Source organism: Schistocerca americana, chromosome 4 (genome assembly GCF_021461395.2).
Source record: "Schistocerca americana isolate TAMUIC-IGC-003095 chromosome 4, iqSchAmer2.1, whole genome shotgun sequence".
NCBI classification, from domain to species: domain Eukaryota; kingdom Metazoa; phylum Arthropoda; class Insecta; order Orthoptera; family Acrididae; genus Schistocerca; species Schistocerca americana.
In genome coordinates, this window is record NC_060122.1 from 290,306,820 (window position 1) to 290,550,861 (window position 244,042).

Here is a 244,042-nt window from a genome sequence, read left to right on the forward strand (position 1 = left end):
TAACTAACCTAAGGACATCACAAACATCCATGCCCGAGGCAGGATTCGAACCTGCGACCGTAGCGGTCTTGCGGTTCCAGACTGCAGCGCCTTTAACCGCACGGCCACTTCGGCCAGCTTAGATGAGAAGAAATGCTTCGCGATGTTATTTATGGGGCCCTTCGTGACAGCCAGAGTTATTTGAGGCACCATAGACACGTAACACTTAAATCAGCATGACGAAATAAGTGCTCCAACTGAGCTACTGGATAGGGCTCATTCAGGAAGGCTCCCTTGCAGTCCTTGAGTAAGCGCAAAACCCAAAGAGACGAAGTTACTTCTTGGTGGTAGGAAGGAGGGAGAAGGGAACTTTCCACTGTGAAGGTATAACAAAAATACATCAATCCGTACGTGTCCCTCAGTTCCTCCCCCCCCCCCCCCTCCCGTTTCTCTCTCTCTCTCTTTCTCTCTCTCTCTCTCTCTCTCTCTCCATCAAAAGCTCGAGGTATTTCCGCTTTTATAGTATCCTCTAACCTGTGAGCCAGCTAACCCCCCCCCCCCCCCCCCACCAGTTTTCTGCACCCCGGCGATACTTGATACCATTATGTGATCGAAAGTCACGTTAAGAACTGAAAACAGTTCTTGGAACAACCGAGAATATAACCTCGAGCATTCTTTATTATTGTTTGACATTTATGTGCATTAGCATTTTATCCACGAATTATTATGAACTTGCACTACAATGTAATCGGGAGATTATTTGCTTTGCATTTTTAACAAGGCACATACCCTCGCTCCAAACGATATACGCCGCTCAACGAAACAGATGAGCAAACAGAATGTTCTCAGTGCTCGACAGCCACTCTTTTGCATTAAGATTAGTGATGACATAGTTCACTTACTGCCATTTTTCCAATCCTGTTTTAGCTTCCTCTCACTAATTCTGAGTTCAGGCACTATGTTTCTTTATAGAATGTTTGTCTACGAGCTTTCCACGTATGTCATTCAAATTTTCATGCCATCATCTTCAGTCAGTTCCATCAATTGGTGGTGTAGCCTTTTTGAGTTGGCGTCCAACATAGGGTCTCTGCAAGTTCCATTTCTGCCGATCTTGAGCTTCCCGCTGTCAGTTCACTCCGGCTGTCTATATTAAGTCTCTGTCTCATCTGTCCGGTGTTTTTTTTTTTTTTTTTTTTGGTTTATTGGGCTCCAGTCTAGTACTTCTTTCGACCACCTGCCAACTTTTCTTAGAGCGACATGAGCAGCCCACTGCCATTCCAAGGTATTCACTCATTCCATTATATCGATGACCTTTTTATCTGCCTAATGTCAACTGTTTTCTTTCTGACTTTCTCTGTGTAGCCCAATGTTGATCTTTCCATTCCTCTTTGGGCTACTGTTTACTGCTCGTTTCTTGACAATGGACTCATTTACGGTAATGTCCATGCCTCACAGCCAGAAGTTACTACTGGCAGTATACGTTGGTCAAAAACTGTTTTCTTCAGCTCAGTCGATGTCTTGGGCCTCAAAAATGACGAGTATCTTCCATAAGCTTGCAGCCTAATTTAATACGTCAAAATATTTCTGGTTACAAATCTCCTTTCATATTTAGCAGTTGGCACAGATGTCATATTCTGTGACCCTCGGAAATTGCATACTCCCAAAAGATATATTTCACTCCGGTGTCCATTCATCCATCATGATCTTGGTTTTATCACATTTCATTTTTAGGCAACTTCAGAGCAGAATGACGCAAGTTCATTAACCAGTATTTGGAGTCCTTTGTACTGTTTGCAGATAGTACAATGTCATCAGCGACCTCAGGTTACTTAATCTCTTTCCCAGAATTTGGATTCACTTTGTTTTCCAATCTAATTCAGCCATTGCTTTTTTGAGGACTGCTGAAAATAATTTTGGAGATACAGAATCGCCTTGTTTTACGCAGCATTCGATGGGAAATTCATTGGTTTCTTCAACTTCATTCACAAACGCTGTTGTGGTTTTGTATATGTTGTATAAAGCTGTTCTATTCCTTGTTCTGTTAGAGCCTCAAACACAACTGGGTGACTGATCGAACTGAACGGGCTCTCAGAATCTATGAAGGCACGATAAAGAGGTAGATGTCCTCATTTATTCTACTAATTGTACTAAACCCTGCACGAAACCAAGCTTGTTTAATGAGCTGGACCAGGTCAAGTGTAGTGCTCAATCTGGTGGTCAAAATGCTAGAAAAACTTTGTACAGTATGGGTAGGAGGCTGATTGGGCGATAGTTCTTTGCATTTTTTAGTAATTACCTATACACTCCTGGAAATTGAAATAAGAACACCGTGAATTCATTGTCCCAGGAAGGGGAAACTTTATTGACACATTCCTGGGGTCAGATACATCACATGATCACACTGACAGAACCACAGGCACATAGACACAGGCAACAGAGCATGCACAATGTCGGCACTAGTACAGTGTATATCCACCTTTCGCAGCAATGCAGGCTGCTATTCTCCCATGGAGACGATCGTAGAGATGCTGGATGTAGTCCTGTGGAACGGCTTGCCATGCCATTTCCACCTGGCGCCTCAGTTGGACCAGCGTTCGTGCTGGACGTGCAGACCGCGTGAGACGACGCTTCATCCAGTCCCAAACATGCTCAATGAGGGACAGATCCGGAGATCTTGCTGGCCAGGGTAGTTGACTTACACCTTCTAGAGCTCGTTGGGTGGCACGGGATACATGCGGACGTGCATTGTCCTGTTGGAACAGCAAGTTCCCTTGCCGGTCTAGGAATGGTAGAACGATGGGTTCGATGACGGTTTGGATGTACCGTGCACTATTCAGTGTCCCCTCGACGATCACCAGTGGTGTACGGCCAGTGTAGGAGATCGCTCCCCACACCATGATGCCGGGTGTTGGCCCTGTGTGCCTCGGTCGTATGCAGTCCTGATTGTGGCGCTCACCTGCACGGCGCCAAACACGCATACTACCATCATTGGCACCAAGGCAGAAGCGACTCTCATCGCTGAAGACGACACGCCTCCATTCGTCCCTCCATTCACGCCTGTCGCGACACCACTGGAGGCGGGCTGCACGATGTTGGGGCGTGAGCGGAAGACGGCCTAACGGTGTGCGGGACCGTAGCCCAGCTTCATGGAGACGGTTGCGAATGGTCCTCGCCGATACCCCAGGAGCAACAGTGTCCCTAATTTGCTGGGAAGTGGCGGTGCGGTCCCCTACGGCACTGCGTAGGATCCTACGGTCTTGGCGTGCATCCGTGCGTCACTGCGGTCCGGTCCCAGGTCGACGGGCACGTGCACCTTCCGCCGACCACTGGCGACAACATCGATGTACTGTGGAGACCTCACGCCCCACGTGTTGAGCAATTCGGCGGTACGTCCACCCGGCCTCCCGCATGCCCACTATACGCCCTCGCTCAAAGTCCGTCAACTGCACATGCGGTTCACGTCCACGCTGTCGCGGCATGCTACCAGTGTTAAAGACTGCGATGGAGCTCCGTATGCCACGGCAAACTGGCTGACACTGACGGCGGCGGTGCACAAATGCTGCGCAGCTAGCGCCATTCGACGGCCAACACCGCGGTTCCTGGTGTGTCCGCTGTGCCGTGCGTGTGATCATTGCTTGTACAGCCCTCTCGCAGTGTCCGGAGCAAGTATGGTGGGTCTGACACACCGGTGTCAATGTGTTCTTTTTTCCATTTCCAGGAGTGTATATTAGGATTATTTGACTTTATTCCAATCTCTTGGTAATTTTCCTCTGTACAGACAGTTCGCCGGCCGGAGTGGCCGAGCGGTTCTAGGCGCTACAGTCTGTAACTGCGCGACCGCTACGGTCGCAGGTTCGAATCCTGCCTCGGGCATGGATGTGTGTGATGTCCTTGGGTTAGTTAGGTAGGTTTAAGTAGTTCTAAGTTCTAGGGGACTTATGACCTCAGCAGTTGAGTCCCATAGTGCTCAGAGGCATTTGAACCATTTTTTTTTTTTTTTACAGACAGTTCAAAAATATTTTAGCTAAATACTTTATAGATTCGTCATTCATCAGCTTTAAAATATCGACTGGAGATCGCCACTACCTGGATCGGTTCCTTTTTTTTCATATTTGTCTATAGTATGTTTGACTTCAGAGAGGAGTATTTCTGGGATTTGGGAAACAGAGGCGTCCACTTCGCCTAGGACTGAGATATCATCATTGACTTTACTGTACAGGTTACTATAAAAATTATCAATATATTCGACCATTTCTTTCTTATCTGTAATTCGGCCTTGGGCTGTATCTAACGCTATTAGCTGATTCTTTCACGTTATACGTTTCCACTTGGCTATCTTTAAACTAGTTTTATTTTCAAGACTGACTTTTAGCGTATATTCTTCATGCTTCTTGATGTCATCTTTCATGCTCTTTGTCAGAGACTTGCACACTTCTGTGTATTGTGTATTTTTATTGTATGTTTCTACATTCATTTTTCCTCTCTTGTCCATCAAGCTTATCGTTTTATTTGTCAGCGTCTGTTGTTGGGTTTGAGATTTGCACAAGCCATCCACTTCTTCAGCTGTTGTGATTAGTATCTTTGTTACTGTTTCTGTTTCACAGTCTTTTAATTTTTCTTTAATTCTTTCTTGAAATTCCTTTCTTCGAGATTTTTGAAAGTTTTTCATCTTTTGTATTCAATTCAGATCTTGCTCTTATTCATCGATGGTCACTATTTCTATCGAACCTGTACAGCGCAGAGCCAGCTTTAACGCTTTTGAGGTCTTTTGGTAAGAATGAAGTTATTTCATTTTTCACTTTAATGTTAGGACCCCTCCAAGTCCATTTGCGACTGGAATGCTTCTTGAAGAACGTATTCATAATAGGTATGTTGATGCATTCTACAAATTGAACCAGTCTCTTATCTCTGGCATTTCTCTGATCTATTCCATATTTGCCAATAACTGAATCACCTCCCTTGTACATTCCAGCTTCGGCATTAAAGTCACCAGTTATAATTTTATAATAGCTGTCTCTTCCTTTTTCACAGGTTTCTTTCAGGCACTTAGAGAAGGATTCTATCCCCTCATCCGAGTGAAGGTGCATATGCTTGAATTACTTGGATTTTATACCTTTTTGATATTTTGATGACCAAACGCGTAATTCTACTTGAAGTTCGAAGTTCCTTCTAATGCTGCTGTCTGGTCTACTATAGTTTTGTTTACAAAAAACCCGATTCCATTTAGTTTTCCATTTGGTTCTCCACCGTAATAGAAGAGATTTCCCGAAAACAGTCGATGGCAGTTTTCACCTTTACGACGTACTTCACTTAAGCCAACAATGCTCCAGTTATTTTTTCTAAATCCTCTTCCATTTCCGTCAATCTGTCGTCTCCCACTAGTGAACGACAATACATGTGCGTATTTGAAAGTATTGCTTCTCTCTTTTTGTAGACTTAGGATTCTGTGGCACTAAGGTAGCTTCCACCCGGAGATCCGAACGTGGGGCTAATTTAACTCCGGAACATTTTACCTTCCTGTCGCACATTATGAGTCACAGGTGAGAAGCATAATCGCCACGCTTGCTTGGCGATTTGATATTCAAGACCGCCCCTAACGAGGAGTACAGACGCCTTGGGCTGGTAGCTTCCCTGGAGTACAGACGCCGCCCATGCTGTACTTTTGTTCCGCCCAGGGTATTTCATTTCCTCGGTGCCATCCATATCTGAGAGGGTTTCCCCGATCCGCCCGTGGGGTGGCGCCCTTTGAGGGCTAGCAGCACTTTTGTAGGTTAGCATTTCCCAATAGCGCGTCGCGACTTTTTATTCCGTGGCACAGAACTATGGAGTGTGGCGCGGAGCATTAATAACTTATAATGTTTCTAGGCAGTTTGAATAAGTTAGCGCCTGCAACGGTGGCCAACTCTCAATTCAGCTTGCCGGTGTCTCAAACGATGGTTGGAACCTTGCATCGAGATTACGTTACTCTTCCCAGTCAGTGAAAACAACAATAAGAACACCCTTGTCAGTTAGTCAGTTTCAGTGCATACACGGCGTTGGTAGGTAGGGTCCAACAATTTTATGGCGGAATGGTCTTTGCTTGTCAAGTGAATGAAGTCAACCCTGACGGATAGTTTCAGTGTCCTGAGTATGTTGATTGTACTCGTCACATAATGGTTCAGAAATCAAACTGCATAGCTTCTGTTAATGCTTACATTAAAGAAATAAAATTTTACTACACATAACCTACACATACCACGGCAAACTCCCGATTATCTGGGTTAATAAGGTCCCGAGAGTTCATGGATAACCGAAAATCACGGATAGTCTGCTTTACTTATGGTTTACCTGTCGGAAACTGACAGCTTATTTACAAAATGACTCTTTAAACACAGTGATTTTCACAGCTCGTGGTCTAGCGTTTAGCGTTGTTGCCCCTAGATCTCTGTGTGCCGGATTTGATTCCTGGCCAGGTCGCAGAATTACTTCGCTAAGAGACTGGATGCTTGTGTTGTCTTAATTATTTCATCTGATATTCATCGACGCGAAAGTTACCGAAGTGGCTTTGATTGGAAATACGATAATTTGCTTTCAGTTCACTTTTGGAAAATAATCGTCCAGTTTTTTCTGTTTCTCTTTTATATTCACATTTTTCCTGACAATGTTCTCATTTTTCGGAGTATCAAAACATCGGTAAAGACATGTACACGGAACTGTTAACAACAGATCAACACATTTCGGTGGCTCGGCGTTCGTGATAACGTGTTCCTCAAAATGACTCTAAGCACTATGTGACTTAACATCTGAGGTCATCAGTCCCCTAGACTCAGAACTACTTAAACCTAACTAACCTAAGGACATCACACATATCCATGCCCAAGGCAGGACTCGAACCTGCGACCGTAGCAGCAGCGCGGTTCCGGACTGAAGCGCCTAGAACCGCTCGGCGGCCGACCCGTGTTCCTCGATCACTTCATTTCCGTTCTCTTAATGTATCCTTTTTTATATTCGGCAACTTCCCAATTATCAAGGTACAGATTGACATCAGAATAAAACATGAATCACATGAATGGGCTAATCTAAACGAAAATAATAGTGCTAATCGTAACTGAATACTGTAAACACCTTTTTTTTTCACAATTGCTGGACGATGCACGGATAACCCGCCATCAGGGTAATTCTCTACTTGCGGGAAATGGAGATAAAGTAATTAAAAAAATATGAGTACATGTTACTTAATAGGGAACCCGCAGGTCATCAAATACCAAAAAAGATCGTTTAGAGAAAAAAATCATGTAGAAGAAAATTTTTGCACAGTGCTAGGAGGAATTGTCTTGAATAACATGCTAAAAATCCAGACCGGTGGGGTGTGAGCGAGGGTGCGCGGGTTGGTTTAAAGGTTGTTTTTTTATGTATTCCCTAATAACTCGGAAACCGCGGTTTCTAGTGAAAATATTTCCTAGTAAAAAAGTAAATTACATTAAATTTTCTATGAAAATGGTCCTACTCATTTTTTTTGTTTTAGAAGTAATAGTTTCCGCGATCAGAGGATGGAAAAATCGCAGGTTCTTAAAAATATTGGTGTAACGATATAAAATTAATGTTTATCTTTAAAATATCTCAGCTAATTACAAATATTAAATGTGTGTAGCACTCCTAAGTGCAGTAGGGCCGTATTAAGGGATAAACTGTGTTCCAAGGATGTAACAGGATGGAGGGGGGAGATGTGTGGGGTAGAAGCACAAGGGAAAGTAGGTCACTATATTGTGGTCACGCACTTCCCTCCTTCACAGGTCTGCAAACTGACGACAGCAGTCTCCGACATGCCTTGCTTGACTTCTACATAACTTTGTGAAACACCCTGTAGTGGCTGCTTGTAACGGTGCAGTAGACAGAGAGGGGAACCACCTGCTCGGCTTTCAGTTTGCAAGACGTGCTTCTACCGCACACATCCCCCCCCCCCCCCCCCACCCTACGCTCTGTTGCATCCCTTGAATACAATTTATCCGTAAGTACGGCTCATAGAAGTGGTACATTTAGCACTCGTTTTTAACAAACATATTTTAAAGATAAACACTGATTCTATACCGTTAGAACAATATTTTTAATAATCTGCGCCGGCCGTTGTGACCGAGCGGTTCTAGGTGCTTCAGTCCGGAACCGCGCTGCTGCTACAGGTTCGAATCCTGCCTCAGGCATGGATGTGTGTGATTCCTTAGGTTAGTTAGGTTTAAGTAGTTCTAAGTCCAGGGGACTGATGACCTCAGATGTTAAGTCCCATAGTGCTTAGAGACATTCGAATCTGCGATTTTTGCATTCCCTGAACGCGGAAACTATTACTCCAACAAAAAAATGAGTGGGATCTGTTTTGTAGGAAATTTAATGTAATTTGATTTTGTACTGGGTGATATTTTCGATAGATGCCGCCGTTTTCGAGTTATTCGACAAAAACATAAGAAGTGATCTTTAAACCCAATCGTTCACAGGGTTTTAGTATGTTGTTCACGATACACTCTTCTAACACTGAGCAAAAATTTTGCGACTGCAAGATATTTTCTCCTAATTTTCCTTCGTTGACTGGACTATATGTGTTCAGGAGCAGTTAGTGCGACGCCAAATAATAAGATGCTGAGTGAATTGCAGCGGGGGCTGCACCAGACACCCGACGGCGCGGACGCTCTCACAAACCACGCGACGGCTTCTGTAATGGGATGTTCACGGTCACAGCGCGGCGGAACAAGGCTTGTGAGGTGTCGCGTGGGCGGTGAGTCTGGACGCCTGCGCGTGACGCCAGAGTGCTGTGGCCGGCCATTGTCACGTGACCGAAGCTCTCACGTGAGAATGGAGCTCTGGCACCAGCGCTTTGCGTCTCCACTTGCATTCCACTCGTCTTTGGACCAAGACAGGCGTGACGCATGTGCCAAGACACAGAAGTCGTGTTCTGCAAGGATATGATATGATATGCTGACCATTAAAATAACAACACCATGAAGGCGGCGAGTAACGAACGTCAAATTGGCATGGAGTCTCCTACAGTTATGAGACAACTGTCTGGTTTTAACAACCGTTTGGCCAGTCTTTTTTTCGTCCAGTTGATTTCTTCAGCCGAATGAAACTAGTATCTGCTGCCAGGTCAGCTATGTGAATATTTTCATTCACTCTCCTGGTTTGAGTGGTTTCACTAATGTGAGACGGACCGAATGATACTATTTTCGTTCAGTCTCCAAGTTTGATTGATTTCATATACAGTATTATACTATTTCAGCCTGTTCGGTTATGAAGAACCATGACTAGGTTTGCCAACTTTTTTGGAGACAAATAACTTATTTCAAGAAGGGGTGAATAAAAGGTCTACCGGTATTACTAAAAATGAAGTATTTTCAAAAGTTACGTACCGGTATTTATTTACTTAAATACGAATAGTTTATATTTCTGGCATTACATATGAATTTTAAGAGGTTAACAACTGGAGCTCTATAAAAATTTATGATGAACACTACCTTTTTATTTAAAGTTGTTGAAGCTATGTGTCTGTCTTTTCGCTGGTTCGCACCCGTCGCAGATCATTCTATTTCAGTTAAGTGCTGAGGTGACGTGATCAGAAAGCTTATAACGTTCTGTGTTTTTAATTGATTGGTGACTTAATCACTTGCTTTTGAAGTATATTTTTCGCCGGAAATACTTGTCAGCATTCGTTAATTTTGTTCAGTTAATATAGAGTCATAATATAAAACATCCTTCCAGGTCCTGTATATCGTGCTGAATTTATCTTGAGGATAACTTTTTATCCAGTCATTATTTCTTCCATTCTCACGGCTCTGAGCGTTTCAGCATTCCGACTCAGACAAAAAGTCTACTACAATGTAAAGAGACTGCCCATTCATAAACATGGACGAAAAACGAACTAAAAATTGGTTATTGGCACTCAATGAAAAGCAAATTTTTCAACAGTGACGACGGTAGAGTGCAGTCAACAATAATGATTTAATAAGGGCAAAACCATCGAATGTTAAGAACTGTGACGACCATTTCCATTTGGCTGCTCTCACACTCGAAAGAAATGAATCAATAATAATCATGCGGACACGAAATACAACTGATTGAAACGACTGTTTTCATCTGGTTTCTCTCACAAACTGGTTTCACTCGAAAGACAGAATGAATAATTCAACCGACGCGTAAAACTGCAACCAGATGAGTCAACTGTTTTCCAACAACTAACTGAATCGATTGTTTTGGCTCGGTTGTTCACATCACTTGTGTACTCTGAGTCGAATTCAGGATTTTGGCCTTTGGTATTTGGGGGGGCCTGAGCTCATAGAAGTTTTTTATTACCGAACCGTCTCCAAATTCTCTACAGCAGTGGTCGTCGACACTGACGTCTGTAGTGGCACCTCGGATCGCATATGAACCCCGAAAGACTAGCTATAGTAAGTGCGCGGTGAGTTGGCCAAAGACAAAAACTGAATGTAAGAAGTCGGCTTCATTCAGAAAGCCCCATGTTGACCATGGTCTTTTTCACATTGCTACCACGCTCAGCGATATCACAGTTGCGACACTTGAGTTGCATGTTGAACTGTTGTTGGTTTTACTACACTACTGGCCATTAAAATTGCTACACCAAGAAGAAATGCAGATGATAAATGGGTATTCATTGGACAAATACATTATATTAGAACTGACATGTGATTACATTTTCACGCAATTTGGGTGCATAGATCCAGAGAAATCAGTACCCAGAACAACCACGTCTAGCCGTAATAACGGCCTTGATACGCCTGGGCATTGAGTCAAACAGAGCTTGGATAGCGTGTACAGGTACAGCTGCCCATGCAGCTTCAACACGATACCACAGTTCATCAAGAGAAGTGACTGGCGTATTGTGACGAGCCAATTGCTCGGCCACCATTGACCAGACGTTTTCAATTGGTGAGAAATCTGGAGAATGTGCTGGCCAGGGCAGCAGTCGGACATTTTCTGTATCTAGAAAGGCCCGTAGAGGACCTGCAACATGCGGTAGTGCATTAACCTGCTGAAATGTAGGGTTTCGCAGGGATCGAATGTAGGGTAGAACCACGGGTCCTAACATATGTGAAATGTAGCGTCCACTGTTCAAAGTGCTGTCAATGCGAACAACAGGTGACCGAGACGTGTAACCAATGGTACCCCATACCATCACACCGGGTGATACACACTTCCATTGTGCGTTCACCATGATGTCGCCAAACACGGATGCAACCATCATGATGCTGTAAACAGAACCTGGATCCATCCGAAAAAATGATGTTTTGCCATTCGTGCGCCCAGGTTCGTCGTTGAGTACACCATCACAGGCGCTCCTGTCTGTGATGCAGCGTCAAGGGTAACCGCAGCCTTGGTCTCCGAGCTGGTAGTCTATGCTGCTGCAAACGTCGTCGAACTGTTCGTGCAGATGGTTGTCGTCGTGCAAACGTCCCCCCATCTGTTGACTCAGGGATCGAGACGTGGCTGCACGATCCGTTACAGCCATGCGAATAAGATGCCTGTCATCTCGACTGCTAGTGATACGAGGCCATTGGGATCCGGCGCGGAGTTCCGTATTACCCTCCTGAAACCACCGATTCCATATTCTGCTAACAGTCATTGGATCTCGACCAACGCGAGCAGCAATGTCGCGATACGATAACCCGCAATCGCGATAGGCTACAATCCGACCTTTATCAAAGTCGGAAACGTGATGGTACGCATTTCTCCTCGTTACACGAGGCATCACGACAACGTTTCACCAGACAGCGCCGGTCAACTGCTCTTTGTGTATGAGAAATCGGTTGGAAACTTTTCTCATGTCAGCACGTTGTAGGTGTCGCCACCGGAACCAACCTTGTGTGAATGCTCTGAAGAGCTAATCATTTGCATATTACAGCATCTTCTTCCTGTCGGTTAAATTTCGCGTCTGTAGCACGTCATCTTCGTGGTGTAGCAATTTTAATATTCAGTAGTGTATGTCTACGAATGACTCTGATGAAATGTGGTATTTATACTCTATTTAAATGCACTATTCAATATGAGATACTACCGCAAAAGTTAGGTAAATGAGTTAATTGCCAGTTTTCTTCTCCGCATTGCATTGGATTGCAACAGCCTGAAATAATTTAATGTCCTTTTCCGCATTTGGAAATGACTGTAACTGTGATAGACATTCAGGAATCCATGTTACTTCCGTGACAAAATTTATACCACAACAGGTGATCGACAGGAATCGCGCGCCCATGAGTTGTCAGTACTGGAAGACAGACCATAAAACATCCCACCTCCGACTTCCACCTCGTCCACAGTGGCCGCGCTACTTATCCCAAGGCCCCTGAGGTATGCGACCCACTTTACTTAGTTCACGGACGAATTCACCAACGTCTATTAAAATTAAGCACTTCGTTAAATATTACTGTCCCTGTAAGCATTTTTTGTTCGCCATTAAGCAGGAAAACTATTATTATAATACCAACTACAATAGCGCGAAAATTTTCGATACTGTTAAGCCTGAAAACTATGTTTTTCGGCGGGGGGTTAAGAAGAAGACGATGTGGTTTGTGGGAGGGAATTTAGTTTTATAGCCCCCCTACCCTTATCCTTTGGATTCACCTCTGAGTGTACTACATGCCTGGATCTGCAAATCATTAGTATCTCACTTCAACAGTGCAAATTAGGTAGGAGTGAGGCCATCTACATTTTCAATTTGAAGGAAAGATATTGATGCATTGGTCAGTACCCCTTGACTCATACTAATGTGGTATCAATGGATCCAGTAGAGCCATACTCACTGCCCAGCAGGACCTCAGCTGCTCCATACAACTAGTGTGTGAGAGGGCAGACACACTGTTCACTCAGCCATGCAGGATCATACAGCCAGTTCACATAGGTTTGCAGCTAGACTAGTATCAACATGGACAGTATGGTGATTTCTGCAACCCTACATACAATCAGTGTGATGACCACTCCTGCAGCTTCCCTTGATGCAGCAGCAAAGAGATTCAGGCCAAAAGTGGATGTAGAAATGGCAGCACCTTGTCTTTAGAGTCCCATTTCAGCATACAGGCATCACAGGGGACATATCAATGTGTGAAGGCTTTGAGGAGAATAAACATTGCCAGATTCCATTTGTCATCATCATCATACAAGTTTCCCACCTTGTGGGAGGGTATGGGTTGCCATTAGGTACAAGACAAAATCATCTCTGGTTCATAAAGCTGGTAATCTGGGCTGAAAACATTCTATTTATGACAACTTCAGCCCAGTGTCTATGCCATATCTTCCAGGTATCCATTATGTTGTCTTTCAACGAGAAAATGCAAGACAGCATGTTGCCCATACTGTTATGACCTACCTTGAAACAGAGGGTGTTCAACTGTTGCACTAACCAGTATGTTCTGCAGATCTCTCATCCCATGAAAACAGCTGGCCACGAGTTGCCAAGAGACTGGCATGCCACCACTAACTGTTCATTATAACTGATGAAGCCTGCATAGAGTTGAAGCAGCATGGAGTGACACACCTGCATCCGTCATCCAAGCTGACTTCAACGTGGTGCCCAGTTGGGTAAAAGCCACTGTTGCTGCCAGAAGTGGCAGCTCTGTGTACTATATTATACACCCTATATTCCCTCAAATTGCCTGCAAATTTAATAATGTTCCCCCCTCCTGCTGTGGTATACTGTTTCCAGGTTTGTGGAGTTTAGTTGTCAGAGATACTCAGTGGAAATGTTTAAAATGGTTTCTTCCAAAAAAGTGACATTTAAGCATTATAAAAGTATGCATAAATATTTATGAAAAATTAACATATTTATGTATGTTAATTTTAATTATACAAATGAAATGATAGTTCATCAGCTGCATAAAGATTGATTTTTATATAAATTTACTTTTTAAACTTGTGTGAAGAGGTCGATATTTGCAGGTATAGTAGATTTCCAAATATATATTAGGCTTCATTGCATCACAATATGCACAGTAAGTAAAATTTGTTATTTGCTATCCTTCCATGCGCCACTGTTTTAAGGGTTGCCATGCACTATCTGAGTGTCCTGATTGACGTTTTCTATGGTCTCTCTAAATCATGACAGTTGATCCTGGGATAGCTCCTGTGGTAAGGCGAAGACTGGATCTTTGTTTTCTGCTATACAATTCAGAAAACGCTTGATTTCTAACCTCAACATCGAACAGATGTTTAAGACTTATCTTCCGTTTTTTAATACAAAAATGCTTATTTTGCAAATGACAGATGACAATTTGCAGATTACAATATCTATGTTTACAAGCATACTCTAAACCATAGTGAAGTGTATGGCAGAGGGTACTTCCCATTGTGCCACGTGTTAGATTTCCTTCCCACTTCATTTGTATATGATGTACTGAAGAATGACTGCTTAAAGGTTACTATGTGCACTGAATGTAGTTTAATCTCTCTATAGGAGCTGTGCACAGGTGACAGTGGTCTATTCCTAGATTCATTACTTAATATTGAGTCTTGAAATTTTCATAAATACTTTTTCGGCATAGCTGGTGTGTATCATGAAGTCTCTGTCAATTCAGATTTTTCAGCAAGTCTGTGGTGCTCTCCCACGATCCAAACAAATCTGCAACAATTCATGCTGCCATTCTTTGTACAAATCAATAACCTGGTTAGTCCTATTTGCTATGGATCCCACACACTTGAGTAATAGTCTAGGATGGGCCACACGAGGGTATTATAAACAATCCGCTTTGTATGGTGATCAACGAACTGAACCAATGAAATGAGATCTGCCACTTTCTTTACCTGTGACTGAGCTTATATAACAATTTCATTTCATATTTCTACAAACTGTTACACCGAGATTTTTGTTTAAGTACACTGATTACCGTAGAGGCTTACTGATGTTGTAGCCATTGGATACTTCATTTTACTTGTTTATGAAGTACCCAGTTTAAGGTTTCTGAACACTTAAAGCACATTGACAATTTTTGTTTCTCTTTGAAATCTCAAGATCCCACTGAATATTTTTTTCATATTTTTTCAGACAGTATGTAGAAAATTGCGTCATGTGCATAAAATTTGAGATTACTATTAATATTATGTGCAAGGTCATTAATAGGACTTGAATTTTTGTGAAAGGGTGTATATTTTATGGTAAGACTGACATGTTCCTCAAATACATAAAATGCTTGTTACATAAAAACCAACCGAATTACTGAGATTTATTATGTCATATTTATAGATATAAGGCCATTTTTCTCTGATACAGCATATTTTAGTAAGTAAATGGTCATCTTCATTATATTTTCACTGTTTAAAGAAGTAAATAACTTTTCTCATGCAATTTCTTTCTCTGTGTTACAATCCTCAGACTGCACACCTCATTTTGTTTCCTGGAAAATGGCTAATAACTGCATTCCTCTCCTACTTTGTTTGAGTTCACAATAAAGATTTCACCATTGTGGAACAGTCAGATTGTGTAGCCTGTTGTTATTCGATGAGCAGGTAGTTTTTCAAGCCTTGCTGAACCATGGGCTACAGAGAAGTGTCTCATTGTGTCATTCAATCTTGATGACATCAGAAATGTGTCCATTATAGTTCAGAGAAAATGCCTAAAGTGGAACAAAGTATTCAAATAAAATTACAACAGTTCATGTCTCGATCTCATGAAAAGGTATTTTTGACTGATGATAAGATACTGTATTGTAAACTGTGAGATCTAAGAGTAACTGCAGAAAAGTCATTTAATGTTCAGAACCATGTGACAACAGAAAAACGCTAACACAGCATAGAGTGCAACATATTGAAAATGGAAAAACACTACCGCAAGTGCTCGTAGGGTAACTCCACCAGTCTTATCCTCAATTCCGTGAAGAACTTTGTATAAATTTCCTTTGTGTTGACATTCTCATAAGTAAACTGAACCATCTAAAATTTCATTTAGTTCTTAGCTAATACCCAGACCAATCTCTTCCTGATTCTCCTTCAGTAAGGAGGATTATGTCAGCCAAACCTATGAAAAAAGAATGCTACAAATCAGACTACAGGCTGTAAATAAAAATATATGGATATCAATTGATGAAACCACAGACTCTTTGGGAAGATAAATTTTTCCACCATTAGTAGTAACTTATTTAACAGACCTATGGGTGCCATAGGGCCTGAAGATATGAAGTGTGACAATGTAATACTCTTCATAACAGATGCTATGCCTTATATGGTGAAAGCTGGTGGTTCACTAAAACCATTATACAGTAAAATAGTGTATGTGATTTATTCAGCTCACACCTTACATATAGTTGCAGAGGATATTTGTAGTAAATTCAGTGATTTACATAACTTTAATGAGTGTGTCAAAAAGATATTTTTGAATCCCTTTCATGAGCTGCAGCATTTAAGTTACTAGCTCCTGACTTTTTTTTTACCACCACATCATGTTCTGACAAGACAGGGGTTCTGGATTGATGCCTGCAAGTATTAATCTAAAGTTGTGAAAAGCATAATTGATTAAGCTGCTGCAATTAGACTAACCATAGAATTAATGTTTAATGCTAAAATTTCAGGACAACTTTTATACATAAAATCAAATTTTAGATTTATTCCTGCTGCTATAACTGTTTTGGAGCAATCAGTAGTAGTACCACTAATGAAGCATATGGAACAAGTACACATAAAAAACCAGTGAATAAATTACAAGCTGTGTGTGGTTAAGGGGGAAAGAAGTATCAAAGAAAATGGAAAAGGTGTTAAAAAAACTAAGGGCATCATATTCTGTGTTCCATTTCTGTGATTTTGATGGGTGAAAGGTTCTCACTTAATTATTTATAAGCAGATTTTAATGATATTGTCCATTTTAAATATGCTTCTTTTGTGTCAGCCAAAGTAGAAAGAAGTTTTTTGGAGGACAAGGCTTTGTGCCTGACAATAGGAAATCTTTTTTATTTCAGAATTTGTAAACAGGTTTCATTGCATATTGCAACTCAGAACTCAACAAACTGAAGTAAAAACGAGGATGTAAAATAACACCACATCGTAGGCTAACTGTGTCCTGGTAACATTAACAAAAATCATACTATAACATCAAATTTCATAGATAAGCTTGCTTCTCATGTGCATTTTACTCTCAAATAAATAGCTCATTACCATAATCTGACTTAGTAATTTATTATATGACAGAAATTTTACCTCAGTTTAATACTGTTAGGTCATATTTTTATGTTATTTTGCATATTTTTGTAAATTTTTGATCATAACAACATATTTTTTGGGGCAGATTATGGTGATTTCTGGGTCATAAAAGCCCTAGCCCTAGTCGTTAATTTACAATATGTAATTACAATAAGACTGAACACACTTCTCTACAGCATGCTTGAGGTTACTTGTATACCTGTCAATAACATGCTGCATCCTCTCTAACAGGAAATCTTCTGTCCAGCTTGATACTCCATGTGATTACACATTTGTTAAGACACATTGGGCTGGAACTGACAAGGAACCCCTTGAGTGTGAGGTCGCAAGTTCGATCTTTGGTAAGGTTCAGTTGAAAGTGTGGTATTAACAATCATGAGAGGAAAAATATTAGCTGTTAATGACTCACAAAGTGCACAAGGATGGTGACAGAAAATGAGTGTCCAGGAAGTGCAGAGATCAACCCTCAGAGATCAAAAGTAAAGTGTATTTATTACACTTCACAAAATGGACATTGTTTACATTTAAGAAATGTTCAAAACAAACCATTAACTTCCATCATGAACACCAAATGAAAAATGATGTGCCACATTGATCACAAAGGTCTGCACCATGAACATTGAAGGGAAACTCCTCAGGAGCTGCAAACCACGCAGGACATTCAGCTAGTTACCCACACTTAAAGAAGAATGATATTGGTGTAATGGGGTGATGAGAACTGATGGAATGTGATGGCATGCAACTGAATGTGAAACAGTCTGTTGTGGAGCTTATCATGGAACTGGCTATCCTGTGAGGTGTAACTGCAGATAGTGCAATTATATGTTTCACAGGAACAGATAAAATAAACATCCAGAGGGTGAGTTTGTCCAGTGGTCCCTGGTTATATGAACTGCAACATCACACACTTTTCAGACGGGATAGTTTGCACTAAAAGTGTATAATTTTTATACACAGACCAGGAATTAATAAAAGCAAGTTATTTTTCCAGCTATTGGCCAAATACAGTGCTCATACCATAGTTGTGGTTCTCTTACACCCATTTTCCCACTCTTGCTTGCTATGACAGAAAGATTCCCTATTGCCATTGCAAGATCATGCAAATCAGAAAGAATGTTAGGAGGCAGAGCCCCTCCAAATTCTTGCTGCACAGTAAATAACTGTCCAGCCAATTTACCATTCAGAGTAATGTATATTAATGTGTTAAGGCATTAATGGTAGCTGATCTTGATAGAACTCTCTTGGTAACTCTAATTTCCATTGTTTCTTTCATATGCATTTCCTCTCCAAATCTGGATGCTCGGAGTTGAAAACAAATTCATTACTGAATGATGGGATAAGCTTGTTTATCTCATCTACAGCTTTTCAGGCTGATTCCGCAGTTTGCTGTGCTTCATCAAGTTGATGTTTTGTTTGAAATTTCGTTATCTCACATCTTCCAGTTCTGTAACACTGTTTGAAGTTTTGCAACCATTTACTGCTTCCCTTGAAATCACTGTAATCTATGTTGCACACAGTTTGATGTGCATGACATAGTAAATCACTATCATGCACATCCTGTAAAATGTATTGAGCATCCTTGAAATGTGCAAACACCAGTTTTTGTTGCAAGTGCATCTAGCCATACCTTGAATAACTCTAGTTTTTCTTATGCAGTTCATGGTAATATTACTGCAAACTTCTTTGAAATATGTTCATAATTGTGTTTTTACTATGCTGTGGATGATCTTCAATGTACGTAATTATATTTTGTACCTGCTCCTTGATCAAAGACTGTCCTTTAATATATTTCACTAGAGATGGAATTTGTGGCTCCCTGTCCAAGAAGGATGATGAACTACATGGGTGGACATCCGTTTCAATATCACTTTCATTTGTTTAGCATGTATCATTGTCATTGTACTTCTCATGTACATTGTCCGCAGAGTGAAGCATATAGAACACCACACATTCCACTGTCTCATTTTGCAGAAACGATAATATTTCATCTGCCACTTGCTTCTCAACCTGCAAAATTCCTTGAGTTCCTTTCTAATAAAATGTGAACTTGGGCAACTGTTGTTGTAGACATAATACAGTATTTGCTTCATTTATCATTGCCAGTGCTCTGCTCTTTGTTAACACCACTAGTATTGTAGCACTGTTGTGAGTTACTCTTCAACTAAGTAGTTCAATTAAAGTCCGTAGCTCATACTGTGATCACCTTGAGCCCCGCCCCCCTGTTGTCATTAGCAGCCAGTATTGTAGTTATATGATAGTCAATGTGCAGGGTGTCAAATGCAGTAAACGTCATTGCCTTTTGCGATCTTGCACTCAAGGAATTCCTTGTGAGTCAAATGCTTTTCATGAGCAAAGAAATGCTGCTTCCATTTGATTGCCTTAATACCAAAATAAAAGTGTCTGCAAGGAATAATATAATACGAAAACTAAGGAGATCTAACTGAGGTGCACAGCCAGTCACTATTTGGACTTTGGCTTTGGCCTTGTGCTACTCTGCGGGCGAATATACAGTGCCTGTCTGGCATAACTCCTGCCATGCTAGGCACTGGACACTGCTCTGACTGAAACATGCCGCATAATCACTGGGTGCCTGAGACCCACTAAAATGGAGCTGCTGTATCATCTAGCTGGTACAGCTCTGCCTGACATCAGGTGTGAAGCAGCTGCTCAAGCAGAAGGACATAGAGCCTTGACATCTGACACTAACCCATTATTTGGCCATTCGCCAGCACTGTCTCACATGAAGTCCAGAAAAAGTTTTGCAAGGGTCCATGTAAACAACAACAACACAAACCACAGGCTGGACATGTGGAGAAAAAGAGTAGAGACTGCTCCTCTAGGCTGGAGACAACCTAAAGAAGAACTACCTCACAGTGCTAATGAGAGCTGGTGTACCTGGAAGTCCCTCAACAGATTATGAACTGTTGTTGGTCGGTGTAAAGAAACTCTTGAAAAATGGGGATACACTAGAGGACCCTCAACTTGTGAGTGTGGAGAGGAGCAGATGATGTCTCACCTGCACAACTGCCATCTCTGCCTGTCATCATGTACTGATGAAGAGTTGAGGCTAGCCAGTTTTAACGCCTTGGACATTGCCCATTTCTCGGCGAAGAAAATTTAATTAAATGTCTTTTAGTCTATACTTAAGTGTATTTATGAACGTTCATTTATGTACAATTACTTCGAACTGTATGCAAACTGTAATGCTTTGAACATAGCTCACTTTTGGGCAAAAGCAAGTTAATTGTAGATTTCTTTGTCCTTTTTCATGTTTACATGTTAATGTCCATTGTCTACTTACATGTTTTATAACTGTTAATTTCTGTTAATTCCCTTGTAATTGATACCTTTGACACGAATAAAAAAAATTACCTTAATAAACAGTTTTTGGACTGTCATGTGAGAAATATGTGAAATGAGTTTGCCAATTCCAGTATTTCCAGAATCCATTCTTTTTGGCATGGAAGAAGTCATTCTGTCCCACATACCTTGCGGTTACATCAGATTTTACTTTACATCCAACTTAAGCCATATTTCTGTCTGTTTTCATATATGTCGCATACAGTTGTTGATATTTAGTTTGATGAGTTCACTGTAACACTGATGAAAGTGTGTGAAAGTGCATCTTTCTTCATTGGAATGGAAAGTGAATTTCAAATGCTGGTATAACTTCACAATTAACATGGAAAAATTATATATGAAACAAAATAAAAACTAAAGCAAATGGTACATTGTTGTGGTCATATATGATGTCAAGTTATCCATTTATTGGCCAATGAAGTTCACAATACTATGATGAGCAGCCTTCAAATTAAAATCTGTAACTGCGAACACTTCAAATATAGTTGTAATATAACATAGCATATGAACATTGAAAATGAAGATGGTGTCAGTTGTTCACAGCTGACTAAGAAAGAATGAAAGATAAATGTTTAATACCCTGTTGACAATAAGGTCATTAGAGATGGAGCACAAGCTTGGTTTTGGGAAGAATATGAAAGTAAATCAGTTGGGTTTCCTTCAAATGAACTTCCCTGATAACTGTCTTAAGTGATTTAGGCCTTGTTCCATATGTTTTAGTATGTCACTTGAAAAAAGTGTGTGTTGAGTTCCACATGACTGAAGTTTTTTGGAATACCTATATCTGGATGATTGGGCAGGTATTTGACCCCCATCCTCATGAATGTGCATCCAATGTCTTTCACTGACCCATCTCACTCATCACAATTGATTCAAACTAAAATCCTATGATCACTTGAGTCTAAAACATCATGTCTTCGCATTTACCAACCACATGGAAAGGGGGAGCAACAATCCCAGCTTTTCGTCATGCCACTTTTGTGAATAGATTTTACAAGTAATTCATGAGAAAGGTATTTAGTGTGCAGGAGGAGAAGATTCTCTTTTACAAGTTCACACACAGCTTAAAGTTTGTAACAGCCTCAACTCAAGCTGTCAGTTTTTATTGTGTGTTGATATCCCTTAATCTACTTTCTACATTTTGCCTCTTATGGCTACAGTTTCTTCTGGACATAAATGGCTTTCGGGCAGCAAATTCATGTCCTGTGTGGAAGTTGAAACAAACTTCTACTTCCCACAGCTAGATAAAATGAGTTATTGGAAGCAGTCAGAATAACTGATGGACATATTATGTTCATGCTTTGTTATGCTAAGAACCGAATATTTGGCATTTCTTACTCTATTTAAAAGTCCCTTGGTTTTCACATATCCCTTGTGAAAACTTGGTTATCCATGTGGAATGATCATTGTGTTTGGACTGCCACAAATGATTACTGTGATGTACAGCCTCTGACAATAAAGTTTGGTGAATAGTCCTGTAACATTAACGTAGATGAACTATGAACTACAGTTACCATACTGTCCTTCGAAATAGTCACCTCCCATAACTGTGTACCACTGAGCTCTGTGATACAAGTCCTGGAAAGTTTGCACAAAGTCTTCCTTTGGCATGGTGTTCAGAAGCTGTATCACATTTCATTAGGCGTAAGCAATATTGTCAAATCTCTTTCCTTTCAAAGCGACTTTGTGTTGAGGGAATAGGAAGCAGTTCGAGGATTGAGATCCTGCAAGTATGGTGGATGTTCAAGTTGCACCATCCCCTTTTTTGCCAGGAACCTTGTTGTGCACACTGAGGTCGTCCCCTGCATATACATTGCACGAAACAGGTCAGAATTTCAACATACCATGCAATGTTCAACGTTGTTCCCTCATGTAGAAATTCCTTGTGGATACTGCCTTGACTATAAGAAAAGATGACGAGCATTGTTTTGATGCGTAATTTTTCAGCTCTGACCTTTCTCCAATGAGGTGATGTCAGAGAACACCGTTCCATGCTTTGCTGTTTCATTTCAGGGTCGTACCAGATACACCAGGTTTCATCTTCAGTGACAGTACAGTTCAAAAAATTGGGTGTCAAATCCACTGTTTCGGAAAAATCCTATGAAGCCTCTAAACTTGCCTGCTTCTGATTGTCAGTCAATTGATGTGGCACAAGACAACAATACATTTTCCACTTCCTTAACTCCTGGGTATGGATTTGTCGCACGGATTCATGGTTCATCTGCAGTTCATCCGCTATCATGCACACAGTTGATCAGTGGTCGTTCGTCACTGACAGTGGTTGCTGGTTGTCCATTACAGGGATTGTCAGCAACACTTTCCCGGCCTCCTCGAAAATGTGCAAGCCAGTCGTACACACGCTTCATGGACATTGCTTGATCCCCATAAACATGTACCAGCATTGCATGTGTTTCTTTCATTGTCTTGCCAAGCTTAAAAATTTAAATTGATCCTTTGCTCATTCATTCTCCTGTTCTCAGTTCACAACCAATGTACTAAACGAGCACTTCGTCCAACAGGTCTAACACAGAATACATATGATGCTCAACTAAACTATGTCAGGGGCAGGTTGTCAACACTGGCCACTACATAGGTGCAGTGTTGTGAGTCACCAGTGTTGCCCGATTGACCATTCTGACTTCATTCACCAAACTGTATTGTCAGAGGTTGTATTATGTTAAGAAACCATAGAGAGAAACATCAGTGGCACTGTGTCAAATGCTTCTTGGAAGTCAAGAAATACTGTATCTATCTGACTGCCATTATCCACAGCTTTCTGGATGTCCTGTCAAAAAATAGTGAGCTGAGCTTTGCATGACCGATGTTTTTCAGAAGCCATGTTGGAAACCTAAAATGAAATTTTCTGAGGGTTGAAAATATGCATGATCTGATTTTGGTGTAACCATGACTATTAATTATTTATTTTCTAAACATTGATTCTATTTCATTAGTCTCTAATATTTACTGGATCACCAAAACAATCATTTGACATCTAATGTTGGACAAAGGCGTCCTCCAGACTTTTCCAAACCTCCTCCAAACCTTTCCATGCACTGTTGTCTTCACTAATTTGCGTTCATGAAACTCCTGCATATTTTATGACTTACTTTACCCTTTTTCCACTAATATATCATCTCAGCCTCAGTTCATATCTCATTCAAAACACAAACTGATTGAAAACTTTCAGTTTCAGACACATTTTTAACTTTTTTTCATGAAATTAGTTTACTTCATGAGAAAACACCCCATTTAATTTTTACTCTTCTGTTTATTTCATTTTTTCTGCATGCAGTAGAAGTATCCAGCACTATAGTACTCTTATGACCCAGCCATGGGATCGCGTTGTAATCGGGAAGTAGAGCGAGTTGTGAGGGTGGTATCAGGAAGACAGTGTTATCTGTAAATACATTTATTGTCAAGCAAACTTTATAAAGGTTTTAGTTTCTTCAGGGCTGTGTTGGTGGACAGGCTCGAGGCACATGTGCCATGAATGAATGCTGATGCTTCATGAGCATATCATTAGGCCACAGGTCAGTGCCTCAGCCATGTGTAGACCAGGCATCAGTATCAAATGAAGAGGCATGGCCCACTGGATATGCTTTGATGACTTCATCCGGCTCCCATCTCAGCACTCTCAATGATCAGCCCATCCTGCATTCAAATGACATCTACCGATGGTGGTCCAGAATGCTGGTTGTCATGCAGAGAGGCCCGGGTCACCCAGCATTGATCAATCATGACTGTAGCAGGTGTTCATGGGTAGCCAGGAGGCTGCACAGACACATCTCAACTAGTTGGAGCGAAGATGCCAGCTCGTAGATCATCTGCAGTGACGCATTGGAGGAGGAGGGCTAGCGATTCATCAAACCTTTAATCCACAATGAGCCAGCAGATAGCAGCAGCAGAGTGGCTGTGGTATGCCACAGGTTTGACTGGTCCTATGTTTAAACCAGCAAGTGGGTAGCAGGCTGGCCATCATTGAACAGCTAGTTGTGGTTTCACTGAAACTTAGACTTTCATTCTGTCTGGTTCTTCAACACAGACAGAATGGCAACACAACAGAATGTATCTTGTGCTCCAAAAGCTGCAATATTTATAAGAGCTAACCCCCCCCCCCCCTTTGGATGTATTTATCAGACCTGCCGTGCTCTTTGCCTCGCTGTAGTAATTTCAGTAATGATTCTAGGCCACTGAGCAGAACTTTTCTGTCAACATTTGAATTTTTAATGATGCTCAGCTGCAGAGTTTCATAGTGTCACCTCATAGTGACTCGCTATGTAGTACAGTGGTGTTTACATTTCTGTCTACTTTGGTCCTGAGGTCTATTGCACTGGTGGTACGCATGCTGACATAACAAGTGGCTCATCAGTTCTGCTCAGTCTCCTCTGAGCTCACCTGATGGAACTTTAATAAAAATTTTAAGCCTACACAATAAAGTTGTTCTACTGTACAGCAGTAGACATCACATCAAAAGTGACTCTGTGCATAGGGAGATAGATAGATAGATAGATAGATAGATAGAGAGAGAGAGAGAGAGAGAGAGAGAGATAGGGAAACATATAGAGGATGAGGTTTGCCTATGCACAGTGGCAGAGACTGGGCCATCACCATCCATGCTGCCAAGCTTTATAAAGTGTTGCATCACCACTTTAGTATGACCACATCAAAGTCTGGAGAGCATGTAAAGCCACTCAGCAATATTCTCAGCAAGGTGTCGAGAAGAAGGCTAAATCCCATTGGTTGCTGGACATTAGTGGAGTGAGCTACACAGTTGTTCTTGTTGTGGTCTTCAGTCCAGAGACTGGTTTGATGCAGCTCTCCATGTTACTCTATCCTGTGCAAGCTTCTTCATCTCCCAGTACCTACTGCAACCAACATCCTTCTGTATCTGTTTAGAGTATTCATCTCTTGGTCTAGCTCTACAATTTTTACCCTCCACGCTGCCATCCAATGCTAAATTTGTGATCCCTTGATGCCTCAGAACATGTCCAACCAACTGGTCCCTTCTTCTTGTCAAGTTGTGCCACAAACTCCTTTTCTCCCCAATTCTATTCAATACCTCCTCATTAGTTACGTGATCTACCCATCTAATCTTCAGCATTCTTCTGCAGCACCACATTTCGAAAGCTTCTATTCTCTTCTTGTCCAAACTATTTATCACCCATGTTTCACTTCCATACATGGCTACACTCCATACAAATACTTTCAGAAACGACTTCCTGACACTTAAATCTATACTCGATGTTAACAAATTTCTCTTCTTCCGAAACGCTTTCCTTGCCATTGCCAGTCTACATTTATTTCCTCTCTCCTTCGACTATCATCAGTTATTTTGCTCCCCAAATAGCAAAACTCCTTTACTACTTTAAGTGTCTCATTTCCTAATCTAATTCCCTCAGTATCACCGACTTCATTTGACTGCATTCCATTATCCTCGTTTTGCTTTTGTTGATGTTCATCTTATATCCTCGTTTCAAGACACTGTCCATTCTGTTCAACTGCTCTTCCAAGTCCTTTGCTGTGTCTGACAGAATTACAATGTCATCGGCGAACCTCAAAGTGTTTATTTCTTCTCCATGGATTTTAATACCTACTCCAAATTTTTCTTTTCTTTCCTTTACTGCTTGCTCAATATACAGATTGAATAACATCGGGGAGAGGCTACAACCCTTTCTCACTCCCTTCCCAACCACCGCTTCCCTTTCATGCCCCTCAACTCTCATAACTGCCATCTGCTTTCAGTACAAATTGTAAATAGCCTTTCGCTCCCTGTATTTTACCCCTGTCACCTTTAGAATTTGAAAGAGAGTATTCCAGTTAACATTGTCAAATCTTTCTCTAAGTCTACAAATGCTAGAAACATAGGTTTGCCTTTCCTTAATACACTCCTGGAAATGGAAAAAAGAACACATTGACACCGGTGTGTCAGACCCACCATACTTGCTCCGGACACTGCGAGAGGGCTGTACAAGCAATGATCACACGCACGGCACAGCGGACACACCAGGAACAGCGGTGTTGGCCGTCGAATGGCGCTAGCTGCGCAGCATTTGTGCACCGCCGCCGACAGTGTCAGCCAGTTTGCCGTGGCAAACGAGCTCCATCGCAGTCTTTAACACTGGTAGCATGCCGCGACAGCGTGGACGTGAACCGCATGTGCAGTTGACGGACTTTGAGCGAGGGCGTATAGTGGGCATGCGGGAGGCCGGGTGGACGTACCGCCGAATTGCTCAACACGTGGGGCGTGAGGTCTCCACAGTACATCGATGTTGTCGCCAGTGGTCGGCGGAAGGTGCACGTGCCCGTCGACCTGGGACCGGACCGCAGCGACGCACGGATGCACGCCAAGACCGTAGGATCCTACGCAGTGCCGTAGGGGACCGCACCGCCACTTCCCAGCAAATTAGGGACACTGTTGCTCCTGGGGTATCGGCGAGGACCATTCGCAACCGTCTCCATGAAGCTGGGCTACGGTCCCGCACACTGTTAGGCCGTCTTCCGCTCACGCCCCAACATCGTGCAGCCCGCCTCCAGTGGTGTCGCGACAGGCGTGAATGGAGGGACGAATGGAGACGTGTCGTCTTCAGCGATGAGAGTCGCTTCTGCCTTGGTGCCAATGATGGTCGTATGCGTGTTTGGCGCCGTGCAGGTGAGCGCCACAATCAGGACTGCATACGACCGAGGCACACAGGGCCAACACCCGGCATCATGGTGTGGGGAGCGATCTCCTACACTGGCCGTACACCACTGGTGATCGTCGAGGGGACACTGAATAGTGCACGGTACATCCAAACCGTCATCGAACCCATCGTTCTACCATTCCTAGACCGGCAAGGGAACTTGCTGTTCCAACAGGACAATGCACGTCCGCATGTATCCCGTGCCACCCAACGTGCTCTAGAAGGTGTAAGTTAACTACCCTGGCCAGCAAGATCTCCGGATCTGTCCCCCATTGAGCATGTTTGGGACTGGATGAAGCGTCGTCTCACGCGGTCTGCACGTCCAGCAAGAACGCTGGTCCAACTGAGGCGCCAGGTGGAAATGGCATGGCAAGCCGTTCCACAGGACTACATCCAGCATCTCTACGATCGTCTCCATGGGAGAATAGCAGCCTGCATTGCTGCGAAAGGTGGATATACACTGTACAAGTGCCGACATTGTGCATGCTCTGTTGCCTGTGTCTATGTGCCTGTGGTTCTGTCAGTGTGATCATGTGATGTATCTGACCCCAGGGATGTGTCAATAGAGTTTCCCCTTCCTGGGACAATGAATTCACGGTGTTCTTATTTCAATTTCCAGGAGTGTATTTCTTCTAAGATAAGTAGTAAGGTCAGTATTGCCTCATGTGTTCCAATATTTCTACGGAATCCAAACTGATCTTCCCCGAAGTCGGCTTCTACCAGTTTTTCCATTCGTCTGTAAAGAATTTGTGTTAGTATTTTGCAACTGTGACTTATTAAACTGATAGTTCAGTAATTTCACGTCTGTCAACACCTGCTTTTTCTGGGATTGGAATTATTATATTTTTCTTGTAGTCTGAGGGTATTTCGCCTGTCTCATACATCTTGCTCACCAGATGGTAGAGTTTTGTCAGGACTGGCTCTCCCAAGGCCATCAGTAGTTCTAATGGAATGTTGTCTACTCCCGGGGCCTTGTTTCGACTCAGGTCTTTCAGTGCTCTGTCAAACTCTTCACGCAGTATCGTATCTCCCATTTCATCTTCATCTACATCCTCTTCCATTTCCATAATATTGTCCTCAATACACAGAATGGCTCAAAACTGGGTCACCTTCTGACATGACAGAGACTATATAGTTTTCGTTAATTAATCCTATTAGCACCTCTTTTTCTGATTTGGAAATTTAACAAATAAATGCTTGGGATCCCATACAATACTCAGTGAATGAAGAAATATTTTCAGATAGTGAAATTCAAGGCTAAGTGTAATTTTCACTTGAAGTAAGTGGTCATCTGGCATGCTGTATCTGGCGCAACACACTCCTGTAAAATATTCACAGTGACTCCTACTGACACATTGGTAAACAAAAGGAAGGAAGGAAGATTAAAGTTTAACATCCTGTTGAGGCTGAGGTTATTAGAGACGGAGCACATGCTTAGGACATTTCAAGGATGGGAATGGTTACCAGCTGTGCCCTTTCAAGGTAACAATCATGGAATTTCCGTAAAGTGACTTAGGGAAACCAAGGAAAACCTAAATCTGAATGGCTAGACATGGATTTGAACCATCCTCCTCCTAAATGCAATTATTGATAAACAAGGATTTGATATTAAAACTCAATATTAAGCCTGTAGGTGCAGTGGGTAATAAGTGCTGCTAGATGAAATGTACAGAATCCCAAGCATATGACTCTGTATGACCCACCAGATGTCTCAGTTTGTTCATTAAGGGAAATTAATGGGTTCAAATGGCTCTGAGCACTATGCGACTTAACTTCTGAGGTCATCAGTCGCCTAGAACTTAGAACTAATTAAACCTAACTAACCTAAGGACATCACACACATCCATGCCCGAGGCAAGATTCAAACCTGCGACCGTAGCGGTCACTCGGCTCCAGACTGTAGCGCCTAGAACCACACGGCCACTCCGGCCGGCTGGGAAATTAATGTCATGAACTATATTCCTTAATGAGTATTCTTATTTTTTTATGTCAGATAGTAGATAGATCCTCGGTGCTTGTCAGGGGTGATCCTTCTTGCTGTATCATTCTCTATTCTTGACTGCTTAATTAAAGCCTGTGTCTATCTAATTATCTTGGTAGCAAGCTCACTCTCAGGTTATTATATACAGGTTGAATGATGAGTCCTTCATCCTGGTGTCATATCTACTCTGTTCATACTGATGGACACATTGCCTTGCCAACTTGTAACATTACAGTGTTAGAATTGCTCCTTGGTTCAAGCATGGAATATTGTTATTTCTTTGAGATATTAGCTTTTGGCAGTTTTGCATGTAGCAAGGTCCTGACCATCTCCTATCTGATCTTCTCTGCTTCTGGCTGGAGTACGTCATAAAGTCACTTCCACTGACTCTATTATTTCTTCTGATGTAACCCCAAGCCACAAGTAGGAACCCTGATGAAGGCTGCCTGTAACAGCAGCTGAAATGTCAGTAGTTTTAACACATATGGTGTTGTTACATACCCAAAAGAATTTTATTGATAAAAATACATGAATTTATTTTTTCATATTTTAACTGCATGTTATTTACCATTCATCATTTTAAAAACACAAGCTTTCCCCCCCCTCCCCCCCCCCCCCCCTCTATCTCTCTTTCTCTCTCTTTAAGTTTAGTGAGATGCTAAACTTTATTTGGGCATTGAAAGACATCTGTTCTCCGTCAGAGGTAACGATCTCATAAACTGTTTTAGTAACCACTTAACTTCCACTCAGACATCCCAATATACTTGTTGTTTCTTACAGCACTCCAGAACTATAGCAGTTATCCTTGTGTATAACTGGTCCTGTTGTGACACCTGTCTTATACTCCCTGTGAGTAGCACATACTGCAGACCCCTAATGATAAAACACACATATCACGAGAAAGGTAACCAGAGTGATAATTTCCAATGAATCTTGTGTTTTAAATTGGCAAGTACATGACTACATTATAAGACAGAATAAATGGCCACAAAGAAAATGCATTGGCTCTACTCTGCAGCTTTTTGTGGAGCCTGCTGTAGAACATAACAGTGAGAACTATGATTCTATTGTACCACTCCTTTCCTGCATTCATTCATTATATTCCATAGAACTCATTGAGGATGAGGACCTTCAGGGGTTAGGAATTAGCCAAACAAAACATATGAAATTAAACTGTACCCCATACTAAACATAAACTATCACCAGAGTATTGCTTAATACTATTTGTGACTGCACCAGTTAAATGTAATCTAGTAAATTTTAAGATAAGCTAGTACTTTGAGAAAAAAAGCTTGCTGCTTCTTCAGTTATATTAAATTGCTGCTGTGTATCTACTATTACTAGATTAGTGTTTACTTGATACATTATTAAGTTTTGAATTAATAGTTAGCAATGAATGTAAATACACAGCCCTGTTTACAATACTCTGCTATTTATTGTACTGATTTACAAGGAACACTCCTATTTACCATGCTGATAATAGGAATTATCAATCCTTATATCTGCATAATCAAATAATTTATAGAAGACATCATCGGATGTTAAAAAGAAATCACAACTAGACAGGCTAAATTTAAATTCACGGATGATGCAACAGAAAACGCGCACACACACACACACACACACACACACACTGTGTTTCTTCATTGCTGACTGAGCTGCAATGCCCAGATTGCATTTCTCAAGATGACTAGGGTGAGGTGGGGATTGTGTCAGGTGGGGAGCATAGAGGGAGAGAGAGAGAGGGGTGAGAGGTAGGAAGATGGGTTGTTGATGGATAGCTAGAGACTCAGAAGGAGGCAGCAGTTTTGCTGGTTAGCAGTGTGAGAGTGACAGGTGACAGATGCACATGCTAGGTATGTGATACACAGGTACCAGAGGCAGTGAGGTGTGGCATATGATGAAGAGGATGTGAGGAAAAGGATTGGGAAGGTTAATAGGACAGAGGAAGGGGAAAGTGTTGGGTAGAGGATGCAGGGGTAATGGATTAGTGCTCCCATGACCCTCCTGGCCTTGTCTCCACTAGCCCTGTCCCCATACCCTGCATATGACAGGTTCCCCTTCCTCTGTTCTCTCATACCCTCCCAATCCATGCCACGACATCAATTTTCCTGTGTTCAACACCTTATCAGCTCCAGAACCTGTGTTTTTCATGCCTAGCTCCATCCTGCATTCCTAGTTAGAAAGTTTTTTTTTTCTTTGTCTTTTATGTGTGCCTATCAATGTCTTAATGCTTCAGCTCTTTGGTGAGTGGTCTCCTTTACTCCTAAATTATTTACATTCTTCCTGAACTTTCTGTACTATAAATATTATGGAACAGAAGACACAGCAGGTCATAGTTTTTATCTTATGTGCATAATAGACATCAGATTGTATCAGTTCACCATCAAAGACATAACAATATTCAGTCAGAATTTCAAGCAATCAGACCTGGTGTACCAATTTTTTCCCTTTTTGCAGATAATACAAACAAAACTTGCAAACGCTACATATGAAACATAAACCCCATCCACAGCCCCTGGCGAGCCCTTCAGTTCTGGCTGACTGCCAAGTCATACTCCACCCATGGCATCACTGGATGCATAAGTGATGTGGGATCAGTGCACTGCTATCCCAACTGTTATCAGTTTTTGTGACCTGGAGTCATTACTGCTCAGTCAAGCAGCTTTACAGTTGGCATCTCAAGGCTGAGTACACCCTATACCAATCCTTCTACCAAGGAAAAATCATTGTAAGTACCAGGAATCAAACCTGGGTCCTCCACATAACAGTTGGCCATGCTGAGCCCTCAACTGTATAGGCAGACAAATGATACAAATAGAGGAATAAAACACGTGCCAGTTCCCTTATGGAAAACCTGGCTAACAAAATATTTAGAAATATCAACAGATAGTTCAGGGCAAATGGATTAATATTATGTTTTGAAAAGTCTCGATACACACACTACAGTAATCCTCATAGAACTCTACAAGCTATAAAAAACATTGTGCTCAGATGTTGAAACACCAGGAGTAGAGTGTTACGTTTTTGAGATTATAGATTGATCAAAAACTTAATTGGAAAATCAACTGCTAAAAATTAATGAAGCACCTGGTTTAACTGCATTTAAAGTGCACATTCTATGTATGTCCATTCACTAATGAGTTATGGAGTTACTTTTTATGGGAAACCCGGATTTTTCAGGGAGAGCAGTTTCACAATACAGGGACATGTTGTAATAATTATATCTGATGTTAATTGTAGAACATACCACAGAGGCCTCTTCAAAAAATTTCGTATTTTAACAAGCACTTTATAATACAACCTACCACAGCTTATTAAATGTTTTCTAGGTATTGGGGTGGAATTTAAAACTGAATTAAATGATTTTCTGTTCTGCTCTACTGAAGAGAATTTTCAGAGAAACACATAAAATTAATGTTTCAGGTTTTTTATACTCAACTCCATTTTAACTTGTTATCCAATCCAACCTTCAATGAATTTTACACTCAGCGTTTCATTTAGTGTATTTCTTTAACCTACTACTACTAGTGCTAGCAGGTCATTGTTGCTTGTTTGAAACTGCATAATGTAAGTCTGTGTGAAATTAAGATTTAAATTGTTTGCTGTGAATTAATTGTAGACGTGTTCAGCTAGCATCTACGCTGTATCTGATAAGGTTGGACTCGAGTGTCATTAGTGAACAGTTTTTTAACTTCCCTTAAAGTCATCTGGATCTCCTCTCCCAAAACCAATGCTTATCAATCTGGAGAGGTTAAAAGAGTCTTCCAGTATGTACTGAGCTCCTGTATTTGCCTAGCCTTAATTTATACTGGCCTTTTGCTGTTTTGTTTCTCACTCAAAGTCTTCCTTCATTCATTTTTTGATATATGTTTTCCCTTTTGTTCTCACTCAGTGTGCTCATTAATTTTTACTTTACTTCATTTTATGCATTTGTATACATACATAATTATTTACTATTGTTCTCCTTTCCTATAAATTTCTTTAGCCTGTTACATCTTTGCTCAAATCCTGTTTGCTTTCACTTTTGTTTGATGAACATTTTGTTTTTCTTTTTTTCTTACTTAGTTTGTGTTATATTATGTTTCACCTTTGACTTACCAAACAAATATCAGCTCTTTAAGAGCACTCTTGAATTCAAATCTTATCTATTTATCTGTCATTATCACTTCCTATAATTTGTGTCCCATCTACTTTGAAGTTGCTTTTTATTCCTTTCAGTGTATGTTATGTATCATTTATTTTTCCTGTTCTCGATCTTATACCTGAAGAAAGAATTTCCTGTTCTTTTAACATTCATGTCTGACATTCTGGCTCTCATTGTTCCTGTTTCATATTTTGGGAAATATTTAATTCATGGTCCTCAATGGTGTGGGAAAAGTTTTAAAAACGTGTACCTTTTTTTCATTTACACACTGATTAAAAACATTTAAACATTTAAATGAGAAAATACAAAAAAGAACAAGGCAATCCCTAAGAATTATCAAAACAAAAGCATCTTTTAAGGACTTAATCACACAGACTGTGTTAGTACACTAAAGTTGTGCTGAAGTCCACTATTACATAGCATCCATGTTATGTGATGCAGTCAATAATTTATACATTAGTTTGTTCTATTATGGACTACATCAGTGGAGAACAAGAAGTTGGCCCCTAATAAATTATTTATGTTCCCTCTTAAACAGTGCTTTATTAGTAGCTGGTCTTTTTATGGTTGCTGGCAGTCTATTGAAAACTGACACATTTCTAAACCAAAGTGAATGAAGATCAAGGAGACAAATTTCTTCAAGGAATAATTACACAGAGAAGCAGTAGTTAGTGTTCTTGGAACAAACTTCTGGAATACATTCTTGAATTCGCATTACAAATAATTCCTTTTTCACTCTTTCAAACTTTACAATGAAAAGCCAGTCCAAAGTTGCAAATTTTACTTTTTTATTCACTCGATGACTATTTTCGGGCCGAGACCCATTTTCAAATCATTGTAGCATAGTCAAAAATGGTATTTCCAAAAATGTGAAGACAATGTCAAAATGTCCAACAAGCAGTTACAGCACATTCAGTGCCTGAGTTATATGTATGTGCTGTAACTGTTCATTGCACATTTTTGACATGGTTTTCACATCTTCAGAAATACCATTTCTGACTATGTTATGATGATTTGAAAATGGGTCACAGCCTGAAACTAGTCACTGAGTAAATAAAAAAAAGTAAATTTGCAATTTTGGACTTGTTTTTCATTGTACTGATTAACAGTAGTTGCTGACCCACAGCTACTCCAGCATGCTGGAAGTTTGTAATAGAAAACTTTATCATGGCTGTATTGACCAACTAGGATCACATTAACAACTTCAGGTCCTCTTCTTCCTTTGTTGTTGTTTCCTATTTTTCAAGTATTCCCTCATTTTCTCCCCATGAAGTCTCTTCCTTTCTTCTGTCCATGTTGTTCCCGGTTTTTTATTTCTTCTGCTTTCAAAGCCTTCCAAATTTAGTATTTTGTTTTTAAAATGGTTTCTTTCTACTGTTTATGATTCTTTTATGTTGTTTCTTTCAAGATCTTTTCTTACTTCTGTAATCCATGCTATTGTCAATTTCTTCTTCCAGAAATATAGGAGTATTTGTTTTGTTAGTCTATTTCCATCCATTCGGTAGAGATGTCCAAAAAAGGTTAATCTTCGTTTGGCCATTACTTTGGTAAAAATTTCTAGAATTATTTTTGGTGAAATTTTCTTCTATTTCAATAAGCTGACAATTTTCAAAGTTCCTTTTGATTTTCCGGATTATTTTTTATGTTTCTTTTCTTTTTTGTCTGAATTGTTCATGGTCTTCCTCTTTTTTCGAACATCTCCATTTTCTCCATTTTTGAGCTCTTTATTAGTGCTTCTTCACACTCCTCATTCCACCATGTTTTCTTTTTATTCTTGGCTAATCCTAAAGTTTTCTCTGCTGCTTGAGTTATCTGGAGTTCATGCCAATCACCTTATTTACTTGTCTCAATTTCTTCTCTAAATTTTTCTATATTTTCTTCTGTAATATTAGCTGTAGTGGTGTTGTATCTGATCACTTTCTTGGTCGCCTTTTTTGGTTTAGATGGGAGAAATTTTATTTTAATCTTAGAGAGATAATGATCTGAATCGAATTCCCCATTTCTGACTATTTTTACATTCATAATTTCCCTGATGTACCTTTTAAATATGGCTATGTGATCCAGTTGAAATTTGCCTAGGTTTGGATTTGGATGTCTCCAGGTTTTGGCCTTTCTTGTCAGTTTGCAGAAATGTGTGGACACGAGTTTTAACTGGAACATTTTACACATGTTGATCAGTCTTTCACCATTTCTGTTTGTTCTTGAGTGTTCTGGATATTCACCTACAATAGTTTTCTTTTCCCTCCCAATTTTTGCACTGAAGTCACCAAGAAGTATTTTAATGTTCTTTTTAGGTATGACAGAAATTTCAGATTCTAAAAGATCCCAGAATTTATTTGCTTCTCCAGATTTCTTCTGTTGTCAGCATTTATAGGTGCATGACGGTTTATCAGGGTGTAACTTTTATTCTTGCACTTCATTGTTAACATGGATATCCTTTCTGAATTTGATCTAAATTCTGTTACACTACCTATGATTTTTTTTTGTTTACATAAAATGCTGTTCCAAACATTGGCATGTTTTCCGTTATTCTCACTGCTGGTTTCCCTTTATAGATTCTATAATGTTGTGTATCAACTACATCCTCATCTAAGAATCGTGTTTCCTGAACTGCTATAATCTGTATATCATTCTTCTGCAGAAATAATTCTAATTCCTTTTGTTTCCCAGTTTTCAGAAGAGAATTTACATTTAAGGTTCCAAAGTAGTACTTCTTCTTGAACTGAAACTTGGAAGGCTTTTCTATATATTTCACCTTTTCTTCACCACAAATGTTGGGACTCCCCAGAATGCTAGGTCCCATTGCATTACACGATGTAATGGTGGATTCCTCATCAGAGTTACCACGTAGGGTAGAGCATCCATTGTGCGAACTTTCCATATTGCGACTTGAAGCTGTAAATTGTAAAGAGTAGGGAATCCAAGGTCATCCCTGAATTCCCAAAGTAAGACCAGGTTGTTAGCCTGGAATATTATTTATTCAGCCGCCACTAACATGTGGAACAGACGCTGTCGGGGCGCTGCCACTAACATCTTCTGCGCCTTCGCTGCCATTGAGGTCTTCACCATATCCCTGGCAAGGGGCCCTCATGAGGTACTATCACCTGGGCCAGGTGAACCAAGGTTTTTTAACGAGGTGTTACTCCTCCCCCTCCTCCTTTCTCAACCGGGCTTGGGACCGGCTATGGCGGAGTTAATATGCCGAATTATTTATTTCTACATCACTTATATCTGACTACATGCACATGACATAGTGAATAAATACAATTTAATATTTGAGAATCAGAGTGGCTTTACAAAAACATCTTTAAGTGTGGATCACTTAATTGATGAGACAAAGACTGCCACAGAGAACAGAGTATATAATGGAAGTGGACATGTAAGAGGAAATAAGAATTTTCTAAAAATAAGAGTGATTCATAAAAATACAGAATATATTAATATCAAATATGGAGTTATTCAGTGCTCTTTTTTAGGACTCCTTCACTTACTGATTTATGTTATTGAAATAAAATATTGTTCTCCCAGTTCCAAGAAAGTACAGTATGCAGATGATACTTCTATTCTACTCAATGATGACCATTACAATTGCAACACCTTGAAAGCAGCAGGCAACAAACATCACACTGCCATGAAGTGTACTACATGCTTGGAGTATGTACTATGTGCTTGGCAAATGATCAGCCTTTCAGTGCAACTGCACAGTGAGGTAAAAATAATTCCATTTTACATTCTGTTTGTAGGAAAAGATTATATACAGGATTTCTCATTCCAAAACTGTATTTTAATGTTGTTTGTTACTGAGAAGGTCATGTTATGCCTTCTGCAAAGAAAAATGATAACCATCATGTGTCGGTTCATCATGTTCAACAGCATCAAGACAGTGGCCTATCACCTATCCTCATTCAAAACAATCAGTCTCTAATTTCATTGCATAATTATGTGAGAAATAGGTTATTTTTCAGAATTGTCAGAGACTTACAAAATTGTATTTTTGTAAGTTACCAGTATGAGTGTTTTGGGTACATAACTTATTTCATAGCAGATCATCCCTGAATTTCTCTGCACATCAGTGCAAATAAACATGCATTTTTGAGAATTGTCAGAAACTACCAGTGTCCTGTGTATAACCTAATTTGTAGTAAATCTGTAGCAGATATTCTACAATATTGTGTTATATCTAGTTTTCCCTTAAACAGGAGTAGCCCTATATATTATCTACATTTATCATAAATTAACTCTGCTTTTGAGTTTGTTAACAGTTATAACACCTGGTTGGAAAACTGATTTTTGACTAATAGTGAGCCATCTTAACAGTTTGGTACCTTCCCACTCGGGGTGCACTAGTGATTGGTCCTAGGTACCTACCAATGACTATCAGTAGTAACTGAAATTTGTAATTAGTCTCTGAATGTGAATTGTAAGTTATAGAAATTAATGTTAACAAGTTCTCAGTACAGGTTGGCATGGTTGGAGTAGTACATTAACATTTAAACATTAAATATAAAAAATGAAAGGTATGCATCTTGGCACCCAGCCTAATACATGAATCACACCATCTCTCTATGTTCCAGCATGGTACAGCTCCCACTTGCCCCATTGTTCTCACACTCTCAAGACCATGTGGTACATCAATGAAAATCTTTTCTATATGGTTTGCAGATATTTTTAATCATAGAACAAGACAGGTAGCTGATGTGCCCTGCAGTCAGTATTCTATTAACATCTTAGCACTCATCATTGCAACTAAGTCCATGCAGCAACCAACCACCGTCAAAGACACCAGTTTTACCAAAACATCTGGATGACAACTGTAACGGGATGGAGGTAGAACCATCATCACTCTTACATCATTCTAAGCACCAACATCAACAGAGTCTATGGCTCAGCTGAACGTAACTGCCATTAAAGCCCCTTCCATCACCCCTCACAGAATTAGATCTACTCAGCAACTACACAGAGTCTCCAGCTTCCAGCATGCAGAAACCCATGGTGAGGATTCCAGCGGTGTGTGCTCTCACCCACACCATCTACAGCACATGCAATATTGATCTGGGTATTTCTCCCCCTACTGGATTGTTGAAGGGGGGAAGAATTTAGTATTACCACCAGACATTTGAATAAATGAAGAAGTTGATACAATTCAGAATGTGCCACGAGTTGAATACACCGTGACTGTGCCACTTGGGCCACATTTAGCATAGTCTGACCCACTGATACCAGGAAGTATTAAAACACTAGTGCCATTGTTGTGATATGACTGCTTTTTGGATGAATGGTTATTTATTTGATACACAATGACTACATCTATGAATATGGTACTTTTTTTGTAGTGTTGATGGTTAGCTTGGCAACAATTTTTCTTTAGGGACATGGATCAGCTTGGTTCCCCTTATTACACGATGATGTATAAATTCCTGTTTCTGAATTATGTTATTCAGTATCCATCGAAGGCCTCTGAACACCTAATTGTAAAATAAGATTTATGCCATTACTGAGATAAAAGAGTGCATGTTTAAAATTAATGCTACAATTGTAGTTACTCAATAGCAATGGCTGCTGTTGTAATCTTTGTGTCCTCTAATGGCAATTTGGTGGTTCAGGATTCTTGCAGTAGGCATGTTAAGCTGTTGAAATGATTAGTACATTGACCTTACAGAGTTCATTCTATGGTGGTGAGTAGTGGCATCATTACAATTCAGTGATATCCCAACTTTTCAGAAGACATGTGCCAAAGAAATGGCACTTCTGTAGACTGCATCATATATATAAATTGAGTGACAGTTTGCACAAATTATTAAAGAATTGGCACTTCTGTGGATTGCATCATAGATATTGTGGCATTTATGCCACATCTCTGCCTACATTCTATTGTAAAACCAAGTAATGGAAACTGCAGGTTGGAAATCAGCATTATAAGGAAAAGATAGATTGCTACACATTGAGTTGCAAGCAGGCACAATGAAAAGATACTTACACATTAGCTTTTGGCCAAAGTCTTCATCAGGAAAGGAAACACACACACACATTCATTCATTCACACAAGCAAGCATGCCACACGTACACATGACTACCATTTTCCATTTCTGATGAAGGCTTTGGCTGAAAGCTAATGTGTAAGTGTCTTTTTTTTGTGCGTGTCTGCAACTCAACATGTCAACTTTACGGTGTGTAGCAATCTATCTTTTCCTTATGTTGTTTACATGCTATTATATTTTGTGGTCAGCAATCACTACTGAGGGGGGTCTAACACATATGTCCCAAAATCTGCTGCTCTGGTGTCACTGCTGCTAACTGCAAGTGAAGAAGGTCCAATAAAGACTGATGGCAACATCTGTTTGTTATCTTTCCATGGCTGCAGTCCTGCATTGGAGTTGGTAGGTAAGTAACCAAAAACTTTGTGAGGCCATCTTCTTGTGATGCAGTATGTGTTGCTTTCTTCATTTTGTATTGAATTAATGGACAGTGCACTCAACTTCTGAATTGGATGCAGGACTGAATAGAGCAGTTGTTGGATGTTCAGCACTGTTCCTATTACAAAAATTTTGAGACTATTCTGAAACAACCTGTGAGCTATGTGAAGTGATAGTGCATCAGTGTTGTGGTAGTGGTTCTGGCAGTGGCAGGTGACACATTTCCAGTAAGAAGAGAATTTTAAGAGTGTCATGAAGAAGGACTCACATGGTCCCAAAAAAGGTCCTTTAAGTCTACATGAATTTGTCCCCATGGGTGCTGCATTCATTCTCTGCATTTGTGCCTGATGAGTTGGTGTGGTGCCAGATGAGACCTTTCACACATGGGATTCACTAGAGTGATTGTGCCACAAATTGAGGATTTTGGGATGGACAACCTAAGGGATAAAATCTTGCATTATGGTATGGCAGTTACGGCAGTAAGAGGCTGTAACAAGTGATGACATAGTGCAGACATGATACCAAGTGTTATGAGAACCCCGTTGTGGCCCCTGTGGCTAAGCCTGATGGAGAAAGCTGTGAACAATCAGCAGCACTAGGGCCTTGGCAATAGTGTAGGGAACTTCCTATGAAGGTATGGGAAAGTTGTCTACTTTGTGCTGCAGTTCAAGATCCACAAAGTTTCATAAGAGTAAAAGTATATATTAGACCCATTGGCAGAAGTAATGTTGTTTTGGCATTCACATGTTGCTAAGTGATCTAGCAATATATTGTACTATTGAAATTGATTAGGTGAAGAGCCCAACACTGAAGACACTAAGAGGCCTTGTAAGGTAATCTTTCTTATGGACTATATAATATTACAGTCGATACTGTGATTAAACTTGCACAATAGAAGAAAATGGGGTAATTCTGAATGCCACAGATTGTTGTCACTACCATTTTATTTATTTGCAAATAACTGGCTGGCACTAACATCAACATTTTTAGCGTCTATTCTAGCAGTGGTTCTGAACTGTCGGGATGACTGCATGATAGAACAGTGTTCAGAGGAGGCATCTGCCAGGCATGGAGGTATCTAGAAATGACATAGACTTAAAAGCAATTTTCCAGCATGTAAAATGCCTTTTAATTTGACATTCTAGAGTCCACTTACACATTATATCTTCTTCCTATGAATTTTTGAAAGGTTGTGCAATTTTGGCTGCATTTGAAATAATATTTTATACTGGAATCAAGATGTAATTTATTGACGAGCCTCAATCATATGCTTGCATGAATCATAACATGAGAAAATGAACCCCTTGTGGGATTGCTTGCTGTTATAACCCAAGACATCTGTAATTTATTACATGAAAGAAGCATAAGCACACGAGAGACAAAGCACATACAACAGACAACATACAAGTGGCTGGCGGAGCCCTGTACTGTGGCCTGAATAGTCATTAGTTCTAACAAGGCATACATCCAGCAGGGATGCAACTGTTGTCATGCTAGCAGGCCGGGTGGCCTCTAGTGTCTGAATCAAGCACAAACTTGATGCATGAAGTATGAAGAGGCACACATAAAAATTTGGTAGTTACAGTACTCCTCTTTCTTTGTGAAGAAGTGACCACCGTTCTCACATCCATTTCTTCGGTCATTGACATTGGTTATTGAGTCATGTGAAATTCTGCCACCGGTGCATGCATTCGAAACTAGCAGGAGTTCGGGCAGGTGCAGCATCCACACCCCTGTGAGAGACCGTATGGTAGGATAGGCAATGCTTGTGTGGCTTCCATTGTCACATCCAAGTCTAACTCTTGTGAAGGAGGCCATGATGACGGCAGCTGAACAGCTGGCACTGAGTGCAATGGAGGTGGCAGCAGCAGAGGCGTTGGCTGCAACTGTGCAGGAGCCGGGGTCCCACCTTGCCGCCCGACAGCTGAAGGGGCACTCACAGCAGAGGAGGCAGTTGTTGAAGGTACTGGCAGCAGCTGTAGAGAAGGCAAGGACACTGGCCATGATGTAGGAGATGGCTGGGCAGATGGAGGAGATGAAGGCGGTGGAGGTGCTCTCAGTGTGCAGCTGCCCACATGAGGTCCTAGCTGGTCAAAGTGTCACGACACCCTCCCCTCAGCAGTGCATACAATGCAGAGGTATTGGCCATGTTGACTCTCGATGACCATGTGTGCACCCTTTTCAGTTGGCTGCCAAAACTGTGAGCCCAAACAGCTATGCCAGGCCACCCCAAGTGTGGCAGTGCTGGTGTTGATGGACGAGGCAGATGTAGCAGAGTCCGGGGCTGACAGCCAAGCAACAACTCTGCTGGACTCTTTATCTCCCACAGGGGTAAACCTGTAAGAACTGAGGAACTGGTAAAGAGCCACCTTCGGTGACACATCTGGGACATATTTTTTTCATCTGAATCTTAAATGTTCTTACTAATCATTCTGCTTCCCCATTTGATTGAGGGTGGAAAGGAGGAACCATGACATGGTGAAAGCCCTTTTTTTAGAAAAATATTCAAATTCCTGTGATATGAACTGGGGGCCATTGTCTGTAATGTTACATGTACAGAACACCTTCCACTGCAAAAAATTTTGACAGTGCTGAAATTGTTGTCACCAGAGAAGCAGACAGATAATGCACCATGTATGGAAACTTAGAATATGCATCAATTACAAGAAGCCAGTAGACATGTTTTTTAAAAATGGCACAAATTCTACATGAATTCATTCCCAAGACTGCTGTAGAGGTGGCCATAGCGGCAGAGGAAAAGGGGGGGGGGGTGAGGGTGCTGATGGGTGGCACACTTTTGGCAAGCTGCGGCAACTCCCACTATTTCTCCATCAATGCTCAGTCAAAAAACCATGTCTGTGTGCTAGCGCTTTGGTACATGACATTCCCCAGTGGTTCACATGTAATGAACAGAACCTCATGCTGAAGGGTGGACAGGACCACAACCTGGGGAGCAGTGTCCTCTGTAGCTAACAACAGAGCTCTGTCCCAAAAGGAAAGATGATTTCTTAATGCAAAATAATATCTTGAAGGATCAGAAGCATGTCCCAGAAATTAGTCTGGCCAGCCATGTTGCACAAAAGAAACAATTAGAAACAACTTCATTTAATACAGGATTTGCAGATACTGCAGCTGCAGTTTTAGTACTGGTAATGGGAAAATCATCAACAAAGCAATTCCTCTTTATCAGACTCTGAATCTGGACCAACTAGCAAATGCAATAAGACATAAGCATTTGAATGTTGTGCCATAGTTCAACAATGTATCTCATAATTGTATCATGACAGGAAAACAGCCCACTGTTGTTAGCAATGTGCAGATTTGTCTGGCAAGGATGCTGAAGGATTAAAAAGAGGCACAGTGGTTTGTGATCTGTGATCAGGTGAAACTTAGACCCATACAGAAAAACATAAAATTGTTGTAGAGCATACACAATTGTTAAAGCTGTTGCACTGAATTTAAGGTTTTAGAAGCATATGAAGTGCAACATTCTGATCCATCTGTATAGTTATGAACACGGATGGTATCAAGACTGAACTGAGATGTGTCTGTGGCTAATACAAGGTGCTGGCCTGGCTGAAAAGTGACAAAACATGGGGCCAACTGCAGCTTAGATTTCAACAACTTAAATGCGCCTGGTCACAAGCCAGGGACCACAGGAAAGGAACATCTTTACGTAATAATGCATGGAGTGGTTGTGCCACACTATATACTGGTGCAGTGGTTTAATACCAGCATGTGACCCTTCAAAACACAAATAAATAATAGATGGCTGAAGAAACTGTGACTTGTCCAAATTGGACTTTAACCCTGCAGACTGTAAAACAGGGGTACAGTGCAAAGGCTTTGCAAATGTTCCTCTCTAGAGGCATCAACACTACCACATCATCTGAATAGTTGATGAAGCCTCTAACTTATGCAGTAAGTTGCTCTAAAAAGCACTGAAAAATAGCTGGTGCACTTGCCACACAGAAAGGTAAATGCTGATGTTGATAAAGCCCAAATGGTGTATTGATAACTAGAAGGCATTTAGATAGATTCCTCATCTAGCAGCAGCTGTAAATATGCATATGCTAAGTCAATCTTTGAAAAATTATGCCCCCCTCCCTCCTGTAATTTTGCTAACATCCCATCAGGGTGTGGTAAAGGATAGGTGTTAGTGATTGACTGTACATTAATTGATTTTTATAACAACTGCAGAGCTGTTATTTACTTGTGGGTTTTTTTAATATCTCAAGTGGCGTTGACCATTCAGTGTGTTGTGGTATCAGATGCCAATGTGGTGCATTGACACCAAATGTAGTGGATGGGTGCCAGGAGGTGCCATATTGAAACTTGGTGAGAACTTTCTAAATGATTTATTTGCTTCCACTATTGTGCTCCGTTCACCTCAGTCTGCATCATGGGCCCCGCAATGCTGAAGAAGTACCCCAGCAGCCTGTGCAATGCAATGCTGTGTCATGCTGGCCTTGTACGCCAGTGGAGTGCGTCATCGTCAGGATGCCATGGTTGACTCAGTGGTCTGCGTCCCTGCCGACTCAGCGCCACTCGGTGTGAGCTGCAGGCAGCCAGCTGCGTCCTTCTTCTTGCCGGAGTGGCTGAGATTGCAGTGATGAGCAAGCGCCTACTATCCGGCATCCATATCTGTGCCCTCGACTCAGAAGTCTCCATCGTGTGTCGGGAGCCTAGACGACTGCCCGCGGTAGCGAGCCATGGAGTGGCTCGCCCTGGCTGGCTGCAGACCCTGCATTGCCCTCAGAGTGTTGAACCAATGACCCGCCATGGACTGGAATGCTGTCACCCCATCTATTGCTGCGTGTAGCCCAGCGGTGTGACATGCCTCGCCATCCAGGAGAGCTGCCACACTTGAATAAATCTTGTTAGAAAACAACACCTATTTATACTTGGCTGCGTGCCTCTGTTTTGCCAAGTCCACCGGTTTGTATCACGTACGCGTAACACTTAGGTTGGCCAGTGGCCCCCTTCTGCCTGTGACTTGGGCCATGGAAACTGCTGTGTGCGCCCTCTCTGGCAGTTCTATGCCCATGTGGCCTCTATTTGCCTTCGCAACTGCTGTTTAGCGTAACTCATTGCAATCTGGCCCACACCTGGCTGTAACATGTGCTCAGAATATCACACAAAACTAACTCTCCGTATACTAAATGGTGGTGCCGCTACATTATTCCTCTCTTCGGAAAGACCCAGTCCCCAGGTTGATCCTTAACTAGCTCTTAAACTTGTTTGGATTGGCACTTATGACATACTTACTTACTATTAGAAAACTTAGATATGGTCCAGTGCTCCTAAGCACATGACATGAGGGGAAAAACATTTAAAAAGTCCTTAATGGATGACCACTCCGGTGAACGCTCATTCAACCCCTTACCTACTCATCTCATGCCCTCAGTATCTCCGCTCCCACTGGGACTTGGACTACCCTTGGTTCCCTCTTGGAATTAGCTCTCCGCCTGATCAGAAAGAAAACAACACATAACAAAGTTAAGGCTGCGATGACACTTGGCACTGAGGTGCTCAAAATGATCGTTATTTGCCATTGCCTTTCCCTATACTGCGCGACATGTTGAACAAGCTGTTCAGCTGATGTGCACCCCTCTTGCTCTAAAATGAACTGCTTTACGGATCTCAACAGACCTGGCTCCAGAGTTTGATTTAACAAGGTCAAATTCTGCCTTGGCAAAAACTCTAAAGTGGTTTCTGGCCAGTACAGCTGTGACTGCATAACATTCAATTGCGTGACTCCTGAAATTGATGGTGGCAGATGGAAGGTTGGTCCTATTATGTTATACTTAGTTCCAGTGATTAAAATTCTGCTCCCCTCGAGCTCTATACATTTAGCTTCTGCAAATACTCCCCGCTCAAAACAACTTGCTACTACTACCAAATTCTCATAGGTGGAGAAGATCCAATGCATCCCAACCCGTTGCAAGCTCAATTTTGGATCCAAGATGTCCCTTGGACAGTCTATTCCTTTCCTCCTGGCTAAAAATATCTGCACTGTGCATGTGTCCCATATCTGTAGCTTCACAGATTTTCCTCCAACATTCACTATTTTTCATCCCAACCCAATACCGATTGTGTGACTACTTTCGTCCTTAAATTACATTATATGAACTGACCCAGCACAGTCAGTAACTAAAAATTTAAACAAGAAATTGTATGACTCTGACATCGTTCAACATATGTTTATTATGGCTTTGCCACAAAATTTACTCTGATGCATTTATTTCCCCAGAAATACGTCAGACACTACACTTCCTTATCCAATGACCTGAGGGCAGGGATCACCATCACTCTTCCTCCCTGTTCAAAAGACTGCTGCCCCTAGCAGGCTCACAATACTCGAAAACACATATAAAATACAATGCCTAATGAATGTACACAAACACAATGATACATGACATGAAAACAAAAAAAACTAAAAAACTACAAATACTCTACCACTTTCTAGATCGCAAAGCATACGGTACTTCATGCTGTACTCTATTTTCCTGGTTTTCTCTGTGCTGAACACCTCTTCACTCTCCCTTTCTTCCTCTTTCCTTCCTGTGACACACCTGGAATCACATTCGGGCAACCCTTAAATGGCCGTAACCACCCAATGTGTACTATCGTCATTCTTGTTGGCAGCTGAAGCTTAACATTAATGGGAGATGTGGTTTCAACAACTTGGTATGGCCCTTGATACCTCGTGAGGGACTTCTTCAATTTCCCTTTTTGCGTATAGGGGCTGGATAGCATTACCCATTGCCCCACTTAATACTGCGGTAAACTTTCTTTCTGCTTCACGGTGACTTCCTGCCTTTCCAAAGCCTTTGTATTCACCTTTTGTACCTGTTTCCAAACATCCCAAATTGTCCTTGTGAATTGATGTACAGATTCACCAGTCCTTCCTTTCTGTAGCTTCACTAACTCAAAAGGAGATGGCATTTTTCCCCTGTCCACTACCTCGTATGGAGGCAAATCGGTATTTGTATGGACTTTTGCATTATATGCGCATACAATATGTTTCAAATACTCATCCCACTGATGGTGATGAGAATCCACATAAAAACTCAGCATCTTCCTGATTGTTCTGTGTACCCGTTCTGTCCTTCCGTTGGCCTGTGGATGCAGTGCACTCGTCCTCAACTTCTTTACGTTCAACAATTTACAGAGTTCCTTTGTTAAATCCAACATGAAGTTGGTCCCTTGGTCAGTAATTATTGTCTCTGGTACACCGAACTTCAGAATCCAGTTGTTCACTAAGGCTTGCATGACCATTGCTGCCTGTTGATTTGGCATAGCCACCATCTCCACATACCTTGAAAAATGGTCTATTATTGTGAGAACGAATCTGTTCCCTGATGGTGTATGCCTAAAAGGTCCTAAGACATCAATCCTCAGAAAAGAAAATGGACATATCGCTTCCGGTAACCATTGTAGCTGTATCTGTTTCTGACTCAAATCTGCTCTCTGCGCACGTGGTATACAATTCTTGACATACTGATCCACACTTACTTTCCTACTTCTCCATCAATACCTCTCCACTACTCTCCTATTTGTTGCTCTACATCCTCCATGACCGGATAACACGTGATCATGTGCTTCCTTTAAAACCTCATCCCTCAACTTCGCTGGCACCACTACCCTTGGCTCTAACTTCACTTCACTGCACAAAAGATCATCGTACACATTAAACTGTGGCTGTGTCCGATACAATTTACAATCGTTGTCAGAGTCCTGTAATTTTTGCCATACTGTTAGGTCATAACCAATGACTTCTACTATTGTTACCTTCCTACTTAGTGCTTCTGCATTACCATGCTTCTTCCCAGGCTTGTGCACCGCCTCGTAGTCGAATTCATTAAGACTCACAGCCCATCTAGCGAGTCTAGTGGACGGATCCTTCAACCCCAACAACCACTTCAACGCAGCATGATCCGTCACTACCCGAAATCTTCACCCATATAAATAACATTTAAAATATTTCACTCCATAGATTACACTAAGCCTCTCCCTCTCTGTTGTTGAGTAATTCCTCTCTGCTGCATTCAACTGCCTAGATGCATAGGCTACAGGATGTTCTTTCCCATCAATTTCCTGACTAAGAACACACCCTAATGCTTGATTTGATGCATCACATGCTAGTATAAACCCCTTTTCAAAATCTGGAAATACAAGAACCAGACTTGATGTTAATACTTCTTCCAGTTTGTCAAACGCTTTCTGACACTCTTCTGTCCACTCAAATTTCACACCCTTCTGTAACAATTGCGTCAATGACCATGCTAAATCTGCAAAACCCTTCACAAACTTTTGATAGAAATTGCAGATTCTGATGAATTACTGCACTTCCTTAACTGTTTTCTGTTCCCAAAAATCCCTTACAGCCTGTACCAACCTCAGATCTGTTAGCACTCTGTCCTTACTGATAATATGACCCAAATATTTTACTTCTTCTAATGCGAAATGACACTTCTCCAGGCTCAATGTCCAACAAGCTGCTCTTAACCTCATAAAGACTTCCCTTAACCACTGTCTATGTTGCTCCATACTACTTGAAAACACTATAATGTCATCCAAATAGACAAGACACTGATGTGGTTTCAAACCTCTCAAGACACTGTATAGCAACCACTGAAACGTTTTTGGAGTGTTTTTCAAACCAAATGGCATTCTAATGTACTGGTAATGGCCTCCAGGAGTAGAGAAAGCAGTTTTTGGACGATCCTCTGGAGCCACCTTTAACTGATGATAACCACTTGTCAAATCCATCGTAGAAAAGTACTGGCACTGTCCTAAGTGATCCAAAGTCTCTGATATGTTTGGAATGGGGTATGCGTCCATTACTGTCTTATTATTGAGGTATCGGTAGTCACAGCAGAACCTGTATTTCTTAGTTCCATCCGTAGATTTTTTCAGCACAACGACAATGCCCACTCCCCAGCAACTATTACTATGCTCTATAATACCATCCGCAAGCTGCTGATCAATGAAATCTTCCACAATCAGCTGAAAATACCTTGGTATTCTGTATAGTTTACGGTACACAGGTGCTTCATTCCCTGTTGGTATCCTATATTGAACTATTGGAGTTGCTGGTAACGACCCTTGTGGAAAAAACAAATCCTTAAATTGCCACAATAATTCTTCCATATGCCATCTTTCTTCTCCTCTAAAATGCTTAATTTTGTCACGCAATGCAGTTCTATTGGCAGTTAGTGGTTGATCGCTTCGCCTACCTCTCGAACACCAGTCTTCATCATCTGGCACATCCAAATTTGCTACTAAAACTCCTTTCCTCAAATTCTCGTCTACAGTGCTAAAATTATCCATGTTCATGGGAACTACTCTCCCGTCGTTCCCCTCCTGTATGCGTACAACACTACGTTTCACAAAACAACCCAATGAACCCAAAACTTCAATATCCTTCAATGGTTCAATAACACATACCGTACTCACAGGTATATTCGACTCCACACTTACCCAAAGGGGCTTCCCGGTGCCACTAGACACACACTCATGCAAATTAAGCATTAATGCTAATGTACACGGTTCAATTGGTTTGCTCATTACGTTGAATGCCCCTTGCGACAGCTCTGCATTGACAACAATTTCCCCTAGCGGAAATAACATTCCACCAAGTTCCACAGTTCGTTGTTCAAGGTCAATTTTGGTATGATGTTGATGCAGGTAATCTACTCCTAGGATCATGTCATAGCCCTCGCTTACCCATGGTACCACCTCCATGCATGGATTAAATCAGACTTTCCCTATGCGAAAGTCAACTGTCACCGACCCCAAAGGCGTGACCTCCTTATCCCCCACTCCATGCAACCTATAACATGGTGGGTCTAGCTTCCTTCATACCATTATATTCTTAGTAACCACTGACACTTGTGCCCCTGTGTCCAACAAAATCTTAAACTTTTTAGTTCCTACAGATCCTACCACTGAACATTCCACCTCTGCATATGTATTCGTAGCATTGAAATTAAACGGGAGCTCCCTTAGGTGGGTCTTGGGCCCCTTCTGCCATTTAATGCTTATCCACCTCGCCCCTCTCCAGTTCTCCATCCTCCACGCTGCTGATTTCCTCCCCTTCCTCTCTTCCTCAGTGACTGGCTACATTGCCTCTGCACATGTCCCGTATGACCACACTTAAAATATTTTATACCCACTGCAAATGCTGTTTGCCTCTCGCATACCCCTGTTGCCACATATATTTCTTCACATTGAATTGCCAGCTGAATGGTTAAATACAAATCTTTTGAAGTCCCTTCATGCACTTTCTGCGCCATATGCGCCGGTAACTCTTTCACAAATACATCAAGTGCCCTTTGCTTGGCCTCCTGCAACAGAACATTATTTGCTTCATCGCTCTGACCCAACTCATAAGTATTCTCATTAATTTCCCTTATCCTGTCCACAAATTTCTCCACCATCTGCCCCTGTCTCTTTGTCATTGTACTAAACCTCTCTCTAAAGTACAGAGTGCTATTCTGTTTCTTGTACCTTTGTAAAAGCCCTTCCTTTAACTGCTTAAACTGTCCTGCCTTCCTTAAGGCCTCAGAACACCTTACATATGTTTTCGCTTCACCCGTTAATCTAATCTTGGCTATATATAACAACTCCTCATCAGACCAACCATTCATCACAGCTGAAGTCCCCAAGTGCTCCACAAACAAACGCACATCCCCAGATGCCTTGCCAGAAAACGGAGTAATCTAACTTGTGGCAGCTGTATCAATCCGCTGCACCCTAGGCAACAACGACTGATCAGATGCGGTTTCATGCTCACTTCTAGATGCTAATACATTTCTCCTGCTTATTGTCCGCTATCAATTGTGCTATCTTTTCCATCAATATCCGCACCACTTCTGGTTCCAACACACCTTGTTTCCTTGACTCTGCCATTATGTTGCTTTCGTTCCCAGTTAGTTGTTTTGTTTCGGGACTAAGTACAAGAATACTCTGACTTCCTACAACTCTGTATCATCATACTCAAATTAATGCCAAAAGTAATTAAACACCACAAAACACTGTTACTCCCTAAACATACTAACACTTACTATGACAAAAAAAAAAAAAAAAAAAAAAAAAAAAAATACTATGTCCACGCAAACATCTAAAAATGTGGCTTTTGACACTTCATACTCAAAACACAAACAAAAAAGAAAGAAAACATCCAACACTCAAAAGAACAATTTTGACAGCACTCACCACATCTTGTGACTGTACTGCAGGCGGTGGGCTCGAACGTCGTACTGGACAGATGATGTCCACTATTCTGACACCAAATGTTTTGGTATCAGATGCCAAATGTGGTGTATTGACACCATATGTAGTGGATGGGTGCCAGGAGGTGTCGTATTAAAACTCAGTGAGAACTTTCTAAATGATTTATTTGCTTCCACTCCAGTGCTCCATTCACCTCGGTCTGTGTCTTGGGCCCCGTAATACTGAGGAAGTACCCAGCAGCCTGTGCAATGCAATGCTGTGTCGTCCTGGCCTTATACACCAGCAGAGTGTGGCGTCGTCAGGATGCCGCAGTTGACTTGACAATCTGCGTTCCTGTCGACTCAGCGCCGCTCGGTGTGAGCTGCAGGTGGCCAGCTGCGCCCTTCTTCTTGCCGGCATGGCTGAGATCATGGTGACGAACAAGTGCCTGCTATCTGGCGTCCGTATCTGCGCCCTTGCCTCGGAAGTCTCCTGTGTGCGTGTCAGGAGCTGAGACGACTGCCCACGGTAGCGAGCCGAGGAGTGGCCCGCCCTGGCAGGCTGCGGACCCCATGCCGGTCACAGTGGGTCAAACCAACAACCCACCGTGGACTGGGATGCTGCCCACCCCATCTTTTGCTGCATGTAGCCTGGCGGTGTGACATGCCTCGCTGTCCAGGGGAGCTGCCACACTTGAATGAATCTTGTTAGAAAACAACACCTATTTATACTCGGCTGGACATCTCTGTTTTGCCAAGCGCGCCGGTTCACGTCACGTACGCGTAACACTTATGTTGGCCTGCAGCCCCCTTCTGCCTGTGACTTGCGCCATGGAAACTGCTGTGTGCACCCTCTCCGGCAGTTCTATGCCCCTGTGGCCTCTGTTTGCCTTCGCAACTGCTGGTCAGCGTAACTCACTGCAATCTGGCCAACACCTGGCTGTAACTTGTGATTGGGATATTGCAAAAAACTAACTCTCCCTATCCTAAACGGTGGTGCCGCTACAAGTGAAAGGAATAGGTCGAATTTCATCAATGGACTGAAGACGATCTAATTCAGCTCTTACATGACCTCGTAAAGTTACCGGTCCTGTGCAGGCCCAGAAAAATGGGAGCTGGCAGACTGTTTCATCATAATGTGATTCTGAAATTCTGTTGCACAACCCAGTTCTAGAGAAAATGAAGAGGAAAATTCGATGCAGAGAGTATTTAACTGTTGTTATCGAACTTGATCAGAAACCAAATGCCCTTTTTTGTCGATGGAGAACCCAAGAAGCTTAAAAGTGTCCAAATCAAACAGACTTTCAGTGTAAGCATTGTCCACAACTAGGAATGCTAATGAACAAACCACAGTCTTGAAAGTCACAAGTACAAAAAACTGGGACTCTGTTATTGTTTTATCACTCACCAGCCTCCATGACACTGGAGCCAGAGGGGGAGAACCCAAATCCACATAAGTTTCAGAATTCACCAACATTGCTGCTGCATCTGTGTCCACTTGCATTTACATGTTTCGTTAAACACAAGCAACTCTGGTGTATAACTTGCTTAGAGACACTGTCACTGCTGACAAGTTGTTCACATCCATGTTTGGTTCATTTTCTCTCAGTTTCTGAAGAGAGTTACACGCAGAAGCAATGTAACCCTTTTTATGTCACCTATTACACATTATCCAACGCTTGGGGCATGCAGTTGATTTGTGTTGAATGAAACAATATGGGCACGAAGGCAGTGGAACATGAGACAAGGCTGTTGCTGTTGTAATGCAGACTGCTGTTGTCGTGTACAGTGATTACCTATACAATGATGAGACATCTGTTGGGCTGCTGCAATAGATTCTCCATTCTTTTGTGGACTGACTGAAGGCTGAGAGATGTGAGAGGAACTGATATCTGAAACGTAGGACCAGGCAACCTGTGAAACTTCATATGACTGAGCTATGTTTAATACTTCCTTTTAAGTGTATGATTTTTCACACTGTAGGGCTCACTCTCAAACTTCTCTAACAGGAGCAAGGCTTATAACTGCATCTTTAACCATTTGATCTGCATAAGATTTCTTATGAAGATTTCTCACAAAATTATGACAACGATTAAGTCCATGTAGTTCTACTGCCCGTGCCCTATATGATTGTTTTTGGCCACTTTTGGCAATGGTAAAACTCCACATGACCAGCAACAATGTGAGGACATCTACTATGATAGGTAGAAAGTGACTTGCACACCTGATCAGAAGAAAGACTGAAGGTTCTTGTCAGGGGGCACAATTGGTACAAGCAAGGTGAGATCAATGACAAAAAAGAGCCTTGCACACGTTTATGTCTGTTATGCCAAATGCCTGGAAATGTTGTTGCAGGCATTCTTCAAAAGTGTCCCAGTCTTCTGTTGCATCATCATACCCAAGGAATGGCGGTGGATATTGTCAGCATGTGCTATTGCTCGAGAAGAGACTTAAGCACTACGTCCATGGAAATTAAACTCAGAAGTGGAACATGCAGAGTCGAATATTGTATTCATTGCCAAAGTGTTCCAACACAAGAACATTGCAACTTTATTACATGAAAAAAAAGCATAAACCACGAGAGAGAAAGTACATACAATGGACAACACATGAGTGGCTGGTGGAATCTTGTGCTCCAGCCCATATATCCATTAGTTCTTAAAGGGGGTGCAGCTGGCAGGCTGCACACACAACTGCTGTCATACTATCAGGCTGGGTGGCCTCTTGTGGCCAAATCATGCACAAATTTCATGCACAAACTATGAAGCAGCACACACACACAAATTTGGTAATTACAGCACTTGCTGCAAAGATGCATAATGTCTGCTGCCTGAAAGATGAATTTTGTTTAGAAGTTAACTTTCCATAGGAATGTGAGATTCTTTGGATCAGGAAACACATTAGTTGTGGCTAGACGATGTGCTATAGTATTATTCCTGCAGTCCTGAGCTTTTAAGCCTGTTTCTTGCAGGCAACTACAAACAGCTACTAATTTTCTCAAATTATATACTTTATTCTGGCTTGCTAAACTAATGTTAAGTATGTAATACTGTAATTATTTTATTTAGGTGGTTAAGTAAAATGTGAATTCTGCCATGGTTACTGCAAGGAGTCCATGGAACGAACACAGAATGGGGCAAGGAAGACACAATTACAAGAGGCCTAACCTATTGATGCAGCAAGAACCAGTGTGACAGCACTGAGCAATTATCTCAGACCAAAGGCATAATACAGTCAGGGACTCTGTAATGTCAGTGCCCTGATTACCACATGACCAAGCCAGGGCACTGTCATGAGTATTGTGATAGAGATCAGCATTTCAGCACAACAAGGGCCAGTGAAGTCCATATAAATACCCCTCAGTTTTACATAGATGTATGCAGTCAGGCAGCCACTACATATGAGGTTAGAGCTACACTAGCCTAGGAGACAACATGAGTTTACAAGCTGCCATTGCTGGACTCTACTTATACTAGCAGCAGGCCTGCCAGCTGTGCTGAGTCAAATGCTGATGTCTTGGTGCCTTCTGACAAGTGGGCCTCCTGCAGGCCAGTCATCAGACACGTTACTCTTCAATCTTGGTGGCCTACAGTTCAGGCCCAGGGCAGTGCAGCCACTCACTCATCGTGCCTGGGCAGACAAACACCAATGCTGGTTGCTTGTGCAGGCACTATAGCTGGAAGCTATCTGTCCCATGCCTGGACATCAGTGTGATTCTGAGCACTTCACTGCACTGCACTGCACTGCATTCTGGGCAGTCAGGCTGTCTCCTGTCTATGTTGTGTGCTGCCACCATTCTGGGTCAATGTTTAGGCAGAGCCACTACCAGTGCTGTTCCTCCAGCCAGGTTGCAGGTGGGTGTGGGGCAACCTGCTGTGGGTGCACCTCTCCATACACCATAAACAATGCGTGTTCTGGGGGCTCAAGCATCATCATGATTATGTAAACCAAGGAGTAATAAAAGGTTTGATTAATAATGATGCTTCCGTGAATAACTGTTGGTCAATATCTTGACAACAATCCACTGTCTCATTGCAACCCTACCGTTATAGAGGTCATCCATCCTGAGTCTTTGCAAATAGTTGGCAGAGCATGGAATGGATTCTGTGAGTTGCTTGAAGAATTTCTGAAAGATTTCAACTTCAGATCAACATTTAGATACAGTACTTGTGTAAGTCAAAAGGTCTGCATCGACATCTATACTCCACAAATCACCATAAAGTGTATGGCATATGGTATATCCTATTGTACCAGTTCTTAGGGTTTCTTCTCCCTACTTTCACGTATGGACTGCAGGAAGAATGATCGTTTGAATGCCCCTGTGCATGCAGTAATTATACTAATATTATCCTCATGATCACTATGTGAGCGACACATAAGGTGTTTTAATATATACCTAAAGTCATCATTTAAGACCAGTTCTTGAAACTTTGTTAATAAAGTTTCTCAGGATGGCTTACATCTATCTTCAAAAGTCTTCCAGTTCAGTTCCTTCAGTATCTTGGGGAGATTCTGCCACAGATCAAACAAACCTGTGACCATGCATGCTGCCCTTATTTTTATATGGTCAATATCTCCTGTTAATCCTGTTTGGTATGTGCCCCACACACTTGAGCAGTATTCTAGAACCAGTCGTACAAGTGATTTCTAAGCAATCTTCTTTGTAGACTGATTGTGCTCCCCAGTATTCTACCAATAAAGCAAAGTTTCCCACCTGCTTTACCTGTAACTGAGCCTATGGTGTGCTAATAACCATTGTATTGTGTGACTTAGTGTCTAGTGGATGCTCTAAATATGTGTCAGCCAAATCTGTTTACCTTCTGCTAATTTTAACATTCCTTTCAGTCTGAAAATTGGAAATGAATCTATCATGGACTGAATGTTTGAAATCCACACCTAATCAAAGCAGTTCACATGGCTCCTTGATAACAACTACTGGAATAGCCCAGTTACTTGAGGCAATGGGTTCAGTGATGCTCAAACTTTGGAGACAAACTATCTCTGCATTAATTGATTATTTAACTCAAAAATGTTACTGGGTACTTCATACAGAGCTTTGGTACTACTGTAAGCTTCTGGCATGAACAGTGATTTGTATTCATTTCACAGTTCTTTGTTTCTATCAAAAGAAATGGTAGTTTATTCAATCAGATTCGTTGATGAAATGAAAAATTTTAAAAGCTTCAAGCCCTAAGGTATTTGTCACTTCAATTTATGCCATGGCATTTCATGAACTACTTGGCTTTTTCTTTTAAACTTGACCTTAATTGGAATATTTTGTTCATTATAGGTCTTTGAATAATGGTTCATTCATGACAGACATTAAAGTAACCTCTGGCGTGCCACAGGGGAGTGTTATGGGACCATTGCTTTTCACAATATATATAAATGACCTAGTAGATAGTGTCGGAAGTTCCATGCGGCTTTTTGCGGATGATGCGGTAGTATACAGAGAAGTTGCAGCATTAGAAAATTGTAGCGAAATGCAGGAAGATCTGCAGCGGATAGGCACTTGGTGCAGGGAGTGACAACTGACCCTTAACATAGACAAATGTAATGTATTGCGAATACATAGAAAGAAGGATCCTTTATTGTATGATTATATGATAGCGGAACAAACACTGGTAGCAGTTACTTCTGTAAAATATCTGGGAGTATGCGTGCGGAACGATTTGAAGTGGAATGATCATATAAAATTAATTATTGGTAAGGCGGGTACCAGGTTGAGATTCATTGGGAGAGTCCTTAGAAAATGTAGTCCATCAACAAAAGAGGTGGCTTACAAAACACTCATTCGACCTATACTTGAGTATTGCTCATCAGTGTGGTATCCGTACCAGATCGGGTTGACAGAGGAGATAGAAAAGATCCAAAGAAGAGCGGCGCGTTTCGTCACAGGATTATTTGGTAACCGTGATAGCGTTTCGGAGATGTTTAACAAACTCAAGTGGCAGACTCTGCAAGAGAGGCGCTCTGCATCGCGGCATAGCTTGCTCGCCAGGTTTCGAGAGGGTGCGTTTCTGGATGAGGTATCGAATATATTGCTTCCCCCTACTTATACCTCCTGAGGAGATCACGAATGTAAAATTAGAGTGATTAGAGCGCGCACGGAGGCTTTCAGACAGTCGTTCTTCCCGCGAACCATACGCAACTGGAACAGGAAAGGGAGGTAATGACAGTGGCACGTAAAGTGCTCTCCGCCACACACCGTTGGGTGGCTTGCGGAGTATAAATGTAAATGTAGATGTAGATGTAGATAACAATTGAGAATCAATTCTGTTATATATTTCCATATTAAGATTAGAGTAAATGTCCTTTGTATTCCAATAGATCCCTAGTGAGGAGATCTTCCAGGATGTAGAACATGTCAGGATATTCCAGAATGTAGAACATGTCAGAAAAACAAGATTACACAATAAATACATACACAGAAAAATAAATATGCTACTGTACCTTCCACAGATCTGATGTGAAATGGTCCTCATGGATGTGGAATAAGTAAAAAAAGAAAAAAATCTTAAACATATTTTTGTTTAAAAGTTAAAAAAATAATTATCACAAAACATGTAAATATTTAATACTCTGAGGCGCACATAATAATTCTTAGATTATTGTAGCCATTTATCACCAGATAAAAAAAATCATATTATAACATTTATTTACAATGATTGAATTACTTCACTAAATTTGTAAAGAAGTCAGATTCTACTAAATATGCATTATTTTATATTATTAGTCAAATATACACATGGTTGGTTCTACAAAGAAATTTATCAGTGGAGTAGAAGGATTTGGCCATCAATAAATCCTTTAGGCTCTTCTTAAACTGAGTTTTATTAGTAGTTAAACTTTTTATGGCTGCTGACAAGTTATTGAAAATGTGTGTGTGTTTTTCAAATTTTATTAAGGTATAAATATATTGGGAAGCAGTAGTTAGTATCCCTAGTTTTCTAAAGAGGCCTCTACAGGATGTTCTTGAATTCATTCCACAAAGAATTCTTATTACATGTTTCAGGACTCAGAAAACTTCTGCTTGGCTTGATAAGTTAACCCAAAAAATAATCCCACATGGCATTTTGGAATGGAATTAATCATAATATGCTAGCTTTATTGTTTTTATACCGCTTATGACTGACATCTGCATGGCAGCTAGAGATTGTTGAGGCACTTCACAGATGAGTTTTTTTTATCAAAGTGTAACCCAAGAATTTAACGCTGTCAGCCTCTAAATCTAGGTAAAAAAATAGCCTCAGTATTGATCTGAAAGGACAAGAGTGCTGATTTATAGTGAGCTTTACTAGCATTATTTTCAGGTTTATTTGAATCTGGGTTGCACTGTGTTTTTAACACAGTAATATCCTTTTCAGCCAATCTTCTGAGTGAGATTGTGCTGGCTTGCTGCCATGCCACAACACTAGCACTCTGTGCTGAAGAACAGCAGTTATATCACTTATGTAAAATAGTACATTGTGGGCTACTAGGCAGTGAAAGCCCTTGGTTTAGTTGCAGTGCATCTGAAACTGTAGAAGTGTTAGCATATGTGTGTTTACAATAGTTAAGTGCCAAATAATTTTTCCACTGACAACAAAGTAAAGTAATGTTTTATTATAGTCAACAAGAGTCAGTAGCTTATGAAGAGCTATTTGTAATGAATAGTTACAAGCTTTTGATCAATGTAGACTACTGTAGACTGATTGCTTCATAGTTGTGTATCATATGCAACTTAACCTGATGTCAGTCTCTGCTGTTGTGCCAGCTAATTCACATGTAAGAAACATTATCTTGCTTTGAAAATTATTTAGTAACCTAATATGTAGCCAAATCAGCAACACTTTTATATTGCATACACATGTTTCTTCTGTAAAATGAGTACCACAGGTCAGTATTTAATAACACAAACAGCAAAAATAAATAAATAAATAATGAAAATAAAAATTAAAAAGATAAAAAAATAAAACCTGTAGCTGCAATTTTTCATTGAATAACTATCACTAAAAAATCCAACTAGGTTGAAAAAACGCTGCAGAGCCATGAGAAATGGTCAACAATGTGATGACTGCCTTCACATTGCATGCTGTTAAGAGACCAGCATGGCTGGAGATGTGGTAGTATTTGACACTGTGCTTATTGCTTCACAATTGTGGAAACTGAGCATTTGATTCTAAAATTCAAAGCCAGTCTGGCAGAAGCATAATCAGAATTAGAGCCACTGGGATATGGAGTTGGCAGCAGCCATGTTAAGATGCCATGACTGACCTCATTTGAACTGTGCTGTCGGGAGAGTTAATCTGGAGTTGGAATGGCTGTCTGAGTGAGGTGCATGGTCACATATTGGTATGGTTTCTGTTGATTCTCTCAGTAAGTGGGATTATACTTGGCATGGCATACACCTTAACAGGAAAAAAGGAGGGTACACTGGCAGGGCTAATAGCAGAAAATTTAAGGGGAAAGGTGTTGCTGTAAGTGGTAAATACCAGTGGTTCTAGGTGTTGGAAAAACACCTTTTTTTACGGCAGGTAAGACAGAAAGAAGTCAAGTTCTAAGAGAGGTTAGGAATGAAATGAACTGTCAGTTTGAGAATGGAACTAAAAAAAAATAATTCTGGGACAGTGGATCAACAAACACCGCTGTTGGTTAAAATTTTTCAATAATCAGCATAAATTTTATTTCCACCCAGTTTTATTTCAGTTATTGCAAAAAGCCAACTATGTTTAGTGCATCAAAACATTCAATGGCTAAGAAGTAAAATAAATGAATTAATTATCTGCATAGATGAATTAGAGTCTTCCAACCCAGTTGATATAATCTGCCTCTCTGAACATCATGTGACTACTTGTATAGATATGTTAAGTGTTGCAGGTTTTAGCTTACCTTCTCATGTCTGTAGGGCTTCATGAAATGAAAGATGGAGGAGTTGCCTCATTCATCACAAATTGCCATAAATTTAATAACATAGACATTCATAAACTCTGCCTGTAGCATCATGTGGAAGCATGTACAGCAAAAGTAAAATTTCATAATAAATCATTCATAACAGTAAGTGCATACTAAGCACCAGCAGGTAATTTTAATCTGTTCATAAATCACTTTGAAGCTCTGTTGGCCTATTTAATAACAAAAAATAAAGAATTAGTGTTTGCTGGTGATTTTAATGTAGATTTTCATGAAAACTCTTCCAGTAAGAACTTACAGTAGAATTGTCATTTAACTAATTTTTACTGTTAACTTTCCAACCAGAATAGCTGAGGGCCCAAAGGCAGCCATTGATAATATCTTGATAGAAATGTCTAATGGACAAAATTATATTATAAAACCAATAATAAGTAGCCTCTCAGACCATGAAATGCACCTCTTTTTGCTAAATGTCAATACCGATCAGCATATAAAATCCACTAAATCTAAATTCAAGAGAGTAGTCAGTAAGCCAAAAACTGATTTTTTAAAGAAACTCCTCAAAGATGTGAATTGCAGTTATGTTTACAATACTCATAGCATGAATTAGAAATACAACACTTTTATTAACAATACCCTTAACTCATTTGGAAGCTGTTTTCCTCTGGAATAGATCCAGATTAGAATGAAGTTTACAAAAAAGCCATGGATTACTCAAGGAATAAAGGTATCCTGTAAGACAAAGAAGAAACTATCTATGAGCCAGAAACAGCTCTGGTGTAAATACTATAGATCATTACAAAACATATTGCAAGATATTCAAGATAGTAATATGGACATCAAAGTAAATGCATTATCAGAAAAGGACAGTCACATCAGATAACAAAATAAAGACAATGTGGAATATAGTGGAGAAAGAGACTGGTAGAGCCAGAGATGAAGAGGAGCACATAGCATTAACAATAAATGACAAAGGGGGTAACAGATGTGTGAGCTTTTCAATAAGCGCTTCATAGCTGTTATTGAAAAGATGAGGTTGTCAAGTTCAGTACATGCTTATATGGAATATCTCAGATCAGTCACTACAAATAACTACAATAATATCTGTTAACTACAATAATATCAGTAGGACCCTCACAACACCAGTAGAAGTAATGTCCAACATAAAATCCTTAAATTAAAATATTCTGGTGGCTATAATAATATATCAACAAAGTTGATTAAACAGTGTGCCTCAGTTTAATGACATTTTAAGTTATTTGTGTAACCAGTCTTTTATCACATTTGTAGGTGGTTGAAATATGCTGAAGTTGATAAGCCTTTGTATAAGAAAGGAGATGAAGAAATACCATCAAACTTGCCTTTGCATAAGAGAGGAGATAAAGAAATACCATCAAACTTCCATCCACTTTCAATTTTGTCAACATTCTAAAAATTTAGAAAAGATAATATAAAGTCATCTTCTTAACCATCTGATAACAAATAAAATATTATCCAAGTCACAATTTGTATTTCTAAAAGGTTCTGATATTCAAAAGGCTATCTAAAAATGCAGTGAAGGATATATTTATTTCATTAGACAATAAGTTACAGGCTACTAGTATATTTTGTTATCTGTCAAAGGTCTTTGATGGTGCAAATCACAATATCCTTTTAAGTAAATTAGAATATTACAGTTTAACAGGAAATATTGCAAAACGGTGCAAATCCTATATATCTCTCTGTTAGAAAAGAAAGAGTGTCAAGAGGAGAGAGACATGTATTAAGCTATCAGGCATTACCCAACTGGGAACCAATAACATCTGATATCCCCCAAGGCTCCATCTTAGGGACCTTGCTTTTTCTTGTGTATATCAATGACCTTCCATCAGTAACATCACCAGAGGCCAAATTCGTTTTGTTTGCAGATGATACAAATGTTGCAATATAAAGTATAACCTTAGAAAGGTCAGCTAATGAAATAGTCGTGTACATAATAAATGGTTTGCAGCCAATTCTCTATCACTGAACATTAAAAAAACAAACATACTTATGCAGTTCAGAACTCGTAAGAGGTTTCTGCCAGTATATACCTAAAATATGATGACAAGCAGATAGAAGATGGTGACAGTGCTAAATTCTTAGGATTACAGTTTGATAACAAATTTAACTGGGAGAACCCTACCACAGAACTGCTGAAGCACTACACAAATCTCTATTTGTTATGCGAATGTTGTCAGAGAGAGGTGATATAAAAAAACTGGTGTACTAAGCTTACTTTCTCCATAATGTCATACAAGATTATTTTACGGGGTAACTCACCAAGCCAGGCCAAAGTTTTCCCAGCCCAAAAACATGCAACATAAATTATTTGTGGTGGGGAACTCAATAACGTCCTGCAGAGGACTGTTTAAGGAACTGGGGATACTAACTATAAGTACTGCTTTCCTATATATTTATTCATTCCTTGATGGAATTTGTAATGGTGCTACTTCTGCACAATTGCTCCCCTCGCCATCCTATCCCTCACTCCGAAACCACCACTACCAGTGAATTTGTATTTTTAAACTAACAGCCCAGTTCGTGGAATCAACATTAGAAATAAGAATAACTTTCACAAAGATTTAAAGTCACTTACTTTGGTTCAGAACAGTGTCCACCATTCAGCAATAAACATTTTCAATAAAATGCCAGCAACTGTAAACTGTTTAACTAACAATAAAGCTCAGTTTCAGAAGAGTCTAAAGGATTTATTGATGGTCAACTCCTTCTACTCATTGATGAATGATTTTATTTATTTATTTATTTTTTGACCAATTGCACATCACCAATGAGAATTTCATTTAGGATCTGTCAAAGGTACATTAGCATATCTGTTCTTATTTTGTAAATATTTATTGTGTATTCTTGTTTTCTGACGTGTTCCACATCCCAGAGGATATCCTCACTATGGATCAATCGGAAAGAAAAGTACATCTAATCTAATCTATTCTAATCTAATAGAACATATGACTGGAATGTAGTCAAACTTGCAAAATCAGGAAGCTGCAAATCTGCTAATTAGTCTATATGTCTCCCAACAGCTTTACTGATTTGAAGACTGTAGACAAAAGTGTGCAGACAACCCTAGCATTACAGTAACACTCTGACAAAACAGGTAAACCACAGAGATCTTTGTACTAGAGAGTAGTCATGTGAAAGGAATGCCTAAGTCATTAGAGAACTCCTTGAGTGGGGAATACCACATGACTAGTATTTGTATTCAACTGTTGGGATTAGGAATGCCACCTGTAGCATACACTCTCTGGAGAAATATCTTGGTAATGAAGATGATGTAATTATTAGGGTGTTGCAACCACAGGTGGGGGGGGGGGGGGGGGAGGGGGGGAATTGTCCTCTTGTGCACCTGTCACACTGTAATCGCTTCATATCTATACCTGGGAATTACTGCCCACACAAAGGCTGTCAATAAAACTGCAACACAAAAGGCTGCATTTGGAGTGGTGCTTTGACTGTTATGATGGTCTGTTAATGAAAGGTGTCACATGGTGTTCAGTGATGAATCACTGTTCTGCACTAGCCCCGGATGACCATCATCGGCAAATATGGTGGTGACCTGGTGAGAGTTCCCATTCGTCTAGTGTTTTGGAGAGGCGCAGAAGTAGTACTCCCAGCATCTTCATGTGAAGAGCAATTGGGTATGACTTCAAGTTACAGCTGGTAGTGACTGAGGGAACTTCAACAGTACAGTGGTATGCCATGGACATCTTGTGTTCTCATGTGTTACCTCCAATGCGAGAGTATCATGGGGCCATTTTCCGTAGGACAATACTTGTCCACACATGGCAGGTGTCTCTATGAACTGTCTGTTTGATGCTGAGGTACTGTAAAATGAGATCAATCAGATCAAAAACAGCATTTTAAATTTTGTCCATTTACTGTTGCGACATCGGAATAAAAATTCAGTATGTTAATTCCACAAACTTGATAATGTTATATTCAAGTATTTCATTATTTTTAGTTTATAATTGCAGTTATTATTTTAAGTTAATTGTTGATTAGTTTCAGCTCCTCAGTTGGGGCGAATCCAATCACCATTGGATTTTGTATGTAGGGATGGAATCAGACTTCTGGTGGAGTGAATCCAATCACTATTTTGATTTTTAAAAAAATATATTGCTGTATTTGCAACAAAATTTTACAATTTCTAGCCTAAACAGATTTTTATAAGCACATTAAACTTGAGATTTTTGCTATACATACATATGCATTCACAAAATTTGACAAACAAATATTAATTTTTGGTTATTGTATGTCATAATGAATGTGAAAAGTATTTACTCAATGTCATAATCATTTATCTCTTCAAAATAAATTTCTCTCACCTTGTATGTTCCGGAACAACTTTTTTAATAATCTGGGCTCTTTCTACCTAAGTTGCATCATCAGTTTCTGGAAGGACAAAAGAAATATTACGATCAAGAACTTACTTGCTCAGAAATGGCATTTCAGAGGCATCATTAGAGATGCTTTCAACTTTACCAATAAAAAACCTGAACCTTTTATCATAGGAAATTTTGCTATGGTGAAATCATTTTCTTTAAATTCATGCCAATCTTTATCCTTCTCCTTGTCCATTTCCTCATTTCATTTGATTCGTGCTGTTCTAGATCATTTTTAGATGTTCTGCATAGGGACTCCCTGCTTGCAGCCCCATCACTACCATTTTCATTGAAGTCACTGATAACAGTTCCTTTCCTGGAGTTAATGCTAAATGCTTTACTTGGCGCAGCTTTCCTTTTGTTTCATTAGAGCCAACCTGCTTCAATTGCATTTCGGAGGCTGCTGCCCAAGAAACTTCTGATGAGCTGGTGCCATGTGCATTGTTATCGGTTGCTGTGAAATGACTTTATCAGGACAGAAAAGAAAAATTCCTGTTTTGTGAACCCAGATATTTGATTTGGATGTGATAGCTATATTTTCAAAGGTTTTCTTCAACCACCTAGGAAATTCGAATTTTGGCACCACTCCACTATTCTTCCTTTTCCAATCATCTAGCGCATTTCTCCAAGCAAGTTCTAAAAGTCTAAAAAAGGCCACATCAAGTGGCTGACACAAATGACTAGAATTAGGTGGTAGAAGCACAAATTTAATATCCTGCTCCTAGCACAGTTTAATCAGGTTATATGACAGATGACTCGAGACATTGTCACCTATAATCACTTTAGGTCCCTCTAATTGCTGGGCATAAGGCAAGACAATTTTAACAAACCATGATTCAAACATGGTTATGTCAAACCAACCACTTTGATTCCTATTATAACCTGCACCAGTTATGCCCCCTTCATTCCAAGTATCATTCAGGTGTTTTGCCCTATAAACTATGTATGGTGGGAGGACTGAGCCATCAGCAGCTGCTGCTATCATCACACTGATACTTGACTTGGAACTATCCACTGTCAGTTCAGGACATCCTGTGCCTCGCTTGACTATTACTTCCACTTGTCCAGGATCGTCACAAAAGTTTGTCTTGTCTTAGTTTATAATGTTGGAGGGAGGGGCACCACTCAAGGTCACTTCAAGGTTTTTAAAATAATCTATCACTGTTTTTCAGGTAACTACTGCCTTTGCCCACTTTGCATTTTCACTTACTTTAATCGTTAGTTCTTTATTTCTTTTCAGAAAAGATTTTACTCACTCTTGCCCAGGTTGATTGTCACAAAGTCTATTTCAATCTTCCCTGCTTGATTGATATATGCCTGTACAATGTCCCTAATGCCATTATTCCTGCAAATAAACCCCCATTTTGCACAAACCAATAATCCTTCAACCAGGCTTTTTTTCTCACTATTGGTTAATGCTGGTTGGCCGCCTATTTCGTATTTGTACCTTTCCATGAGTTTGTCATTTAATGTGGTATATGGAACTGCATATTGCTCTGAAGCTTTCCGGATGCTTATTTTTTCTGATTTGACAGCTTTCACTGGATTTAGAAGAAATTCTGGTTTTTAGTTAGTTTTCTGTGTTGGTCCCAGAAACTTTTGGTATACTCGCATGATCAGATTCACCCTAAAAAATGCAGTTTTGTAAGTAGACCTGCATAGTGACCAAGCAGTATTAGCAATGAACAAAAATACGAAACTGTACCACTTAAAACATTCTTATGCAAGCAATAATATTGCAGCATAGCCGTTACACTTCAGAAGTAACTGGCACCAGTGGAAGTTTTCACACTGTTATATTGACTACACGAGTGTAGCACAAGAATCACATACCTACTGACAATGCAATTTCCTGGTTGCATGCACTCCAACATGCCATTGTTGTTTAGATTAGTCAAAAATTCATGACAATGGTCATCTGCAATGTAATTGTTAAATGCTACACTCAGTTATCCAAACAGGGAAAAACCGGTAAAGGATCGGATTGGATTCACCTCATTTTACAGTACTCTTATAGCCAACAAAATCCCCAGCTCTGTCCCTGATAGAAAATGAGTGGGACCAGCTTACACATCAACTCTGTCCCAATACCTATATATCAAGGTTCAGTTATAACAATTGGGAGCTAGCTTTCCTCGTGAGAGAACGGCTGCATAACACCATTCCCAACTGAATCAGTGCAAGCATCCAGGCCAAAGAGGGTGCAACATAATACTGATAAGTGGCCGCATACTGCCAAAGTTCTTTGTACTTTTGACTCAATTTTATAATCACTGTATTAACATCATATACCCTCTTTTCATTTCATTTCCTCCTATGGCCGCAGGGTGCTTTACTTTTTTTGTCAAGTAGTGTATTTGACATATCACATAGTAGGATTTAGGGCAAAGTGGGAAATGTGATACTAATCATTGGTTTTGACTAGTGATGTAGCAAACATGCATCAGGTGACATAAACATGGTGACTGCTATGTCATATCCTTGGACATATTTTTAAACACGAATGAAACAAACAGTTTTTATTATTAGACTTTGGTGCATAAAAAATTAGTTACAACTACAATGCTCAATTAGAGATTAGTCAAAGAAACATTTATTGAAAATAAAACAAACTGAACATCATAAAAAGCTCTACATTATCAACAGATATCACAACACACGGCGTGAACTTAAAAAATTAATTTAACTGCAGCTCAAGTGGGAATTTCCATTCATATTTATAAGTATTTGCATGTGCCAGTAGTAAATCACAGTTATCATAAGAAGAACAAAAGAAAAATAATTTTGTGTGTGTGTGTTGTGCATGTTTTTAAATATAAATTAGAAAAAATCTTTACTGTAAAGAAGAAAGATTGATAAACGGGCAAAGCAGTGGAATTTCACCAAAACAGAAAGGATTATGTTTTGACTCTTACACAAAGCAGAGATTTTAAGAAAGCACTAATCTGAAAACCAAAGAATATGACAGTGAATAGCACTTTTAAAAAAGTGCAATTCACAATACATGTAAAAAAAAAAAAAAGAAGTGACATCACATCAGCAACTACCATTATGCCACGGGTCAAAGCTTGTGCCTAATATTGCAAATCTGTCATGACCTGAATATAGAAGCTTTTTGCACATCTCTCTCCAGTGTCTTTAATGTATAGCATTATCTGAAGAAACAACACTACCCAAGCACTGGAAGTTGTCCGCCTTATACATCTCCTCTTCTGCAATTGTTGGATGGGATACTGAAGAGTTCTTACTCAATGTCAAACAAGTTGTTTTAGTTCCACTGATTTTATGACCCATTTTTGTGGTTTCTTCATTCCAAAGATCTAATTTAGTTTGCACATCACCATTTTCTTGCCTGGCAACATCACATTCTATAAAAGGCCTCTACTATTATAACATGCAGGTAACTGTGGTTCTCTCATAGTACAATGTAAACTTTCATGGCAGGAAATGTCACAGTTAATAAAAAATTTCTGGGCTATTATGCCATGGTGAAAGTATTTCACATTTAAACCCAGCATTTCACCCCCATTTGCGGAGGACATTTTCAAGGGGGATTGTAGCTTCTTTGAATGTCCGATTCACGCCTGGCTCTCAACCAACTGCAACAGCAAACTTCCTTTTACATGTGCTTCCATGCATTGGTATGATGTCACATGTTTTGAATACCTGACTGCAATTGGCCATTGTCAACTGCCATCGTCTGCTGTTGCTATCACCTCATGGTGAAAGACTGGTACACATCTTCTTCAGCACTGGAATCCAGATGTCATTCAATCTCATACCTTCCTCCTTCCTACTGAAATTCCTGGGGTATTTTGCAATCTCTATGGCCTCTCTGTGTAGCCTTTCATGGTAGTCGCTTGTTGGGGTCAGGACTTGAGTCCTGTCAAAATGAATGTGCTGGTCTCCTAGCTGCAAAACTTGTTCTGCTACAGCTGATCTGTCAGTCTCCTCTCTTCTGCACTTGTCCTTGTGCTCTTCTAGTCGTTTCTTTACCATTACACCTCCCCACAACTAAACCTAATCATATAAATTCCAGGTTTTTACAGCGGTTTGCAAGCATCCTTGGCCAGTTTTTGATGATCTTGTACCTTCAACGTGGGTTTGTAGATTACTGTGATGTTCCTTTTTTTTCTCCTTTGTGGTCAGTAACATCTTTAATGAAAGGTAGGAAAACTTGATTTCACAGGCACTTGTGCATCACTATGATTTCTGCACAGTGGGCTTAGTGCTCTTTTTACCTCAGCAGACGAATAACCATTCATGAGCAATGTACTGGTGAGATGTTTTAATTCTGCATCAAGCAGTTCTGTTTTGCAGGTATTCCTTGCTCTATCCGCCAATGTTTTTATGATGCCTTGCTTTTGCTGTGGGTGGTGGTCCAAATTCCGGTGTAGGTCTGTGTGCATGGGTTTTTTGTAAACCATGTAGCATAAGCTGCCCTCTACTTTCTTGAAAACAAGCACATCAAGATTATTTAATCTTCCGCCTACCTCCTCCTCCATAGTAAACTGAATTTTATAATTAATCCCATTGAGATGTTTGTGAAACTGACCCAGTTTCTCTCTGCCATGCTTACACAAAACAAATGTATCATCCACATATCAGAACCAACTATTCAATTTCTTGTTGGCAGTTTCCATTGCTGCTCCTCAAATTTTTCCATGAAGAAATTCGCTGTAACTTGGTGAGCCAAGGCGTGAATCAGACACTCAAAAAAGCTACAATCACCCTTGAAAATGTCCTCTGCAAATGGGGATGAAATGCTGGGTTTAAATGTAAAATCCATTTGAGCATGGCATAATACCCTGGAAAATTTGATTAACTGTGACATTTTCCACCATGAAAGTTTATATTTTCCATAGCCATGTCATCTGTCTGTTCATAGAACTCATTATTCCAGTTCAAATATATGGTTGTGAGACAATATTTCAACAGTTTTGCAATATCAGGAGGAAAAATCTGTCTCACCTGTTGCAACACCTTCTCGAGCAGAACCACGGAGACAGCGATAGCTGGACCACTATTCTATTTGCCCACATACAGCCGCATTAATGTTGCCAAGAACTTGGCAACTGAATAGGCTGGTGAACCAATAGCACTCACTATAGGTCTTAGAGGAACTTGTTCTTTGTGCACCTTCAGCAACCCATAAAGCCTTGGTGGTAGCACAGCTGAGTTGAGCAGACTTTTCTGAATGCTCTGTTTGATAGAGCACTTTTCTTTTTTTAACAACAACATAACAATTCTAAGAACTTTATCATTTTGGCCTTTACTGAGCTTCCTATATGGTTGTGGCTCTAATAAGTCATTAATCTTATTGTGATAGTCGGTCACATTCAAAACAACTATCATATTTCCGTTGTCAGTGGGGGGAATGATAATACTGCCATCCTCATTCAGGTATTTTATGGCATTCCTCTTGCCCAGAGTTAATTTACTTTTTGGAAGCTTTGTGTGAGCCTATACTCCCAGAGCTTCTATATGGATTTCTTCAGTGTAACCATGTCCACACCACAAATGCCTGCTTCTACACTGGTTATTATTGATTCCATGGGCGCAACTTGCAGACTAATGACAAAGTTTCAACCCTGGCAAGCACAGATTCTCTGATAACTATCAGTGTAGTCACATGAACATTAACATAGCAGTAGTAGATGAACAGCATCTGTTTATCACAACCAAGAAAGTAGCACTTAAAATTACAGCAAAAACTGAAATCAGCTTCAAAAGACAAACATAATAAAATTCTTGTATATCACAATGCATATTGATTTTAGTCATTATGAGTGAGTATATATTGGTGTATGTGCAGATGGATATGTGTGTGTATGCGGGTGTATACCTGTCCTTTTTTCCCCCTAAGGTAAGTCTTTCCGCTCCCGGGGTTGGAATGACTCCTTACCCTCTCCCTTAAAACCCACATCCTTTCATCTTTCCCTCTCCTTCCCTCTTTCCTGATGAAGCAACCATTGGTTGCGAAAGCTTGAATTTTGTGTGTATGTTTGTGTTTGTTTGTGTGTCTATCGACGTGCCAGCGCTTTCGTTTGGTAAGTCACATCATCTTTGTTTTTTGAGTATATATTTTGTTTGAAATGATTAAATAATAGTATTTGAATTTATAATTTACAAGTAGATATTACTTAAGTAGATATGTGAATGTATATTACAACTACTTTTTACCTGAAGATCTCTGCAAAACGTTTGGTCATTGATTCACCACAAAATTTTACTACTCAATTTTGCAGAATAAATAATAGCTGTTCACTGGTTTAAACAAAAAGATCTCCCTGTACAGTAAGTTGGGTGAAAATATCTTAAAGGTTCTATCACTGTTTTCTATATGGAAAAAACACTGAAAAGAGGTTAAGATTTGCTTATCAGTCCACTAATTCTTCTCCTTTGTGATGTCCAGGAGAAAAAATTAGTTCTACATGTGGCATTTCATTTAGTATTTGACTATAAATATATATTACTGGGACCTAACATAATAGTTGTTCATTTTTTTTTATATCAAGAGTGATGCAGTTTCCCTGGCTGAATCATAACCTGTGATATCATGTTAGTTATTTCGAGCCTCTATCACACATCTTTCAACACTGTAGCACTGCAGATAGTATGATTCCAAACACAAGTGGAGACCTGTCAGAAAGTGACTGTGTCACTTTCAGTTTGTACAGCTGCTGCGAATGCTGCAGACGTTTTTCACTTTGAACATTCTATCTTAAGTTTTTTCCCTAAGATTTTTTAAGTAACAGAAGCCAAACTGTGATACCTATAGTTATAGACTGTTTTCTTGTCTCTCCATTTATAAGTATGGTTTGTTAATGTTTATTTTAGGTACTATATCTCAAAATATTGGCTGATTACAAACAGAACTCAACTGGATTCTGATCAAGCGAGTACAGTTGTTTAGCTCTTTGTGAGACATACCTCTGTAACATGTCTTACTGCTTTTTGGCAATCTATTAGTCTGTGTAATTTCATAAGCAGATGTGTCCTTGAAATACATATCCTTAAGTACATACAACACCAGTGAAGATAATGCAGTAGCATCTGAAAGTTTAGTTTTTATTTCTTCTGTTTCCTGACAGTTATTTGGAAAAATGAAATTGGTGATCAGCAATTCAATATATCCTCATCTGATTATAGAATTGGACCTCAATTGCACCATTCTATTCTATCTTGGGAGACTTTTATGACTGCTGTGCTTATTTCATGCTTTTTTGTTACATTCTGACTTTACAGTATTATTCATGACTACAGCTAGTGCTTTGAACTATATTAATTCTTGCTTTCTTTCATATCAGACATTAACCATTCTTCTACCTAGTTCTTTTCAAAACTACTCTCATCTGCAAGAAGAAGGGGGGGGGGGGGGGGAGGAAAGTATAAAGGCCGCTGTAGGAAGTGAGTTAAATTTATTCCCATTGTTCTTCTTCTTCCTCCCGGAACACTGCTGTTTACACAGATCATTCACAAAGTCTCTTCCAACGTTCTCTTTTCTCCCACAGACTGTTGTTCACCATTTCCTCCCATTGGAGGCCTCTTCGATTGATGTCATGCTTCACTTGTTCTCTCCATCTTGTTGATGGTCTAGTTTCTTTTAGGCAGTTCATACAGAGCATGTTTCACGTCTCATATCCTATCCCTTCTCATCTTTCTTAGGATCCCTCTTAGAAAGCGCATCTCCGTTGCTTGTATTTTACTCAAATCTTTCTTTGTCCAGACCCAACATTTTCATCCATAGTTCTAAACTGTAGATAATATGACTTTTACAAATATATAATGGTTTGGCATACATTTTCCAATGCCTAACTATATCTGATACACAATAATAATAAAATTTCAAGCAACGTTCTGTCCTCTGTTGATGTTTCGTTTTCTGCTTACCTTACTTCCTGTGTATTTCAAATCATCTACTTCTTGTACCCTCTGCAGCTATTCAGTTGTTCTAATTTCTACTCATTATCTTCCCATATCATCACATTGTCTACATATGTTATGATTTTCATATTATATGCTGCTGATGCTTGGGAAACTTTGCTTATGATGGTGTCCATGACTGTACTGGAGAGCACTGATGAGCAAAGACTTCATCACCAAAACCGTCTATATGATCTTAATCATTATTGTAAATTTCCTGTAACAGTATTTAGCAAATAACACATGCCAGCTAAATTAGGGGCACTGAAAACCATTTTTAAAATTCCAAGTGATCACACTGCAGCTTGAGGTGCTGATTTCAAGTATAATCACAGCTTTTTCTCTAGTCACAAAAGGTGGGAAAAATGTGCATGTTATATTGAACTGTTTAAACAAATATTGCAAAATTAGACAGAAATCCATGTAAAATCCAGCAGTAGTCAACAACCACCCATGTCTCTTCTGAACATTTTTCATTTTTTTACAAATACTTCATACATAAAAAAAAAGAGTTCAAATGTCTGAACCAACAAACCCAGCTTCTGACAATGCAGAAACTGTTTCACAAAAATATTTAAAATATTTCTGTCTTTTTTTGTTTCATTAATCCCAGTATAAAGTGTAGTGGAGACAGGAGAACTTCCTTCAACTCACACACACTATTGCAAACTAACTAGTCCAAATCTGTTATAGACTTTTGTAATTCCAAACAAAAAAGTGACTTAAAGGTAGCAAATGTGTACACACTGGACGAGACTTCATGTGAGAGGTTCCATGGATAATAAACTGAGATGACACCAGGAGTGGACGAGTTAATCAAAAAGCTCAGCTCTACCTGCTTTTCACTGTAAAAATTTCAGCCATTGTGTTGATCTACAGACAGGATTGATAACATACTTTCATTGAGTATTGTCCTGTGGCATAATTTTCTGTGTCAACACAACTCCAGTCAAGACATAGATTGATACTACAGAAAATTACAGCAAGAAAATTATGTAAAGTAGACAACCAGGCATCTTGCAGAAACCTCCTTAGGGGCCCTGGTATTCTTACAGTTATGTGTCTGGTACATCTACAGCTATTCTCCACAAGCCATCTTGCAGTGTGTGGTGGAGGGTACTTTGTGTACCACTGTCACTTCCTCCTTTTCCTGTTCCAGTCACCAATTGTTTGCATGGAGAATAATTGCTGGTAAGCCTCTGTGTGATCTCACGTCTCTCTGACTAACCTCCATGACCTTTTCGTGATACATGCATAGGGGAATCAATTTATTGGTTGACTCTTCTAGGGACATATGCTTCCAGAACTTTAACAGTAAAGCATGCCATGAAACAGAAAGCCCCTCTTGCTGCATCTGTTGCTAGTGTGGCTCAGCATCTCTTGATACTTTTGCACTTATTGAATGAATTTATAACAAAATGTGCTGCTCTTCTTTGGACCATCTCTATTTACTTTGTCGGCCTTATCTGGTATGGATCCCAGACTGACAAGTAAAATTCAAGTATTGGTCAAAGGAGGGTTTTGTAAGCTATTTCCTTTGTAGATGGACTACATTTCCCTAGGATTCCTCCACTGAATCTCATCTGACTTACCTGCCATCAGTTTTATGTGGCCATTCCACTTTAAACTGCTCCTTATGCACACATCTAGATATTTTATGGATGTAACTGCTTCCAGTGATTGTTTTGCAATTATATCATCGTACAGGAATGGGTATTTTTTACTATTTGTGCACAATGTGTTACATTTGCTTATGCTGAAGGTCAGTTGCCACTTCCTGCACCAAGTGTCAATCCCATGCAGATCTTTCTGCATTTTGCTACAGTTTTCAAACATTTAACTTCTCTGTATATAACAGTATCATCCATGAAAAGCCTCATGAAACTTCTGACAGTATCACTGAGTCATTTATGTATATATCCTGAAAAGATATGGTCCTATAACACTCCTTTGGGTTATGGTATAGTCCCGAAGCTACTTTTATGTCTGCAGAATTCTCTCTGTTGAGAATGACATGCTGTGTTATATTCAGTCGTATCACACAGCTGGTCTGATACTCCATATGTTCATATTTTGTTCATTAGACTCCAGTGCAGAACTATATCAAATGCCTTCCAGAAGTTGAGCAACATGGCATCAATGTGGGTGCCAGTATCTACTACTCAAGGACAAACACAATCACTACTTTTGGAACCCTTACTAATTACTACAAAGGAGATTTTTCAGTCTAAAGAAATGTCATAATATGTGAGCATAAAACATGTTCTAAAATTTTACTGCAGACTAACATTGGATATATAGGCCTATAGTTGTGTGCATCTATTCGACAACCCATCTTCAAAATGGGAATGACCTGTGCTTTTTTTTCAGTCATTTTATATTTACTCACTAATCGTATTTGTAGTTAAAAGTAAAGAGTGAATGTAGGTAAACAGTGAAACTCACATCCACAATGCTAGAAGTACAAATAGCTTCCTTATAAAGTATGAATCCCCATCTATATTTCAGAATGGAATTTTACAATTCTGGCACAAAAGCCTACAAAAAGATTGCTGACAGACATAAGACAGGAAATTGAAAATCTCCTGGTATTTGAAAGTGAAAAAGAATGTTGGCAGCTAATTAGCAACTGCTACAATTTATCAGAGTATTTGGATTTAACAATATACATCATGCTTTACTGTGACAGTTGTATTAAACAAATCTTGACTTTTCCAATATGCACACAGCTGTTAGTGTTCAGTGTAAAATTACGTAAATGTCTCATTTGAAGTGTTGGCTAAAAACAGCAGCTGGACAATTTAAAAAGAAAGAGCAGTGGCTTTGTAACTCATATCTGATCTCTACCAGATAGCCACTCTCAGTCCATCCAAAAATGTCATCTTCAGTAGTCTCCCACAGCTGAACAAACAGAAGATGACATCTCTAGAGAGATCAAAAGCCACAGTAGCACAGTTTATCTGATATTAACACTGAAACTGATCATAGCCGTGGAAGTTTTTGGCAACTGTGACTGAAAAAAAAATCCTTTTTAATAACTGACAGTCACTGACACTCCATCTTCATGTCACTAGCTCAAATGTACTGTAGAAAGAGAAGAGGAAGTGGATGAAAATGAAATACATGACTTGATACTGCAAGAAGAGTTTGACAGGAAACTGGAAGGAAAGTTCAAAACAAACCTGGAGCAGACTATATTTTTATGAAACTTATTAAGATCGTTGGATAACAAGCCTGATATGTGATAGGTTAAATATCCTTTCAGACATCAAGAAGAATTAATAACTGCAACACTAAAGAACACAGGTGGTGACAGGTGCAAGTATTACCAAAACATCAGTTTAATTAGTCCTGGTTGTAGAACAGTAAGAAGAATGGAATGACTGGTTGAAGATGTTACAGGGGTAGTTCAGTTTGGATTCTGGAAAAATGTAGGAACACGTGAGGTAATGCTGAATCTACAGCTTTTTGTAGAAGATGGGTTGAAGGAAGGCAAACTCACATTTAAAGCATTTGTGAATGATTCTGACAGTGTTTACTGTAATACAGTCTTTGAAATTCTGAAGTTACCATGAATGAAATGCAGAAAGGAGAAGTTTATCTGTACAGAAACAAGGCTGCAGTCAGAAGATTTGATGGGCATGGATGGGAGGAAGTATTTCAGAGAGGACTAAAACAGAGTTGTGGCACATTTCATTATATAAAGAGAACAAAATAATGGAACACAAGAAGAAATTTGGAAAAGGAATTGAAGTTCAAAGAGAAGACCTAAAGACTTTCAAGGTTTGCCGATAAGATTGTACTTCTATCAGAGATGCCTAAGGACTTTGAAGATAAGTTGAATGGAATGTGTAGTAACTTAAGTAGAGGTTTATAAGATAAACATCAACAAAAGTAAAATAAATGGTAAAGAAGTGTAGTGAAATTAAGTTAGGAGGTGCTGAGGGAATCTGGTAAGGAACTGAGATTCTAAAGTGGTAGGTAAGTTTTGATATCTCTACTGCAACATAACTAACCATGACAGAAGTAAATACAACATGAAATGCAAACTGGCAACTTGAAAAAGAGAAATATGTTAACAGTGAATATAAATTTTAGTGTTAGAGAGCCTTTCCTGAATTTATTTGTCTGGAAAATCATCTTATATGGAAATGAAACATGCGTGATAAACAGAATAGAAACTTTTGAAATGGAATGTAAGTAGCAAAAGAAAACTGGAGATCATATGATTAGAATGAATAACCAAATGAAAGGGTACTGAATCCTATCAGGGAGAAAAGAGCTTTCTGGCACAACTTGAGTAAAAGAAGTGGTATGTAGACAGGACACATTCTGAGACATAAAGGAATAATTAATTTTATAATAGAAGGAAATGTGAGGGGTTAACTTATGGAGGTAGACCATGACTAGAATACAATATACAGGTTCTATATCTACAGCTATACTCTTTAAACTACTGTGAAGTGCATGGCAGAGGGCACATCCCATTGTACCAGTTATTAAGGTTTCTTCCCATTCCATTCACATACAGAGCATGGGAAGAATGATTCTTTGAATGCCTCTGTGCACGCTGTAATTATTCTAATCTTCTCCTCACGATCCCTATGTGAGCAATGTATAGGGGGTCATAATATATTCCTTGAGTCATCATTTAAAGCCGGTTCTTGAAACGTAGCTAGCAGACTTACTCGGGATAGCTTACATCTATTTTCAAGAGTCTGACAGTTCAGTTTCTTCAGTATCTCTGTGACACTTTCCTATAGATCAAACAAATCTGTGACCATTCGTGCTGTCCTTCTCTGTATACATTCAATATCTGCTGTTAGCCGTATTTGATATGGGTCCCATGCACTTGAGCAATATTCTAGAACCAGTCACATGAGTGATTTGTAAGCAATCTTTTTTGTAGACTGATTGCAGTTCCCCAGCATTCTACCAAAAACCTGAAGTCTACTACCTGCCTTGCCCATGACTGAGCCTATGTGATCATTCCATTTCATATCCTTACAAAGTGTTACACCATGTATTTGTATGAGTTGGCCAATTCCAGCAGTGACTCATTGTTATTATAGCCATAGGATACTATGTTTTTTTGTTTTGTGAAGTGCACAATTTTACATCTTTGAACATTTAAAGCAAGTTGCCAATTTTTGCACCACTTTGAAATCTTAGCAAGATTTGAGTGAATATTTATGCAGTTTCTTTCAGACAGCACTTCATTACAGATAACAGTATAATCTGCAAAAAGCCTAAGGAGGTCATTAATATATGACATGAACAGCAAGGGTCCCAACACACTTCCCTGGGGCACTTCTGCATCTGACAATGACACTCCATCCAAGACACCATGCTGTGTCCTCCCTACCAGGAACTCCTCAATCCAGTCACGAATTTCACTTGATACCCCGTATGATTGTACTTTTGACAATAAGTGTAGGTGTGGCAATGAATCAAATGCTTCTCAGAAATCAAGAAATACTGCTTCTACCTGACTGTCTTGTTGTGAAGCTTTCAGTATGTCATGTGAGAAAAGTGCTAGTTGGATTTCAAATGATCAATGTTTTCAGAGTCCATGCTGGTTGGAGTGGAGGAGGCCATTCCATTTGAAATACTTCTTAATGTTTCAGCTTTTACAATAAAATAATCTCAAGGATATTGGATGGTAATTTAATGGATCACTTCTAATGCCTTTCTTGTAGACAGGTGTGACCTTTGCTTTTTCCAAGAACTGGGCTTGGTTAAATGGTTAAAATGGATTTGTGATGCAATAAAATAGACAGATGCAGAGATCTGCATAGGATTGACTAGTGGGATTAAATGCATCAGGCCAGTCTTTGGACTGAAGGCTACAACAACAACATCCTCATCAATGCTGTATATTTTTTTCTATGCACACTAAATGAAAATGTGATTTTGTAAGAAATTAACAGATGATGTATTTTTTCTTTGATTTTCTTTGGAATTAGCATCCAAAAATCTAACAGAATTGCCCATTTCTTTACAAACAGTTTTTTGATTTCATGCCTATGTAGTAGGACTGAGCTTTTTGAACTGTTTTTTAATATGGTATTTCCATTGTAGTTTGCTATCCAGTTGAATAACAAGGAATATTTCATTCATTCATTTATTGCCTTCCATAGTAGCAATTATCAGCAGAACTCTGATTCCAGCACTATATTTATTTAATGATCAACGATTCTCCTTAAACTTAGTGGGAGTCTCCACTCGATCCACTGTTTCTGTGTTGTTGTTCACTAAAAACCTTCATAACAATTTTTATTTTGGTAACTGCATCTTGCTCTTGGTTATTTTCAATTGTCAGTTATGTACTAGAATGATATTATACCCTTAATAAAAACAAGAAGATTTTGTAATTTGTTTGCTACAGGACAGTGAGCAAGTTTACTTTAAGGATGGTTGTTTTATGAGATTCTACAATGTGATTTGTGCAGAGGTTTTTATCCCTTCTTGTTAGTATACAACATGCTATCAACATCAAAAGCATTGAGATGAAGAATTACTGTGTTTGGACAGGGATGCAAATAGAAAATGTGTCTCTCCAATGAAGGGACCAGAGCAGTACTCATATGAACTTTAAATGAAGATGAACCTACTCTTTTTGACTAACAGTCCAGTTCTCATTGCCACATAACTTAATTTGGACTGCACTATTTTGCAGTTTTGATAAATAAGACAATTTCTTTTTTTAAAAAAAGGGTAAGGCTGTATAAGATTGAATTCTCATTTCACTTTACAATGGTTGTCTGTGTATGCTACATATCCACACATGCTGCCGGAAATTTTACCGAAGGGGCTGCTCTAGTTAGGAACTGAGACCATCAATGAAGGCAGGGACCCACATGACTGGTAAGCCTACTTTGAAGAGTATTTCAAATTAGTACTCATGAAGTTTTTCAGTGCCATTCCAATTCAGACTATGGAGTCAGCAAGAGAGATTTATAACCCAATACCTTGCTGTCTCTCTGACTCAAGTTACATACTGGGTGATGGTGACACCTGATGTGCCTGGCATTCAGTGAATGATACAGCAAAGATGAGAAGGTTACATTCCCCCACAAAATAGATATGTACTAGTTGTTTTCTTGTTGAGTAAGTGCTTGTGAAAAATTGTAAGATATAACAAAAAACAAGAAATTTCTGTATGTATGAGAACATCTTTTGTTTGCAGATGTAAGTCCTTTGTATCTTCGTATTTTGTAGAGTGTACTAGTGGTAGTTTTGTTTCAAATGGGAGATGCCCTTGAAGGCCTTTATTTATAGATCTCTTCCATTTGAATTTTGATAAGTCTAGTGTTTTTGGTATCAATGTATACAGTAGCCATTTCCATTTTTCTGTTCTTGTACCTGTCAGTCATCCCCTCTCTGTGTGCTAGGTCTGAAGGAGGATTTTGTCCAAAGGATCAGCTAATTATTGTCATTTCCACATGCCTGTCCACTGCACAACCCGTCTTCTATTGGAGGAACAATGTCCTATCCCCATACATACAACTTAACAGATCCTGGTTTTTACATATGATTCTTAGTTAAAGATTTATATCATCTTTCAGCTATTGTACCCACCACAAATTATCTAATGTTCTTAGAAATTCTGAATCCAGTTTCTGCTTTTAAACCTGATTATTCCATACCATTTTCGTGGTATCATAAGATTTCCCATGCTGCTTCTCTCTCTTCTTCTTCTTCTTCTTCTTCTCTCTCTCTCTCTCCCCCCTTTTTTTTTTTTTTTTTTTTTTGTTTTGATATCTAACAACATCTCTTTTATGAGATGTGTGATACAATCATCTCCGAACTGTTCCTCTATTGTATGCAGTACACATTGCTATAAAACGTTTTTTCTTAAGTGCAAGATGGGAACCCCACCCTTACCATGGAAAAAACCACCACACTGCAACACGAGCTTCTCTGTACTTCACAGATGGCACTACACATTATAGCAGGTAATGTTCTCCAGGCATTTGCCAAATCCGAACCCTTCCATTGGATTGTCACAAGGTATAGCATGATTCATCACCCCAAATCTTTCTTTACCAGTCATTCACTGTCCAGATGCATTGCTAATTTACACCACCTTAGCATTTATTACAGAAATGTGTAGCTTATGAGGAGCTGCTTGACCATTGTACACCATTCTTTTCAGCTTCCTATGTGCAGCCATTGTGCTAGCTGGACTGCTGGTAGCACTTAGGAACTCACAAGTGATTTGTTCCATTTATTTCAAGTGATTTTTTTCAGCCACCCTGCAATGCCCAACAGACCCTGTCTGTCACTATATGAGACCTGCCTGGTCTTGGTTTTGCTGTGGTTGTTCCTTTGCATTTTGACTTGAATGTCACATCACCAACAATCAGTTTGGGTAGCTTTAGAAAGTCTGAAATGTCCCTGATGTATTTGTTACTTGAGTGACATTCAATAACAGGTCGACTTTCAAATCACTGAGACCTCCTGACTGACCCATTCTGCTATTACTGCTTCTCTGCTGACGACAGAATACCCCCTGCCTCCTTTTATACTGATGGGTCTGCCTCTTGTGACGTCTAGTGGTCAGTTCTGCATTACAAAGGGATATCTGTATACTTCCGATCAGATACTGTATGTTCCTCTAACACTTTTTTTGTTTTGTCATTGCAAGAATGTTCAAAACTTCCTATAAGACACCTGAAATAGTTTTGTTGATACTGGATCTCATTGCTTGATTTCTCTTTCAGTTTTGAGTTTATCACTATCCTGCAGCTTGTTGCTTTGCTGAATTAAAATCCAATGTCTTTTTAGGCATTTGGTGATCATTTTAGTGAATATCTTCTATGTTACAAATAAGAGGCAAATAAGGCTATGGAGTGATGTATCATGTTTGTTTTCCTTATTATGAATGAGAGTAATTCCAGCATTGTTCCAGTTTCTTGGAATTGTTTTCTTTTGCAACATTTCTTCCAGTATCATACTTTTAACATTGGTGGAAGCTTAAATCATTAAACAATCCATTGGGATAATACAGTTTTACACACAGTGGGCATGGCAAGATATCCTGCTACCTTCAAAACAGAAAATAAAGTTTGGAAGCCCATTCACAATGAAAATAAATTACATCTCATGGCAACAAGTAAACCTGATGTCTTTGAGGATGTCTGAATTTAATCTGACACCAGTTACCTTGAGGAAGTTGCAGTAACAACAATTACCTAAGTACCAAAGTCAACTGAAGCATCCAGAAAGATTTAAACTGTCAGTAAATTAGATAAAGAGGCAGTAGTTTCATATCTCAAGGAGGAACATTTCAGGATGGAAGGGCCCAAACAGTGATTACAACAGCAAATCAAAGTGTAGATTATATATAGAGAGAGAGAGAGATGATAAATGAAATGTGTTTGGCTGTCAAAAGGGCAAAGCATGAAGTTTTTAATAACTACCACAGCTGGATATTATCAAAGAACATCTCACAGTACCCAAATGAATTCTAGTCACATGCAAAAGTTGTAAGTGGCACCGAAGTATGTCCAGATACTCATGGATGTCACAGGAATCCAGGTAGCAAAGCAAAAACTGAAATGCTGAATTATATTTTCAGATGTTTCTTTACATTGAAAAATCCAGGAGTACTGCCACAGTTTAGTTTTCGAACAATTGTAGAAATTTTTGATATAGATATTAGTGTCAGCAGCATTGACAAACAGCCATTATCTTAAAAACTGAACAATCCTCAGGACCCATTGGAATCCCTACCAGATTCTATGCAGAATTTACATCTGAGTTAGTCCCTCTCCAAACCATAATATACTGTAGACCAGTCAAACAAAATTCTGTGTCCAGTGGTAGGAAGATTGCACAGGTCACACTTGTCTACAAAGCAGATAAGACTTTTTGTTGATGATGCTGCCTAAAATGAATAATACCTTCAAAATGCTTGACAAATATTCAGTCAAATCTTGATAAGATTTCAAAGTAGTGCAAGACTGACAGTTTGCTTTAAAGATCCAGAAATGTAACATTGACCGCTTCATAAAATGCAAAACCATAGTATCCGATGAGTACAACATCACTGAGTCACAGCTGGAATCGTTCAGCCTATACAAATACTTGTGTACCAGTTTGTGAGCAAGTGTAATGGATCACAAGGCCCAATCATAGGTAAAGCAGGCAGCAGACTTCAGTTCATAGATAGGATACTGGAAAAATTAAGGCAGCCCTGAAGTGTATGGTACCAAGTGTCAGCTTTGATCTGTGATGTAGCTATGTTGTGTTATGTGATGTCATGTTTGCAAGGCGTATTTGAAAAGCTTCATGTTTGGAGACAGTGTTTTATCATCTGCTGTGACAGTCTCTAGGGTTTACTTGTTGTATGTGAGTGATGATAGTGAGGCATTGTACTTAGTGCTGTATGTTACGCTGCATTCTGGAAATTCATTTTTGTTGGCTTGTCAGTGAATTATTGTAATGTCATAAGTAATTGGTTACTCATTTATTTTCAGTTTTGGAATTGTTAGTATGCCTGTGGTCACTGGATGGAAATTTAATTTTTTGTCATATGTTGTTGCTGTTATGGGTGACAACATGATCACTACAAATAAAGTTCTGCAGTTATATTGCCTTGTGATGAAAATGTGTGAAGTGTCAACAGCAGGGTGAATTAATCATATTTACCAAAGTTGCTGCGTCTCAAACTCGAGATGAGTGTATGTGCTGGAATATGCATGTTGGGCAGAATTAGGCTTGTGTTAGTGTGTTCTGTATACACTTCATTAATGTTTGTTATTTTGTTTCTTTTAGTGTTGTATGTGTGGGTGCAAGTAGTTGTGTGTTTATGATTAATGTGCCAGGCTAGATGTATTCATTAGCTGACTTTAATTAGTAAGTTTATGTTGTTCATTATGAGAAGAGTGTGTGTGTGATAAGTACATAATTGTTAGCAGCTATTGGTGGGTATCATGGTGTGTGTTATTTCAGTCAGGTTAGGTTTTCAATGATTGTTCGAACTCCAAGTTGTGGTGTGTTAGTGTTTTGGGCTTTGGTTGAGCATGAAGTGTTACATAGTAGATCTGTCATGTTATGTGTGGTTTTGTGGTACCATGGATTTTGTTTGAGCTATATAAGTCAAGAGAAATTTCCAGACTGAGCTTTGGAGCTATTTGTGGGTCCAGGGCACTGTGGACTTTGTTCGAGACATATAGATCAAGTGAAATTTCCAGTACCAGGTTATGGAGATATGTGTGAGTTCGTGGTATTGTGGACTTTGTTTGACCTGTATTGGTCTTGTGACATTTCTGATACCAGTTTTTTTCAGGTTACAAAAGTCAACAGTTAGTCACTATTGTATATAGGTTGTTACCTTTATTTGTTAAAAGCAATGTGTCACCCGTATTGGTAAAGATTATTTAAATTACTGAGTCACGATAGGCACAACAAAAAGATTCACACAATTATAGCTTTCGGCCATTAAGGCCTTTGTCGGCAGTAGACACACATACACACGCTCACACACACTCACAAAAACGCAACGTGCATACACGTCTACAGTCTCAGTGTCTGACACTGAGACTGCAGACATGTATGCACGTTGCGTTTGTGTGATTGAGTGTGTGTGTGTGTGTGTGTGTGTGTGTATGTGTGTCTACTGCTGACAAAGGCCTTAATGGCCGAAAGCTATAATTGTGTGAATCTTTTTGTTGTGCCTATCGTGACCCAGCATCTCCACTATATGGTGAGTTGCAACTTCCCTTCTCCAGTATTGTTACATTCCATCCTGGATTTTCCATTGTTTTATTTAACTTACTGGCGTATAAGCGGGCATTGTTTACTGAGCATTTCACTGGATCATGGAACAAGAGCCAGTGTGGGCTTATGTTTGCTAAGGAAAAAGAAACAAATCAAAACAGCATTTTTATAGCAGGGAATAAATTTGTATAATAAATTGCCCAAGGAGATGAAAAAGATTACTAAATTAGATCTTCATCTTGAAGTTGAAGTTCACTCTTGTGTTTTCCTTGAATAAACAAATTTTTCTTACTTCTTTTTACCCAGGTATGTCTTGCTGAGGTTACAGCATAAGCAGTGCATGGTGCTGTAACTTCCGTGAAACATGTCTGGGTAAAAGATGAAAAAATAGTGTTTGCAGAAGACAGTATACCATCCAAAAGTGAATTTAAAATACATCTGTTTAAAAAGGCAGGTAAAACATTCTTCATAAGTAATGCATACTACACAGTTAAATATTATTTAAGAGAACTCAAGAGTAGTGGTTAATAATGAAAGGGGATAACACCCTGTCAATTGCAACATACACTGAAGAGCCAAAGAAACTGGTGCACCTGCCTAATATTATGTAGAGCCCCTGCAAGTATGCAGAAGTGCCGCAACACGACATGGCATGGACTCGACTAATATCTGAAGTAGTGCTGGAGGGAACTGACACCATGAATCCTGCAGGACTGTCCATAAATCTGTAGGAGTATGAGGGGGTGGAGAGCACATTGCAAGGCATCCCAGATATGTTCAATAATATTCATGTCTGGGTAGTTTGGTGGGCAGTGGAAGTGTTTAAACTCAGAAGTGTGTTCCTGCAGCTGCTCTGTAGCAATTCTGCATGTGTGGAGTTTCGCTTTGTCCTTCTGGAATTGCCCAAGTCCATCAGTACGCAGAATGGACATGAATGGATGCAGGTGATCAGACAGGAATATTACATATGTGTCACCTGTCAGAGTCATATCTAGATGTATCAGGGGTCCCATATCACTCCAACTACAAATGTCCCACACCATTACAGAGCCTCCACCAGCTTGAACAGTCCTGTGCTGACATGCAGGGTCCATGGATTCATGAGGTTGTCTCCATAGCCCTCCATGTCCATCCACTCGATACAATTTGAAATGAGACTCATCTGACCTGGTAACTTGTTTCCAGTCATCAACAGTCCAGTGTCGGTGTGGACAGACACAGGCGTTGGTGAGGCCCCAGCATTGAAATCTGTAGCAATTTGCGGAAGGGTTGGACTCCTGTCACATTGAACGATTCTCTGCAGTCGTCTTTGGTTCCGTTCTTGTCGTATCTTTTCCCGACTGCAGCGATGTCAGAGATTTGATGTTTTACTGGATTCCTGATATTCACGGTACATTCTTGAAATGGTCGTACATGAAAATCCCCACTTCATCACTACTTCGGAGTTGCTGTGTCCCATCACTTGTGCGCTGACTATAACACAACATTCAGACTCATTTAAATCTTGATAACTTGCCATTGTAGCATGAGTAACTGATCTAACAACTGCGCCAGACACTTGTTGTCTTATATAGGTGTTGCCGACTGCAGCTCCGTATTCTGCCTGTTTACATTTCTCTGTATTTGAATATTCACGCCTAAACCAGTATCTTTGGCACTTCTGTGTATGATTACAATGTAATTCATTTACACACTCAGTTTTTCAGGTGGACTTAGGGGAGGATATTAAGATGTGCATGGGGCACATTAACATTTTTATACACCTGAAGTCAGTTTTATAAAAATACTGGAGGTAGTGGAAGGGGCATACAACACATTTGTGGTCCAGGAATCACCAAAGGGAGTCCTTGGTGTATACAGCAATGAAGGATAAAACTATTTTGTACAAGGTACTCTGAGCAAATTGTGAATTAATCAAAGAACATTGTCCATAGGAACCAAACAAATGAGGCAGAGCAGTTTTTAAAAGACACTGGCCTCATATTTGGGGGGGGGGGTGGAGTTACTCTGTCCAGCCATTGTGATTTAGCTTTTCTTAAATTATTTCAATTAAATGCCAGGATTGTGCCTTAATGAAGGCCACAGCCGACCACCTATTCTATCATCATGAAAGCCTACTTATATATTCTGGTATATGTTGAACTGTTTATTTTCATTGTATCATAGTAACAAATCCTATATATCATTGTGAGGCGATCCCTGGATGAATAAACAAATAAATTACTTACAGAGTACCAGTATGCAGTAACTTCATATTATTCATGTGAAATTAGGTGTGCTCCCTGAAGCTGGTCGTCATACATTAATTGAAAATAATGAGACTCCTTAACGTCATTTAACACACTCCAATCTCAGAAATTGTAAGAGTATGGACACAGGGTAGGTAGTATCCATATTTTACCTTCAGAAAAGAATGCCGTTTGTGTCATTTTACATAGCGGCTTCTTTGCAGACACGCTAAACATACGCTTCTAATTACAGGTAACATGGCAATTAACAGAATGGGTCTCTGTTCTCAAGAGTTTTCAGACGTGTTTTTTTTTAATTGTGATGTAAATAGTTTCTTCGATGATAAATTTTCATAGTTCATGCCATTTCGTTGAAACCGGGTAATAAAATAGCATTTGACAGTGGTGTTCTTTAAATTTGGTTTATTTGTCCGAAGCAATTACTCAAAAAGCGTTTCAGTGGATTAACATCTAATGTGCTTCGTCAACAGTATTTCAAATTACCTACGTATTTAATGTTTCTCACTACCTTCACTAGCAGCGCTAACTTCGTTCCAGAGAAAATAAAGCGCCAGACAATGCGAAGGCCCTACTGAATATCTAGTCATATCTATGGAGTACGTCTTCCGAGAAGTGTATGTCACGTGACTTGATTGCGTTTTGAGCGCATTTTGCAGGTACGAGAATTGCTTATTTTTTTCCGTTTACGGTGATACTGACCGAAAAGTAAGTCGTTTGTGCTACGTACGCGTTCTTGGGATTTGTTAGTCGGTCACGACAAACAACTAATCCACCGGAAATGAGCCGTTCCCGAAAGAACTTTTCTCTATTTCGGAAGGTTGTCAATAGTAAGCCTAACAAGGCTTTGAAATGGCGTCCTCCCCACATGGCTGAAATTAACCCGGCTTTATGAAAATAAATTTCTTTGTGTGAAATGTAGCTACTGTGAAAATTACGTTTCTGGGAGCTTTAATTAAGTTCCACCAATCAACACATCTTCAACAGTAGAGCTGTCTTTAACGTGCTACTCGTGTTAACAATAATATTAGTTTTTATCCACAAATTTTTGTTTATGTACTAAGTTGGTGTTGTAAAGAGCCAAGAGTTGTTTCCCACGCAGTGATTGGTTGTACTTATTTATAAAAGAAAATGTCTCGAGCACTGTCATGGTGTCATCGACGGAGTACTTAACCTAATCTGATCGACTTCCTTTGTGTTTTTATTTTAAGTAACTTGTGAATTTTTTGAGAAAACGCGGCCTTGTAGGGTGTGTGCGCGCTTCTGCTTTCAGTTTGTTGTGTATACTTCCTGGACAGTTGTCTGTTTTCTAAATTGTGGAGTAAAGCAAGTTTGTTATTTCACCTTGTAAGTAATAGATGTTGGATTATCCGTTTCGCGGAGTTTTAGTTTTAAGTGTTATGTGAGCACTAATGATCCCTGGATTTTATGATTGTGCTATTAAAAATTGCCAGGATGATGCGTGTGTGCGAAAAGCTTCTGGACTTCCAGAATTGCATGGTATTCGATCAAGTGGAGAGATGCAGTTTACTGATATTTTTATCAGCTGTGCGGTGTATTTCAATAGAATTCCCACTTTATACGAATATGAGTGTGATAAACGTGTATCTCTGTGGCGTGTTACATAATTAATAATTGTTCGATGGTATTGGGCGTGATCGAGCATCTAGAAAAGCTTTTGAAAACTATAAATTCCATTTTAAAGACTGAAGGTATAATTTTCAGAATTTATCCAGATTAACGTATTTGAACCTACTTTATTGATTGCCATTGTGCACAAAGGTTGTAACACATTTTGGTGAAGTATTTGTGTAGTTTGGTGGGTTTCAGAGAACAAGATGAAGAAATTCTGAGAAGTGTGTGTGATTTCATATGTAATCCTTTGTGTGAAAGTTATATATTTGTATAACTTCATTTCAGTTGCAGAACAACTTGTAAATAGTGATTGTACATAGACATTGTAAAGATGAGTACAGTAAACCGCACCACCTCACGTGGTGGAAAAGGTGCAAAACAGGAAAGTTCTGCAACAGGCAAATCACAAAAAACAGACACAAAATCAGAATCACCAAAGTCACTGGACCATCACCCTAAAACACAGGTAAGACTTCATTTTCTGTTGGTTAAAGTGTAGATTATATGATGCTGTGTTATCAGTTTGTCATAACATTCAGTCTTTAAATGGCTTACACACAAAATGCTGGATAAAGATATTTTTGTTTTCTTAGACTGTTGTAATGAATATTTGTTTGACACTGTCCCAATAAAGGAATCTGGTACATAGGTATTTTACTTTGCTGCCAATTTGAATTACTATCCATTTTATAACTGTGTGTGTCCTAACCAGTAAGATTGTGTGTGGAAGTAGCATATTATAGGCTTAGATATGAGAAAATGTTTTACAATTCTTTTCCACACAGAATTGTTTATAAAATTGCAGTATCCTTGTATCACTATTGTGATGAAAATAGTTGGTAGATTCACAAATGTACTCAACTTTACATTAGGGGTTGCAGTGCCCCGTAGTTATGATTGTATTGCCAGTAATTCTATTCAGGAGCAGGTTGAGAATAAATACTTTTGCTTACAATAGATTGCATCCTACTGTATAAGTGCATAACTTTGAGGTTTAGATTGTTTCCTCAGTAAATTGGGCTTAAAGTACCAAAGTCCAAAGCATGAAGAATATCGGTTGTGAAAAGTAAGTTTGACAGTGGGTTGCTGTGTGCGGAGTGCACCTTTCTAATGTCAGGAAATGGTTTGGTGTATTCTGTTATATAATTTCAGATTTTTAGTGAGTAGTTACTGTATTATGCATTGCTTATTCTTATTTTTAAATAAGCTTGTATTTATATATTTTTTTCGGGAGGTAATAAAACTTTGACCTTCATGTTTGCAGCCTACAGCCGAGCAGATGCGTATAGCCCAGATCATTGAAACAAAGCCAGAAGATCCAGATTTAAAAGACAAAATAAAACAGGTACTGTTCTCATTGCCTTAAAAATCAAACCATATAACCCATATTTGATAGTGAATAATTGTTTGGTCAGGGATATTAATATCATTAAGCGTAGATTTTGTTTCCTGCCTACCCTGTTACTGACATGTCAGGAGAATTTCACAGAAATTTTTAAAAGAAATGATATTGCTTTGCTGAATGCATGCACTTTTTTTCTCTGGGTGCACTTCGTGTGTGTGTGTGTGTGTGTGTGTGTGTGTGTGTGTGTGTGTGTGTGCGCGCGCGCGCGCGCACGTGCGTGTTTAAGGTATTCAGGTGCTCATATTGTGGGGTGGACCATTCCTATGTTTATAATAAAGTCGTAGTTTGGCGTCAGAATGTGAGCTAGGTCGATTGGTTTTATGCTCCATGGATCATTTGCACATTGAATTGTAATGATGTGGAAGAGTCATTTACATATTCATATTTTTTGTGTGATTGTAACTTAAGCTTGTGTATTAAAGAAACTCTCCCTCCCTACACCATCTACCCATTTAATACTTATGAAACAGTAATATTGTGTAGGCACTTCAAAGTTGAAATGTTGGAGAAGGTGGTTGTGATTAGGACTACTTGTATTACTGCAGATTATGGTTATGTTGCTGCATTATATGTGACAGTACACTACAAATTTGTAGATCTTATTTGTCTCTTAATTATCTTCACTTTTCTCAATGCTTTGTGTCGTAACCATTGAACAACTTGCATACTCTGTTATAATGGCGCATTTACAATACCTTCTTGCCTGTAAGATTATCTTGTTAGCATCTTGTAAAACACCACAAACTGCAGTCTGTGGACAGTGTTTCGCCACAACATGTGACTCCTTTGTCACGTGACCCACGTAGCTCTGACATTAGGGAACAACATAGAGGAATATAAAAAAGTGGGTATTTTGTTAAGTATTTCTGCTTGATGAGATGTTTGTTTTCTGGCTAAATTTCTTCTACAAGGAAAATGCTTGAGTTAATGTCTTCTGCTCACATAGTAATGGTTTCATTACTTTGCTGCTAAATATTATTTTTTTTATTGAATTTTTCAATGCTAAAAATTGGCCTGCTGTTTTGCATTGACATGAACTATGCAAATAAAATAATTGCATTATGACTAGTAGAGATCTGTAGCATTCATGGTACATGCACTGAACTTTTATTGGTGAGGCAGTAAGATTGTTTTTTCTGGTACTACCTTTACATAATTGAAATGATGCTGTAAGAAACATATAGTTTTATTCGTATATCTTTAGTTAAGTGAGTCTTAGTATGACACTGTTGTGAGTTATCATTTTAAGCAAAGATTGCCGTTTTTCAAATTTTGTTACAGGTAATGGATGCCACAAGAAAAAGTGAGGATGAAGTTGTCACTGCCCTTCATGATTGTGATAATGATCCTAATAAAGCAGTTAACATGCTGTTGGAAGGCATACCGGTAAAACAGCATGACATTATTTAATTATTAAAAACAAATATTAATGCAAGGAGAAGCAAGCATTGAGAGTAACCACTTTCAGAATTTATATAAAATCTGTCTAGGTTCTCAAGTAGAATTATGAAAAAATACTTGTCATTATTTGGTGAACACCTGGAAATCATTTACGTTTCTTTAACTAAACTGAATTTTTACAAATATTTACTATCATTATGAGATGATTTTTTATGTTTTTGTGTTTATTAGTATGCAACAAACCTTCAAATGCTCTCAATACACTTTTGGCAGTCTACAAGCAATTTAAAACGGTTCATAATATGAAAAAAAAAAAAAAAAAAAAAAGCAATTACTTTTGATTCATTTTTACGTTTGCAGAACATTTATATTGCTCATCTCAGTGCACCTCAGTACTCTTTAGGGGCACCAGTGCCAGTGGTGTGACATAGCTGTTCATCTCTTACCTAGTGAGTTGGCACCACAGTGAAACACACCAACTCACATTTGAGAGGATAGCATTTGAAATATCCATCTGGTCTGCCAAGTTTTCTGTAGTTTCCCTAAATCATGTCAAATATATATGATTCTTTTTTTGGAAAAATATAGTGGGCCACATCACTTCATATCCAGGGTGTATACACCCTGGGAAAAACTCGGGAATTTTTTGATCCAGGAGAAAACTGGGCAAAACCTGGGAATTTTTCATTGTTTTAGTTTTTGGGTAAATTTTTGTAGTTTTGATTGGTAAGAACTGATAGTATAACAAAGAATTCTACTTTAGCGTGCTATTGCAAAATAATACTGCAGCAATAAAATATAAAAGAGGGAAAGAAAACCAAAGTAAACTTAAGCTGCAAAGGAAATGCACCATTTCCAACAACAAAACACAGTGCACACACAGGTGTTCTGCCAAAAGTGTCAAAGGCTTTAGAACGAAGACTATGCAAAACTTTATAACAACAAACTGCTTTGGATGACCGAGACGTCACAGCAGTTTCATTAGATTCGTTTGAGCAGTTGCCAGCGGGCTCGTGCGCATGCACAGTTGAGTCCCATATGAGCAGTACCTGCTCCTTCTTATGGCTGCTGGAAGTACGGCTGTTAGGTGTGTCAGATGCAACAAGCAGCCAGACACTAGCCGGAAAAATTCTTCTGGCGAGCCCTAGCTGCCAGATCTGCGCATGCGGAGAGCAGTCGGAACTGCTGTGGGAAGGGCGTTAGTTTCCACGAGACCAGAGTTTGTTTAGTGATTTTGCTGTTTCCTCTTTGTTACAACTCTCATGTCAAATGAAAACAAAACAGATTTCTGTGGCCGAGAGCTAGCAAGCTTACTAGCTGTAAAAATTTCGCTTGTATTAATCTTTTTCACAGAGGCGGTCAATTTATTTGAAATGAAGTGTTTCATTCCACAGTAGTGGCTAGTGTCAACTGTTTGCTGAATTACAAGTGCCCGTTTCTATCTCCTGGCACCTATGGCATTATGCCATAATAAAGAACAAAAAAAGGGATAATACAGTACTGGTACTCCAAGAAAATTTTCAGCACAAGGACCACAATGAATAGCTTAAAATCAGGTTGGGGCTTAATTATTTGTGAATCTGGACATATGAATGTGCACTTTCAGCTGGATTATGCATTTTAATCTGGTTTACGAAATTCTGATGCTCTTGGAGTATCCTCTGATGTTCTGTCTCGTGTACAACATAATGTCTCTTAATGCTATAGAGGTACGAACATGTAGGCTTCCTACATCATCGTAGCTGCGCACGCTCAGTAACGCCTTTTTGTGGCGCTCTCTGACAACTGCTGAAGTGAATTCTAACAGGTCGCAGGAAAATACTGCAAATGGTGGTTGAAAAGCATTACTTTCGAAGTTAATTTCATTTTACGCAAGATGAATTGTTATGTGTGTGAATGTGCTTTGAACGTCTTCAATCACAGAGCATTCGATCTAATTTAAAGCCTAACTCTCTGAGGGCCAACCACTTAGAAGAATTTCAATGCCCGGACGTTTATGTATTATTTAAAGTTTTACTGGCACATTTGAGTGATATTATTAAGGTGCAAAAATAGACCAATATTGTGTGTGAAAGCTTAGCTTATCTTGTAGCTACAGTATGTGTATTAATTTAAACCATTAACTTTCGTATTTATATGTTTGCGCTACTGAACAGTGACGTTGATTGCTATTGGTTGACTACAGTCATGTGTCCTATGCCCTGAATATCTGCTATCATCGGCTGGTGAGATCACCTGACATCAGCTATGATTGGCTTACCAAAGAGCATCGCAATCTCGATTTCAATGCTTTGGAAACTAAGTGCCGGGAAGTTCTACGCCAGTGTATAAAAAAGCTTAACCATTCAGAGGGTTGATAAGTTTTATGGTTCCTAGAGAAAATATTTGGTCACTGAACTTGGAAAAAATGTATTTTCACCCAGGAGAGAGTGTGTTCTTAACCAGGACATCCGGGAAAAATTTGTTGAATTTTTTCCTTCTCCATGTTGTTGTTGTTGTTGTTGTCTTCAGTCCTGAGACTGGTTTGATGCAGCTCTCCATGCTACTCTATCCTGTGCAAGCTTCTTCATCTCCCAGTACCTACTGCAGCCTACATCCTTCTGAATCTGCTTAGTGTATTCATCTCTCGGTCTCCCTCTATGATTTTTACCCTCCACGCTGCCCTCCAATACTAAATTGGTGATCCCTCGATGTCTCAGAACATGTCCTACCAACCGATCCCTTCATCTAGTCAAGTGGTGCCACAAGCTCCTCTTCTCCCCAATTCTATTCAATACCTCCTCATTAGTTATGTGATCTACCCATCTAATCTTCAGCATTCTTCTGTAGCACCACATTTCGAAAGCGTCTATTCTCTTCTTGTCCAAACTGTTTATCATCCATGTTTCACTTCCATAAATGGCTACACTCCAAACGAATACTTTCAGAAACGACTTCCTGACATTTAAATCTATACCGATGTTAACAAATTTTTCTTCTTCAGAAACGCTTTCCTTGCCATTGCCAGTCTACATTTTATATCCTCTCTACTTCGACCATCATCAGTTATTTTGCTCCCCAAATAGCAAAACTCCTTTACTACTTTAAGTGTATCATTTCCTAATCTAATTCCCTCAGCATCACCTGACTTAATTAGACTACATTCCATTATCCTCGTTTTGCTTTTGTTGATGTTCATCTTATACCCTCCTTTCAAGACACTGTGCATTCCGTTCAACTGATCTTCCAAGTCCATTGCTGTCTCCGACAGAATTACAATGTCATCAGCGAACCTCAAAGTTTTTATTTCTTCTCCATGGATTTTAATACCTACTCCGAACTTTTCTTTTGTTTCCTTTATTGCTTGCTCAATATACAGATTGAATAACATCGGGGAGAGGCTACAACCCTGTCTCACTCCCTTCCCAACCACTGCTTCCCTTTCGTGTCCCTCGACTCTTATAACTGCCATCTGGTTTCTGTACAAATTGTAAATAGTCTTTCGCTCTCTGTATTTTACCCCTGCCACCTTCAGAATTTGAAAGAGAGTATTCCAATCAACATTGTCAAAAGCTTTCTCTAAGTCTACAAACGCTACAAATGTAGTTTTGCCTTTCCTTAATCTTTCTTCTAAGATAAGTCGTAGGGTCAGTATTGCCTCACGTGTTCCGACATTTCTATGGAATCCAAACTGATCTTCCCCGAGGTCAGCTTCTATCAGTTTTTCCATTCGTCTGTAAAGAATTTGTGTTAGTATTTTGCAGCTGTGACTTATTAAACTGATAGTTCGGTAATTTTCACATCTGTCAACGCCTGCTTTCTTTGGGATTGGGATTATTATATTCTTCTTGAAGTCTGTGGGTATTTTGCCTGTCTCATACATCTTGCTCACCAGATGGTAGAGCTTTGTCAGGACTGGCTCTCTCAAGGCTGTCAGTGGTTCTAATGGAATGTTGTCTACTCCGTGGGCCTTGTTTCGACTCAGGTCTTTCAGTGCTCTGTCAAACTCTTCACGCAATATCATATCTCCCATTTCATCTTCATCTACATCCTCTTCTGTTTCCATAATATTGTCCTCAAGTACATCACCCTTGTATAGACCCTCTATATACTCCTTCCACCTTTCTGCTTTCCCTTCTTTGCTTAGAACTGGGTTTCCGTCAAAGCTCTTGATATTCATGCATGTGGTTCTCCTTTCTCCAAAGGTCTCATTAATTTTCCTGTAGGCGGTATCTATCTTACCCCTAGTGAGATAAGCCTCTACATCCTTACATTTGCCATCTAGCCATCCCTGCTTAGCCATTTTGCACTTTCTATCGATCTCATTTTTGAGACGTTTGTATTCCTTTTTGCCTGCTTCATTTACTGCATTTTTATATTTTCTCCTTTCATCAGTTAAATGTAATATTTCTTCTGTTACCCAAGGATTTCTACTAGCCCTTGTCTTTTTACCTATTTGATCCTCTGCTGCCTTCACTATTTCATCCCTCAAAGCTACCCATTCTTCTTCTACTGTATTTCTTTCCCCCATTCCTGTCAGTTGTTCCCTTATGCTCTCCCTGAAACTCTGTACAACCTCTGGTTCTTTCAGTTTATCCAGGTCCCATCTCCTTAAATTCCCACCTTTTGCAGTTTCTTCAGTTTTAATATACAGTTCATAACCAATAGATTGTGGTCAGAGTCCACATCTGCCCCTGGAAATGTCGTACAATTTAAAACCTGGTTCCTAAATTTCTGTCTTGCCATTATATAATCTATCTGATACCTACTAGTAAAGCCAGGGTTCTTCTATGTATACAACCTTCTTTCATGATTCTTAAACCAAGTGTTAGCTATGATTAAGTTATGCTCTGCCCAAAATTCTACCAGGCGGCTTCCTCTTTCATTTCTTAGCCCCAAGCCATATTCACCTACTACGTTTCCTTCTCTCCCTTTTCCTACTCTCGAATTCCAGTCAGCCATGACCGTTAAATTTTCATCTCCCTTCACTACCAGAATAATTTCTTTTATCTCATCATACATTTCATCAATTTCTTCATCATCTGCAGAGCTAGTTGGCATATAAACTTGTACTGCTGTGGTAGGCATGGGCTTCGTGTCTATCTTGGCCACAATAATGCGTTCACTATGCTGTTTGTAGTAGCTTACCCACACTCCTATTTTTTTATTCATTATTAAACCTACTCCTGCATTACCCCTATTTGATTTTGTATTTATAACCCTGTATTCACCTGACCAAAAGTCTTGTTCCTCCTGCCACTGAACTTCACTAATTCCCATTATATCCAACTTTAACCTATCCATTTCCCTTTTTAAATTTTCTAACCTACCTGCCCGATTAAGGGATCTGACATTCCACGCTCTGATCTGTAGAACGCCAGTTTTCTTTCTCCTGATAACGACGTCCTCTTGAGTACTCCCCGCCCGGAGATCCGAATGAGTGACTATTTTACCTCCGGAATATTTTACCCAAAAGGACACCATCATCATTTAATCATACAGGAAAGCTGCATGTCCTCGGGAAAATTTGCGGCTGTAGTTTCCCCTTGCTTTCAGCCGTTCGCAGTACCAGAACAGCAAGGCCATTTTGGTTAGTGTTACAAGGCCTAATCAGTCAATCATCCAGACTGTTGCCCCTGCAACTACTGAAAAGGCTGCTGCCCCTCTTCAGGAACCACACGTTTGTCTGGCTTCTCAACAGATACCCCTCCGTTGTGGCTGCACCTACGGTACAGCTATCTGTATCACTGAGGCACGCAAGCCTCCCCACCAACGGCAAGGTTCATGGGGGGGACTTATCCACGTATACACCCTGGTATCACACTGTGGAAATATTGATTAAATGTCAGGGATGATGATTTACTGGTATCTATATGTAGCTATAATTTTTAATCATTTTCTTTGTATTTGATTGGTAATAATGGTAGTAGTAAATATTCCATTTAAAGATTTGCCCTTTTATGCAATTGGCCTAAAAAGCCACTGGTGTATTATAAGGAGTCATAGAACAAACTTAATTTTAATAGTTCCTCAGGAGTGTGATTGAGCTGATGTTAATGATGTGTACAGAAATTTGTTAATGATGTGAACAGAAATTCAGAGATAGATGACAGCGATAAGACATTGGCCTCTTACTCAGTCATGCCAGCTCAGATTCTTTGTCTGTCAGTCCACATTTAGGTATTTCTTGATTTTACTATACACTTAAGGCAATGGCCAGAACTGTTTCCTTGTAAGGGCACAGCCAGTTTCATTCCCCAATTTGAGTTTCTGGTCCATTTGATGTTGTCGATGGGATGTTGAACTGTAATCGTGATCAATCAGTTACTGAAACGTGCAGGCTCTCTAATGTACTGAAGTATTTTTGAAAACATGTAAGCGGTAACAGAAGCCTTAATGTTTTGTTTTCAGTCTGGTTTTTTAAAGTAAAGTTTTTATATTTTTCTTCTGATTGCAGACTGGTTGGGAAACTACAAGTAAAAAGAAAAAGAATCGACAACCCAGTGCTGCAAAGACAGAAGCAACTGTGAATAATAGGGACACAGAACAAGAGGAATGGGACCGAGAAGGCGGAGCTGTTCAGGAAAGGGACCGTTCCCGCATACGGGGTGGCGGGCCTCCACGTATGAGGGGTGGACGAAATGATGCCAGAAGATGTGAGTTTATAAAAAGTTTTAAGACCTATCTATGGATACTGTTACCTGACGCTGAAAGATATTTCAGTCAACCATTTCTTGTGGATACTAAAAAGTTTATTTGTACACAACAGGAAACTTGTGTTATTAGTTCTCAATTTTGCATATTGTGTGAAGTGGCTTTGCAATTATATTGAACGTATTGGTTAAATTTAGATATGTGGGGTGTATGGGTATATGGAATTGTGTATTTTTCTGTTATCTGATTCAAAATTAGCCCACACTGTTGGGTATGCTGTTCAAGAAATAAAATTGCCATAAATTATGATCTGTCCAGATTCTTCAGCGGGACAGAAAAAATGAATTACTTTATCATTCTGCATGACAAGAGTCCTTAGTAAAATGTTTCTTTTTCAAGCTCATCACTTGATAGTTGCTCAGTTTGCATCGAAAATTATTCATCTAGCTGAATGGTTTGTATCTCTACTTTGGACAGGCGTCACCACCTTGTTGGACAGTGTTCTTACTATTTAATTAATACAACAGCTGTCATGCAGAAAGGGGAAACTGTTTTTAAAGTTTCCAATACAAAAGTATAATTCATTTCTACAGGCTTTGGAAAATGTTGTAGAATTGTCAAATTGGTACATAATTCAGTTTTTAGGTGTACTGAATATTCTTCGTGCCACTAAAACTTTACACTTTTGGGAATAGTTATTTGCTGCTATGTCATACACAGTGAAGGATGACTGAGTTATTTCCAGGTAGTTCCATGTGGGACTTTGAAAAACAAATTTGCTATGCATTACCATAAGAACATGATTTTTGCAGTGCCAACATGTGGGTAGTTCAGTGCAGGAACTTGAAAAACAAATTTGGTATGAATTACCCCAAGAACATGATTTTTTACAATGCCAGTGTGTTGTACCATTGGACCACATGCTTAATTTGTCTTTGAACTGAACTAAGAACATATATACACTGATCTTTGATTAGAATAACAAAGGTATTATTAGTTACTTGCAGAAGCAGGTGATGTTGGTTCGTTGTTAGCTAAGCAGACAGTATAATTGTAGTAAAAACAGCTTTAAGATATTGTACTTAATCTGTGCTTGTTTTCTGTTAATATGCAGTGCTGAGTCTCTACGTAGGTTTATAATAGCCTTATCAATTTTGTTCTCATCCCTGCTGCTTGTTTCTTAAGACAAAAGTAGCTTTGCAGAGAAGTAAAGAACCTGAGAAATACAAATCGCAGTGGTTACACCATGGGCAACAATTGTTGTTCACACATTGATATGACAACTCAGTATTCTAATATGGGTATAGCCCATTACTTTCTCAAGAATGACTATCAGTGAAATTAAAAACATGTCAACCATATGATGTCTAATGGCTCAACACAGTGATGAGTGAGCTCTGAAATGATGAAAGCAAAATTAATTTGTTCAAATTATTTTCTATTGTTGTGTTTTTGCAGCTCAAAATTATCACTCTTTCCTTGACTTCTGTTAAAAATACTGAAGGGATCGATATCATGTCCACTCATTTTCTTGTTATATAAAATGATCTGCCATCACGCATTCAAGAATCAGAAACAATTCTCTTTGCTGACAATAGAAACGTTTTATCAGATTTTACGGGGAAACTTCAAACTTGACAATGTAAATATTTTCTGGTGTTACTCACCTGGAAATTTATGTAGAGTAATTGATTCAAGAAGTTCCTGTTCACTGTGGAGACTACAAAAATTAGCTTCCTGCTGAACCCCAAACATGCAGATCCTAACATGTCATGTGTAGTAAGTTGACGTAAAATAAAATTAGACCATGTAGTCATACACAGAGAGCTTGATGTTCCTTCCTTTGCTATTCAGTGAATGTGATACAGTCATGGAAAAATGATTGCCATAAGAATTCTTTCACCATTGGGAGTCGTCGTGTACTGTGGAGTTCATTTATTTAAATGTTATAAACATTAAGCTCTTTCACCATCCTCATCTGACTACACAATCTTTTTATTGTCATTCATGTAGTCTATACCGTTCACATTGGGCAGCTCACTGTTTCCTTCGTATTTACCAATAACTTCAATTTCAAACAGTGGAAACTTCGGGTTGGAATATCAACAATATTAGGAGAAAGATAGATTGCTGCTCTCTGTAAAGACGACCAGTTGAGTTGCAGACAAGCACAACGAAAAGATTGTTTCACATAGTTTTCAGCCAAAGCCTTCTTCAGCAAATAAAACACAACGTAACTGATATGGCACCGGCACTATACCTGATAACCTCAAAAAGACAACTACAGTGCAAGATATGCAGAACAACACATATTCGAACACCATGACTTACTTGACTTAATTGCTTTTACTCCGATGTGGAGCATAGGACACATACAGGGTGTTTCAAAAATGACCGGTATATTTGAAACGGCAATAAAAACTAAACGAGCAGCGATAGAAATACACCGTTTGTTGCAACATGCTTGGGACAACAGTACATTTTCAGGCAGACAAACTTTCGAAATTACAGTAGTTACAATTTTCAACAACAGATGGCGCTGCAGTCTGGGAAACTCTATAGTACGATATTTTCCACATATCCACCATGTGTAGCAATAATATGGCGTAGTCTCTGAATGACATTACCCGAAACCTTTGACAACGTGTCTGGCGGAATGGCTTCACATGCAGATGAGATGTACTGCTTCAGCTGTTCAATTGTTTCTGGATTCTGGCGGTACACCTGGTCTTTCAAGTGTCCCCACAGAAAGAAGTCACAGGGGTTCATGTCTGGCGAATAGGGAGGCCAATCCACGCCGCCTCCTGTATGTTTCGGATAGCCCAAAGCAATCACACGATCATCGAAATATTCATTCAGGAAATTAAAGACGTCGGCCGTGCGATGTGGCCGGGCACCATCTTGCATAAACCACGAGGTGTTCGCAGTGTCGTCTAAGGCAGTTTGTGCCGCCACAAATTCACGAAGAATGTCCAGATAGCGTGATGCAGTAATCGTTTCGGATCTGAAAAATGGGCCAATGATTCCTTTGGAAGAAATGGCGGCCCAGACCAGTACTTTTTGAGGATGCAGGGACGATGGGACTGCAACATGGGGCTTTTCGGTTCCCCATATGCGCCAGTTCTGTTTATTGACGAAGCCGTCCAGGTAAAAATAAGCTTCGTCAGTAAACCAAATGCTGCCCACATGCATATCGCCGTCATCAATCCTGTGCACTATATCGTTAGCGAATGTCTCTTGTGCAGCAATGGTAGCGGCGCTGAGGGGTTGCCGCGTTTGAATTTTGTATGGATAGAGGTGTAAACTCTGGTGCATGATACGATACGTGGACGTTGGCGTCATTTGGACCGCAGCTGCAACACGGCGAACGGAAACCCGAGGCCGCTGTTGGATCACCTGCTGCACTAGCTGCGCGTTGCCCTCTGTGGTTGCCGTACGTGGTCGCCCTACCTTTCTAGCACGTTCATCCGTCACGTTCCCAGTCCGTTGAAATTTTTCAAACAGATCCTTTATTGTATCGCTTTTCGGTCCTTTGGTTACATTAAACCTCCGTTGAAAACTTCGTCTTGTTGCAACAACACTGTGTTCTAGGCGGTGGAATTCCAACACCAGAAAAATCCTCTGTTCTAAGGAATAAACCATGTTGTCTACAGCACACTTGCACGTTGTGAACAGCACACGCTTACAGCAGAAAGACGACGTACAGAATGGCGCACCCACAGACTGCGTTGTCTTCTATATCGTTCACATCACTTGCAGCGCCATCTGTTGTTGAAAATTGTAACTACTGTAATTTCGAAAGTTTGTCCGCCTGAAAATGTACTGTTGTCCCAAGCATATTGCAACAAACGGTGTATTTCTATCGCTGCTCGTTTAGTTTTTATTGCAGTTTCAAATATACCGGTCATTTTTGAAACACCCTGTATTAGAGCTCTCTATCTGACCCTGTTCGTTGCCGTCTTCTTGATGTTACTTCAGGACTGGCCAATGGCTGCCACCTCAGCTTCAACAGTCCTGCGCCAGGTCGACCTCGGTCTGCCTCTCCTCCTTGCTCCTTGTGGATTCCATTCTAAAGCCTGCTTTGGAATATGTTGCAGACCTCTTCTCAGAATGTGTCCAATCCATCTCCATTTCCCTTCTTTCATGGTTATGTCGGCTTTCCGTTGTTGGGTGTCTTGCATTAATTCTTGGTTTGAGATATCATTTGGGCAGCATACTCTCAGTATAGTCCTCAAACATTTATTGTTGGAGGTTTGTAGCCCTACTCGTGTTTTAATTTGTGCTGTCACCTTCCACGTCTCACACCTGTAAAAGAGCTAACAGATTTTACATTTGAGTCAAAGATTGTAGGCTTTACCTTCAACAGTATTTCACGAAATGTCCAAACTGGTCGCAGCTGGGCAAAGCCCCTTTTGTCTTTTTTATCCTTGTTTCAACATCTTCTGTCGCTCCTCCATTTTTGGAAACAGGACTTCCCAGACTACAAAGGCTCTCCACTTGCTCAGTCTCCTCTTCTTTCACAGCTAGTGCATTCTTGTTCTTACTGTCCATTCTAAGTTATTTAGTACAATAGAGGGAAACATTCCACGTGGGAAAAATATATCTAAAAACAAAGATGTTGTGACTTACCGAACGAAAGCGCTGGCAGGTTGATACACACACAAACAAACACAAACACACACACAAAATTCAAGCTTTCGCAACAAACTGTTGCCTCATCAGGAAAGAGGGAAGGAGAGGGAAAGACGAAAGGATGTGGGTTTTAAGGGAGAGGGTAAGGAGTCATTCCAATCCCGGGAGCGGAAAGACTTAACTTAGGGGGGGGGGGGGGGGGAAGGACAGGTATACACTCGCGCGCGCGCGCGCGCGCACACACACACACACACACACACACACACATATACAGACACAAGCAGACATATTTAGAGACAAAGAGTTTGGGCAGAGATGTCAGTCGAAGCGGAAGTGAAGAGGCAAAGATGATGTTGAATGACAGGTGAGGTATGAGTGGCGGCAACTTGAAATTAGCGGAGATTGAGGCCTGGTGGGTAACGGGAAGAGAGGATATATTGAAGAGCAAGTTCCCATCTCCGGAGTTCGGATAGGTTGGTATTGGTGGGAAGTATCCAAATAACCCGGACGGTGTAACACTGTGCCAAGATGTGCTGGCCGTGCACCAAGGCATGTTTAGCCACAGGGTGATCCTCATTACCAACAAACACTGTCGGCCTGTGTCCATTCATGCGAATGGACAGTTTGTTGCTGGTCATTCCCACATAGAATGCATCACAGTGTAGGCAGGTCAGTTGGTAAATCACGTGGGTGCTTTCACATGTGGCTCTGCCTTTGATCGTGTACACCTTCCGGGTTACAGGACTGGAGTAGGTGGTGGTGGGAGGGTGCATGGGACAGGTTTTACACCGGGGGCGGTTACACGGATAGGAGCCAGAGGGTAGGGAAGGTGGTTTGGGGATTTCATAGGGATGAACTAACAGGTTACGAATTTTAGGTGGACGGCGGAAAGACACTCTTGGTGGAGTGGGGAGGATTTCATGAAGGATGGATCTCATTTCAGGGCAGGATTTGAGGAAGTCGTATCCCTGCTGGAGAGCCACATTCAGAGTCTGATCCAGTACCGGAAAGTATCCTGTCACAAGTGGGGCACTTTTGTGGCTCTTCTGTGGGGGATTCTGGGTTCGAGGGGATGAGGAAGTGGCTCTGGTTATTTGCTTCTGTACCAGGTCGGGAGGGTAGTTGCGAGATGCGAAAGTAGTTGTCAAGTTGTTGGTGTAATGGTTCAGGGATTCCGGACTGGAGCAGATTCGTTTGCCACGAAAACCTAGGCTGTAGGGAAGGGACCGTTTGATGTGGAATGAGTGGCAGCTGTCATAATGGAGGTACTGTTGCTTGTTGGTGGGTTTGATGTGGACTGACGTGTGTAGCTGGCCATTGGACAGGTGGAGGTCAACGTCAAGGAAAGTGGCATGGGATTTGGAGTAGGACCAGGTGAATCTGATGGAACCAAAGGAGTTGAGGTTGGAGAGGAAATTCTGAAGTTCTTCTTCACTGTGAGTCCAGATCATGAAAATGTCGTCAATAAATCTGTACCAAACTTTGGGTTGGCAGGCCTGGGTAACCAAGAAGGCTTCCTCTAAGCGACTCATGAATAGGTTGGCGTACGAGGGGGCCATCCTGGTACCCATGGCTGTTCCCTTTAATTGTTGGTATGTCTGGCCTTCAAAAGTGAAGAAGTTGTGGGTCAGGATGAAGCTGGCTAAGGTGATGTGGAAAGATGTTTTAGGTAGGGTGGCAGGTGATCGGCGTGAAAGGAAGTGCTCCATCGCAGCGAGGCCCTGGACGTGCGGGATATTTGTGTATAAGGAAGTGGCATCAATGGTTACAAGGATGGTTTCCGGGGGTAACAGATTGGGTAAGGTTCCAGGCGTTCGAGAAAGTGGTTGGTGTCTTTGATGAAGGATGGGAGACTGCATGTAATGGGTTGAAGGTGTTGATCTACGTAGGCAGAGATACGTTCTGTGGGGGCTTGGTAACCAGCTACAATGGGACGGCCGGGATGATTGGGTTTGTGGATTTTAGGAAGAAGGTAGGGGTGCGGCGTGTCGGTGGGGTCAGGAGGTTGATGGAGTCAGGTGAAAGGTTTTGCAGGGGGCCTAAGGTTCTGAGGATTCCTTGAAGCTCCGCCTGGACATCGGGAATGGGGTTACCTTGGCAAACTTTGTATGTGGTGTTGTCTGAAAGCTGACGCAGTCCCTCAGCCACATACTCCCGACGATCAAGTACCACAGTCGTGGAACCCTTGTCCGCCGGAAGAATGACGATGGATCGGTCAGCCTTCAGATCATGGATAGCCTGGGCTTCAGCAGTGGTGATGTTGGGAGTAGGATTAAGGTTTTTTAAGAAGGATTGAGAGGCAAGGCTGGAAGTCAGAAACTCCTGGAAGGTTTGGAGAGGGTGATTTTGAGGGAGAGCAGGTGGGTCCCGCTGTGATGGAGGACGGAACTGTTCCAGGCAGGGTTCAATTTGGATAGTGTCTTGGGGAGTTGGATCATTAGGAGTAGGATTAGGATCATTTTTCTTCATGGCAAAGTGATATTTCCAGCAGAGAGTACGAGTGTAGGACAGTAAATCTTTGACGAGGGCTGTTTGGTTGAATCTGGGAGTGGGGCTGAAGGTGAGGCCTTTGGATAGGACAGAGGTTTCGGATTGGGAGAGAGGTTTGGCGGAAAGGTTAACTACTGAATTAGGGTGTTGTGGTTCCAGGTTGTGTTGATTGGAATTTTGAGGTTTTGGAGGGAGTGGAGCTGGAAGTGGGAGATTGAGTAGATGGGAGAGACTGGGTTTGTGTGCAATGAGAGGAGGTTCAGGTTTGCTGGAAAGGTTGTGAGGGGTGAGTGAGTTGCCTTTCCGGAGGTGGGAAACCAGGAGATTGGATAGTTTTTTGAGGTGGAGGGTGGCATGCTGTTCTGATTTGTGGTTGGCCTGTAGGAGGATGCTCTGAACAGCCGGTGTGGATGTGGGAGAGGAAAGATTAAGGACTTTTATTGGATAGGAGTTGACGGGTGTGTTCATTGGCTGAGTTGATGTGTAGGGGAAGGATTAGGTGGGTGAGGGCAATGGATTGTTCAGTTTGGAACTGGTATAGGGACTGATGGAAAGAATGGTTGCAACCAGAGATGGGAACTTTAAGTGTGAGGCCATTGGGGATAATGCCAAATGTCAGACAAGCCTGAGAAAATAGAATATGGGAGCGTAATCTGGCTAGGGCGAAGGCATGTTTGCGGAGGGAATGTAAATAAAACTTAATGGGGTCGTTGTGGGGGTGTTGTGAGGGTGACATGGTATTAGAAGGTGGCAAGTGTGACATGAGGCTTAAATGAAAATGAAAATAAAAATATATGGGGAGAGATAAATGTGGACTGGAAAGTAACTGCAGATCTGGTGTGAAAAAAGGCAAGAAGGTGTTGGTTGCAGCTGGGCTATGTTGGACTTGGGATGGTAGACAACGATGTGCACAAAGGTTAGGTGGTTGTGTTGCCACCAAAACACGTTAAAGGACGGAGATATTCGGGAAAATTTCGAAAAAACTGCGTGTAATATATTAAAAGGAGTGGTTTTGCAGTGGCAGATTATCAAAATGAGGCTAACAATTGTCTGACGAAGAAATAATGACGTTAAAACCTGTGGGCAGCGGATAAAAATTATCAGTGATGTGGGGAAAACGGAAATGGAAATAAAGCGAAAGTTATTAGAACTGGTTGAAATGGTTGTTTAAAAGGTGAAAGGAACTGTTTGTGAACCAGAAATGGTGGATATTATAGCGGCGGTAGTGTTGAAAGGGGTAGAAAAATTTTTTTGGTTATGGTTTGGAAGTGGGTTACGTATTATTGAGTATATATATATGTTGTTGTTGTTGTTGTGGTCTTCAGTCCTGAGACTGGTTTGATGCAGCTCTCCATGCTACTCCATCCTGTGCAAGCTTCTTCATCTCCCAGTACCTACTGCAACCTACATCCTTCTGAATCTGCTTAGTGTATTGATCTCTTGGTCTCCCTCTACGATTTTTACCCTCCACGCTGCCCTCCAATGCTAAATTTGTGATCCCTTGATGCCTCAAAACATGTCCTACCAACCGATCCCTTCTTCTAGTCAAGTTGTGCCACAAACTTCACTTCTCCCCAATCCTATTCAATACCTCCTCATTAGTTACGTGATCTACCCACTTTATCTTCAGCATTCTTCTGTAGCACCACATTTCGAAAGCTTCTATTCTCTTCTTGTCCAAACTGGTTATCGTCCATGTTTCACTTCCATACATGGCTACACTCCATACAAATACTTTCAGAAACGACTTCCTGACACTTAAATCTATACTAGATGTTAACAAATTTCTCTTCTTCAGAAACGATTTCCTTGCCATTGCCAGTCTACACATTATATCCTCTCTACTTCGACCATCATCAGTTATTTTACTCCCTAAATAGCAAAACTCCTTTACTGCTTTAAGTGTCTCATTTCCTAATCTAATCCCCTCAGCATCACTCGATTTAATTTGACTGCATTCCATTATCCTCGTTTTGCTTTTGTTGATGTTCATCTTTTATCCTCCTTTCAAGACACTGTCCATTCCGTTCAACTGCTCTTCCAAGTCCATTGCTGTCTCTGACAGAATTACAATGTCATCGGCGAACCTCAAAGTTTTTACTTCTTCTCCATGAATTTTAATACCTATTCCGAATTTTTCTTTTGTTTCCTTTACTGCTTGCTCAATATACAGATTGAATAACATCGGGGAGAGGCTACAACCCTGTCTCACTCCCTTCCCAACCACTGCTTCCCTTTCATGCCCCTCGACTCTTATAACTGCCATCTGGTTTCTGTACAAATTGTAAATAGCCTTTCGCTCCTTGTATTTTACCCCTGCCACCTTCAGAATTTGAAAGAGAGTATTCCAGTTAACGTTGTCAAAAGCTTTCTCTAAGTCTACAAAGGCTAGAAACGTAGGTTTGCCTTTTCTTAATCTTTCTTCTAAGATAAGTCGTAAGGTTAGTATTGCCTCACGTGTTCCAACATTTCTACGGAATCCAAACTGATCTTCCCCGAAGTCCGCTTCTACCAGTTTTTCCATTCGTCTGTAAAGAATTCGCGTTAGTATTTTGCAGTTGTGACTTATTAAACTGATAGTTCGGTAATTTTCACATCTGTCAACACCTGCTTTCTTTGGGATTGGAATTATTATATTCTTCTTGAAGTCTGTGGGTATTTCGCCTGTCTCATACATCTTGCTCACCAGAGTATATATAGGCGGGATAAAATTATATAGCAGATTACGGTAAAAAGGAGAAGGTGAATGCAAAGTGAAACTACTGGCAAAAACAGACAGAGAAAATAAAACGACAGAAAAGATTTCGAAATGCAACAGTGACAATAACAAACGTAATTGTTGGGTTCAAATTACTGATATCAATATAATAGAGGGAAACATTCCACGTGGGAAAAATATATCTAAAAACAAAGATGGTGTGACTTACCGAACGAAAGCGCTGGCAGGTCGATAGACACACAAACAAACACAAACACACACACACACAAAATTCGAGCTTTCGCAACAAACTGTTGCCTCATCTCCCTTAAAACCCACATCCTTTCGTCTTTCCCTCTCCTTCCCTCTTTCCTGATGAGGCAACAGTTTGTTGCGAAAGCTTGAATTTTGTGTGTGTGTTTGTGTTTGTTTGTGTGTCTATCAACCTGCCAGCACTTTCGTTCGGTAATTGACATCATCTTTGTTTTTAGATATACTAAGTTATTTAGTCTTAGCCATGTTTATTTTTAATCCAACTCTCTGAGCTTCTGTTTCCAATTCCTTAAGTTTCTCACTCATATCCTTGAAAATGTGGGACAGAAGGCAGATGTCGTCCGCAAAGTCAAGGTCCTCCAGGCGATCATATAGAGTCCACTGTATACCTCTCCTTTTCTCTCGGTTTACCTTCATGCCATCTAATGTCAGCAAAAACAGCAGTGGTGAAAACAAACAACCCTGCCTTACTTCAGAATTTAAAGTAAATGGTTCTGAGAGATTTCCATCATATTTCACCTGGCAAGTATATTCTCTGTACATCATCTTCACGATACTGATGATCTTTGGAGATACTCCATAACTTTGCGTTGTTTTCCAGATGGCTTCACACTCCACCCTATCAAAGGCTTTTTCAAAGTCGACGAAGGAGACCAGTATTCCGTGGTTTGCTCAATAATGATGCTTAAGGTGTTGATTTGGTCTGTGCATGGTATGCTTTCTCTGAAACCAGCCAGTTCTTTCCTGAGCTTACAATCCATGGACACTCTGGGACGATTTAAAACAATCCTTGAAAATACTTTACTGGGTATAGACAAAAATGCGATGTCACACCAGTTGTTGCACTTTGCCAGGTCTCCTTTCTTGGGCAACTTGATAAGGATTCCCTTCCTCCAATCTTCCGGGATGGTTTCTGTGTTCCAGATTTCTTGGAACAGGGGCAGTAACACATCTGCTGTTACTTCATAGTCTGCCTTGAGCATTTCCGTCACCAAACTATCTACACCAGTTGCCTTGTTATTCTTGCAGCTTTTAAGAGCCTTGATAATTTCGCTCTTGTTGGTAGGGTGAGTATTGATTTGCAGTGCAGGCATTTCCTGTTGGTTGTGGTGGTTCCACCTGCTTCATTTATTCATTTGTTGTCCTAAGTGTCAACGTACTGCGTTGCTACACTGGCTGAAAAATGGGGTTTGTAATTTGGGTACTGACTACTGTAAATAATGTAGTTGACAGGTACACATTTGCGTTTCACGGTAGTTTACTTTCACTTTGCGCAACCACCCAGCAATAAACAGTTATATGTGAATGGCAGTGCACTATCGTTTAAACTTTCCATAGGCCTCATTAATAGTTCTCAGACGAAGCTCCACATACTGCTACAATAGTTCACTGTTGAACATCTGTGAGCAATAAAAACATAACCACATAGTTCACAGTTCTTGAAGAATAAACAGGTACATATGGAGCAGACACTGTCATTGTTTTTACGCATGGCCTAATTTTTTAACACTTATTCCACAGTTAAGTTGAAGCATTGTTGTTATTCTAACCAGCACGGGTTTCTCATCTGAAACTCGGCCGTGACCAAAAATGGGGCCCTTTTATATCCTTGCAATAACAGGTGCTGAAACTACACACTGTTCGAAGTTCAGTTTACAGAAATTACAATTAAAACTTAACTTGTTAAATTGACCGAATACATCGAAAAATTGCGTCTCTTATAAAAGTTTCTTCCACTACAATGGTTAAGCCGAATTATTTGTTTAAATCGTGAAATTAACATGTGTAGTCACACAAACAATACTTTTGACAAAACTATTAATTACTTTGGAATTAATTAAAGACTGGCTTTGCTAACATGTTATCGAATAGAGCCAAATAAATACTTTAAGAATACTATTAGTTCGTCTTCCAAATGTTTATAATTAGTGCAGAATTTATATTTGTTTATACGTCAACAGTAGAATTTAAGTTATGAAAAAATCACTGATTTCACCCTATAACAAAAGATGCTAACTAGTAAAAAAAAAAAAAATTACATAAATAAAACTAGGCACACAATTAGATCTGGTGGTAAATTAAGTGAGAAAATGAATTAAGGAGGCAGATGGCAAAACAAGAGGGGAATTAAAATTTTCCCAGCTTGCTTCATCACAAGGTCTAGTTCCTCCTGCTCTTGTTCTTCTTGATGGATTAGGGTCATGTTGAATATCTCACTGAAATATTCCTTCCATCGCTTTAGCTGCTCCTCACTATTGGTCAACAGTTCACCATCTTTAGACTTCACTGGCTTACTTTCTTTAATGCTTTCCTGGGGCAGCTGTTTGGAGATATTATATAGCTATTTCAAATCGCCCTTTCCTGCTGCCTCTTAAGCTCTTTCTGCAAGCTGTTCTACCCAATTTCTTCTATGAGATCTAGTGTTTCTCTTCACTTGCCAGTGAACTTCATTGTACCTTGCCCTAAGGCGTTGTTTTTCTTCTTCGTCCCTACGCTGATTGATCAAGGCCTTTATTTCTCTCCTTCCTTCAATCTTCTGCCATATATGATCAGATATCCATGGCTTTCTTCTGGTGTCCTGGAATCCTAATACCTTCTCACTCCACTTTAGGAAAGTTTTCTTGATTTTATTCCACTTCCTATTCAAACAGCATACAAAATACTTATTTACATATCTGCACTTGACAATGAGAAAAAAAATTCTTGAAATGCATGATGCTAAGCATGAGAAAAATATGTAACTAGTGCAGTATTTCATTATTTAAATAATTACTGACAACTGCAGGCTTTCAAAAACATTGATTATGACATATTAAATTGAATCAAACGTCCCTACTTCCCAGACAGCTATCAGTTCTAGTTACATAAGCGGTTTTTATTAGATAATAAACCATCATTAGATTATAAACAAATCCCTGACAGGTCTTCTGACGCTTGTTATGTACATATATCATACATAAAGTGCAAGGGGGTATCCTATATGTAAATTTTACAGCTTAAAACTTTATTTCCCACATTTTACACCATTTTTTGTAAGTCCCTTGAAAAGTGTACGAGTGAGGTTTCACTGTATTTTAATGTTGTACTCATTTGTATTATTTTTGTTTTCCTCTGTGCAGCTGTATTTTTACTGTTCATGTTGTTGCAGGTGGCCTTAAGGTGGAAATTAGAATAGTAGAGTTGTAAATAAATGCTCATTCAAACCTTATTTGATACACATTATTTACATTACTTCTACAAGTTAAAATTACAGTTTGTGTGCCTTTTTTTTAGGGCGTGGACGTGAAAATAAAGAAAATGAGAAAAATTTAGAGGAGAGTCGAGGGGAGGGCTTTTATCGTGGTGGAGGTGGAGGACGAGTGCTGAATGGCCCAGGTCGATCTGGTAGAGGTGGACGAGGTGGAGGTCGCCTAGGTCCTCGTACATTCCAGAGCCGTGACAAGACTGGTTTCCCAAGGTCTATAGATACGTGGAACAACCCCACTGCAGATGACAGTTCTGGTGGAGATCCGCTAAAAATGGGTAGGTCAATATTTACTGTTGTGATATATCTGCCAATAACTATTTATTATTAGTGTCAGAGACGCCAGAGTTGGCAGTCTCGTGTATGTGAAATGTGCTTGCTTGTGAGAATGAATGTTGTGTGTTTCACTTTCTTTTTCTGACAAAGGCTGAAGCCGAAAACTTATGTGTAAGTGTCTTTCAATTGTATCTGTGTGCACTTAACATTTTATCTTTACAGTAAGAAGCAATCTATCTTTTCCTACTTTGTTGATACTTCTGTGTAAGAACATTCTAGATTGAAAGTGCATTTGATTTGTGGTTGCTCAGTGTAGACTGTCAAGCCTAATATTTGTGCTGTGTGCTATCAATCAAAAGCAATGTCTCCACGGTAGCTTCTTCCAGATTGGAACTGACCAACTTGTGGTAAACAAGTTGTAGCTATATTTGTGAGATAAGAGAAATTTTAAAAGAATATAGATACACATCAAAGTATTATTTTGGACTTTCCATCATTTTCGAAAATAGTTCAAGCAGGAGCTGGAATGGTTCCAAGCTGTATCCAAAGAAAGTCATTCTGTGTCCTTGACCCACTATCAATAATTTGAAACTCAACATCTTGGAAGATGAATGGTGACTTGTATGTAGCCACAAAAAGTTCCAGTTTTTCTTTCTTTCCTTGAGAGCAGGGGGGGGGGGGTGTTCACACACACACACACACACACACACACACACACACACACACACACAGTCTGCAGTCTCAGATTACTGAAACTGCATTGTGAGCAGCAGCAGCAGCAACAGTGCATGAAGGGAGTGGTGACTGGGTGGGGGTAAGTAGGAGGCTGGGGCAGGGAGCCTCCCCTTCCCCCGATCATAATGTTGACATATGCCAACAAACTGAAAATATTATTCTTCCTTCATTTCCAGAAACATGAAAACATAATCTGTGCTTCCATTAAGCATCATTTTACATACTTCATAAAATGATGACAAAACCAGTCTAGTGTGACCCAGCCTTGACTCAGTATATTTAATACAGATGTCCACATTACAAGAAGTCTTACAGCAAACAGAACTAGCAAGATGGTTTGGGCCATTAAGTTACAGAGTCAAATAACTTGCGATGACGGAGATATGCCATTCCTACTTGTCGACGCTACAAGTGCTTGCTGCCAGAATAAGTGCATTGCTACACATCATCATTCTTGTGCATATGCGAATGGTTTTCTTGGCATTATTTTTGAATTTACTTTTCAACAAATAGCAACACCATACAATGGTTGGTTATTTTGAGGAAGAAATTTCGGAAAATGTTTGTTTGGAGCACAGTGTTGTATGGTAGCGAATTGTGGAGTGTTGGAATATTGGAAAGGAAGAGAATCAAGAAAGTTGAAAATAAAGGTGGACAGATTCAGAATGAGAGGTTCTCTGCAGAATCAGTGAAGAGAGGAACATGTGGAAAACACTGACAAGGAGGAGGATATGATTGAAATGTCATGTATTAAGACAGCAGGGAATGCTACTAGAGGGTAGAAACTGTAGGTGAAACAGAGATTGGAATACACCTGACAAATAATTGATGCAGGGTGCAAGTACTACTTTGAGATGAAGAGATTGTCACAAGAGAGGAAATCATTGTAGACTGCATTGAACCAGTCAGAAGAATGAGTGAAAAAAGAGGGAGAGATAGGACCATCAACTGAATTCATATAAGCATCAGTGAACACCCTAGAAATTTCAGGGAACATCACATGTTTCCAGAAATAGTGTGTAATTATTGGAAGCCAAATGAAGGCAGAAAGACAAGGATGGTAAGAAGTGACATCAGTTCATAAGGATTGGAAAAATGGTAAACTATGTGAAAAGAGAAGCAAAGACGAGTACTTAGGCCATGCTAATTATTTTTTTATTAAGAAATAAGTGAATTGCAGATATAAACACGGGAAAGTGGTAGTATCCTTTATCATTGCAAGTCTTTCCTTATCTGGTTTTTGTCATGTTCGTTAAGTACAAGAAGATATGTTTGCTCCTCTGTTGAGCACTGAAGCATCCGTATTTGGCATATGATGATGTAAAATCATGCAATTCAGTGCTTTAAGAAGGATCACACTACTGTGGGTTGTGTGTGGTAAAATGACTGTGCTTCTTAAAAGTATCAAATTTGCCATAAAATAGGAGTAGTGTTGCACCATTTAAATTTCTAAATTCATACTTGCCTCCTTTCCCTCCCTCTTCTTTCAGCATTGCATAAATATGGAATATACACTGTTAAATAGGATGAAAATAAATTGCAGTATCATATTACAAATCGTATACATTTTGTTTTTGTTAACTTTAGTATAGGTACAATAATTTCATATCACTACTTCTTTATTAGTGCATTTTCTCTGGTTTGGCACAGAAAAATGGGGCGAATTCCCTTCACCGGAAGATTGGGACAATGAAGAATACACTGGTTCACTAGCAGACAGCAAGGTATTCACGCCCAGTGGTGGTACAGTGGAACCTGTAGTCAACTCTGAACCAGTTATTCCCACACAGGAACCAACTACAGAGTTGTCGTCTGCATTGACGTCGCAGACTCTTTCAAGCAGTGTGGCATCTAGTTCAAGCCAGATGTCTCAGAACCTTGAAATACATCAGTCAACAACAAATCAGCTGTCGCAAGTAAGAACAGTGTACCAGAAATACATATTGTTTGGACCTACTTTCAGTTTGAGCTCATTTAGTTCTTTTTTCATGAAATTCTTTGATGAGCCTTACTTAAATGTTTTAAACATCTTCCTTGCGAAAAGTACTCCTTTGCAATATATGGTTATGTGGAACCATACTTTGGCCCTTCTCATGCTTCCTGGACAAAATGTTACTGTTTTGATATTGTATATAATTTGTGAAACTGCTTCTTTTTTTATTGTCAGAGTCGTTCATCTGAAAATAATTTGTGTATGGTATGTTTTTAGAGTCCAGTTCCTGTAGGTGTCAACCAATTAAATTCAACACAGTCTGAGTACCTGAATCAATTATCACAAGCAACAGAAAACCTAAAATCTGCTGTTGGTATTGGCACAAGTACGTCTGCAGGAACTTCCTTTGGGACAACAAGTAGTAGCAGTTACACTGTCTCATCATCGTCAGCATCATCTTACCAGCCTCCTAGTCCTCCATCAGGGTTCACATCTTCAGCAGGTAATTAATTTTCACAAATTATACTTTGTTTTCTCCATGCTGTTCGTGTGAAAAGACAAATTTATGATCCATGCAAAAATTTAATCCTTCTCTTTAGCATCTTGTGTGTTGGCTAGAAGCCCGCTTGAAAGCAAAGTTCACATCCTATATAATGTCCAGCAAATGCGAAAAATGAGCCATAATGGCCTGTCTCTAGGCATGCTTTGCAGCTTTAGGACAACAAAGTTTTCTGAACTACCAAATATCTTGTATGAGGCCAGTGGATACACATTGACTTCAAAGATTTGCAATAGAGTTTATACATAAGTATCCTCAGAGGCAATTCATTAAACATGGTGACATTTCACCAACAAAAGGACTCTGGTGTGGTTGTCAAGTGTTTTAATGAGAACTGGCTGAGATGCGGAGGTAACTTTGGCCAGGCATGGATAGATCGGGCCAACTTGGACACGGATACACACTCACTACAAGGTTGCTTTATTAGAATCTAATTTCTGTGGTTCCCTTTGACTACTAATGGCATTCATATTCTTGTGTACCAGTAGTGAAAGGCACATGAAAATTCTTGCTATTGGCTGGAATCCTTATGCCACACTGAGGACATGTGATGTGGCAGTGTAGTTATAAGGCAAAGGTGCTTCACTCCAGATGCTGTGATGTAGAAGGTGCATTCAGGCTATGAAACTTCAGACTTTTCTCTCAGAACTGAAAACAGATAAAAACATGCAATTTGTTTTAAAAAAAGCATGCATTTGTGAATGCATGAAAGAGATGGCTGCCCTGTACACCATACAGAACTAAAGTGACTGCATGGAGAGTGAGGAATGTTTTCCATACTTAAAATGGCGGCATTTTCTTTATAAGAACAGCATACAATCATACGTTTTCTTCATTTACACAGTGCAACATCGATTGAAATTAATCACTAGTTAATTGAGAGGTGGTGGTGGTGTCGTGGATGAGTCTAATGTGGTTATATGGGTGTGACAGTTCAAGAAGATAGAAGATCTTGTGTTAACAAACCAAGACAATCTCAGCCTCGCACCAGCCAGTTTGACCACATGATCGAGTGAGTGCAGAACTTTGTTTTGGGTGATTGCCGAATGTGTATGGAACACACCACCCCCAATGTTGAAATTTCCGTGTGATCTGTGCACACAGTCCTGCATGAAGACATGAAAATGTGAATCTTTCATGTGGGTGTCATGAATCCAGATGGATGACCACAATGCCATGCGTGTAGCATATTGTTGGACAATGTTCACACAGTGATTGCATGAATGCGACTTTCTTTTCATTGATTGTGATAAGGGATGAAACATTAATGTCCTTTTTCAGTCCTTAAATGAAGTGCCAATCAGCCCAGCGGAAGCGTGTGTATGTGCCAATACGTACACGCACTAGCCACTGCCAAAAAAAATTTGGCTAAGCGCCAGTGCTGAAAAAGTGATGGTGCCCATGTTGAGACAGCAGTGGTGTAATCCTTATTTATTGTTTTCCAGGGGACTCTATAGTGACAGGTGCATCATACCAAGATATTTGGAAGAACAAGCTCCTTCCTGCATTGCATGAAAAACTGCCAGAAAAGCACCAGGTGTAGTTTCTCACCAAGACAACTCACCAGCATATCGGGTGAATGCGATACTGCAGTTTCTTTTTCATAATGACTGGAATGATTTCTAATGCTCCCCACTCGCATGACCAGGTTCCTAGTCACTTTGGTTGTTTCCAACAACGAAAGACACTACCTGGATGCCCATTCACTAGTAATGCTGCTATTGCGTCAAATGATTTTCCAGTGCTCAAACCAGACTTGTAAAGCATTCACAGTGGCTGTGGAATCATGGCACTGATATTTTGAAAAGTGTGGACAGCTGCAGGAAGATAAGGTCAAGAAGTAATATAAGTTTCAACGTGAGAAAAATTGGAGGCATTACAACTTGAATGCACCACATACTACTAGTTCATTATACGTTCAGTTCAGTAGACATTAGAGAAGTCAAATTTTTTGGCATGGCGGATTTAGGGCTACTTTACCTTAGGACTAACTAAATAATAGTTATCCTTTTCAATGCTACAGATGTGCTCTCTGCAGTCCATGTTGAGGGTGGCTTTTGTTATGGCTGCACTGCTCCCCAGATTCTGGTGCCTGAAATACACATTCCAACCAATTTGAAATACTTTTCATCTGATCTTTCAGAAAGTATTAGGTGAAAAATTTGATTTTTGCACATCTTATGGTTTGATATTTTTTGGAAGAGGTAAAAATGCACTGTGTAAACTTTGTCTGGTACCACGCACCATGGAAGTTGAATCCCCGCTGGACGTCATGGACGTTGAAGACCCCAAGAGGTCTCCTCACTATCGTGCCGTAAGCCGTGGCAGTGTGTGCCTCCTGGCCCGCATTTAGTGTGAGGCACCATAGTGGAACGTGGTTCCAGCGGCCCATAGCGGCGCCCCCAATCATGTGTTTAAGATCCTGCCTCTCACTCAGCCAGTGAGTCTAATTGTTGCATGTGTCTTGACATATCGCCTCGATAACAAATGGCGCGTTTACCATTCTTTGTCTTCATTGCTAGTGGACGTCTTGGGTTCGTTTGGTTGTCTCTGTCACTCCGTTGCTTCTTGCATGTTGTTGTCGTAAGATTTCTCTCGATCGTCTGTCGTTGTTTCGTGTCTGTCCTTTCCGTTTGTTTGTTTATTCGCGGGCCTCTCTCTGTTTGGTCCCGCCGCGTTTTCTCGGCCACCCCGTGACTGTTCCGCCCCGCGATTACAACAGGTTGCAACACTTTGCATATGATTGATTTTAGCTGTTATATTGCGGCAAACAATATGTACGTAAGATACCAAATTTTATTTAAAATTGAGGGCAGAACGATATCTCATTCAGTTTTGAAGTTATTAGATTTTATATCCGATACAGTTGTGTGCAATGTGCCCATTTGTGTCCTTGTGCACAGTGAATCTTGTTGTCATAACAATCATCATATCTCATAAGCAGTTCAAGATATTGAAATGAGGTTTCTCGCAAATGATAGCACACAATGAGGTATTTATGTTGTATGATAAATACTTGAAACTTTTTTACTCACCGAAATTTGGAAGTAAGCTGTTCATGGCAGTGGGAGGTCGGCAGGTCAGGACACACACACACACACACACACACACACACACACACACACACACACACACACACCACTGTAGGAGGTGCACATGTACACATATACAGCACCTGAGGAAGAGTGTAGCAGGCAGTAAATACATGTCCACAGCAGCAAAAGGGTTAATATTGGTGGGGGGGGGGGGGGGGGGGGGGGGAGAGAAACACTAATCTGATGGGGAAGTAGATGTTAATGTAGCCTGTTACAGTTTTTTATTTACTTTGCCAGATGAAGACGCACTTCATAGCTACTTCCTCCTTGATGGTGCATTTCTTCATTGCTTCCAACTTAGCTTTGTGATTGAGGTAGCTAATCTTTATAAATTTTCTTAGTCTTACATGCAGATCAATAACTGTCTTTAACTTTGGAACCTTTTGTTTTGAAACTGAGCACAGATATTTTAGGAAATTTGTTTGTTTGCGTACTAGGTTTCCATGATGGTGTTGGAAGAGTAAAGACCACAAGAGATATAATTCGTATCCAATCTGCATTAGGCACTTCTACTTTGCCTTTTGCTGCAGGAAAACTTATAGATGCAGTGTACTTCACCACATCTGGAAGATTATCATAGATTAGTGTCATTGCACACTGTTGCCACATCTGTTGACAAATTTTCTTTGAAGTTGACAGCCTCTAGTATTTATGCTGATGGTGATTCAATGTTATTTACACTGATATCAATGGTGATAGTGCAGAGGGATGCAGAATCTGAATCATTGTCATACTGAGAAAACCCTGTGTTTAATTCTTCAGTAAAGTGTCCACAGAAACAATAACCACTTGTTACCCATCAGTATAAGGGAAAACCACTATGTTCCTTACTTGTTACAAAAAATATCTAGTTCTGGTACCCTAGAAGAAAAAATTTCAATAGATGTTGATATGTAATTGACTTCAATCATTTTTAGTCCCTTCAAAAGGCCATAAAGAGATTTTATTTGCGCAACAAAGCCTTTTCCACAATGAAACATTGTCTCAAAATATGGTAGAAAACCCAAAGAGATTCTGGTCGTATGTAAAGTACACCAGTGGCAAAAAATAGTCAATACCATCACTTCATGATGATGATGGAAATGTTACCAATGATGGTGCCACCAAAGCGGGGTTACTAAATACAGTTTTCTGTAATTCCTTCACGAAAGAACAAGTAGTAAATATTCCAGAATTTGAAACAAGAACAGAAGCATGAGTGACATAAAAATAGATATCTTCGGTGTTGCGAAACAACTCAAGAAAGGCAAGTCTTCCGGTCCATATGGTATTCCAATCAGGTTCCTTTCAGAGTATGCAGACACAGTAACACCTTTCTTAGCAATCATATGCAACCGCTATCTTGACGAAATGTTTGTTCCTAAAGACTGGAAAGTAGCACAGGTCACACCAATATTCAAGAAAGGAAATTGGAGTAACCCATTGAATTACATACCCATATCACTGGCTTCAATTTGCAGTAGGATTTTGGAGCATATACTGTACTTGAACATTATGAATCACCTTGAAGAAAATGACTTATTGATACATAACCAACATGGATTCAGAATATATCGTTCTTGTGGAACACAGCTAGCTCTTTATTCCCATGAAGTAATGAGTGCTGTCGACAAGGCATCTCAGATCAATTACATATTCCTAGATTTCCAGAAGGCTTTTGATACCATTCCTCACAAGCGACTATTAATCAAATTGCGTGCATATGGAGTATCGCCTCAGTTATGTGACTGGATTCGTGATTTCCTCTCAGAGAGGTCACAGTTTGTAGTGATAGATAGTAAATCATCGAGTAGAACAGAAGTGATATCTGGCATTCCGCAAGGTAGTTTCATAGGCCTTCTGCTGTTCCTGATTTACATAAATGGTCTAGGTGATAATCTAAGCAGCCCCCTTAGATTGTTTGCAGATGACACTGTAATTTACCTTCTAGTGAAATCGTCAGATGATCAATTCCAATTACAAAATGATATAGAGAGAATTTCTGTATGGTGTGAAAAGTGGCAATTGGCACTAAACTAAAAAAGTGCGAGGTCGTGCACATGGGTACTAAAAGAAATCCGATACATTTTGGGTATGTGATAAATCGCACAAATCTAAGGGCTGTCAATTCAACTGAATACCTAGGAATTACAGTTACAAGCAACTTAAATTGGGGAGACCATATAGATAATATTGTGGGGAAGACGAAACAGAATGCACTTTGTTGACAGAACGCTCACTAAAGAGACAGCCTACATTACACTTGTCTGTCCTCTGCTGGAGAATATTGCTGCGCGGTGTGAGATCCTTACCAGGTAGGATTGATGGAGGGAATCCTTACCAGGTAGGATTGGTGGAGGACACTGAAAAAGTGCAAAGAAGGGCAGCTCGTTTTAGTGGCAGTCACTGAAGCAAAGGCAGTTTTCTTTGCGGCGAGATCTATTTACGAAATTTTAATCACCAGCTCTCTCTTCTAAATGTGAAAATATTTTGTTGAAACCCACCTATGTAAGGAGAAATGATCATCATAATAAAACAACAGAAATCAGAACTCGAACGGAAAGATTTAGGTGTTCCTTTTTTAACACGCGCCATTCGAGAGTGGAATGGTAGAGAAGTAATATGGAAATGGTTTGATGGATCCTCTGCCAGGCACTTCCGTGTGAACTGCAAAGTAACCATGTAGATTTGAAAAAGCACATACTGGTCTTTATTCCGGATTCACTATGTGCAAGTTAACATTCATCTTTTGGAAATCTCAAGAATTCAGTGCGCTGAAGACTTTGTCAACAAACTCAGTGAAGTTATTTTATTTGTCCTGATGAACATATTTCACTCAAACCATTTGGTAGCATAATACCTACATCTAGGAAATGGTTCTGCAACAACTTAAAGAGATGGTGTTGTACCCATACATTGTTTGTTGTGTCGGCTACTATCGGAGTCAGTGTTGACACAAATAAGGAAGAAGAGAAGTATCAATGGCTGGTGGCAGGAATCTAAAATCATCTGTACAAAACACTTTCTAGTTAACAGAAAACTTTGTTTCTATTAAGGGAAGAAACAGCACTTAACTTTCAGTGCTTCCTGTGTCTCCTATATAATAGTTCTTCGATCTCCATTACTATTAGCAGAATGCTGGCTAAGTAACGTCTTCCTATTAGTCAGTACTAATGCTATCGAAGACTGCGACTTAACTGGGCCAACCAGTGAAGGGCGGGTGGCTAAAAACAGTGTTGCCAGGGGCTGCTGAACTGTGTCTTCGTGGTGGTGTGGCATTGCCTGCTCATATCATTAGCGTGTGGGTTAGTGCAGTCTTGATGCCATTTTGTGGCACTGTGCTGGTTGGCATGCAGTTGATACTTAGGACTGCACATTTTTGGTGTCTGCTGGATTCAGAATAGGTTTTTTTATAATGACGCACAATTCCTTCTGAAAACCTTTATAGTTTTCCACCTGTATGAATGTCACACCTGTGACGTGTGCTCAGGGTCTTTTGCTGTCTTTGATGATGATCTGAAGGAAATGGGTTGTGTGTATATAAACTGTAAACTTAAGCGCATATGGTCTATTTGTATCAGATTAGCTGATGTAGCCACTAAGGATATGTGTAAAACCTCGGTCTTTAAGACCAATACTGTGCATGTAGTGTAAGGCATGCGCATGAGTGTATGTGTTACTTGATATAATTTTAAACTTGACTGATGTAAATTTTACATGCTTTTCAAAACACTGTAACTACGCAACTTGTGTTACAGCGCCATTTTCTACATCCAGTTACGTAAGTTCCTCTAGTACCTACAGCCCGCAGATACAAGAGCAGCCTGCAGAATCTCCATCAACCACCACCCAGTCACAATCCATACCAACGCGGACGAAAACACAGCGGCCAAGAGTTCCTCCTCCCTCAAAAGTAAATACTTGTGTAATCTTGTGCATTCATGTATTTAGTGTGTTGTTAACATTTAATTGTAAATATACTTCTTGAACGGAGGAAAGCACTAATTGGAAACTTTCAGATTCCAGCAACAGCAGTTGAAATGCCTGGTGATGCTATTAACAGCAGTATAGGATATCTAGATGTTCAGTTTGGTGCTCTAGAATTCGGAAGTGAAACGAACTCTTTTGAAACAAGTTCTGAACAGAACAAGTTTTCCAACAGTGTATCAAACTCAGTTCTGGATTCCTTACCATCGCCTAGAGCTTCCACGAATCTTGACCTGAGTACGAGTCAAACATCTGCATTAGATGCATACACGGCATCCTCAACTCAAAAATCGAGTCAAAACAGTATTGCTTCATCACTCAGTCAAAGTCAGAAGGTACTGTTAAGGATTTCTGCATAATTTAGTAAAAAAAAAGTTAAAAGTTTGGTACTGTATGTATAAACTTTGTTTCTAGCTTCCAGGTTCTGAATCTATTCTGTCTACATCAGACCACAAAGTTAGCCAGTCCAGTTTCACACAAACAAGGTCATCGACTGCATCTGCTTTGGATGTAGATAAAAGCGAAGTGGGCCTATCTTACTCCGCACCCAGTACAGTCACATATCAATCCACTTACCAGAATCAGAAGTCATCTTCCGTCTATCCAACTGCCTCCAGCTATACGCCATCAAACTACTCGTCTGTACAGGTATTTGATATAATCTCTCTTGGTTTACATGAAAGCCAAAATGCAAATTCTGTACTTAGCTTTATAATCATTTGACCATTTATCAGATGTGTGTGTTAGTCTAAAATGCTTTCTATTACTTATTTAAATTTGGTTAGTTTTAACATAAGGGATTAAGTGATGCATTTTGATACTGTCATTGGGTTATTACTGATGTACTGCTGTTTGCACATGTACTATCTGCATGTTTGATAAAAAAGGAAAAACCAACACATGTATCTTCGTGTACTGACACTCTTTACATGCTGCTGTTGCTTCTACAATTTAATCAATCAAAATGTTTGAAAGTGCTCCCAAGCATATCATCACATTTCTGCTATAATGTTTTTGTAATATGTACCCGCTGTTTTCCCTCCATTTACTGCCATACTTCAAAAAAAGGTATTTTTGATAATCCTACTTTTAACACATGTGTTCAGTGTTGCCACAGGTTCTGGATATCAGGGAATTTCAAACATTTCTGAGAAATTTGAAAATTACACTCGAAAAATCTTGTTTTTGTCTCAGTAGATGAAATGCTTTGTTTGCTGGGCTGTCATGCACCGTAGTTGACTGGGTGCAGCTGAGTACTAGAGCCACTTCCCCACTCCCTCATTCCTACTGCTTCTCCCCTTCTTACCACTCCCCTCAGCTTGCAGTCAGTGCTGCCACCACTTCTAACAGCTAGCCTAGCAGCTGCCGATGAGAGGCAGGGGGAGACAAGGAGTGGTTTGTTTGGATCTGATTCTCAGAGACTGTGGACACTGCGACCAGAGATGGCTGTCATGTGTTCATGGGTTGTGTCTAAGTGATTACGTTAATGTGTGTGTGTGTGTGTGTGTGCTCTCGTTTCCTGACAAAAGCTATGGCAGAAAATTTAGTTGTGAAAGTGTGATAGTTTTTTTCTATGTGCCTGTCTGCGGCTCAGCAATCATCTTTTTGGTGAGCTGTTGTCTGTCATTGTTGTTGATTCTCAAAGCATTACCTACAAACAAATCCAGGGTACGGCTATGGGAACCCGCATGGCACTATCCTATGCCAGCGTATTCATGGGCCATTTAGAGGAATCCTTCCTAAACACCCAGAATCCTGAACCTGTCACCTGATTCAGATTCATTGATGACATCTTTGCCATCTGGATCGAGGATGAGGATGCCCTATCCGCATTCCTCCATAACCTCAACAGCCTCTTGCTTCACCTCTTCCTACTCAACCCAACAAACTACCTACCTAGATTTTGATCTCCACCTCAAAAATGGCTACATCAGTATGTTTGTCCATATCAGACCTACTAACCACATGCAATATCTCACTTCGACAGCTTCCACCCATTCCATACCAAGAAGTCCTTTCCATACAGCCTAGCCACCCATGGTCATCACATCTGCAGTGATTATCGGTTCCTCTTAAAATATACCGTCTGTCTCTCTGAGGCTTTCGCAGACTGTAATTGTCCTCCTAACCTTGTACAAAAACAAATACTCAGTGCCTTATCTTTCCAGTCTCCCACAACCTTCCAAAGTCTCACTCTCCAGCCACAGAGGAGCATTCCCCTCATAACTCAGTATCACTCAGGACTGGAGCAACTGAATTACATTCTCTGCCAGGGTTTCGACTACCTCTCGTTGTGCCTTGAAAGGAAAATCTCCTGCCCACTATCCTTCCCACCCCTCCTACAGTGGTGTTCCGCTGTCCATCGAACCTGCAGAATTTACTTGGACATCCCTACCCCTTACATCCTAACCCCTGCTCCTAACTCTTTACATCATGGCTCATATTCCTGTAGTAGATCTAGGTGCAAGACCTGTCCCATACATCCTCCCCCACCACTTACTCCAGTCCGTTCACAAACATCATCTATCCCAGCAGTGGCAGGGATACCTGTGAAACCAGCCATGTAATCTAAAAGTTAAGCTGTAACCACTGTACTGCATTCTATGTGAGCGTGGCAACCAACAAACTGTCTGTCCATATGAATGGCCACTGAAAAACTGTGGCGAAGAAACAAGTGGACCACCCTGTTGCTAAGCATGCTGCTGCTTCACAGCTTGTGCCATGTGGGTTCTTCCCATCACCACCAGCTTTTTTGAATTGCGCAGGTGGGAGCTTTCCCTGCAATATATCCTACATTCTCGTAGCCCCCCTGGCATCAACCTTTGTTAGTAATTTTTCTCATCCATCCAGCCCCCACTCCCCTCCCCCCCCCCCCCCCCCCCACCCTCCCCCCACCCAAACCTCTCCTCTCGTCTAACCTCCTGGCTGCACCTAGCTGCCGTCACCTCATCTTTGCGTGATATCCAGCAATACTTCACTGTCTCCCACCCCCACCCTGCTATCCTTCTGCCTCAGCCTCCCCGCCTCAGCATCCTCCTTCCCCTACCCAAATTGCTGCTCCCATCATACACTACTGTGTGACTTAAGATGCCAGAGGCTGCAGCGCGCGCGCGTGTGTGTGTGTGATCCATGTTGCTCTAATAATAAATGTTTGGATGGACAGAGGTTATATATTTTTTAATATACCGGGTCTCTCTCCTGTGGGTTGTCAAGCGTATTGTCTCTGGTGTTTCAGCAGATATTTACAATTTTTTAAGCAAATTTTTGTGAATGTTGCAGTGAATAGGCAAAATGTGTGATATTGGGTAACAGAGAATTTTCACGATATCATCCAGCACATTCTAGGTTCACCAAAAGTGTGCAGCCTTACAGTTTAAATCCTGCTCATCGCATCTTTCGTACAATGCCCAATGTCAACGGAAAATCTGTTTGTTTCCCGGTACTAATAAAATTATTTTGAAAGTGGAATTTTTGTGAACATTCAATAGAGCAGACCCAAATTAGTTCAGTGTGTTACTTGCTTTACCAGTATGTATTAACGTGAATAGTAAAGTACGAAGAATAACCAGTACCCTAGTAGCGACGAAGTAGCATTTGTGATGGCAGTAGCAGTCTGTGCAGGCCCTAGCAGTGCTATCACTGCTGGAGTACTAGTTTTTCTTCGTGTTTTACTGTCCCTATTTATACACATCAATAAAACAAACATCCCCCTAGGATAATTTGGAACCTTTCTGTCGAGTAGGCACATAAAATTCCACTTCAAAAAGCATTTTGTTTGTTACAGGAAACAAACCAATACTTCCCTTGGTGCTATGTGTTGCATGAAAGACATAATGAGCAGTCTTTGTTTGGGTTGATTCCATCTACACGCCGCAAAAACAAAATTGTGAATGTTTGCTGAAACACCATAGAATGTGCACCTGATGACTCTCCTAAGAGAGACCCTGTATATAAACGTGCATATAATAGGGAAAAGTGATTAGCAAAAATCTTGAAAGGCTCTTGACTGATTTACTTCAGATTTTTACATGTTGCTCTAATAAAGATTTGGATGGACGTAGGCGATATGTGGTATATGTAAAAGTCTTGAAAAGTTCTTGATCGATTTACTTCAAATATTTCCATGATACTCTAATAAAGTCATATGGACATGGGCTGTGCACTGAAACTCTGCTTTTACACTTTTCAAGGTAGTACTTCAAAAAGTGGTGTAAGAAGTGGGAAATAACATTTTAAGCGGTAAAAGTTACATTTGTAATCCCGCTAGCATTTTCATAGTTTGTGTGTGATATATGTACATAACAGACTTCAAATACTCGCTAGGGACTTGGTTATTATCCAATAAATGTTACCTGAATTTTCTACTGTTTACCCACTGGTGTAACTGGCACTGTTTAACTGTTTGGAAAGTAGAAACGTTTGACTTTGTTTCGTTCATCATAATCGATGTTTTTGGAAAGCGTGCAGTTGTTTCATTCATTATTTAAGTAATGAAACATCACATCAGTTATTTCTCTCTCTCTCTCTCTCTCTCTCTCTCTCTCTTTCTCTCTTTCTCTCTTTTTTTCCACACTTGGAATGATGCATTCCATGAATTTATTCCCATTGTCATTTTGAGGTTATAAGGTACTGCTCACCCTCCATTACACACACCACTCACACACTGAAAAAATATTAACTGGTGCAGTATTTCATTATTCAAACCAGAAACATTTGAGCAATGCAAAGGTGTCAGCTAGGGCTACAAGCAACCGAACAACAGAACACACAAATGTGCTATGGAGTTGTCATGATGAGAGCAAAAGCAGCAGACCATGTGCGGGTCGCAGGTATATATGGAGGGTGGTAAATGGGCGGGACTTGTTCAAAGTCGAAAGCTTTTGCTAACGTGGTGTCCAAAAATTATGAAGTTGCGTATGCACAATACACTGAAAACTTTTGTGATCAGTCATTATTCAAAAGAACCTAGGTATTCCCAGCAGCCACCATGCGAAGTAGAGGTTGTCAGAGGAAGGAAATAAAACACGAATTCTTACAACTTTACCGATTCAGACCTTTTGAGTAGTGTGTCATGGTGTCAAGAGACTAAATCGCATAATGTTTGTCAACACTTCTTCAAGGCCAGTGCCATGCCTGTATTTTATATCAATTACTTTTTTTTGTTTTGCGTGAACATTTTTTTGTAAAACATAAATCACAGAAAAATCGTAGATATGTTAACATAAAATTGGATGTGAATTAGCATTGTAAACATTGGAAATTTCATGGGAGATATAAAAAATTTTGTAAATGGCAGGAAAAATTAAATCGGGGAACTTAAAAGCGTGGTTGTATTGTATACTTTTTAAACAGCCGTGTGCAGGGTTTCTCCGAAAAATAGATTGCAAGATAGAAAATTATGTGTCCTGTTATGCTGCAAAAGTGCGCTGTTCTATTTTCTTTCTTGCAGTCAGTTTCAGCTACAATAACGAACATTTAAACTATTAGATAAAATGCTCTCCAAAGTATATTCAATCTCATTATAGATATTTTTAAACAAACAGTCTATAAATAACAATGTGCTGTTTTCCTATCATTTGGTTTTCATAGAAAGCAGAAAAGTTGTGGTAACCAAGGCTTAGTCAGAGAAAAGGCTGAGAGGAGATGGAATGGGGGGGGGGGGAGATGTGTGTAAGAGGGGAGGGGGAAAGTAGAAGAGGCACAGAGGAGGGTCGAGCAGGGGAAGAGGAGATGGGTGATTTTGGGGGGGGGGGGGGGGGGAGTGATGGACAGAGTGGGGGATAAGACATTAACAGAGAGAGGTGGAGAAGAAGATTAGAATGTGTATCCAATTCCCATACTTATTTAACAGTTATTAATCATTGCCAGGTTAGGTACTTTCACTTAAAACCAAGTGAAGATTTGCAATAGTCAGTGGTAGACATACAGATGTGTGGTTCACTTTGTAACTTCCGATATATTGTACTGTATTTACTCGAATCTAAGCCACACTTTTTTTCTGATTTTTATAATCCAAAAAACCGCGTGCGGCTTAGAATTGAGTGCAAAGTAAGCGGAAGTTCTGAAAAGTGTTGGTAGATGCCGCCGCAACTAACTTCTGCCATCTAATATATGTAGCACTACACATGCGTGCTTTGCAGGCACAAAGATAAATACTGGCGCCAAAACCTATGCGTCAGTAATTAAATTAAAAGAAAAGTTAGAAGTATGTAAACATTATGCCATGTATTCTTTCGTGTTTGCTGCTATCTCATTTAAATCCTGTCTGCCTAATAAACTACGAAACTAGAGTGAGACAACAGCAAACACGGAAGAATATACATATAATGTCATGTTTATATTCATATTATTCTTATGCTGAATATTGATACAGTCAGAAATGAAGCACAAATCTAAGATGACTCTAATTTCTGTACAGAATGTAATGTAGTAAAGAGGCATGTGCAAAGATTTTCAAACGGAGAAAAATTTTTGCTAAACTCTCGTTAGGAACAATTCTATCATACGCAGTCTATTATTTTTTTCTTGTTGATCATTATCAAGGAAAGCAGCAGTGTAAGTAACAACAAATAGCAGTCTCTTGCTGTTGTTTCGGTTATAAGACAATTCCTCTCTTATTTTTTAGTTGTAAGCTGCGGTAGTGCGCACAAAAGCAAGCCATACCGCGAACGGTGACAGGTCGTAAACACTCATTATCAGAATGCGACAAACAATGCATGACACCTTAATAATGCATTTTCAGCTTAGAGTGACGTAAAGACCTATAGCAAAGAGGATGGCACTTATCGGATCAAAGCAAAATAAGCAATTGATTCAAACCAGACGAAGCACGTGAAAAAGGAAGGGTACCCGTATAAATACGGACGGAGCACCTGACACGTAGCAGTGGCTACTTGGTAAAGCATAACTGTTAATCTTATGACTCGAACCAAACTACTGTAGCTGTATCTTCATCCATTTGACCTCAATTGTATCTTGTGTTACAATGGACCAACTTTGTTTCTATTTGGAGGGGCGGTCTAAAACTTTTCTCTCCCCTTGAATTTCGAGTCTCAAATTTCAGGAGCGGCTTAGATTCGGTAATTTTTTTTTCCTTGATTTCGAGTCTCATTTTTCAATTGTGGCTTAGATTTGAGTAAATACGGTATTCAAAATAGCCAGATTCATTCCACATACTGTAGAAACTCACCAGTCAAACTTCTGATGGTCCGACTACCCACCTAGTCCGACCATCCCATTTCTGTTACTTGTTATGTATATGAGCTGCTGCTACAGGACTTGCTGATGACTCATTGTCACAGATACGGATCAGTAGGCAGTTGACCAGTGCTAGGTGCGAAATTAGTGACTGTGTTCTTCTTGCATGTTTAAGTGTGTGAAACTAAATTATGACACCAACTAAATGTAAATGTGTGATGCTATCTTTTCAACCGGACATTGAGGCCGGTGATGTAAGGTGACTACTTAACAGAAGCAGAATTAATCGACGACCAAATCATTGACTATGTAACTTGAACAAGTGACGAGAATGAGAATGAGGTGACAACAATGAAGGCAATGAACCTATGGCTCGAGGATCACATACAGTTGCTAAAAATTCATTTGATATAACCCTTCAATACATTGAACAAGCTCTACATTTATCCCAACAACATTTTGTGGTCTAGGAAATGGCAGAACATCATGACAAAATCAAGGTTGTCATCTGCTAAGCAGAACAACATTACAGACATTATTCGTCCTGCTGAAGAACAGAACTTTTTTTTTTTTACAGTATTTCTCACATTTTAAACAATTAAGTACAAATCAGTTGTTTCAATGTAACACTGTAATAAGGTATGTACAAATATTAAACTTTCACTCACCGTAACTATCTTACTGTATGATACAAACATTTTTTTATAGTACAGGCACTACTCTGCATTACACTTTCATGTAAGATTTTTTAGTATGTCAACATTTTACTTTTGTTTTGTTACTGTTTTAACATGGAATAATATTTCGGACAGTATTTCCAGTTGAAAATTAACGTTTCACTGTACTTCATTGTGATGATGATATGGGTCAGTAAGTGTTCCTCTGATAGTCCAACCTATTTTGCAATCTGACCATGATCCCGGTCCTGTAGGGAATGGGTTAGTGAGGTTCTACTGTACTTTTGCCCATTATTTAATGCCACTCAATGTTAACAGACTGATAACTTTTATTATCCAGCAAAGCAAACTAGAAACTGACCGCTGTAGCAGCACTGCCATCTCTATATACAAGAAACTGCCCAAAATTGCTTTAGGATTGACACTTTGGCTGTAAGACATGCAGCCGTGGAACAGAGTTGCTGCATCTCACATGAGACATGCGTGTAATCTTAAATTTTGTTCAACTTGCTCAGACAGGCAAACTCTTCACTTTTATAAATATGGAAATTGCATACGTGTGTTCTGTAAGATCTGCAATATTTTTGATTGAGTTTTATCTGTGGCAACAAATTAAGACAAAATGGACAGTTAACAGAAACATATTTTCTTACAGCCTTACCTAATTTTTAACACGTTGGTAACATTATTGAAGTTAACTGAACACATTATGCGAAGGAAATCTTAAGAATATATCAAATTTGCAGGTGTTTGAAAGCAGAACTCTGTTGGAGATCTCTAATGTGAGGTAATTTGAGATACATACGACGCATGATGGTCCACTTGCGCATTGACTACCAATTGGGTGGGTGTACGGTTTGGACACAAGAAACAGATCACTGTAGGTTTGCAATGAAATTGTTATTAATTTTTCTAATGCACCTACTTAATTTTGATACAACAAAAAATAAAACATACCTAAATGGTTAACCTCTATTGTTGAGAAAGAACAAAAGTGGTACAAATAACAAGGCATTTCTATTATACTGTAAACAGTAATAATTATCTTGTGTGATACAAACTGACTTTCTGAGATGAACTTCCTATGGAATTAGTTGCTATTAATTCCTTCTTGCTAAAATTTCGTACCTTACGATGATGTAATATTATTGTAGGTATTTAATTATGACATTTCTGGCCGTGAAAGTTTACATTTTACATACAGATATAAACGGCACGTGCCAAACATGTAGCTGAGTTCGCCTTTTCTCCATTTCTAAAGAGAAAATATAAAGACTCCGCTGATATCACCCTCATCGCTGTACTGGGCCCTTTGTGTCACTGTCAGTGTCACTGTTGTTGAATTCATATTCTTGAGAAAAAACCTTTTTCACAAAGCGCCTAGCATCCATTGCACATTGGTCTACCGATTATTCATATGATATCAATATAATAGAGGGAAACATTCCACGTGGGAAAAATTATATATAAAAACAAAGATGAGGTGATTTACCGAACGAAAGCGCTGGCAGGTCGATAGACACACAAACAAACACATACATACACACAAAATTCAAGCTTTCGCAACAAACTGTTGCCTCATCAGGAAAGAGGGAAGGAGAGGGGAAGACGAAAGGAACCCACTTCCTTTGTTTTGAGAATGAGGAACTTAATACTGGCCTGCTACTCTCCATTAACAATAATCGACAGAACTGCTGCAGCTTTGTTTACAAACAAAAACACTGTTGCAAAGATTGGGAAGGAAATGTCTGACAAAGAAATGTATGTTGAAGAACCATCAAAACTTAATCATCCTGGGGGGGGGGGGGGGGGGGGGGGGAACCGTTGTACAGATAAGAGGATTACCAATATTTATTCGCCTACAAAGGATGCGATTCATCACCATGTGTACGATTATCATCGCAGGAAGAAACATCGACACTAATGAAGTTACTGGCAACACGTAAGGAATCAAGGCCTTTGTAGGGCAGTCGCACATCCTTGCCCACAGTTTTAAACAACCTAGGTTTGAACTATGGATATTTCTGAGGCCATAAGCTGTTGATGGAGAGAGGATATAGCTGCATGGTGATGCAGATTTTTAAGGGACATCCATAGCATAAACATAGATGAAGTGATGCGGCTTGATGAAATGTGGATCAATTCTGGTCATGTTGTCAAGCAGGGCTGGACAGATGACAGAGCTGAAGGAACAATAGCAATAGCTTCTGGCAAGGAGGGGGGGGGGGGGCGGGGGGCAGGGAGGCTACTCTGAAGGTTTCTCCCATTCTGTCTCAATGGTCATATAATTCATGAAGTTCCAATATCAAATGCCAAGGCCTACTACAAGCAAAAAGCTTTATGCTAGGAAATAGCTTCACATTTCATTCATAGGCTGCTGTTTCTCAAGCACAAAATCAAAAATTAGTAGTACAAAGTTTTTATATGAATTTTTAATAGTCATATTCTCCCATAATTTGTGTGATGTACCCATTTCTTCAGCTTCCTTGTTCTAATAAACGATCTTGTCATCACTAATTCTGTAACTATTCATGGCAGTGTCAAAACTTATTCTCCGGTTAACCCTGTCACAATAGCCGGTTTATTTATCCCACGTTTATTCTCTGGTTAGGCGTTATTACGTGTTCGTACAACATGTTTTCTGTGCTACTCCCAGAATAGAACTTACGCGACTGTACAACTGGTCCTTACTGGTGTAGCAGTTTGGCCAAAAACTTTATCAAAATTTCAGTTTCTTTCATACAAAGAGGATAACACAATCTTTCTTACCTGTTATTCCTGTTAGTCATTTATTTTCACTCTGGTAGTCTGAATCTACAGCTTTCACTAGTAATTATAACAACGCTGATCATTTGCAAGCCTAGTCAACCACATAAACAAACAGCGATTAGCATTCATCCGTTCGGCTTTATTCCACTCAACTCGTATAGCCCCGTCACCTTTTTCCTGCAGGAAAGTTTATTTCTACATGCGATGGGGATTCCCCTGGCAGAGACATCATGTACACTACGCACACATTCAAAAATCAACTTTTGATTCATTTAGAAATCAACTTAGAATGTGTTCAAAAAGCAACAGGGATGCGTTTCAAAATCATATGAATAATCATATATAAAAACAAAGATGAGGTGACTTACCGAACGAAAGCGCTGGCAGGTCGATAGACACACAAACAGTTTCTCTTGACTGCCCTATACAGCAGTCTTCTGACCAAAAGAATGGTGTCAAGTTTTTCCACTTACAACTTTTAAGGAACTTTGTGCTAACATTGTTGAGTCCACACAACAAATAACAGTAACAACAAATAAAAGAATAACTCCTGCAACTGTGAAAACAAATGCACGGAAAGTCACCGGGTGCACTGATTGCATAGGACAGCTAGCCGATTGCTACTGAAGCTCACTGGAAGCAGGAAGTGTTGTTGTGTAGGGTGAAAATGTGGCAGCTTAAAGGGTTTGCTGCTGCTGTAGGTAATGTGGTATCAGCAGAAACTGGCCTGAGCCTGCCAAGTGGACTTTCCCCACTACCACTTCTGTCCTCGCTGTCAATCCTGAAGTAATTTTAGACAGACTATAGTATACTGTACACTCCTAAAAGTAGAACGGTATCAAATGCTATGCTTCTATATATTAATTCCCATTATGATGTTGACTGAGCTCTTGCTGGAGGTACAGGAGTCACTTATTGCTTTTGAGTAGAAAGAGCAGGAACAGGATGTGCATTATATACTGGTGTGGGAAACTTAATGACGAAAGTAATTTTCACATGATGTGTCGCTGACAAGTAACGTAACTTGATGAAACCTGGACCAGGCATAAAACTGCTATGGTATAGTATAGAAGATAACCAAAAGAAATGTGCAAGGAGATGAAAGAAATACACAATGAGATGAGCGGAAATGACAAGTCTATTCGAAGACAATAATTGAACAGGAGTCACCACATTTCGTTGTCATCCCGTTGACATTACAAATGATGGGATGCGATTCTAAATAGGGTGTGTGATCACCATGGAGGGCAGTGGGTGCTCTGCAAAAAGCTACAGTACTGACCATAAGGTTGGTAAGGAGTTCCTGTGGTAGGCCATTCCATTCCACCACTGGTGCAGCTGACAACTGCTGGATTGTCGTTCGTTCACCTGGACATGAATGTTCTAAAATACGTCTCCCCAATGCTTCCCACACATACTAAATGGTATTTAAGTCAGCGGAATGGGCAGGCAGATCATTCACTGAATATCCTCTTCTTCAAAGAACTGCTCCATTTGCACTGTTGGATGCAGTTGCAGATTGCCATCCATAAAAATGAAGTCGGAGCCAAATGCTGCCCTGAAAAGATACCCTTGGGGAAAGAGTACAGTGTCACGATAACATTTCATCTCAACACTTGAATCTGTGTGGAATATCATTACCACATTTTTCAGTTTTATTGAGCCTCAAAGAACTCTCCTCCAGTTATCATCAGTTTTTAACACGACACAGAACGTTTCCAGTCTTTTCATGGTACAACAGCAAAAACACTACATCGGAGAGTAAGATGCTTAACATATTATGAGGATCATTCATGTATAAACCAGAATATTGTAACCCAGCTTTATTGCTGATTCATACCAATAAAAATGCTGTGCTATATTTTTCTAAATAGTTACTCAACAGATAAATTTTCATCATTACACAGGATTCTGTCAGATCCTTTCATGGAAGAAACAAATTGGCTGCCCAGTAGCCAAATGCACATGTACTGTTTGATTGTGATGTAGTCTTCAGAACTTTCACTCCTAGGGCCATTGTCACGTGGAGACTAATCTTGTTAGTGAGGTAGTTGTCCAAGAAACTGGAAGTGCAATTTAGTGAGCTTTTCATGTTACCTTGCATATCCTTGCACAGGGAGGACAATATCAATTAGTTGCTTGTGTCATTTGTTGCGATAAGTGATCTTGTCATCATACAGAAGCTTGTAGTAGTAGACCGTATTTACTGTCTTTCTTTCATGCATGTAGTCGAGCACCAATACCCAAAACAGCTGTCAAATCTTTCCTGGCTGACAGTCAATTCTTGGCCTTAATTGGTGCCTCTTCTCCAACTTTCCTAGATGCTATGCTCATCCTCTTGTTCTACGGGTTACAATGATGGACCCACATTTAATCACAGAGAACAATATGGTCCAGAAAAGGCTCTTGTTTTTCAAAACAATTCAGACCTCATTGACAGATACCTTTCTGCTCACTCTTTTGTGGGTCGGTGATAAGTTATTTAACCCATCTTGTCGGTATTTTTCCTTACGAAAGTGTGTGTGATAAAATGGTATGGACACTTCCTGCAGTAAACACCCACCACCTATGATGCAATCTCATCAACAGTGATTTGGCAGTGGTCTTCCACATATTGACTTCATTTACTGTGGTTGGCAGATGATGATTGTGGGTTGATTTTCAACATTATCATGACTATTTCAGAACTTCTTGGCCTAATTGAACACCTAGATTCTTCTCATCGTAGCATCGCCAAGCTGTTCTTGGAGATTCTCCAAAATGCTTCTTGATTTTGCACCTGTGTTGGCAAAAAAAGAAATTTGGTATTTCCTGTTCACTCATAGCGATACTGATGTGGTGGAATTGAGCATGTTGGCTGTGTGCAAGGCATTTCCAGTAGCCCACAAATAATTCATTTTTGCATCGTGTTGCTCTTGCCACTTTGCTAGCCAAACGAACAAAGTTCTAGTTTATATTTCAATGACCCTTGTGCATCTATGGATGTTACTCTGTGTAAGATTGAAGATGAGCTGCATATAGATGGTATGGCCAGTTAGAGGGAACAAATCCATTTTTTTGGAAAATTTTGTCAATGAAAAACAGGCGCTTTGGCATTTATTACGGAGCACCAAAGTTAGATTTTTCTTAAATCTGGCTCATAATGTATGTGATTACTGCTCAGCCAGGACCTGATTATACTTTTTAGTGAACTAAAGGAAGGTAATTAATTGTCCTGCTTGTTTCGATAAGAAGCATTATGTAAACAAACTATACCTCTAAGAGCTAATGCTGGAATAACCTGGCTCTCTATTTATTTAAAAAAGGTAACAATATTATGAAAAGGATAGTTGCTACTCGCCATATAGAGGAGACGCTGAGCAGGTAGGCACAACAGAAAAATTGTCAGGAAGTGAGTTTTTGGCTAGTAGGGTCTACTTCGGAAATAGACAATGCGCGCGCGCGCACACGCGCACACACACACACACACACACACACACACACACACACACACACACACACTTGTCCACATTGTCTAGCTGCTGAGGCCAGACTGGGAGCAGCAGCACATAGCACATAATGGGAGGGGCAACTGGGTGATGGGGGTGAGGAGGAGGCTGGTGGGGGTGGGGGAGGGATAGCAAGTTAGGGATGGGGAATGGTAAAGTGCTGCTTGTGGGAATGTACAGGGATGAAGTGGAGAGATGGTAGGGCAACTGGGTGCAGTTGGGAGGTTAGATGAAGGGCGGGAAGGGGGTGGAGAGATACTGGAAAACAAGAGAAGTAAAAAGACTGTGGGTGCGTTGGTGGAATAGAAGGCAGTGTATTGTTGGAATGGTAATGGGGAAGGGGCTAGATGGGTAAGGACAGTGACCGACGAAGGTTGAGGCCAGGAGGGATACGGGAACATGTGATATGATATTGCAGGGGAGTTCTCATCTGCGCAGTTCAGAAAAACTGGTGTTGGTGGGGAGGTTCCCGATGGCACAGGATGTAAAGCAGTCATTGAAATGAAGAACGCCATGTCAAGTGGGGTGCTGTGCAACGGGGTGATTCAGCTATTTGTGGCCACAGTTTGTCAGTGTCCATTCATGCGGACAGTGAGCTTGTTAGTTGTCATGCCCATGTAGGCTGCAGCACAGTAGTTGCAACTTAGCCTTTAGATCACATGACTGGTTTCACAGGTAGCCTTGCCTTCGATGGGATAGGTGAATCTTGTGAATGGACTGGAGTAGGTGATGATGGAAGGGTATATGGGACAGGTCTTGCATCTATGTCTGTTACAAGGCTATGAGCGATGGGATATTGTGTAGGTTCGGTGGATGGCGGAATATTTTGTAGGAGAGGTGGGAAGGATAGGGGGCAGGACCTTTCTCATTTCAGGGCACAAGGAAAGGTAGTCAGATCCTTGACAAATAATGTGATTTGGTTGCTACAGTCGTGGATGATACTGAGTTACGAGGGGGAATGCTCCTCTGTGACTGGATGGTGAGACATTCAGAGATGGTGGGTGACTGGAGACCTAATGGCGGGTTTGTGCTTGGCTACCATGAGTCCCCACCTTTGCAGCGTCTTTTCCCTTATTTGTTGCATGTCTGTCCTCTAGCTATTCCTTGAGGAACATGTCTGGGATGTTTTTGGAAATGTGTTCTTCATTTTCAGTAGCCAATATCAGAACAGTCTCTCCATTGTTTTTTGTTCCTTCTTCCTTTGTTCGTTCCCTTTCTTCTATCCTTCCTCCACTTCAGCATTTGAGGTTCCTCCTTTTCTTCTTCCTCCATGTGCACTCCTAAAAGCCAACCCATGCATCTGATGTGTAAGAGGTGACTGAATAACGCGTAATTCCAAGCCTCGGGGCAAAGGGAGGTTTCGCACGTACAAGCCAGGTCGAGGGAGGGGTGATTGCCTGAGTAGTTGCTTGCAATTTCTCTCCTCCATGGCTATCATGTTGGTGTTGAGGCCCGTCGAATGCTGAATTCTTCCCCTGGTGTTATTTACACTACACTGCTCAAAGGTCTGACTGCTGCAGAAACCAAACATACATCTCTGATCAGTATGTTGTTGCAGTCCATCGCCGCATGGGATTAGCCGAGCGGTCTAAGGCGCTGCAGTCATGGACTGTGCGGCTGGTCCCGGTGGAGGTTCGAGTCCTCCCTCGGGCATGGGTGTGTGTGTGTTTGTCCTTAGGATAATTTAGGTTAAGTAGTGTGTAAGCTTAGGGACTGATGACCTTCGCAGTTAAGTCCCATAAGATTTCACACATTTTTTTGCAGTCCATCGGGTGATGAAAAAGGTTGATGCATTGTTAGTGCCTAGAAGCCCTGTTTTTCTTTCTTTTGATTGTGGTGCTTCCATCAAAGATCAAAGCAGGCTATGAAGTTATCATAGTCCCACCGTACATTACGAATCTGATGCACTCCTAGTAGTGACATTGTTACACCCAAACTCAAATGTCCTGTCGACAGCTGGCCAGATGTGTAACTTGTGGTAGGGATGCTCACGAGGGCAATTGTCTGCCCCCCTTCTCCCCACTGTATCTAGTTGTTGGCTAGTAGGAAACTGCATTCTACCATCCGGCACTTACAGTACTGTTCCTGCTACATCTTGCTCATGAAGGACATGGCCATGCAGACATGCGACCTCAAATTCAGCACTGTGGTTGTAAAATCGCCAGTGTCATGGTAGCATTCCTGTCTCCCACTCCATCTGTGCAACAAGTCACCAGACTTCTGCCCCACGGGGCAAAGTAACCTTCTACACAATAAGCAGGCCGGAAAGGAGAGAAGAATACTTCCACGAAGATTTATTACGTCCTTCCAGCCAACAAACATCTGAGTCTTCCTCTGCCAGCCAGAAAGGCTCCAAGAAATCAAACACTGGCAAAAGGTCTTCTCGTTCACTGACTCAGAGATCCTCTTTGACGGTGTCACCATGTGATACTCTCACCCGGCCGACTTCCGTTCACCAGTGCGCACTGCCACCCATTCTTCTGCCCTGGATTCCACAGACTGACAGAAGGTGAATGCCAGTTCCTCTATAGATCTCATGGAGCAGGATCCTCCAGCCTCTGCACCCTACAGCAGTGACTCTTCGAAGGCCGACACTCGGCATTCACCGAGGTGAAACAGCTTCATTTTTTCTATCCTTCCTTTTCCTTGTCATGACGCTACTCCAATGGGATGTTCACGGCCTTCGATCCAACAAAGAGCACTTATGGATGCTCTTGGAATTGCAGCATCCTCTTGTTCTCTGCTCCAGGAAACAAAATTGCATCCTCATGAGTGCTTTGAGCTCTCACATTTCTTCCCGGTCCACTTTGACCTACCCGCCGAGGCCAGCTTTCCATCTCATGGAGGTTTTATGCTCCTCATCTGGGATGACATTCATAGTCAACTCTCTCTCCCTGACTACCTGGCTTCAGCTGTTGCAGTCCACATTTTCCTTCCTCACTTGACCTTTCTGCTTTGTATCGTTTACATCCCTCCATCATTCGGTGTCACCAGGGCAGACTGTATCCAGATTATTGGGCAACTCCCTCACCCCTTTCTGCTGCTCAGTGACTTTAATGCAAATCATCCCCTTTGGGTCTCTCCCAGCACCTGTCACAGAGGTACCCTCTTGGCTGACATTCAGTTTAACCTCATCTGCCTTAACACCGGAGCACCCATGTTCCTTTCACTCTATGGGCACATATTCAGGTTTAGACCTCTCCTTCTGCACTACCCAGCTTGCCCATCGTCTCAGGTGGTCCGTTATCTCCGATGCGTGCTTGAGCGACCATTTCCTGTGTGCTATCCGTTTGCTGACTCCTACCCAATCTACACACACATTCAAATAGCAGCTTTCTAAGGCCGGCTGGGGGCTTTGCTCCTCCCTGGCGACCTGTGACGAACTTTCCCCAGTTGTGATGACCAGGTAGAATATCTTACAAACGTTTATCCTTGCCGCTGTAGAACATTCAATTCTTTGCATTTCCTCTTTACTGTGCCGTGTCGTGGTCCCTTGGGGGACTGAGGTGTGCCATCGCGCAATTCACACGTGGATATGTGCTCTATATTTTTAACATTCATCCTACGATGGCAAACGGTATTCATTATAAACAGTTACATGCACAGTGTTGTCACTTTCTTCGGGATAGAAGAAAGGCCAGCTGGATTTTCTTTACTAGTTCTTTTAACAGTTCCCCCTCCCTCTTCCATCATGTGGGCCAACCTCCTACAGCTCTCTGGGACCAAGGTCCATTCCTCAGTTTCCAGCCTGACCGTAGCAGATGATGTCATAGTGGACCCTATTGCTATCTCCAACACCTTGGGTCTCTTTTTTGCGAAGATTTCGAGCTCCAGCCACTATCACCCTGCCTTCCTCCATAGGAAACAAGTGGAAGAGGCTCAGGTGATACCCTTCTCTTCTCAGAATTGGGATTGCTACAGTGTCGCCTTTAATCGGGAGTGCTACAGTGTCACCTTTACTAGATCATGCTCTCACTTCGTTCTGATCTTCCGCCCGAGGGCCAGAAGATGTTCATTCAGATGATGCAGAACCTTTCTCTTGCTGGCAAGCACTTTCTCCTTTATACATACAATTGCATCTGTGCAGAGGGCAGGTTTCCCAGATGCTGGCGTGAAGCCATTGGCAGACCCATACCTAAGCCTGGTAAGGACAAGCAAATTCCTTCTAGTTATTGCTCCATTTGTCTTATGAGCTATGTTTGCAACGTGATGAAACATATGATTCATGTCCGGCTGGGATGGTTGCTAGAGTATCACAATTCACTAACCACTGCACAGAGTGGATTTAGGGTGCACCGTTCTGCAGTTGACCATTTTTCTGTGGAAATACTAGACTGGCCGTGTTTTTCAATTTGGAGAAAGCCTATGACATGTGCTGGAAGACTGGTATTCCCCGTGCTCTCGACATGTGTGGCTTCCATGGCTGCATGCCCCATTTACTTCAAGGATTTGTAAAAGACAGAGTTTTCAATGTACGTTTGGGTTCTGCCTTGTTGGACACTTTTATCCAGGAAAATGGTGTGCCTCAGGGTTTCATGCTGAGCATGGTCCTCTTTGCTATTGCCATTAACCCAATTATGGCCTGTCTCCCACTGTGCATTTCTGGCTCCTTTTTGTTGACGATTTTGTGATCTGTTGCAGTTCTCCGCAGACTCATCTCCTTGGGTGGCATCTTCAGTGATGTCTCAATTGTCTTTTACTTGTGGAGTGTCGACAGTGGCTTTTGCTTTTCCACTGACAAAACAGTTTGTACGAATTTCTGGCAGTGCAGTTGGTTTCTTCCATCATCTTTACATCTTGGGCCTGTTGCTCTTCCAGCCCAGTTCACTACGAAATTCCTGTGCCTCAAGCTTGATAGGAAACTTCTGTGGTCCTCCCATGTGCATTACCTGTGTGCCCAGTGTATGTAGTCCCTCAATGTCATACGTGTCCTCAGCAGTACTTCATGGGGAGCAAATCAGATCACCCTTCTCAGTTTGTACCTATCCCTTGTCAATTCGAAACTAGGCTATGGGTGTTTGTACCCGTCCCTTGTCAATTCGAAACTAGGCTATGGGTGTTTGTTTATGCATCTGCACATCCATCCCTCGTACGCTGCCTCAATACTATCAACCATCGGGGCATACGTTCGGCCACTGGTGCCTTTTACCCTAACCCAGTAGTGAATCTGTATGCAGAAGCTGCTGAAATGCTGCTGCTGCACTGCCATGACTTTCTCCTCAGCAGATATGCATTCTGTTTGTCTGCCATGTTTGGCTATCCATCCTATACCTCCTTCGAACGCCAGTATGGGGCACATCCCTCTTCTGTGTTACCTCCTGGAGTTCACTTTCTGTTCTTGCTCTGGCAGCTTAACTTAACACAACCTGCAACTCTCCCAATGGGTGTGAACCCTTCACCACCTTAGCTTTGTGCGGCGGCCCGTTTTCATCTGGGCCTTCATTCGCTTCCTAAGGACCCTACTCCAGCCTCACTCTATCACCGCAAGATTCACGACCTTCACAAGGTACTTCAAAATAGTATGTTTGTGTACACTGATGGTTCTTCGACTGACCGTAGTGTCAGGTGTGCCTTCGTCATTGACACTGACAATTTGTACTGTATCAGGCCACGGAGTACATCCGGAGACACCAGCTTTTCAATTGCGTCATGTGCTCAGACTTTCTCTCAGTGCACTTCAGAGCCTCTGTGTGCTGTATACCATCCATCCCTTAGTGCAACGGGTCCAGGAAAGCTTTCACTTGCTCATTTTTGATGGAGTTCTATGATGATTATGTGGTGTTGCCCCCCCCCCCACCCCCCCCCCCCCCCCACCCCACCCCCCACCCCGTTGAAGGTTTGAGTCTTCCCTCACGCATGGAGTAAGTTAGATTAATTAGTTTGTAATCCTAGGGGCCAATGACCTCAGCAGGTCGGTCCCATAGAATCTTACCACAAAACAAGCTCTGGGGAATTAAGCCTCTCCCAGTGGCTTGGATGACTACCTCTCAGCCCTCTTGCCACGAGGTGATCATTTTAGCTAGGTTGTGTATTGGGCACTGTCTTTTAGCCATCACCATTTGTTAAGTGGTGCTCCCCCAACTATATGTGATTGCCCTCAACCTCTTGACAATTCACCATTTCCTGATGGACTGCCCTTTTTTAACCACTTATGTTCTCATTTACGTTTTCCGTCTAAGTAATTGGCCTAGTGACCTATTAAAATTCCTTGTGATGTTTGTGATATTACAGAATTTGCTGCCTAGTTATATAGATATTAAAAATACTGCCAATGGAATATTAATTGTGCACACTTTGCTTGTTCTTCTGGTAAGTAGATACCTCAGCATCCTTTCAATCAGCATCATACCTCTCCTTCACTTTGCATACTATCAACGTATTCAACCATTTTAAGATTTTGCTTGCAGGTTCCACCCTGTTACCATCAGCAGTGTCACTTCTTTCTCCTTCTCACCCCCCCCCCCCCCCCCCCCCCCCACCAGAGGTGCCAAAAAATCTAGATGATCAGTTGAATGGAATGAATACTATGTTGAAAATATGGTTATAAAATACACATCAATAGAACTAAAACAATAGTAGTGGAATATAGTTTAATTAAGTCAGGCAATGTTGATGGACTTGGGTTAGAAAATGAGAGACCAAACATAGTAGATTAGTTTTGTTATCTGGGCAACAAAATAACTGATGGCTGAAAAAAAAAAATGCAGACTGCCAATAGCAAGAAACTAATTTCTGAAAAAGAGAGGTATTTTAATGCTGAATATAAATTCCAGTGTTAAGAATTCTTTTCAGATGTTTGTCAGGAGTGTAGCCTTATACTGAAGTGAAGCATGGGTGATAAGGAGTACAGACAAGGAGCAAGTAGAAGTTTTTGAAATACAGTGCAACAGCATAATGCAGACAATTTGATGGGTTGATGAGACAGCTTATGGCAGGCTACATAGTTGAACTGTAGAGAGAAGAGCACATCCTCTTTGAAAGAAAGTGGTCTGTAGGTAGGACACATTGTACAGCACCAATGAATAATAAATTTGGTAATGGAGCAATGTGTAGCGGTTTTAAATTGTACAGTTAATTGTATGTAGATTACAGTATTTCTAGAGAGGTGAAGAAGTTTGCAAAGTGTGTAGTATAATGGAAAATTTCATCAAACCAGTCTTCGGACTGAAGATCATGCCGGGTTCGTCGTCATCATCATCATCCACTCTCATTTAGCTCTGCTTAATTATTACTCTTGCTACATATTCTGTATTCAACAGTGTACAGATTTGGTGAAATTGTGGTACATCGTGGATGAAAGTCGAGAAACAGATGTTACGTCCAGTGCACCCTAAAATACTTACTCTCTGGGTAGGCGAATGCGCATTCAAAACAATTGAGCAATAGGTTAATACTTCATTTATATAGCTGGGCCAAAGATGGGCAGTGGCCCCTTGATTATTAATTGCTTATAAGGCTATAAATAATGTTGTATTGGTGCAGAGTTTCCAGTGACTTTCAAACCCTTTGTATCTGAGCTGCAGTCAGATTTTTGTAAATAAGAATATTTTGCCTGTCAGCAATCTTCATTCATACGTATACATTGTTCATACAAGATGCTGACAATAATTCTGCTCTGCCTAATTCTGTTAAGTGTTTTTATTAATCAATGGGACGAGTTTTCATGCAGAGTTTGTTTGTGTTTAAGGTTACATCATCGACAACTACATATTCATCTCAGCATCAGCAACCACCCCAGCTGAGCTACACCTCCAGCAGTAATAGTGCAGGCAGCAGCACCAGTTACAGCAGTCAGTCTGCTGCAGCTGCTGCAGCAGCCGCAGCGGCTGCTGCAGCTGCAAACCCATACCCGGCTGCTGCCAGCTCATACTCACAGGTACAGAGTGATTGTTATATTGTTGCTGTAAAAATAGTGTTCAAGTTTTGGATATGCACATAAAATTACTGTCACTTGGGACTGTTTTAAAATTGAACAGCTGTGTGTCATCTCACTTTTGTTGTTTATTCATGATTCTCCACTCTCAGAATATGATGGTGTCTGTAGTTGCTATTTGGAGGAATGTAATGTTCATAAAGTAACACAGGTCAGTGTAAAAATGAGTGTTATTGCAAAAGTCATGACAACTGCTTTTTGTCTTGAAAGTGGTAATGAATTTTTAAAAAATCTGAAATACGGGAATGGAAGGTTAGTTCAAATGTAAACATTATGTATAGGGAGATAGATGAACATACATACACCGCCATAAAGATATGGCATGAGAAAATAGACATAGCAAATTTTGTTTTTTTTAAACATGTTTTACTGCCAGTTACAACAGCACACAATAGTACAGGGCAGGAACACGGACCTGTGACACCAAAGAGTCCATCAAAACAGTCTCCCAATGAATCCATCACACGCTGCCAATGCTGTGGAAGACACTGAGTACTCGTGGCCTCACCATGACCGAACCATTATATCTTGCGTGTCACTGCTATGGCAATGTCTTCACGTGTTCGAAAGCATTATCCTTGTGTCACATAATGTTACTGAGAATTTTTGGGGAGATTCCTGATACCACGGAATGCACGTAGTTTGTAATGTACTGTTGCAGTTGACAGTAAAACATGTTTGCAACGACAGACTTTTATTATTTATTTTCTTGTGCTATATCTTTGTGGTGGTGGTGGTGGTGGTGGTGGTGGCGGCAAATTCATATTCTTGAGGGAGAAAACCTCATTTCACAAAGCGCCTAGCATCCAGCGCACGTTGGTCTATTCATTATTCATATGACTTTGAAACACATCCCTTGTCAGTTTTCGAACATTTTTGAACACATTCTAAGTTGATTTCTGAATTAATTGTAAGTTGATTTGTGAATGTGTGCATAGTGTACATGATGTGTCTGTCAGGGGAATCCTCATCACATGTAGAAACAAACTTTCCTGCGGACAAAAGGGGCTATACGACTTGAGCGGAGGAAGGTTGAACGGGTGAATGCCAACCGCTATCTGATTGTGTGATTGATTGGGTTTGTGAATAATGAGTGTTATTATAATTACTAGTGAAATCCACAGATTCAGACTACAGGAGTGGAATTAAATGACTAATGGGCAAGAAAGATTATGTATTAACTTCTTGGTGTATCGAAGAAAATGAAATTTTGACAGAAAATATCTGGCCAGATCGCTATACTTGTAAGGGCCAGTTGTGCAGTCCCCAGCTAGCAGCTGCTTTAAGTTCTATTCTGGAAGAAGCGCAGAAAATGCATTGTACGAACATGTAACAATGCCTAACCAGAGAATAATTGCGGGATAAGTAAACTGGTGATTCTGGCAGAGTTAGTGAAATTAACCTGCGAATAAGCTTTGACATTGGCAGGAATAGTTACAGAATTAGTGATAACAAGACTGTTTGTGAGAACGAGGAAGGAGAAGAAACTGGAACATCACACAAATTATGGAACAATACGATGATTCCAAGTTTGTATAAAAATTTCGTACTACTTTTCGATCTCATGCTTGAGAAACTGGAGCATATGAATGAAGTGTAAAACTATTTCGTAACGTAAAGCTTTTTGCTTGTAGTAGGCCCAATAGGCATTTGATATTGGTGCTTTGTGAATTATAGTCTGACGTTACAAAAAAGACTGTTTGCGCCAAAACAGTCTATCTTATTTGGTGTGTGTTACTACTGTTGCAGTATTGGAAAGGCCTATTTTATTTATCTAGCAGACAGTGACAAAATAGACGTAATCAGATTGGGAAATTACACCAATCTTGGGTCCTATTTGTATTAACAGATTTTTCAGTATTAGACAATGACATTTCGATTTTTCATGTAGCAAAACGTTTGACAAACTTTGATGAGGTAATAGATTTTTTCGCAGAAAGGAAAGCTCACCATGTAAAGCTGTAGCAAGATTAGAGACAAAAAAATCCTAGGAGCTAAGGATTGAAGAAATGTGTTACTGGGTTTATGTATCCTATATTTAATTTTATGTCACACAAAGCAGCAAGTTGTTAACTGATATGGAATAAAGAATGCAAATTTTCTGAAGAGTCGGCAGGATGTCAAACCAGCCGACTGTAAGCAGGAGAGATGCCACAGGACATTTTAATTTCCATTGTCCGGAATATGGTTTGATGGCATCCATTACAAAATATACACATTTCAATTCCACAGAACGAAATACAGTGACATGCAATAGGAGAATGCTGTGTGAAGAGGTGTGGCACTGCATTTTGACACACTTACGACCAATTAACATGTCTTACATTTCCTCGAACACACGTTTTATGCATCAGATTCTTCAGAACGATGTGTGCTACCAAATGAACATATTTTTGAAAATTTGATTTTTTTTAAAATTTTAGACGTCCTATCTCAAACACTCGAGGGAGTAGCGGGGTATTGCCGCGGTTCTGAAATATCTTGGATCCGGGGCTGATGTGCAGAGCAGTCTGAGTTATAGTGGGGAAGTGACCCGTGTTTACATTTAGTGACTTTGCTGTTTCCTCTTCGTTTACTGCTCTCACATCAAATAAATACAAAACAGATTTCTGTGGCTGGGAACTGTCAAAAACTATCAAGTCAATTAAAATACATTCACATAATTATGGAAGGCTAAAATGTGTTGTTAGTTGCAGATTTTATTTTATTTCCACCATTGACAGTCAAGCATTAATTGCCTTGCAGAACAATTAAGTTATTTTTGTTGGTTTGCTAAAGAAATTTTCTTTTATTAATCTTTTCCACTGAGGCAGACAATATATTCTAAATGAAGTGTTTAATTCCACACATTGTTCGCTGCATTTCAAGTGCATGTTTTCAACTTCTAGCACGTATGGCATTATGCCATAATGAAGAACCAAAAATGAGATAACACAGTACTGGTACTCCATGAAAATTTACATCCCAAAAACCACATTGAAAAGCTTAATATCAGGTTGTGGCCTACTTCATTGGCAATCTGGACATACAAACGTGCACTTTAAAAGTGCACATTTTAGTATGGGTCAAAAAATTCCGATGCTCTTGGAGTATCCTCTGATGCCTTGTTTCTTTAATGACATAATGTATGATCCTTTAATGTTTTAGATGTGCGAACGCACGGTCTCCCTACGACATTGTAGCTGCGCAAGCGTGGTGACACCTGTCATCTGACGCTCTCTGGCAACTGCAGAAGCGAACCTATTTCTAACAGGTCACGGGAAAATATTCCGACTGATGGTTTGAAAAGCGTTACCATCAAAGTAAATTTCCCTTTACGCAAGTTAAACTATGTGCGAGAATGTATGATGAATTTCTTAAATCACAGAGCATTTGACTCTCATTTAAAAATCAACTCTTCGGTGACAAGCCATTTAGATGAGCCCAGAAGATCAGACTTATATATTGTTATTAAAAATTTTACCTGCACATTTGTGTGATACCTCTTAAATTGTAATACGCGCACAAAAGAAAACATATGTGAAAGCTTAGCTTCTCTTGCAGCGTATTAATCTTCTAGACCAATATTATATGTGAAAGCTTTGCTTTTCGTGTAGCAATACTATGTATATTAATTTAAACCATTAACTTTTTCTGTTCGTGTGTTCGCGCTACTTAACAGTAATGTTGCCATTGGCTGACTACACCAAGTGTCCTACGCTCTGAATACCCACTGTCAATGACTGGCGAAATCACATGACATGAGCTATAACTAGCTTACAAAAGTGCATCACAATCTCAATTTCAATGCTTTGGAAAGTAACATGCGCTGTTTGGTGGAATTTGAATTTACACTGTAGTAATATGAAAATATACAGGATATATGTTGCTGCACATCAAAGATCTTCTCAAAACATGTTTTTTTCCCCTGTGTTTAGTTTTCTAAAGCACCGGGAAATTCTATACCCGTGTATAAAACATTCAAAGGACTGATAAGTTATACATTTGCAAGAGAAAATATACTGTCAGCTAACAGGGAAAAAGTTTGTTTTCACCCAGGAGAAAGTGTGTTTTTAACCGGGAACTCTGGGCCAGAGGACGTAATCCATTCCAAGTAAACAAAGCCCACACCTTTATGGAGCCAGCAAGCTGCCACCAGATTGCGTGGTGTCTTGATGACAACTTGAGTCTGTGCCATACTTGAACCCTACCATCAGCTCTTACCAACTGAAATCGGGACTCATCTGACCAGGCCACTGTTTTCCAGTTGTTGGGGGGCCAACTGATATGGTCATGAGCCCAGGCAAGGCACTGCTGTGGATGTCGTGATGTTAGCAAAGCCACTCTCTTAGGTTGTCTGCTGCCATAGCCCATTAACGCCAAGTTTCACTGCACTGTCCTAGCAAATACGTTTGTTGTATGTCCCACAGTGATTTCTGCAGTTTTTTCAGACATTGTTGCCTTTATGTTGGAACTTACAACTCTATGCAAATGCTGTTGCTCTAGCTTGTCAAGTGAAGGCTGTCTACCACTGCATTGTGCGTGGTGAGAGATAATGCCTGAAATGTGGTATTCTCAGCACATGCTCGAGATTGTGGATTGCGGAATATTGAATTCTCTAATGATTTTCTAAATGGAATATCCCTTGTGTCTAGCTCCAACTACCATTCCGCATTCATAGTCTGTTAATTCCCGTCGTGTGGGCATAATCCCATCGGAAGCCTTTTCGCAAGAGTCATTGAGTACAAATGACAGATCCGTCAAAGTACTGTCCTTTTATAATTTGTGTATGTAATACTAGCATAATTTGTATACGTGCGTATTGGTAGTATCCCATGGATTTTGTCACCTCATTGCAATATACCCGCTGTCGATTCCCTTCTTTGTTAGCCTTTCTCCCAGCGGGTTTCTATCCTCCTGCAGTTTACCTTTATTGTGTGCAACAAGTCTTCTGAATCGCCCCTCCATCCTCTTCTGAATATGGCCTAAGCATTCCAGTTTTTTGGTACTGTAGTCTTTTCCATAAGGCCTACTTTCAGCTACAGTCTTGAAAGCACTAGAGACTCCATCTCCTAAATACTTTATGTATTACGCTCCAAACTTTTTGCAGAGACCTATGTAAAATTGAGTTTCATGCCTGCGGCTTCGTCTCACCACTGGAGCCTAAATAATTCCTGCTACAAACAGCTTTGCATGCTTTTTGCAATTGTGTTACTTGCTGCATTGTTAAATTTCTTGTGTAATGAACGTGCTGAACAATATTTGGACATTACCAGCAAGTGTAATAATTTTCCTGGTCAGCACTAATGACTTTTGAAACTCCACGCATTGGTTTGTCCCCTCTTCGTCAAGTAACTGTCACAGGAAACAGGTACTTATTTGCACATCAGAATTTTCTTGATTAGCCATATGAACTGTCATTTTCATGTTCTCTTCATTTAAATTTGCGCCGGCCGCGGTGGCTGAGCAGTTGTGGGCGCATCAGTCCGGAACCGCATGACTGCTACGGTCGCAGGTTCGAATCCTACCTCGGGTATGGATGCGTGTGATATCCTTAGGTTGGTTAGGTTTAAGTAGTTCTAAGTTCTAGGGGACTGATGACCACAGATGTTAAGTCCCATAGTTCTCAGAGCCATTTTAACTTAAATTTGCAACTGCATTGAGGAGAATAGTGCTCATTGCAGGAAATTTTAATGGAGAACCAGGCATCTTAATCATGCCACATAAAAGGTTTCTATTCTCTCTTTCAAGTCCTACACATCTTGGTCCATAAGCAAACCTCATATTGGCTTCATACATTCTGTTATTCCCTTTGGTGTCTTGAATGGTGTGTCACCATCATTGGTTTGACATAAAATGTGTAGTGTACAAACCAAACCTTCTCTCTTTCCATCATCCACCATATTCAAATTTGCTCCACAAACAGAGCACTTGCAGGTTTTCCTAAGTGCTTCTGCTACGAATTCCAGATTGACAATTCTGAAACCTGCATTTATGTCGTGATTTGCTCCTCCTGGCACGACAACTATCTCAAGTTTTACTTCAGATGCACTTAGGGACAAGCTGATGTTTGCAACTGCAGGCCCAACCCTAATCTCAACACCTTTTGCCTCTTTATATTGGTAAGATGAGATTTCCTATACATTTTAAATACTTGACCTGGCCTTGACACTTCAAGCAAGTTTCAGTATATTCACCTTGCATAAAGAATGACACAGTAACTCAGACTTCACTCAGATTCCTCTAAACACCACAAAACTTGTTCATCAAGCAGAATTGCCTTCTTTAAAGCACTACTCTCACCACAAAATGGCGTGTGCAGCGCACGCGCGCGCGCGAAAGAAAGAAAGAGAGAGAGAGAGAGAGAGAGAGAGAGAGAGAGAGAGAGAGAGAGAGAGAGAGAGAGAGAACTGGGTTCTAAAGCTATGATCCAAGGTTCACAGGCAGAATTGAACAAGCAAGTTGTTCCTCCACTGGAAACCTTAAAAAGTTGGTGTTGTGCATTACAGTGTTTTGGATTGTATGTTCTTTTTATCGTTTGTTGTTAGAATTTCAAAGTAAAAATATGAGATAATTATCCCAATTATAAGAACTTCCAAATAAGCAAATAAAATATTTTCAAAAAATTTTTTCATGATTTTTGCAGTCATCTCCCCTAAAGTGATTTGATGAAATTGTAAAATATGGTAATTAATTACACATTTTTATAATTCCCTATAGCATGAATATTATAACAATTTCACATGCCCAAATATGTGTTAATCTCGTGCCCAAATGTTATTTGTGGAGGATACGTTTCCTCTAATCTCATACTTCATGTGCCATGGAACTAGTTTATTTATAATGATATTGGAAATACCTGAATGGAGCAGTACATAAAATAAGCTGAAGGCAATAACTCACCTATAGTAGATCAGTGTGTGTAGCACAGAATGTGTAACAGAAAACAGTGTTCACACTAGCTTTCGAGCACTAGAACTTTTTCGAGCAGTGATACACACAGTCACACATGCAGCCACACAGACATGCAAACACACACTTCCGTAGCCTTGGAGGTGTGGGTTTGGGTGTCTGTGCAGGTTCTGTATGCTTAAAAAGAATGTAATGCTCGTAAGCTAGTGTGAATGCTGTTTTTTATTGTGTGTTTCTGTGCTCCATGCACCAATCTGCTATAGCTGAGTGTTTACCTTTCACGTATTCTAATTTATTGATCAGAATTTTTAAGTATGATTATCATATATATGTTGAAGGAACTGCATATGTTTTATTACAATGCAATTTGTGATATGCCTCTTTTACACCAGCAAGCATCAGCAGCTGCTGTGGCTGCAGCTGCTTACCAGCCTGCACCATATCCAGGAGTTGTGGCACAACAGACAGCTGCTGCAGCTGCGTTTCCTGCTCAACCAGCGTATCAGCCTGCACCATATGGTACTTCAGCTTTGGCGTCAGCAGCATATGCTGGAACAGGTGCATCTTCTCAGTACCAGAACAATTATGGTACACCCACAGGAACCCAAGGACAGGGTCATGTTAAGTTAGCATCAGCCCTGGGCACATCGTCGAAGGAACCCCAGGTTTGATCATTTAATGTGATTTTTGCTTTAAATTATGAGCTAATGAGAGTGCCAGCAATCAGTTCTGTCCTCGCCCACCACTACCTCGTCCTGAAAATTTTATTTCACAGTTGACATAAAAATAACTGAATTTCAAAGACAGCGTCTTATTAGCAAGGATGGGTGCCCAAGTGACTAAAACTGCAGAAAACTGTCCAAAAACGAGACTTGGTTGTTAGTTACAACTCACTAGCCTACGTGACACTGGATTCAGAGGGGGAGAACCCAAATCCATATAAGTCTGAGGAGAATTCACCAACATTACTGCTGCACCTGTGTCCACACACACACACACACACACACACACACACACACACACACACACGCGCGTCATTGTATAACTTGCTTTGAACACTGTCACTGCTGAAACACTTTCCACATGCATGTTCATTTCATTCCCACTCAGGTTTAGAAAGGAGTTATATACAGAAGCAATATTTTTTTTTTGTTTTGTGGCAACTATTACACGTTGCCTGTATGTAGGACACACAGTCCGTTCATATTGAATGAAGCAGTATGGGTATGAAGGCAGTGGAGCATAAGGCTGTTGTTGTTGCGACCCAGACTGTTGTTGTTGTGGCTACCTAACAATGCCGAGATGTCTGCTGGACTGCTGCAATAGTGTCTGTGTTCCCTTGCGAACTGTAGGGTGAGAGTATTGAGAGGAACTGATACAGGCTACTGACTGACTGCCTGCCTGCAGCGTGTGAAACTTCAAATCGGTGAGCTATGTTCAATATTTCTTAAAGCGTAGGATTTTCATACAGTAGAGCTCGCTCTTGAACTTGTCTATCAAGAGCAAAACATATGATTGCATCACAGACCAGTTGATCTGCACAGAATTCCTTATGAATATTTGTCACAAAATTGCAACTACGGCTAAATTCACGTAGTTCTGCTGCCCATTCCCTGTATGAGTGTTTTGGCTGTTTTTGGCAGTGGTAAAACTCCATATGAGCAGCAATAACTCGGGGTATGTTTACGGTGATAGGTAGAAAGTTGCTCACATGTCTGATCAAAAGAAAGACTTTCAGATTCTTGTAAGGGGGTGAGCTGACACAACTGATAAATATGAGGTGAAATCCATGACAAAAAAAGGTTCTTTGCACAAGTTTAAGTCTATTACCCCAAGTGCCTGGAAATGTTGCAGCAGTCGCTTTTGTATTAAGTGTCCAAGTCTTCTGCTGCATCGCTATACACAGGGAATGGTGGCAGATATGTTGTTGGCGGAGCTGCAGGTTGTGCCATTGTAGTTGTTAAACTAGAAATAGCAACTGTCAGTGCCTGCTGTTTCTTGGGAAGAGATTTAAGCACTGCCTCAATGGAAATTAAACTCGGAGAACCAATGACTGAAGTATTAGTTGCCAAAGTGTTCTAACCCAAGAACGCTGTACTTTATTGCTTGAACAGTACAAACACATGAAAGACAAGGTGCAATACAATTAGCAATACAAAAGTGGTCGATGGAGTCTTGTGCTCTGGCCTATGTAGACATTAGTTCCAACAGGGGCACAGCCAGCAGGCTGCGCACACAACTGCTGTCGTATCAGCAGGCTGGGTGGCCTCTAGTGGCTGAATCGAGCGCAAAGTCCATGCACAAACTATGAAGTAGTGCACACACAAAATTGGTAGTTACAGCAAAAACATGGCTAAGAGACAGTGATGAGGCATGCACGACTAAACAACAGTAGTATTCATTCAGGTTCTAGTAAGTTTTCGCCATAGGTTTTGCAGACGTGGTGTTTTACCTTTGCTTAACTTATCAAATAGCCATAAACGAAGATCTGGAACATTATGATCGATGTATCTTTACTGGCTTGCTAAAATGTATGAAAGACAGCGTGCGCAGGCATATGTTTTCCCTCCCTGCGCAGAACAGCAGAATTTTATAAGATATTGTGAAAGGTCACTTTGTAGGATCCACAACAATGGATAATACACCAGAATTAAATGGAAGCCAAAATATAAGTCTCCACAATTGCAATGAATGTAGTATTTTCTCAGTAAGACCGTGATTACTTCCAGTGTTTGTAGATACATCATCCTTGTAAATAGTATAAAATGGAAATCATTTATTTATAATTTTTATACATTGCTTGGTCACCGGTGGACACGACAAAAATGTCATATGCATGGATTAATAGTAAGTGTGAGAGCAACAGTAATAATAGACAATAAAAAAACCTCATATAGCCAAAAGCAGATCAGGTATCTACGAAACATACATACACAGTCATTTGTAGTTCGGCCTTACATGCACTAGTGCATATGGTTAAGTACAGAATTGTTAAAAAGAGTACAGTCAGAAATTTTTGCAGTACTACTGATACACAGTTCCACTTTTCACTTATAGCTGCGTGTGAGGTGGGAGAGTGTATCACGTTTGTATTAATAAAACTGTGTCTCACAGACACAATTTTTACAAGCATCAGAGCATAAACCATAATTAAGAACACAAAAATTACTGAATAATACATTAGTTGCAATTAGAATGCTAACGATATTGATATTGCCGAACTTTAAATCTAGTAACATGGTAATAAATACAGGGTTATTACAAATGATTGAAGCGATTTCACAGCTCTACAATAACTTTATTATTTGAGATATTTTCACAATGCTTTGCACACACATACAAAAACTCAAAAAGTTTTTTTGGGCATTCACAAATGTTCGATATGTGCCCCTTTAGTGATTCGGCAGACATCAAGCCGATAATCAAGTTCCTCCCACACTCGGCGCAGCATGTCCCCATCAATGAGTTTGAAACGGTAAGGCTTCTGCTTTAACCTTTTCCGTAAGATTTTCCAAACCTTCGGCTGTGGTACGTTTAGCTCCCTGCTTGCTTTATTCGTCGACTTCCGCAGGCTACGCGTGAAACTTGCCCACACGCGTTCAACCGTTTCTTCGCTCACTGCAGGCCGACCCGTTGATTTCCCCTTACAGAGGCATCCAGAAGCTTTAAACTGCGCATACCATCGCCAAATGGAGTTATCAGTTGGTGGATCTTTGTTGAACTTCGTCCTGAAGTGTCGTTGCACTGTTATGACTGATGTGAGTGCATTTCAAGCACGACATACGCTTTCTCGTCTCCTGTCGCCATTTTGTCTCACTGCGCTCTCGAGCGCTCTGGCGGTAGAAACCTGAAGCGCGGCTTCAGCCGAACAAAACTTTGAGTTTTTCTACGTATCTGTAGTGTGTCGTGACCATATGTCAATGAATGGAGCTACAGTGAATTTATGAAATCGCTTCAATCATTTGTAATAGCCCTGTAGTAAAGTATAAATTAGTCCATACATTTTCAGGTACAAACTATAAAACTGTTCTGAGAACCTTATATAAGTAATCAAATTTTTCCTTAAAGCATAGAACATAACAATGTCAGTGCCTATGCAAACTGAATAAAGCTAAAAAAAGCAATTATAATAAAAACTTGTTATACTAAGGAGACAAAATTGTAAACAGTATTACAGATATGCATATTATTACAGATGCAGCACAAATATTTGCTTATGTTTGTGAATGCATAAGGAAATTAATTGTAATGCATAAGTTAAACTTTACATACATTTCCAAATGACTTTCTCAGCTGCAGAAAATTAATATATCAGGTAGAAATTACCCAACCAGCAATTACTCACGTAAAGGACTCAAATATTTTCTCAATTCAGTATAGTTGGTATAAACAGAAATTAATAAAATGAGTAATTCCATGTCAATCCAATATAGAAAGTGACATTTTCAGCCTAACCATTTCAGATTTCTTTCATATTTGTTGCATTCAATGATCTAGGTAAGAGATGGAAACTCAATTTGCAGAGCTTTATGACAGTTGTGAAGATAGTTACAGGTCTGCGTAGTTTGCAAATTGTGTGAAAATTACATGTGTGTGCCTGAACATAAATGACTATAATTCTGGTTGTAGTCCATATATAGCAATGAAACTTGTATTGTTGAAAAGCTCATAAGTAGATCTTTACATTGATATGCAACGTGGCAGGTTTCCAAGAATTTTCACATTCTATATCATTGACTTCACAATTTGAACTTGAATGTCTCAAAACACCACATCTTTGGTTTATTGAAAAAAAAAATGTATTGTTCCAATGTGTAACATGGTAAACATCAAGATGGCACACCAAAGGTATCATGCCCGAAAAATTTTTCTGACCGTATCAGTATGTTGTCAAAATGCAGAAGATAGCATATAAATATGAAACCCAAGTTATTAAAAATTTCAATTAAGTAATGTTGTACAAAAAATATGGATTATATTATTGTAGTGGTATTATGAAGCACGTAGAGTACAACTTGTATGAAAAGGTAATAAAATATGGTAAAATATTGTCTCACAAGTCTCCAGTTAAGTAGTTAATGTTCACCAGATCTGATGCAGGGAGACTGTATCTCCTTCCAGTTGGTGTCACTGGTTCTAGCGAGAATGTCACTTCTGATAATAGAAGTGTCAGGTTTGGCAGGAAACACAAATGATGGAGATGGTCCTTGTGGATGCAAGAAACTGGTCCGTACTTCACCTGTTTCTTCGTAAGTCTGCAACACTTGTGTGACCCACCAATGACTGTTGTACATACAGGCAAAAACTCCATGTATGTCTGTTAACAGCATTTAATTCACTATGACAGTCACTGCCTCGTCTCTGCTCACTAAAGAAGCAGGACAGTCACTGTCTCGTCTGTGCTCAATAAAGAAGCAAAATATGTCCTTGTTTGTACTATATGTTTGTTAAAAGTTATTACACAATGAAACTTCTGGGTGCCTGGAATTATTCTTGTATTCTTGAAACATTGCTTCAGCTTGGCAGTGTCTTTATGGTGGGAAGTTAATGTATAATGGAAGACACAAGGAGGACTATTTTCTCTGTCCCACTGAAACAACTGTTGCAACAGATGGGTTAATTGTAACCTGTGAATTATTCCATTGAAATCTCTGTGCTTCATCCCGAATGGTGAAGGAGCCATTCTCTGCAAAATCACAAACAGCAAGATATTCACATACTGTGAGAGTTCTTCTGTATTGATTTTACAGAACTATGAATGATGCTCGATGATAAATGAGTGTGGTATGAGCTGTTGTACACTTGATACCTCAGTGAAGTCATCTATTGATTTTGTTACAGTCACTAGAACTACCCTACCTGTTGTTAACCAACACTTACTTGTAATTTTGTCAGTGCAGTTCGTACCACACAGTTCAAACAGGTAATCAGTCAGTCTTGTCGCACTTGAACAATAGGGACACACACTTAATAAACATACTGGAAGTGTAAGATTGCATATACAAATACTTCACAGTGCTTGTATGACATGAATGTATGTTCTTCACAGTTAATTAGTACTTTCAGTTTACACCCTTCAACAATTACTTAAAATTCTGAAGTGAGAGTTAAAACTGCTTGGGACCCACTGCCATTTGTAAGAACACAGTGCTTTGATTGCATCTCTCAAAATGTTGAGAATCCATTATTTACATTTGGGTATGTGCCTTTGAAATATGCTTATAATTCCGTAAGATTGTTCACCACTAGCTGCTTCTGCTTATGTACTTTAATTCAATTTTCTTTCACAGGCAGTCTTTTCTTCCTTGCATCACTTGGCTTACTTTATAATCACATTAAAAAAATCATGAACTCGTTGAACTGTTTTCTCACACTCTGTTCTCTTTCCAGTTGTGCCATGTAAGCATGCTCCAACACTGAAGCAACATTTTTCAGTTTTTGCGGTGGGTGCTTTCTTTTACTCAAGCCTCTTTTTCTTCACAGGGGATTCACCTAAATACTGAAGGGCAATACTTTAAAGAATCAAGTGTCACCTGATGCTATTTCATATTCACCTAAATTTTCTGTGAAGTACCTAGCACTGCTGAGGCAACATTTACAGGGATTGATGGGTTTCATTATACATGCTTTCTTGCTTTCACTGCAAAGTGTTCCACCTAAAATGCTTTCTTACTTTCACTGCAAAGTGTTCCACCTAACATTAGGTTAGGACACTTTCTTTATCATCCACTTTTTGAATTCTTCTGTGTTCTTGTGTGACCTCCTCCTTCAAATGGATTGCAACAACACAATTTTGTCTTGAAATCCATTTTTTTACGAACTAGTACCAAATACTACAGCAACTGTACACTGCAGGTTGAGTACACCTATGAAACAAGCTGACCATGATTGGTTGAAATAAGTCTCTCTTATTGGCTGTTCACAGCAAGAAATGTTCATCAATTGGTCAAGTGACAAAGACAGCTATACAGCTGCTTACTGTGTTTTGCTATTGTAGTAATGTGTAGTAAATAAATTTTGGGCATATGATGCTTTTGGTGTGCCACCTTGATATTTATCGTTTTTATGTAATGTAATGTGATGAATAATAAAATCTGCTCACCAAGTGGCAGCAGAAAAACACACATATAAAAAGGTATTGCAGTTTGCAGCCTTACAGAACCAGTGGCTCCTTCTGCCAGAAGGGTTTGAAGGGGAACAAAGAGGGGTGATGGAAAAGGACCATTGAGGTTTAGGAAAAGGGGTAGACCTTGGAAAAGTTACCCAGAACCCCAAGTCAGGGGAGACTTCCCAACCCATGTGACATCATAACTGTTTACATTTCTAACAGGTTGCTGGAAAATACTGCAAGTTGTAGTTTGGGAAGCATTACTTTGAGTAAATTTCCTTTTACGCAGGATGAATTATGTTACATGTGAGAATGTGCGATGAATTTCTTAAATAACAGAATGTTAGACTGTCATTCAAAACTGAACGCTGAGGACCAGCCGCTTAGAAAAATTCGGCTCCAGAAGACCAGCCACTTATGCCATTATTTTAAATTTTTCTGGCAAATTTGTGTTTGTTATATCATAAAGGGTAACACACGCCAAAAAAAAGACCAAGTGTCAAGGTTTTTCATATTTAGTATGAAAAATATGGCAAAAGTATAAGTACCCATAAGAAATGCATAGTGAGTCTTTGAGCAGTTTCTCCTGTAATTGACTTTTCTGTGGAAAATTCAAAGTGGTTGATGGAATGTTTACTCAACCAGGTAATCCACAAAATGTTTGGTGCACAGCAATGAAATTAATGATTGTGCTTGTCAGAAATATTCAGCTGCTGCAATTTAATCAAAAAAATTTTGACGACCAATATTATATGTGAAAGCTTAGTTTTTCTTGGAGCTCTAGTGTATGTATATTAATTTAGACTGTTAACTTCTCTTTATTGTTTGCACTACTTAACAATGATGTTGGCTATTGGCTGATTATATCGTGTGTCCTATGCTCTGAATATCTGCTGTCACTGGCTCACGAGATCACGTGACATGAGTTATGATTGGCTGACCAAAGCGCATCGCTATCTCGATTATAATGCTTTGAAAGTTAATGTGTGTTGAAAGTTAATGTGTGGTATTTGGTGGAATTCGTGTTTATACTTTTGTAATACGAAAATATGCAGTGCCAGTATTTCCACTCATCAAAGATCTTTCCAAAACATTTTTTTTAAGTGCAGGGAAATTCTAGGCCAGATTATAAAGCCTTCAACATTGAAATGGATTGACAAGTTTTATAGCTCCAAGGGAATGAATATTGTCACCTAACACGGAAAAAAAATGTACTTTCACTAGGTTATAGTGTATTTTCACCTGAGGAACAGTGTGTCTTTAAAACAGGAAGTGACATTTTAGATGAAAGTCAAATTGAGTCAGGTTTCATCGAGAACTGCAATATGGGTAATACATTTTGACATGATGGGTTTAATTCCTGGAAGCATCTGTTGACAATCTTGATATTGAGTGTACTGTTTATGGATGTGTTATTGTCGTATCCATAGACAGAAATGTGTTTCTGCTGTAAAAAATCCTTCATAAGACGTAGAAATGACAAGTCCAAAGACATTATTAATTTGATAGTGATTGTGAAATTCATAACTAATTTTTCTTAATAATTTTCTGTTAATGGGTGACTAAAGAAACCTTTTTTCCCCCTCCAAAAGAAATATTTGTTAGAATTTAACCACCAGAAGGAAATGAAATATGCCTTAAATGCCAAGTGCAATCACTGAAGATACTGACATAAATTCTAACAAGATTAAAAATCCATGAAAACATAATTTTGTGAAATTCTCCAGTTTAAATTACATTGTTAAATGTAGCATCTATTTTAGAATGGAAGTTAGTAGTTAATACTGTACACTTCCTTGCAAATAAAAAACTGAAATCTTTAATTATGTAGAAACATGCAGGTAGAATGTAAACACTATAGACGTAAAGACCACTCTCCAAAAAGCCGAAGCATTGAACCGGTGATGGACGTGCACAAAAAAAAGACAGAGAACTTTCTAGATTTTGGAGTGATTCTTTTCCAAGCAGTTGTAGACAGGCACCATGCATGCCACCACCGCCAACCCCCCTCCACACACACACACACACACACACACACACACACACACACACACACACCTGTGTCCCTGCATAGTGCAGGTTGGTTACAATGCCAGGAGTGCAGTTTGGCAAGAGGACTAGGGTAGATTGAGAGTTGTGTTGGGTGGGTGCCACTTCTGTGGGTGTATTTGCACTCTAGCCTCAGATAGGATTGCAAGTTTTCTGACCCTTTTTTTTGTGTGCACCTGACAATGACTCATGCTTCTGCTTTCCCGTGAGTTAGTTGTCTTCTTTACTCCTAAAGTATTTACAAACTCACATCTTTCTTACAAAAAAGATAATCATTGTAGTTAAACTACACTCGTATGAAGAGATAAAAGTCTTTTGCTGGACAAGGGGCAGCAGACAATCACAAATAGCAAGTAACAGAATTAGTAACTTCAGGCATCATTAGGAAAGCTCCCAGTGTGTTAGTTGTCAAATACTGCTGAATGTAATGAAAGTTAGTTTGGGTATGAAAGTTTTGTCTATTACTTGTTAACCCCTGTGTGTGTGTGTGTGTGTGTGTGTGTGTGTGTGTAAGACTATATTTTATTCTTTTCTTTTTTCAGTATGATGCAACTACTACTTCAAGCTCCAGCCTTAGTAGTACAAATGTAACCACTGCCAACAGTGGTCTGTCATCCAGTGTTAATGCAGCACCAGCCTTGGGGCTGGTTAGTACTAACCAGACTGTAAACACCACATCTACCAAAGTTACCAGCTCAACTGGTTGGTTTCCAGTATACTTTTCTAAAAGCATAAATGTGTGTTTGTAAAATTAAAATTTAGATTTTTGCTATTGTCATGTTGATATTATTTTCCACAGGCGTGTCTTTAATTACTGGAAAGAGCAGTGTTGTGCCTAACATACCTCCTGGTGTTCCTCCTATGCTTAGTACTCCACAATACATAATGAGCCAAGGTGGCTTACCTTACTTCCAGCAGCCTGTATATAGTTTTGAAGAAATCCAATTGCTGCAACAGAGGATACCACACATGGTGAGTAATTCAAAATTTCAATATTTAAAGAAGGTAAATTTCTGTGAAATGGGAGAAAATTTTGTCAAATGGAATTGCTATCAGTGTGTGTGATTTTTGGAGCAGTTATAAACAAAGTTTCAACCAGATGTATCAGGCAGTTAAAAGCTGATACCCATCTGAAGTGACCATTACAGCAGCAGCTGTGAAACAAAGATTGCCATATTTACCTGACCAGAAGGTGACTGAAAATGAAGATGACCCCCTTTTTCTTAAGAGGCTCCTTGATAATTTTTTTATCTGTAACATATTTTGGGTAATCAAAATTTCATGGTGTTTTATTGATATGTACTTAAAAAGATAACATAATACATATTATAAACTAAAAGATATGATTTGCACCAATATTTACATTGATTTCCTTATTTTGATTACTATTTAAGCCAGTTGATTGTGGTGTCACTCTTTTTAATCATAATCACTGGCATCAACATGTTCATTTGCAAGCCTATTGACATTTCTTGCTTCCTGATCCTCTTCCCATAGCATGAAGTCTTTTGAGCCATCCATATCTTTGGATATGCAGCACTTTCTTGAATCCTGAATAGAGGTTCTGCTCCAGATAGTAAGGATTCATTGCCTCCTTGAAGAAGCCACACACTGTAAAGCTGTTGCAGGTGAACCTTAAGTGTCACAACAATATCCCTTACTTAAAATTGTGGGATCATGCTGCCAAGAATCATTACCAGTTTTGGGTTGGGTGAGGAGGCTAATGAAAAAACCGCAGCATGTAACATATTCCTTCTCTTAAGCAAAGAGCCTAGTATTCCATTCCAAGCAATCTTCAACGAACCTAGCACCAGCCCATTTGTCATCCATTCCTTTTCTTGAAGTCCTGCAGGCAGATTTTCTTTCAGTAAGTTTTCCTGTGAAGAATTGCATATGAGAGGAGCTTCTTTCCATCTGCTAGTGCAGCCAGTATAATTGTTGTGTCTCTCTCATTGCCAGAGCTTCTTAATTACACTTTTAACACCCTTCACATCAACATTAATACTTAACAGAATATCAAAGTAAACAGGTTTTTGATTTGTACTGATCATATGACATAGCAAGTAGTCATGCCGTTTCTTTAAATTGTTAATATGACACTGAAAGCAAGTAGTTTTTCGTTGAATGCCACTGGAAGTCACTGAGCTAACATTGTTCTACGTTGTAATGTAAACCTTGCTCTATACATCATCCTCACACAGCAGCCAGTACTTGCTCTGTATTACATGACACACAGCTCGAATGCCTTGATTCGGATATTTTCTCAAGTAATTGGGATGCCTTCAATGTATCTCTGTTGCAAGTACTGCGCAACATGTTGCTCCAATTTGTGTAACCTTCTTTGCTTCGGCCACGTGAAAATTCGTTGTGTAGAACTCGTGTTCTTTAAGTTTGTCTTTAACTGAAATCACCTATTATTATTATTTGCTTTTGTGATGCCAAATTTTGTTCCTGTTGCACATTACTTTGTGCCCTCTGCTTCAAGAATCACCATTAACTTAAAGTTAGTGTTGTATTGTCTATATGAACCAGTTGTGAATCGTGAACTTGTGGGTGCATGTTCCTCAACATGCATGGCTGTAATTTGTGTCCCTTATCAATTGCCATAATTTACAGTTCTTACAGTGCTTGACGATATCAGCAAACTGAATGACAACAATACATTGGCTCTATACAGGTGACTTGACAGAAATTGTACCACTCCAGATCCAACACTGTAACAAACCTCGAAAGTCAGCAGTGCTGTATAGCAAAGCAGCTGCAGCACTGTTGTTGAAGTTCGTGTTTCATTTGTTGTGTCACTTTCCTAGTGTTCTGTGCAAACATATTTTTGTTAGCATTAATGTGTCTCTTGTAAAAATATATACTGTTGTTGAGTATTTGTCCAATTTTGAAGTCAATTCAGTTTAGACTACAAAGGAATTCAGAGATACTGCAGTTTAAACATAGTAGATGTTCATAAAAAGTGAAGTTCCATTGTATACGTTCCCATGTTTGGCAGCACATTGAAATGTTTCCACTCACCACTCCCTCCCCGCATTTGTCTTTGTGCTCGGCCAAGCTGTTGCTGTCACTGTTCGCCCTTCAACCCTCACGAATTCTTCAAATTAAGTGCACACAGGATGATAAATGGTCAAAGCTTCATCTGTAAATATAAGATTACTGTTGTAGTAATCTACAACACAAAGTAAAAACATTGGACTTAGCAAGAATTTTCAAATTTAGGAGAAACCTGTATTTTTCAGTTGACAAATTTGGGGAAAAAACATCATCTTACAGTCGCGTAAATATGGTGTCTCATGCTTTTGTTAACCACATCCATTTAAAGGATTGGACTGTTGTATGGATCAGAATTGAATTTTATGAAGAGCGTTTACTTTGGATTAACAAATATACACATCACCATTGATGAAAAACTCTCCAACTACTCCATTAATACCATTGTAAATGAGATTGTTGAAGAAATAAATGTATGTATATGGGGCTGCCAGTTACATGTGAGGGAAGCTCAAATTAGTACACAAAACTGTGTGTGAAAAACTGGAAATGGAAAAGAACCGTGTTTACAGTTGATTCCAAATTGTTGGATCTTGAGCAAAATCATAGTGTTTGGTGGTAATTAATCACAATCTGTAGTACTGGACTGTTTCATGGCTGTGAAGGAAATATGCTTTTGCCATTACTCATCGTAGTTGAAACATAGTCATAATAATGGTGACAGTTCAGTTAGACAGGGATGAAGATGGCATAGAATTTTTTTCAGCTGGTTAGTTGTAAGTGGCCACCCTTTGTGTGTGTGTGTGTGTGTGTGTGTGTGTGTGTGTGTGTGTGTTGGGGGGGGGGGGGGAGATCTGAGGATATAATCCTCATACATTACTTGAAAAGTGGCAGGCCCGTAATTTGCGCCTATTGTTCTTAGTTTTTTATTGTTTAAAAGATGAGTTGAAAACGCCAAGCAGTGTAGGAATTCAGAAGTTGACCCCACCACCAGGACAGTCCACAAGTTATAAATGATAAAGTGCACAATTGTTTCATCCTTCACACAAAATTTTCTTCATCTACAACTCAAAATTAAGTGATCATTGCCGTCAGTGTATATTTCACAATTTTTGCAAAACTTGTTTTATTGATGGTTTGGGAACTTTGAAAACTTGCTATAATCCATTCAGTAAAATTTCCTGACAACTGGCAGCAGTGATGGATAACAAGTAACTTTTTACTCTTTCAGCGAAATCTTTACTAACAGTCCTAAAGAGACAGAACATCTGGCATACATTAGCATACTGAAGAATATAGGCATCAAACCTACAGCTTCTGTTACACTTCATTAGAACAGTGAGAAATTTAGATTTGAAAGAGAAAAGATGATTTAAACTTCTCCGTACAAATCATCATGGCTACCGAAAATTTCACTTATACAAAACTTGTATCTCGTTCTTCACACACTATGTCATCAGTGCCAGTTTGATACAAAATGCCTAGAATTTTGAAAGGTGTTTAATTCACTGTCACATCAACACTTCCTAAACAAGATTCATTCCTATTAGATATCTAACTGGGTTTGAGACAACTTTGAAAATATTCTGATTCGTTGTTAGGACACTAAGAAACTGCAGTTTGGCATATGAAACATGAGGATGACCTATGCTTCTGTACAAAAATGTTTAAAAAATCTTAACTGGCAAACATCCCAAGAAAGGTGCAATACATCTCACAAGACCAGTCTTAGAAAATTTCAATAATCACCTTTCGACAAACTACTAATATTCCCATATGTATCTATCCCAAACGATGAGCAGATAAAATTATGCATATTGGAGCTCCCACAGAATTGTAAAAGCATTTCCCACATACTTCTGAAATGAATGGGATGAAATATTAATGTTCATACAGCAAGAAGTATAGTCTGCATCACTTATTAGTTATTCACCTCAGCAACAAATGGGTGAACTTAATATAGTTATTTTGAAAGCTGGACTGTGAATCAACTGTAATAATAATGAAAAGGAAATTGTCCGTGATAAGTTTTTGTTTTTAGTTGAATTTGGCTGCTGCATGAACATAAAAAGAAATAAACAGAAGAATAGAAATTTCTGGGTTATTTTTTTAGTAAACTATGTAGAATTTTCAGGTCCAAGATTTTGGTGTGTCTGAAAAGTTGTGGCAGTGAGACATACATTTTTAATGTGCATAACTTTCAAAACATGAGGGTTGTTCAGCAAGGAGTAGAATAATGAATGTTGGGAAATTTTGAAAGAGGGCCAGGAAAACAAGCAAATGGTTCAAGGAACTGACTTCGGTTAAAGATGTGATTGTAACAGCAAAGAATTTTTTTGGGGGGAGGGGGTGTTGGACAGCATTTAGCCTGGTGGAATGGGCAGTAGGTGAATCAAGGAAGTTCTTCCTTGGATTCCAAGATAAGAAAAGATTGAAACAATGACCTAACTGAAGGTGGGTAGACAACAGAAAATATCCAGAAGGTGGATACATAAGGCTACACTGAAGACCATAATGCATCAAACAGAAGTCTTGGTGTTAGGGTACACATACATTTACAGGTAAGCTAGAAGTAGTGCTTTTGCCTTCTCCTTGTGGCAGTATCATCAATTAGTTCTGACTCCTTCCTCCCTCCTCCCTCCACTGTACCCACCGTTTACTGTCTCAGTATTATTTATTGACCGGCGTGTATTGATACTCATAGAATGAATAGTGTTTTGTGTGCAGTAAAATTGTACTTATCTTGGCAATAGACATGTCTATTAGTTTTCTTCTTTTGTGTCTTTACTTTTTTTAACTGATAATTTTATAGCTGTTACCATCAGGCTTCTCCAGGTTTCCTATGCCTAATCCTTTGAGCTTTATTGCTGTTGTTAACTAAGACTAACTTTGAACTTTGCAACAAACACTCGCAGATTACTACTATTGAATTAATATTTTCCTCAGCTTTATCTAACCCATGAGGACAAAAATTGATTTTCTTCAGCTACAATTGGTCTAAACAGATTTCCTTCCCGGAGGTACACGTACAGAATTTCTGATGGGAACTGTAATACATGAAACAATGAAAGAGAGAAAGAACTATTTTCATGCCACACATACTCTACACTAAATAAAGGGAGCAGCTGTTTAAATAGCAAAAGAACTATGATAATTGTCTTGACATCTCATTCAGTGTGACCTTTCACAAATATGTTACAGAACATCCAATTATGCAAAGGTGTAGCTGCTTCACAAGGACACACTTTGTTTCTCCATTCCTTAAGAATCTTTTTTTTTTTAATATAAGAGAGAAAATTAGGTTTTTTTTCTTCTATTTAACCAAGATTTTACACAAGAGAATGTGTTTTTCAAAAATTGTTTCTTTTTATTGCTTCAGGCTAACACAAAACACAGTGCAATAGATATATTTTTCTTGACAGTGTAAAACAGTGGTCGTCAAACATTTTTGCTTGAGAGCCAATACTGACGAGTGTCAGCGCCTCAGGCCACGTAGGTAGCAACCTTGGTATCAGTTGATAACTTAGATAAATTAGTATGTTATTGGTTCCCAATATACCAGCTATGTTAAGGGTTTCACACTGCTGCCACCTTCAGCAACCCCAAAGTCGTGATACTGTAGTTGTGTGACGAAATGTTGTGTTTTCTCTGTGAGCAGATGATTAATTGATCAATAACAGTAACTGTATTTACATTTAAAGGCACTTTGTGGTATGCAACAGTCACAAATGTCATTTATCTTCTACTCATTTTGTTGGATTATCACCACCTTGATTTAATTTTATGTTCCTTGCCACAAGTAAGTACTGTGATGCAAATGTAAATATTAGGCTACCATACATGTCAGTCAATTACCACAACCTTTATTTGGTATTTACATTTGTCTGCTTTGCCAAATTACAACCAAACTGCTGCACTTCAACATAACCTAGACGTCAAGTCATGCTACAGGTGCATGTGTCACCACAACCAAATTGGCCAGTTTCAGCCAAATGTCAGTTGTACTGTACTCATTTGAGTGACTCAGTCAAACAATAAAATATTTCCCCTCACACATCCTCAACCTTAATTTTATAAAGTACATATTAAAATATCACTATTTCTGCAAGTATTTTTATTTGTTACTGAACATCAACAAAAACAAAACGAGGATAATGGAATGTATTCGAATTAAGTCAGGTGATGCTGAGGGAATTAGATTAGGAAATGAGACACTTAAAGTAGTAAAGGAGTTTTGCTATTTGGGGAGCAAAATAACTGATGATGGTTAAAGTAGAGAGGATATAAAATGTAGACTGGCAATGGGAAGGAAAGCGTTTCTGAAGAAGAGAAATTTGTTAACATCGAGTGTCAGGAAGTCGTTTCTGAAAGTATTTGTATGGAGTGTAGCCATGTATGGAAGTGAAACATGGACGATAAATAGTTTAGGCAAGAAGAGAGTAGAAGCTTTCGAAATGTGGTGCTACAGAAGAATGCTGAAGATTAGATGGGTAGATCACATAACTAATGAGGAGGTATTGAATAGAATTGGGGAGAAGAGGAGTTTGTGGTACAACTTGACTAGAAGAAGGGATGGTAGGACATGTTTTGAGGCATCAAGGGATCACAAATTTAGCGTTGGAGGGCAGCGTGGAGGGTAAAAATCATAGAGGGAGACCAAGAGGTGGATACACTAAGCAGATTCAGAAGGATGTAGGCTGCAGTAGGTACTGGGAGATGAAGAAGCTTGCACAGGATAGAGTAGCATGGAGAGCTGCATCAAACCAGTCTCAGGACTGAAGACCACAACAACAACAACTGAGCATAAAGGTTAACTCTTTGGAAGCCCTCAACACAAGTTCGAGTTTTTGGATTCAACCGATGGCTGTTAGGTGAACATTATTACAGTATAAAGTATAGCTGAGAACCAAAAATACTTGGTTTGTGCCATATGCGGCCTGTGGACCAAAGTTAGATGACCACTGGTGTAAATCATCTGTATGTCTGCTGATAAAAAAGCAACAACTAGGGTAAAGCCAAGCATTTTGCATATCATAAAATGCTGACATTCTCAAGACATCAAAACCTGAAGTTCATCACTATGCATCTTCCACTTCATATTATTTCCTTTAATATACATTCAGGGTTGTTACATAACTTGAAACTTCAAATTTTGCTTGTAAGTTTTGTTGTCACAATTGCACAGTTGTTCCATTCCAACAAGCTCATTCTTTATCCAACACAATGATGACAATGCTGTTCACTTATTTCATTTTTTTTATCAGTACCATTTGTTTTTGTAAGAAATTGACAAGGTAACTCGGCAACATAAATAGAAACTACTTAACTTAATTTACCTTGCATATTAAACAGTGTTTTTCACATTAAAATTGTAGAATGACCAGACAATGAAAGATTTATAGTTGTAAATTGTGAAAACAAGAAGAGAATATTTTGGAAATAAACTCAACAAGCTGATATCGGTTCAAATATTGCCACATAATTTAGTACAGGATAATATGATCCCTTTAATACTTTCCAGATTTTATGTCCATTTGATTTCAGATATTTGTAGGTCATTTCCATAAATTTGTGCCAATCTTCTGTGCACTGGTGGGAGAAATATTTCTCCCTCCCCCTCACTTTCCAGATGTTTGTAGTTTTCACGTTTTAATGTTCCTTCGTGTAGACATTTTGGAAGGAGACTGTGTGTAAATAAAGGTGTACTTTTTATAGGCCCCTGGCTATTATGACATGAGCTTCCAGGCGCCGACGAGCCTCTCTACGGGGAGGGAAGGTGGCCTTGCTAGTGTAGCGTATTCAATGTCAGATGGCAGGTACACACGAGGTGACAACAATGCGTCACCTGTACCTTCAACACTTTCACAGCAGGTAAGCAGCAAAATAATACCTCCTTAATTGTTTTATGCTGTTATGTTTCAAGAAAACACTAGTAGTTAACTTGATATGGTTTTTATAGCTTGTGCTCAGTCTGTTTGGCTTTCTGTGCAATAGAACAGTAAAGGTTGTAGTGAAAATTTGGAGGTTTTGTAGGTAAAGTCTGGTACACCAGATATGAAAGTTACTTCCGGCATGGACCAAATTACTTTGTAGTTGTTTATGACAAAATCAAAACACCGGAGGTTTATACAAACTGTGTGCTATTTGCAACTGTTTACTCATTCTCCCACTTAAAAGTTGCTGTCATCTTGTTTTGAAAATGTACTATCCAGCTTCACAATCCAGAATGAAATAATGAGGAGCTTTAGAAAACATTTAATAACTAATAGTTTCATTATAAATTAGATCGATAAGGTTTCCTTTTGTGTTTCAAGCTTGTTGGTACTTTAGACTGAGAATGCACAGTGTCTCATTTCATGACAGTTAATACCCTACAAATGAGAAACGCTGTGTGTAGAACTCAAGAATATATGACAAACCCTATTTGGCAATCAATGCTTTAAAATTATAGATACATCAGAGTTAAAAGTAACTGTGCAGTACACACTTCCGGCTTTAGGATTTGGGCACAGGAAGATTGCGTGTGCAGTTAACAGTTATTGGGAATATTTAGATAAGAATGAGTCATGATGAGCTACAATCTAATGTGTAATCTATTTTGGATCCATGTGCTATATATTTGCCAAACCACTCAGTGGGAGAAGGCTCGCAGTATGCCATTCGTGAAGAGTAATATATGTAGGTACTCTCACACACAATATAAGGGAATAATCACCTAAGATTTTTGTAAACAACTTTGTCTCAAATTGATACTTTTCAGTGCACACAACAAATGGCACCATGAGAGTTGCCTAACTTGTTACTTCCCTTCCAGTTCAATTTCTCTTATCTATGTTACAACAAAAATTGTCTCAAAGGTCATTTTGTGATGGTTTTTTGATTGCTTTTTCACTTTGCCTGACTAATGTAACAACCACAAACTTTGAATCCATTAATGACTTTGTTGAAGTAAGCACTTACGAATAGCATTACGTAGAAGTAATTAATTCATTAAGCAATGAAGGCTTTGTAAAAGCTGTGCAGCTCTGCATAGTCCTTGTTTTTTCACAAGAACACCCCCCCCCCCCCCCCCTCACCACACACACACACACACACACACACACACACACACACACACACACACACACACACACACACACGTACGTTCACTCACTTTTGCAACATTATCACAGTAACTGATTTCCCAGACTTGTCATTCACTTTGCCTTGGCCGGAGTATTGATGATATGTTGCTGTGCATCCTTTTGTGCTTCACTTAACAACAAACCAATTCTCCTAATGCTATTTCATATGCAAGTTCATCCTAGTATGACTAGCTTAGTTTGTGTTACTACTTGCATGCATTATACAACTTCCTGCATTTTCACATTGTTTGTAGAACACTGGTATATATGTTCCTTCACTAGAGGAGCAAGTGGAGAAATGCAAGTTAGTAAGTTACAGTTTGGACAGAATATATTTTGGTTATTGCATGTGCATCCACATTTAAGATGAAACACTGATTTGGTTCCATGTATTACATTACTCTGTGGTTCAAGTTTTACTTTTCAAGGTGGAGAACTAATCACTATGCAGATTTGATGGTGTACTTGTCTCATTGTGTAATTTTTTTTACGTACTACACTTTGCAGCTTACCTTGGAGTGGGGAGAAGTGATGGTCTTGTTTCTGGGAAGAATGAAATTTTTATTAAGTGTTTGTGTTCTGTATCAATACTTTACTATTAACAAATTTAGGGGGATGGTTCATTAGATTTATTTCAGAGACCCTAAATAATTAATGTTTTTGAGAAAAGTACCAGCAAGAAAAATTTCATACACCATTGTATTCCTTTTATTAACTTGTTGCTTGCTTTTTATGGTTGTGTGTGCTTCTTTTTGTATAATTGAAAGGCAGTTTTATCACACTTCACAACAGTATTGTTCATTCATAAATGCACATGTTATGTGTCTCGTAAGTATGCCATTAGTGACTAGGCACTTCTGCTACAATTATGTCTTTTTTCCCTTTTGTGTACAGTGTTTTGGTTCTCTCTTTTTATTGATATTGTAGTCCATAGATACTCCTTTTTAATTTGGAGAAATTAAATTATCGTCCTAAATATTGGTTAAGCAATTATTTGGTTCCTATTTAAATGTAACTTAAGTACAGTGATGAACACATTAAAGAATTATTAAACTTATATTATCCTGGAAAACTGCCATGTTTATCAAAATAAATTTCCTAATATTTGTGTGAATTGACGTGTCGTAACGTGTGAAATAGGCAATTTTGAGTTACTAATTTTGCAGAATGCAACACAGGCACATCAGCAGCCGATGTTAAACCCATCTGCCCTGCCTCCTGGTTATGCATACTTCTATGGTGGTGGCATGATGCCTGGCAGCTTCCAGTACGGGACTCCTGCCATATATCAGGTCTGTATTATTATTTCTGTTCCTAATTTTTTAAACATTGTATAGAATACAGGAAAGAGAAACACTGATACAGTTACAATAAATAAAGTAAATTTTGAGCTTGTGAGTTTTATTGTGGCACAATGAAATTTGTAGAACAAACTGATCTGCAAAGTGAATGTCTGCTTTTTCCTGGTGTGATCCTTCGTTGTAAACTTTAGTTTTGGTTCTGGATAACTGCTTCATTCAGTATTGCAGATGACGGAAATTTATGCAGTTGATGATAGTTGCAAACTAAAGATAAAAGTAGTTAATGTGACTTGTCAGAAGACCTCTGTAAAAATCAAGTTTCTTTATGATAGTGGAATAGTTAATTTGAAAACCTAGCAGGCTTGCTACCTAGTACAGTCTCAGGCCATCGTTAGTAATATTCCATACATGATTAATAAATTATTTAAGGAAAATGTCTCCATAGTGTTGCATGCGTGATTTGAACACAGTTCTGAGCATCTTCCTTTAGCACTCTTGTGACTTTTATTCACTCATTTTCATTTTTAAGATTGTGGTTTATTATTATACTGTCATTAAACACACTTTAATATTGTATGTTCGTGGACACTGTCTGGTAATTTTCTGTCATCTACCAATGTTCTGAAACATTCTTGAAAAGTTGAAACACATTGTGACACTTTTTGCTTTCATTGTGCTTGAACAGATGCCACCTGCCACAAATGCACATGGTACGACGACGACATCACAGTATCCTAAGCCTGGTACATACGGGTCTGGTTATGCATCTGGCTATGATGGGTTGACGCAGAATCAAGACTATAGTAAAACTGGCTATGTTGCTGGTAGTCAGTCACAGAGTAAGACTGGAGTGGGTGCAAACACTGGTTCAACAGGGTCCTCTGGTGCAGATCTGAGTGCAACAATGTATGGCAAATCACATGTTGCTATAGGGAAAGTTAATGTAAGTCAAAGACAAGTTTTTATTTTTTTGTATGAAATAAAAAAAATTCCTTTACTCTTTTAAAAACCAGTGTGTCAGTTGGTTTGATGATCTGATTTTTGTTTTGTAGTCATATGATAAACAAGGATTCCATTCTGGTACACCACCGCCATTCAACTTGCCTGGCAGTCAGAGCACACCAATAGCTCCTAGTGGAGCGTACACACCTCATCTGTTTATTCCTGCTATACCACCACATCAGCAACATCACTCAACTACTCTAATGCACCAGCCATTGCATCAGGTAAGGACAATTTCACAATTCGTCATAGGACTAGAAGTATAAATCCTTTCAGAACAGCCTTAATTAGAAGTGGGGCAATATTTGCTTTCACAAAAAGTGTACTTTTAAGCTTCTTGGGTAAGAAAGTGAGACCCATAGAAAAGCATAGAGCTGTATGAGTACAGTATTTTGAGAAAGAGGCTAACATACAAAAATTGTAGATGTGCAATGCAATGGAGATTGGATTTTAACAAGCTTTCGGTACTGATACAGCAAGAGTTGCAGATGTTATGGTACTTAATGTACAATAACAAAATTATGTTGATTGCACAAATGAGAATACCTGTGAGGATTATTTCCAAGGGATTGGGATTAAGTTACTCTTTACTCTACATGTGATTCAGTGTGATGTTCAAGGAGGCAGATTCTAGAATTGTATGGTAAAGTCGTGAGTGGGCAAGGTGACATTTTTTGTCTGACACAAGTTAGCATTGATATTATAAAATTGGAGAACAGACTGTGTGAAACGTGCTCCTTCATTTTCAGTTCTTAAAACAGGGAACTTGATTCAAATGTGGCTTAGTTATCCTTCTGAAGTACATCTCAGAACATCAACCATAAATGACCTCATTAAGAAAATTTACAATATTGTAATGTGTGATTAGTGATGTATAAAACAGTCCATGCAGTTCACATCTCAGATGAAAGTTGCAGTATGTTTCACTTAAAGAATTTAAGTGTGATTGTATTTTGGAAGAAATGTGCCACATTTTTTGAATGCTGGCCACAAGTAAAAACAAAATAAATTTTATCAGCAACATTTGTACCATTAGAAAAATGCTGTAGATATTGTGTGTAGGCATAAAAGGGGGGGGGGTCGGTTTGTGGAGAAAATTATGGAGATATGAAAAACGCATTACCATGTCTAGCGTAGGAAAACTATTGGCATTCCAAGATTCCAGTTGTCTTGGAATGGATAAATACAGGTCTTGTATGACTTGCACCATTCTTCCTGCAAAATAGTGACAACCTCAGGTAATGCTGATCGAGGTGGTTAACAATTATGCACCCTTCTCTCCAGAGTAAACCACAGAGGCTCAATAATATTGAGGTCTAGTGACTGGTGGCCAGGAGAGACACGGCATGGTTGTGCTCACAGAACAAGTCCTGGGTGATGAGAGATGTGTGGACAGGGAACCTGTTGTCTTTGAAAACAGCATCACCATTGGAGAACATTGTACCATGGGCCAGATCCGGTCAGCCAAACTGCTGACATAATCCTTGGCAGTATTGCAGAGTAACTGTGGAATACCATGATCTGGCTGCCCAATGGTGGAAACAATGTGAAAAAAGTATCATCCAGCCAAATTATATTCCTTGATTACATCATAGTCCTGGTTTTATGGCTTCAGCACCACGCTGTTCTGTTATTGGCATGTGCATCACAGATAAATGGCTCTGGAATTCCAGCTTGCCCTACCATTCCCAGCGTATGAAGCTTGATATTCATGCTGTTTTGGTGCTGATAATGTTCATGAGTGACTTCCCCTTATTTGTCACAATCCCCTTTAATGACTGTTTTCACTCAACACATACTTTTGTCAACATTTTGACAGAGTGGATGAAATCTTTCAGATTTCTCTATATACATTATAAATCGCCACTACAGTTCCCTTTGAAATCCCAAACGCTTTGGCTCCCTTGAATATGGAAGCACCCACCACATGAGCATTGACATAATGCACCCACAGCCACACCAAACACTGTTCTGACCACATCTAATACTTACAACATATTGAGGGCATTTCACGGGTGCGATTAATGACTAAGTACAACAGTGCCATCTACAGGCTTGGCTAGCATCTGCACTGCAGTTCAAGCATGTATTTTTCATGGTGTTTCCATATTGATAGTTGGCAATAAATACTGCATAACTCCATTTAGTAAAAAATCATGCTGGTGAAGCAAAAATTGTTTCTTAAGAAACAATATAAAGTGATTCCAAAGCTTGCTACATGAATAACTGTGTAGTAGAAGCCTAATTATTGATATATTATAGAAATCCATGCACTTTCAAATGTCGTTTTGGGGTCATTCCACATCAAATCAACAAATGAAACTGTCATTTTCAACCTTACCCTCTTGGATTTAAATGAAATTAAGTATGCCTATAGTACTCATAAATAGCACCACAAATTAATTTTTTCACATTTTTCTGAGAAAAAGTTACCGAGTAATGGACTTTCAAATATTGAAAAAATGACAAATTTTTGACTCGTGGAACAATGTTGTTTTCTTTATAACTCTAGTTCTAATTAAGCTAGAACCATAAAATTTACTTCATTGGAAAGCTCTTTTAAAGAGATTTTATATGATACCAAACATCATTAGTTTAATATATATACACACATTGTTTATAAAAACAACATTGATGAAATTATCGAATTTTGAAAAACTGTATTTTTAAAATTCTCAAAAAAAAATATGTGAAAGATACACTTTACATCTACATATTCTGAAAGTTTCAACTTGGGATGAGCATGGGATCACTATCAAAAGCAATTCTATGTGTACCATGATTCTCCAAAATCACGGTCAGATTAGTGAATATCTATTATTTGGCTACACATGACAATATTACAGTGTTAGATTTTGTTACATGATCCACAAATTGTACTTTTGAAACGAATAACTGCTTATTAAACTTTAGTGCTAACTATTTATTAATAGCTGTAAAACCACGGGGGAAGAAAAAGAAGCTATCTCTCATTTTAAAGATTATATGTAAAATTATTCTTTGGTGTTACTATCTGCAATCTATTCAGTATTTTATTTCTGGTTAATATGGTCAGCAACTTTCACCTATTGTTGAAAGTGACCCACACATTCTTTTGTTGTGAGGCAGGTGTAGTGAAATTATGTGATTAACTCTGAAATGTGTTTTGAATCTAGCTTATTGGTACTTTTGTACAAATCTCACAAGAGTCTGTAAGTTTGTATGCCTACAACCAGTTAATGTTTGCATACTATTAACATAATTTTTTTTTTTTTTTTTTTTTTTTTTTACAGGAAGTGAAATAATAGAGAAGTAATATTCTGTAGTATTGAATATAGAAAGCTGGGGCATTCAACTTCAAAAACATGTTTTTAAATTAGTTTGTTCACTTGAGAAGTATAAAATGCCTAAAATTTCAGCTTTGTGCTGTAATCCATTTAATGAAAAGGGCCACAAGAAAAACTTACGGCCTGTTTCACAATGGATGATAGCAAGAAAACCTTTCTTAACTTTAAATCAAAAAGTGTGTGACAACTGCTGTAAAAAAATTGCACGAGTAGAAATTTGTGATACGTCTAGCTCAGAAAATGATGATGATCTACTGTATTCTGGGGTGAAACAAGAAAGTGAAAAGGTTTTATGTGATAGTGACGTACAAGACATTGCAGCAAGTGAGGCCTTGGAAAGGTTGAATGCTTCTTTGCAGTCTGTTGGTGAATTGCCAATTAAGAAGAAACAACTGTGTGAAGCAAAATATCCTAAGGAAAAACTAATTAAATTAACTTCAACAATTCCAACAAAGGTATTGCTGCTTCCTTCCAAAAAAGAGGAAGAGGTACATGATCATGCAGAATCTGAGATGACCAGTCAGCTAAAAGATAAATTTCGTACATGTAAATCTCAAAGTAAACAGATGGAAATTCTTACCATTTTACCTAAAAGCTTGAGTGTTGAGAAGCTTCAAAATGAATTTAATGTAACAAATTACATGGCTCGAAGAGTAAAAGATTTGATGAAGGCCAAGGGAATTTTGTCTTCACCAAACCCAAAACCTGGCAAGACTCTTGATCAAACAACTGCTGCTTTTGTTAGAAACTTCTATTGTTCTGATGAGATAAGCAGGGCAATGCCTGGGAAAAAAGATTTTGTGCTTGTGAGAGATAACAGAGAAAAACTGCAAGTACAAAAACGGCTAGTTTTAAGTAATTTACGTGAACTTTCAAGACAACCATCCAGAGCTCCACATTGGATTTTCGAAGTTTGCAGATCTACGTCCCAAAAATTTTGTTTTAGCTGGATGTAGTGGTACACGTAGTGTCTCTGTGTGTGTACTACCCATCAAAACTTCAAACTCATGCTGACTGGATGTAACATTCCTCAGCTGACAAAGGATGAAGATAATCCAATAAAAACTTACAAAGACTGCATTGCAAGAGTTATATGTAATCCGTCATTACCTGCTTGTCATTTTTGTGAATGTAAATTCTGCCCTGGCCCAGAAACATTTAAGACATATCTACAAGATTTGTTGAATATTAATGATATTGATAATATAGCTTACCAGCAATGGGTTTCCGTTGATCACACGTCTCTAGAAACAATCATAAAATCACGTGACAACTTTATTGATTGTTTTTTTGATAAATTAAAATCGCTTACACGACATTCATTTGTTGCTAGTCAACAATCAACTTTCCAAAAGAGACTGAGAAATGAACTTAAAGAAGGCGAAGTCGTAGCGATCTGTGACTTTTCTGAGAATTACTCCTTTGTAATCCAGGACGAAGTTCAAGGCTATCACTGGACAAACATGCAAGCAACGATTCATCCCATTGTTGCTTATTACAAGGATGGGAACAAACTCGAGCACACAAATCGTGTAATTATATCAGAATGCCTAACACATGAGACTGTTGCTGTGCATTTGTTCCTATCGTACTTGACGGACTTCCTGATTGTTAAATTCGGTAGAAAACTAAGAGAAATATATTATTTCTCTGATGGAGCAGCAGCTCATTCTAAAAACAGGAAGAACTTTATCAATCTGCAGAATGAGATTTTCACTCTGCAGCGGAGTGTGCGCTGATATGAAACTTCCTGGCAGATTAAAACTGTGTGCCCGACCGAGACTCGAACTCGGGACCTTTGCCTTTCGCGGGCAAGTGCTCTACCAACTGAGCTACCGAAGCACGACTCACGCCCGGTACTCACAGCTTTACTTCTGCCAGTACCGCGTCTCCTACCTTCCAAACTTTACAGAAGCTCTCCTGCGAAACTTGCAGAACTAGCACTCCTGAAAGAAAGGATATTGCGGAGACATGGCTTAGCCACAGCCTGGGGGATGTTTCCAGAATGAGATTTTCACTCTGCAGCGGAGTGTGCGCTGATATGAAACTTCCTGGCAGATTAAAACTGTGTGCCCGACCGAGACTCGAACTCGGGACCTTTGCCTTTCGCGGGCAAGTGCTCTACCAACTGAGCTACCGAAGCACGACTCACGCCCGGTACTCACAGCTTTACTTCTGCCAGTACCGCGTCTCCTACCTTCCAAACTTTACAGAAGCTCTCCTGCGAAACTTGCAGAACTAGCACTCCTGAAAGAAAGGATATTGCGGAGACATGGCTTAGCCACAGCCTGGGGGATGTTTCCAGAATGAGATTTTCACTCTGCAGCGGAGTGTGCGCTGATATGAAACTTCCTGGCAGATTAAAACTGTGTGCCCGACCGAGACTCGAACTCGGGACCTTTGCCTTTCGCGGGCAAGTGCTCTACCAACTGAGCTACCGAAGCACGACTCACGCCCGGTACTCACAGCTTTACTTCTGCCAGTACCGCGTCTCCTACCTTCCAAACTTTACAGAAGCTCTCCTGCGAAACTTGCAGAACTAGCACTCCTGAAAGAAAGGATATTGCGGAGACATGGCTTAGCCACAGCCTGGGGGATGTTTCCAGAATGAGATTTTCACTCTGCAGCGGAGTGTGCGCTGATATGAAACTTCCTGGCAGATTAAAACTGTGTGCCCGACCGAGACTCGAACTCGGGACCTTTGCCTTTCGCGGGCAAGTGCTCTACCAACTGAGCTACCGAAGCACGACTCACGCCCGGTACTCACAGCTTTACTTCTGCCAGTACCGCGTCTCCTACCTTCCAAACTTTACAGAAGCTCTCCTGCGAAACTTGCAGAACTAGCACTCCTGAAAGAAAGGATATTGCGGAGACATGGCTTAGCCACAGCCTGGGGGATGTTTCCAGAATGAGATTTTCACTCTGCAGCGGAGTGTGCGCTGATATGAAACTTCCTGGCAGATTAAAACTGTGTGCCCGACCGAGACTCGAACTCGGGACCTTTGCCTTTCGCGGGCAAGTGCTCTACCAACTGAGCTACCGAAGCACGACTCACGCCCGGTACTCACAGCTTTACTTCTGCCAGTACCGCGTCTCCTACCTTCCAAACTTTACGTTATCAGCGCACACTCCGCTGCAGAGTGAAAATCTCATTCTGGAAACATCCCCCAGGCTGTGGCTAAGCCATGTCTCCGCAATATCCTTTCTTTCAGGAGTGCTAGTTCTGCAAGTTTCGCAGGAGAGCTTCTGTAAAGTTTGGAAGGTAGGAGACGCGGTACTGGCAGAAGTAAAGCTGTGAGTACCGGGCGTGAGTCGTGCTTCGGTAGCTCAGTTGGTAGAGCACTTGCCCGCGAAAGGCAAAGGTCCCGAGTTCGAGTCTCGGTCGGGCACACAGTTTTAATCTGCCAGGAAGTTTCATATCAGCGCACACTCCGCTGCAGAGTGAAAATCTCATTCTGGAAACATCCCCCAGGCTGTGGCTAAGCCATGTCTCCGCAATATCCTTTCTTTCAGGAGTGCTAGTTCTGCAAGTTTCGCAGGAGAGCTTCTGTAAAGTTTGGAAGGTAGGAGACGCGGTACTGGCAGAAGTAAAGCTGTGAGTACCGGGCGTGAGTCGTGCTTCGGTAGCTCAGTTGGTAGAGCACTTGCCCGCGAAAGGCAAAGGTCCCGAGTTCGAGTCTCGGTCGGGCACACAGTTTTAATCTGCCAGGAAGTTTCATATCAGCGCACACTCCGCTGCAGAGTGAAAATCTCATTCTGGAAACATCCCCCAGGCTGTGGCTAAGCCATGTCTCCGCAATATCCTTTCTTTCAGGAGTGCTAGTTCTGCAAGTTTCGCAGGAGAGCTTCTGTAAAGTTTGGAAGGTAGGAGACGCGGTACTGGCAGAAGTAAAGCTGTGAGTACCGGGCGTGAGTCGTGCTTCGGTAGCTCAGTTGGTAGAGCACTTGCCCGCGAAAGGCAAAGGTCCCGAGTTCGAGTCTCGGTCGGGCACACAGTTTTAATCTGCCAGGAAGTTTCATATCAGCGCACACTCCGCTGCAGAGTGAAAATCTCATTCTGGAAACATCCCCCAGGCTGTGGCTAAGCCATGTCTCCGCAATATCCTTTCTTTCAGGAGTGCTAGTTCTGCAAGTTTCGCAGGAGAGCTTCTGTAAAGTTTGGAAGGTAGGAGACGCGGTACTGGCAGAAGTAAAGCTGTGAGTACCGGGCGTGAGTCGTGCTTCGGTAGCTCAGTTGGTAGAGCACTTGCCCGCGAAAGGCAAAGGTCCCGAGTTCGAGTCTCGGTCGGGCACACAGTTTTAATCTGCCAGGAAGTTTCATATCAGTGCACACTCCGCTGCAGAGTGAAAATCTCATTCTGGAAACATCCCCCAGGCTGTGGCTAAGCCATGTCTCCGCAATATCCTTTCTTTCAGGAGTGCTAGTTCTGCAAGTTTCGCAGGAGAGCTTCTGTAAAGTTTGGAAGGTAGGAGACGCGGTACTGGCAGAAGTAAAGCTGTGAGTACCGGGCGTGAGTCGTGCTTCGGTAGCTCAGTTGGTAGAGCACTTGCCCGCGAAAGGCAAAGGTCCCGAGTTCGAGTCTCGGTCGGGCACACAGTTTTAATCTGCCAGGAAGTTTTATCAATCTGTGCCATCATGAAGATGATTTCCAAACTGAAGCTGAATGGCATTTTTCAGCCACCTTGCATGGGAAGGGAGCTAGTGATGGTGTTGGTGGAGCAGTTAAATGACTTGCAGCTCGAGCAAGTCTGCAACGGCCATACAGTGGTCAAATAATGACACCAAAACAACTTTATATGTTTGCCAATGGTAACATAGAAGGAATGAACTTCAAGTTTGCTGTTAAAGAAGATCACAAAAATGAAGAAATGAAACTTAAGGAGAGATTTGAGAAATGCTGCAAAATTGTAGGGACACAAAAACTTCACACTTTTATTCCTTTTAGCAAGGACAAAATAATAACAAAAGTGTATTCAAACTCTGATGATGGTAAAATTGATATATATATATATATATATATATATATATATATATATATATATATATATATATATATATATATATATATATATATATATATATATATATATATATATATATAGTTATGATAGAGGGAAACATTCCACGCGGGAAAAATATATTTAAAAACAAAGATGATGTGACTTACCAAATGAAAGTGCTGGCAGGTCGATAGACACACAAACATACACACAAAATTCAAGCTTTCGCAACAAACTGTTGCCTCATCAGGAAAGAGGGAAGGAGAGGGAAAGACGAAAGGATGTGGGTTTTAAGGGAGAGGGTATGGAGTCATTCCAATCCCGGGAGCGGAAGGACTTACCTTAGGGGAAAAAAAGGACAGGTATACACTCGCGCGCGTGCGCACACACACACACATCCATCCGCACATACACAGACACAAGCAGACATTTGTAAAGGCAGAGAGTTTGGGCAGAGATGTCAGTCGAGGCGGAAGTACAGAGGCAAAGATGTTGAATGACAGGTGAGGTATGAGCGGCGGCAACTTGAAATTAGCGGAGGTTGAGGCCTGGCGGGTAACGAGAAGAGAGGATATACTGAAGGGCAAGTTCCCATCTCCGGAGTTTTGACAGGTTGGTGTTAGTGGGAAGTATCCAGATAACCCGGATGGTGTAACACTGTGCCAACATGTGCTGGCCATGCACCAAGGCATGTTTAGCCACAGGGTGATCCTCATTACCAACAAACACTGTCTGCCTGTGTCCATTCATGCAAATGGACAGTTTGTTGCTGGTCATTCCCACATAGAAAGCTTCACAGTGTAGGCAGGTCAGTTGGTAAATCACGTGGGTGCTTTCACATGTGGCTCTGCCTTTGATCGTGTACACCTTCTGGGTTACAGGACTGGAGTAGGTGGTGGTGGGAGGGTGCATGGGACAGGTTTTACACTGGGGGCGGTTACAAGGGTAGGAGCCAGAGGGTAGGGGAGGTGGTTTGGGGATTTCATAGGGATGAACCAAGAGGTTGCGAAGGTTAGGTGGACGGCGGAAAGACACTTTTGGTGTAGTGGGGAGGATTTCATGAAGGATGGATCTCATTTCAGGGCAGGATTTGAGGAAGCTGTATCCCTGCTGGACAGCCACGTTCAGAGTCTGATCCAGTCCCGGAAAGTATCCTGTCACAAGTGGGGCACTTTTGGGGTTTTTCTGTGGGAGGTTCTGGGTTTGAGGGGATGAGGAAGTGTTTCTGGTTATTTGTTTCTGTACCAGGTCGGGAGGGTAGTTGCGGGATGCGAAAGCTGTTTTCAGGTTGTTGGTGTATTGGTTCAGGGATTCCGGACTGGAGCAGATTCGTTTGCCACGAAGACCTAGGCAGTAGGGGAGTGACCGTTTGATGTGGAATGGGTGGCAGCTGTCATAATGAAGGTACTGTTGCTTGTTGGTGGATTTGATGTGGACGGACGTGTGAATCTGGCCATTGGACAGATGGAGGTCCACGTCAAGGAAAGTGGCATGGGATTTGGAGTAGGATGAGGTGAATCTGATGGAACCAAAGGAGTTGAGGTTGGAGAGGAAATTCTGGAGTTCTTCTTCACTGTGAGTCCAGATCATGAAGATGTCATCAATAAATGTATACCAAACTTTGGGTTGGCAGGCCTGGGTGACCAAGAGGGCTTCCTCTAAGCGACCCATAAATAGGTTGGTGTACGAGGGGGCCATCCTGGTACCCATGGCTGTTCCCTTTAATTGTTGGTATGTCTGGCCTTCGAAAGTGAAGAAGTTGTGCGTCAGGATGAAACTGGCTAAGGTAATGAGGAAAGAGGTTTTAGGTAGGGTGGCAGATGATCGGCGTGAAAGGAAGTGCTCCATCGCAGCAAGGCCCTGGACATGCGGAATATTTGTGTATAAGGAAGTGGCATCAATGGTTATAAGGATGGTTTCCGGGGGTAGCAGATTGGGTAAGGATTCCAGGCGTTTGAAAAGTGGTTGGTGTCTTTGATGAAGGATGGGAGACTGCATGTAATGGGTTGAAGGTGTTGATCTACGTAGGCAGAGATACGTTCTGTGGGGGCTTGGTAACCAGCTACAATGGGGCGGCCGGGTTGATTGGGTTTGTGAATTTTAGGAAGAAGGTAGAAGGTAGGGGTGCGGCGTGTCGGTGGGGTCAGGAGGTTGACGGAGTCAAGTGAAAGGTTTTGCAGGGGGCCTAAGGTTCTGAGGATTCCTTGAAGCTCCGCCTGGACATCAGGAATGGGATTACCTTGGCAAACTTTGTATGTAGTGTTGTCTGAAAGCTGACGCAGTCCCTCAGCCACATACTCCCGACGATCAAGTACCACAGTCGTGGAACCCTTGTCCGCTGGAAGAATGACGATGGATCGGTCAGCCTTCAGATCACGGATAGCCTGGGCTTCAGCAGTGGTGATGTTGGGAGTAGGATTAAGGATTTTTTAAGAAGGATTGAGAGGCAAGGCTGGAAGTCAGAAATTCCTGGAAGGTTGGGAGAGGGTGATTTTGAGGAAAAGGAGGTGGGTCCCGCTGTGACGGAGGATGGAACTGTTCCAGGCAGGGTTCAATTTGAATAGTGTCTTGGGGAGTTGGATCATTAGGAGTAGGATTAGGATCATTTTTCTTCGTGGCAAAGTGATATTGCCAACAGAGACTAAGAGTGTAGGACAGTAAATCTTTGACGAGGGCTGTTTGGTTGAATCTGGGAGTGGGGCTGAAGGTGAGGCCTTTGGATAGGACAGAGGTTTTGGATTGGGAGAGAGGTTTGGAGGAAAGGTTAACTACTGAATTAGGGTGTTGTGGTTCCAGGTTGTGTTGATTGGAATTTTGAGGTTTTGGGGGGAGTGGAGCTGGAAGTGGGAGATTGAGTAGATGGGAGAGACTGGGTCTGTGTGCAATGAGAGGAGGTTGAGGTTTGCTGGAAAGGTTGTGAAGGGTGAGTGAGTTGCCTTTCCAGAGGTGGGAAACCAGGAGATTGGATAGTTTTTTGAGGTGGAGGGTGGCATGCTGTTCTAATTTGTGGTTGGCCTGTAGGAGGATGCTCTGAAGAGCCGGTGTGGATGTGGGAGAGGAAAGATTGAGGACTTTTATTAAGGACAGAAGTTGTCGTGTGTGTTCATTGGCTGAGTTGATGAGTAGGTGACGGATTAGGTGGGTGAGGGCAATGGATTGTTCAGTTTGGAACTGGTATAGGGACTGATGAAAAGAAGGTTTACAGCCAGAGATGGGAACTTTAAGTGTGAGGCCATTGGGGATAATGCCAAATGTCAGACAAGCCTGAGGAAATAAAATATGGGAGCGTAATCTGGCTAGGGCGAAGGCATGTTTGTGGAGGGAATGTAAATAAAACTTAATGGGGTCGTTGTGGGGATGTTGTGAGGGTGACACTTTTCACCTTCTAATACCATGTCACCTTGTCTGACAGTGGGTTTTTTTTTTTTTTTTTTTTTTATATATATATATATATATATATATATATATATATATATATATATATATATATATATATATATAAAAACCAGTGATGTTTGGTATCATGTAAAAGACCTTTAAAAGAGCTTTCCAGTGAAGTAAATTTGATTATTCTAGCTTAATTAGAACACGAGTTGTAAAGAAAACAACACTGTCCTGCAAGTCGGAAATTTGTCATCTTTTCAATTTTTGGAGGTCCATTATTCGGTAACTTTCCGTCAGAAAAATGTGAAAAAATTAATTTGTGTCATGATTTATGAGTAATATATGCATACTTAATTTTAAAAAAAACTGAGAGGGTCAGGTTGTAGCACTTGTTGATTTGACATGGAATTGCCCTTTGACTGTGGAGCTACCGGTTGCTGCAATTGAAGTGTTTCCACAATCAGATGGAGTTAAAAGGTTTTCATTGGCTACCATCGATATTTTTGTCAGTACTGCTGTGAGACAGACAGGGCTCACCCCTACATACTAGAAATAACTAAATAAAATTTTTCATTTGATTTTCATGAGAAGAAAGCAACTTGGTCTTATCATGATGTTTCAGCTACTTTTTAAAAATCACTCTGTTTCTCAAGGCATGGATTTTGTGTGTGTGTGTGTGTGTGTGTGTGTGTGTGTGTGTGTGTGTGTGTGTGTGTGTGTGTGTGTGAGAGAGAGAGAGAGAGAGAGAGAGAGAAGCCTTTCATGTGGTTGATTTAACTATGTTTGTGTTGTTACAGGTTTAGATGAGGATGAGATAGGCACCTGGAGCTGCTGAAAACGGGTATGTTTCATGCTACTTGTGAATTGATACTAAGTGAATTAGATACATAACTCTGCAACAACAAAGAAACTTTTCTTTTATGAATTCAGCTCTGGTTTCAGCTTTACGCTATCATAAGGTACATTGTGATCAATCCTTAATGCAACTGCTGCCTGGCAGGGATTTTGTTGGCCGACGGGCACTGACATGGAGTACATTTCCCCTGTGCTGCAAGGCCTTTGTTTGCACAGGTAGCACATGTTTGTTAGCCAACATAATATAATTTAGTGAGTGAAAATGTTTCAAATGAAATTGTGAAGTACAAGTATTCTGTTTACCAAAGAGTATTATAGTATGATCCATATGTGCATACAGAATCAACACGTGCAGTGAAGACATTATTTCAAGAAACAAGAATTGTTCTTGACAGGAAACATACACAATAATTTACAGTATTCACAGAAGGAAACATACGCAACCATTTACAGTACTCACAGAAGTAACTGGATAACATTGGGCATGCTCTGGAAGGATCTAAAATAAATCAGTTTGACATCTTTCTAGCAAATGGGAATTTCTTATGGATCTGTTCAAATGGCATTTAAGTTTATGAAGTTACAACCTTATAAAATAACTGTAGGCCAAGACCCTGCAAAAAGGTTGCATTTTGTCACTAAATTTTGAATAAGATGCATCACAGGGAAATTGACTCTCACCTAACTTTCTTTTTGCATGACTCATGGTCCCATGTAGATGGATAAATTAATTCACAAAATCTGGAATGTCTTACATAATTCATGACTTTGTTCAAGACACAATTATCACTAACAACACATGGCGTTTCTCTGATTTAACCCCCAGTGTTCTCTGATTTAACCCCCTGCGAATTTTCTCTCTTGGGGGCATTAAAAGAGAGAGCATACAAATCAGATCCACACACTTTAGGTGAACTTAAATCTAATGCTTGTCAAAAAATTGCTGTCATATCTTAAGAGGTAACTGCAGAGTCAATGGCCAATTTCCTTAGCAGGTGTCAGAAACACTCGCACAACAAAAGAAGACAGTTCCAGCATTTCCTTGCGTAATGCAAGTCAGTTATTTATTTTTCTTTTTAAGCATATATGTTAAATAACTTGACACAATCATACTATATTTACTGCAGATCTCCTGTAACCCACACTGTGGACACAGTAGCCAGCCGCACGCTGCGATAGTGGTTACATTATAGATTTATCACCCCGTATGTAAGAGGAAAATAAAAATAGTTACTTCGTCTGTATGTTCAAATGAGACTGAACTTTGAACTGATCTTCACTGAGGTCAGATACTATCAGTCTTTCCATTCTCAGTGTATGATTTATGTTGGTACTTCGTAACTGTATTATTAAACTGGTGGTTCACTTATGTTCTTACCTGCTAACACTTGTATTCTTTGGAAAGGGTTGTATTACATTCTTCTAAAAGTTTGAGGTGCTGTATATACCCATCTATAATACGAGGTTTCTTCCCCAAATTCTTCGCTCAAAAAAAGTTCAGGACCATCTTACATTCGCAAATTAAACTATTCTTGCTGAGGTCAACTTTTTTACGTTCTCTGATTGATTAGTACAGGAGTCATCTTACATTTACAGATGAAGCTTTTGCAGTTGATGTCACACAGAGATTTAATTTGAAAAGTTTGTAAGGGCAGGAAGGAACAGTGAGAGCAGCTTGGCCGAACACTACGACAAATATGGCAAGTGGAGTGAGCGGACACCGCGTTTCATTCTGTGGCCAACTGTGTAAATGTATATCGCGGACATTCATTTTTTATGAACATGTACCAGTTTAAACTACAGTTTGCCTGAATCCATTTGTAGTCGAAAAATTGACTTCAAAATTATGCAAATACCCGACAATAGTATATATTTCTACGGGAGACTAGTAATGCTAACAGATGTAAATTTGCGTAGAATACTTGGAACGTGGCACAGCAAAACGAAACCAAGCTTCAACAACATTTCTAGAACTGTTACCACTCTACTACACTGTTGATTTTCGAGGCTGGCTGTTATATCAATTGCTGCGGATTCATCTGTATGGAGCCCAGAAGACATTGTATTGTCATTAAATTTGCTTGTATTGTCAGCACTGTAAGAACTATAAATTGTTGTAAATTGTAGCAATCAATAATGGATATGAATTAAAGCCAAGGCTGTGTAGAGAAAAGTGGACCTAACAGTTGCAGTTCACAATTGTTTGACGCAAACATACAGTACTATTTTTAAGCTAATCATGATTAGTGTGCAGCAGGAAGTTAATGTAGTGCCACATAAAGTAATGTTCATAGGTGGTTTCAGATAAAGAATAAATTAAATAAAGCTAATTCTACACAACAAATTTTCAAGGGACTGATGCGGGGAAGGTTTTAAGTACCGGAACAGTAGAATGTTCAGTACACGCAAGAGAAATGCAATGAAGGCTTCCCAATTAATCTATAAATTACCTGAGTGCATTGAAGATGAAAGAGGAATTTTCCAACTGTGTGTATTGTTTAATTCAAAGCAAGTACCGGCAGGATGATGAGGAGGGTGGGGCAGAACAATGCTACTTCTGCAACTTCTTGTGACATTTCACGTTAAACAAATTGTATATTAATGTAGCGCCATCCTCGACTATTTAAAGAATTGAATTTCCGTGTTTGATGTCACATCTCCTTAACTATGAGTCGTGCAGTAATAGAAATTTTCATGTACATCCAATGGTATATGTAGATATTGTGTGCAAAATGTGCCGGAATAGCATTTTAGTAAAAAAGGAAATGTAGTAGTCAATAAACTTTTTGCTTCGATGATTTTTTGGGAGATGTCAGTGAGTAAAAGTTTTGAAAAGATTTGAAATTCTGTGTAAAGTTTGTTGGACGTCACTAAGTGTTCTCATTATCAAATACTAGATGGGTTATTTGCTTGCTGTGAGTTATGCAGCTTGAAGACACATACGAGTTTGTAACTTTAATACTTGACTTATCGTGTTAAATCCTTTATGTAAGATAATACGTCTTCAGGAGAAGATTGACAGTATTTTAAATTACTGAATTGTCAATAAAGATACGTAGTAATGAAAATAAAACTTTTATTGCTTCTGATAGCCATTATATACACAACCTGCAACTGGGAAACCATTTAGTAACACAGATAACCAGTTTAAGGAAACGGTACCACTATTTGCTGGGACTTATTCACACCATCGATCAGGTGTCTGTTTATTTTGATCTGTTAAGGGGACATCTCATCAGGTAGCAAAGAAACAGACCTGGTAATAATAGGCTATTTTCCTTTGTTAAAAGTGTAGTATGGATTTTTATTGATGATTACACATTAAAATAACATTTTCAGTAAATATTCTCACAAAATATATTGTTATTTTTATGAAATTTAAAGCTAAAAAATCATTACATTCTAAGATTTGGCCACATGATTGAAAATGCTCTTGTTATTGGCTGAAGCTCTGGTGAGTTAGATGAACCTATACTTGTCTATAGGAGTGTTAGCCTAAGTTGCTAGTGTCTGTCCATACTTTCATACTAACAGTTGTTTAGTGATGGAAAACACATTTACAGCTTTTAAATAACAGTGAAAAAGAATTTTGTGAAGGCTGATGGTGGAAAATGTACGAAAGTTGACGCATTTTTGGTCTCTCTGTTCTTCAAAAACAACCTATATTTTTGTATTTCGGAAGTAAGAAACATGAAAATTGTATTGGATTGAGTGGGATGGATGTGTGACAGAGTAAGTCACAGAATTGCCTTAAAACTTAGGGAATCTGGAACTGGGTTATTTGCTTGGACCATGCTGAAAAGGTTTTTCAGATCAACTTGTGAAAGCCTGCACAATAAAACACAGTTGATACTTCTTCATTCAGAAGATAACTCTGATCAATTGTTGTGGTAGTTGCCAGAACTACTACTAAATGGGCACCTGTTTTGTAAATTTTCAAATAGCATAATAGTATAAAGTATGCAATTGATGCAGCAGAACCTTAATTTGTCTAAGTATCTATGCATTTCCAGCAAGTTTGATTAATTCTGGGACAGCAACTTGTGTCAACCATATTGTGTAGAAACATCCAAAGTTTTGCAAGATTCACTTTGTATTTTATTAAGACTGGCTTTGGGTTACTTGAACCCATTTTCTAGCTATGGACGGTTCGGATGCTGTCGTACTATGGCAGGATGTCAGTAAGGAATAACTGGCAGTAGGATTTCATATCTATTATTTTATTTCTCCCTGTCTTGTCAAAATGTAGACATTCAGTTCATAACCAACAGATTGTGGTAAAAGTCCGCATATGTCCCTGGAAATATCCTACAGTTTAAAGAAACTGCAAAAAGGTAGGAAATTAAGTACAGGGACCTGGAAAAGATGAAAGAAGCAGAGGTTGTTGAGACTTCAGAGGGAGTGCCAAGCAACAATTTACTGGAACGGGAGAGGCATACAGTAAAAGATAGATTGGTAGCTTTAAGAGAGGAAATAGTTAAGGGACAGAGGATCGAATATGTAGAAAGACAAGGCCTATTAAAAATCCCCAATGGCACATGAGCTTCTGAATTTAGTTGATGGAAAGGTGAAACTATAAAAAATGCAGTAAATGAAGCAGGTGGAAGGGAATACTAACATCTAAAAAATGAGATTGACAGGAAGTGCAAAATGGCTAAGCAGGAATCGCTACAAGACAAATGTAAGGATTTAGAAGCATATTTAACTAGGGGAATGATAGATATCATCTACAGGAAAATTAAAGAAGCATTTGGAGAAAAGAGAAGCAACTGTATGAATAACAAGAGCTCAGATGGAAAACCAGTCCTAAACAAAGAAGAGAAAGCTGAAAGACGTAAGTAGTATTTAGAGCGTCTGTACAAGGTAGATACAGACAATATTATAGGAATGGAATAGAGCGTAGATGAAAATGGGATGGGAGATACGCTAACTAAGAGTAGAATTTCACAGAACACTGAAAGACCTAAGTCAAAAAGGGGCCTCAGCAGCAAATGACATTCCATCAGAACTACTGACATCTTTGGGAGAGCTAGCCATGGCAAGTCTTCCATCTGGTGTTCAAGATATGTGAGACAGGCAACATTACCAAACCATCAGTGTATTAAGTTATAGTTGCAAAATACTAACACACATTCTTTACAGAAGAATAGAAAAGCTGGTGGAAGCCAACCTTGGGGAAGATCAGTTTGGATTCCGGAGAAATGTACGGACAATCGAGGCAATACTGACCTAACAACTTATGTTAGAAGATGGGTTAAGGAAAGGCAAACCTATGTGTGTAGCATTTGTAAACTTAGAGGAAGCTTCTGATTGTAATGACTTGAATACACTCTTTTGAATTCTGAAGGTAACAGGCGTACAACACAGGGACTGTTACTGCTTCAGCCAACACTGTGATAAGTTGTGTTGTCATATGTCCAAGAGAGTGGCAGTAATATAATATAAATAGCAAGCTAGCTGAGGGAAAAGATTTACGATCGGTGCAAGAAAATGACTCTGATTCCGAGCTAGCAGCAGAACCCCACAGTGGGACGATTAACTATGAGATAATTAACAATTGAATAAGCATTGGACTGGGATCTGGTGTGACTGTGCTGTCTAATGCTTTCAGTGGGTCATTACTGTAGATAAGATTTGTACATGGCAATAGATTGAGGTAATTAAAATTTATATTATGTTGTTTAATTTATCTTATATAAGTTTATTTTATCAACATTTAAGTAAAAGAAAATTGAGCTAAAATTTTGTTAGTCTCAGGGAACCTCTCCTTTAACCAGAGGGGTGATGGGGAAGAGTAGTGTAGTTTTTCAACTATAAGAATAGTTCACACACACACACACACACACACACACACACACACACACACACACAGAGAGAGAAAGAGACAGAGAGAGAGAGAGAGAGAGAGAAATCACGATAGTTATAGGTGAGTATGCAGGTCTTCTATTTAGTTTATCACTCCATTCGCTATGATCAAAAAATCATTGAAAGGACTCCTTTAGGTACTTGCGGGACATGGTGATACAACATGAACAACTGTTTGTTATTCAGCAGTACAATCACAAGATGATGGTGACATAACTTCGTTCATTGTCAGTTCTCTCATAGATATCAATAATTCTGAAGAAATGTTACCTACTCCAGGGGCTCAGTTTTGACGTGGATCTTTCAGTGCAGTGTCAGATTCTTGGAGTACCACACCTCCATCTCATCTATTTCATCTTCCCTTTCTATAACATTGTCATCAAGTATTTTCCCTTTGTATAGCTCTTCTTTATATGCCATCCGCCTTTCAGCCTTTCCGTCTTTGTTTAGTGGCTTCTCAACTTAGTTCTTGATATTCAAACAGCTGTTTCTCTTTTCTCCAAAGGTATCCTAAATGATTTTTAGGTGGCTTGTACATTTTTACCAGTCATGCATGCTTGTATGGCCAGGCATTATGTTGTCTTCCAGCTGTACCACCATAACCATTTTGTACTTTGTCACTCTTTTTTAAACATTTGTATTCCCTTTTGCTTACTTCATTTGCTGCACTTTTATGTTTTATCTTTTCATCAATGAAATAAAATCTCTCATGTGTTATCAGAGGTTTGTTGTTGGGGAATTGAATTGGTGTTTATCCCAAGTGACAGCTGCAGTACACACATGCACCTGCTTTCTGCTTGAAGAAAGCATACACTCCTGGAAATGGAAAAAAGAACACATTGACACCGGTGTGTCAGACCCACCATACTTGCTCCGGACACTGCGAGAGGGCTGTACAAGCAATGATCACACGCACGGCACAGCGGACACACCAGGAACCGCGGTGTTGGCCGTCGAATGGCGCTAGCTGCGCAGCATTTGTGCACCGCCGCCGTCAGTGTCAGCCAGTTTCCCGTGACATACGGAGCTCCATCGCAGTCTTTAACACTGGTAGCATGCCGCGACAGCGTGGACGTGAACCGTATGTGCAGTTGACGGACTTTGAGCGAGGGCGTATAGTGGGCATGCGGGAGGCCGGGTGGACGTACCGCCGAATTGCTCAACACGTGGGGCGTGAGGTCTCCACAGTACATCGATGTTGTCGCCAGTGGTCGGCGGAAGGTGCACGTGCCCGTCGACCTGGGACCGGACCGCAGCGACGCACGGATGCACGCCAAGACCGTAGGATCCTACGCAGTGCCGTAGGGGACCGCACCGCCACTTCCCAGCAAATTAGGGACACTGTTGCTCCTGGGGTATCGGTGAGGACCATTCGCAACCGTCTCCATGAAGCTGGGCTACGGTCCCGCACACCGTTAGGCCGTCTTCCGCTCACGCCCCAACATGGTGCAGCCCGCCTCCAGTGGTGTCGCGACAGGCGTGAATGGAGGGACGAATGGAGACGTGTCGTCTTCAGCGATGAGAGTCGCTTCTGCCTTGGTGCCAATGATGGTAGTATGCGTGTTTGGCGCCGTGCAGGTGAGCGCCACAATCAGGACTGCATACGACCGAGGCACACAGGGCCAACACCCGGCATCATGGTGTGGGGAGCGATCTCCTACACTGGCCGTACACCACTGGTGATCGTCGAGGGGACACTGAATAGTGCACGGTACATCCAAACCGTCATCGAACCCATCGTTCTACCATTCATAGACCGGCAAGGGAACTTGCTGTTCCAACAGGACAATGCACGTCCGCATGTATCCCGTGCCACCCAACGTGCTCTAGAAGGTGTAAGTCAACTACCCTGGCCAGCAACATCTCCGGATCTGTCCCCCATTGAGCATGTTTGGGACTGGATGAAGCGTCGTCTCATGCGGTCTGCACGTCCAGCACGAACGCTGGTCCAACTGAGGCGCCAGGTGGAAATGGCATGGCAAGCCGTTCCACAGGACTACATCCAGCATCTCTACGATCGTCTCCATGGGAGAATAGCAGCCTGCATTGCTGCGAAAGGTGGATATACACTGTACTAGTGCCGACATTGTGCATGCTCTGTTGCCTGTGTCTATGTGCCTGTGGTTCTGTCAGTGTGATCATGTGATGTATCTGACCCCAGGAATGTGTCAATAAAGTTTCCCCTTCCTGGGACAATGAATTCACGGTGTTCTTATTTCAATTTCCAGGAGTGTATATCCTGCAAATTATGTCTCTCTTGCGTATGCTGAATTTATCATTTCCCCCGACAATCAGTGATGACAACTCACAACAAATGGAAACAAAATTCACTAAACAGCTTGCTATGATCACATTTAATGTCCGCATTAACTGCGGCATTCGCAGTAAAGCACTCTGAAAACTATTGAACACTCATTGGCTGTCAGAGAATTTGTGATGTAGGTGCGCAGAACAAGCCTAAACTCGACCGCCATTGTTCATGACTTACTGCAGATTCCATCACCTTAATTTCTCTCGTGTTTCTTGAACCAAGTATTAGCAATGATTAGATTGTGCTCTGTGCAAAATTCTACCAGGTGGCTTCTCTGTTTATTCCTCTCCCTCACCCCACGTTCTCCAACTATTTTCTTTTGTCTTCCTTTTCCTACAGTCAGGTTCCATTCCCCCATCTCAATTAAATTTTTATCTCCCCCAACAAACTGAATGATTTCTTGTTTCTGCTACTACTTTTAAACTGTTCTTATACAATTGTGCGTAGGTTTCCTTGTTGCAAGTTTGGCACACACGAGGAATTCACAATGCAGTTACCACTTCTGACTCCCTTACCATGTAAATATAAGAAAGAAATTTATCATTATGTAGATAATTGTTTGACAGACCTGATTCTCTGTATCCTTTTTTTATAAATTGACAGTCCGAAGATAATGACGCTTGTCGAAACTTTCAACTACACTGTGACATTCTCTTGTGAATCTGTAGGAAAAAATATAAAAATAAGGACATAAGTCGGTCACTTTGTCTTCAATATGATGTCATTTCTTCCAAAGTTTCTTGTTTTCAGACCTTGGTTGGACAACTTGGTGCTTTGTCATGAACATCAACTACTGCTTGAAAACGGCATATTAGTCAAAATTACACAAAGGTATGCTAGCAACCACATTTCCAAGCAACAAAATGGAAGTTATTTCTAAATCCAAAGCAGGCACAAATAAGTATTCCGGTTAACTTACTCACATGCAGGTGCCACCTCAGTCTGAATATCTAAGAACATCGCACGTGGAATCTCATCAATTATGTGCCCACTAATGGTGTGTGTTTCTGGGGCCTTTAAGCCATTGTGATTTGTTTTAGAGTTGCATAATATGGGACTCTGTAAGATTAAAGATGTAAGCTGTTCTCTGTGAAACCAATTGTTGGTCTGGCTGTGTCTGGTATTGATGTGATTTGACCTGTTATCAGCAAACATCACAGTTTGTGAAGAGCCCTTTAATGCACAGATAAACCATTTATCTAGCAGCCTGAGCACAAAAGTCTGTAAGACGCAATATTTAGTGTTTCCTCCCTCTGAATTAAGTCTTTACTGTTTGTGACCTTCTGTATTAGAACTTTTTTAAGTTCACAGAAAATTTCAGCATGGTATTTTTTCTTGTTCACTTCAAACTGAACAAAGTTCATGAGATAAAATTTATTGCTTTCACAATAAAGATGACTTTACATAAGCCAATTTTGAACTACTATTAAAAGGCTATTCTACATCTACATCCGTATTCTACAAACAATTATGAAGTGCATGCCAGGTTGTACTTACTGTGGAACAACATGTTATGGTTTCTTCCCATTTCAGTCATGCTTCCCATTTCAATGATGTATGGAGTGTGGGAAGAATGATTGATTAAATGTCTGTGTGTACTGTAATTAAACTTGTCTCAGTCTCTGTGCTGGAAGAAGAATATCTTCAGATTCTTCCGTTAACCCCGAAGTACTGTGGATGCGGACATGAACAAGATTACTATTGAGATGTCTTTCAGACAACCTTTTTATTTGCTATATCTGAAATCATTGTTTTGCTGAATATATATTTTCATGACTTTTGCAACTTGATGAATAAGTTGCACACCTTTGGTTGTACTATAAAACATGATCATCTTGGGTTTACCTGAGTCAGGGTCGTTTTCAGTTCAGCACAGAAAGATTTTTGAAATTGCTGCTGATGTGTCTACTTCCTTTCTTTCCTCCTGATCATCTGGATTTTTGAATCTTAATGCAGATAATACAATAATAAATCTTTATGTGAAAAGGTTTCTGCTTGTTCCATCTGCTGTAAACCGATTTGTTCCCTGATTTGAAAATGGATGAATACACTCTTCTTTTTCTTCCTGTTCTTGCATCTGTGCATGGTCAGCATATTAAGAAATTGACTTGGCATGGTAATTTATGGGATGGCCATGGCCTTCCTGTTGCCACCCTGTTACTTCCAGTACTGCGTGTGTATAATGGTATTCATGTGAATGTGTACGAAAGCTTTCCTGAATGTTTGCGGAACTTGTAGCTGAGGTAGGATTTAAGTACCAGTCCAGTATTCATGTAGTTGAATGTAGGAAACTGCGTAAAACCAGAACCAGGGTGGCAGGCACACGAACCCTCACCATTAATCCATGTGGCGGATTCGATCAGAAGTCCAGTGCATCTTCCTATCCTGGAAGCAGGTTGTTAATGGGCAAAGCTATCCTAGTGGCTAAATTGGCTAAAAACACTACCAGTCCGACAAGTGTCTTCAATGAAATCATCTTGTAGATACAGTAAGTGATAATTAATTTACTGTGCTCTAAGTGTTTTTCAGGTTTGTTCATAGAATGATTTCATATGAAGTATCTTGACTAGAGAACAGATTCCATACCTTCAAAGCAGCAGGAATTTTTCTGATACTTTCTCCATTTCTTTCATTAGCTGGTGGCTTCTGTATTCTCCATTGAAAACATCTGTTCTTAATGTAGTAAGCTCCTCCATTGCCATCAGTGTCAAATCGGCTTCACTTTGTTTCCTGGTCCAAATTAGAGTGCTAAAAACCTCTAAATCTGGGACATTACTGCTGTTGTCAGAGCCTTCATCAGAGAATTCACCGATTCAGTGTGGAACAACAGTACCACATAAAAAAAATGTTATGTAGATGATCTAGCTTTCCCCATCATGGAAAAAATGGTAACATTCACCAAAAATAAGACATCCAGATGTTATAGTATGTCTAAGAGACCTCTCAAGGCTGAAAAATAAGAAACAGTGCAGTAACAATGTAAGAGTTCTGGCATGCGTAACGTACCATCCAATAGAAAGGTACACAGAACAGTCCAGTTCACTTCACAGGGGGATGTGGATATCTTGAGACAAAAACTTGTAGTGGTCTGAGAGATGATTTGTAGTGCCATTTCTGGAAACTTCAAAAGTAGATGTTTATGGAAGTAGTATCTCAATATCGTGTTATAAGCTACATTTTCGAAAATATTTGAGAACACAGGAAGGAGGGAAATGCATTTATGATTAGAGGTCAGTCACAGGTTTAGATTTCTGTAGCTAAACAGGTGTTACTAACTCTGAATTAATTGGCTGATTACAAATGTAACCCATGGGCCTGCTGCAAAGTGAGCATAAGATTTTAGTACATAGTAGAAATACCATCTTGGTTAAAATTTTCTTATCTCTCTAGCAAATGATTTGGCAGACTGATGTTTGGTAGTGAATTATGCAATATCTGTAGAAGGAAGTGTAATGTAATGCTTTCATGTTTCTTTCTCGTTCTTACAGTTTTAGCTACTATTGGGAAGAATTCATTTAATTGAGTAGTCAATGATCTTCATATAACATCATTCGTCATTATACAGTAAAGAATTTTGCTGTACTGCTTGTAGTACCTCTTTAATTCTTGGAGTTAGTCCTCTGCATTAAGTAAAGCTCTCTTCCTGTCACAATATACTGGTCCCAGATGTTAGCTACCTTTTATCACAGCTTCCACTATAATCGTTCCTTGGCCTTGTAAAAGAAAACTGGCATAATAGTGCTGTAGGACTGTTTTTTAGAAAATAATTAAATTTTTCATCTATTGTTTGTCCTTTGAAAATGAAAATGTCTCCCCATAGTTCTTTCTATAAATCCTCACTGCACTGTGTGAGTGAGTCAGCATTTGTGATTCTGTGAATTGTATATGATCTTAGTTAAACGTAATTGATTGCTTATGCTTTTTTGCAACCATTTGATTATCATGATCAAATAAACCATTTATTAAAGGGCTCGCTTCTATTTCATGAAAGACGATTGGATTTAGAAGTAGATTATCAATTGCTGTTGCAGTATTTCTTTCTAAGATTACATCAGCATTGAGATCCCCATGTACAGTTACTTCTCAGTCATTTCTAGTAAGTCTTATTAGTGCACTCTCTGATTGCTTAATGACTGTGTGACTGGATTGAAGAGTTTATAGTAAACAGAACACAGCATTTCATCAGAAGTTCCATGAGGCTTTTCCCGAATAATTCTATTGTACGCAGAAAAGTTGCAATGCTAGAATATTGTTGCAAAATGCAGGCAGACCAGCATACGTTCGATGATTGGGGCAAGAGGTGGCAATTGACCCTCAATGTAAATGAATGTAACATATTGCAAATACATACGTAGAAAGAAAGACCCTTTATTGAATGATCACATGATTGCAGAACTATCACTGGAAGTTATTACCTCCATAAAATATGTAGAAGTACACGTATGGAGCAATTTGAAGTGGAACAACCACATAAAATTAACCACGGGTAAGGCAGATGCTGTACTGAGATCCATTGGAAGAATCCTTGGGAAATGTAATCCAAAATGAAAGTAGCAGCTTGCAATACACTTTCTCATCAAGTACTTCAATATTGCTCTCCAGTCTGGGCTCCACACCAGAAAGGGCTGATCGAGAAAATAGAGACGATCCAAAAAAGAGCACCACTTTTTTTACAGGTTCATTTAGTAATTGTGTAAGTGTCAGAGAGACACTCTGCATCACAGTATGCTCTACTGTTAAAATTTTGAGAGTGTACATTCGTAAAAGTGCCGGCCAGTAACTCCTAAGTTTATTTTGCAAAAAGACTATGAAGATAAAAGTAGAGAGATCATGGACTGCATGGAGGCCTACCAGTGATGGTTCTTCCTGTGAACCATGCTTCACCAGAACACGAAAAGTAGTACGAGAAGTACCATCGACCATACATCATAAGGAGGCTTGCAGAGTATGGGTGTGTAGAAATTTAAAACATTTGCTGTGTAGAAATTTAAAATATTTGCTGTTTGGTTGTCTTGTACATTGTCAGAATCTATATCTTGCATGTTATCCAAGTCTGTTTCCACATTATTACTCGGCAAGGCGAGGTGGTTACCTGGCCATAGCAGTGACTAACCTGATTCTGCAGCTATATATAGTCATAGTCAGAGTCCGAGTAGAATGCTTTGTTACCTCACAGTGCAACCACGAAAAGTAGTTGCAGTTAATTTTAGAGACAATGAGAACAAAAAGGTGAGATAGTGCCGACAGGGAAGGCAATAGCAGTTTTAAGCAAATGTTGACAAGCTAAATTTAAGTCAGTGATCTGCAAACTAAAGAAACAACAACACAATGCTGAGTGGAGCAGGAATGAATTACCTGCCCCAGAACAGAATAAGTAAAATGTACACAGTGATAATTTCATTTATGATGCAGATAGATGTGCTATAGATAGCAATTTCTGTAATGCTATGAACAATACAATGCAATACTGTCTTTTCAAAAAAGTCACAGCTTTTGTCCTACAGAATGGGAACTTCCAGGCTAGGAAGGAAACTGAGAAAAGAAGTTGCACATATGAAATTTGAATATAAAGGTGCAAAAATAAAAAAAAGTAATTGTTTGTGGACAAGAGAAGTGTGTACTGTGTTCTGTTAGGTTTTTTACGAAAAAAAAGAAGTATCATAATTAAAGTGGCCAGTGGTGATGAACCCTGGATTTGTATATGGAACATTGTGCATAAATGTTGCAAAGTGACTGCATGTGTGAAGTATTGTCAAACAACAGTGCCAGGCAACACTTCATTTTGTGTATACAGAGTTTCTTTTCATGTTCACTTCTCAAAAACAAGAAAAGTCAGACTACCATGTAGAAACAGACAGAACAAAATTAAAAATATGAAGACACAAGGGAAGCCAAATTTTTGGCATTGAGGAGCACCAACCCGTGACTTCTTATTCCATTGACAAAATTTTGCAAGAAAATGATTCCCTTGATACTGCTGCCATGCAGAAATCCTGTAGAAGTGATTGGGAATCTTGCAAAGAATAAGATCTAGTCATCACACATCAAGCATCTTGCTCTTTAACCAGAAAAAATAACAACTTTTGCTTTTACTGATAATAAATAAATATCATATGTCACCTGACCGGGTGCAGGCCTTTCGTTGCAACACTACTTAGACAACATCCGCTTCATTTTGCTTCTTTCATATTCCAATAGCTTTTCATTTGACCTCACAAGACTCTGGGGGGAGCTCTTTCGAGATCTTTCCACCGGGGAAAAATGTGAGATAGCCAACGGGAATCAAACCCAGCACATCTGCATTACTTGCCAAAAACTGTAACCACTAGACCATATGGTCAGTTTACCCTTGCTGCTGTGACATTAGCTTCTATTGCTTTGATATTGGAAGACTTGAAGGTCCGTATAACACACCGTAAAAGTGTGAGCTCTTTCGACAGGCCGCACAGGGTAGCTGCGTGGTCTGAGGCGTCTTGTAATGGTCTGCGCAGCCCCCCTCCCCGTCAGAGGTTAGAGTCCTCCCTCGGGCATGGGGGTGTGTGTGTGTGTGTGTGTGTGTGTGTGTGTGTGTGTGTGTGTGTGTGTGTCATCCTTAGAGTAAGTTTAAGTTAGATTAAGTGGCCTGTAAGTTTAGAGACTGATGATCTTAGCAGTTTGGTCCTGTAAGACCTTACTATGAATTTCCAGTTTTTCTTTTGAAAGCTGGGGAAACTGAAATAAGTCATCATATACTCTAACAAAGAGTTAGAAAGAATTGAAACAGCAGACTAATAAACACACACTTCTGTGGAAAAAGTGACAGCAGGGGAAAAGTTATATGGATTCTGTCATTGAAGCACTTGTGAGAAGCTGAGGTCTGATGTACCGTGTAGCCTGTCTCTGTTCTTATTGTAAATGGGCACTTTATTCAGTGGTGCATAACGTGTAGCATGTGACAGTCCTTCACTTTGAGTACTGGAGTGTATGCTATTGCTACCACCCCTCCCTACTTCTCAGATGTAAATACAATGGTGCTGTCTTCCTGGCCAGGTAATAAACCATCTAAAGAGCTGTTCGGTACAATACTCTTTAAGGGCCATGGCCTGGAACCTTATTCTACTTTTTGTGTAGATAGCCTTGCCCCCTTTCCTTATACACTCCTGGAAATTGAAATAAGAACACCATGAATTCATTGTCCCAGGAAGGGGAAACTTTATTGACACATTCCAGGGGTCAGATACATCACATGATCACACTGACAGAACCACAGGCACATAGACACAGGCAACAGAGCATGCACAATGTCGGCACTAGTACAGTGTATATCCACCTTTCGCAGCAATGCAGGCTGCTATTCTCCCATGGAGACGATCGTAGAGATGCTGGATGTAGTCCTGTGGAACGGCTTGCCATGCCATTTCCACCTGGCGCCTCAGTTGGACCAGCATTCGTGCTGGACGTGCAGACCTCGTGAGACGACGCTTCATCCAGTCCCAAACATGCTCAATGGGGGACAGATCCGGAGATCTTGCTGGCCAGGGTAGTTGACTTACACCTTCTAGAGCACGTTGGGTGGCACGGGATACATGCGGGCGTGCATTGTCCTGTTGGAACAGCAAGTTCCCTTGCCGGTCTAGGAATGGTAGAACGATGGGTTCAATGACGGTTTGGATGTACCGTGCACTATTCAGTGTCCCCTCGACGATCACCAGTGGTGTACGGCCAGTGTAGGAGATCGCTCCCCACACCATGATGCCGGGTGTTGGCCCTGTGTGCCTCGGTCGTATGCAGTCCTGATTGTGGCACTCACCTGCACGGCGCCAAACACGCATACGACCATCATTGGCACCAAGGCAGAAGCGACTCTCATCGCTGAAGACGACACGTCTCCATTCGTCCCTCCATTCACGCCTGTCGCGACACCACTGGAGGCGGGCTGCACGATGTTGGGGCGTGAGCGGAAGACGGCCTAACGGTGTGCGGGACCGTAGCCCAGCTTCATGGAGACGGTTGCGAATGGTCCTCGCCGATACCCCAGGAGCAACAGTGTCCCTAATTTGCTGGGAAGTGGCGGTGCGGTCCCCTACGGCACTGCGTAGGATCCTACGGTCTTGGCGTGCATCCGTGCGTCGCTGCGGTCCGGTCCCAGGTCGACGGGCACGTGCACCTTCCGCCGACCACTGGCGACAACATCGATGTACTGTGGAGACCTCACGCCCCACGTGTTGAGCAATTCGGCGGTACGTCCACCCGGCCTCCCGCATGCCCACTATACGCCCTCGCTCAAAGTCCGTCAACTGCACATACGGTTCACGTCCACGCTGTCGCGGCATGCTACCAGTGTTAAAGACTGCGATGGAGCTCCGTATGCCACGGCAAACTGGCTGACACTGACGGCGGCGGTGCACAAATGCTGCGGAGCTAGCGCCATTCGACGGCCAACACCGCGGTTCCTGGTGTGTCCGCTGTGCCGTGCGTGTGATCATTGCTTGTACAGCCCTCTCGCAGTGTCCGGAGCAAGTATGGTGGGTCTGACACACCGGTGTCAATGTGTTCTTTTTTCCATTTCCAGGAGTGTATTATGCCTACAGTAATGAGGTACGTGTATCCATCTAAGTCAATTGTTCACTTACTGCATATCCATACAATTATCTGGTATGCATAGCACATCTGTAGAAAGAGCTGTAGATTTTTGAGTGCCCTATATCAATACAAGCAGCTCATTTTTCTTATTGAATAAGCTTCTTATGTTTTGACGGAAAAGTTAACATTTGTACTGTCATAGCTTCTGTTTATTGTTTCTTACTGGCAATACTGTGTCTCCTCTTATTCAGCAGCTCTGTCTTTTTAGAAATTTACTCTAGAAAAGCCGTAACGAAAGTTTTTAAAAATCATATGAATTGGACAGACAGTGCTCTGGTTATATTGAATGTTTCTGGAATTTAGTTATGCAAGTATCCTCATCAAGTTGAAAGATTTGCACCAGGCCGCTGATCCATACAAGACTGTTACTCAGAACATTCAGATGGAGACCATGCTGTGTGTAGTGTGGCTTTGATGGGAATGACACTTCAGTCACATTCATGTTGTCACCGCACTCTATTGAGTGAGTTCTTAGTATTTACTTATTCACAGTACACCACATCCTGGGTATGTATAACCAACTGACACAACCTTAGCATTGCTGTGTAGTGTGTTGCCAATGACGTGCTTGTCGTCATCCTCAGTTGTGTGGTTGAGGATAATGTTGGCCAACCTATTCTCAATATCCGTACTAGTCACTGCAAGATTTTTACCAAAATGTTTTCCCTAAGAACGTAATACACAAGGTGACATAGCTAGGCCATGTAGGTGGATTTAAAATGCTAGTTACTTGGTATTTCATACCCCAGGACCTGTGTACAACTCAGATGTTCCCCTCTCATGGTGTCCTGGTGAGTACTACTAGCCTCAATTGCACTTTTTCTCTGGTTTGCAGGATGTTCCTAAACTCCTGTGTTCCCTGCACAATTTTGTCCGTAATAACCAGAGCAGTGAGTCTGACAGATGTCTATACTAAAGCTAGTGTACTAGAAACATATCTTGAAGGTCTTAACTAATTTGGCAGGTTTGGCCACAATACCTACCCTATTCATGACCTTACTGCAGCTCTCAACTGTTATTATTCTAACTCCTGCCAAATCAGCAACAAGTTTAAGATCAACTGGTGCTACTCCATAGCTGTGGACTAACATGTGAAACACTATGGCATCAAAGGCAAGCCACTTCTCCATTCAGGTTGATTGCTTCATAGCACCAAAGATGATAAAAGCATACAGTCTTCACACTGTTGACTATTTCACTCCATTCTATGGCAATTTTCACAGTTTTCCATTCTGACATTTTTTTAGTCCAGAGAGATTATTTAGTAGCCTTTTTTCAACAAAAAATTGCAGTTATGTTGATTGCTATTTATTCAATAAAACAAGAACTGGTCCACAATACTTATATTACAGAAAAAGCAGGGGTATGTTATATGTAATGTTACTGAGTTAGCTAAATTTTAGATTGTTTCAATGAAAGATTTTTCCTTGCATGATTTAACTGGCACTACATCAAATATCAAGACTAGGTTAGGTTGTGTTGACTACACAAGTATAAAGGGGACTGACATTGTATTGAAATATCAGCAAACCCCTGATCTTTAAACAATCGAACTACCATGTATAAAACAGCTTCAAACATCTGCTTGCTTGACAAATGAGTTAGTATGTTAATTATTTGCCTTTAAGCTTGTGAGTGAGAAAAAAGTTTAGCAAGGGTTTGAAATTATGCTTGAAGTTTGTTGGAAGTCGGAAAGTGCCCTGATTATGAAACACTGGATGAGAGTAGCCTGGACAATTTGTGCACCATTTTAAGCAAAAGCAAGTTTTTAAGACATCTCAATGTTTATGATATCATATCTTATGAACTGTACAGTGATATAATTTTGCAGATACTTTCAGTGATATAAATTGTGTGTAAAGTTTGTTGGAAGATATTAAGTGCTCACATTCTCAAATACTGGATGAATCAAGTCCAGATTTTAGCGCACCACCAGTTACTCTGTCTCAAGACAAAAACAAGTTTCTGAAAGTAATACTTGCCTTATTCTGTTAAGCTTTTAATATAAGATTATACCTCTTAATCATTATGACAGCATTTTGAACTTTCAAAGTTGGTCAGTAATCATGTGAAATGATGAAAATCAAATTTTAATTGATCCTGGAAGCTGTTAGATAGAACACCTGCAACTGTTACTGATCAGTGACATGGTTAGTTATTTTTTATTATCTAAATTGAGGAAATGCTTTGACAGATTCCTTGTAAATAGCCCTTTCTGAAGTATTATTTAGCTTTGTTGTCATTTATGTATGTGCCAGTCTGCCCCATGTGTGGGTGAAGCAGAGGGGCAAAGTATTTCACCAGTTTGTACATCGATGAGCTTTGTGCATATATGATCAGTATTAACGGTTCGTCATCTTTGTGAATTTTTGGTAGTCCATACAGCTGAAGTTGTAGAGCTTCTGCGTTGCACAGGTTCCTCTGTACATCATGGCGATGAACAGCTCTGAAACGTCCTAAGACACCTGAACAGTCTCCATGTTAACATAAAATTTGCTGTGGAGGTAGGATCAAGCACCATTTCTAGATATGCTGGTTACGAGAGATGGCGGGAACCTGTGACATAGCATGTATCGAAAATCAGTGCACATGGAGCAATACCTGCACTATCAATCAAATTGTACACTCACAGCTTGTACAAAACAAATATGTGAGTTGCAGCATCTCGAATGCAACATCTGGCAAGTGTTCAGAGGAGTAATGGGGAATCCACCAGCTGCATAAGAAGTGTCCCAAAATATAACACTCTGTGAAGTGGTTGAAGTCACAGAAATTAAAAAATTGATAATAGTGTGGAAGAAAGTGCCCACTGAACCAGTTATTTTGGGTGAGAATTCTTATTCTTCTATAAATTACAACAACTTTGGAATCATGTCTTCTACAGTTACTTAGATTTTCTACACCCTTTCACAGTTCACATAATGAATAATAAACTGGTGCTAAATAATTTGTTTTGCCATGTGGTGGATTATTATTTTAAAACATTAAAAATTCAGTAATCCACTTACAGTGAGATACTGTGGAGACTACGTTGCATGGATCCAAAACAGTATTATATGCTATCATTTACTTGGCAACTTTTATTGGAAGCGTGGAAAATGTGTGAAAGTATGCTAATGTACAGAAAGGCAGATCCAAAGCTCTAATAGCCTTATAACTTAATATTTGTATCTGTAGGCATATTTTAATACTAAGGTTGCCCTGTACAACAATTCTTTATTGAATATAATGAGAATTACACACACGAAAGAATGGTGTTTTATCTACACACCCTATTTTTCCACATAATCTCCATCCCATTCTATGGCCTTCCTCCAGTGTGAAACAAGGGCGTGTAAGGCCTTTCGGTACTAATATACAAGAGTGCAGATAATTGCATCCACACTTCCTTGCTGATTGACAGGTGCAGTGCCAAATGCCGAATCGTAATGCGTATGTCCTCATGAATGACAACATCAGCTCGCTACAACATGTCAGGTGTGACAGCCGTGAATGGTCTCCCCAACCGTTGCAAATCGTGGAGCTCTGCCGAACTGCCTTCTGATGACCTCACCCTCTGTGCCCAGAGACTAAACCTTCTTCTGTCAACAACAGATTATCTGTAGACTTTGCACAAGCATTTACAGACGCCATTTTTAATCTGTCCTGTAGCTATGCTATCTGTCGGAAGTGACGAAAACTGGGTGTGTACTCACTCAGTAGATTTCAAATAATACATACGTAATGTTTTGCATTCGTAGCATTTTCAGCTGAGAAAAAAACGTTCATTACTTTCTGGGCGACCCTTGTACAATAGAAAGATCAGTACTCAAAATATATGAAATTAAAGTGAGACTTTTTTCAATAATTCAACTCTTGACACTTCTGTGTAAGCAGTTTCTCACCTTAAAGATTGTCACTAATACAAAACCTTCTGAAGCTTCTAGACTTCTGCTGGATAAATAGGAACTGAAAGCGAAGTAAAAATGCAGAAGGTGTAGCTGTGAATGTTATACATTGAGCTTATATCTGAAAGTCATTGATACAATCTATTCATGAAGAGATTTCCATTGGCCAAAAGTACCTCTGCAACCAGCCACCATGCTGAAGCTGGTAGCAGTTACTTGCCCACTTGGCAGCTGCTGCTCAGAAATACAAGTTTTTGTGTGTTCTAAGATTATTGATGTTCCATATGGCTTGACAAACACTAGCAACTGTGTTCAGTAAATTGCTTAGGAACAGTTACGTAGTTTGTAATATGAAGTATAAATGTATGGATTATTTTGAAAGTGAAAAGTGGATTTCACTCCACATTGTTTTTTGAGATATCCATTTTATAAATTTTATGTGAACATCGCAGTTGCATTACCATTTATATTGGTGCATCTGAACAAGGAGACAGCCTTCCCGGCTAGTATTCTGAAGATCGGCTCATAAAATGACGTAATGTATTTAGTGCAGAACTACATGTGATCTTTGAGGTCTTTGAGCACGTGTGGAACATCTATTTTATAGAACATTTTATCTGCTCAAACTCCCTGAGAACATTCCGGTACATTTACATTCAGTTTTTATTTTCCCGAAGTTGTGGTGCATGTAAATAATATAGCATATCAAACAGAGAAATGTCTCTTCTCATCTTACAAATGACTGGGGAATAGGTATCATTCTGCTGTGTATCATAGCTCATATTAGTGAAATAGATTGTGAGATGGACCAGCCATAGACAGTGGTTTAGTTCTCTATGCAGTTAAGGGTGAAGGACAAAACACTGGTAGGTGGTCCAGACATTGACATCTCTCTCTTCAGTAAGTTAAACAAGGTGAAAAAATTGTAACACACCTCTGAATAGGGCATTGCTCTCTGTTGTAAAAGGTCCTTCAGTAAGACAGCCTTCCAAAATCCAGTAGTTGTGGTTTATGCACGTAAGTATGCAATTATGGTAGAATGCATTTTGTTTGGTAATGAAATGGTTGCTTTTATTTTGGCTGAAGACTTAAAACCTATTTTGAGTGACGACACAAAGAAGCTAAAATTTGTATAAATGCCTAATGCCAAAACTGAGAGAAATACTTAATTTGTTCAACTTACAATATGGTCTTCTACTGCTTTTAGAACTCCATGTCTGTATTTCCCGTACCTTTCATGTCTAGTATTTTCACTTTTTTGTTGTAATTTTTGCTGTGCTTTTGAACTATTCATGCAGTGCACTGATGGCTGCCTTTTTTCATATTCCATAATCCAAACAGGAGAGAAATGCTAAAGTATTTAGAGAATAGAAGAGAAATGACAGCTCTGCAGCAGATGTTAGCAGCAGTACATATAGTGTCTCAGAAAAGATAGGGAAAATGAACATGTCACATAAATGGTGTATGACAGGGTGTGATGGGTGTCAGTGGCTACCTAATCATTGAAGATATGGTGAAGACACATATAGATGACTTATTTTGCAAAGTTCTTGAATGTAAATAACTTGCAGCAATGTGAGAATAGCAACACAGAAAATAAAACAGTGGAAAGTTCAGGCTGGAATATCAACAATATCATTTGACATTGCCTACACAGAAGTAGATGGATAGATACATTGAAAGTTCTGGAGTGGAGAGTAGGAAATCTTGACGTACGTGTGTGTGTGTGTGTGTGTGTGTGTGTGTGTGTGTGTGTGTTGGAAAAAACAGTTGATAACGCAGGTTGTCACAAAATCAGGAGAGATGGCTAGAAATTATGTACAGACAGATCACATTAACTTCAGTAGGTAATTTATATGATGCCATTAGTATCCAGAAATGTTCTTAAGGAATATGTTATGGATTGATGATAAGACAACAATTGATCTTTCTCAGAGATCATCAATTTACACAAAGATAGCATGTACTTTTAAGGATCTGTTAGCATTCCTGGATGTAATCAGAGATATTGAAATATAAGTGTGATCATTGTTGAAAGTTGCACAATTGGTGTCATATGAGACCTGGAGACACCAGAATGTTTCAGATAGATTATATTATGGTAAGACAGAGATTTAGGAACCAGGTTTTAAATTGTGAGACATTTCCAGGGGCAGTTGTGGACTCTGGCCACAATTTATTAGTTATGAACTGCAGATTAAAACTAAAGAAACTGCAAAAAGGCAGCAATTTAAGGAGATGGGACCTGGATAAACTGAAAGAACCAGATGTTGGTTTGAGTGAGTATTAGGGAGCAATCGCCAAGAACAGGGAAAGGGAATATGATAAGTGAAGGCAGCAGAGGATCGAGTAGGTAAAAAGAAAATGGATAGTAGAAACCTTTCGTAACTCAAGAAATGCTGAAGGAGAAAACATAAAAACGTAATAAACGATGCAGTTGAAAGGGAATACAAATGTCTAAAAAAATTAGATTGACAGAAAGGGTAAAATGGCTAATCAGGAATGGCTAGAGGGCAAATGTAAGGATGTAGAAGTGTATATCACTAGGGGTAAGATAGATACTGCCTACAGGAAACTTAGAGAGACCTTTGGAGAAAAGAGAAGCACCTGTATTGATATCAAGAGCTCAGATGGAAAACCAGTCCTAAGCAAAGAAGGTAAGCAGGAGTATATAGAGGGTCTATACAAGGGAAATGCACTTTAGGGCAATATTATGGAAATGGAAGAGGGCATAGAGGAAGAAGAGAAGGGAGATATGATACTGCATGAAGAATTTAACAAAGACTGAAAGACCTAAATCAAAACAAGGTCCTGGGAGTAGACAACTTTCCATTAGAGCTACCGATAGCCTTGGGAGAGCCAGCCATGACAAAACTCTTCTATTTGGTGAGCGTGATGTATGAGACAGGCGAAATAGCCTCAGACATCAAGAAGAATATAATAATCCCAGTTCCAAAGAAAACAGGTGCTGTCAGGTGTGAAAATTGCCAAACTATCAGTTTAAGTCATGGCTGCAAAATACTAGCACAAATCTTTTACAGAAGAATGGTAAAACTCATAGAAGCCAATACTGACCCTATGACTTCTCATAGAAGATAGGTCAGATAGACTTTTAGAGACAGCGTTTGACAACGTTGACTGGAATACTCTCTTTGAAATTCTAAAGGTGACGGGGGTAAAATACAGGGAGCAAAAGGCTATTTACAATTTGTACAGAAACCAGATGGCAGTTATGAGTCGACGGGCAGGAAAGGGAGGCAGTGGTTGAGAAGGGAATGAGACAGGGATGTAGCCTATCGCTGATGTTATTCAATTTGTATATTGAGCAAGCAGTAAAGGAAACAAAAGAAAAATTTGGAGTAGAATTAAAGTCCAGGAAGAAGAAATAAAAACTTTGAGGTTTGGCATTGCAAAGTTGTCATACACAGTAAATGGCTGAACAGTATCTTGAAATGAGGATTTAAGATGTACATCAACAAAAGCAAAACAAGGATAATGGAATGTAGTCAAATTAAATCAGGTGATGCTGAGAGAATTAGGTTAGGAAATGAGACTCTTAAAGTAGTAGATGAGTTTTATTATGAGGGAAGCAAGATAGCAAGATAACTGTTGATAGTCAAAGTAGGGAGGATACAAAATTTAGATTGACAATGGCAAGACAAGCCTTCTGGAAGAAGAGAAAGTTGTTAACATGTAGTATAGACTTAAGCATCAGGAAGTCGTGTAGCCATGTATGGAAGTGGAACATGGACGATAAACAGTTTAGACAAGAAGAGAGTAGAAGCTTTTGAAATGTAATGTGGTGCTGCAGAAGAATACTGAAGATTAAATGGGTAGACCATGTAACTAACGAGGAGGTACTGAATAAAATTGGGGAGATGAGAAATCTGTAATACAATCTTACCAGAAGAAGGAATTGGTTGTTAGGACGCATTCTGAGGCATCAAGGGATCACCAATTTAGTACTGGAGGGAAGCATGGGAGGTTAAAAATCGTAGAGGGAGACCAAGAGATGAATACAGTAAGCAGATTCCGAGGGTTGTAGGTTGCAGTAGTTACTCGGAGATGAAGAGGCTTGCATGAAGAGAGTAGTATGGAGAGCTGCATAAAACCAGTCTTTGGACTGAAGACCACAGCAAAAACAGGCCACAATTTCTAGATATTGGATACCTTTAAAAGAATGTTCAGTTTCAGGTTGATTTGAAACTAAAGTGGACAGAATGTGGAAATAGAACACTGTTGAATGTAGCTAATACTTAAGTGTCCAGCCTGAATCATATCAGCTGTGTACATTTTTTGTAAGGAGGAAGGATGAGAGGAAGTTTTCACATGTGTGAAGTATTTTGTACTAGTACAGAATTTCAGTAACAAGAAGAGAAGGGTAGGTAGAACAAAATAGTTTTTCCAATAATTGTTACCCTTCACTCACATTTCCAGCCAGTTTGCGTGGATGTGTGTAGTATCAGGAAGATAGAGCTAAAATATACTGGTAACTTTGCATAAATTTGTTTAAATGTTAATGAAAACACACACAAAAATGTAAGAAAATACTGTGCAGTCAGTCACAAAATTGCTGACTTCAGAAGCTCACTATTTATGCTGAAAGCATTCTGTCTTCCAATATTTTTAGCAAGCTCTTAGTTGTGAGTTTAGTGGAAACAAAGCCAGAAAAAAAAGCAATTCTGTGATAAGCCAATATTGCTGCAAAAAAATTATAGTTATGCAAATTATATTACCAGACAGTTGTTCAGTGGCTGAAGAGAAAATGTCCATCACGGACATGGAAAAACTGGAAAGTAAAACTATGGTATTCACCTGCATAATTGTTAAACAAATGATTATTGGTGGAAAAATTGTTTTTCCAGATATTTAAAGAAAAGTTGTTTGAAGCTTTTGAAGTAAAAAACAATGCCTTGTTAAGAATGACTTGTAGTAAATCAATACTTAATGAATTTGGTGAGCATTTAAAGAGAGATCTCTTCAATGCCTTTGAAATGTTGCTATGGATTCATTTTTCTTTTTAATGTTCATAATACCTGTACGACTGTTCCTCCTCCTCCTCCTCCCCCCCTCCCCCTCCCCCCCCCCCCCTCCCCTCCACACACACACACACACACACACACACACACACACACACACACCAAAAAAAGGGAAAAAAAATGAGCTTGGTTACTATACTCACAATGTATCTCTTTTTGCTTCAGGACAACGGCAGTGGTCGAAACCAGTGGTCACAGACATCAGCTCAACCCAACAAGTCCAGTGCCAAGCAAACTTAAAGACCATCTTACCGGCTCCATACTGAGAGTCTGAGTACCACTGCCATAGTCTTTAACAGGTGCTTCGTAATGGTACAACATGGCTCACTGTTTTCCAAATTAAACACTGTTAATGTGTTCAGTTTTTCATCCCTTGTTTTAAATTAAATATGCAATCTGTCCAAATTATAGAGCCATTTCCTAAGGCAAGAAAATGTTGGATCATGACTTAAGATTTCACTCATTTTCATTGTATTAATATTTTGCAGCGCATGTTCTAAGACTTAAAGTAGTTGTTTGTATTGTTTCTTCTGTTAATAGGATTCATGGTCTCCAGTAACAGTTCACAGATTAAATTGCATTGTATTTTTGTTAGCTTAAAGTGTATAGGAAACCTCATACATTTGTAAATGATTGAATAGCGGTACCATCCCCTTTCTTGTATAGAATGTTTTTATTTGTGAAGAATTAAAGTGAATTAAATTAATATTCATTTCTATATTTTTGTTATTTCATTGCATGATCCGGAAAAAAACCTCTACCAAAGCAATTGCTGTGGCATTTGGATGGGATGAGCCCGCTTACACACTTAGGCACAAGCTGAGTGATCTCTAAAAAGACTGTTTGGTTTGCTTTCTGACTTTATTTTTCTCTCTTGTTCAGAATGTGTCACAGAGAGACAAACTGTTGCTAGCCCTCATGGGCTTACGCATCCTGTCACGTATTAGAGTTCGATAAACTTGTAGTGTACTTGTAGTGTTCAAAGAAAGCTATATCTCAACCCTGTGTATTATATGAGTAGCTTAGTTGTTTTGTAAGTATGATAAGAGATGATAAATAACTTATCAAATTAATATAAATATTTAATATTTTCTTTCTGTATTTTGTATTCCATTTTGTGGTTTATACAACAGTGGCTGCTGTTGCTCATTTTTCAATTAAGGGGGGAAAGAAAGATATACTAATGGCCATTCACTATATTTTTGGTGCAAGTTGTATGGACAATATTACTATTTGAGAACCTGTGTGATCTCTGTAGGCCCATAAATATTTCCAAGCTGATGGCTGATTTAAGGAGCTAATGTATAAATTTGGAGATCACATTGGCCAGTGTAAGCTTGGAGGTAGTAGCTTATAAAACGAGCATGTACAAAGGCTAATTAATAAATAGGTGTAATTGGGTTGCAAAAATTATGTTGTTTTTTACATCTTTTTAATGACTTCAGAATTGTAATTGTTGTTACCTCATTGTTGTTTAAAATATAGTGGTTTTCATATTTGTAAATTTTGTGCAAGCTTTAATATTTGGGACTTCACACCAAGCAGTAACAAAGTAGCACTGGCCAATATTGTGTACAGTTAAATAGATTAGTAAAGAATTTTTATGAAAAAGGCTGAGATTTGATTATAGAATACATCTTACAATCAGTGTACAGCAAATGGACAATTTGATTTGTAATTACATAGCAATTTTTCAACACTGAACTTGTCTTTTCTTGTCTACAGTGTATAAAACATACGCATGAAAGTGAATTTGAGCATTTATCTTGTTGATACCATCTCTTAAATTTTTTCCCAATGATATTATCATAACAAGGCATGAGCAAAATGAAATAAGCACATGTTATATTTGTTGATTAAAGAAAATAAGAAACTAGACCAAAGACAACAGTAACATATAGTAATGATCTGCGTGCATAAAGAAAGTGCTGTAATATACAAGAATTATGAACAGTATGTAACTTAGTTTTGTATTATATCTTCTAAATGATGATGCCTTAAGGATGTGAATTGTTCGTAATCAAATGAACAATTTTCTGAGCATATGTCAGTCATTTAAAAGAGTGTTCTTCTATTTTTGACATGGAGCTTCTCCACATTATTTTCTGAAGGTCAGAAATTTGTCATATGTTGTGCTTTCTCTTCGAACTCCTAATTAGCAAAGTGGTTTTGAAATAGACCTGCATATGATATACTAGTCAATTACATTTGGATAAATTTCGATTTGTCAATGATGGAGCAATTTTTACCACGCTTTGTTTGTTATCACTGTAATTTACCAGTACCATGTGTCAAAGGAAAGAAATACAAATCATTTTCTGCTCATTTCATATTTGAATAGACATATTTTTCTTTTTTCCAAGAAATCTTAGAAGCCACATTTGTTCTTCTAAAATAATCCAGTGAGTATAATCATTATATTATCATTAACTTGAATTTCACAAAAGGCGGAAGCTTTTCAGTTTAAGCACATTAAACTTTTAGTACACCATATAACCTGGTTCTGTGGCTTATTAAACTGTAAAAAATTTCTTTTCTAGAATCTTTCAGAGATGTACTGCACAATGCTTGATTTCTCTGTAATGGCTGGTATTGCAAGAGACTTGAATATTTTACAGTGTTTTTTGACAGTTGGAGGAAAATACATACACTGAATCACTGAATAATTATGTGAGTCCCCTAAAGTACGGAGATGGAAGTTATTTCCATGATACTGGGAATATAATCATTGGCACACCAGCAAGAGATTGTTACCTACGAGCTGCGTACAATCTTAAGCATTGTTCCTTGTCATAAATGCAGAAAATCTAGAAAAAAATTATTCTTGCCCACTAGACTAGATTGGCTGTGTTTGATGTAACCTGTGTTTTTCTACATGTTAAAAGTTCATTTTAAAATGTTGAAAGAAAGTATTGATACTTGTGATTGCTTTAGTTTTCTCAGCACAATTGAGAGAGATATTTTTGGGTGTCCAGCCATGTTAACTTCTCCATTTTTCAGCATAGAATTTCAATGCCTAATGTAGTCATTTTCATTGTAGAGTATGCTGCAAGTGATTATCATAAAGCAGCTTTTCACAGACCGATGAGTGAGTGCATTCTGACAGATTTGTTCACCTGAATGTGGAGTCCTTTGTTGGGCCTGCTATCCAAGATCCACCCATTCTACCAGCAGAACAAAATACCATATCCACTTGTTTGTTGTTTAAGGCAATACAGTTCGTCAAATAGGTCAGCGGTGCCTGCCACATGGCAGGGAGAGTCATAGTAACAGTCCCAGCTACCATCCATCTGAATACTGCACGGGAGAATCATAGTAACAGTCCCAGCTACCATCCATCTGAATACTGCACGGGAGAATTGAATTTTTAACATTTATCACAATGCTCATAAAGTCACTAATAGTATTGTAAAAATAGAAACTGTTCACTTCAGTAAACAAAAGTGAGAAAAGATGCCCAGCCACTCACCTGAACTTGATTGATGGGTGGAGCACTTCACAGCACAGTTATCATTAGCTTTTGGGCTACCACTTTTTATCTGGGTAAATTATGCATTCTCGCACAGACAACCAAATGCACCCACATACGGTGGACGTGTCACACTAGCAGTGGATCATAATTTGTGTATGTGGTTCAAGTAAGACCACATACTTCAACTGGAAAATATGTTGTAGTTTAAAAACTAGTCATATTTCTATGCTGTTATGTGCTTGCATTTCCTCACTTGTTTGTTGTTTCTTTCCTGAAATGTCCTTTATTGTAATCATTCAGTGCTTCTAATAGGTAAGTATTGTCTAACATTACAATTTTGTCTATAACTTGGGTGGAAAATTCCCTAAATGTTTTCATGGCAAGCCTGTGAGAAAACAAAAATTGCACTTAGAACACTAAAGAAGGGAGATATTTTCATCTCTGACCAGCAGTGCGAGTTGCCTGATGCATCTGATTGTATATAATATGTAATTCCCGTTAAATCTACATGAAATCACGTATAAATAAATGAAGAATTAAATGCTAACTAGATGCCATTATCTATTTAGTATGAAAATCACATAAGCACTTACTTTCGATGAGTGATTCTGAGCTATTGAGATTAAATTTTCTTTGAAAAGACATTCTAATTTAGAATACTACTTTGTTATATCTTCTATAGTTTTTTAATTTAATTTGTCATCCCATCATTGTGGAATGATGCTTTCACTTACAAATAGCTATTCGTAGTTATGTAACTATGAGCAAATATGAAAAACTCACTCATGTCATTTCATATTTTTTAAACGATCAACACCCAAAAGATGAAATTTTAAAATTTCATGATATTTTGCATTAAATATATAATTTTGACTATCTTAGAGCTCTCAGCCAGTATTATTTTATTTACTAAACAGTTCGCATTGTGTTTCAAAACCATTAATCCAATTTCACAAGATAAAATCTACATGAATGAAGATAGAAACTGGGGATCACACATTGAAACTAAAATCTTATCTTGGTGTCAGCTGCAAATTGCTGGTTCATCTGCCTACCAACTCGAGTCTCCCTATTGCAACTAGCTCACTTGCTTGCCCATATGTTACTACTGTGCACTGTAGTGAGATGGTGATAACACTGCACCAATAGGCATTTAGTGTACTTCCATTCAACAGGTGCAGTTCAATTGCAACTGCATGGCATGATTTTCATCTAAGAGTGCAGCACTACTTCTCTGGCAGTTCGAGATGTGCAGTTCTCACATTGCATCAGTGGCTTCCGAGATTGCCTGATATCATGTTAGATTTTTGTATGTGCGTGTAAGATATTTATATCTAAAAACAAAGATGCTGTAACTTACCAAACGAAAGCGTTGGTATGTTGATAGGAGACAGTAAAAAACACACACACAAATTTCGAGCTTTCGCAACCCAAGGTTGCTTCATCAGGAAAGAGGCAAGGAGAGGGAAAGACGAAAGGATGTGGGTTTTAAGGGAGAGGGTAAGGAGTCATTTCAATCCCGGAAGAGGAAAGACTTACCTCAGGGGGGGAAAAGGACGGTATACACTCGCACACGCACACACACACAAAACCCCCTTCAGAAAACAGTTCCCCAGACCTTTCTATTCTTAATGCAGTTTTGAAACTTAATCGCAGTGCAGATGTACTATGATTGTCATTCTGGAAAATTGAAAATAGTATGTTATACAGCAAAATAGATGCAAATGTTAACACAAGAAATGAAGAGTTCAAGATGTATAAATTATAACATGTTGATGTGCCTCATCCATTTTCTTAAGCGCATTTGCCGTTCTTCACTGTTCAGTACAATAGTCTCTTTATGAAATGAATCATAGTGTCTTTCTGTTTCAATTGTGAACTTGTGCTGGCCACCTATTATTCAGTGGCATAGGAAACACTGTGTTTTCACTTACTGCTGTTGAGAAGAGTTGTAGTTCCCAGTCGTGTTTAAATGACTAAGAACACAAATCTCCCATTCTTTGCTTTTTTGCAATACTCGCAATTTCTCAGTACACCTCATGTAAGGCTACGGTCTCCAGAGGGAAGCAAGACTGGATATGCTTTGGTCTCCTGGTACCACACAAACAAGGAAGCGGAACTGCCACTGCTCATTTGATATATGTGCCTGGCCACAGATGTTGCTGTTTTGCTTTGTCTGCTTTCTGTGATGTGCGCACCTGTGCCGCACTGTTGCACTTTAGCACAGTGTGCAGCATTTAGCTGGTCCTGGTGTACATTAACAATACAAAAGAAAAAGAAAAAAAGCCTGCTATTGGTAGAAACTTCACATTTAATATGTATAAACAGGTCTTGTACAATACATCACTAATTGTCATACAGCTTTGCAACAAACTCTTCTGTTTCATATCTACATCTACATACATACTCCGCAATCCACCATACGGTGCGTGGCGGAGGGTACCTCGTACCACAACTAGCATCTTCTCTCCCTGTTCCACTCCCAAACAGAACAAGGGAAAAATGACTGTGTATATGCCTCTGTACGAGCCCTAATCTCTCTTATCTTATCTTTGTGGTCTTTCCTCAAAATGTAAGTTGGTGGCAGTAAAACTGTGCTGCAGTCAGCCTCAAATGCTGGTTCTCTAAATTTCCTCAGTAGCGATTCATGAAAAGAATGCCTCCTTTCCTCTAGAGACTCCCACCCGAACTCCTGAAGCATTTCCGTAACACTCGCGTGATGATCAAACCTACCAGTAACAAATCTAGCAGCCCGCCTCTGAATTGCTTCTATGTCCTCCCTCAATCCGACGTGATAGGGATCCCAAACGCTCGAGCAGTACTCAAGAATAGGTCGTATTAGTGTTTTATAAGCAGTCTCCTTTACAGACAAACCACATCTTCCCAAATTCTACCAATGAACCGAAGACGACTATCCGCCTTCCCCACAACTGCCATTACACGCTTGTCCCACTTCATATCGCTCTGCAATGTTACACCCAAATATTTAATCGATGTGACTGTGTCAAGCGCTACACTACTAATGGAGTATTCAAACATTACAGGATTCTTTTTCCTATTCATCTGCATTAATTTACATTTATATATATTTAGAGTTAGCTGCCATTCTTTACACCAATCACAAATCCTGTCCAAGTCATCTTGTATCATCCTACAGTCACTCAACGATGACACCTTCCCGTGCACCACAGCATCATCAGCAAACAGTCGCACATTGCTATCCACCCTATCCAAAAGATCATTTATGTAGATAGAAAACAACAGCGGACCTACAACACTTCCCTGGGGCACTCCAGATGATTCCCTCACCTCCGATGAACACTCACCATCGAGGACAACGTACTGGGTTCTATTACTTAAGAAGTCTTCGAGCCACTCACATACTTGGGAACCAATCCCCGTACCTTAGTTAGGAGTCTGCAGTGGGGCACCGAGTCAAACGCTTTCCGGAAGTCAAGGAATATGGCATCCATCTGATACCCTTCATCCATGGTTTGCAAGTTATCATGTGAAAAAAGGGCGAGTTGCGTTTCGCAGGAGCGATGCTTTCTAAAGCTGTGCTGATGCATGGACAGCAACTTCTCTGTCTCAAGGAAGTTCATTATATTCGAACTGAGAATATGTTCAAGAATCCTGCAACAAACCTATGTTAAGGATATTGGTCTATAATTTTGAGGATCCATCCTTCTACCCTTCTTATATACAGGCGTCACCTGCGCTTTTTTCCAGTCACTCGGGACTTTACGTTGGGCAAGAGATTCGCGATGAATGCATGCTAAGAAAGGAGCCAATGCAGTAGAGTACTCTCTGTAAAACCGAATTGGAATCCCATCAGGTCCTGGTGATTTATTTATTTTCAACCCATTCAGCTGCTTCACAACCCCAGGGATGTCTATCACTATGTCCTCCATACAGGAATCTGTAGGAGACTCAAACGGCGGTATGTTTGTATGATCCTCCTGCAAGAAAGATTTCTCAAATGTTAAATTTCAAATTTCAGCTTTCGTTTTGCTGTCTTCTGTTGCCAGGCCAGACTGATCAGTGAGTGACTGGATGGAAGCTTTCGACCCACTTAACGATTTTGCGTAAGACCAGAATTTCCTTGGGTTTTCAGCAAGATCTTTTGCTAAGGTATGATGGTGGTAGTGGTTGAATTCTTCACGCATCACTCTTTTTACAGCAGCACGAATCTCTACTAACTTTTGCCTGTCCTCATTCTCCCGATCTTTCTTGTACTGCGAGTGCAACTGCCTTTGCTTCCTGAGCATTCTCCGAATTGTGCTGTTAAACCATGGTGGGTCTTTTCCGTCCGTAACCCACTTTTTCAGCACATGCTTATCCAATGCGTGATTTACAATGTGTTTAAAATTTGCCCATAATTCTTCCACGTCCATTGTACTGGAAGTAAATGAAGTCAGTTCATTTACTAAGTGGGATGCTAACAACTGCTTATCTGCTCTTTCTAGTAAGAATACTCTCCTAGCCTTCTTGACCGACTTTTTAACTTTCGTAACCATAGTTGTAATGACAACATCATGATCACTAATCCCTGTCTCAACACTGACACAGTCGATGAGGTCTGGTCTGTTCGTGGCTACCAGATCTAAAATATTTCCATTACGCATTGGCTGTCGATTTAGCTGCTCAAGATAATGTGTTCAAAAGTAATTCACACAATGGCTTGTCTGTACCACCTGTAATGAACCCATAGACATCCCAGTCTATACTAGGTAGGCTGAAGTCGCCTCCGACTAATATAGCATGATCCGGGTACTTGTGCAATACAGAATGTAGACTCCCTTTGAATGATTCTAGAACTGTCACGATGGAACCTGGTGGCCAGTAATAACACCCCACAATTAACTTTATTTCCTCTAGTCCCGTTAAACGTGTCCGTAGCTGATAGAACTTTTCAAATAGAAAATATAATAGGAAGTTGATGCAAGAATTCAAAGATGCTTAAAGAAGCTTGTACAAGATGTATTGTTATCTATCTACCAGCAAATAAAGAAAACTATTTAGTAATTATTGTAAGTGTGCTGCTAAATATGTAGTTATGTATTTGCAAAAATATTCATACTGATCATTTGTGCTGAATAAATATTTTATTCACTGTAGACACTCTGCTATGTAAGACAATATACAAAACAAGCAAAAAGTCTTGGCTTTAGGTCAACACATAATGAGGTACTTCTAAGTGCAAAACTTGAACGGATCATATTGATTAGTTCCACTTATTGTCCATTCTGTTTTAATTATCAGCTAGGTCCTAGAGATTTTTACAACAATTCATATAGCAAATTATCATTGATGTCTGCTACTCATTCAAGCAGGTCATTATTGCTTGTTTGAAATCACATAATGTGAATCTCCCCCCCCATGAACCATAGACCTTGCCGTTGGTGGGGAGGCTTGCGTGCCTCAGCGATACAGATAGCCATACCGTAGGTGCAACCACAACAGAGGGGTATCTGTTGAGAGGCTAGACAAACGTATGGTTCCTGAAGAGCGGCAGCAGCCTTTTCAGTAGTTGCAGGGGCAACAGTCTGGATGATTGACTGATCTGGCCTTGTAACACTACCCAAAACGGCCTTGCTGTGCTGGTACTGCGAATGGCTGAAAGCAAGGGGAAACTACGGCCGTAATTTTTCCCGAGGGCATGCAGCTTTACTGTATGGATAAATGATGATGGCGTCCTCTTGGGTAAAATAGTACCCCATTCGGATCTCCGGGCGGGGACTACTCAAGAGGACGTCGTTATCAGGAGAAAGAAAACTGGCGTTCTACGGATCGGAGCGTGGAATGTCAGATCCCTTAATTGGGCAGGTAGATTAGAAAATTTAAAAAGGGAAATGGATAGGTTAAAGTTAGATATAGTGGGAATTAGCGAAGTTCGGTGGCAGGAGGAACAAGACTTTTGGTCAGGTGAATACAGGTTTATAAATACAAAATCAAATAGGGGTAATGCAGGAGTAGGTTTAATAATGAATAAAAAAAATAGGAGCTCGGGTAAGCTACTACAAACAACATAGTGAACGCAGTATTGTGGCCAAGATAGACACGAAGCCCACGCCTACCACAGTAGTACAACTCTATATGCTAACTAGCTCTGCAATTGATGAAGAAATTGAAGAAATGTATGATGAGATAAAAGAAATTATTCAGGCAGTGAAGGGAGACGAAAATTTAATAGTCATGGGTGACTGGAATTCGATATTAGGAAAAGGGAGAGAAGGAAACATAGTAGGTGAATATGGATTGGGGCTAAGAAATGAAACAGGAAGCCGCCTGGTAGAATTTTGCACATAGCATAACTTAATCATAGTTAACACTTGGTTCAAGAATCATAAAAGAAGGTTGTATACATGGAAGAACCCTGGAGATACTGACAGGTTACAGATAGATTATATAATGGTAAGACAGAGATTTAGGAACCAGATTTTAAATTGTAAGACATTTCCAGGGGCAGATGTGGACTCTGACCACAATCTATTGGTTATGAACTATAGATTAAAACTGAAGAAACTGCAAAAGGTGGGAATTTAAGGAGATGGGACCTGGATAAACTGACTAAACCAGAGGTTGTACAGGGTTTCAGGGAGAGCATAAGGGAACAATTGACAGGAATGGGGGAAGGAAATACAGTAGAAGAAGAATGGGTAGCTTTGAGGGATGAAATAGTGAAGGCAGCAGCGGATCAAATAGGTAAAAAGACGAGGGCTAGTAGAAACCCTTGGGTAACAGAAGAAATACTGAATTTAATTGATGAAAAGAGAAAATACAAAAATGCAGTAAATGAAGCAGGCAAAAAGGAATACAAACGTCTCAAAAATGAGATCGACAGGAAGTGCAAAATGGCTAAGCAGGCATGGCTAGAGGACAAATGTAAGGATGTAGAGGCTTATCTCACTAGGGGTAAGATAGATACAGCGTACAGGAAAATTAAAGAGACCTTTGGATAAAAGAGAACCACTTGTATGAATATCAAGAGCTCAGATGGAAACCCAGTTCTAAGCAAAGAAGGGAAAGCAGAAAGATGGAAGGAGCATACAGAGGGACTATACAAGGACGATGTACTTGAGGGCAATGTTATAGAAAGGGAAGAGAATGTACATGTAGATGAAGATGAAATGGGAGATACGATACTGAAAGACCTGAGCCGAAACAAGGCCCCAGGAGTAGATAACATTCCATTAGAACTACTGACGGCCTTGGGAGAGCCAGTCCCAACAAAACTATACCATCTGGTGAGCAAAATGTATGAGAGAGGCGAAATACCCTCAGACTTCAAGAAGAATATAATAATTCCAATCCCAAAGAAAGCAGGCGTTGACAGATGTGAAAATTACCGAACTATCAGTTTTATAAGTCACGGCTGCAAAATACTAACACGAATTCTTTACAGACAAATGGTAAAACTGGTAGAAGCCGACCTCGGGAAAGATCAGTTTGGATTCCGTAGAAATACTGGAACACGTGAGGCAATACTGACCCTACGACTTATCTTAGAAGCTAGACTAAGTATAGGCAAACCTACATTTCTAGCTTTTGTAGACTTGGAGAAAGCTTTTGACAATGTTGAGTGGAATACTCTCTCTCAAATTCTGAAGGTGGCAGGGGTAAAATACAGGGAGCGAATGGCTATTTACAATTTGTACAGAAACCAGATGGCAGTTATAAGAGTCGAGCGATATGAAAGGGAAGCAGTGGTTGGGAAGGGAGTGAGACAGGGTTGTAGCCTCTCCCCAATGTTATTCAATCTGTATATTGAGCAAGCAGTAAAGGAAACAAAAGAAAAATTCGGAGTAGGTATAAAAATCCATGGAGAAGAAATAAAAACTTTAAGGTTCGCCAATCACATTGTAATTCTGTCAGAGACAGCAAAGGACTTGGAAGAGCAGTTGAACGGGATGGACAGTGTCTTGAAGGGAGGATATAAGATGAACATCAACAAAAGCAAACCGAGGATAATGGAATGTAGTCAAATTAAGTCGGGTGATGCTGAGGGAATTAGGTTAGGAAATGAGACACTTAAAGTAGTAAAGGAGTTTTGCTATTTGGGGAGCAAAATAACTGATGATGGTCGAAGTATAGGATATAAAATGTAGACTGGCAATGGTAAGGAAAGCGTTTTTTGAAGAAGAGAAATTTGTTAACACCGAGTATAGATTTAAGTGACAGGAAGTCGTTTCTGAAAGTATTCGTATGGAGTGTAGCCATTTATGGAAGTGAAACATGGACGATAAACAGTTTGGACAAGAAGAGAATAGACGCTTTCGAAATGTGGTGCTACAGAAGAATGCTGAAGATTAGATGGGTAGATCACATAACTAATGAGGAGGTATTGAATAGGATTGGGGAGAAGAGGAGTTTGTGGTACAACTTGACTAGAAGAAGGGATCGGTTGGTAGGACACGTTCTGAGGCATCAAGGGATCACCAATTTAGTATTGGGGGGCAGCGTGGAGGGTAAAAATTGTAGAGGGAGACCAAGAGATGAATACACTAAGCAGATTCAGAAGGATGTAGGTTGCAGTACATATTGGGAGATGAAGAAGCTTGCACAGGATAGAGTAGCATGGAGAGCTGCATCAAACCAGTCTCAGGACTGAAGACCACAACAACAACAACAATGTGAATCTGTGAGATTAAGACTTATACTATTAGGCCTGTTCAGCTATCATCTGTCCTATATATATGGTAAGGTAGAGTTCAGATTTGTTTGTGTCTGGGGTTAGAGGCACTCATTGATGAGGCTGTAAGCTCCCATATGAAAATTACTCGAAACGATCGTGGTTAGACTTAGAAAATGCTGTAAAAGAAGTAAGGAGCAGTCTGAGATAGAATATCTCTCTCTCTCTCTCTCTCTCTCTCTCTCTCTCTGTCTCTCTCTCTCTGTCTCTCTCTCTCTCCCTCTCCCTCTCCCTCTCCCCCTCCCCGCCCCTCCTTCCCACCCTCTCCCTCCCCCACCTAATCTCATCTGCACAATTGTAGTACCTCATATCCTAGACGATAGCATTAAAAAGGTCATATGTTCTAAAAATGTCAATTAAAAAACACTATTAAGATGAGGATAACTAAAATAGATTCTCAGGAATACGTGGCTAGCTGATCACTTCCAAAAAATACGGGTGAGCCAGCCCCCCTATTTAACACATTAAGAACAGGGGCATAAGTATTGGGACGCAGGCAACAAAGAGCGAAGCAGCACAGCACAGGTTTTTGTGATTAATGGGTGCAAATGCAACAGTGCAGATTGAGGTACGATACAGCACTGTGTCTTCTTGAGCCACATGTGCTCCTGGGGAATAGTGTCTCAGAATGACAATGACAATGAAGATATTGAAAATGTTGATAATTATGAGGAAGTTACATCTCAAACAGAGGGCCTATTTAGTTGGACATTTTCTCATTACTTTAGCACTGACGTAGTAAAGAACCAAAGAAAATGAAGAAACTCAATGTTTTCAAACTTATACAACATTCCATTGTGCAGGTTGAACAAACGGCAAAAGAAGACTGAACTGCCTCCCAGTATGTATGCATGCTGTGTCACTGATTATTTCCTTCGCTGCTCTTTAGCTGCTGTGTCCCAATGTGCCCAAAGCATGAAAAGGTAACTCCTAAAATTCTAGGGAATGGGCCAAAAATCTCACAAACCCTTAAAGCATGTACCACATTCGTAGTAATATGATGAATCATCAACAAACACTACAGTTTTAACCATTGTTTAACCCTTTGCAGGTGCATTTTTATAATTATTTAGAAAGTTAATTTTTATTATATTAGAATTTTGATCTATTGACTATATTTTTTGATATTATTATTTTTCTAATTTAGAGCCAAAATCTTTGGTGGTATGTAAGCCTTTCATGAGCTGTTATTTTGATGGTAAGTGTATTTCTCACTAGAAACATAGCAATTTTGTCTGACATCACAAGTGACACCGTAGTGATATAACAACAAACAAACTGACTGTTGTAGCAAGTTTTATACATTTGTTACTACCACAAGATCTCAGGTACATCCACAGATGGTAAGCTGTATTCCCAAAAGCCTTGCAAAACCACTAAGTTGGTGGCAAGTATGCTTTCCAAGGTCAACAAAAGACCCATTAATCTTGTGGTAAGTATACTTCCCAAGCCACTTGGAGAAACTGCTTTAGTCTTGAGCATATTTCCCAAGGACCTTTAAATCAACATTATTTGGTAGGATGTATACATCCCACAGCTTTAAAAGCTATATTCACAACAAATAGAAGTTACAGCTCATGCAGCAGACTACTGGTACATGCCAGGAGCGTGCAGAGGTGGTACAATGTATTCCCACAAACACAGTGAAGAAATAGCTGGAAGCTGCCATAAGATCACATACATAAGTTCAGAACAATGGTGGGACAAGTACCAATCCTTTGGGGATCCCACATGTTGTGTTCTCCATTCAGTGGTTACTTTTATGCCTATGACTGTTTAAGTTACTATTAAACCTACTTTGTGTTATAAAATGAAGGTAAGTGAACTGATGTTCTCATAACACTTTACTTTGCCAAGCAGAAATTTTTGATGAAGAAAAACAAAGGTTTTGGCAAGTATGAAAAATATACTAATAAGATTTCATTAGTGAGGGACTTTATTCCTTTCTTTGTGGAGAATTCCTCACAAATGCCAAACTGAGGGACAGTCAACAAGTTCTGCTCAGAAAAGAGTGGCAGTATTCTATTAAAGATCTCTTTCTCAAAAAAATTTGAAAGAGTGGATGGATGGACATCTGTCTGTAATTAGAGGTGATTTGCTAATCTCTAGTTTTATAAGTGCCAACGGCCTCGCCCCAGAGGGGACACTGAAGTTCAGTGTTGTTGGTCTTGGCTAGCACTTGGATGGGTGACGTCTGGGCCAACCGGACGATATTGGCAAGTAGGATGCACTCAGTCCTTGCAAAGCCAATTGAGGAGTTACTTGATTAAGAACTAGCGGTTCTGGTCACAAAAACTGACAACAGCCAGGAGAGCTGTGTGCTGACCACATGTCCACCCATATCCAGTGCTTCTTGGCGACTGAGGACGACGTAGGGTAAGTTTGTACCGTTGGCAGAATTTAGTTTTCAAAGTGGCTATTACTGCAATGTATTAAGTCTGCTGGGAAATATGCCCTAACAAGTTAGTTCATATTTTAATATTCTTTAGAAACACCATAATAGACAGAAGAATTACTACTGTTTAGTGATCTGATTATTTTTGTAAATTCCATATGTACTATATTTAAACTGTTGTCTTTTGATGGTGCCACAAAGTGTTAATATCTGTGGAGTGAGCATGCATGTGACAGAACAGGTTTTTTGTGTACAACACACATTGGCATCCCCACGTGGGACAGAATGATGTTTGCCAATAAGCACTCAGCGGGTTTTGAATATCATTACATCATTAGAACATAGAGACTCTGTTAAAAAATAGCCTTGGATTTTGTATACGCAGTTTGGAGGCATATTAACCATTCACACTGGCTATCTAGAATTGGCATCAAGATTGTTTCATTTGTTTTTAATAAACTGAAAGTGCTAGTTTGCTTTTGTTCTACAGTTACAATATTACTTTTATTGTGTTAACCAGTTTTCGGCTTATGAGGCCATCTTTAGGCATTTCCTGGTTTGTGACAAGTATCAAAGCTTAGACATTGCTTCTTTTTTTTTGTTAAGTTAGAAAACAAGGGCAAGCTATTGCTATTTTTCAAGTTTTGTACTGGTTTATTAAATTATGCTGCAGAGGCATAAAATGATTTCCCAGTATGCCAAAGTGGAAGTATCTTGAAAAAATGCCTAATTAGTCCTATCAACGAAGGAAAATTGGTGTCAAAAAGTTTTGTACATTGTTAGGAGGGAGTGCCGTGAATAACGTAGTAAATGTCCTGACCACTGGGGTGTAAGTTTTTTTCCTCGAATAACACTAAAACTGCAGCATCTAGTGAAAATGTTTCCCAGTGCAAAATTAAGCTACTTAAATTTTCTACAAAAGAGGTGCTGTTCTTTTTTTCTTTAGTACTAATAGGGGATAGAATAATTGCAGATTGTTAAAAATAGTGTTTTATGATATTAAGTTAATGTTTATTGTTAAATTAAGTGGATACAGAACAAATATTAAATGTGTGTACCACATCTAAGTGTTGTAGTGTCATATTAAGGGGTAAATTGAGTGCCAGGTGTGTAGCAGGATGGAGGGGAATTGGAGGGTAGGCATATCAGCGCATAGTGGTCATGCAGTTTCCTCCTTCAGAGGGCTTCAAACAGATAAGTGAGCAGCTGATTCCCCACTCTTTGTACCACAGTGTCACAAGAAGAAACTAAAGGACATTTCACAAAGTTATGTCGATCCTTCCATACGTCAGCGGGTGATGCACTGCAGATTTGCCTGGAGTGTTAAACTACACGGAATGCAGACAGGAGTTCCTAATAATATTAATGGAAGAAATATTTATGAACATGTTCTGTTTAAATCACTGCACACTATTAGAGGGGAAATTGATTCTTAGTCATCCTGTGTGGCGGTAGTAGCATTCTTCCAGAAAAGAAAATTTCCCCTACCACTAGCGTTTCAGTTTACACCAGCTACACCTTCCCATCAACACCACATGGTCATTGACATCATCAAACCTACAAATTAAATATCATTGTTTATAGGAATATATTTTATGTAAAAGTTCACTTATCAACAGCAAATAAGTACTGAACAAACTGAAAATGACTCCACTGTATCTCAGTGAATTATGAGGGTTGGAACTTAAATAGTGGCAACTATTTATTCACAACCAATACAAAACAGTTAACATGTTTGCACCTGATACTGTCCTTCAAAGTAGTCACCAGCGTTGTGTAGAACCCATTGCCAGTGATGTGGATGGCATAGTATACTGTTAGCAGAACCTGTTCTGTTGATGGTGCAAATGGAGTGGTCTACTGCCTGTCGAATCTCTGGCTGAAGCAAATGCCACGAAGTGGTTCCTTCATCTTCGGAATTGAACCAAAGTTACAAGGACTTTAGTTCAGTGATTATGGTGGATGGTACAGTACTTCCCAGTCCCATCGACCGAACAGAGCAGCCTCAGCTTGCGCTGTATGCGCCAGCGCATTGTCGTGCAAAATGTGGGTGGGTTGCGCAGAAAGTGTCGCCGATTTTTTTGCAAAGTTGGTCGCAGGTGATGCTCCAAAAAACAAGCAGTAATACTGTGCATTGATGGTCTGACGAGGAGGAACATAATGCGTTAGGATAACACCATCACAGTCGTACATGAGAATCACCATAACTTTAGATTGCTCCATTCACACCATCAACAGAACAGGTTCTGCTAACGGTATACTACGCCTTCCATATCGCTGGCAATAGTGCTGCTTTTAAGGACAGTAACAGATGCAAATGTGTAATTCTTTTGTGTCGGTTATGAATAAATAGTTGCCACTATTTAAGTTCCAACCCTTGTATTTTATCTACTCACATAGGAGAGCTGGACAGAAAATGCTGGGGACTTACAGTCTGTGTGTAAACTGGAAAGTGAGCAGTCCTGATGATGGAGAGTGGCCTTTCCCAGAAGAACACTACAACTGTCATACAGCATGACTAAGAATCATTTTACCCTCTAGCAGTGAAGAACAGTATGCAAATAGTCAGAAAAAGCCTGTGCCTTCCAGAAGGTGGGGTAGAAGATTTTATTTTTGTAACTCATCCATATGATTGGAAAGATCAGAAAACCAAGTTTTGCCAACAAAATTTATGTTAGGTAACTTTTATAACATCAAAAAACTGAAGATTTCTGACTTTTTCAGTTTTTTGGAAAAAAAAACCTCATTTCCTTATGCTCCTAGCAACTTGGCATCTCTTTACTTTTTAAAAGACCAAAAAATTCTCTACAAATTTGGTTTCTACAACTTTTTCCTGCACCCGGCACCAAGGGTCATACAGTTTGTCAAAAAATACAGGTTTTTCAAAGTCTGTGTAAAATTGCAAAATACCAAGTTTTTGAGCACTTTTATTTCAGTTTCTGTTTATTGATAGAAAGATACGTGTTTACAGTGCATCCCCCCTCTCTTCTGAAAGTGATTTTGCCATGGGTGTTCACATTAAGTAATGCAGCATTTTTTTCTGAAAACCAGATTGGTTTTATTCTAGATACCAATACACCATATTATTCCCCACTCTTTTGGCTACAAACTCATATTTGTCAACATGATCTCCGTTCAATGTGATGGCCTTATGCCACCTTACTTGGAAGGTCAGTATGCCCACATGGTACTGCTCTACCGTCTGACTTTAGAGCCGACGTCTTGCATGAGAATGTCCGCACATTCCTACACTGCAGAAGTCACAGCTGTGCAGCTAGCATGCGGGAGACTGGACAGGTTTGTATGACCCAGTTGTGATGATGACAGACACCTCCTCTATCAACTCCTGTGTTTCTTTTCACTGTCAGGTCTCTGTAGACATTCTACTAGCACTTAAGAATATCTGTGATGCTTTGGTTTTCTGCATAAAGAAACTCAATTTCAGCTCCATGCTTGGATTGCACCTCCATTATAGACACAATTTTAAAGGCTATGTATAGTGCCACCGCCTACCAGAACTTCCTGAAAGTGTTGAGGCTAAAGCGGGAAATATTCCATGATGTCTCACAACAAATTCCACGTTTTTTCAACCAAAACTGGCTGAGAAAAAAATGTATTAAATTACTTACTGAACGTCCTTCTTATAGTGTCTGTCGGAAGTAGTGGTGTCATGTCACAAAGAGAGGGAAAATTTTCAGAATGCAAAGTTCCATAGAAAAGATAAGGTTGTGACACTCCTTTCTGTGGTCAATGTTCTAAAAGCTGGGATCACTAAATTACTCCTGTTGATCCTTTAACTCTTTCCAAAGGATATGTTTAAAGGAACAAAGTGAAGAAGTATTAATAGCCTTTGGGAAATAAGAGCTTTCTTCTTAACCAACGTATCTGTTCTCAGAAAGAAGCAGGCAAATAGGAACAAAATCATAATCCTACAATGTCTTTGGTCCAATGAGAATGTGAGCTTAGTTTCACCGATTAAATTTGTCATTAATGGATGGTACCTTGCACACAAAGCAACTTGGCCTCGAAATGTTTCCTTCAAATAAATAGCCCAAAGTTATATTTCTTGCCTGCAACATCATTTTTGATTTCAGTTTGCTACTGTATTTGATGGGTACTCTTGTGAGGGAAAGCAAAAGTGCTGAGAGAATTCGTAGGACCATAAAACATTCTTTGGTTGAAGTTGTTGAAACAGAGATGGTGAACAAGTCCCTCAGGACAAGTTTTTGTAAGACAAACAAGACAAAAGTTGCTTGATCGTGGTTTTTAAAAAGTAATTTTGAGATCGTAGCATTGAGGTGGGCCAGGCACAAGAAGATGCTGACATTATGATTCTAACATTTGCCATTTTGAGAACCAACAATTTTGGAAGTGTGATCAATAGTGGAAGAAGATGTTGACCTCCTTGTGCTCATAACAGGTTTAGGACAAGGCATCAATAACTTATTTTTTAAGCCAGAAAGAGGAATTGTAGCAGGAAAGTGCTTTTACAGTGCATCCTAAAAGTTCAACAGTGAACATATTCCGCTCACTCATGCCATTAGTGATGTGACACAATGTCCACTTTCTTTGGTCAAAGAAAAATGAAGTTTTGCAACATTATTAATAAACATGAACACCTAAACTCAGCACTCGGATCGTTCAAGAAACCAGACACTACGTGTGAAGAAATAATAACAGCTGGAGAACAGTTTATTATCACATTGTGTAGTGGAAGTGGACCAGACACTAGACAGTTCGTGGTACCAGCTATTTGCCAAGTTGGCCGCAAGAGGGAAACTGAATGTTGCAAGGTTGCCACCCACAAAAGATGCTGTGCAACATCATTTGTTACAGAGTTGCCATCAGATCCAGAGTTGGATGGGAAACTGGAAACCTTCTGAGAAATGAAGCTGACTCACAGTAACGACCATCTGAGCATGTTGTAGCTAGCCTAGATGCTGTGGTGGAGTGTGCTGCTGCTGAAAATCAGTTTTGAAATTTACTTCCATTTGCAAGAATTGCAGTGGAGTCAGCTGTTGAAATGTACCAGAATTTTTATATGAAAAAAGTGAAGAAGGAGTAGCTTTTATAGAATTGATTAGGAAATAAATATCAAACTCAGTGAAACAGCAGAGGCTGACTCACAGTCAGAAGAACGGGTCGAACTGGGACTCACATGACCTACTCACCCTATTCAACTATTCAAGGCGTTTCTGGTGACACCGAGGAACTTGGTCCATCAAGAGATTGGAAGTGAATCACATGTTCAGCTCAAGTGCACCAAACATCAAAGTAAACTGTCAGAAGTATTATGTGCCTAGAAGTGATAACAGTAAGTGTTAGTAAATGTTAATGGCTTTTTAATTGTAATAAAGCTACCTATGTTTCATTTCTGCTGCATAGTTCCTTTATACTCATATAATTAGCTACCTGTTTTGATTTGCCTATTTCAGTTAATAATAGTTCAGTTTTCTGTTACTGGCTATTTAAATGTAACATATTGAGTAATCCATGTATTTTAATAAATGTGCATGAGTCAGGGCGGAAATGCTGTGGATATTACTTTCGACTAGTGATATATGAATCAAAATGCCCAGGAAACCTGACTGCACTGGGAATAATTACATATTGCAAAGTGACATGTTCATTTCCAATATACAACATAACATATAATAAATTTCTACTATATAGATAGAAGCTGAAATAAAAGTGCTTAAATTTTTCCATTTTGCAAAAAATTTGAAAAATTGATATTTTTTGGCACCTTGTACCCTGCACAAAAAAGTTGTAGTAATAAATATGTATAGAATTTTGTGCTCTTTTTAAGAAAGAAACAGACATCAAAGTGCTAGGAGCACAGGAAACAGATTTTTTGAAAAAACTGTAAAAAATTCAAAATTTTCTATGTTTTTTGACTATAGAAAATTTAGCCAACATAAATTTTGTTGGCAAAACTTGGATTTGGAATCTTTCCAAACATATGAATGAGTTAAAAAATAAAATCTCCTATCCCAACTTTTGCAAGGTGTATCTACTGTTTAGATGGACTAGCATTTCTTGCATTAATATTATTACGAGGGGTATTCAATATGTAATGCAACACATTTTTTTCTGAAACAGATTGATTTTATTCAGGATTCCAATATAGCATATTATTTCCTACTCTTTTGGTTACAAAACCTATTTTTCAACATAATCATCATTCAATGCGGCGGCCTTAGACCACCTTACTGAGAGGGGGTGCATGACTGCATAGTACCACTGCACTGGTCGATGGTGGAGCTAATGTCTTGTGACATTGATAATTTCCCCATCATCCACGTACTGTTCCCTGTGGTGTGCATCTTTGTTGGGCGAAACAGATGGAAGGTGGAAGGTACAAGATCTGGGGTGTAGGGTGGATGTGGAAGAATTGTCTAATGAAGTTTTGTGAGCTCCTCTCAGGTGCAGAGACTTGTGTGAGGCCTTGCATTGTTATGCAGAAGGAAAAGTTCGTTTGCATTTTTGTGGCGGCGAACATACTGAAGTCATTTCTTCAATTTCCTGAAGGTAGCGCAATACACTTCAGAGTTGATCGTTGCATTATGAGTGAGGACATAATACACAGTAACCACTTATACTTCCCAGAAGACCATCACCATGACATTTCCAGCTGAGGGTGCGGCTTTGAACTTTTTGTTCAGAGGAGAGGTGGTGTGGTGCAACTCCATGGATTACCTTTCTTTTCAGGTTCGAAGTAAAGAACGCAAGCTTCATCGCCTGTGACCATATTTGACAAAAAATGTCACAATCAGCTTCGTAAAGCATAAGCACTTCTGCACAGATGGTCCTTTGTTGCTCGTTATGGTCTTCTGTTAGGCGGTGAAGAACCCAGCAGGCATACACCTTTCAGTACCCCCAAATCGTTTCAGCACTACCAACAGAGACACCCGGTTGAGCATCAAGGTGTTTGATTGTGATCTGTCAGTCACCTCGGAGGAGAGTGTCCGCAGGTTCCCAACACTGAAAGAGTCCCAACTGTCGAAACACAGGAAATTTGGGAAGGTTTGCCCAATGCCTCATGATGCTTTCTTTCACTGCCAGGTCTTGATAGACATTCTGCAAGTGCCTAAGAATATGTGCAATGCTCTGGTTTTCTGCCAAAAGAAACTCAATGTCACCTCTCTGCTTGGAGGACACCTCCTTTACAGATAACAGTTTGAAGGTTACATGTAGTGCTTCCAACTATCGGAACTTAATGAAACTACGGGGACTGAAGTGGTAATCTTCCATGATGTCCCACAACAAATTGTGCATTTTTTCAACCCAAATGGGCAAGAAAAAAATTGTGTTGTATCACTTAGTGAACACCCCTTGTAATGGCTCATACCTGTATTCCATGTAGTGCTAACACATTTTGTGGAAAATTAACACCCTAAAGGCTTGTATGCACAGTGTGTAACCAATGATTCATGAGGTGAGTTGCAGAAGGGTCAGTATAACTTTGTGAAATGCTCTGTAGCTGCTTCCAGTGATAAGAGTGGTAACTCGCCGTCTCACTCTTCAGCTTGCGGATCTACAAACAAGGAAACTGCATGACAACAACACTCCAGTGATCTGCCTTTTTCATGTGTCTGCATTCTGCCCCCGGCTCCTCCAGCCCATCACCCCGCCCCCCCCCCCCCCCCGCCCCCCCCCCCCCTCCCCCCCGTAACTCAATTTATCCATCAATATGGTTCTAATGCACTTAGATGTGCTTCAGACAATTAATGTTTGTTGTTACTTCATTTCATTAAACAATAAACATTAATTTTATACCACTAAAACACTATTTTTAATAATTATGATTTTTCTATCCTCTGCTCTACAACAGGTATTATTGCAAAAAAAAGGGACCTTTTTGTAGGAAATTTAATGTAGTTTGATTTTGTACTGGAAACATTTTCATCAGAAGCTGCAGTTTTTGAGTAATTCAAGAAAAATATAAAATGTGGCCTTTAACCCCACCCCATTCACACCCCCTTGGTCAAGATCCTTATAATGTTTGTTTATGAAACGCCTTCCTACTGTTGTACAAAAATTTGTGACTGCATGATTTTTTCCCCTATTCGACCTTTTTTGGTTTTCATTGAAATTGCTTGAAACAAGATATACATCCAGTGGTTGACAAGCAGCACAATCCCACTCAACCAGATTTATCTAGCACTTGACTTGCAAATATATGTCCACACATTCAAATAAATTATTCAGATAATATTAACACTTTGTTACACTATGTCTCAATATTTTTCAGTGCATGAAATGCTACTACTAACATGATAACCATAATTAGTCTTGACAATGTTCTTGCCTCTGAAAAGTACGTTTTCCTGCTTTGATGTCTTTCATTGCAGTTATTAATAAATACAGGGTGTTTCACAGTGATCTTATAATTTTGATCACATATACCTAAAATTTTAGTAGCCGTTTAATAGGGTTCAGTCTGTGTGCCATTTGTAGCACCCAGGATATCTTAGCAATATTCCAGTTATTCCCATGTCTGGCCGAGAACATCCTCATTAATGTCTGTGATTGTGGGTCTGATGTGAGTTCAGAGTTCCTGGAGATCCTGTTCCATAGTTTGGTAGACAGTATTCTCCGCAAACCTCCAAAGAAAAAAATCTAATGGCGTTATGTCTGCAGACCTTGTGGGCCAGGAAATGGGTTCTCCTCTGCCAGTCCCACAAACTGCAAATGTGTCATCCAATGTTTTTTAACAATTCAAGCCCAATGAGGAGGTGCACCATCCTGCTACAGCATTATGTCAGGTTGTAGTTCTACAAACTGCAGAAATGCAAGCTGTTCCAACGTGACCAAATAAACAGTTGAGGTTACTGATGCCTCTGCAAGGAAAAACAGTCCCACCGCATCGTCACGAAGCAGACCATACAAAATGTTTAGTTTCGGCCTTTTGTGCACAATTTCCATGCTGAAGTAGAAGTTCTCATAGCCCCAGATCCTCACATTGTGATGGTTTACCTTCCTGGACACATGCAAGCAAGCTTTGTCTGTGAACATCACCTTTTCCAGATAGTATTGAGTCATCATTCATGCAACTCACAATATCAACTGCAGATGCTTTGCACTTTGGCCTATCATTAGGTTAAACTGTACCCGCAGCTGCACCTTGTAGGCATGAAGCTTCAGTCTGGTGTACTCTGGTTGGTGGTGGCTGAGACATTTCATTGGCTCCAGATAAACGCCTATTGCACTCTTTCCACATCTGCAACACTCATGCTCAGATGCCCAGAACTCGTCCTCTTCATGACACTTCCAGATTCCTTGAATCATGTACAACTGACTGGTAGTCAGAAATGTTGGTGGTGTGCCTCTGTAATGTGTCCGAACGTTCTGCTGGATTTGGGTGTCAGATTTGGTGTCTGTCAACAATTCCACACACTGTGCCATCTACTGCGGGTGGCTGTTGTCACAAAAAAAAAAAAAAAAAGCTTTAGATTGCGTGAATATTATGCCACAGACTACACCTATCATCGTTTCACAAATGTACATGATAAAAGCTGTAACAATCATTTTGGATCATCCCGCATATGCTTCAGTCTTAATGCAAAATTTAAACAAAGAGCAGTGAACCAAAGTCATATGATGATGCCAGTTTGATATTAGTGAGGTGCAGTACTCTATGCTTACTTCATGGATATTCCTACTTTGCGGGTGTTGCACACAATTTCTGTACAAGCAAATCTAAAACTTTTCATTTGCTTGTTTGTTAATGGGTGCAATGTTTACTGCCATAATGAGAAAGAAATCATTGAATTTGTAGCCCAATTATTTGAAAGTATCACCATTTATGCTATTTAATCTAGACCATAATTTTTGTTGGTTCCTTGTTTAATATTGTTCCATATTGGTTTTGCCTTATTATTGGAATAGTAATATATTTGCATAGTGCATGAATATTGCATTTTTAATGAGAGACTGAATGAGTTTATAATACTGGTGATAGCTTCAGCTCTTGATGACTTCTTGTTTCCTGGATTCTCTTCATAGTAAAAGATACTTTAATCCAACAACGTTATCCAAGCATGTGTTTAGTTTTATCTTTGTTTGTTTTAGGGCAAAGCAAGATTCGTAGTGATGCTGCAGTACATTTGAGAAAGAGTTAAATTTTTCATCCACACTGCTTTATAAATTTCGTCATAGCATCCTCTCCATATTTCCTCTCTAAACACAATTAATGAGGCATTGTTTATAATTTTGTGATACAGTACTTTTATGATTTGTACCTAACTGGTCAGTATATTTTATAGCTAACAGTTTGGTCTGCTAAGCCATTGACTTGGTTTTTACAGCTTTATCACTCCAGGTTGTTGGATCTATAAACAAGTTGTCAGTTGCTTTTCTACTACATCCTTCAATCCTCACTGGGATTTTACTGTGGCAAATAATCGAGAGTTGGACTTCAAGAACTCTTATGTACCCCCAGTCAATAGAGTGCAGACGCTGTATTGCACCATTCAGTGTGAGTGAAAACAAACTAGAATTTAGACTGCCCAAGTGGAGAGGACTGGAGCTGGGAAACAAGTCCCTTCTCTCTTCCGCAGAGTTGGCAGCCTACATTCATGTTCTGTGCTGCTGCAGAAGCAGAACTGATATGATGATCATAGTGATTGCTGATCCCTTTTGGTGTTCATCCCTTCACTTATGTCAAGGTGAGAAAAGAAAGCGATGAGCAATGCACAACATAAAGCAAAGTAGAGTATACAAAGCATTTATTAACAGTTACAGCACAATTGTTTGCTGAGGTTGTCAGTGTTGTAAATGTGGTAGTTCAGACCTGACGTCCACTGATATCTTAGGCAACCATGGTTCAAAACATACCCTACCTATATCTGTCACAATAAAGTGTTCACATAATACTACCTGACAAAAAATCAATAGGAACAAAAAAGCTAGCGTTGAGAGGAAGAATCCACATGGCGCAGGGCATGAAGCAGTTTATTAAAGTAAAGCACATCTTGTTAAGCAGCATGTTCTTCAGTTGGGTGGTCCAGCTGTTTCTTGGCCACAGTTTGGCAGTGGCCATTCATATAGAAAGCTTGTTAGCTGTCATGCTCATATAAAAAGTAGCACATTTGATGCAGCTTAATATGTAGATAACATGGCTGCTTTCACAGGTGGCCCTGCCTTTGCTGGGGCCGGTAGGAGATGCCTATAACAGGACTGGAGTGGGTGAAAGTGGGAAGACATATAGGACAGTTTTTACATCTACGTCTGTTACTGGTGTATGAGCCATGTGGCAAGGAACTGGGACCAGGAATGGAGTGGGGATGGAAAAGCATCTCGCATAGCTCTGGTGGGCAGCAGAATACTGCTGTGGGGAGGAGTGGGGAGGATAACGGGCAGGATATTTTTTTCAGTTAAGGACACATTGAGGGGTAGTCAAAACACTGGCAGAATTTGCCTCAGTTGCTCCAGTGCTGGGTGGTACTGAGTCATGAGAGGAGTGCTCCTTTGTGGTCAGGCAATAGGTAAGTGGGAAGAGATAGGTGACTGGAGAGACAAGGCATGAGAGATCTGTTTCTGGACAAGATTAGAAGGGTAATTGCAGTCTGTGAAGGCCTCAGAGAGATCATTGGCATATTTGGAGAGGGACTGCTTGTCACTACAGATGTGATGGCCATGGATGGGATGGCAGTGGTCAAAGTTGAGGCATTGTGGTTGGTAGGGCTGATGTGGACAGAGATTGAGGTCAGCATTGGGAAGGTGGTTGTTGGGTTAAGGAGGTGAAGTGAATGGGGAAAAAGGTGTTGAGCTTCTGGAGGATTGTGGGTAGGGTGTCCTCACATTCAGTCCAGATCACTAAGATGTCATCACTGAATCTGAAGGAAGTGAGAGATATGGCATTCTGGGGGGTTAAGGAGTAGTCCTCTACATGGCCTGTGAATAATTTGGCATAGGATGATGCCATGCAGGTGCCCATTTCTGTACCATGGGTTTGTTTATAATTGATGCTTTCAAAGAAGAAGTAATTGCGGAGAGCATATAGTTGGTCATGGTGACCAGGTAGAAGGTTGCAATTTCGGAGTTCGTCAGGTGATGGAAAAGGTAGTGTTCAATAGCAGTGAGGCCATGGGCATTGGGGACATCAGGGTAGAGGGAGGTGGCATCAATAGTAAGGAGCATGGCACAAAGTGGTAAAGGAGCAAGGTTGTGGAAAATTGATGGAAGATATAGTTGTGACTTTTTTATAGGAGGGTAGATTATACGTAAAAAGCGAAGGTGTTGGTTCATCAAAGAAGTGATTCTCCCTGTGAGGGGGGGGGGGGGAAGGAGGAGAGAGGGGGGTGGAACAGTAACCAGCCCCAATGGGGTGTCCTTGGTGGTTGGGTTTATGGACTTTAGATAGCATGTAGTGGGTAGGAGTGCGGGGAGTGAGTTTCTGGGTGGACCTAAGGATTTCAGGAGGGACTGGAGAGCCTACTGCACTCTTGGAGTAGTGTCATTATCACAGGCTTTGTAGGTGGGCGCATCTGACATCTGGTAATCCCAGCTGTCCATAATCCCAGTGGTGGAACTTTCAGCCATAGCTGGTGCCTTTTATATTGGAGGGTAGATTATACATAAAAAGGTAAGCTGTTGGTCCATGAAAGCAGTGATTTTCTTGGGGGGGGGGGGGGGGGGTACAGTAAACATCCACAAGGTAGGGATTAGATTTGAAGGGGTGGATTGTGGTCCTTTCTATGGATGTAAGATTAATTTCTATGCTGAGGAGTTTACAGACTGATGGAGAGACAAGGTTCGAGGTTAGGGGGCGATCTAAGGCCAGGGAGAGTGGATCATTGTATTGAACACTACCTTCTCCAAATCCTTGACTGGCTCCAAACCTACAATCTCCTTCCTGTTCACTATGATCAGCTATACTCTCATGCACAATTACTTCTCCTCTAGAAGCATCACCTACGAACAAATCCATGGAACAGCAATGGGCACTTGCATGGTGCTATCCTATGCCAACCTACCCATGGGGCATCTAGCGAAATCCTTCCTAACTGACCAGAATACCAAAACCCGCACTTGGTTCAGATTCATTGATGACATCTCTGCAATCTGGGCTAAGGTATAGGACACCATATACACTTTGTTCCAGAACCTTAACATCTTCTCCTCCACTTATTTCACATGGTCCTCCTCGATCCAAAAAGCCACCTACCCGATGACGACCTCCACTTCAAGGACGGCTAATCAGTACCTACATCTACATCAGACCTTCAAACCACCAAATATACCTCCACTTCAACAGCTGCCACCATCCATATCAAGAAGCCTTTCCATTCAGCCTAGCCCCACATTGTCCTCGCATTTGTAGTTACAAGCAGTTCCTCTCCCAACATGCCAAGGGTCCCAATGAGGCCTTTACAGACTGAAATTACCCTCCCAACCTTGTCCAAAAACATATCTCCCATGCCTTGTCTTTTCAGTCATCTATCATCTCCTGAATATCAACTGTCTGGCCACAAATGAGCACTCCTCTCATGACTCAGTGCCACCCATAATTGGAACGGCTGAATCACATTCTCTGCCAAGGTTTCAAATACATATCCTTGCACCTTCCCATCCCCCACACCAAACCTACACGACATCCTTGTCAATCTCACCTCAACTGTTGTTCCCAATCCCTTGCCTCATGGCTCATATCCCTGCAATAGTCTTAGATGCAAAAAATGTCCTATCCATCCTCCCACTACCACCTACTCCAGTCCTGTCACAGGCGTCCCCTATACTAAGAAAGGCAGAGCTACCTACCTGTGAAAGCAACCATGTGATCTACAAACTAAACTGCAACCACAATGCCACTTTCTACAGGGACATGACAACTAACAAGCTATCTGTCTGCATAGATGGCCACTGCCAAATATAGACAAGAAACAGCTGGACCACCCAGCTGCTGCACATGCTGTCCAACAGTGTGCTTCACTTTAATGATTGCTTCATAGCTTGGCCATCTGGATTCTTCCTAGCAACACCCCCCTTTTCCAAATTGCATTGTTGGGAACAATGTATCCTTCGTTCCCATAGCACTTCAACTTTCGCTAGTCCCTTGCTCCACTTGTCTATCCCCTTCCCTGCTCCCACTACACAAGCCTTCTACGTCATCAACATTCCACTAGTCTTTCCCCCTTTTCTACTTCTTTCCTCTCCTCCTACCTCCCCCCACCAGCAAGTCCTCCTAAGACTGCACCTAGCAGACCTATCCTGTCCCCACCATGTCCCTGCATGCCCCCACAGGCAACATAGCATCTCCCCCACTCTTACCCTGCCATCCATCCTCCTCTCTGCCCCATGCCATCTCCCAACTCCACTACCCACCCCAGCAGATTGCTCCTCACATCAAACACAGTTGTAGTCAGACTCCAACACCTAGAGACTGTGGCCATGTGTGTGTTATTGTGCTTGTATGATGTGCATGGGTTTTCTATTTTAGAAAAAGGACATGATCCAAAACCTTAATATTTTAGCAATATTTTTCATTGTATCTGTCTAAAACTCAACACCTCATCTAGGTTGGTGACTAGCAATCTACCCTTTCCATACTGTTGTTATTTCCATTGTATTTTTATAATTACATTGATTTTGAACAGTATATCAGTCTGTCTACACTTCCTTGGTAATTACAGTGCCCATATTTGTACATACTAAAATGCCTGCCTGTTTAGCCGTGTGGTCTAATGCACTGCTTTCTGGGTGGAAAGGCATGCTGGTCCCCAGCATGAATCTGCCTGGTGGATTAGTGTCGAGGTCTGGTGTGCAGGCCAGTCTGTGGATAGTTTTTAAGGTGGTTTTCCACCTGCCTTGGCGAATGCGGGCTGGTTCCCCTTATTCCGCCTCAGTTACACTATGTCGGCGACTGGTACGCATACACTGTCTCCACGTATGCTTACACCGTAACTACTCTACCACACAAACATTTGGGGTTATACTCGTGTGGTGTGAGATGTTCCTGGGGGAACATACTTCTACAGCTTTACATTTGTCCTCGAACCATTTCTGCTTCTCTCCAAATGTCTCTCTAATTTTCTTATGGGTGGTAGCTATCTTTTGCATTGTTTCACATGCTTCTACAATCTTACATTTGTCCTCTAGCCATTTCTGTTTAGCCATTTTGCTATTTCTGTCATTCTGACTTTCAGACTACTGTATTTCATTTTGCTTGCTTCATTTGCTGCATTTTTATATTTTCTTCCTTTGTCAGTTGAATTCAATATCTCTAGTGTTATTCAGGGACCTTTACTAGACCTTGTCTTTCTACCTATGTGATCCTTGGCAGCCTTCCCTATTCCATCTCTCAAAGCTACCCATTTGTCTTCTATTGTATTCTATTCCTTTCCCCTGTTTCAGTCAAAAGTTGTCTAATTCTCGCTCTTAAACTCTAAACAAGCTCTATTTTCTTCAATTTATCCAGGTCTCGTCTCAATTTCCTAGCTTTTTGTAATTTCTTCAGTTGTGATGTACAGTTATTAACCAATAAATTATGACAAGAATGTACACCAACACCGGACATGTCTCACAGTTTAAAATCTGGTTTTGAAATCTGTGTCTTACAATCATGTAACAGTCTTAAATATTCCAGTGGCCTAAGTCTCTTTCATGATTCATACACTAAGTGTTAGCAATGATTAAATTATGCTGTATGCAAAATTCTACCAGACAGCTTCCTCTTTCATTCCTTTCCCCCGGTCCATATTATCCTACTAATTTTCCATCTGTTCCTTTTCTTGCTATTGAATTCCAGTCACTCATCACAATTAAATTTTTGTTTCCCATTACTACTTGAATAATTTTCTTTATCTCATCATACATTGTTTCACTCTCTTTGTCATCTGCAGAACTGGTTGTGTAGTATTACAGGAGATCTCCCTTCACCTAATGTGAAAGGGTCACTTATGTTTTGGCATTGTGGCTTGGTAGTGTTTTGAATGGCAGAGAGAAATGGTTGGTGTCTATAATGTAAATGTCCCAGAAAACAACTGAAAATGTTTTAAGTCTGATATGTAACTTGACCCAACATACTCTTTGAAATTATGTCATAAGATTCACTCCATATATGTTGCTCGTATTAATGTGAGATCTGGTCAGCCAATTGTGCAATGGTTTTATTTGAACAAAAAAGTACAGAAGAGTTCTTTCAAAATTGGTTATGCCATTGTGCAGTGAGTTGGCATAGTTGTCAGCTCTCTTCCAGCCCTCAACCCTCTGCAGATGATGAAAAAGTCTGTACAGTATAATTAGTGGAACTAAGTAGCAGATCCACAGCTTCAAGAAAATTCAAAAAGGTTACCAAAGGTTAGTGTAAGGCAAAATCTGAGCACAAGAAGCATTGGTGTGACACATCAGTCGAGAAGTGAGAACTTAGTTACAACCCATAACAAGGGACTCCTTCATTGTTCCACTTTAGTTAGTATATAAACTTGTAGTACTGTGGCGGTTGTTGCCTTTGTGTCCATCTTTCCTATGATAATGCATTACCTGTGATGTCCATAGTAGCTTACCCAAATTCCTATTTTCTCATTCATTATTAGACCTACTCCTGCATTACCCGTATTTCATTTTGTATTTATACCCCTGTACTCGCCTGATTGGATGTCCTATTTGTCCTGCCATCTCACTTCCCAAATTCTCGCTATATCTGTCACACTAACCACTTCTCTTTTTAAATTCTTTAACCTATTTACCAAACGAAAGCATTGGTATGTTGATAGAAACAATAACAATAACAAACACAAACACACACACAAATTTCAAGCTTTCGCAACCCACGGTTGCTTCATCAGGAAAGAGGGAAGGATGTCTGCTTGTGTCTGTTAAGTGCGCTGGATATGTGTGTGTGTGAGAGTGTATACCTGTCCCTTTTTCCCCCCAAGGTAAGTCTTTCCACTCCCGGGATTGGAATGACTCTTTACCCTCTCCCTTAAAACCCACATCCTGTCATCTTTCCCCCTCCTTCCCTCTTTCCTGATGAAGCAACCATGGGTTGCAAAAGCTTGAAATTTGTGTGTGTGTTTGTGTTTGTTATTGTTTCTATCAACATACCAACACTTTCGTTTGGTAAGTCACAGAATCTTTGCTTTTAGATACATTTTTCCCACATGGAATGTTTCCCTCTATTTTATAATTTTTTTTGCAGATAAGTTTCTACTGTTAAATGTTTTGTTGTTCGTAAGGGAATGTATTCCTCCATGTCCCACGATCCTCGCCAAGTTGTGGGGGCTTGTGTACCTCAATGATACAGAAAGCCACACTGTAAGTGCAACTACAAGTGATGAGTATCTATAGAGAGGCTGGGTGTCGTGGAGAGGACACGCAAACTCGTGGAACCTGAAGAAAGACAGCAGCCTTTTCAGCAGTTGCAGAGGTGACAGCCTGGAGCATTAACTGATCTGGCCCTATTAACATTAGTCAACATAATCTTGCTGTACTGGTACTATGAACAGCTAAAAGCAAGGGGAAACTACAGTTGGTTGCCCTCCCCTCCTCCCCTCCCTATCCTACCCCCTGTTGTCAAGGGGATGCAGCTCTATGGGGCATGGTTTCATGAAGATGGCATCCACTTGGGTAAAATATTCTGAAGGTAAGATAGTTTCTCTTTGGATCTGTGGACAGAAACTAATTACAAGGAAAACCAAAACTGGTTCTACAGGTCATGGTGCAGAAAGTTAGAACTACTAATTGGGTAGGTAGGATAAAGAATTTAAAAAGAGAAATGGTTAGGGTGACGGATATACCGAGACTTTTTATTTTAAAAGATTATACAAGCAATATTTAATATTCGCACAACAGACACAAGAAGCTAAACTAGTTCTTAAAAGTTAGATAGATTCACCGAACTGTAAACAGTGTTGTTCAATACAACTCCTACATTTTCTGCCGTCTCCCTCTCTTTCTCTCTTTGTCTACATCAATGCCAGGTGATTCAAAAAGAAAGAACAGATATCATTTGCTTATTACAGCCAAATTATAAAAGATAGAAAGATATTATGCATGTCACTGGATAGAGGAAGATTCAAAGTTTACACACAGCTGTGCTGTTCTTTGTTTGTAGCAACAAGGTGACTACACCACAAGAGAAATCATTTTGTATGTTGGAATTTGCACAAAGTCAACTGTTCAAGTGCAATGAGCATCCTTCCACCATTTCAGCAAGAAGCTGCCTTGAAGAAGTAGATTTATGAGTGTCAGACAAAATTGTTGGAAGTCAGTTGCACACGTAGAGGGAAGGGCAGTGGTCGGCCACGACTGAGCCTATATGATCCTTTAATTTCATGTCCCTAATAAATGTTACACCTAAGTATTTGTTTGAGTTTACAGATTCCAACTGTGATTCAGTAATGGTATATTTACAGTATACTATGTTCTTGTGCTTTGTGAAATACACAATTTTACATTTTTGAGCATTTAAGGCAAGTTGCCAATCATTGCACCACTATGAAATCTTATCAAGCTCTGACTGAATATTTGTACAGCTTCATTTAGACTGTAATTCTATGTACATAATTGCATCACCTGCAAAACGTTTGAGGTTACTATTGATATTGCCCATGAGATGATTAATATACAACATGAAATCAGAGTACCCAACACACTTCCCCGGGGTTCACATGATGTTACTGCTACATATGTTGATTAATCTCCAACCAAGACAACATGCTGCATCCTTCCTATCAAGAAATCCTCAATGCAGTCTGATACCTCACATGATTGTACTTTTGGTAATTAGCGTAGGTGTGTGTACTGAATCAAATGCTTTTTGGAAATCAAGAAATACTGTAGCTACCCGACTGCCTTGATCCAGGGCTTTCACTAAGTCACATCAGAAAAGTGTGAGTTAGGTTTCACATGACCTGTGTTTTCAAAATCCATGATGGATGGCATGGAGGAGGTATTACGTTTCAGCTATCTCATTATGTTTGAGCTTACAATATGTTCTAAGTTTCTACAACAGACAGATGTCAAGGACATTGGATGGTAGTTTTATTGATAACTTCTTGTAGGCAGATGTGACCTGTGCTTTCTTCCAGCTACTAGGCACAGTTTTTTGTTCAAGAGATCTACAATAGATTATAGTAGGAGAGGGGCTAACTGAGCCACGAATCGGGAATACAATCTGGTAAGGATTCCATTGGGGCTTTTTTCAATTTTAACAATTTCAGCTGTTTCTCAATGTCACTAACACTCCCTCTCCCTTTCCCTCTCACATTTCGCTGCGCTCCAAAGAGGATTTGTAGCATTACATAACTTGTACACTTTCTACTTCTCTAAATGTTCTTCTAATTTCCTATGTGTGATTGTAGCCCTCTTTTGTTGCTTGTTTTAGCTACAAACGTCTTTCTTATCCTTTATGATGTTCTCTTGTGGCTATTATTTATCACAAAATTAAAACTCCGTGAGACACCAGGACTTGAACCTGGATTTCATGGGCAGTATGCTGCCACGTGCACAATCTGAGCATATCTCTTAAACGATCTCAAAGCTTCAGCTTGACATTTTCTTGACTCCATTCCTTCCAACTTTGCAGAGGTTC

General features: G+C 39.9%; 1 protein-coding gene across 5 annotated transcripts; it reads left to right on the forward strand.

The window, feature by feature from the left end:
* Positions 1 to 86,720: 86,720 nt before the first annotated feature.
* On the forward strand, positions 86,721 to 212,271 carry LOC124612307 (protein lingerer). 5 transcript variants are annotated; one of them, XM_047140423.1, is made up of 21 exons: positions 86,721 to 86,804; positions 88,066 to 88,246; positions 89,045 to 89,125; positions 90,467 to 90,571; positions 97,023 to 97,221; positions 110,586 to 110,834; positions 113,218 to 113,483; positions 113,777 to 114,002; positions 120,892 to 121,046; positions 121,153 to 121,455; positions 121,535 to 121,768; positions 142,939 to 143,127; positions 150,468 to 150,740; positions 159,775 to 159,934; positions 160,032 to 160,204; positions 167,945 to 168,100; positions 170,520 to 170,645; positions 171,340 to 171,597; positions 171,707 to 171,880; positions 184,165 to 184,208; positions 210,112 to 212,271. In XM_047140423.1, the coding sequence occupies exons 2-20, from the start codon at positions 88,112 to 88,114 to the stop codon at positions 184,168 to 184,170; spliced, it is 3,468 nt and encodes a 1,155-aa protein (XP_046996379.1). In that variant the 5' UTR covers positions 86,721 to 86,804; positions 88,066 to 88,111; the 3' UTR covers positions 184,171 to 184,208; positions 210,112 to 212,271. The 5 variants fall into 5 exon arrangements, with proteins under 5 accessions (XP_046996379.1, XP_046996381.1, XP_046996380.1 ...); XM_047140425.1 differs by lacking the exon at positions 86,721 to 86,804 and having other exon boundaries at positions 142,939 to 143,047; positions 143,078 to 143,127; XM_047140424.1 differs by lacking the exon at positions 86,721 to 86,804 and having other exon boundaries at positions 170,532 to 170,645.
* The last annotated feature ends 31,771 nt before the right edge of the window (positions 212,272 to 244,042 follow it).

Coding starts and splice junctions, on each gene's coding strand:
- LOC124612307 (XM_047140423.1), top strand. CDS start 88,112: ATGAGTACAGTAAACCGCACCACCTCACGTGGTGGAAAAGGTGCAAAA. Junction 113,484..113,776: donor CAACAAATCAGCTGTCGCAA/GTAAGAACAGTG, acceptor GTATGTTTTTAG/AGTCCAGTTCCTGTAGGTGT. Junction 159,935..160,031: donor CAAAGTTACCAGCTCAACTG/GTTGGTTTCCAG, acceptor TATTTTCCACAG/GCGTGTCTTTAATTACTGGA.